Source organism: Pseudopodoces humilis, chromosome 6, assembly GCF_049639895.1.
Source record: "Pseudopodoces humilis isolate 2021_Gansu_Grassland_sample_001 chromosome 6, ASM4963989v1, whole genome shotgun sequence".
NCBI classification, from domain to species: Eukaryota; Metazoa; Chordata; class Aves; order Passeriformes; family Paridae; genus Pseudopodoces; species Pseudopodoces humilis.
In genome coordinates, this window is record NC_142205.1 from 5,512,986 (window position 1) to 5,729,821 (window position 216,836).

Genomic DNA, 216,836 nt, shown 5'->3' on the forward strand with positions numbered 1-216,836 from the left:
AGACATTCAGAAAAGGGCACACAAGAAAGCGTCCCAACTTTCGTCAAGGTCCAAAAAGCACCAAATTTAACAAAAAAGCATCTCATCACCCTGATCAGCACAAAAATGTCCCCATATCTCCCAGTCCTGTCTCTGCTAACAAGCTGTCTGAAAACTGCACACAAACAAAAGCTTTGAGACATGTAAGTGACCCAGACAACACCAGGCAGGTCCAGAAAGGCAGTGACTAGGATATCTGGGATTTTGCAATGCCATTTTCTACCCTTTACAGAGCCCCTCCCAATGAGAAGTGTGTGTGACATTGGGTGAGAAAAATTATAGTAGTTTATCACTGGAGGTTGTTGAAGTTACGTGTCCCCTGCCCTTTCATGTAAAGAACTGTGAACATTCACAGAGAAAACAGGGAGATTCCAGGTAAAAACTGCAAGGTTCTGGCCAGAAATCAAAGTATTTCAGTTCTGCCTTCTAAGAGGCAGATCCACACCTTAGTCAGGCTCAGAATCTACACCAGGAAGGAGGCTAAGGAAGTTTGCAGAATGTCTGCAGCTGCACAGGCAAACACGCTATTATTTTTTGAGCCTCATGTCAAGGAGATATAAGACAGAAATGTATGACTGTAAAGAAATTAAACTGTAGAAAGCTGCACCTTTGTTACAGCAAAAGTGTCTCTTTCCCCCACTTTCTAAATCTGATCTAAACTGCCAGTATCTCAGCTGATGTGAGGCGGGACTTCCACATGGATTATCTCCTCTCATCTGTAAATGTGCACATACAGACTTCTACCTCTGGTGATTTTGCAGGGCAAGGAGCTGCCAACACATCGGCTCTTTCCCCACACCTGGGTGCAACGCTCTTTCCTCAGAGCAAGGTGTTTCACAACCAGGGCAAGGACACTCTGCTGTGGTTTGGGTCTTGTAGGCCAAAGTGCAGGACCCACTCATAAAGGCAGAGCCAAAAGGAATTGTGCAGTCCTGACTTCCCTGGTGGGATACTGGAGAAGCTGTTACCTGGAGGAGGTTGTGCAATCTGGTTCTGCTGTGCTGAAGTTTACATTATACCCCTGAGCCACATTTTTTATCAAAATCTGCCATCCCATAGCATATGGGCTCTGACCCCCAGTTAGGGACTGGACAAGGAAGATGCTTTATCAGCTTCCCCAGGTGACTTTGGGAAAGTCAAGGCTCCATAATGTGCAAAATGGGGATACCTGTGCTCAGGGAGGTACTTTGACTATAAAAACATGACAGGACCAAATGGGACATGGATGGTGGTGATACCTTAAGTTTTAACTTTCTTATTTTCCAGATTCTGTACTGCATTAGTATATAACTCTGAACTCCAAATAAAGTGTTAGCAAGTTCTCTTCACAGTGTAGTTAACAAAACAATCCTTTTCCTGCCTAAGAACCAAAGACACCGTTGCAACTTTGGGCCCCAAAATTCTAAACAACAGCAAATTGAGGTGAGCAATCTGGGAGGATGGGACTTCATAACCTGAAGCTGTAACTGGACAATTAACCCCAATATGTAAATGGACTAAAATATATAAAAGTGTGAAATCTCGTGACTCGGGGTCGATCTTGCATCCGTCATAGGTGGGGCCACAGCCGGGCTCTTGCACTGCCCAAGGTGTATCCACTGAAGGCCTTTTAATAAATACCCACTTTATTCCTTTAACTCTGTCCAGCCTCTGTTCCAGGCAGCCTCTTTAGGCATCAGTGGCAATCCTGGGCTTTGTCCGCAGCTCTGGTCTTGCTGGCACCATGGTTGTTCCCCATGGAGCACCTCTGTGGTCCTGAACCTGGAGAAAACTCAGTTCCTGTCAGACTCCGTGCAATTCTCTGCCCCTCTTGTAGGTGTGTCCTGCCTCAGCACTGACCCTCTGGCTGGTGCATCACTCTTGGCTCATTGCTTTCCCCAGCCAAAGAGCACCATCTGCTAGGGAAGGTCTTGGGGGTTGTTGCTTGGGCTTTCTTTCATTTAATATATAGATTGTGGTTGTATATTTGCCTCAGGGCAAACAGGCTTCTCCCCATGCTTGTCTGGCCCTGAGATGCTCTCCTTGCCTTGACTAATCAGCTGCAGCCCTCTGTGAGGAGTGCTGAGTGAGCCACTGTGCTTGATAAATCAGGATGAAGGGGAGCACAGCTAGACAGGTGAGTACTGGCCTACAGTGACAGCCAGGTGTCCCTCCAGGACTGGAGTTCATCTGACCACCTGTGGGCACTTGGAGGCTGCTGCCCTTTCCATGCCAACACACCAGTCTCCTGCATTTGCTCAGACAAGGGTTTTCTTGTCCCCACATGTCTTGGGGCTCTTCATGTGCGTGGATCAGAGGGAGACGTTTGCACTGCAGATGTGTGGTGGGGTCAGATGCACCTTTAGTTAAATCTTCACTGGCTCTGCTTTGGGGGTCTCTTCCAGACCTTGCTCGCTCAAGAACATTGACTGCTAATGGCTCCGTTTCTTTCCCAACATTTTCTTTCCTTGCCCTGGTACAAACTAGCTCCATAAGCAATGAACACCATTTTCAGTCCTTTACCCTGACTCGATGAGCTGGGCTGTGGCATGGAGGGCAGCCTCATCCCACTGAAGGCCAAGCTGCAAGGACAACGCATATTCTCTGAGGGCATTAACAGACGGCTCCCTGTGCCTAGAGAGAGGCCACAGCACTACACCATAGATGTTGGAGGCAAGAGAATGGGAAGTGGATGACAGAGCCAGCAGCTTTATTCCTACTCTAGAGAAAGATCCCAGCAGCAAAGTCCAACCTTTCTGTAAGCTCTGCTCCCTAGGTGATCATTGATAAGCAGAGCTAAGGCTCTTGTGCTATCAGTGATAGAGCTGCCTTGACCTTGAAGAAGCAATACCAACCCTTTTCTCCCTTTGGTACCTTTACAATAAGATGACAAAGACTGAGGGTTGTCCTTCTATGAATATCAGCATCGATGGAAAGCTTTATCAAGCAGCAGCTCTCTGCACAAGCTACCACTTTTGCATTCTTATCACGGCTCTGATAATGACATATCTAATCTAAACCTATATGAAATGGCGCTTGCATGTCTGCAGCTTGGAAGTTACAGCTTGGAAACAGGAATCTCAGCAGACGGCCAAGACCATTTTAAAAAGAGAAAAATCTGGGAAAAGTGCTTAATCTCAGTGCTGTCTTGGTAACATGGCACATAGAAAACCAAGAGGGATGGAGAGCTCACAGAAGCAGCAGCATCTTCTCCAGCCCATCCAAGCTTTCGAAGCAATGATGCCGTGTGGCCTGATGAGGAAACCTTTGTTCCTTGAGGTTCCAAATAATCATACCAGAGAAGTGAAAATCTGGCAGCAGACCAAGTTCCCAGGTTCAAGGGCAGCAGAAATAGAATTACCCAACAATACTATAGGTTGAGACAGCAGGAAGCCCACCTGGGGATCTGTGACTGGCAAGCTTGTGACCAAGCTTTTAAAAAAAAAATGGCTAGGGGTTTTGGGGTGTTCAACTGGACCTGCACTAGAAAAATCCAGGACTGAATCATCAAAGGTCCTGGCTTGTAGCCTTTCACATTTGGGCAAGAAAATCCTAGTGTAGAGCCCAGCCTCGGCTTCCCAAAGCACTGAGTTGCTGGGCTCACTGAAGTCTGGGGAGTCACTAGTGGGTTAGAAAAGAGAAACAAGTGAGGTGATAGAAGAGAGATGCATGAAGACATTCCCAGACCTCCACAGGGCTGCCAGGGACCCTCCTCTGGGCTACAGGAAAATGCCTTTCCCCATACACTGCTTTAGCTGTAAAGTAATTTTTGTAGTTCAGAACTTAATTTAAGAGTTTCAGTTTGAACTGGAGGAGGCAGAGAGATTTTTTTTTTTTTTCTTCGGGAGACTTAAACCTTAAAATCTGGACATAATGTCTAACTCATCAAGAAGGAGTGCAGGTAGGAGCATGGCTTCCCAGACACTGAGTGAAAGTGAGAACTGAGCTCAGGAATCCCAGGGAAGGGTTGAGGGGATGTCATAAAAAGATGCAACTGCTCCACAGGCAGCTACAGAGGTCACAGAGCCAAGCTCTTCTTAATTATGGAAGATGTTGTAACATGAGGCACCAGCCACAAATTGCAGTTTGGGATGTTTGGGTTGAGCAGCTCTCCTTCAAGAGGTGGATCTTGGAGATGCAGGATGAGTGGCCAGATAGACAGGGGAGGTGGGGTTTAAAATTTGGCCAAAACCATGGCTGATCCACTGGTGATATTCTTGCCTGAGAAGTTCCGTGTGTCCCTATCTCTGATTCAGGTGCAAAAAGCAGAAATAAGATACTTCAGTCTTTTTTTTTCTGACAAGCTTCTAAGACCCTCTGCTTTATTTTCAAAGCAACTTAAAGACAGAAGTACCTGCTGGCTTCCCTCAAGATGTAGCTTCCTCAATAATTTTTGAAAATGATCCATTCCTTTTCCCTTCATACATTTCAGGTTTTATGGTATGGATTTACTTTAATCAAATTATCAATTAACGTGGCCTCATGTTAATGAAAATCAGGTGCATTTTCTTGGCTCTGAAAAGTTAAAGTTATATCATATTTTAAAAGATGCCATCTTCTGTTGGGGAGATGTACAAGTATTCTGAACTTTGCTATTGAGATTAAGTTTATCTCACCTGCCATTTGCTCAGCAGGCCTGGCTAGATAATAATTACCTTGGAAAAATTTCATTTCTCCTTTCTTTAAAAAGAGAGCATTTCTCCTTTCTTTCATACAAACTGCATTTCTTTGCTAAAGAAAATAAAAGAATGTTGAACCCAACAAAACACAGAGATTTATTTTTGTTCGTTGATCACATTTCTAAATTTTCTAACAGTGATCCATAGTTCCCACTTAAGCAATTGCAAATCAGAAGTACAGATATGTTATAGTTATTCACAGTAAGCAGAGGAGGAGAGGATACCTACAGAAGACAACTTGGGTTCTAAATGAGGTGAATTCTCTCATGAGTTGTCCATTTCCGTGAGAGGAAAAATTTCTGCCCAGTTACCAAGAGAATCCTGGACAATTATATTCCCCTTTTAACATTTGATGAGTGACATACAGCCCTTAGGAGATTTATCTCCATGAGCACTGTGGGCTTGGGAGCCCTGCAGTTCAAGCAGGGTTTCAAGCATAATGTCTCTCCCCATCATGCAAAGAGAGGGGACCTGAATTGCCTGGAGGAACAGCTGAAGGTCCAGGACGTGAAAATGTGGGAGGCACACATGTGCTTCCAGGTGGCACATGGCCAGAGAACATTAGCTGACAGGAGGCAGGGGTCTACCAGCTCAGGCTGCTGCCAGGACTCAGCAGAAGAGGTCAGTCACCCCTGTCCTTATGAAGAGGACATTGAAAAAGGATATGTCAGCACAGCCCCATCTGACACTGGGCTCTTCACCTGAGGCAGGCATAAAAATGTGATATTGTTCCTGAGGGGATCAAATGGTAAAAAAAAAAAAAAACAACAAAAAACTGTTTGGAGAAGTTGCTGTGTCAATCCACACCTCCATGAATGCTCTCTGAAGCATTCTGCCCGGCTCCATACATGATGCGTAGGGATGATGTCCCTTATGGATTTCTCCCCCGGCTTAGCCAACTTCATCCACTGTCCATCCCACCAGCCAAGGATTTCCCTCTCTTGCCTCATCTGGCAGACATTGCCTGTACTAATTAACCAGAAACTGAGGCTCACTACTGCAGCACGGAGAGCGCGGCTGAGGCAGCAGCAGCAGGACAGATGGCAGCAGAAGGTTCTGACAGCATCTCCAAATTGGAAGAAGATAGGTCTTTTTCACTCTTATACATGATTTCAATTTTAAAAAATGACAAAGATGCTAGCTGATTTTGGGAGGGAGGAGGAATTAATTGAGGCAAGAAGAAAAGCCTGGGAATCCAGACCCAGAGGATGGATGCTCAGATGCCATGAAACAATCTGGGACACTCAGCCAAAGAGACAGCACTGGAAGAGGAGCCCAGCTCCGAGTCCTGCTTTGGAGGGAGGAATTTGGCTCAGCTTGGAGGCTGCTGCTGGCCCTTCTGATGTGGCACTTGGGAGAATTGCAGCTCCAAGGGCTGGAATGCTTCTTCAGTACATGAGTGACTGTGGCTCCTATGGGGAAAGGAGATGAAAGTGGTTTGGTAGATAACTAATGGCACCAGCTCTATCCCCACAGGACCATAGAGGTGGAGCCTGATTCAAACTGCAGTCTTGAGGTGGGCCAGTGCAAGGCCAGGAATTTATCTGGAGTATTTTCTTTTTGAATATTTTTCTTAGAGGCCAGCGATGGGTTTCTGTTGCTGCTTTATCTGGGTTACACCAAACCTCACCAGCACAGGTCTGTGAGCGAGTCAGTCCCTGCCAGGGTGCCACCACTATTCTGCCAGTGCTAGAGACCCACCGTGCACACACCAGTGAGCAGAAACCCCCCAGTGTCAGCTCCAGGGGACACACAGTCACCACATTCTCCTCCCCCAGATACGTGCTGCCAGACTGCAGACTCATTAGATTATTTGGCTCGTTCCTCTGATAATGATCTTCTTTGCACGATTTTTTTTTTTCTCATAATTTGTTTATAGATGCCACATTGCGACCTCCATAAAATGGATTTTATGGGGTTTTCCCTGCCCCCACGTTGTAAATTGTGGTCTGTAAAATGCAGAGCAATTTATCACTGACCATTGCCCAGTTTTACGTTAATGTTTGAACATGCCCATAAACCAATTACATCATCCTACCTCTGGCCAACTTTTAAGGCAGAAGGGTGATATAAAACCAAGCTCTGCTTACCAGCAAGGCACCTTCTCTTGTGTTGGGAGCACAGAGAGCCTTTCCACCATGAGCTTCACTGGAAAATATGAGCTCCAGTCCCAGGAAAACTTTGAGCCCTTTATGAGAGCCATGGGTAAGTGCCTGCATGTGCTATGTGCTACTTTGTCTTTGCAGATCCCACTGATTTTTGGGAGCCAACCATGCTGATGTGCTGATGTTGCAGATTGAGACATCTCTGAGATTTCCTGTTTCTGTCTGTCACCTTGTAGTTATTGGGATTTTAAATGTATTTGTGTGGAGATGTTATCTCAAAGTAGAAGAGAAAGCTTCTCTCTGGCTGGGGCTGGGGGTCAAGAGATGATGGGTGAAGTTTTGTGACTTGCAGGAAGTCAGTCCTGGCAGGTTCTGCAGCCACTGGCCAGTGTGGCTGAGTGCTGCACACACATGATAAGCCAGAAGGACCTTGGTAGCTTAGGGGCACTGCAGATCTGCTCCATCAGGCTGTGAAATTTGAGGGCAAGCAGGACATTGCTCAGCCACCGTGCTGTGATGTTCCAAAGCCTCACATCCCACTGTTCATCAGAAAAATAGTTGGTGCTATTTAAATGCTAAATGATGAATGTGTCTGATAGATTTCCACTTCTGTCTGTGACAGGACATGTGGTCCTGCAGGGATCCAGGGGGCTTTGCAGTATTTGTGCACAGTTATGTGCCAGAAGGGCTCTACCTGTCAGATCACCTTCAGGCTTTGGGAGAAGATTTTATAAGCTGGTTCTGAGGAACCATGAATCTCATAAAAAACACACTTTGTTCCTTTATTCTCTCTTGGTTTAATCCATTTTTCCTTGCCTGTCAGTAAAGGAAGGGAAGCAGGATTTATTCTTAGATGGGGAGTTGATGTTTGTGCTCTCAGTCAGGTCAGCAAGACACAGCACATGTCTAATTCCCACACAAAATTCAGGATGACAGTATTAATCTTCCTCCCCAGCAGACTCAGGGACATATGGCTCCTGGGGAAGCATCATCCTTGAAAGGTTTTTCCACACTGGAATAGAAATTTTCCCAACTGTAGGTCCCCAAACCCCAAATTAGTTTGTTCAGCGGCAGCAATCTGCCCACAGATGGCTCCACCGTTCACTCAATATCTCTTGTTCCTGGGCAGGGCTCCCTGAGGACCAGATCCAGAAGGGCAAAGACCTCAAGAGCATCTCAGAAATTGTACAGGATGGGAAAAAGTTCACGGTTACTGTGACCACTGGCTCCAAAGTGATAAAAAACACGTTCACCATTGGGGAGGAGAGTGAGATAGAGTTGATGACTGGAGAGAAAATAAAGGTGAGTGAGCAACCCCTTCTCTGCTATGGGGGCTCAGGGACATTAAATTTCCTTTCCAACAATTCCCTCTGCATATGAGCAAAGGGACTGACCATACCACAGGTATTAATTAATGTACTGCACTTCCTACAGAAGAAGCCTTGCATTTCTGAATCTATTTTAATAGTCACTTTAGAAAACACTAGAAGCCAGTGTTTCAATATCCCATTTGAAAAAGGAGGCTAGAGAGACTTTGGTAAAATGTTTTGTCAGGAAGAGTTCTGAAAGATTTGAGGTGGAAAAGGATTGACTTTGTGTCATGGTGCAACACAAAACATACCTCCACCTTAATTATGTTGGCTCAAAGGTAGTGCAGGAAAATCAGACAATGAATCATAAACCAATAAATCTGTCCTTTTAAGTCCCAGTAGCTGTTAGCTTCTCTGCTAGCCTTTCCCACTGCTTCAGGTTACCCTGGGTGAGATGGCTCAGCATGGTGAGGAGTTACCACTCTTGAACTTGGGTCAGCTCCCATTTCTGGACATTAGTTTCTAATGGTTCATAGAATGTCACAGCAACACCACTGGCAAATACTGCCTGTCATCTCAGGGGAAGATGGAATTGCAGGGACTTTTGAAAGCAGGAGGGATGATCACCAAAGAAATGCCCCATGAATAGGGCTCTGAGAGCTGCACCAGCTGTGTCATGATTTCCACTCCCTTTGGCATAGACCAGGGGGAAACAGTTATTAGGAGAGTTTTGGCCTCTGTACATCAGCAGCTCAAGGGCAAACAAACACATCTTATAGCTGGGCAGGACAGATAAACAGAAATGGGCTTTGCTGTCTTATTTATTTGATTAATTTCATTGATCAGCAATAGCTGCCCTGAGGGGGTGTTGGTGCTGTCTGTAGCCTTTTTAGATGTGCAGCTCAGGTGGCTCTGCAGTCCCCTCCTGCTACAGCAGGGGAAGGACAAAATGCAGGGGTCAAGGTGGTCTCCAGCAATAACATGAATGCTTCTGTCTTCCACCAGGCTGTTGTGCAGATGGAGGGTAACAACAAACTGGTCACACAGGTGAAAGACATGAAATCCGTCACAGAGCTCAATGGAGACACCATCACCTACGTAAGTATAGAAGGGCAATGGCTGAAATAACAGACCTGCCTTCACAGGCCTGGTCCTAGGAAGCTACAGAGGTTCTGGGAGGTGCTGGAGCAGAGCACATGCTTGCACACAGGCTCTGCAGCCAGGAACTGAAGGCAGTTTCTCATTAGAGTATGATCCAGAGGGTATTTTTTAAGACCCCAGTTTAGGCACAGCTGATCAAAGTTTCTGGTAATCAGGGTGTGTTCTCACCCACCCAGAGGAACAGGTGAACGGGTGCTTGGCACTTTTAGAGAAGAAAGGTGAAGCAAACTGATCCCAGCTGAGGGATGCTAGCTTAGCCCTACTTGCTGTGAGGTATTCTTGAAGAAATCCAAAGCTTTAAAAATTCAGTTTATAAGAGATAGACTGGGGATCAGTTTTGATTTGCAAGACCAGACCCTAAGTACAGTTTGGAGCTGAATACCATGATGATCCTTATGTGTGCCTTCCAATTTGAGATATTCAACGATTCTATGAATTCATAAAAAGCTAACACTTTCCCTTTCTTTTTCAGTCCATGACCAAGGGTGACATCACCTTGAAGAGAGTCAGCAAGAGAATCTAGAAATCTTATATATGCCAGTATTTTACCGTGTAAAATGTGTCCATTAAAATAAAAATTTTATTAAAACCTCTTCATTGTCATCAACCTCTTCACTGCTACTATAAATAGACACAAGCTTCCAAAGCTCATGGAAGCAGTGGTAGAAACTGGGCAGCAAACTGGGCTAAGGGTGTGCTGATGTTGGGGAATGGAGCTGAGTTGGAGCACAGGCTCAGAACCACTGAGTGACACATGCTGATGAGTGTTCTCCAGCTCTTTCCTGAGGACAGCTGCCAGCATCCTGCTGGGGATGCCCTGGTGGGTTCTGCACCCACAGCTGATCTGGGCTGAGGAGCACTGGGCAGGAAAAGGACTCTGTTACCTTTCCTTACAGACATGGCCAAAGTGATCAGAGTGACCAGGAGGGCCAAAGAATTTGGGGTGGTTTAGGTGGAGTCAAGGAAGCACCAGTGATCCTGTTTGGAAAGCTGCTTTGGAAAAGAAACCAGCACAGGCTACCAGCTGCTGTCTTCATCCTCACACCTCTGCAGCAGGATCCAGCCCTATAGGCTCTGGCCATCCCATCCTCATCTCCTCCCCACCCCTTCCCACCAGCAGGAGGGTCACAACTGCTTTCAGGTATCCAGTGTGTGCTTCACCCCAAGCTGCACCTGATAAATTGGGTTGAACTGGAATTAAACACTTCTTCCAGGGTGAAATACAGGTTTCCCTCCTGGCAGGAGATGGGCTGGTTGTTCACACTGTAGACAGATGTCATGTCCTGTACTCTTGCTTGGCACTTCAGGCCAAAGGGAGATATGGTTTCCTGCTGCACACAGGAAACTCTTCCCTCTTATCTGCCTTTTCTAAGGCTGGTGCCAGGACTCCTCTCTGCCCAGGAAGGTTTTTCATATTACAGATCAACATTGATCCTCATGCCAAGAACTGAACCAATATGGATTATCACACAGGGCAGCAGAGGCACCTACAGACAAATGGAAGGGTTTAGCTGAACGGTGCCTGAAAAGCAGATGTTGGTCTTTAGTGAAATCAGATCTGGAGAATCATCAGCAAAATCACTGAGAAATGTCAGAGGAAAAGCCCTGGCTTTGTTTTCTTGCTGTTGTGCTGAGGAGCAAGTAGAGGATTCTTGAATAAACCTTTTCCTCTCCTGGCTGCTACTGAAAGTCTGCAGGAAATCAGTTGGATTTTGAGACATATGGGCAGACAACAAATACTAGAAATATCTTTCTTTATCTAGAAATTCATCTTTAGCCGTTTGTCTTGGGTTGCAATGCAAAATATAAACTGAAGTATGTATTGTATTACCATCTGTTAAAACCAGGTAGGGCAGTGTTCTTTATCTCTTCCAGGACCCATCCTTCCTCCAGGGGGATATCTTCTGGTAATGGGCCATTGAATCTTAAACACCTAAGTTAAAAGGCAGGTGTTTTAAGGCATCAGAGCCCCCAGCTCACCCTAAATATGAACAAGGGTGGATTTCCCTCCCTGGAAACTGCTTGTCCAGTTAGAACAATTAGCACAGCCAGTGCACCGAGCTATAGCACTGGCTTCTGGCATGGCCCCATGTCCATCACTGCACACATTTTCTGATTTGTAACTAAAGATTATAATTTATCCCAATTAATTTATCTCGATGTAGGGATTCCAGTTAATCTCACTTGTAAATGGCCCCCAGTTTGATGTTGCACCTGTGTCAGCTGCAAAATCATTTTCCAGCAGTTTTTCATCAGAAAAATATCATTTAACACAAAATACCATCTGTGGGTCTTTTTCAGTTTGTATTCATTGCCCACAGGTGTACATGACGCTTCTTGGAACTGGCTTCCCACTTCTATCATCCCATGGCCACCACTGGAAAGAAATTATGTCATCCCAAGGAAGTGGTAGAACCCCCTAGGAAAAATCAGTCAAAATTTAACAAAGGAATTCAGAATCAGGACATGTATAGAGAGAAACAGGCTTCCAATAAAAATGTAAATAATTTTATAACAGGGTTTTTTGCTTTGATTATTTAATGCCTTAGTGATAGAAAAGGGATCTTGTTTCTGCCAGGACATCTTCTGCTTTAAGCCCTCAGAAGTGTTTTCAGGATGCTCCCCCGGCAGGTCCGTGCTGTCAGACTTGTGCCACTGGAAACAACCCTTGTGGATATATCACACTGCTGTATCACATTCCCAGTGTTTGGAAGTGCCACAGGTGATGTCACCCTGCAGACATGAATCGGTGTCAAGCTCCAGGTTTATTCCTTTTTGTGGAAGAGGCTTGGTGCGTTCTCATTGCTGGGTTCAGGCATGACTTGGATCTTCTGGTTCTTGAGGGCAGCTTCCCTCATCTTGTAATACATGAACTCATTCTGCTGGAACATGCGCAGCTCCATCTCCGTCTGCACACGCATGACCTGAGGGACACAGCAGGTTACAGCCCCTGTGACACAGGGGACCTTGAAGCAGGTGAATCAAACACTGCCAATATCGGGCACTGTCCCCAAGGGATGTCCTAGGCCATGCAGTGACTGAGGCACCTTGCCCTCTGTGTCCCACCAGCAGCACCAAAGCTGACTGGACACAGATACTCTGCTCCTTTCCCATTTGCTTGTGTACTGAAGAAGGCATCAGCCTTTCCCACATCCCTATTTTCCACAGGCTACTGGGAAGCCTCATGCCCCCAAAATAGCAGGGCCTAGAGGTGGTGCTGTGCAGAGCCAGGAAATGAGTGCACTTCCCATCCACACCCTGGGCCTGGCCCTTGGGGTAGCCCATCACCGGGTGGGAATCACCTCAAGTGGGAGAAGAGGGTGGCTCAGTCCCACAGTTGCACCCTTTATAGCCCAGGATTCATCAGCAGCAGTCATTCCTAGTGCTGCATTATAGCAGAGGATCAGAAGAGATTCTAGTATATATTTTTACACCTGTGTGTTTATTTAACCCTTTGTTTAGGAGCACAGATAGGAGCATGTGCAATATATCCATTATGTTCTTCCTAAAATGTAAAGAGAAACACAGAAATGGAGGTGCTGTGTCTCATCCTTTGCTACATATATGGAAACAGTTAACAGGTTGGCTTTAGGTAGTAGATATTAATGTTTCTGAAGACATAAAAGTGCATCAATAAAGGTTATAGCTCTGCTATATGGGGACTAAGACATCAATAAAGGATTTAATCTGATATCCTATAATATTTTGGAGGTAACAAAGGAGAATGCTATAAAGCAAACAGGTCACATGAAGTGAATTAAGGGACTAAAGAATTACAGATCCCCAGCTGCAATTGTAAATAATTCCTCACATCTGAGCAGATGTAATTGCCTGAGATCTCCACTCTTGACTCTAAGCTGGGAAATGCATCTATCAGTCATCTGAGGAAAAATACACTGCTGCTGAGAATGAGTGGGAAGTGGTAAATAAAGAAGAATGGACACCAATAAAGAAAATCAGGTGGTAAATTTGGCACATCCACCACATGTAATTTGATATACTCGAATTGCAACGTCATCCATCCCAGAGCAATGAAATCAGCCTTGTTGGAAGAATGGGGGGACTCTGTCTTTTGGCACAGCAATTTCAAGGAAGATTCAGGGACTCTGCTGCCATTTCTCATATATGTTCTGGTGCAGAATAAAAGCTGTTTTTCAGGGATGAAAATTTCTAATAAGAAAGGACATGCATTTCCCAGCAGAATGTAACATAATCTAAATAAAACCACAGCACTAGTAAGAAGCAGTCAGCACTTAATACATCTCTCAGCTCTTATGAGTGGTTGTTTCTACACCCTGACTGTAATCTTTCCCAGATGGAGAGCAGAGACAAGACAAGAGATGACACCTACCTCCAGGTCTTTGGTAATTGGGTGGGAAGGTCCGTGGGTTATCAGGAGAATGGCATAGGCTTTACAAATCAAGCCGTGGCCAGCTTCAATGAGGCCAGCGTGCCAGTGAGTCACTCCCGCCCGCATCACGGCCATCCCCAGCTGCGCGTTGTTGGGATGGTAAATTTTTCTGGAAAAACATTGGGTCATTTTAGTTCAGGAGAAATCTGGGTTCCCAAAAGTGTCACTGACATGATACGCTTGCCAAAGAGCAGATTGTTTACTCAGTTAAGAGCCTGTTGCAGCCAGTGCCCCCGAAATATGCCCTTCTTAGAAAGGGGCAAGGACACATTACTCAAGGACAGAGCTTTATGGGGACTGGGAAAGTTCAACACCTGGCTTGGAGAGAGACAAGCTCTGTCATCTCATGCCAAGATAACATTGTCAGTATTTTGGTACAAACAGAACAGAGATCTGACCCTACAGCCCAGCTGGCACCAGCTCAACACACTTAGTGGGGTAACAATGCAACCAGCAGCAGTTTCTCATTCAAAATGGGAAGAGAAACAGGTGGATCCAGAAACTCCAGAAATGTTCATCTCACCCTCTCCAGATGCATCTCTTCATCTGGGAGTTTTCTGGGGCTAAGGTGGGAAAAATGAAACCTCTCCTCTGCATCCAGCTTTAAAAGCTGAAGCAAGGTTAGAAGCTGCTTGGACTTAGCTGAAAACCTGCCTTCAAGGGATACTTTGGAATTTTGAATTGGCACTTAAAGAAGAAAGGAATCTACCAAGGTCCTCACCATGATCTGAAAAACTGAGGAACACAGAGAGGGGGGAATTATCTCTCAGTCAATTAGCTCAGTGCCAGGGCTGGGACATGAAGTTTCTTGTTAGGCCTGCAAGCCAGGGAGGTGACTCTGTCACCCCTCTGCAAAGGAACAAAACATAACAGGTCTTTTGGGGTAGAAATGACCAAAAAGACAAGTAATGAGTATGAGATGCCCTCAGCAGGAGAGTGACAGAGATGATGAATTAGGTTTTTCTCTCTTCTCTACAGTTTCCATTATTTTTCTTTCTTTCCTTTTTTTCCCTCCTTCTGTTAAATACTCATCAATCATGTCATAAAACCTCAGTAATAATAAAGCACATAATTTTTAATGTGAGGCTTACCCTGGATCTATGTGAACTAAACCTGAATTTCTTTATTCTCACTAAGCTTTTACCACAGGACAATATAATTAGCCAAGACAAAAATCCATGTACTATTCAGGAGGGAGGAGTTATCTTCAGTGACAGCCATTTGACATGGTTTCTCTTTGATCCCTCTTTCCTGCAGGGTGCAGGGAACAGGCCATCTCCTGCAGTCACAGCCCTTTTGTCCTGCACCCAGGCACTGTGTCTTGCTATCAGGCCAGCCATGAGATGCTTCTGAGAAAAACAAAAAGGCCCATGCAAGATGTTCCTAAACCATTTGCCAGTTCCAGTTTAGTGAATCAAGGTGTTTGGGAGCCTGTGTGCATTTAAGAAGGGATCTCTCTCTCTCTCTGGTGGTACAAAAAGGTCTCATATGAATTTCACCACCACTGCCCTGATGGGAGCAGACTAAGAAAATTATTCCTGTATCACACTGCTTAACATGGCATGAGCACAGAGAGCTGCCAGAAGTAGGGAACAGACGCACAGATAGCCATCCACCATCCTCTTGGCATAGTCAGCTGCTTCCTCAAACATCTGGAGGTAGGAGAGCACCTCGGAGGCAATGCTGAGGATTCTCAGCAGGTAGATGTTCGTGTCCCCGAGCACAGGCTCCTGTTTCTTCAGGCAGTCACGGCACAGCTTCACAACCTGAGTGTGGAGCAAGCAGGGAGAGAAAGGGTAAGTCCAAGCACCTTTGGGCCTGAAGCTGCCACACCAAGACCCTGTGGTTTGCACAGTCCACACCAGCCCCAGAGGCTGAGCCAGCCTCTGTGAAGGTTGGGGAAGAGAGGATGTGCTTTGATTTGTTAAGAAACACCAGCCTAGGAAAATGATTGGCACTCACAGCTTTCTCTCCCAGGGTTACACTCATAAAACTGGTGAGGAAAAAGTGATGTCTACTGCTCAGGAGAAGAAGGACTCTGGGAGGCTGGGTATTGTCAGATACCAAGTGCCCGTGGGGCTCCTACACCCCAATGCCATCCACCCAGCCTCCTGAAAGTATTCAATGCAAGGAATATTCCTAATGACCCCTTGGGGCTGGAGACACAGAGCTCCACTGTTCCATGCCTGACCTAGCCATGAGTCAGTGTCCAGATTTCTGTTCTAGGGGGCTTCAGCCTTTTCCCAAAGTCAGTTAAAACCCAGAGGCCATTACTGGAGAACTCTCTGAGGAGAATAATTAAATATTTTCTGGGTGAGCAAAAGAGCAAGAAAAAAGGGAATTACTTGAGCTCTTTCACCTGTTGCCCTTGTAGCTTGGGCTCCAAGGTGGGACATGGTTCACCCAAACCACACACCTATCCTCAACACCCAAAAAATGAGCAACATAAGGCACTGAAGAGATCAACACAAAACCCCCTGATGGTCTTGTTCCACTCCCAAACCCACTGTCCTTCTTGTGATGCTGCCTGGCAGAGCTGACTTGTTACCCCTGTCCTGTAACTCATGAGTTTCACCCAGGAGCCAGGGTTCAACAGTTGTGTCAGTGAGAGGTGCTGGAAGCCACCTGACTCTCCTTGCATTGTCACTACAAAAGAAGTTAGTCTGGGATGCCTCAGACACGGTTGTGCTTTACAGTTGTTTTATCCATAGATCATGAATTTAGAGGGGGACAAGGCCTCCTTTCCTGGGCACTGTGTGTGCAGAAAGAGAGCAGAAGTACCAGGACTCACCTCATGGTAATTTCCCTCCATGCGGGCCTTGTTGATCTTCTCCAGCGTGTCCTTGGAGAGCTGGATCACCTCCTTCACCGTGTCTGCAGAGGGCTGGGAACAACAGCAGGAAAACCAATGAGGAAAATGCACTGCCTCACACATGCCAAAATATATTGGCTGAAAGAATGCTTGGTCCAAATCAGCTTAATGGGATGCTTCCCACATCACCACTTCCTACTGCTGTTTGGAAACACCAGTGTGCCCCTCAGACTTGCTTAAGGCTGAAATGGGCTGCAGTGGTCCCAGTTCCAGGTCAAAAGGTGAAGTTCCTGACTTCAGTGACTTCAGTGGGAGTGTTGCCCGTCAGGGTAGCGGCCATGTGCCTCTGACATGCATGACTAGGTTCCTCAGCTCTCCCTGCCACTCCTCCCCTCTGGAAAAGGGACAGAATTCACCCTGCAGCTGAGAGGTATCATGAGATACCCAAGAGTCTGTGAAAGCCCCCAGCTGGTGAGTATCAGGTGCTCTTAGTGCAGCTGCTAGAGAGAAATGAGACTCTTGAATGAGAGATTGGTGGAATAGGAGAGATCCCTGAATTTTACCTACCCTGAGAAATGCTGTCATTAGTTCTAAATAACCTAAGATGGCTGAGCTCAGATTTCTGCTGCACCCAAGTAGGGAAATGTGTTTTCCTGTAGACCTCAAAAAAGTTTGTGTTTCACCATGCATTTAGAGACATGAAGCACATCTGGGAACTCCTGGCAAAACACAAATGAGCTCATAATTAGCTGCCTTCTCTTTCTTCCTTTATATAACATGGTATCTGATACATGAAATATAACATGATATCCAGCACAACCATTCATGTTCTGCTTCTCTGAGTCCTTCAAATTTACATTTTCTAACTATTCTAGCTATCATCACCTTCCTTTTCATAAATGAGGAAATCTGAAATCAGCCCACAGTCACGTGACTCTGGGAGTTTTTGGGAAGAGCCTGGTCTGGAGACACACGGCAGAGCCAGCAGCCAGGAAGGACCTCTGGGTGTAGATTAAAAGCAGAGTCCCAACATTGCAATGAAGGATGCAAAGATTGGAAGTCAGGACGGTAAAACTGTCGTATTGTCTTTTTTCCACACCTGGTCGATCAGACTTTTGAGGAATTGAAATTCATCTAGTTGGGAAATCCTCTTCAAAGTTTAGTACTGAAGGAAAACCCAGTTTTCAAATCCATTTACCCCTATCTCTTTATGGATACATTTGTGTTATGATTTATTGTTCTGTAGTCTTATGCTGAAGCTATTGTAGCTAATCAGATTTGGGCAGCTGAGCAGCACACAGGGTGTCCTGGGGCACAGAGCACATCCAAAGGCGATGTTAACGTCAGTGCAAATCACACTGCTGTGCTGTCTGACTCAAGGCTCCCAGAATAGGGACCTTAAACAGCATTTCCACAGTGGCTCTAATAAAAATCCTCCCTTGCCTTTACTAGACTTCTAAGTCAGTTGCCACTATAAACAATGGGAACTTTGCTACTCTTTGGAAGGGGTGAAGGGCTGGAGGTTGGAGCAGCTGTTGAGGATGGAAGCTGTCGATCTCCCATGTATTCCTGGCGCTTTTTCCACGCAGCTGTGAGCGCTGCTGTTCCCAGGCAAGCGTGCCTGAGCTCAGGAAATGCGACACAGCCAGCGTGTTCTGCAGGTGAGGTCAGCCTGGATACTTATTGTCTGTGGATGGGGTGTATTTTTAATAGCTGAAATCATGCACCTTGCACACACTTCAGACTGTGGAGGATATTCCCCCAGAAGTGCATGTTTTCCTGCTATGAGCTGCACAACACCTCTAATACTCACAAAAAGGGGATGGTGCATGTCTATTGGAAAGTATCCCTGCTCATGGTAGGGCAGATGGAATGAGATGTTCTGTAAGGTCCCTTCCAAGCCAAAGCATTCTGTGATTCATGGTCTCACTGTTCAGTCGAGGCTTGATAGCAGGTGTTGAAAGAGGAATGAGATTTTTTTAACACTGCCTACCGGTGAATGTGTTCAAAAATACTCCTGCAGAAAGCCAGATAAAAATCCTTCTGCATCAGAGAACTGAGCTCTGGGACAGCTTTGTATTATAAGTGGAGAAGTACAGTAGTCAGGATTAGCTGTAAAATGAAGCTTGATAATTTAAAATGGGGTTACATAGCAGGGTCTTTCACACCAGAGAAGAACTTGACCCAGCATTGAAAGGATCTCCTCCAGTCCCATCTCCTGTCTCCCATAAGGGAGTGCCCTTTTATCATCTCTGCACTATTCCTCTAAACCTTTCTGAAGGGGAGATTTACTCTCTGCAATATCCAGCCTTTCCTGGCTGCCCTTTCTCTGAAAGAGTTACAGGACTGAGCTTGGATTCCTGGCACCTCCTGAGAGGGAGGCTCAGAGTTCTGTGCTCCTTCCCAGGAAGCTGCATCTCACTGGGCCTCTCCTGGTGGCACTGCTTCTGTGAGGTCACATTTCCTCATCCCAACTTTTCTGTTTTGTCTCCCTCTTGCTCTACATCATCCCCAGAGCTGAACTGTCTGATTCATGGTGTGACTGCTCAACAGTGCAGGTCAATGACTTGATGACACACTTACTGCTCTGCTTGCTTTGCCTTCCCTTATAGACTTTATAAGGCTTGCAGGAGTAGAAACCCCCAAGCTAACACTGCCAGAGAGCACAAAACCTATGAGCAATTGTATCCTTGGGCAAAGGAACTAAAACAAAACTCTTAGAGCTGCCAGCACACTCATAAACTGGAGCTGCTGACCAAGCAACACATCCCACTGCCAACAGCACGACACAGCCTTATACCCTCCTACTTGATGCCTTGTGAGACCTCCAGGGAAAAGAAAGATTACTTAAAAATGAACAGTTAAAAATGTTAATTCCTCTCAGTCGCTCTGCCTGCAACAAGCAAGCAATAATGTCAAGTGATGGTGCAAACTCCTTGTGACAGGCCTTTGCAAAGAGAAAGTTCAGGCTTCCCACATTCCTGGAGCCAGTGTGATGGTACAAACCATGGAGTTTCAGCAGCACTCAGTAGTCCTGTCACCATGGATCACCTGCAACACATTTCTGTTTCTGTGCTCAAAATGTAGATTCCCTTGCAGTTTTTCAGAAAAAAAAAATACAACCACAATCTAAATGCCAGCATTTTTCTCAGCGCTGGAATAATTTTCCAATATTTTTGTGTTCTGTCTATTGATGGACTTTAAGGTTAAAGTGAACTTCTGGGGGCTTTTTAAAATTAAAAACTGTACTTATCTTGGATAATAAGGATTAAGCTGGCCTTGCATGGTGGGCTTGAATCGGTGGTGTGCCCAGTCAAGGTTCAGTTCTGTTCTTATTTTTTTGCATTGGTATTAGTCATACTTTTGCCAAAATCTGACTCTGTTCCTATTGCGAGTGTCCCTGTGCTGAGAAACCACAGTCCTAGAGACCCACAGATGCCTTGGTAGAGGAGATGCAGCCACCACTGGGTTTGGACACTGCAGGACAAACCATACCTTGCTTTCCCCTGCCTTCACTGCCAGCATCAGGTCATCCTTGAGCTGTTTCTTGCAGTGCTCGCACGTGCAGTCGAAGTAATATTGCTTCTTCAGCTGCTTCCGCCGCTCCTCGCTCAGGCTGAGGAAATCCACGTAGGAAACAGTCAGCTCATCCCCCGGAGAAATCTTGTTCAGGGCCCGCAGCTCGATCCTGAGGGCAGAGGAGATGGGATGTGCATTTGGAGAAGCAGCAGAAGCAGAAGTGCAGCCTCAGAGCCATCAGGGACAAATCCTGCCTGCCCTGCCTTGCAGAGGTGAGCCCTCGCCCTAAGGCACTGCTTTAACTCCTCAGGGAGGCAGGGCAGAGGTGATTCACTCTGGTTAACTGAATACAGAGCAAGAACACAGCCACACCAGTTTTTCCTGCCCCTCTACAAGTCCTTGGCAGGGATATGTGAAGGTCTGAGCTATGAAGAAATTATGGCTCCATTACTTTATCCATATGGGGGTTGGACCTAGACATTAGCCTTTAGTCTGTTGCAGGAGATCTCACCAGAAGAAAACAACATTGAGATTGACCAAAATGCTGAGTTTGGATTTTGGGTCTTTTTTTAAGAACTGCTTTGCATGCTACCCACACACCCCTGGCTATACTCCCAGATCCTGAGCTCTGCTGCCTTCGGTATCATTTTCACTTTGAAAAGTTAAGACAAATTCCCTCTGGGTGCTGCATAAGAGATGCCCTCACCCTATTCATGCATTTCCACATAAAAGCTGAGAAATTATTATCTGGAGAGAGTCTATTTTTAAATAGCTCATTTGAATAATTACCACAATTCAATTGCCAATCTCTGTTACCGAAATCCATGGCAAGCCCCTGATGATGGGATTTGGAAAGCCAGACCTTTGTACCTGCCTTTCCCTGCAAAAGGTCTTAAATAATGTAGAGATTCAAAACTATTTTCTAGCTGTTTCACTCTACATAGTGAATCTCTCAGCAGTAGGGGCTAAATGGGCACAACTGGCTAAAGAATTTGGCCAGAATGGGGAAAAAAATCCATCAAATGCCAGCTGTGAGGTGGTTCTTTTGTATCAACCTCCTCTCCCAACTCCTAGTGAGCTCAACAGTGTGTTTAATGTACATGTCTGCCCTGAGATGGACCTGGGGGGGACCTGCTGGCTCCCCCCTGAACATGAGGTGCTCTAGGTGGAGCCCAACAAAAGCCTCACTAAAGGTAGAGGTGGCAGAGCACTCACAGGTATCACCAGGTGCTTTAAAAGTAAGCATTTTGGGGAGGACATTATTTTGTGTGATCATGTTTTTGCAAAGGGATTTTAATTCTCCTGTAATTTCCTTCTAATTCCCTTGGAATTCCTGTCACAGGCTCTCAGTACCAAGGGCGTAGCTCTGAGTCTTCCAGCTCTGGTAAAGCTGCTGTCAAAATTCTTCTCCAAGGCTGGTCTTGATCTTCTCTGGGTGTTGCCATATCAGCAACATATTTCATACAAAATTTATCACCAAACATGCCACTGTCATGAAGGGCAGCTGTTGGTTATGTCACAACCACAGGAAAATGCCAGACAAAGGTGCAACCGGCTACTCCAGGAGAAAAAGTGCACAAAAAGGAGAAATTCCCATCTGAAAAGTTTACACATATACACATTCCTCTTCACACTTCACAGGATCCTCATTAAAGTGAGTCATGCAACCAAAGAAGCAAAATCAAGCCACTGACTTTCATGATGCCCCTGATAGCCCAAGCACTGTAGGGGTATTTTAAGCAGCCATCCCTTGTGTGGAGGGGATTGATAGTCTTTGGGGTAAGCCAGGAAACACATGGCATATTTTAAATACTGTAGTTAAAGAGACACAGTCAGCCAGGAGCACACCACTGAGCTTGTCATGGGCTCTTTCCCCAGTGTCTGCCATGAGCAGCAGGGACCTTGATAGCTGCATGCACAGGCACAGCGAGTGCCCGATAGCTCAAAACTCAAATTGCCCCAAATAGCAACTCTAATCAAAAGTGAAACTATTTTCCTCCTTTTTTTTTATGGCCCTATCCATAATGTACTGAGTAAGATTCAGTGGTGAAGAAGTGGTGAATACTTCAGATGTATTTCACATCTTTGAGGAAAATGCATGCCTGCTTGAAATTAAATTTTAAAGACTACAGTGTCCCTTTAAGAACACTGACTATAATATACCAAATGTCATAAGTTAAGCAAAGACTTTTTTTTTTTTTTTGCACATAATTTTGTGATTTATTTAGTTTGGATCAGGTAACAGTGGCATCATTAAAAGGTGGAACATTAATCATGGATTACGATAAAAAGGAACTGAAACCTACATCTCATGGTACTGCTACTGTAGGTGACACATTCCTCGGGCACAGTTTGTTGCAGGAGGAACATGGAGTATTTAGTATGTCAGTTACACAGTCATTTCTCATCTCCTAATATGCAAGGTTTTATTTTGGGCTGTACAAGATTAGCAAGACCTTGTTCTGACTTTCATGCTCTTGCCATGGTCAGGGGAGGAGAAATGAGAAGTAGAGAAGGGAAATACTGACAGGGAGGAAGCCAAGGGAGAGGGTGGGAAGGCAGAGAGGGAATTCACCCTGTGGAAGACAGTCACAGTATTACCACTATCATTTTAATTTACAAAATGCAGAGTTAAGTGAGGTTTGGGTTTAGTGGGGCTTTACACAGGGGAAGAGGAGAAGTTTAGAAAACAGGAAAAGTGGAAGTTGGAATAAACAGAGGGAGCCCAGTGGGGTCTTTGCATCTTTTCCATTAAACACAGGGCATGAGGGGTACAGGGTAATGGAGGAGAATGATGCTTTCAAGACCGACCCACCTCATCTGTGTGTGGAACATTGATCTTACAGCCTCATGACTGAAAGACAAAACAAACATCGGCAGTTTACACATGTACAAGTACAACAACAAAAAAAATGGGTACATGGCATAGCACTGGACATTGTACTGACAGGAGACAAGGGGGTTCCCTGTGCCTGGCGCTGCATGGGAGCTTCCCTTTGGATGTGCAGCTGTCAAACTGTCATCATCTATCACAGGGCCATAGAGAATTTGGTGGAGAACTGCCCTGGCACTGTGATTTTAGGAGTGGTCTAGGTCAGGGAATGTGCAAAACCTGCTCCTGACATTTGGCAGTAACAAGGGGACTGGATCTCCTGCACAGAAAGGTCTCCACTGACATCAGCAGTTGTGGTCTCTAGAACACAGCTTGAAATGGAAATCAGACTGGGATATCAGCCACAATTTACCTGGCCAATAATCAGATGGTCAAGTTCAAAGTCAGTAACCAGATACATGTGGGAGCTTTGACAAGCTGCCAGCCAAATAAATGCCATTCCTGTACTTACCCAGAAAGTCAGGGCTGTTATCACTGCTGGTTACCTCCTCCACTGCTGGGAGCTGTTTGGAGGGGCTCTTCCATCAGCCCACTATGGATCCAATCCAGGAAAACTGGATATCAGAGAACAGACTCCAACCTGACTTTGGATCAGACCCTATTTCCCACCAAGGTAATCATCCTAATGCAGTTTTGTTCTCTCTTGGCTCATTTACCAGCTGCTTAGTAAATGTTGGTGTAGTTTTATCAGGGAAAACCAGCAGTGATAATTGGAGTGTTAGTTAAAAAAGGAGAGGCTGGGGGGAAGAGGGGTGGTTAAATTACAGCACTGAAGTTTAGTGAAGACAGGTAGCTATGAAATAGTAGCAGAAAGATCCGAAGAAATCCTGTGGCTGTGCAGTTTTTGGCAAGCAATTTCTCACAGTTAATGTTTTGCACACGCTGCAGGTTTCTGAATCAACAGCAGTTTATACCTGTCATGGCTTGCAAACTGGGAAGGGCAGAGCATCCCTCCTGTGGGCTATCTCCACTCCCAGATCTGGCAAAACATCCCTGCATTTCCCACTGAATCTTTTCCCATCTCACTCATCCTGCAGAGGTTTTCTTACAGGACTTGGGTGGGAATAGGGAATGCCCAGAGACTGAGACCATCCTGCACTCTCAGGTGACTCTGCTTGTAGATAACAATCACAACTGTCACTAAGATCCCGTTGCTAAAGAGTTAATCAGTGATTAATTGAGATGGCACACTCTCACCGAACCGGGGTTGTTAGGAATGGTTATAAACACACCAGCAGATGGTGATACACAGCTGATTGCAAGCTTCAGTTAGGAGAAACTCTTGGACTGTGGACTTGGCATAATCCTTAATAATTTCCTAAGTGGAATTACTCCTTAACTATCTATAAATGAGGCTTCAATATAAGGGGTGAGTTAAACAGCTATTTACTGCTTTAGCTACCTGTTTGAGTCTAGTTACGTAAGAAATCAGGGAAAGATTCTTTGCTGGTTGCTGGATTTGGGGTCAAGTCTTATGTATTTGTTAGTGCATCAGATGACAATTTTTTTAAACAACAAGGAGATAAACCAATTTGTCTTTAGCAAGAAAATACTGTTTAGGGATTTTTTTCTGAGTCAAAGAAGGAAATAAGAATGAATAGGTTTTCTGGGGCAGAGAGCTGACACTGGGAGGTGGCAGAGCCTGCTGAGTTGGCTGTTAGGATGCATCCCTGCTACACCAAAGGAACAAAATCCACTCACTTGCCATTGTTGAAGACGACAGTGCAGTTGGGCCAGCAGTCGTGGTTGGCCTGGCAGAGGTTGGGGAAGATTCCCACACCAACAGCCTGCAGTCCTCTTTGGTCACTGAGGGTAAAGCCATTGCAGCTGATCTAGTCCCAAAACACAGGCAGGAAGAAGTGTTAAAGGAAAAAAAGCTGAAATGCTCCAGTCAGGATAAAACACCAGAAGAGAAGCAATGCAGGACTCATGCAGAGGGACCAGGGCAGAGCTGAGTCAATGTTACAGAATGTTTGCTATCAGTGTTCACTTGGGATGCCTAAGATAAACTTGGTTTGGCCATGCATTGGTTTCCTTCTATTTGTTTCCTGAAAATAATTCAGAAAAAGATCAGAGGAAAATTATTTTGAGGCAATTCAAGCAGAGAGCAAAGTTCAGACTCGTGAAAACAGCTATCAGTTAGAAATTAACCTGCCGTGTTCAACCTGGTCATATTTTCTGGGTTTCCCTCAAAGTTCATAAAAACCAGCTGCTACTCTTTGCTGTGAATTTTCAGAATGACTACTTTTGCATGGCATATATTCCAGAATTAATTAGTGCACTTTTATAGATGATACACTATTATCACATATGAACAGAACAGTTTTCAGTCACAAACACAAATAATGGAAATATCTGCAAAGAGAAAATATGATAGGATAAACCAAAGGAACTCATTAACTCAGCTACTGATTATTTTACCCTGTTGATAGTTTTATTTCCTTTGTGAACTGATTCTGTAGTTTTTCTGTATGTCCTTGCTTCTCCACAGACAAGCTGTGCTGGTCTCTAGCACATAGGGTCTCCCTATGTCCAGTGGACTGGATTTTCTTTGTGGTGTGGCTACCAAAGCATGCTGTGTCCTCTCCCTGTACTGGGAGTGGCAAAGGTCACTGGCAGAGGGGTGAGCAGAGCCTGTGTCTCCTCTTGGCAGTGTTGGGAGCTGAGAGGGTAGTGCAGGGATACCTAGCACTGGGAGCAGAGCAGCTCAGCCTGAACTGGATGTTCCCTCTCTGCTACACTGAGAACAAAAAATTTATAGTTAACAGCTTAGTAGGGGATATTATTAAATGTATTTCCATTTTTTACTGATTTTATTATATATATGTTACGTCAATGTAAAAAATCTAATGCACGCAATATTAATAGACATTAATGTATCTGCTAAAACAGATCTGCTATATTCAAATATATTCTAGGTGTATTTACTAAAAATATATTTTCTCAGCTCTCCCAGATGCAGAGAGATGCCCAGTGGGACTTGTGATGAAAATGCAGCACCTATGATTGAGCAAACCACTTGTCTGCACATCTAGACAGACAAAATGTTTCAGCCCTTGCCCTGCCTCAATTCCCCAGTGTCAGTGCAGAGGAGAAGCAGGTGGGTAATGGGATGAAGTCAGCCACCCTCTAACCAGGCCAGCTGGAGAGTTTCTCCCCAAAGCTGGCATTACAAACCTCCCCCATCTGCACTCCCACCCCTCTGACATACCACCCCGAATATGTGGGAGATGAACTGCATCCCGAACTGCTGGCAGTGGGGTGGCCAGAACTCCAGGAAACTTTCCACATCAGTGCGCAGCTCCTTCTTCTCCTCCTCGCCGAAGCTGTCCACGTGGTTCTGCAGCTCGTCGATGGACACCAGGCAGCCCTCGGACAGCCCACTGCCCTCCCTCTCGATCTTCCAGAGGATGCGGGCAGCCAGCCTGGCAGGGGACAGCCACAGGTGTCACAGCACAAGGAGAGAACAAAGAGCCATCAAAATTCATTTCCTGGAGGGGGAAATGGTGTGTGGGCAGACTGACTGAAACAGGCTCAGATGGGTGATGGATGGTCACCATCCCCAGCCTTCTGAAGGCAAGGGAGATGCAGGGTTTTGTCCCAGCACCTGTGTTCTCATCTGGAGAAGTGCTACAGAGCCCCAGGTTCCCAGCCCTCCAAAGCTGCTCCCATTTCCTTGAGGATTCCTCTCATTTTTTTATGGTGGAGCCAGAATGTGAAGACAAATTCATGTATCCTATAGGCAAATTGGGGAAGAATCCATCTCCTCTTTCACTTTCCCACCTACTCCCCAGTTTCCCACACCTCCTAAACCATGCAGGGTGGGTTTGCCTCACCACATTCAGAGTTTTTAGAACCCAGCACCAAAAAAACCCAAACAGGAACACATCTCTTGCACCACTGATGCTCCTCCACATACCTTCCCTATCTCAGGGATGCTCCAGGCCTATCCTACACCTTCTCCCACCTCCACCTTGCCCAAATCAGACCACCCAGCTCTTCCTTGCCATGGGATACTCTGTCCTCTCCCAGGTCACAGGGGCCAGCTCTCACCTGATGTTTTCGGTGGGTGCCTTGCCATGCCTCTTGATGGCAGAGCACTCGTTTTTGTGGCTGAGCCAGGCTGCTCTCTGGCAGGTCCTGTCGCAGTAATAGGCAAACTTGCACTGCCCGCAGCGGTGCAGCCTCTCCTGCCGCTTGAAGCAGGTGTGGCAGATGACGTGTGTCAGGCTGCAAGGGCAGAAGGACACCTTGGATCAGAGAGGGCCAGCTCTGCCCAGTGAAGATCCTGCCTGCTTTGCACCCCTGGGCTCCCTGCAGCCGCAAAAATGAACCCCTCAAGATTTTTGGGGAGGATGGAGAAACACCCAGCTTAATCCCTGTGGTCTTGCCTGTTGCTGTAAGTTAAATGGTGAGGGAATAACTGGGACCCCTTCAAAAGGGGTATTTCATCTTTGGGGGATTCAAAACAGGATTTCCAAGAAGCATCCTACAATTGTATACATGTAACTATAACTGAGGCCATGGGACGATGCTGATGAAGAAATCTGACCTCACATCCTCCCTCTGAGAATGTCCAGGGTCCCTGACTGAGGGGAAACCTCCCCCATATGCCCCTTCATTTATCCAGCTTTTGCTCCTAGAACTTAATTCACTGAGAAGGAGACACTTTGGTCTCCTGTCCAAAAAATTTTGGGACTTTCCCCTTGCTGCTAGAGAGGGCTTTTCACTGCCTCATTTGGTGTCTCCAGCTGTCTGCTTCTCCAGGCAACCACCCACTTTATCTGGGCCTCCAGCCAGGCTTGACAGTACAGGAGAATTTAAATTCCCATCACTCAGCCACTGCTGGTGCCAGAAGGGGGGTTCTGCTCACTGCAAAAAGCTCAGGGACCACAGAGGCTTCATGATCAAAGGAACATTTATAATTGTGCTCAGTGCAGAGTGGGGAAACTGAGGCAAGGGGAAATAAAAAAATGATCCCATAAGGAGCATGTGCCACAAGCAGGAGTCAGACTCACAGCCCCAGAGAATCCAACCCAAAGATTGTCCTTCCTCTCTACTATATCTATAGCTATATATAGGTACACACATACATATGCATATTTATGTTTATATCTATATAAAAGTACACTTACAATGCATTTCTTTTCTCTGAAAATATTATCTGAGCTGCTGACATAATTTACCCTGTGCCTTGGCTCTTGCAGGACAAAGAGGGCTACTGATTTAAGAGCAGGATGACATCAGACAAAACCTTGTGCAAAAATGAGGTCGGGAAAATGAGGTTTAGGAAAGTGAGCAGTGCTGGAGGGAGCCCAGTGCAAGGCAAGCACCTGGGATGGGGCAGAGGGAAACATGTCTGGGAAGGGGGGATGCAGCCAGCTCCACTGTGTCAAATGGAAGAGCTGAAAGCTGGTGAGAAATGTGAGGCTGTGCTCTGTCAGCTGTCAGGTCAGGGGGGCAGAGAGGTGCAAGAGAGATTACACTCCTTGTAAGGCAAAGCAGAGCCAGAGAGCTGATAAAACCCACATGGCTACATCGTGCCAAGGAGCACAGGGAGATATCTCACATGGGGAATGGGGGTCTCTCCTGCCACCTGGGTGTTTTAAGGGCAGACAGAAGGCAAAAATAAAGTTTCCTTGTAGAGAGGAATGACAGGTTGGAAGGAAACATGGTGCAGAAAAATCCAAGTCCTACAATAGGTGCTTCTCTCCCCTCAGTTTGCTCCCTGAGAATAAAAAAATACTGAAATGGTAACTTCACATTTTGCTGTTTATTGCATGGGGTATCCAGATTTTCCAAGGCAAACCTGGCTGGCAGAATTTAACACCAGCTCTGGAAATCCCTGATTTCTGAGGAGATGCAGAAATGCACCAAAAAATTATACAAGACTTTCTGAGAAAGAAAAGGAAAAGCCCCTGTGGTATTGAAACTGCAGAGACAATTACTCACAGGTAATCTGACCGGCAAGTGTAAGAAATACTGCAGCTCTTACAAAACCATTATGGGATCCTCCGTGCCCCAAAACACTTTCAAAGAAGACTGGATTTATTGATACTGTGTGTTATCAGGACTCCAAAGGCCTGGGCTCAAGTCTTGGCACAATAAAAAAATCAGGAGCCACAAGTATTTGAGATCTATTCCATAAAACTTCAACTAACACTGCATAAACATCTGCAAGCACCTAAATCCCCCAGGTGCCCCTTGGCAGTTGTGCAAACTCCTGCTGTGTCAGAGGAGCTCAGAGCTGGATGCCCCAAAAGGGAATGACAAAGTGGGGCTCTCCCTTGGCTGGGTTCTGATTCCACCTGTCCTGGAGACACTCAGGACACCAAAGGCTTGCAGTGCTTCACAGCCTCCTCTCTCATCCCCTCTGCAATGTTAAGGTTCTCCAAGTGGAGCAGCTTGAGATTAAATTTAAAGTCTCTCAGCCTGTGGAAATCATTGGTCTATTAAACCTTCCTTGTCTGGCCTAGAAAGTGTTTAACACAATCCAAAACTGTTCCAGGTATCCCAGATCTCCCCAGAGAGCAGCCCTGCAGTCAGGATGCTGCATGGCCAGGCAGCACTAAAAGCTCCTGGAGAGGACCCTGGGGAGGTGACTTCTGCTGTGGCACCTACCAAGGAACCCTGGAGGTTTGAAGCCTCTGGGTCTTGCTGCCCCTTGCTTCATCACAGGGACACCACCACTGTTTTCTGTTCAGTCAGTGCACACCACAAGCCTCTGGGGTGATCACTGCCCTCTTCCACACATAGTGAGAACTGGTTCTCACCCTGCCCAAAAGCAGGATCTTCAGTACAGGGATGCCTCCAGCCCATCACAAGCTTGCCAGGTCAGGGATTTAGGACTGACTTAGAGGGCAGATGCCATGGACTGACTCACTGAATGACTTTCTGGGGAGCCTCAGGTTTCCTTGGCCTCCCACCCCAGCATCAACCGAGCTGAACTCTGAAGGGCTCACGTGCTCTGGTGTTTCTTAGGTGAGACACACAGCTACAACTGATCCTGAGTTTAGCTACAGTGACAAAAACAGTGGTTCAACATGCCAGCCCACAAATGCAAGAGGTAACACAGCACTGACAACTAAACCATGGCTCCTGCAAGCACAGCTTGCAGTGAAAGCACAAGAAACAAATAATTCTTGTCACTGCTTGGATTGGATTCAGACAGATTAAGGTTTGTTGGACCTGCCAGGGTTGAGCACTATCAGAGAGGGCTGAACACTGTCACGGGAAATGTATTAACCTCATCTCTGAGACATGCACAGCCCAAACATCTGCCATCCAGCATATAAAATATCTCATTCACTGGCTTGGGAAAGCCAGGTGAGATGGCTTTAGTGCAAAGAACAGAGGAGGATTTCATTAAGTAGCTGACAGACACAGTGAGCAGCTCACAAACTGCTTAACATGGGTCCATGCTATTCTGTACATCACAGATGATACACACATCTAAACCTAACCCACACCTAAATCCCATTTTTATTGCTTGGCAGGGCATTTCTCTCCTCAGTCTGCCACACAGAACAGCATAAGAACAGCTTAAGATGTAGGCAAAGTCTCCTTGGTTTTCAAAGCAGAGGCTGTAACACTTCATTAAAGACAACAGCTTAAGAAAATGCACCTGCTACCTAAAGATGAATCATTAGCATAAGAATGGGTTTGCTCCTTTAAAAAGGAGTTGGAGTTTAGTACTTTCATCTTTAAAATATCAGGGATGATATAGCCTAGTTTTTCTGATTTGAGAGGAGGATTTATTTTAGATTTAATTTTTGACTATTTTATTTTTAGTTTTTCATTACAAAATTTTCCAGCCCCTTCTTAGAGGTGTGGGTGAGGTTTTCTTTAAAAAGCTAGGTTTTCTCCCAGGTTTTAATTAAGCTTTTGAACAATGAGATAGTAATAAAAAATAAAACCCCAGAATATTTTTTAAAAATGTGAATACAATCATATTAACTCTCAGTTTTTATCTGTGTCAGCTTAAAGAATTTCAGTCATGCTGTTATGGAAAATTTTGGATTTCTTATATCTCTAGGTCATCCTAACTACAATAACAGAGTTCCCCACATTTCCTTGGAAAATGTTTTCAGCTTCCTTCATACACCAAAAAGACATGCAAAAATTGCATGATCTGAGTTTTTTATCAATTTGCAGATCACTCATCAAGCAGATCTTCAGGTGATCTTGGCTTTCCAGCACATGACACTGTTTTCCTTGACTACTGTCCCTCAAATCCTGCCAGTTAAGGAGAAAACCTTCCCTTGGAAAAGGCTGACAGAGACATATGAGGCATCCCCTTGCTTATAGGAAATGTAAACTCTTACAGGCTTGAGAGCCAGCTGATGTGTCAGAGGAGAAGGTCACATACAGTACATTGAGCCCAGGCACTGGGAATGCCATCATCATGAAGGGGATGGAGGAAAGGAGACCTGGCATCTTTGAGGAGAAACCAAAAAGGGAGGAAGGATTAGAGAAAGCTTCAGTGAGAGGTTCAGGGCCTTTGTAAATTGAAAAATTACCCTAATGAAAGAAAAAATCCCTTGAGAAGATTCATTTCCAGCTTCCTGCATCTATGTCAGGGCAAACAGGCCTGATGGTGTTTTCTGAGCAGTATTTCAGCTGATAACAGCAAGGCTGAATCAGAGACCAGGCTGTGTCTACACTTTATCCTGTAAATCACAGAGTTCTGCACCCCTTTTCCACCAGTATTCACCACTTCTTTAAGCAGCCTGCTCTCATTCAGGTAGGAGTAACAGGGTTCAGACAGTAGTCAATGCTAACTATACACTGTGTTAAGCAAATAAGTTATAAGTCATAAAATCAGAATGGTTTGGGTTGGAAGGGACCTTTAAAGGTCATCTAGCCCTAGTCCAACCTCCCTGCAATGAACAGGGTTAGCCTAGTGAGTCATACTCTGGCCCTAAAATCTGACTATGAGCTGGCTGGTGTTTATAGGAACCTAATTTTTCTTTGAGTTTTACATACTTCTAGATGAAAGGTCTCTGGCACTGTTTAAGAAACTGCTGCTCAGGTGACCATCATTGGGCTGAAGAGTAAAAGCACTCACCACCCTAAACGACTTTAGGGGCTTTCAGGGTCCCTGTGACCTTCAGGGGATTCCAGGGTGGGATGCAGCCTGTAGATTCAGACACCTAAATGTGCTCATCTGTATCCCCAGTGTCTGAGTAGAGATTCCACCACCACACTCAGCAGGGTCTGGAAAGCCATTCAGCTCAAAGGTGGATGTCTGTGTTCATGGCACATGTAGAGTTCTATTGATTATATCAGCATTTAGTGTTGGATTCGCCTGTCTGCACACAGATGTCCAATGTTAGGCTCTGCCTGATGATAGAGTTTTGTCAAAGAAAACATTTCTCCTTTTTCCTAGCAAAATAAAATCTCCACACTTCCTCAAACTCAGCCTCCTGCTTAAAGGCAGACATCAATAAAGTGCACTTGGGTGGCAGCCTCAGGTCCAAATTACTTCAACAGCTCCTCACATGTATCTGTCTGTCTAGGTATCTGTCTCTATCTACACATAAAAGTCAGGCTGGAGTCTGTACTCTGACAGATTGGATCCATAGTGGGCAGATGGAAGAGCCCCTCCAAACAGCTCCTTACAGTGGAGGAGGTAACCAGCAGTGATAACAGCCCTGACTTTCTGGGAAAGTACAGGAATGGCATTTATTTGCCTGGCAGCTTGTCAAAGCTCCCATGTGTAACTTGTTGCTGACTTTGAACTTGACCATCTGGTTATTGGCCAGGTAAATTGTGGCTGATATCCCAGTCTGATTTCCATTTCAAGCTGTGTTCTAGAGAGCACAATGGTGTTGTATCTCTGCAGAGCTGCTCCTACTAATCTCAAAAAAGCCTTTGCTTCGCCTGCACATCCTATGCAGCCATACAGAAGATGTGTGTGTGGCCTCTGCACTACAGCTGCCTTCCATATACCTTTCAGCAGCAAAATCAGGGGAAGGATTTCAGGGTCTCAATACCCACAGCCTGGGAATAGACTTCCCAAAGGACTGAGTTCTTCAAAGAGCTGCAAAGTAAAGACCAGCTCTGCACTCTAGTGCAGCTGTGTGGTCTTTATGCACAACGAAAGCTGAGATCTTTGGAAAATCTGATCACATATTTGGTAGGGCCTGAGCCAAAAACTTAAACTCAGCAGTGATTCATTTTTGAGTCATCTTTCCACAGTACATATACACAGTGCTTTCAGCAAGGCATGGGAGATACTGAATTGAATTAGGATGAGGGACTCTGGATTCTGGGCTTCCCGTTTTTAATAGTGTAGACTCAACAGCAATTTTAGGACCTATACACCATGTTTGTGGGCAAGGAAAAGCACATGCCTCTTCACTGGGCTCTTCATCCATGCAGAGACAACAGCAGATCTTATAGGGTAAAACCAGCTGCCGTGGCCAGGTGTGGATTTATTCTTGCAGGAATAAAGAATATGAGGATGCAGACAACTCTTCTTTGACAGCAATCAATTCGATGGAGTTTGATGGACTGGATACCCTGGCACAGCAATAGAAGGTACCTTTAAAACCAAAACCCTGGGTGTGTAAGAAAAGCATCAGGGTAATTTCTACAAGAAAAATGTGTGTTTCTATTATATATCTTATACCCAGCCAAGCTCTATATATATATATATTATATCCTGCCAAGCTCTAATCAACAAGCATTTAGTCTGTTTCAGAGATTTTGGGACTGTGTTTCACCACTGACCCATATTCAGTGCTTTGAGAGGAAAGGTGTCACAGGAGGGTAAGAATCCATTATTATTGCACAACAGTTGCAGAGAAGGGCTGTGTTTACCCTGACTTCTTGCCTCTTAACCTCTGGACCTGCCTTCTGGGAGCTAAACAAGCCCAGCTTGGGGAGGAAGGGAGGGAAGCTGGGAAACACACCTCTCCCCATCTGAGGTTTTCTGTTGGAAACTTCAGCCTAAGACACAGTCTAAGAGCAGATGCAGTGATAGCTTCTGCCCTTATCTCACATTACACAAGTGACATTTGATGGGCAGCTCTGCTCTATGCATGGTGCAACGTTTCACACAGAAGAAAAAATATTTTTAAGCCACCATCAAAACTCAAAACGTTTTCAGTGGCTTAAAAAAAAAAAAAAGTATTTTAATAAGGCATATGAGAGAAATAATTGTCCATATGCACTTCTGAAGCAAATCACCACAAAATTCCAGCTAGTGACATGAGTGAAACTGAAGTACAACTGAAGAGCTAAAAGGACACATCAAGGAGAAATGATTTTGTCACCAACTCCTGTAATTGAGCTCAGCATTAAGACTTCAAGAAATCAGCATTTTAAAGTGAAAAATTACATTTTGAATGTGAGCTCTTACAATGACATATTAAAATAAAAACTAAAGGTGTCATTCCTGCTATGGCAAAGATTCATAACCATGTTCACTCACTGACAGTTAAAGAACAAAGAAACAGTGAATGAAAGACAGCCAAAAAAACTTATTTCTTCCTCTTCCTATTTAATATCCAATTCTCTGCTACTGCCAGATCGCATAGTGGCACTGCTCAGCTTCAGCTACAAGATGACCAGGGTTAATACAGCAGCACAACCTCTGCTTGTGCCCCAGACTTCGCCAATTTAAGAGACAAAACTCAGCTAAGCAGAATTGCTCACAGCCCTGTTTAGGGTGGAGGGTATTTACTAAAATCACTGGCTGTTTGGGGCTAAAAATTCAGTCTCAGGACTCACCATGACACCCTTGAAGAACACACACAACTTTCTTAAACACAGAATCAAACTTTCAGCCACCATCTAAGTCCTCAGTTTAAAAATTTGGGCAACATTCTGTTCTCAGCATGTTATAAGGCTGAAGAAATTTCATTTGTGTCAAAGGCTTTAATTTAGATTTAGCTCAATGGAGGTGGGCATAGAAATCTGTTCTTTGCATCTTTTCTAGGTTATTTAAGTGAACCTTCCACTGATTCAAAGGGCAGAAGTGGGCACCTACCAGCCACATCAGCAGCACAGATTGAGTGAATGTTGTGATTAAAACAAGCAGAAGAAAAGAAAAATATCCTTGCACCAGAAGTCAGAGTCTGGCTACATCAGTGTGAACATAAATTTAAAACCAGTCTCATGAAAGAGCAAAAGCAGACATTTGTCTCCAGTTAGCCCAGCCAGCTGTAAATATTAACTCTCTTTTACAGAAACAGTGTCACTCACTGATCCCCACCAGCTCCTAGTTTGAGGGCAGCAGGTGATGAAGCTGAAAGTGCAGCTGGGGATGGTACATGTGAGCAGAGCGCAATAGAACTCACTTTTATCATGCATTACCCATCAGAGACTTCAGCAAAGTCAGTCTGAGCTGCCTGTACCTGGATTACCCTACCTCCTGCAGTTCTCTGCAGCGTGGTGTGGGGCTGGTTTTGTGAGGCACTGCATACATGCAACTTCCACTGCTTTTCTAAAAGGTGAGCACACCAAGCACCTTGCAAGGTCACATCTCGGAAACTGCACCATCCTGAACATGAAAAAGCTGATCTGAGCCCTGGGAAGGACATTCACTATGAACTGTGAATGTGTCTTTCCAGAAGTGCTTCTGACTTCCCTCTGATCCCTTCTCTGATGTCATCCAGGCACCGCCAAACTTTCCTACAGCCAGATGAAATTTTGCGGCGAGATTACTTTTGGTCCGAGTTTTACAAGTGCTTTTCTCTTACCTGTCAAAAACCACGGCTGCGTAGGCTGGCTCTGCAAAGATGACATCCCCAGGCAAGAACTCCTTCTGGGCTTTCAAACCCCTGCCTTTGCCTTCAGTTGTGAACACTTCCACTGACTCCATTCCTCCTTTGGTCATCCCAGGGACCCCAAGGTTTGGCAGGTGGGTGTCTCAGAGCAAGCCAAAACTGCTGCCACTCCTGTCAGCCTGGCCACACTTATAAAAGGAGGGCTGGTCTCCCCCCACCCCTGGGCACATGGATTGCCAAAGGAGGGAGAGGGGTGGGAGCAGGAGAGGCAGGAGCCAGAGATCCTCTGCACAATATCGCCGAACTACGCGGGGACGGGACAGCGCTGGGAGTTCTGCTTCTTTAGGAAAACCCTCACCAAAAGTGACTTTGGGAAATGTTTCTCCCAGCCACAAGAAGTTGTATATATTACAACTCAGCTTAATTTATACTCTCCCATTGGAGAGAGAATGTATTCTCTTTGCAGGGTATTTTTAGCGACCACATGCTTCTGTCTCTCAGGAAGCAACAGCTGAGACAGTGGGACGGGGAGGGCTGGGATGCCTATTTCTGACCCCTGCACTGTCTGGCTTTTTCTAGAATTCAAACAAAGCTGCTTTATTTTTACCCTCAAAGAGATGGACAACGTGTTTAGAGGCAGGGATAACAGAGAAGCATGTGCCTTGACAATCTCAGCATCTTGTCACCACCAGAAAAGAGGAATTCACTTCCCAAAAGCCAGTGGCAGCGTGTGCACAGAGCAGTGTGGAAGGAGCTGGAAGGACACCAACAGTTCAGCACAGACTGCAGGAGCAAGCAGGACATCCTGGATACTCTTGGATGCACTAAACCTCTGAAACAGCACCTGAGAGCTCCACTGCTCAGCTGTGGAAGAGAATCTGAGCCACCTGAGTGGAAAAGGAGGGCCCACCAGAGAGATTAAACTCGTGAGCAGCAAGGCCCTGGCTTTACTCTCTACTCCAGCGCAAGGAAAGGCCCTCATTCAAAAGAGTGAACCTCGCTGTGAAAACCAAACCCAGCCCCCATTGCCCTTCAGCATTTTTTTATCATTTAATAGCACTTTCACAGGGCTGGTTCCTGCTAATCTCACCATCCACCCCGAGGAAACCTGATGCTGTTTCCTCCTCCATCTCTAAGCCCTGTGCAGATAACAGTGATTGCAAACCTCTTCCCACATCTCTGTGCTGCACAGAAACCTCTGCCAGAATAACAGTGAAAGTGAGATGCAGAGAAATGAAGAGGGTAAATCCTGTGCATCCTGTGGCAGCAAAATAGATCCTTTACATTTCCAAGGCAGTGGGAAATATCACTGGGCTCTTCAAGACACAGAACTGCTCAGCACCTTCTGCTAAAAGCCCCTGGCAGTGCTCCTTGCCTGCAAATGAGGTCTGGTATCATAACAAATCCCTACCTCATAGCCTGCCCGCGGGTGCCAAGCACAAACAGTATCAATCCACAGCTCCATAATCTGGCTGTTCATGTGGTTATGAGCAGTATTCCCATAACAACCAGACACCCCCACTGCTCCTGAGGGCCAGAGCTGTCCCAGAGCCATCAGCACAAACCTCCCAGTTCATACTGTGCAGCCTAGAAAAGTCACTACAGGCAATTAACTCCTCCAAGCAATTACAATTTTAGCTGCAATGCTCTCAGAATGCTCTGGTCTTATCTGTTATTCAGAGGTTATTCCCTTGGCTCTAGGCATCTTATAGAAACTGCTAGAAGACCTTTAGCACCTCAAAAATCAGTGCTGATTGGTTTTTTTCCTCCAAACTCACACAACTTGAAGCATGGCTATATTGAACACAGTCATTAATCACACCAAGCACTGTTTCTGGTTCCCAGATAACAAATAATAAATAGACTAGACTAGACTAGACTAGACTAGACTAGACTAGAATAGAATAGAATAATTACCACAAATAATCTATCTTTTCAAAGTAGATGCTGGATATTAGAGATTACCTCTTTTTCAATCTGTATTTAGAGCAGTGAACCTACTTTGAGCCCCTTGAAAAAAACATTGAATTTCAGAGCCAGCTGGAGAAGAGCACCAATTCTGGAGCATGGAGCAAGGCTGACCCCTCAGCAGGAGGTTATTCTGTGCTTTGGGTCTGTCTGGATTCTGGGCTGGAGGGGTGACTGGCCCCATCCTCCCAACAGGAGAACTAACAGCACCCTCTGCTGCCCTCTAAAAATTATCCAGAGTACGATTTTATCGAATTTAATGGCAGCAGCTTTGAACTGTTGTGAGCAGAGCTCAGACAAGTCATGAACTAGAGAGAAAAAAGGGAAAAAGCAGGAGGAAAAAATCCCTGTGCCAAGCAGGAGCTCCTTCCTCATCCTGCCACTGCAATTCATCTTTAACCATCCAATGTGACCCCTCACAGCCTGAGGGGAGGCCCTGATCTGGATGAAGCCCCTTTTTGGGGCAACAGCAGGGAAAACTGGGGGGAAATTACTCTGCTCATTCTCCTTGGGGTGGAAACAATGTGGTCTGAGGGGAATTTGGCCCTGAGGAAGGATGGGGCAATGGGGCCATGAAGGAAAGGGCTGGTGTTAGACCTAGTATGAGCTAGGCAGTTACAAGTGATTATTAGGCAGGTATTAAATAGCTACTAGGAGCTGTTATGCAGGCATTAGGCAGTAACTATTATTTACTAGGTAGTTAGAAGACAGTAATTAGTAATTCAATAATTGTTAGGAGATATTAGACAGCTACACAGTCGTTAGCAGCAGTTGTTAGGCACCAAGATGTTACCAGCAATGACCACACAGTTATTGCAATGTTGTTAGACTCTTCCTAGTAGTTACTGAGAGGCTCTTGTAGTTACTGAGCAGTTACTATGGACTTACTAGCTCTAGTAGTTACTGGGAATTACTGGATAGGTGCTACTAGCTCTGAGGCAATTACAAGGCAGTTACTAAGTAATTACTAGCAGTCATTGAATGGCTTTGGTCAGTGGTTCATAAGCATTGACTGATAGGTTGTACAATGAAAATCAAGTTTAAAAACTAAAAAAACCACACACTTAGCAAGGCATAAATGTGGGCTTTATTCAAAATATGTGAGACATCCATCAGCAGCAGCTTTCCCCATTGTCAGTTAAATTTAATAGTACTCTTGGAAGCAGAAATAGCTCCAGTGGAATTAATCACTCCCTTTAGAAAGCTGACAGCTATTTTAAGCAGTCAGCTTTCTGCAGGAATGTATGTGAGCTCTTCAAAGGAATTTACTTGGGGAAAGTTGCAATATGGTCCTTCTGTGTTTAGGTTTAAATTCTGATTTTCACATATATTTCCTAAATGGAATTGTCATGTTTCTGCACTCCAAAATCTGCTTCGGTACATTAACAACTTCAGAAGCATTTCAGCCTCCTGGAAATGTCAAGGGATTTTAAGAGTCTGAGGGTTGTGGTTTTTAAATCCTCAGTGTTTTAGAGGTAGCTCACACTCTTATTTTTAGTGCAGAGCTGGTACAGGTTTTGTCATGAGCCAGACACAGCAAGGATTGTTGGTTGTGCTTGTCAGTTCACACCTGTGCCAAACAGAGGTGTGGAACTGCATATTATGGGTACTTTCTGGTCTGAGAATCTGTGAGAACAGAGGTATCCTTTCCTTTAATGCAATATCAGTACTAACTTTCAGCTTTGGAAAGACTCAATGGCACAGTTCTTTATCATTTTGTCACACAACAACACATGTGCTCCCTTTGGGGTTTCATTTGTTTTAGTTTAAGGAGTTTCTTTTAAGTCAGTACTAAAGCTAAAGTACTTTAAGTACTTTTAAAGTACTACGAGCTAAAACCCCTTGGTACCTGTAGGAATGGAGTCAATCTGTAGTTAAAGTCATGCATCCTTTTTCAAGACTCAGTAAGTAGGTCTCAGATGTTATAAATTAATAATTTTTCCCTCTCCCTCCCTTCTTCACCACATCTTATTCACTTACTGGAAAGGAGAAAGAGTTTGGGTCCCAATTTACTGATCGTATTTCTCACCCAGTATTCCACAAGCCCATCTTCAACAGCACTGAGAAGGGGTAGAATGGGAAATAACATTGTACAAACTGTTCTCTTATATGGGAGCATTTGTATGTCAGAAAAGAGCTGGGCAGAAGGACAAGCACCTTGTCTCAACCTGCCCCAGAGAGTCTGCCAAGTGAGGACTGGGAGGTGTATTTCTAACTGGGTTCTTAAGGCATGAGGAGGACTAAAACATGCCAGTGTGGAAAGGGAAAAGGATTCTTCTTTGGAAGGAATAAACCAGCATGAATCAGCTTTCTGTTGCACCCTAGTCAAGCTTTGATGGTGTCTTTCAAGAAGTCAAGCACAGCTGGATCAAACCATGCTCACAGAAACTGAAACAAAAAATCAAATACCTATTTTCTGAAATCCCAAGCTATTTGTTGCAGTAAAAATTATCTGCACTTTTAAAAAGTGCAGGGTTTTGGGATTTTTTTCTGATAAAAGCAGAATAGCTGATTTCAGTCTGCTGCAGCACTGACAGTCTGGCCCAGTTCTCATGGGGGTGATAGGAAGGAGGAAGCAGAGGACAGGCTTAGTCATGTGTCATAGCCCAATTAATGCTAATGTAGTGTTCAAAGATGCATATGAAAGCTTGTAAGTTAACTCTTGTTATGGTGTTCTGTGGGGGAAAATTCTTAAGAGTTTGAGTGATGAAACTAGTTTTTGGAAACATGCAGTGGCAGCATTAACAGCATTTATTTCCAAGCAGAAACTAGTTTGGGGTTTCATTTTTTTACATTCCCATGAGCTTTGAAAATAAAACAAGAATTACTCAAAATATATTCAGTGAGTAAACTCACTGAGAAAATTAAAATTTAATGCTACTACAATATTGTTTCCTTGGAGAAAAGTCTTTCACCTAACTGCAGAAATTAAAATCTCACTGGTTGAGCCTCCCTTCCTCATTTGGAATACAGTGCTGTAACACCACAGCCCAGTGTATTTGGTAGGGGATTGAAAGTCTGTTACCTTCTCCTGCCCTTTCTAGGTTGAATTTCTGTGGATATCTGAGTGTATTTCTATGTTTGCTGACCCCTCCTGTGCACTGGCCATGCCTCCTGCTGCCCCACAGCCAGAAGGGGCTGGGTTTCAGTGCTGCTCTTTGCCTGCACTGTGAGACACCTGATAATCTCAGCATCCAAGTTTTTGTTCATCTTTCCTCCCTTTCTGGAGCAGGAATATGACAGCCTGATTACAATTACTAGAGTTTTAACATCATGCAGAGCTGCAACCAGTTGGCTGAGACAATGACGGCGTGCAGGCGCCTGCCTCTGCTGCCTGCAGAGTGAAACAAATTAATGTGAATTAATGAGGTGCACGTGATGTAAATTAACCTGTGCTGCTGGGACAGGCTTGAGCAGGCACAGCAAGAGTGGGGCTGGCAGTGGTCCTGGTGAGGTGTGTAACCCCATGGCTTGTGAGGATGTGCCTTGGAGCAGCCGTGTGGAAGGGCTCAAAAGCTGAGAAAAGGTGTGAGTCAGTATTTGCTCTTGAGGAACTGCAGTTGTTGTACCTGATTCATGTCTATCCACCTACTCCTCATTAAAATGCCGTGTTTGCTGTTGGTGTTTGAAGGTGCAATTTGGCCATGTCATTTTGTGGGTTTAGTACCTTGAACTTGAAAGTTGATGCCTTTGCCTTAAGGGGTTTGTCTAGCCTAGACATCTTCTTTCTCCATTATTCTGCCTTCTCTCCTTTACCCTGAAGAATTGAGAAAGAAAAGTTAATAATAGGCTAAAGCTGGGAGCATTTCCTTTTTAATCACGAAAATCCTGGGGTGAACTTCTTAAAATTACCTGGTTTCTGATATTTTAATTAATGTTACTATTTTTCCTACCACGTTTAAATTGCCCCCAGGGAACACTTTTTTCCTTGCCTTTCCTACATGGAATTCTACAAAGATTCCTCTACAATTAATGCAGCAAAAGTAAGAAAATGGACAGGAAAGGTTTAAAGTTGGAAAGACATTCTCAAACTTCTCTCAAGTGATAAAATACGTAGGTATAATAATGCTAAAATGTCCTTAAGCCTTCTCACATCAGAGTTTTAATGGCTTTATGGAATTGCTGTGACAACAAGGAAAAAAAAGCTTTTAAAAAAACTGAGTGTGAGTCTAAGATCATGCTGGAGAATAGAGAAACAGTAAGCAAACCATTATCTTTCAATTCACACAGTAAGAGTGATTCATTGTTATTAGGCAACTTGTTTGGTTTCAGGGTTTCAAAATCCACCTCACTTACTTTTATTATTTTTTAATTTATTTCAAGGACTTCAGGTTTTTTGTTAAGAGAGCCTGAAGTTCCTTCATTACCTTCTCAATGTCCATCATTTCTATGTCTGAGCATTGAAACAATGAAGTTGTTCCCTATATTCGCTGTTAATCACTATTATCTCAGTCTGTTTTTAATTTCACTTCATCTGATGTATTAGGTGCTGTGTCTTCTCTCAGAATTCACAAGCCAGAAATTTACATCAATAAATAGTATGCTGGGTTTCAAGCATGCATTTATTGTTACGATTTATTCTGCTTTAATGACAGTTTCTATTCATTCATACCTTTTTTAAGTCACATTGGAGATAAGAATGAGAAGTCATTTCTATGAGAGCAAAAGGGGACGTGTTTGAGAAACTCTTCATGCACCAATCTTTGTAAAGCTGGAGCGGTTTTTGGTAATTAATAAATTTTCAGTGATCCACAGCTTGTCTTATGTGAGAACTTGTAAGACTGAGACAGACTCACTAAAACATTCATTTTGAATCAAACTATTACCTTACAAACCTCTGTCTCAAGCTTTTAAAATGGTATTGTGAGAAGTAAAATTATGAGGCAGAACTCCAAGCGTGACTCAAGGTGAACATTGACTCAGAGGGATGCAGCAAATACACTGTGTTTGCTCAAAGGAATCAAGCACTTGGTTTGAAACACCTGTTTTCTCATAAATCAGTGAATTCAAACAAAGATTGTTCACACCCTAACTGAAAACAGTCATTTTAAGTGGTGCTGTTTATGCCATTTCTGCTGTTTAGGGTAATACTGAGAGGTCCAGGCGTTACATTCACAAGAATTAAGTTTTAACTCATCCCTTTGCAGTAACTTATTCCTCCTGTGCTACCTTTGCAGGATTCAGAGATTCACAGAAGTGAAAACCAGATGTCAAACTTAAAAGCCTAAATACAAAAGTACCTACAGGTGAGAATGTATATTTAAAGCTGTTGACCAAGTCTTATTCCCTGTCTCTGTGCAGAGGCATAAACAAAATTTTCAGCCTTCTTCTTTCTCACCTCTTTCTTCTCTGTTAGAGCTCCATAGCCTCTGGAGCATATTTGGAATTTAAATCTTATTGTAAAGCAGCCCTTTATTAAAGTGCCCAAGTATGTCAGATGACTACTATAAATGGTGTTACACACCCAAAAAGGAATGCAGATTGACTTTTGTGTGCATGTATTTTGCTTTTTTTTAGCATTTTGCAGGCATTTTGATAGATAAAATATTTTTGGCAGCAATTCTCTGTCCTAGACTTCAAGTTCTTGAATCATCATAAGAGCTAAACTAATCACAAGAAAATACTGAAGGGCTGCTGAGAGCTGGCAGTGAAAAGAATTGTGTCACTCTGGGTAGCAGTAGTCTCCAGGGTCTGCTTTCTTTGGCCTTAACAATCCAACAACAATATTATTTTGCTTCTCTTGGCACAAATATCTGCTATTTCAAGAACAGCTTTTAGGCAGTACATTCAAGGAAGTCTGGGCTGTATTTCACATTTACTTTCTGGGCACACAAGTGAAGTATGACAGAACAGGAAGATGTTGCCAGTTTTATTGCTGGATTTTCCCTTTATGCCTGGATGGTGCCTGAACACTCAATTCCCATTCTGTCTAATCAGCTTTGACAGGTACTTTTTGCAGCCCAGTTCTCCCTGAAAAGAAGTATTTCTGTAGTGTTTGGGGAGGATGATGGGGGAAAGCAGAGGGTACAGGTGAGGCAGATGGGGTGCTGTGAAACAGAAAACAGGGCCAGAACTGCAGAGGTACCAGTCTGTTCAGTGGGATTTCTCACCCCAGAAGCCAGAGGGAATTGTAATTCACTTCCCATGAATGTGGAATTAAATCTCTGAGGGATCTTTGCAAGTCTTTTAATGGGATCTTATGAGTGTCTGAGGCTAAATATCTTGTGGTAAAATCCCTTGCCAAGCTCTTCTTAGCATTTCAGTAGGATGAGATTCATAATTTGTTTTCCAGAAACTCCTTATGTTTGCTGCTTCACTTGTGCATCCTTTTAGATACTTAAACTGCTGTTAATATTTCCTGTAGCTATTGTGTGCCAGTGGACTTCACAAGTGCCACAGCATGTCTGTGGCACTGCCAGGTGCCAAAAGTTCCAAAATACAGCTGAGGAACCTGTGGCAAGGACAGACCACAAGACTTACTAATAATCACATGAGAAGATATTGCTGTTGGGTCCTGGTAAATAGGAGATGTGGGCTGGATTCATGTCTCCAGCCCAGAAATCTGGTTTCCCCTCTGATGTTTGACTGTTGACAAACAGATTGTTTAGATTAAAAATAAAGGGAAAACAATGCTGAAAATTATTGGTTGACTTCATCATGTGTTACAAATGCTTTTGTATCTTTTATTAAAAAAAACCAAAAATTAAAATCTTGTCTTATATTTCTTAAACATTTTTATCAATATCCTTTTATTAAAGAGCTGCACCTTTGTGACAATCAGTAGTTGGTCTGCTCTGCAGTGAACCTTTTCTTAATGTCAGAAATTTGATCCACTCCAAATTTACATCACCAGCACCATTAAGTGGTGGCATAAATGACAATGTCAGTCTGGCAGTTCTGCAGACCCATAGCTTTTGATTGATTCTCTCAAAAGTTTATGCTGGCATGGTTACAAACTGTCAGGTAGCCTCTTAAAGAAGCTTTTCTTAGTTGCCAGGAAAGATGGCATGTAAATCTGAAAGCTAAAAACCTCAAGTTTGGCTTAATATTTCTAGAACTGGTTGCACACAGGCAGCGAGAGCAGCGATCTCCCCATGCTCTGTCATTTTTGTGTGTGACAAATGGCCTTGAGGTAGAGTTAGAAGGACAAAGGCCAGATTTGTTTGTGTGCCCTCTCTGGGAGTGAGCAGGGACGTGTCATTTAGCGATTGTGGATGTGTGTGGTGGCCGCGGGAAGGAGCCTGCAGTGTCCCAGACCAAACTGAAGGTTATTTACAGCTTGCTGCCTGGTTGGGATTTAAGTGATTTTATTCCTGAGCTTGATTCCATGCAGTTTGTCAGAATACCATGTATAAATAGACTGCTAGCATTACATATATATATATATATATATATATTTATATAGATATAGATATACAAACATATATTCGCCTAAAAATCTGGTAACTGCACAGAAATAAAAAAGAAAAATGCCCTGCATGTTTGTACATTTTTTTCATGTGGTTTGAAGCTGAAATGATACCAGATCAGGGTTTTTAAAAGTGGTTAGCCAGCACTTCTGAAGTTGCTGTGCTTCCAACCAACCTCAGCAGCAGCTGCTGTCCCCGTTTGTGGCTCAGGGTGTTCTGGCCTTGTTGGGGCTCAGGGAAGCAGGTGAGGCTGTGCTGTGCTTGGCTGTGTGGTGATGGCAAAGCTGGAGCTGATTTGCTATTTGCTAATGGAACAGCAGGGGATGTTGTCACACTCAAGGTGTTGCTCTGCCTTCCCCAGCCAAGTTACTGCTTGGGAACCCTGCCTGTTTCATGTCAAATATGTTAATCATCATCCTATGACCATGCAGAAAGCCTGAGAAGAGTGAAATCTTTGAGGTCCCAAAACAGAGACAAATGTTTTGAATTCTGTGTCTCTATTTTTGAGGCCGTTTCTCTCTTGGGGCAAATGAATTATCAGGTTTAACAGCTCTACAAGTGTCAGACTGAGGTAAGAGGTTATTGTAGCTCTGTGTTCATCACTGCTGACTCAGCATGATTTTTTATTGACAAAGATTGAACCCATACAGATGGACTACATCCTTAAGGGGTGGGAAATTAACAAGCAAGAGAAAAGTCAGTAATATGAAAAGAGAACTAAGATGTGATGAATTTACAAAGAAGAAAGAATCTTAAGTCCTGTCAGCCCTTTTACAACATCAAGGAATGGAAATGGACCTTGTAGTAACAAAGAGTAATATTTGAAGCTGTCCCTAGAATATGTTTCTGTGCAATTCATCAGCTGCTGTAAAATATTGAGGATAAGGACACAGCAGGGTTCAGGGTGGCGCCAGGAGGCACAATAGATGTTACTTGGCCAACCAGACTTCTACTCTCTATAATCCAATCTTTTCACTGCAGTAGTCAGCAAGAAAAAGGTGAACTAAACCTCATTTTAACTTTTACATTATTAAGTTTTAAAGGCCTTTTTGTCGTGTGCAATTGTTTAGGTTATGTCTGCCAAGAAGGCTGTGCAGTTCACTGCTAATTCAAGCAAAATATACATAAAGTACTGTCCTTAATTCATGAAAATAAGTCTGTCTTTGAAACAAATACATGTTTTCAGGTGAGAAGTTATGCAAATTGAAATAGAGTGAACACTGCCCATGATAGTAACATTTCATAGACTTGTGCCTAGGTGCAATTGGCTTTTTTTAACTGGCTGGGAGGTTTTTTAATAGATAATGTCTTTCTCTAGGTAGTTGTTTATACAGTTCAGTACACTTGAGCAAACTGCAATTCTCCTCTGTAAATGCCTTTTCTGCTACAAACACTGGCAATTCATGTATTTTGGGTGCAAGAAGGGCTTTTATCTAATGGTCAGAACTTAGTAATTTGATTTTCTTGTGTGAATCAACTCGAGCTATTGTCTCCATCCTTCACTCCTCTGCCTGAAGAGGTTAAATTGCGTGAATCAGTAACAGCAGAATACTGAACTTACACCAGAGCATACAAAATCTCTAAAAGATGAGCCCCCAGGTCCATTGTATGTCATAAAAATAAAGTTTTTATTGGAAAATTAATTCCTATATTGGAAACTAATGGCACTCCATGCCAATCAGCAACATTTTGATACCCAGTTTGGCATTCCTCGTTGGGGCTGCACTCCTGGGGTGATGCTGTCTCACATAATGTTTAAACTGATCTTATTTTAATTAAGCCTGGACTGACTAGACTGGTATCTATTGGTGCTTGCTTTGGGTTGAGTATCTATAATACTGTTTAATTTTTCAGAATGGTTTATTCTCATCAGCACTTGACAACAGTTTGCTGGAATTATCTTGCATCACTTCAGACATCGGAAATACTCTTTGTTAATGTTTAAGCCAGCCATGCAGTTACACTGCAACTGGACACCTTACCAGCTCCCTTCATAAATACTAGTGTAAAAATCATAAATGGAGCTGCTGGAGAAAGTCCAGAGAAGGCCACAGAGATGCTCAGAGGGCTGGAGCACTTCTGCTATGGAGTCAGGCTGAGAGAGCTGGGTGTGTTCAGCCTGGAGAGGAGAAAGCTCCAGGAGATCTCCCAGTGCCTAAAGGGGCTACAGGAGAGCTGAGAGGGACTTTGGACAAGGGCATGCAGTGACAGGACAAGGGGCAATGGCTTCAAACAAGAAGGCGAGTTTAGATTGGATATTGGGAATAAATTCCCAATAAGTTCCCTGTGAGGATGATGAAGCCCTGGCACAGGCTGCCCAAAGAAACCATGGATGCCCCATCCCTGGAAGTGCTTGAGGCCAGGTTGGATTTGGGCTTTGAGCAACCTGATCTAGGGCAAGGGGCTGGACTAGAAGATCTATAAATGCCCCTTCCAATCCAAACTATTCAACAATTTTATAATTCCATAATGTGTTCAAGCTCTTGCTCTGCTCCCCGGACTCATGACCAAGCCCTTCAGTAAGCCACAGACACTGGACACATCAGCTTCTACAGGGCCTGGGGTAGGCAGGGAAAGGCAGGAGACAGAGGGGAATTGCATAGTCTGCCTGCAGTGTTCAGAGCAGGGCTTGTGCAGAGGCCCTGAACCTGTGTGACATCGTTCTGAAAGTGTTGGACTGAGTAAATACAGTGTAGTTCTGCAAAATGACCATTTAAAAGCAATTTCATAAGGGGCTGTTCAGTGTCTCTCTCGTTGTTTTCAGGTTGCAGGAAAGCTTCTGTAAGCCTTAATGTGGGAGCTGAAAGCCTGTTAGTTTGCACCACTCTGACTGTGCTTTCCCCAGGGTGTGTTTGAAGAGCCACCTGTGCTGAGCTGCTGTGCTCAGGAAACCTGCCCAACTGAAGCTTTCTCTTGTGGGCTGTTGTGCTGTGGGATAGAGACAAGACCAGGGCCCTCAAAACCTTGAATTCTGACAGATTTCTCTTAGTTTTAGTTTTGTGGGTATAAGAGGAAGGTTGAAAAGCCCTGAAAAATAATGTAGTCTGGTTTTTTTTTCTTTCTGGTTTCTTTTTGAATTTGTATTTTGTGGTTGATTGCAATCTTGACTCTAGATTTTTCCTGCTACTGCTAAATTATAAATCTGGGCAGTCAGAACCTGACCTGTCAAGTAGCTTAGTCCATCTGCTAACAGATAACCTTAATTAAACAAAGCTGAGCAGGGACATGTAGGTGCCAGTAACAATTCATTGGTCAGAAGCCCCAGGAACCTCAACCCAAGGTCCATGAGGATTCAGTTTTAAGTTCAAAGTGTGCATGGAGTTCTTGTTTCAGTCCCCTTTCCTAAATTCTTCTAATCTTTGAGATTGATAATGCCTCTGCTTTCTTCAGTGGCTCTCTTTTCTCAGATCTGATCTTTCCTCTGGATCTCTGCCACTGTCACAGAGGACTGTGCAAATTTGGCCAGTGTCATTTATGACTAGGGCAACCTTGCTCCTTATGGTCACATAGACCTCATTTTCTTAGAAAGTCAGCCTAAAAAAACTTACAAAACTTCCCAGCAGATGGAAAGGCCATGATGTGGTGCTCCACTTGTACACCATGAACATGCTAATTGAAGGGGAATAAATGCCAGTTGACTCGCTTTTGAAAAAAGAGTTACACTTTTGGAAGTCAGGAGGAGGAGATTGACATCTCTGAAAACACTGAAGGAAATGGTTTTGGTTTGTTCAGTGATCATTCCCAAATGTGTACATAGTGGGTCAGCCACCCACTGGAAAGTGGTTGCAGAAATTGTGCTCTAAACTAAGGTTCTTGTTGTCAAACATGAAAGATAAGATCCCAAATGAAAGTGTTCTTGTCACCTTTCCAATAAAAATGATGCATCTATGATGTAAATGCTGCAAATGAGGCATAGCAGATTCTCATCTAGCAGAAGTGACTCGTAGCTTCAATTTAGGTAAACAATAACAAATTTTCTAAGGTCATAAATAATGGTTATTGTTCATGTGTTTCCTGATCTCCTTGTTCCTTGTTCCTTGGCCTTTCACATTGGTGCCAGTAGTTCTTTACATTTAAAGTACTAAACACAGAGATTGATGTTATTTACTCTTTACTTAAATACACTTTTTTTTTTTACTTTTTAAAGGCAAATTTCAGTAATGAAACCTAATTCTGCTCATCTGTTTCTCCCAGTAAAGCCACCAAAGCATTGCAATTCTGATTTGAGAAACAAATGGAGCCACGGATCTTCATCACATCTCAGCAGAAAATCATTCAGATCTTCCTGGAGATGAGGGTGTCCAGGGCAGGTACCAGCATTCCTCTTTGAAGGCTCAGCAGCACTAAATTAGATCTGTTCCTTGTCTGGAAAACTTGTGTGCTGCTTGGCTCTGTGAAGGAACTGCTCTATACATACAGGACAAGGTAAAACTGTACATGTAAAGCACAAAACCAAGGTTAAAGCTGCTGTTTAAAACTGAGCTTGAATGGAAGAGTCCTGTATTTCAATTTTGGCTCTGTCCCTGGTTCACCAGGTCACCTGGATTAAGTAGCTCTTCCAAGGCCTCTTGTTTCAGCTACAAACGGTGCAGAAAGGGATTCTGGAAGATTTCTCCTGCCCATGCTGTGCCCCTGAAGCAGATTTCTGCTGCCCCTTTCCTTCCTTTCTCCTGAAGGTTACCATTCCTTAGACATCCTTGTGTCCCTGTGTCTGCTGCTCTCCCTCCCAGGCAAACAGATCCACTAAAACTCTCCATAAAGGGCAGCCAACATTACAGTAAGTAATTATTAGTAATAATTAGTAATTATTAGTTAGACCACCCTTCTGAGGGAGAAGTAAAAACAGGAAATGCCTGCAAGCAGTGGAATTTCTTGTTCAATGAACACAGTGGAGCTCAGATACTCATCTCTGAACACAGCTGTGACACTCATTGCCCTGTGAAGAGTGCCATGAATGTGCAAAACTGTCACTATTTTATAGTTTGTTTTCCCCTTTATGACTTTTTATACATTGGTTTCATGTCTGGCTGCAGTATGTGAATAATTTGTGGCAAAATCCTATTTCACAGTCTGCCTGAAAAAGTCCACAACTGAAACAGAACATTTCAGAGAGAAGTGAGCAAAAGATTGTTTCTGTGGTGGAAGGATCCCACCAAAGAAAGGGAGAACCACTGAATCACCTTGCCCTGAACTGGGGCTATGGTTCCAGCGAGACACACAGGGAGCAGCAACACCTGCCAAGTTAACCCACTGCTGGCTTGTGAGCCACATCCTCATCACATCTAGCCTCTGATAACTTCTCCAAGCATGTTTCCTTAAAGATGGAGAGGCATTCAACCAAAATCACTACAAATCACCCAGCTACAACACCTTGCACTGCATCTCAAACGTGCCATTTATCTGTGGAACCAGATCACAGTGTAGAACAGTTGTTTGAGCAAGTCAGAGACCTATTATATCTTAATTAAATTAAGGACTTTTTTCAGCATGGAGCGCCTGGCCAGCACTGCCTTCCCACACCACAGAAGCTGACAGCATGCTCAGTGGCTGTGTTAATCTTCCAGAACACCAAGAGAAAAGCACCAGGGTGAGAACTGGGAGATTTGTATTCTCTTTCCACAAGCTTCTCTTGTGATTTACAGCTTACCACAAGTGCCAGATCAACTCTTCCAGCTGCAGCTGTTTTAACCATAAGGTTTTGTAGCTGCTGGTTCTTCTGGACATCCAGTGGTGGAAACGGCCTGAGGGAGGAGATCAGAGCCCTGCCAGATCTGCTGGTGTCTCTCCAGTTTCCCATCCTGCTTCTGTTTTCAGAGCAAGGTACAGAGCAGCCAAGCATGGTATCTTTATAACGCTGATCAGCTGTAACAGTTCTTGATTATAACCTAAAACAGGTGTCACAAAACCCTCAGTACACAAGAGACTATAAATAAGTGCAGTGCCATAAATCTGTGGGACAGTGTGGGAAAAGGAGCACCAAGTGTCCTTCATCTCCCTTTCAGAGCTCAATTCACAGTTGAAAGCAATGAAGTGCTATTTCAGCCAGGTTGGTTTTGTTTCTTTTTTCTGTCAAATTGAAGGTTGAGGCATTGATTCCTATTGAATTTAGGAAAATCCTGCTTTGATTTCAGAGGGCTGCAGAAAACTGCCTGTCCAGATTTGCTCCTAAGAATGTGCTGTCAGTCACTTCTGCTCCAGGATGGAACACTCAGTGTGGGCATAAATCTTAAATCAAAGTTTCCAGAGGTGACTGATAAAACCACAAGTCCTGAACACCTGTGGGAGCACAGTGTGCTGGCTCCACTTGTCACACATTGCAACCAGGGGCTTCATTGCAGAATTGATACTTAACAACACCTGGCAAAACCACAGATCCTCAGGTCACAGACCTTTTCTTCCTGCATTGACAAGCTCAGGTCCTTGCTGTTTCTGTAGGTGAGATATGAAAGTTTGAAATAAAACTAGATTCTCAGTGGGGGGGTTGTGAAAGAAGTACATTGTGGGTTTTTTCTCTGTGAGAGCTGTGGAGAAAACTGAAAATCTGTTTGTGTGGGAGAGGGGAGATTTTAAAAACACCTTTATAGTGAAGTTGGATTCCTTAGAATTAAGGGTGAAACAGTTCCCAGCAGTGTTCTGAGCACTGACTTGACAAGCAGTTGAAGTTTACCCCAAAGCTAAGTGCTAGATGTTTCCAAACCATCTGCATTATAAATTCAAGCTCCACAAACTGAACCACAGTTAGCAATAATATCATGACATGCGAGAAATATATTGGCTGTGATAGCTCTCGCATTTAGGTAAGCTTGTTCCCTTAAAATGTCTCTTTTGAAGCTGTATTGTATCAGTCTATATGTGTAGCTTCTTTAGGTGGTGGAAGGTGCTAGAAGGTCTCCCTGGAACCTTCTCCAAGGTGAACATCCCCAGCTCTCTCAGCCTGTCTCCATAGAAGAGATGCTCCAGCCCTCTGAGCATCTTCATGGCCTCCTCTGGACTTGGTTCAGCAGAGCCACATCCTTCTTATGCTGGGGGCATAACCAACTGCTGTGCTTAAAAAAATAACAGGTCACTCTGCCTTGCTCAGCCTCACCCCAGCAAGGCTCCCTCTCTTGCTTTGCACTCCCCATGTTGCTGCAACACCAGGAAACTGCATTTCTGTCTGGACAAATGAGTCAGTCTGGGCAAAGTGGTGTGTGACCACTGAAACATGAGACTTCTCAGCAGCTTGCAAGATTTGGTTCTTTTGCCCACTTCTTAGAGGCCCATAGTAGTTTTGGTTCTGCAGTTTCATGCAAGTCCAGGTCAGGGCATTGAGGGCTCAGCTCTTGCAGGTTTCTCTCAAGCAGCACCTGGGCTCGCCTTCAGGAGCAACATCTGTGCATGCACAGAGGTCCCTGGGCCCAGTAGCTCTTATCAGTCAAGTCCATGATGCAGAGACCTCAGGGCCCCTTGGGAAGGCACCTTTTTCACCTCTGTTGTGTGTAGTGTTCAAATTTGAGTGTGCATCAGCAGCTTCACACGTGAGCTCCATCCCTGCTCCATGCTGTCATGCTCAGCATGGAGAAGGATAACTGGGAAGCTGATGTGAAATTAACACCATGACAGTAGAGTCGTATCATGCAAAACAGCATCAGATCCCATCAGATTTAAATGAAGTCTGCATTTTGGGACTGTCTGTGAATGGCCAGCAGCTGGCATTGCTGGCATTGGTGTCTGTTCAAGCACTTACAGTTCTGTGATATTTTTTGAAAACTCTTGGGATGCATGTCTCTTCCCTGCTCAGTTCACTCTCTGAGGGCATCAGCCTAAAGAAGGAGATGGACTCATTTCCTTAGAATTACCCTTGAAATGAGGGGATTTTATGGAAGTGGCTTTGCTTTCAGAAAAATCCCTCTCACATCAGACAGAGAAGGTGTTGCCAGCTGTTCCCTGCCTGCCCTCTGGTTTGTTTACCCGCTCTTTTCAGTCATTTTTTTTTTTCCTTAGGTCTACAAGTGAAGAAATCCAACCGCACGCGTTCGTGGGTGCCGACCCCGGCGCTGTGCCTGTGGTGGAGGTGTTGTGTCACCAGCCCGAGCAGAGCCAGCCCCTGCCTGCCCTGCAGCTGCCTTTCATCTCTCCACTCTGCTCAGAGCAGCCAGAAGCACCAGCTGGTGAAGGAAAGGATGCTGAGACAGCCTCCCTGAGCTGGTGTCCATCCCTCCCTCACCATGTGGCCTTATCCGCTCTCCAGCACTCATCTCACAGCTCCATCACCTTTCCTTAGGATTTTACTGCTCTGGCAGCTAACTGGGTTAAGGTTACCCATGAGGTTTCTGATGAAGTGTGAAGGAAGTGAGGACACACATGCCACTGCTGTTGTGGTGGTGCTTTCTTGTTCATTGGTGGGTGTGCGGTTAAAACAAATGAACCTTTGTTTCTTTCTCTTTTCTTAGCAATTTTTATAGACTTTCTGATAGCATTTTCTTAGGCAAACGTAAGCAAGCAGGCATCTTTGTAGCCTTACTGCAACATTTGGTCATGGAGAGCAAGGATAACTTAAGGATTTTTAAGGAAGATATTTTCCCCCTGTATCTTCTAACCTGCACTATTTCAAGTAACTTCATGTCTTTCTGTTCTCTTTCCAGACTCCTGTGGCTCCTGTACACTGGTGAAGATGCTGAGAGCAGCTGGAGGAATGAGGGCATTTTGACTGTCCCATGCTGTAGAAGGCCTAATTCTTAATTACTAATTAATTCTTGATTAGTCTTTTGTTAGCCTTGCCAAATTCAACAGTCACATTAATGATAGGTATCTCTCCAAACTGGAATTTGTTTCAATTGTGTTTTATTTTTAAGAAGATGAGTGAACCCACAAGAATTCCCTCTTCAGGATACATCTTCAGTCATTTCACTACTCCTAAGAGTAAACTAACTCCCTGCTGAGTTATTCATGACCCTTCTCAGCCAGGCTAATGTAGATCTGATCACTTCCTGAGGCTGTTGTGAGGAATAAACCAAGCATCTCCCTTCATGCTGAGTGCTGGCACATCACAGAATTTCTCCGAGACTCTATGAAGAGAAAAAAATCAACACAAGCCATAATCTGTCCCACATCCCAGATGAGCTACCCAGAATTTTTATTCTCAAACCAATTCTTCTTATTGTGCCTCTCAGTCCTGATGCTCTTCCTTATTTCTCTGCCTGAAGCTCATTTCTTCCATCATGGCCATACATAATAAATTGTGATCAGCCAGGTTACATCACTGGTACTTTTATCACTGTCCCTGGGGCTTTCTCACTCCTGAAGTGAGATCTGGAGTGACAGTCACACTTGAGAAGCAAGAAAAGTGATGTTAATGAAGGTGGAAAGCAGCTGGTGCAGGAAGAGGTGAAAGTTAGAGGTGGGAAAGAGGGAAGAGAGAAAAGGAAAGACTAGAAAAAGAGGCATGGCCAGGCCTTAAGTCTGAGAAGCAAAGTTTACACCAGAGGGTGACTGTGGTTAAAATGCTGGTGATGGGTTTGAGAGGCAGCTCTGCCAGAGAAATCTGCCCAGCTGGACCTGCCCAAAGGGATATGAAATGAACCTTGATGGTCTTCAGGGCTTCAGAGGCAGAACCCGCCCCCCCCCAAAAAAAAAGCTCCAAGCTTTGTTGAACATTTTTCTGAAAATGCAATGCTATAATCTATTTGGGGATGGGAAGTCAAAATCTGACCTTTTTCTGAGCAAAATGCTCAGGTACAAGCCAAGCCAGGGAAAGACACAGGTGCAAATTCCTTCTGCATTTGATTTGATTTGATTTGATTTGAGTGTGGGAGGTTTAGGTTCAGGGTAGCTGTTAGGTCCTTACCCCAGGGCTGGCCCTGGAGATGGCCCCATGATCAGATATCTCCACACAGCCACTCACCTGTGCTTTGGAGGAGATGGAGACTCTGTGTCTGCTCAAATGGAGGGAGGAGCTGCTGTGGCAGGTCCTATGTGACTGCAGACCACCTTCCAACACCACCAGGATCTTCTACTGCAGCAGGAAATGTCCATCATGCCAGGTACACAAGAAATAACAGAGAAGTATCTCTGCAGTCTCATGAGATATATCCAGAGATCAGCACCTACCTTGTCTTAAATCATGTGTTTGGTACATTTCTGTCCCTTGTGGGCATTTTTCAGACTCTTCAGAGGACCCCAGCAGGTCTGGGGTTCCACCAAGGCTTCTTTTTACATCACTTTGTTCAGGTTGAGCCAGAACTGCTTCTCTGTAGCACCTTAACACCTAATTTCCACAATTTAATCTGAATTACTGCCATGGGGCCAGGTCAGTGGGGCTGGTGACCTGCTCACAGCCTGACACAGATGCAGCCAGGCTGGGCTGGAGCTGAAAACTGTCTCTTTGATCTGCTTAATTTGAGCTGAGGGAAGCCAGAGCACAGTGGATGGATGGGGGGCTTCCACAGCTCAGAGCCCACTCTGTCCCAAAGCAGAGGACAAGGACAAAAAGACCAGGGGATATATACAGTTGTGTTACCCATTTGACTCAGAAGAGCAGGCAGGTTTGGGTAGAATCTTTTCTGGGACCTACTGGAACTGCTGGAAAAGCAGACAAATCCTGAAGTCCTGCCCCCAGGCTGCGACCCCAGGTGTGTCACAGCCACAGCAATTGTGCTGCTAGTGTGAAAACAGCCCTGCTTGGTTTGTGGTGATAAACAGATGACAGTAAAGGGGGGAAAACTTCGTAGTTTTCTAAACTTTCCCAACCCACGTGCACACATGAGCCGGCTGTGCAGAGGGAGCAGCTCGGTGCAGCTGCAGAGGATGCACATCTGTCTGTGCTCAGCTAAAACCTGTGTGTAGGTGCAGGAACCCCTTTCCCTATGGCTCTGCCATCCTCCCGGGGCTCATCCCTGCTGGGCCACACTCACAGTGCATGTTTGGGATTGAAGAGTAGATAATGGGAATTTCTCCTGGTTTCTTTTTCTGCTACTCATAACCAAAACAGGTTTAAGGGGTAAAGGCTTTGTATAAAAGGGCAATTATTCACTGGGAAATTAATTCTCACGAAACATGTGAGCTGTCAGCACGTAAGAAAGGTGTTTTAACCAAAATAACCATGTGTTTTTGTGAGGCTTTGTGTTGGGGAAACTGAAAGGAGCAGCAAAGCGTAGAGGGGACGAGGTAATGGCCCTTTCCCAGCCAGGTGGGAGGGGTGAAGGGAGAGTTCAACCTCCCATCCCAAGGGTGAAGGGTGTGTATTTGTGGCTCTTGGAGAGGAAAAAAAATGGATTTCTGTGGGTTTAGACCATGATTTATTTTTCTATATTTTCATGAGCTCAATTATAATTTATATTTTTAAGGGGAAGTGTCTTTATGAAAGTTTTGCACTTCTTTAAAACACCTATGCTGTGGCAACATTATATTTCTTTGCACTTTTCAGCCTGGTGGTTGTGAAAAGTGGGTTTTAAATTAATTTCTTAGTTTTCACTTGGTTTCTGCTGGGTTAAAGGACTTTATATATATAATTTCAACCTGAACTGCAAAGAGTTTTTTTTCTGTGTAACGCCCCACTCCCTCCCTGATTCTCAGAGTAGAGCACCTCTGAGATGAAACTGAAAATGGGCTGGAAATGAGGTGGTTAATCTAATTTTTGAAATTTTCCATGTTTTAAAATTGTTTGAAATCCCCTATGTGTATTTTGAGTCTCTCTCTGTATTCAGAGACAGGGGAGCAATGCAGGTGAGGAGGGGCAGAGTGAGAGTGGGGAATGAGTTTGTGCATCAGCTCAGAGCCCCATTCTGCAGCTCAAGGCAGAAATCTTTGTGTTGGAATATTCTGCAGACAAAAAGCAAGTGAGAGATCTGGGCTTATAAAAGAGAAAAAAAAAAACACTTTTTTTTTTTTTTTCTTTTTTTTTCTTTTCACCAGGACTTCTCTTTCCTGGTATAGCCGAAGGTCTGAGCCTGGGTAGTGAGTGAGAGGTGGTGACTGAACAGACAGCTCATTCTCTAACAGACAGATTTATTGAGTACATGTGCAACTTAAGAAAAGCAAAGCAAAGCTGTGATGTCCAGGCTCCAAAAACAAGATCTCACCAATCCGCTGGCCAGACGTGCTGGGAGTCCTGGGAACCTGGAGGTGGTGCTGCAAAGGTCCATGTGGATTCAGCTCCTCAAAGTCTATGTGATTACAGAGTCTTCTGTTCTGCTCATCTTTTACCATCTTTCCAAGTCTCTGTGGCTGTTCACACCCCCGCTGTCCTCAATGGGTGCTTTTCCAAGCTCAGGGGTTACATTTCCGTCTCTTTCCTTCCAAAGACAGTGTCCTTGGTTTTCCTTACCCCCATCTCCCTGGTTTAAAGACTCTTAAATCACACAAGAGCAGCTTCTTTACATTAGTATATGAGGATGGGAAGCTCAAAAACAAGCTACTTATGCTAACTTTTGCTTCTTTACTAGGAGGGTGATCAAACAATGAAACAGGTTTGCCCAGAGAAGTTGTGGAGTCTCCATCTGTGGAGATGGTCAAAGCTCAGCTGAACACAGTCCTGGGTAATCTGCTCTAGGTGACCTTGCTTGAGCAGGTGGGTTCAGACTAAATGAAACCTCTCAAGAGGTCCCTTCCAACCTCAACCATTCTGTGACTCGTGCCATCTGCAGGCTGCTTGGCCTGTCCTCCCCGCCTGGATGGCTCTCTGCTAACAGAAGGCCATCCCTCTCATCAAGGTCTGGCATGGCGTGTGTCCCCACCGCTCAACGCCTACTGGGTTGCAGCCAACAGCGGAGCCAAAAGATCTTCTTGGTGGCAAACACAGAGGCCAACCCAGTCTTGCCCTTGACTACTGCAGGACGCTCTTGGCCAGCCCCACTCTTTTCACCTGGTTGTCAAAGCTGAGCTTCACCTGCCTCATCCGGTAACAAGTGGCTACCATGGCAAAGCACACACAGATTTGCATTAGCAGGATAACTACAACGGGGTGCAGCAGCGCGTTGAAAATGCCAGTGGCCGTGGGGGACCAGCCGAAAAAAACTTCCCACCAATGGTGCTCTCCCACCCTCTTAATTCGTTCCATTACCTGTTTTATAACTTTGCCATCATGGTGGACTGTTATTAGGATCTTTTTAGCTTCGGCCTTGGCATTTTCTAGCAGCTGCTGCAAATTCGCGTGCTCTAACATTTCTTTTACAAGTGATAAATCCATACCGATGGGGGTCGGGGTTATACTACGATACAAGGTATAGTTTCTGATTAGCAACTGGCTAGTAAACACAGGTGGTTTATACACAAAATCACAGCCTCTAATAGTAGCTACATTGCAAGCGCACATATTTGAGTCGCTAAACACGGTCTGGTTATAAGCTTCATTAATCTGCACGTATTTACATGTCGTTCTGAAGCACACACAGCCTTTCCCTACGTACACTAACATGGTTTTTTTACTGCTCTGGGGGTTGATCTCAAAGTGGCACACCCCTTCTTTGGTGTCAAAGCACACATCACTTGCCTTAAGTGCATCATCTTCGCATATGAATCCCAGCCCCCTCTCCAAAATGCAGGCTTCCAAATCGACCGTCTGCCACTTCCCATCAGACAGCCTGGCCCACATGCGGTGGTCCAGGGGGTAGACCACAGACCCGTTTGTGTTTACCCCCAGGGCCACGATGGGGTAGACCTTTTCAATGCGAGCCTCGGCCACAGTGAGGACGTGGGCAATGACTGCATTGAGAGCCTGGTCATGGGTGAAGTTGACAAGCCTCCACCAGGCTTGGAGCTGCCGCTCCTTCTCTGTGGCCGCATCCCACACGATCTTTCGGATCTCAGTGGGCAGGACGCCGTTGTCACCGTCTCTCAGGATACCTGCAACGACACTCTGCACCCACATCTGGGCCTGGATGCAGCTAAGAGCAAGAGAGATGTTACTTTGTTCGATGCCCAGGGCTCGCAACACCACCTGATGGTCTTTCTCACTTACTTGTTCCCAGGCGGGAAGCACCTCTGACACAAGCCACTGCCCCATCCCAAGGCTGGACAGGGATGAATTCAGGGGCTTGAGGAGGTTCTGCACACCCGAGGTGACAGCCTCCAGCTTGTTTGCCAAGACCTCAGCATTCATGCTGTTGAGGACTCCCAGGCCAGCACCTCCTCCTCCCAGCGCTGTGGCCAGCAGGTCTCTCCTGGCCCGGGTGCCCTGGAGGGAGCGGCTGTGGAGCCATGCCAGCCAGCCAGTGTGCAGAGTAGACAGGAAAGGGGCACAGTGTGGTCTGACAGAGGATATATTAACAGTGGACAGAGACAGCACCACCTTCTTTAGTGACCGGACAGGCCCTGTCAACAGCTCCTGGATGTGATTTTTCTTCACTACATAAGGACCTATTTTGGAAATAAAAGGGGGCAACACAGCAGTGATGGCAAATTCTTTTTTAAATCCTTCTGGGCCTCCTATCCACCACTTTCCTCCAAGTTCAGGAGACATTTCTAAGCTCAGGTTTCCTTGACACCACACCTGGAGCTTTATGATTAGGTGTGGGCAGCGTCCATAATCCTGATTATACCATGAAGCCTCCACATCTAATTCAGATCTGTCAAGTGTTTTGCTCTGACAGAGGCAGGTCAATGGAATGATCCACTTGTGGCCGTTAGGGGCTGTGACAGTCACGGTGGTGCCATTAATTTGCATTGGGTCAGCTACACTTTCTTGGGAGTATTTAATTTCCAGTTTTACCTGGTTGCCAATTGCAGCATAAGGGGCTGCGTGCCAGGCCAAAAAATGGCACTTTGAGATTTTAACGGCAGCAAAGGATGGTGCTGTGGTGCTGATCTTAAATTTAAAGGACAGCCCCACGCTGTTGTGTGCCCAGAGGCAAACCACAAAGACTGGGTGGACCAAAGTAAAATTGTACCAGCAGTCCAATTTCTCCACAGCACAGATTTTTTTCTGATTGTTCTTAGTTTCTATATCAGTGACAGAGATTTGAGTTACTTGCTGGTGAGTGGATCCGTTAATTACCCTGCACCCCACCTTTATTTGCTGTCCCACCTTCCCCAGCAGCTGTGGAAGTCTGTTTGTGCTATCCCAGCCCCATTCATTTTCCAAGTACACCTCTGCCCCATGCATAACCACTGTTGACAAATTTAAGCCTTTGTTAGAATTTAATCCCATGATTCCTGTATGTTTTATGTAAGCTTGGGACCAGGGCCAATCAGTCCCAAATTTTGTGTGCCTCCTAACCCTGTGCTGGGCTGTGGCCTGTATGTCAAGGTGCCTTTCTGAGTGAGAATGAATGACATTTTGTCCAAGGTGTGGATGGGTTGGTTGGACACATTGGGTGCTCAGCACTATGCACATACCAGAAAGCAAAGTAAATCCTGCAATCACAAATTTGAAAGCATTTTCCCCGCAGCACAAACAGGGCTGGTGATGCCACGAAGTTCGCCCTTCCCGCTGGTCACAATCGCCTTCCATTTTCCTTTATCTGCAAAACATAAGCAAGGCGGGCTCTCCAGCCCCGTTAGTTTCCCTTCCATGCTTTTAATTGTGAAGAATGGAACCATTTCTCCTGCCTTTTTGCCCCTTTTCTGATTTCTACCTGGTACACAGAGGGGCTGGCCTTGTTCACAACCCTAACAGGCCCCAGCCACTGGGGTTCCAGAACCTGGTTCTTCTCCCTAACCATTCGGTATATTACCAGGTCCCCTGTGTTCCACTCCACGGGGCGCAGTAGCACTCCCAACTGCTTATCCATCTTAGGGATGCTGGTCTCCTGCACTGAGGAGAGTTGGTGGTAGGTGGCTGACACCGTCCTCAGCATGTCCTGGATCCACCTGTCCATCAGCACGCGGGGCTGCATTTCATCCGGGGGCTCCCCTCCTTGCCACCAGTGCTCCAGAAACTTCGGGTCTCTTGCAGGAGGAAATTTGGAGGGAGAAAGTGTTTGAGATGCCAGAGACCCCCTCAGTGCCAGCAAGGTCAGTGGGAGCTTACGATCCCAGTCTTTCCTTTGCTGGCACACAAGTTTCCTCAGTGCTGTCTTCAGTGGTTGGTTGGGCCCCTCTGCTGAGACCGGCTTCTGGAAATGCCCTGTGATGTGAAGCTTTTGCTTGATTCCCAGGGCCTGGCACACCCCTTTTGTGACTTCCCCAATGAAGCGTTGGCCGTGATCTGAGTGGATCTCCTTTGGGATGCCCCACTGTGAGAAGATGTGCTCTACCAGGATCTTTGCAGTTGCACTGGCTGTGTTGCTTCGAGCTGGGAATGCTTCCACCCACTTGGTGAAGATATCACTGACCACCAGGCAGTACTTATTGCCTTGGGCTGTTTGGGACAGAGGGCCAATAAACTCCATCTGCAACTTGCTCCATGGCCCAGAAACCCTCTGGTGGCCCAGGATGGCTTTGGCTGTTTTGGCATCGGGATTGTTGGCTGCACACGTCAGGCAGTTGCTGACATACCTCTCCACATCCTCTCTCATTTCGGGCCACCACCCAGCACCCTGCAGCCTCACCATGGTCTTGTCTGTCCCCAGATGCCCCTGCTCATGAGCCAGGGCCACCAGCTCTGTCCGGACCAGTTCAGGCACCACCCAGACTGGGAAATCTGCCCCCTCCTTCCGTGCCAGGACCAGCCCTGAGACATCTTTCCACACCTTGCACCCTTTGTACTCCCTGCCCTGCGCTAACTCCCAGAGCCTGGGGTCCTGTGCCTGCAAGCCCACCAGATCCACACTCTCCCAGTGCCTGCTGGGAGCCACTGACACTGGGCCACTCTCTGATATCTTGCTGGCCTTCCACGTCAGCCCTTCCTTGGCACCTTGCTTGGCTTTGGCATCTGCCTCCTTATTCCACTTGGCTTCCTCTGTTCCCTTCTTGTGGGCCTTGACCTTAATGATCTGTGCCGGGCACGTCCTCTGCTCTGCCAGCCTTGCAAGGTACAGCAGCTTTTTGGCATAGGTGACAGGCTTGCCATCAGCAGACTGCATGTCCCTCTCCCTCCAGAGGGGCAGCCACTCCAGCGCCACACGCACCACCCAACCCGAGTCAGAAAATATGGCCAGCGGCTGGTCTGGTGGCGTGTTTTCCAGGGCAGCCATCACGGCCACCAGCTCGGCAGCCTGGATGGAGTGGGGCAGGCACCTCCCCTTCACCACCTCCCCAGTGCCCCGGTTGACAGCGGCATAGCCCGTGTAGGGCACCCCATCCTCGTGGTAGTTGGACCCATCTACAAACCACACAACGTAGCCTCTCTCCTTGGCCTCCTCCAGGCTGAGGCTGCTCTCAAAGAGGGGAGCCCTCCATGGCTTGGGGTCAGTAAGGGAGACTCCCAGCTGCTCCCCATCCCTCTCTGCACCGATTATCACCCTGTAGGTACCAGGAGAGGGGTCCCCAGGGACCTCCTTGTTGGTCAGTGCCAACGCCCAGTTGGCCATCCTGGGGCAGCACAGGGGACCTTCATCCCCCTTTCCCAACAAGAGGTACCTCACCAGGGTGCAGGAGGTCCTCAGCAGCACTGGGGCTGACCCCAGCAGGTACTCCCAGTGCTGCAGGGCCCAGGTTAAGGTTAAAACCTCCCTCTCATAGTCACTGAACTGTTGCTCAACAGGCGTCAGAAGACGCGAGGCGTGGGCAACAGGGAGCAGGCTGGCACTGTGTTGCTGGCTCAGGGTGGCCTGCAGCCCACTCCCTGTACTGGCCAGCTGCAGAACATAGGGTCTGTCCCCTCGAGGATGTGCCAGCATGGGGGCTCGTGCCACACCCTCCTTTAAGGTCTTCACTGCCTCGTCCTGCTCTGGCCCCCATTCCCAGCGGGTGTTCTTTTTCAGGAGGTGGCAAAGGGGGGCTGCTTTCTCTGCATAGCCCTCAATGAACTCACGGCACAACCTCAGGAGAGACAGGAAGGACCGCAGGGTGGTGACATCAGACGGTGCTGACATCTTCTGTATTAGCTCAACCCTCTGCTTTTCCAGTGAGCGCCCTTCCTCCCCCAGGGTCACCCCCACAAAGGAGACCTCCTTCCAGCACAGCTGGGCCTTTGTGGGGTTGATCCTGAAGCCTGTCTTCTGGACAGCCCCCAGCACCTCTGCCAGCACCTCCAGGTTCTTCTCCTTTGTCTGGGTGTGGATGAGGATATCACCAGCACAGGACAGCACGCTGTCCCGGTGGCTGACCTGCTCCCACATCCTCACCACGCGGCCATGGCAGATGGCAGGGGCATTGTGGAAACCTGGAGGGACTCTGGTGAAAGCAAATTGCCGTCCCCGAATTGTGAAGGCAAACTTGTGCCAGGACTCAGGGTGCAAGGGGATGGCAAATGATGGGCTGGTCAGGCTGAGCACCGAGAACCACTCTGACCCCCGGGAGATGGCTGCCATGATGTTGGGATACTTGACAACTGCGGAGGTCTGCACTGGGGTGACTTGGTTCAGGGCACTGAAATCAACTGTCAGCTTCCACATTTTCCCATCAGCTTTCTTCAGGGGCCACACTGGTGCATTGCTGGTGCTCTGCTGCTCCACAAGCACACCCTGGTCCAGCAAGGTTTTAACTGTGTCCCACAAGCTGTCCTCAGCCTCAGCTGGGTACCAGGGCTGAGGCTGAGGAGGCGGATCCAGCCCTTTGACTGACACAGCAGCATCAATCTGCCCACAGTCCAGCTTGCTCCTTGCCCAGACCTGGGGGAACTGCTCTGTGACCCGCTTCACCCGGGGCTCCCACTCAGGGTGGACCAGGATCTCAGGGGCTTTCACTGACATCACCCTGTGGCTTGCCGGGATGACGGGCAAATCAATCTGTGGGCAGTGTAGCAATGCTTGGTTTGCCAGGTCCACCACCACCCCCATCTTTGTCAGTGCAGGGATGGCTAAAATTCCTGGCTTTCCTTTCATTTCCATTTTCCCAAATTTTTCAGACCCTTTGGCAGCCCCAATTTCAAAGGGTATGGGCCCTGTAAACGGCACCGAGGATTTCTGGCCGTTTGGACCTGTCAGTTCAATAATTTCAGAGGTTTGGAAGATCCCGGCTCTGCCGGGGGTCATATTCAGAATTGAATAAGAGGCACCAGTATCAATTAACATCACTTGTCCAAGCACCCCTCCTCCAATAGTTGTATCAACTATCAGGCGCCCCCACAAATCGGTCTTAATCGGTGCCACAAAAAGGGGCGATGCAGGTGCCTGGCAGCCCTATTGCTGAGCCTTAGACCCTGGGTCAATCGGGTGGGAGCTGCTGTGCTTTTTGGCCTCATGCAGGGCCAGTTTTTGGAAGAGCTCCGCATCCGGCAAGCCATCAATGTCCTCCTGTTTCTCGTACTTTATCAATCGCTTCCTCAGCTCAGCCCGCCAAGAGTTCGACTTCTGAAACCTCATCCCTTGCTGGTTCTCCTTCCCCAACCCCCCCTTGCCATCAGGATCTTTTCGGTTGTCTCCTTGCATTTTTCTCATCCCTCCATTTTGGAAAGACATGGCCATGGTTTTCCCTTTCTTCCCCCCCAACATGTACCCTGGGAATGCCTGCTTTTGCAGCTCAAAATTCTGGTTCAGGATCTGCTCCAGCTCTGACAGAGGCTTTTTGGCTGCATCCCCACCAGCAATCACCCGCAGTGGGGGTGTCAGCCCTACCACCAGTGGCTCCTTGAATTCAGGCCTGTCAAAATTGAGGGGGGAGTCCTTTGAGCCAGGCAGCCCGGCCATCTGGTAGAGCATCTTTTTACGGTTAACATAGGCATCGGGCCTCTCCTCAGGGTTTTGCTTCTCCTGATGGAAGAGCACTAAAGGGTTGACCTCTGGGAAGAACACCTTTAGCACAGCCAGCAGGATGTCCCCAATATCCTGGACATTGCCCATCTGCACATCCCCCGGCAGTGATGCAAAATCATCTGGTTTCATGCTCTTTCTCACAATGTCTATCAGGTCACTCACAAAGTTGCCATTCTGGCACTTGGGCAGACGCTGGATCTTGGACAGCCAGTTAATCGCTGTCTCTTTTGTCAGTGGCCCCAGCATCTTCCCCACTGTCTTAAGCTGCTCAGGAGTAAACCAGAGCACAGCCCTGTTGGTGTCTATGGGCTGGAGTGGGACATGGCTGACCGGCTCATCGTGGGGGACCTTTTTATCTTTGGAAGCCTCTACCTCCCCTACTTGCAGCTGGCACACCTCCTCCCGCAGAGGAGCATAGGGGGACGGCCTGGTGGGGCCATTAGCACCCCACACATCATCCTCATAATCGTAGTGGGGTGGGTGCAGGTCCAGGGAGTCCTCCCCCTCACCATTCCCGATCATGGTCCTCTTGCCCTTAATGGCAGCCACAATGCCCCTTGACACCCCCAGCTCTGCCTCCAGCTCCTGGATCTTGGCATGGCATACCTTGTGATCAGGGCCAGTGCCCCGGTCCCGCTGGACGTCCTGCAGGACCGCCCGCACCGCGCTCTGCGCATCATGGGTCTCCCCAATCCACTTGCCAACCTCCTTCTTCAACTCCTCTGTTTTCAGTTTCTCATAGCCCAGCTTGTTTTCCAGCCGGCTAATCTCCACCGCGCTCCGCAGAGAGTCCCCGCACAAACCCTGCACCTCTGCCCGCAGGTTGTCCACCTGGATTTTGAGCTCCTCCTTGGCCTGCTCCAAGGTCTGCACATTGTCAAGAGCCTCCTTCAGCAATCTGGACAACTCCCTGCCTACCATCAGCAAACCCTGCAAAGCCGCTCGCTTCTTACATTTGTTAGTGGGTTTGGGCTTTTTATTCTCCTCTGACCAGCTCTCCCACTGCTGGCACAGCTGCTGGTACGCATCTGGGCCCTGGAAAGACCCTGGTGACCAGATTGGGGGGAGACACTTCTGGAGCACAAACTGCTCCAGCTTCCAGCTGCTAACAATGTCGCTCATCATAGTGAAGGGGATGGGATCTGAGACGGCTCCGTCTCAGGGCAAAACTACCACAACACACCAGCACTGACAACCTCTTCAACCCCTCCACAGAGCAAGGCTGCAACCCCGCAACCCGCCCCTCCGAAAAGCCCCCGGGGGGACACCGAGCCTGGGCAGAAAGCAAGGGGAAGGTGAAACAGGAGGCCACGGCCGAGCCGGCAGCTGCTGTGAGCCGCCGGCTCCCGGGGAGGGAGCGGGGAAGGGATGAGGGAGCGGGTGAAGAAAGGAGAGACGGAGTAGGACCCCAGTAATAAGATCTCACCAATCCTCAGCTGAATGTTCCGGCAGTCCCAGGAGATTGGAGATGGTCTCTGCAGAGGTCCAGCAGATCTGACACCTTTAAGTTAAAGGTGGTCACGAAGTCTCAGCCTGATGATTTTTATAGCCATGGCAGGTCGTTGTTTGGGGCCGGTGACACCTGTGTTTACTTCCTTGGTGGCTTTTCCTCCTCCATGTACTGCCTTCCCAAGGACACTTTCCTTGTCTTTCTTTATCCTCTTCAACACTGATTAGGGAAGCTGAGATCACACGGCAGCACCTGCACTGCCCCTTATCTGTTTGGGGGGGTCCAGGATTAGTCATGATTCACACTAAACTTCTGCTTGCACCAAATGTCCTGAAGAGGGAGAGCTGGAGCCTGTCCTCTGATCGTCCATCCTTCCAAATCCCTCCATGGCCCACTGTACACCCCATTAGCACCTGGGGTTTGTGAGGAGGTCACACACAAAACTCACACCTGACACCTGTAACAAACACAGTCCCACCAAACCGCCCCCCAAGCACAGATCTATTTGCCAGGGAGGGATGAAATGACAGGAAAATTCAGTCAAGTCATTATTTAGATCCATTTTGGCATCTGGTCTTTAAAAGCAGCATTTTTCCGTGCCACAGCCCAGCTCATCATACACTGGCATGGACCTTGGGGCTACCCTATGAGATGTCAGGAGCCTCCACTGTGGTATTACATCAGCTCAATGGCAGCTGTAAATCTGCACCTGCAAAAGCAGATAGACCCCCCCCCAATCTCACAATACAAACCACATCTTAACTTGGAGAAGTTTAGAAAATATGACCCACTTGTTTTGGGGTTCCTTCTGCTATTACAGTCAGAAAAAGGTACCAATCGTCTCAGTGAAAAAGCATCATTTTCATTATTATTGATTTTACCTCTAATGAAATACTTCAGAAGCTAAACCCTCCACTAGAATAAAACTACTTTAAAAAAATTTTAAAAGGAAAAAAATATGTCCACACATGGCTGTTGGAGCTCCAGGGAATTTTAATCCTGCACCCCTTTACCCCCAGAGCAGCCCTTATTTCAACATACTTCAGTACTGGCTTGTGTTGGACTGGTCTGGAGGCTGAGCAGCCTTCCCTGACCCCCAAAATCAGTCCTTTTAGCCTCAAAAGCACAGAGAGAATGAATTTTTCTCTATTTTTATGGTAGCTGTTTTCTCTAGCCTGGCATTTACAGCCCAGCTGCAATTAACCTCCTCTGCAGCACGGGAGTTCAACAGAGATGAAGTCCAAGCTGGGTCCTGCTTCTTGGCTCTAAACCCTGTTCTACACCAGTGTTTTGCTCCAGCCCCCCAAAACAAACACTTTATTGTAGGAAACTCATAACAGGGGGAAAAGAAAGAGTGAAAACTGCAGAAAAATTAGTGAAAGCACCAGAAATTAATGGTGTGGTGAGGTGGGCAGGATGCAGGCTGGAAAAAAGAAGAGGGGCTGTTCCCCACTAGAGTAGGATGGGTTCACAAGGAGTTGGTTACACTGGGGACAGGGATGGTTGTCTTTAATTTCATAAAAGAATCAAAATTCCCCTAGAAATTGTGCAGCTTCATATTACAAATACACCAAAACTCAATGATTTCCCCCCTAACATGGCCCAGCCGTGAGCCAAACACTGGTGATTAGGAGCTGCTGTTCCTCAACAAGGTCACCGACAAATCTTGCTTGTGTGAACAGATAAGATCAACTTACACTCTTCTTTCCTCCCATTTTCTTCCCAGGATAGCAGCCCCAAACAGTGTGGGGATGTTATAAACAGCAGCTGTCTCCTGCACGTCCACACAGTGCTTTGATTTTTGTTGGTGATACGCTCCCAGACAAAAGTATTCCTCCTCCAAAATGTTTTCTTGTAGGAGCAACAGCCAGTCCTGAGAACAGCTTGGCCACTGGTAAACAGCAATTTTTTAAAAATTACATTTAATCTGTGTTCCAGTACACTATGCTGTTACATTTCATATATTCCTTTTGCTTTCTCTAAAGCTGCTATAATGTCCTGGGGAGTCATCCCAGTGTAACATCCTCATATCCAAGGTTGTAATGATGGCAAAAGCCACCTCTGAGAACATCTCTTGTCCTTGCCAGGAAGGCAGAAGTTGCTCCAGGTGACAGCAGCAGTGGGAAAAGAGGGACGCAGCCATTGCAGCTGCTGGGGATTTTGGGCTCAGCTCACAAACTTCACCACAGGGATGAAGGAAAAATTCACTTACAGTGGCAGTTCTCATAACAAGCACTGCCTGCCCCCCCACCTCACAAAAAAGAAATGTTTCATCTCACTCTAGGAAGGGCCCAATCTCAGTGTGATGTGAAGCAAAAGGGGACAGATGAGCAGAATGTGAGGACAGCAGAGGCAAGTGTTGCTTCAACCCACATCAAGGGCTCAGCTCTGAAAACAAGAGCTTGGAAGCACTGAAATGAGTTTGAAAATGCTAAAATTGCCTTCTCCTGCCATGAAAGAGCTAAGGATCAATTCAGCTCACCCTAAAGTTTAGCAGATGAGCCTATTGTGGCAAGGGTTTTGCAGTTAGCTACCCGCTTCGAGCAGGAAATCAATTTAAACAGAAGTGGGGAGAGGATGTGTTACAGCAGAATGGAAAAATCTGGGACAAAATGGACCAAAAGCTTACAGTCTACAAGATGCAATATTGTTCTTCCTATTCATCTGCCAGCCCAACCCTGGGGGAGGTTTCTCAGTGCCCTCAAGTGAGATTCCCTTTTCTGAGGAGATGTTGGGGCATCGTAAGGATAACAAGTAACTGCATGTGGGGGACAAAAAAGAAAACTGAATCTCACTCGGCAGCCAATAGGGCAGCAAATAAATAAAAATAATAAGTGATTTCTATTTTTTTCCCAAACATGAAAATATTGAAGCCTGCTGTTCATCTCTGTAATTTCAATTCATGCATTTGTCTTTGAATCCTAAACCCCAAGTGCTTCAAACCTCTTCCTCACAGATATTTCAAAGTCATTCTGATATTTTATCATTTAAGTATTTCTGCCTATGAGCCATGTGCTGTCACAGCTACCAAAGCAGCACATTCTGTGAGGTGGGGAGCCCCAGCAGAATTTCCTCATTTTTGCGGTTTTTCAGAGACAAATTTGTTTGAGGTTTCCTGCTCTTGATTTCAAAGCTTTCTGTGATGCCTCACATCTCTGCTTTATGTTGGGTTGGTCTGGTGTTCAGCATTTTCCAGAGAAAAACACCTCCTGCTATAAATTCTGCTGAAGAAAACAACCCCATGGTTCAAATTGCATCTTTTCCTTGTTTTAATGCTTTTTTTAATTTCAAAAGGAAGGAAAACAGCCAAAATTCATGATTTCCTGCTTTTATCTTTAAGGCCATGGTCCTACATTTGTAATTTTTTGGTAAAAGTAGATTAAAAGAAGGAGTAATAACTAGGTGGTGAAATATGAAGATATCATAATTAAAAAATCAGTGAGTTTTCTTGGTTTTATTTCCAAAAGGGCTTTAAGGGTACCCTGTGAAGTGCTGGAGAAGAGCATAGGGCTGTTGCCCTGCTGCACTCAGGTTTGGGGCTCGGTGCAGAAGAAGCTGCCGGGTTGAGGCTCCAGGTGCTGCTGTGGCAGAAGCTCTTTGGCAGCTGCTGGTGAGAGATCTGCACAGAGAGGGGCAAGGACTTCCTGAGGTGAAGCCACCCCTGCCACCAAGGGGTGACAGCCTTGAGGAAAGGGAGAGCTGGCACAAAACCCCTCCGTCACAGAGTCCACCAACATGGTCCAGCCATGGCTCCATCTCTGCATCTGCCTCCAGATCCCAGGTAAGAGGGACACATCTCTTAAGGGTTGAGGGCACCTAAAATCATGCTGGAGCCTCTCTTCCACCACACTCCAGCAGCTGGACGATGGAAGATTAAATATACCATCACACTATAGATCTACAGGATATTATTACCTATTTCCAATAATTTTGGATCATGCTATCCATAACAAGCTTTAGGTGTTGGTCAGTTCCGAACTGGTCAGGAAGCAGGACCAGATGGTTGCTGTGCGTCCCTTCCAACTGAAATAGTCTATTCTATTCTGTTCTATTCTATTCTATATTCTACTCATATTTCAATACATAATGATACAGACACAACAGAGTTTTTGCTGCTCCCTCAGTGCAGATGGACTGTAGGAAGCTGCTAATGGAGAAGTTAAAATAGCTCTTCTCTCCACTGCCTGTGTAACATGAAGATGATAAACATCCCATCAAATTTTCTAAATCGTCCAAAGACTGAGTATTTCCTAAGGGCCACAGCTGGAACTTGTGTGTTATAAAACCATTCTGCCTTACAGGTTCTGATACCCTATAGATCTGTGAGGTGGGAATCCCACTTAGAAAACCTCAATAAATGAGAGTTTGCTTTGCCCATGCAAAAGGAAAAAGGAGCATTTTTAAGGTGCTGCAGGCTGGTCTGGCCAAACACCATGATTCCCCATGGTCCCCTTGAATACACACCAGGAAAGGGAACAGGAAGGTTTTGGGGTTGAAGATATGACTGAAGATGAGTTTTCTGCTCTGTCTCCATCCCAGCTCACTCCTGGCTTGACCACTGTCACTGAGCTGAGATCTTCCAGAATCTCTTCTTATATTTTCTGATTTATATAACTTAGATAGTGTCTCCAACAGGTCAAGGATAAGTTTTCATGAAGAGTTATGTTTCCCATGCCCAGCAGAGCCAGACTTCAGGGTACTCAAGGAGACCCTGAAGCCCCCCTGTGCCGTGGCCACACACATTTCATCTTCTAAAAAACACACAGGTGTTTGCCAGGGCAAAATTTGAGAGAATTATGCTCCAAAACCTTAAAATTATATATTTTAATAATAAGGAGACATTAATGTTGTCACAGAGCCAGAGGATACGGTGAAATGCTCCAGCTGCTGTGCAACACTTGAATTCTGGCATTGCAATGTTAGTGTTCTGCAGGACTGGCAGTGATAGGGCCATTGGTGTGGGAACAGAGGAAGGCTCTGGACCCCTGTCAGTTACCAGAGCCCTCTTCTCTTCCCATTGGGAACATGGGAGACATCAGGACCTTGTGCCACATTAATGGCTTTAGGTGTTCTTGGGTCATCCCCACAGCACGGGGTTAGCAGGGCTGCATGAGCCTGAAAAAACTGCTGTACACAACTTCAGGATTTTGAAGAAAAAGGAACATTTTAAGGTAAAAAAAACCAAGAAACATATATTATTGAGCTGTTTGCACAGCTTTAAAACATGCCTGGGAAAGAGATGGGGGAAGCAGGAGTGTCCTTATCTTCAGAGGGCTGTTTTTCACTCGGTCTCAGAGTATCTGCAGCTTTGCAGGACTGTTTGCTGAACAGCAAGGATCACAAGTTACCTGTTTTCCTTTCCACATGGACACATCCTCACTCACACAGACACCCCTCACATCTGCCTGGGCCAAACAAGACTCAGATAATTTCCACAAAAGCTGCAAAGCCCAAACAGGGATTTGGTGATGCCAAACCAAAGCTTTGAACTCCACCACTGCCCCTCACTCCTTCTCCTTCCCCATGTCTCAAAATTCCTTTGAAAAATATCACTGTCTGAAAACTAATATCAAATTGGCTCATTTTGAGATATTTTGCACATCTTTTGGTCTCTTTTTCTGCCCCTGCAATGTTTATGGGAGTTACATCTGTTAGAAGAATAACCTGGCAAACCAGTTAAGAGGCACAAAAAATTTGTTGGAAAAGGGGTGAAATGTCTGAAAAATGAGAAAGGTAAGGAGGGCAGGAGAGGGGCATCCACAGGAGCAGGCAGGGATGCTCTTCCCTTCACATATAGCCCTGAGGACACCCTCAAAACCATCCCTCCATCCCTCTCCCTGCCAGTGAGCCTTCTCCCTAGATGAGTGTCATAGAGAAAAGTCTGCCTGTATAATTTGGCTTGGCCAAAAAAATAGCTGGAGAACCCAAAAAGGCCTCTGAGGGAATATGGGAGCATCCTAATAAAAATGCTCCTGTTTCTCACTTCTGTGACCCCCCTGGTCTATGTGTCTACGTGATTTTATTAAGCCCATAAAGAAAATGTATACTTTGGACGAAAGAAAAATAATGAAATTAAAATAATAACTGTATATTTCTCTTTTTCCTTAGGTTTTTATACACTTTTAACCCAAACTCCAGAGCACCTTCTAACCCAAACTAACAGTAAAACCGAAATGCTCTGTGAGGTGAAGAAGGAGCATACCGGGGTGTACTGGTACCGCTGGAGCCAGGAGAGGCAACGTTTCGAGTTCTTGGTGTTTTCCAACATGCTGGGCAAAGCCACATACGGCACAAACGTGAGCCGGGACAAATTCAGTGTCCATGAGGCAAGAGCCCACAGCTCCTACAGCCTGCACATCAGCCACCTGCATCCCTCAGACAGCGGCACTTACTACTGCTCCATCTCCCAGTCCTCCCAGCTCCTCCTGGGCAGTGGGACACAGCTCAGAGTGGGTAAGCAGCACCCTCGGGGTTCCAAAATGTGCCACCAGTAGGCTGTGATGAGGCCCCCTGGGAAAGTTTTTTCCCCAGTTTTGAGTTGTAAGGTTGGGGCTCTGGGGATTTTCTGAAGAGACTGGATAAAGCAGAAAATGCAGAAAATAGCTGAAATTTAGGTCAGCTTCATGTGATAGTCCTTTTGCCATCAGCAGTCGCTCTGTTGTGGGCACGCCTTGAGCACAGCATTGGTCCTAGTGCTTTAAGATTTCCACGGGAAGAACTGATATTGCCATGCCTGCGTTTTTCTCACTCCCTGCTGTACTTTGGATGAGAGGCTGGATGTGTGCCCTGCTCAGCTCACAGGGCCTTCCATGCCATAATTCTTCCTTACGCTCACTCCAAGTGACAAGAGCAGCGAGGCCAGAGAGTATCACCCCTCACATCTCTGGGGTGGATCTGATGGCAGCTTTCAAGACCACCCTTCACAAAAAATACTGAAATGGGATTTATTCCTCAAAGCTCACAACCCACTATCCCTGGGGAGATCCAAACAGAAATGACATTTTTCTGCAGGTGTCATGGGAGGAGAGAGGCTTTACAGACATCTGGGTCATACAGAAGCTCTTTTCAGCCCATTTTCCTTTTGACCACAGAGCAGTAGTTGATGCAGAAAAACTGATGTATTTGAAGTGGGATTCAGCCTCTATTTTTGTGGACTTTTAGGGAGACAAATAACTTATTTAACTAAGATACAAGTAACTTATTTAACCAAAATGCCGCTACAGCTTCTGACTCTAAAGCAGAGCCAGTGTCCCAGTTTTTCTGGGTTTTTTTTTGCAAATATACTCCGTACCTTGAACGGGATGAGAAATCCCATTTTGGATTCTTGCAGGCTCAGAGAAATGCTGGTTTAAGATAAAGGAGAATTGTTTTTTAACAGCTGGGCACATATCTCTGTGCAGAGCATGAAAAACAGGCTTGAAATGGCTTGATCAAGGACACCAATTAAAAAGTAAACAGCAGCAGGTGCTCTGGGAGGACTCTGGCTTTGCTGGATATTTTCCTTTTTTCCTTTTAGTTCTCATGATAAAACAAATTGTCTTTAAGTTTCTTTTCCCTAAGCCTATTATAATGTAAGGGAGAAGTTGTCCAGATAAATCCCAAAGCCCTGATACCTCATCTTTTCATGTAAAAGAATGGTTGTTTCTGTAGGAATTTACATCCTGGAAACTGAAAAATAAAATAGTTTTCAATCACATAAATTTTTTAATAAATATGGTTTGAGCAGTCAGACATGCAGCTATTTAATGACATTACTGGCATATTTTCCTGGCCAACTTTATTCAGAAATGAATGTGTTCTGTTGTAATTCAGATACACCATAACAAATCCTGCCCTCATTTTATCAGGAAAAAAAAATAAATCAAATGTTGAGCAAAGATTAGAGCAATGTGAACAAGGAAAAGATCCAGAGATCCCTTAAAACATTGCAGTGCCGCTGAAATCTCCCGCTAGCCATGACTTTGTGCAATGCTGGTGAGACGATGCTTGGCAGCAAATGTCACTCAAGCAACTTTGGGGGTTTTCCCTGCATTAGCCTTCTCCCCTTCTTTACCTGGTACATTTTTTATTAACACTTTTAAAAGCTCTTGGTAATTTCTGTGACCCCCAAGAGGCTCAGGTTAAGTTCACCCCTGTGAGTGACACAGCCCTTTGCTGGGGTCACTGGATGGGGCTTGTTCCGAGCGCTAAAATTTACAGCCCCTCTTGCCTGCCTTTGGAGATCTCTGTTGCACTCAGTGCTTCACTGACCATCCTCTTCCTCCTTATCCCCCAGCTTCAGTGCCCCACTGACCGTCCTCTTCCTCCTTATCCCACAGCTGACACTTTACCTCTGCCTCCAAAGACCACACAGACACCAGTGTCCAAAAAGCCCGTGCCGCGGATAACCAAAAGCAAAGCTGCCAGCAGGACAGGTATGGCACTGCCCCAGCTCAGGCTGCCTGGATAAAGGGGTTTGCTGAGCTCTTGGGGTCCTCAGGGCTCAGCTGGAGTTTGTCCTGGGGTGGGGGCCACCACAATGTCACCCTGCAGGAGTGGGTGTCTGGGTCCAGATAAACCCACTGCTCTGGGCAGAGCTGACTTCTGCCTGTAGGAGGGATTCCCTGGAATACCCACAGGTTTGGGGGCCAGGATGTATTTCAGTTTAGGTTATCGTGACCTCAGAGCTAAGCTCCCTGCCATGCCTTTTTTACTGTGAGGGGGAATGAGCACCAAAACAGGCTGCCCAGAGAGGCCGTGGAGTCTCCCTTATCAAAAATATGCAAAAGCCATCTGGACACAGTCCTGTGCCATGTCCTCTGGGGTGAGCCTGCTTGAGCAGGGAGGTTGGACCAAGTGACCCACTGTGGTCTCTTCCAACTTTACCCATTCTGTGATTCTGTGATTCTGTGATTCTGTAGTGCATCCTTCAGAGGATACCCCAGGGTGACGGTCACATCCTCCACCGCTCCTCTGAGGAGCTGCCTTGCCTCTCTCCCTTCCCCACCCCACACTCCATCCCCCAAAGTTGCTGGGGCAGGGTGGTGCCAGCTGCTGAGTCCTCTCCTCTCCCAGGTCCCTGCAGTCCCCTGGTCTGGATCCCCCTGGCCGCGGGTGTCCTGCTCCTCCTGCTGGGCCTGGTGCCCGCTGCCCTCCGCCTCCACCGTGAGTATCCCGCCACCACCCTGAGGGGTGCCGGGCCCTGGGACAGCCCAGGACAGGGGGTGAGCCGGGAGGGACTCCTGCCACTGACGGACACTGTCTCTTCCCAGGTCTGCGGCGGAGGCTGTGGCTTCGCATCCACAGGCAGTAAATCCCAGTAAATCCCAGTAAATCCCAGTAAATCCCACTGACCCCCTGCCTCGGACAGGGAGGAGCCACGGAGCCTCCCCTGCACAAGGCTGAGCGTGAGGCTGTCCCAGGCAGCGGACAGACATGGGCTTCTACCACAAAACAGACATTTCTTTCCTGCAACAGACCATGACTTCAACATTTTCCTTGGCACAACAGCTGGCAAAAGGACCAAGCTGGATTCTGCAGCATCCTGAGCATTTCTCAAAGGAAAGTGAGCAGGGCAAATGCCACAGCTGGCTCTGCACAGGGGGAAGGGTCTGGTGCACCAAAGGGATTCAGGTGGGCTGGAAAGCTGTGAGTTCCTTGGGTCTCCTCTGTTCATCTGTAGGACAGCACAAAGGTGCTTTTTTTGCCCCTGTTAATACTGGTTGATAAAAATTTGATTTGATAAAAACGACCACTGAGAGCAACCAGCAGGGATGGGGAAGACGAAACTTGTAAAGATCCTGTGCAGGTTTATTCAATACCAAAAGTGAATGTATCACTCAGTTATTTTGTTCCCCAGTTTGGTGTCTTTTGGTACTGCTCAGTGAGGGACACGGTTGTGTGGCAAGCAAGGAACCATGGCCTCCAACCAAGAAAGAGTTAAGGCAGAGCGAAAGCTCCAGGGGTGAGCAGATCTGGGAGGGTGCCTTCTCCCATGGGAGACTGCAAACACCCAGGATGGGGAGAGGAAAACCAGACAAAGCCATGCACACAAGGCCAAACACTTGGCACAGCCTGAAGGTCAACACCACCTCTGAGAGCAAACAGAGGCCCTCAGGGGCTGGCCCCGAGCCCAGCAGCACAGCATGGCCAGTGAGTGATGCCTGGGTGTGCTGAGCCCCAAGTGACCCCTGTGTCCTGACCCCTGTGTGACATCCCTGCATGCTGAGCCCCAAGCAATGCCCATGTGTGCTGAGCTTTGAGTGATGCCAGAAGCAGGGAAGGTCTCCCAAGGGGTGTTAACAAGGCTCAGCTTCTGCCCAGGGTGCCAAGGCAGAGCTGGGGCTGGAAATCTGGCATCCTGCTGAGCACAGGCAGCGAGCACTCGCTCTCAGATGCACCTCCAGGCCCACATCTGGTCACACACAGGCACCAGCACCGTGTCAGCTACAGTGAGGACAAGGGGAAGGTGGGTCAGAGTCCCCAGGGTTGGGGCTAGCACAGTCTTGGGATGAACTTGTGGGTGCAGGGCATCGCAGTGGCAGAGCAGCATCACTCTGGCCTCCCCCTCCCTCCCAGCCACAGGGTGCTGCTGCTTTCCACTTTAGTACTGATTTTTCTGTAGAGCTTGGTCTTGAGCCCAGCTGTTGGTGCCTCCCCTAAATGATGCAGTGGGTCATGCTGAGCCAGCTTTCCCAGGCTGTGACACTCACCCAAGCTCTCAGGCCACCCAGCCTGTGGGGACACAAGCAAGAGACCCCATCCCACCACAGGCAGAGCAGGAAGGAGACTCTGAGGATCTCTGATCCCCATAAATCACCATTTCTCCTCTGTGAGAGCTCACATTAACTAAAACCATCATTTTCCTACCCTGCCAGTAGTGAGCAGAGCTTTGCCCCAGAAGAAGATGGTTTTTATGATATGTACATTTTTCACGACAACTGTAAGAAAATCCCTTTGATACTTCCCATGGGCAAAGGTTTATTCCTTATAGCCCAATCCCAATAACACAAGCACAAAGGATAGGGATTTCCCCCTCAGCTCTCTGCTCCCCCACAGCAAAGAATTTGCTCAGTGTCTGAATTTCCCAATTAGTCTTCACTTTCCCTTTGTATGTGAAAAAAAAAGAAAAGCAAAACCAAAACCCACACAGACTCTACATCACCTGTGTGCAGTGGAAACAGGAGAGGACAGTGACATCCAAAGATGTTGTCTGGCCTGTTGAAACACAGGTTTGGGCAGTTTACCAGTAGAAATTATGAAAAAATAATAGTAATTTCTGTAGTCATCAATAGTGTTTTATACAGTAAAACTGGGAGAGATTTTAGCAGCAGGTTTCACAATTGTGAGAGCCGATGGATAAAAATAGATTCTCGTTTCGTAGACTTTTTTCCCAGAGCGTAAATAAGCACAAAACAGAAACACTAATGAAAAGATATTAAAAAAATTATCCCCATTCCCTGATATCTGCAACTTCTTTGCTGAGAGCACAGTGATGGTGCCAGCCAAGGGTCAGGGATGCCGTGTTCTGTCGTGGAATGGTGTTTCCAACTTGAATATTAATGGGAAAGTATTTCTGTGCATCTCTGCTAACAGCATGATCCCTGCATCATGGAGAGAGAGAGAGATCCAGGTGACAGCATTGTCCATTAGTGTCACTTCTGCCACCATGTCCTGGCATATGAGGGTCCCTAATTTATTCCTTGATTCCTTCCAATGATGGTTCAGCCTTCTCCTGTCTCCCACTGTCACGATCCTTCCTGCAGCAAGGAACAGAAAGAAAAATAATGGGATTTTATGCATATAGCCCAAATGCCCTGCTTCAAATGTAAATAAACTATTTCCTCTTAAATGACAAAAAGGAGACACCACAAAATTTGGACAAAAGGACAAGAAGGGTTTTGCAGATGTATGGGCTCAAGAACAAAACTTCACCTATGTTGTGCTCAGCCCCACAAATCATTGGACAAGAAATTGTAAAGAGATCAAAAATTACATGTTGCAATAGTCTGGTTTACTATTACTATTATTTCTTTTCTATTTTATAGTATATCTATATCTATTCTATATAGAACATGTTATAGAACATATATATAATATATATAATATACAGATTCTATACAAAGAAAATACAGAATATGTATTCTATATTATAAAATATAATCCAGTTATTCTCTCAATAAACAGTGCAGATGTTGAAAGCATTAAAATATTCAAAGGATAGATACAGAGCAGAAACACAGATACTTCAGGCATTGCAGTAAATATTCTTCATGGTTTTGTTAAAGTTCTGTAAATGCATTTTTTAAAAATGGCCAGTCTTTACAGAATATCTCAGTTGTTAATCGAATTTTGGAAATGCTAGATTTTTCTTTATTGTTTTAAGCTGCTCAGTTATTTTTATGTGGGTGGTCTGTGTTTTTATGATACAAAAAAGTAAATCAAATCAGGTGCAATCGAAAACATTTAACTGAAAGCAAATTATTGACATGAGAGTAAAGTTGTGTCTGAGTTTAAAGCTCCTAACATATAAAAAAAAAAAATTTCAGTCATAAACTGCTGAGTAAAGCACAATAACAGAGAAAGGCTGGATAATATCTCTGTTAAATTAATAAACTTGAAATGTGTGCAAAAAGAAAGGAGATACATTATCCACGGGTGCTGTTTAAATTCCTTTGGATTTATCCTTGCCTAGAACAGCTCTGTGCACTGCAGCTGTTTATTAAATATGTTGTCCTGGGAGGAGAAATTCTCAGCAGGACTTCTAAGCATTCAGGTCAGATCTGTTAAATGGGATTTTCTAAATGTCTTTTTCCGTCACTGTATAAAATCAGATATGTCCCAGAAACAGCAAGGAAATCCCAAAAAAACCTTCTAGGAATTAAAAAAACTGCATCCATGTAGCAAAAGTATTTTTTGCCCCTATTTCCCTAGATTTAAATAAGCCAAAAATAGCAATGTGTTATATTTCTGGTTTATATAAACAATAAAATTGTTTTTTAAAATATATTATTCTAATTATTGCTTAATATAATTTCTGGATATTAACGTATATATTATTTGCTGAAATAACAAGTACTTGTGTATGTCAGTATACAAAGAGTGCACTCAGGGTGAGATCTGCAGCTTATGTGGGATTAAAAACAAATATCTGTTATTCCAGCATTCATTTAAGTGTAACACATATTGGACCAAGTCAAAAATAAATTTGACTGTAATGTATGTAATTTGCTCCTCTACTGCCTTGCTATGAGAAAGATTAATTTGGGTTCATTCACCAGTGGATCTTTCACCTGAACCAAAACTCACCCATGCTTTAAATGTTTGCAAGATGACAGGAGCCTTAACATTCCTCCCTTAGGAAATTGTGTTTTTCTAGTAAACTTTTCATTTAGCCTTTAAGATCCACATGTGCATGAAAGGGGGCTGCATCACAGTTTTAAGAGAGAGAGTATAATTATTACTAATTTATGCTTTCTGATCTAGTTAATAAATGAAAACCAGATATGAAACACTCCCAAAAAAATCCCACTGATGACATCAGCTCAGAATCTTTTCTCTGCCAGGTACGACAGGGATCTCACACAGCAAAATTATTTAGTTCATTTAATATAAAACCCCCAAACCCCTAGGAGGAATCACTCAGGTGGAAGCCAATAAGCAAAGAAAACTTGTTTAGATGGCAAAGCCCTCTCCATCCTCTCCCAAAAGCTCCTTGGATTGGTGGGAGCTCTCAGGCAGCCAGACTGACACAGGCACCTCTGAGTTTGTCTCCTTGGCTTTTTTTTGCCCCAGCAATGAGTCAGGGCTAAGTTTTGTCTTGCCCTGGACTGAGCCTCTGCATCAGGCAGCAAAAAACTTAATCCTGGAGAAATTTGAAGAAGTTTTGCAATACTGATGTTTTCAAGGGCTTGAGCTTTGCTGGGAAGCACCAAATAATTCTGGAATTCCCTTTGCAGAGCATTGGGAGCAATGGATGCCTCCAAAGAAAAGGAAGGACAAGAGGAAATGGCCCGGAGTTGTACCAGGGGAGTTTTAGATCAGATATTAGGAAAAATTTTTTGACTGAAAGGGTTGTCAGGCCCTGGCACAGGCCATCCAGGGCAGTGGTGCAGTGGTGCAGTTCCCACCCCTGGAGTGGTTTAAAAGACATGCAGATGTGCCACTTGGGGACACGCTTTAGTGGTGGCCCTGGCAGTGCCAAGTGTAGGGTTGGACTCGATGATCTTACAGTTCTTCTCCAACCTGAACAACTCTGTGATTCTGTGAGCCCACAGGCTGGTGCCAGCCACCACGGGCACCCTGCAGGACCAGCCCCTGTCCCATCCCACCCCTTGCTCCACGCTGAGAGCTCGGAGGAGCCAGCCTTACCCTGCCCCAGCTGCAAGCCACGCTGGGTTTTCTGCTCCTCTTCTCTGCTGGTGGTTAAAGCATCCAGCCAGGAGGTCGGGCACCAAAATGTGGTGTGCAACCACCCTCCCTCCCCGCAGGGCTCAGCAGGGAGGAGGGCTGTGGCTTAAGAGACATCTCTGACCCGAGCTGTACATGTGATCTCACCCACCACACATCCTGCTGTGCCCTCCCAGCTCGGAGAGCCGGGGCTGTGGGCTGTGCAGGCAGCATGAAACGCAGCACAAAACCATACTGCTGGGCAGCTGCCTCTGGGAACAGGCACAGCATCCCCAGAGGAGCTGGGTGCACGCTGCTCTTCCACATGGCAGCACCAGAGCTGAGTGCCACCATAGCACAGAATCAGAGAATCATTTTGGTTGGAAATTACCTCCAAGTTCATCAAGTCCAACCTTTGACCCAATACCTCAATGCCAAAATGCAATGTCTGCTTGTTTTTTGAGCACTGTCACTGATGGTGACTCCACCACTGCCCTGGGCAGCCTGTTCCACTTCTTAGCCACTCCTTCAGCAAAGAAATTTTTCCTAATATCCAACTGAACCTCCCTTGGCTCAACCTGAGGCCATTTCCCCTTTTCCTATCAATACCTGATCCCTTTTCAGGCACACCAGGGATGAGATGCTGAGCTCTGGGGGCTCCTGACTTACAGGCAGGGTCACAGGAAGAACTGCTGCCATTCTCCAACAAAGCCCAAGTGCAATCATCCAGCACAAGCAGGAGGTAAACTCACTGACTGATGTCTTAGGGAGACACTGATGCTCAGCTATGGGGCTTCAAAACATTGTGCCTTAACATCAACACTGAATGCAAAGTTCAAGTTAGGATATTTCCTATCAGTCACTTAAAAAAAAAAAATAAAATTGACACACAATATTCCTGGAGGCTGGGATTGTATATTCCTGCCCAGAGCAATGAGCTGCAAATGACATTCCTGTTATTAAAATACATGTCTCAAGTCATCTGGGTGCAGGAGGAAATGAGTCAGAGCAGTGGTGGAACAGCCATTACTAAAATAGATGCCTTTCCTCAGGTCCTTTCATTTTAATCTGACATCTATCATTGCCATAGCCAGGATAAGTTTGATACAATTAAAAACATGGGTCACATCCCACTGTGCAGAGCCCAGGGTGACATCCCCAAGGAGATGCCAGGGGAAGGAAGCTGCCTCTGTGCAAATTCTCCTGGTCCCCAAACCTGGGTCACTCCTTGCTTTCCAAATCTGGAACACAAACTGAAGTTTGCCCAGGGTCAAATATCTTTCCTGGCCATTATCCCTTCTCCAGGAGGGATAAATGTTCTCCTGTGAAAAACCACAGGATCTGTTGTTGGGATAAGTGTCCTTGTGCAGGGTGAACAGCTAAGGAAGATTAAAGTGTCCAGCATTAAAGAATGAGATAATTGGAAAATTAATAGTGTTTCAGAGGAAATGGATGTGGAGTTTTGTAACAAATGGCTTCCTTAAAATGACACATTGTAATGAGATCTCACATTTAAGAATATAAAAATGATTGGTTTGGTTCAAAGGAAAGGTTCATCCAGACAACCATCCTGTCTCCAGCACTGACTGTGAGCAGATGGCTAAGTAATAATGACAAGAAAATCATATATGACGCTTACCCTTAATATTCAGTCTATTTTTAACTAAATAGATTTCCTGAGCCTGTTGCTGTCTATTGAGTAACTCACAATGAACCTCTCTTCCAAGCATTTATCCAGGCTCTGCATCCAGTGTCCTTTGTCAGGGACATCCTGGGGTGGAGGATTTCTTTTGCTTTCAGCTTCACCCACCATCAGCTTCACCTGCTGCCCCTTACTTTCTCTACTGGAAAAGGCAGGGAATAATCAATCCCTCTCCACTCCTTTCCAGACACTCCTTACCCTGGAAACCTTTAGTGTAAATCCATTTAAAACATGTTTTCAGGGTAAAGAGTCCTAGCCACGCAAAATCCATCCCAGACCTCTGATCCTATATTTTGTCCTACTCTGAACCTTTTCTTGCTCTACTGCTTCTTATTTGAATCCCCTCTGTGAGATGGGGGGTGAGACCAACACACAGCATTCAAGATTTATGCAGTGAACTGGACCATGCCTTGGCTATGGACTGGACCATACAATGGCAAAGCTGTGTTCTCTGTTTTATATCTTCCTTCCTTCCTACCTGCTGACATCCAATTTGCTTTTCCTGCTGGGCAAAGAGTTAATGTTCCCATGTCTTAACCCAAACTTTATAGGCAAGTCAGGACTGGATTTCCTTTCACACAACACTTCACAATCACCTACCCCAAATTTCACCTTCCCCTGTATTGCCCAGTCTCTATAAAATCCTTCTGCAGTTCTGTATTTACAACACCCAAATGCAAAGAAATTAATGTACATGAAAACAAACTTTGCAGGATTTGTTTTAGACGTGATTAGCCATTTGACCTCTGAGTCCAACGCTCACAAATAGGGTGGGAGTGGTGCCTGCAGGAGAACAGGCATGGGGACAATAATCACACACTTTTCTTTGCAGTACTGGTGGGGATCAGACTGTTAAAAGTGAAACTCAACACAAAATCTAGTTTGTTTTGTTGATGGCAGGAGAGCATTAAACCAGCTGCTGCTTTTTGATGCCACCATCCCTCCCTCCCTGTCCTTTTTGATCAGGGTATTGTGGCTTATGTTTGCATCTTACAGGTGTAATTCAACAGAGGGACCTGGGGTTTTTTTCAAATCAATGCAAAATTGAGAAGAAATAAGCTGTATAAGCCAGCAAACACTATTAATAGGACCACAAAATGGATGAAGCAAGCTGTCTCCAGCAAGCCATGGGTTTCCATCCTGCCAGCTCAGCCAGCAGGAGAGGTGAAGAACAGAAATGGGAACCCTTCCTCCATTCCATTACCTGTGACCTGCTGTGGAAATTAGTTCCCTCTCAAAGATTTAAACAGCAAAGATGCACAGCAATGTCTTGCTCTGGGGAAGTCCTCCTGCACCACACAGACGGACGCAGAAACTCCCTGAGGAACCTCCACCAGGATTTCCTGCCCAAGAAAAGAAGAAGGTCAGTGTGCAGCAAAGGAGAGCAGGCATGGCAAGACTCTGGACTGGTGGTGACAGAAGATGTCAGCTGTGGGGATTGCACCAAGGCTTTGAGACCCTGGAAGGGAGCTGAACTTAGAGGACAACAATCAAACAGTGCCTTGAACCTAATAGAAATCTGATTGTGAGAATTTGAAATAGATAAGGAGACCAGTGCACCTACTTGAACAGTTCAGACACAAAAAAATATATGTTGGAGCCAAGCAGAAAATTTACCTTCTCTTAAGTCTATATAGATTTAGAAAATTAGGGGGTTTTTGTTTGTTTTTTTTTTAAATTCTAGTCTGGATCTGTGGCATTTAGGTTAGGGAGGCAGAAAATCAGCCTATCCACTGATAATCACAGCTGGGGCACTGGCAGAGTATATTATCACCAGTCCCCAAAAGATACCATCACAAATTGCCAATTTACTAACTGCCAGCACAAACGAGCCCTACAGCATCAAGAGAAGAATTTTCCCACAAGGAAAACTCCCAACATTTCCAGGTCTCCTCTCACACTTTCAGCTGAGGTACCAACAAGCCTGGAGATTATGGAGATATTCAAGACTGTGGTCAGATAAAGGGCTGCACCAAGGGGAGGTGAGAGCACAGGAGTGTTTGTGGTTTGCATTCTGGATTTTGAGGTGTGTGACGTGCACACCAGGAGTACCCAGAAGAGTGGGCAGTGTTGGCCACTGAATTGGAAACACACGGCTACTGTGGAAAAATAGTGTGAGTACCTGGTGGGTGACTCTTACACTTGACATTCTGCAAACCCCTGTAAGTGCTGCAGCTTTGCAAAGGAAAGGGGGGCAGCAAGGGGCTCATAAACCACAGCTTCACTTCACACCGGAAAAGCTGCGTGCTGCTGGAGTCTCAGCCTTGTATTTTTCCCTTTGTTTGAAAAACAATGCTTGTAATTTGAGACTAAATTTTGAAACCTTCATTGAAACTTTCCATTCCTCCTTATGAAAGTGGAATGGAAAGTTTTAATGCAATCCTTCAGGGGTTAAGAGCAGCAAGAATAGTCAGCAGTGTTGTGGCAAGGAGAGTCTGGTGTCACCCCTCAGTTACCATCAGTGACACCTCACAGGGACCCAACAGCACCTGCTCATCCTCAGGAACATGGCATCAGTGCCTGGCAATGGGATGTCCTTCTGGAGCACTAGGAGACACCATGGGCAGCAGAAGAATGGACCTGTCAGAGCACAGTCATTTTGGTGCTCCTTCTGTGACTCCCGTGTCCCCAGAGGAGCTCCAGCCATGCAATACTGTGAGACATCCAGGCAATGTCTGCTGTGACTGACACTGAGAAACTGAAGAGGTTCTTACCCCATGAAAAAGCCCCTGAGAGCTTTTCACAAAATGACTGAGAAATCAAACATATCCAAAACTCAGCACGTTCTCCAGCTCCGATGCCTCAGCTCCCTCTCATTTCCCATTCCTTCTGTCAAATGGATGTAAGAAAGCAGAGAAAATGAATCCTAAACTCACTTCCTGATAAGCCCTGATCAAAAATAGGTGAATCCTTGTTAATCTGTCTCGTCCCTGCATGATTTTGTCTTTTGACTCCTTGTTCCTGTCTCCTACTAATTATTTGTCATTAATTAAATACAGACATAGGCTGGCCCTAGTATATAAAGATAAACCTCAGTCATTAGCAACTTAGGTTGGAGTTCAACAGCAATCAGAGTTCTGTAACCCTAGCTGTGAGCAAAATAAAACATATGTAGGTTTGGGAGAAAGGAGAAATTACTTCTACTTTCTAATCAACCTGTCTGGTCTCCTGACTTCTCTTATATGATGCTCTGCACAAGTAACTGGTTGTCTGAGTATTTTTTCTTCTTCCTTAGCCATATCATACAAGTGACACTACAACAGAAATTACTAACTAAATTACTAATAAAACATGTTATTAATGCTAGTGATCATTTATTTGGCTTAGGTCCTCAGTCAAAAAATGACAGCCTATTCTAAAAATACTGTCTAGAAGATGAACAGCCAAACCAAAACATATGAAAATCAAGGAGATTCCTTAATTTATCTGATTACCCACCTGTTTATCTGATTCTCCCTCCAGTTTTGGAGCTGGTCATCAGTGCTTACATTAACCAATCTGAATTATTTGTACAAGTGTTGATCTTAAATCAGAGCTTTTTCCTGGAGGCCCTGCTTGTCCTGGGGCTTTTCCTAATCAAATAATTGTCACTGCAACTTCATTTTTTCTTCTTTGTTGCTATGCAAAATAGACACAGCTTTGTACTATGCAATACTTTAGCACAGAAGTCAGTAAAAAAGCGATGTGTGACAGCCCTCCTGCAGCTGTATCCCAGCTGACAATATGCTTTTGCCTTGCCTTTAAAGGATATATTCATTAGCAGAGGAAAAGGTGGCCTTGCCTGGAAATCAACTCAATCTGTGAGCAAAGAGGGCCAAGAAAAAGGGCACCTCCACACAGAGGAGAGGAATATCTGGGTGCCAGTTTGGTACCCTGGATTGTTTCATAATAAAATTTACTATTTGTCAGAGACAAGAAAGAAATTAGATATTCCTATTAAGAAAGGCAATAGCCCTTCCTGGATGATCCTTTAACTGTACAGGTTGTCCCAGCACACCCACCACCACACCTCTGAGGACATGCACTGCATGCTCACTCTACAGCTGAGTGAGAACCTAGAATTGATGAATTTTTGTCCCATCCTCATTGGCCAGCACATTCATTTCCATTGTACTTTTATTTGCTTTATTTAAGGTAGATGTCACAAGTCTCCCAGCCTAACAAAACATGGATTTGACATATCTCAGCAGGCCTAACAGGAGCTTTCTTCACTCACCAACATGCATTGAAGCATGAGAAATAAACCCAGTTCCTAAACCATTTTCAGTGATTCCGTTCTGATCCCCAGTAGAAATGGCATCAAACCCAGCAGAACTTACTTTCTGACAGACCCAGGGAAAAGGGGCTTTCTTTGCAGAGGAGTAATGGGGGGAAAAAAAACAACCAAAAAAACCCAAAAAAACCAAACCAACAAACACAAAAAAAAAATAGAAACAAAAGTCAACAGGAAAGCCAGGAAGAAAGAAAGAAACCAGACAGCAGCCCAGCCCCTTGCGGGCTGGTGAAACTGTTGTTACTGTATGTGATTAAAGTTCCAGGAAGCATCACCCATCCCCATGTACAAGTGGTCACCTGGAGGCAGCAGCAAGGGCCCTCTCCAGTCAGGCACACAAGGGTGGTTTTTTTTTGGCAGAGAGGAAGCACCTGTGGTGAGAGAGAGAGCCACAGGTTGTTAAAACAAACAAAAAGCAAAACACACCCTGGACATTGGGCACTCACGTGAGAATTCTTCTCACAGACCACCTGCCCTGCACGAAGAGATTTGCAACTGCAAAGAAGAATTAAACAAAGAATTGTAAAGAGAGCAATCAAGCACCTGAAAAACCCAGCTGTGTGCCAGCAGCACGTGTGCTTGGAGATAAATGATGTGTACATCTATGTCATGGAACACCTGTGTCTCACTTGCTGGGTAACAATCTGCCATCCACGAGACCCCTTGAGTGTGTGCTAAAGAGAAGGAGGCAGAATTCCTGCCAAGAACCTGTATCAAAAGCTTGGGACTCGTCCATAACTACTGCTGGAGCTGCTGTGGATCTCCAGAGGGCTGGGGACAGCAGGCTGTGGTGGCTGATCCTATCTCAGCCATGGGCAGCACCTCTCTGGATCTCTAGGGAAGCCATCCAGGAAAAAGCCTTGAGGTACCGTTAAGAACTGATAAGGATATATTAGCCCAAACTCTGGAGAAGAAACTAATTTCTTCAGGAATTTTCTTTTCCTCATTATGCCATAGATGCCGAGCATCACCTCCTTACCCAAGAGGGTCCTGATGACATCACATCCTCCCCAAAGAGTGACACAGCCTCCCAAGCCAAGTGACAAAGATCATCTCAGCTCTGCTGCACCAGCCCCAAGCACAGACACCCCAGGAGAAGATGGACACGTCTCCTGCCCTGCTCCTGCTGCTGGCTCTGGGATTCTGTGAGTACGGACACGGGGCTGTGCAGCCCCTTCACTGGGAGGGAAAAGCAAAACCCTTCCGTTGAATCCAATGCATTGGGTGAAGTAATTAAGGGGGTAAAAAGCAAACCAAAAAGGCTGACTTGGAGCTGTGCTCAGTGAGTTTGGAAGGAAAGGCGGCATCAGCTCAGCCAGCAAAGGGCAGCCAGAGGGGTGGCTGCAGCACCACCTGCACTGGGAAGGGAGATTGATCCGATGAGCGCTTCTGGGAGGAGGGAGAAGGGTGGCAGTAAAGGGCCTCTGCAAGAAGTGCAAAGGGAGTCACTTGAGAGAAGCTGGGAAGGTGTAATGTCCCTGAGAAGGTGCTGGAAGGGCTGCACCCATCCTTAAAGCCTGTGTGGCTGATTGCTGAGCACCCTCCATGCACCATCCCAGCAAGGACTCCAAGAAAACCTTCACACCATCCAAACAGCGTGGCCCTCCCTTTCCATTTCTCCTTCCAGCCCATGGACAGGGAGGGAGCTTTCCTCAGAGAACCCTTTGACTCTTCCCAAGTGGTTGCAGCAAGGATTTCTCTCCTGCAGGCTGCCCTGGGATTTTTGGCCAGTCACTTCAGATAAAGGTCAGATCTCCCGTGGACATCAACCAGCTCCGGGTGGGACAGAAGCTGGAGCTGGAGTGTCAGACTGACAAGGACAGTGGTACATTCTGGATCCACCAGGACAAGAGTGGGAACCTTCACACCATCGTCTTCATCAATTCCATTTCTCGAGTCACATTTCAGGGGAATCAGAAATGGTCATCTCGCTTTCAGGCGAGCAAACACAACACAGTCTATCATTTGGCAGTGAAATCTTTCACGCCGCAGGACCAGGGGAAATATTTCTGCGTGATGAATTTGAACCAAAAGCTGCACTTCAGCCCTGGCCAGCCTGTCTTCCTTCCAGGTCAGCAACACCTTCACCCAACCTCACTCAGTCCTGCCAAAATGCCCAGCACCTCCTGCCCATGCCCTTTTCAACCAGCCATCCCTCCTACAAACCCCATTTCCCTGCTTGCTTGCCCAAGGCATCCTGTACCCAACCCACTGGTCCTCCTGCCAGAGGCTCCCTGCTTCCCACCTCTCCCCCTGGGACTGCCCCTGCCCAAAGGCAAACATGTTTGGGCAGACCCAGCATCATCTCCCCATCCCCACTGCTCCAGCCCACCCATGTGCTCTGAAGGGAGAAGACTAAAGCCAAGTCCACCACCACCCCCTCCTTCCTCAGCACACACAGCTCCCAAAAGTATTACCAAGCTCAGGGGGCTCAGGCTTTGTGAGGATGGTGTCAGAAAGTGAGAAACAAGGAGACTGCAGCTCCCTCTTGGCTCTTGGGAGACCCCATCCAAACTTGAGAGCAGACGGGCAGGAGAGATCTGTTTTATTGTATGTCCCTACATGCTAAATTTATCCATTTCATTTACAGCCACCACTGTAGTGGCACCCACCACACCAGAACCCACTCCTAAGCGTGGCATAACTGAGGACCCCAACCTCAATACTCTGGATCCAGGTAACCTGAATGCAGGGAGGGAGGGAGAGGGGAAGGGCTGGACTCTGGTCCACTGACACCAAGGGGGATCCTGCAGGCATTTGGGGATCGGGAGGGAGAGAGAAGATCCACACAGCTTCTTTATCACAGATGCAAGGATTAAATTCCGAAATTTCATTCAACCTAAGAAAGGCTAAATATGATGTAAAAAGCATGAGCATGCCTGGGCACAACAGCAACATGGGGAGGGAGGGTAGAGCCTTGGGGCTGCTTTTAGCCTCAGCAGGAGACATGAGAAAACTTTTGCCCACATAACCTCCCTCGAGGCTATTTCCCCAGGAAAATGGTTACACCAGAACTGTCTCTAACATCAGCTGTGAGCACCTGGTGGACATTCCATCTTCTCTATTCCTGCAGAGAGAATACAGGAAGATCTGAATTTCTTCTGTCACATCTTCATCTGGGTGCCCTTAGCAGGTGCCTGCCTCCTGCTCCTCATTGCCCTGGTGATCACCATCATGCTGTGTCAACGTAAGGCTCACCAAAACCCTCTCTAGATGCACCTCTGGCCTGAGACCACAGCCCTGCCCCTCAGGGAGATGTTCTGGCTGCTTTGAGATGCAGCCAATAATCAGGACACAGTCAGTGCAAGGACCTCTGTTAAAATCAGTGTCTGTGTTTTAATCCTCATCGGTAGGATTAGGATGAGAAAGAATCATAACTTTAGAATCACACAGTCAGAAAATTATTTATGTTGGAAAAGACTTCCAAGGAAGAAATATAGATTTGAAAGAGACAGTACTTATTCTGTTAACTGTCTTGTTCATAAATGGGTGTGTCAGAGGTTAAAGTCCCAGAGCCTGAAACATTCTGACCTAACAGAGTAAATATGCTCCAGAAAATGCTGAGAGTCCCAGTAGCAGCTCAAGCTGGAACCAGATGAGAAACTTCATTACATTATGATCAGTGAAAAGCTCTCAGCTGCAGTTCATTTCTGCAGCAATTTCCAAGCCCTTCAGGATGAATTTTTAGCTTAGTCTAAAATTATTGACTGGATGTTTTATTTTGCTGAACCTACCCCAAAGTAACAACACAGAGGCTAAAATGGGGAAGAGCATCGTTACCTTGTGTGCATGCAACGTGGCATCACTGCCACTCACCTGCTGCAGAAATAATTGCTGCTGAGGGATTTTCAGGAATGTGCCAAAATCACTGGGGACAGCAAACAGAAGTAATTCACCCTTAGTGTTCCCAGGTTGACCCTGCTGCTGCTACTCACCTTAAAGATTAATTCATGAAAATATTTAAGTGCATTACTGGGGTAACATGAGCTGCAGCATGGATTTCCTCAAAAATAGGCTTGGTTATTAGTCTTAAAGATATCAGTTGCAGGGGAGCAGGGGAGCACCAGCCCTGCCTCACTGGAGTGTTTCTTTCCTGAGCTGTTACTTGGTACCTTTCAACTAAAACCTTTTCTCTCTTTTTCTCAGAAACCAGAAGACGAAGATGCAGGTGTAAGAGGTGAGTGACACGCATTGACATTTTTCTCTTCAACTTGGCAACATCCCACCCTCAAGAGATAAAGCAGGCAGGTGCCAAAAAGCAACCTAAAAATTCTTCATCTGATAGAAGATGGTTGGGAGGAGCCTGAGCAATTACTTAAGGGCAAAAATGGAACAGAAAACTCTCCTGTCCTCTGTTTTTGGTTTTGTTTGGGGCTTTTTGTCTGTTTGGGCTTTTTGTTTGGTTTTTCAACTATTAAGTTGTTGAAGTCATTGAGCTCTGACCCTGCAGCAGATACAAAACAGAAAGACAGGTGTTTGTGGCAGCCCAAAAGCTTTGTGCATCACCCAGTGCTCATAACTATATTTGTGTGCTTCCAATGCACCATTCCCAACCTGAGCTTGGGGGTGACCACATTTCTTCTCTTCCTCTCCCCAAACCATTCAATTCCATTACTGCATATTCAGATGTCCCCATGGATGGGGATACATGTAAGTTCCTGCATCCCAAATTCCGCTCTGCACCATTTGGAACCCACAGCACCAAGGTTTTCCTGCCTCTGTTTCCCCAACAGGCACTAAGGAACAGTAGCAGAGGGGCTGCTGCAGCCTTGAATGACTCTCCTGAGAAACACCAGTGCAGACAGGAACAGAGTGAGGGGTAACCCAGTTTCTAGGGCACACAGGAACCTTTCCTTTGTGCTTTCCCTCCTGCCCACCCCTCACCCCGAGTCACCAGGAAAACACAATCAGAATGAGAATTGCAATTTCCTGGTTTGGAAGAGGAATTGTTTTTTGCCCACACGCATTTTGCTTCTGCAAATCGACCTCCCTGCAGCTGGTTTGCTCACCTCTCCTGCTCTGCAGGAAACCACTTCTGCACTTCTGCAAGCCTTGTGTACCCTGGGGCTTGTGGCAAGAGAGACACCAAGAAGTCCCCGCTACTGCTCAAGGGCAGCCAAGGCTGGGCTAGTGCTTGGAACAGCTGGGTTGCCAAGAAACTTTGGAACAGCATGTTCACACCTCTGGAGCCTCATTCTTTGCCAATCAAAGCACCTTTAAAATCAGATAAATTCCTGTTCCTTGTTAAATATCCATGGGGTTTTTAGTACAAGAGGTAACTGCCATTTAGTTCTCCAAATTAATATGGACCTTCCCCAACATTAGTAGAAAATGGATCCCTACAAATTTATCTTTTTTTTAAAGGCAGGTTGCATTTTTTAAGCTGTCAAATGGAACAGACAGTCATTTTCACAGGGGATATTTATTACACCCAGTGCTTTCCTGATCCTCATCTGCCTTTCCAGGGGAGAAATGATAAGGAAGAGCTCTTCAAGAGGCCTTGTTTAGCAGAATGTTTGCATTTTTCACTTATCTCAACCCCCTTTGCCAACTCCGTGCAAGGATGTTCTGTCTCTCTGGGGAGAAAAACACCCTGCAGAGCTCTCCCACTTTGCCATGATGCAGTGGTTTTAATACAGGGGCCTCAGGAAATCACTTCCTCAAGGATGGCTCTCCTTCAGCAGCCCTAAACTTGACAGAGCTCTGGTTTTAGCTATTGTACCATATTCCAGTTTTGATTTAGAGAGGAAATTCCTGCTGCTCTGAGCAGCTCCTGCTTAGTGAAAGGAAGCTCTTTGGAAGTTAACAGCACAATTCACTCCCTTAAAGAGCACCCCAGGATCTGCCCTGCGATCATTGCTGGCAGCAGAAGGATTCATTTTCCACCACCAATTAATCCTCCCTGAAAAGGGGTGCCAAATCCCCAACTCATCAGATCAGCATAAAACTCCCAGTTGATGGAGACAGTCATTTCTATCATTTTGGGTGCACGCTGGCTGTCTGGAAAGCCTCTTTTCAAACTTCTCTGCAGGCAACACGTTCCAACAAGAAAAAGTCTCTCTGAAATGATAACACCCTGTCTAACTAAAAAAACACCCTGCAAACCCTGAGCTCTTCTTTCTTCATTCCTTTCGGAATGTAGAGGAAGGCTTAATGAGAGGACAGGAGTGATCAAAAGTCAGAGGTAAATTTAAAAAGCCCACTTTATTTTTTAATCAATGTTAGGTTTGACCACCAGTGTATCTTGTGACACAACTTTCTTTTGTCAGTCACTACTTGAAATGGTGGCAGATCATTCACTTGCACAAACAGGATTTAGGAACACTTTGCAGCCTTGTCTGGGAGTTCCCTGGCAACAGCCCAAGGCTAAAGGAGCCTGAATTTCCTTCTTGCTCCTCTCCCACCTGAGTAAACCAAACTCACTTCTCTCTCCAGACCTGCAAACGGGAAGCCCCCCGCAAAACCCAGGACACCAAACTAACACGGATCAGCATCTGCTCCTTCTGGCTTCTGGATCTTCTCCTGGGAGCTGTCAGCACAGAAATCCATTTCCTACATTATCCACAATGCCACTGCACCTCACCCACTCTGCCCTGACAGATTTGAAGAGACAAGAGGGAACACAGACAAGAAGCAGCTCTTCCCTGGGAACTGCAAAGCACAACTCCTTCCAAACCCCAAGCTTCTCTGGGCAATTCCTAAGGCCAAAGGCCACCTCTGTTCCCAGGGCACAGGCACAAGAACCAGGCCAATCCAGGTGCTGACATGCCTCAGTGAGAATCTGATGAGAAATAAGGACGTGAGCTGGACCTTTGCTCAAGGCTGTGTGCAATTTCCTCCCAAAATGCAGCCAGAGGTGGAATTTGCTACACAAAGAAATAATTATCCCCACCCAACACATCTTGTTGTGGTGCCTCCCTACTAGGGCTTTTACTGTTTCATGTAATGGAATGCAAGACTGCACTAAGAAGCTAAATATGGATTAAAGGGCCTTAATTTTGAGGTTTTTACAGTTCTTGGGGCTAAGGTTCACTGTCGCCCTCACACTGTCCTTGTTCTGCTGCTACCCCCAATCCACCTATTTCTGCAGGAGTTTGGCCTGAGTAAGGAAAGTGGGACTTGCTTTCTTTCTGAGGGAAATGCCTGAGTGATTTAAAAAAAAAATAAATCTTTGTCACTTGTTTTGGTTAAGCAGAATATTTAACATGTTGATATTCTGGGGACATGTTATGGGCTACTGTAAATTCTGTTTTTTTTCAGATCTGTATTTCATGTAAATATTTCCTTACTATACTCGCAATTTAAGAACTGAGACAAAATAAAATTCTTCTAGTCAGATTCATGACCATTATTTCATTCTTTCTTCAGTTCCTAGTCTCACAAAAGCTAAAATCCTTCAGGAAGGTAATAAACAAGGGGTTGAAAATGTCTTGGCTAAGGTAAAAGCCAGTGATTTATACACCATTCTGAACTTTAGGGTGCAGACTTCAGCTTCCAGCTTAGCACAGCCTAAAATCATCTAAAGGTATCTTCCCAGGGATTTGCTGATGGGCCCAGTAACACTCCCACATCCCAGGAAACTACCAAGAAGGCGCCTGAGATAAAGAGTCTGGAATTCTTGTCACGGGGCTGATAAAAACCTGGCAAAAAAAAAGAGTGGAAGAAACTCTTTGATAGTCTCCTCCTCTGTAAACAAGATGGGAAGGAGAGAAAATCAGAGGAAAACAAAGTTCTTCCAAACTTACTTGTTTGTAAGAATTAAAAAAAAATAAAAAATGGGACTAGGTAAGCGTATCTAAACAATAGTGGGAAAGTACTGAACGACAACTCCACAGAACTACACAAATTATGAAGAAAAAAAAATAACAGAAAAGCCCCAACATTGAGGCTATGAGATCAATTTAATTATTGGATGGTCTTGAATTAGTGTAAGCTAAAAATTTTCACTTAAAAAGGTATCACTCAAAATGTTTCTGCCAAAAAGCTATAGGTCTTTCCTCATATTCTCATATCCACTTTTTCACATCACACAACACACGACGTTCCTGTAGCCCAGGCACAAGTGCAGTGTGCTCCTGCTCTGGGACTGACCCACACACCCAAATCCTCTTCCAACAGATGAAGAAATAGAAGCAGGATCTGTTTGCTTTGGGAATTTTTATTTGTTTCAGAGGGCTTGTTTGCTATTTCAGAACACACCTGATCATTTTTAAGTCCAGTGCCAAACTCAGGAGGCTCTGGGATGGCTCCTGCCTCCCTCAACACATCTTCACACAGATCCTCCAGCCCACACTCTGCAGGGCACAGCTCACACAGCATCAGTGACCCTCACACATCTCAGAAGCCCAGCAGCGGCTTTCCCCACTCACCAACACACTTTGATGGCCAGTGACATAAACACAGTTCCTAAACCATTTTCCATAACTCAGCTGTCAGTAGCAGCACAAACAGCAGCACCTGTATTCTGACAGACCCAGGAACCAAGAGGCTTCTTGGCAAAGTGTTAGTAAAAAAAAAAAAAAAAGAAATTAAACAAAAAACTTTACACAGAAAGATAATCAACAGGAAAGGCTGTGTGTGCAAAGTTCCAGGAAACATCAGCCATTCCCCCGTGCCAGGGTCACCCAGAGGCAGCAGCAAGGGCCCTCTCCACTGGAGCACACCACAGGGCAGGACGGAAGGAACCTGTGGTGAGGCAAAAGAACCACAAGTAGATAAAACAAAGAAGCAAATCACAAATTCTGGACTGGAAACTCGTTTATTCAGAAATTCTTTTTTTCCTCAATGTTTTGCCGCTGATGCCAAGAATTGTCATTTTACCCAAGAGGGTCCTGATGACATCACATCCCCCCAAAGAGAGAGACAGCCTCCCAAGCCAAGGTAAAAAAAAGATAATCTCAATGTGCTTCACTGTCTCTGAGGACAGACACACCAGGAGAAGATGGCTGGGTCATCTCATGCTCTGAGTAGTAGCCCCAATAGCAACGGCATCAAACTCAGCAGTGTCTGGCTTCTGACAGACTAAGAAAAGGACCTTCTTTGCAAAGCTGTAATAAAAAAAAACCCTCACACAGAAACGAAATCAACAGGAAAGTCAAGAAGAAATAAATAAATCAAACACCAGCCCAGCCCCTGGCACACTAGTGAAATGCTTCTTTCCATGCATGCAAAGGTCCAGGAAGCATCACCCATTCCCATGTGCAAGTGGTCACCTGGAGGCAGCAGCAAGGGCCCTCTGGTGAAGTATAAAAGGGTTTTTTTAAAGAGCAGAATACCCTGTGGTTAAAGAAGAGAACCACAAGTTTTAAAGACAAAGAAAAGGCAAAACACTCACTTGTGCAAGTGGCAGTCTCAACAGGTTCCAGTTCCTAGACCAGCAACCTTGCATGAAAAGGCTTTTGCTGAGCAATAACCATGAAGAACAGAACAAAGTGCAATGAGAAAAATAAAGACTCATCTGTGTGCCAGAAACCTGTGCTTGGAGACAGACAATACATGTGGATCTACACCATGAACACCTGGGTCACTGTGGCTCTGCCACACACGCAACAATCCATGAATGTGCTCAGGAGAAAGAGGCAGAATCCCTGCCAAGAAAAGTGTTCCAAAGCCTGCACCAAAGGATGGGGCTGGTCTGTATCTTCTGCACAGAAGCTGTGGGGAGGGAGCAGCAGGCTGTGGTGGCTGATCCTATCTCAGCCATGGGCAGCACCTCTCTGGATCTCTAGGGAAGTCACCCAGAAAAAAAATCCTTGAGGCATTCTAAGAAATGATGAGGTTAAAGAGACCCAGATTCTGGACTTGAATTGAATGCATCCTGATGTTGGGGTCCTGATGACATCACATCCTCCCCAAAGAGTGACACAGCCTCCCAAGCCAAGTGACAAAGATCATCTCAGCTCTGCTGCACCAGCCCCAAGCACAGACACCCCAGGAGAAGATGGACACGTCTCCTGCCCTGCTCCTGCTGCTGGCTCTGGGATTCTGTGAGTACGGACACGGGGCTGTGCAGCCCCTTCACTGGGAGGGAAAAGCAAAACCCTTCCATTGAATCCAATGCATTGGGTGAAGTAATTAAGGGGGTAAAAAGCAAACCAAAAAGGCTGACTTGGAGCTGTGCTCAGTGAGTTTGGAAGGAAAGGCGGCATCAGCTCAGCCAGCAAAGGGCAGCCAGAGGGGTGGCTGCAGCACCACCTGCACTGGGAAGGGAGATTGATCCGATGAGCGCTTCTGGGAGGAGGGAGAAGGGTGGCAGTAAAGGGCCTCTGCAAGAAGTGCAAAGGGAGTCACTTGAGAGAAGCTGGGAAGGTGTAATGTCCCTGAGAAGGTGCTGGAAGGGCTGCACCCATCCTTAAAGCCTGTGTGGCTGATTGCTGAACACCCTCCATGCACCATCCCAGCAAGGACTCCAAGAAAACCTTCACACCATCCACACAGCGTGGCCCTCCCTTTCCATTTCTCCTTCCAGCCCATGGACAGGGAGGGAGCTTTCCTCAGAGAACCCTTTGACTCTTCCCAAGTGGTTGCAGCAAGGATTTCTCTCCTGCAGGCTGCCCTGGGATTTTTGGCCAGTCACTTCAGATAAAGGTCAGATCTCCCGTGGACATCAACCAGCTCCGGGTGGGACAGAAGCTGGAGCTGGAGTGTCAGACTGACAAGGACAGTGGTGCATTCTGGATCCACCAGGACAAGAGTGGGAACCTTCACACCATCGTCTTCATCAATTCCATTTCTCGAGTCACATTTCAGGGGAATCAGAAATGGTCATCTCGCTTTCAGGCGAGCAAACACAACACAGTCTATCATTTGGCAGTGAAATCTTTCACGCCGCAGGACCAGGGGAAATATTTCTGCGTGATGAATTTGAACCAAAAGCTGCACTTCAGCCCTGGCCAGCCTGTCTTCCTTCCAGGTCAGCAACACCTTCACCCAACCTCACTCAGTCCTGCCAAAATGCCCAGCACCTCCTGCCCATGCCCTTTTCAACCAGCCATCCCTCCTACAAACCCCATTTCCCTGCTTGCTTGCCCAAGGCATCCTGTACCCAACCCACTGGTCCTCCTGCCAGAGGCTCCCTGCTTCCCACCTCTCCCCCTGGGACTGCCCCTGCCCAAAGGCAAACATGTTTGGGCAGACCCAGCATCATCTCCCCATCCCCACTGCTCCAGCCCACCCATGTGCTCTGAAGGGAGAAGACTAAAGCCAAGTCCACCACCACCCCCTCCTTCCTCAGCACACACAGCTCCCAAAAGTATTACCAAGCTCAGGGGGCTCAGGCTTTGTGAGGATGGTGTCAGAAAGTGAGAAACAAGGAGGCTGCAGCTCCCTCTTGGCTCTTGGGAGACCCCATCCAAACTTGGCTCCAAGAAGTTCCCCCCAGAGCTGAGGCCTTTGCTGTGCACAGGAACAGCTGTGCCCAGGCAGGAGAGCAGAAGGGCAGCAGAGATCTGTTTTATTTTATTTCCCTGCATGCTGAATTCATGCTGAATTCATCCATTTCACTTACAGCCACCACTGCAGGAGAACCCACCACCCAGTGGGGCATCACCAAAAAGGACTTGTTCCTGAAGACACCAGATCCAGGTAGCCTGGATGCAGGGAGGGAGAGGGGAAGAGCTAGACCCTTGTCCATTGATACCAAGGAGAATCCTGCAGATATTTCGGGATGGGGGAAGAGTGAAAATCCATACAGCTTTAGCAGAGTTGTTAGGATTAAATTCCATCATTTCATCTCCCATAGGAAAGGCTAAGGATGATGTAAAAAGCATGAGCAGATCCCATGCCTGGGCATCTTTTGCACTAAAATGTTAAGAAGCAATTGCAAGTATCAGTATAGCAGTGAGAAGGGAACGTGCCAAGAGCAACTCCAGCCCTGCATGCATACACCTCTAGCAAATCATGCAAGTTCAGGGCAAACTGGCTGGGTTTGTGGTTGAGTGGCAATGTCTGGGCAAGGAGCCTGGACTGCTGCTTGCACCAATAAAAAGAGGAGGACTGGCTGAGCTGGAGCACCGAGAAGCAGCTCAAGGGTGCTTGTTTGTGCATGCAGGAAGCTGCTGCTGGGCAGGCCCTACAGATCTGACAGCTTTTGGTTACAGCACATGGAAGAGGCTCTAGTTCCACAGTGAGCTGAGAAGCAGGCAGAGGCAAAGGCTGGAAGCTGTTACAGGCTGACACAGGGCAAACTGGAGTCTGGCATAGAGAATGACTTTCATAGAGGACCAGAAGGAATGAATTTGTTCAGAGGTCGACAGTTACCTAATTGCACACTTGCTCCAAACTAATAATGGAGTAGCTCATAACTCAGAATCTGATGGGCTAAAGACAAACAACACAGGAGTTAACACTTAATGGTGGGGAGAGCAAGAGCTGTTGCACAATTTAAGCATAACCTCAACTAATAAAGGAAAAAAAAAGAGTACAAGATGGTCACTGAAAGCCTGTGAAGATGAGGAAGGCATCAGATGCCCCCAAAACACAGAACATCCACAATTTGCTGATAGACCCCTGCTTTTAGCCCATACAAAGCTTCAGTTATTCAGTGAACTTTTCTGAGTGAGAAAGGATTTTGATAAATAAACTCCAGATACACAGTACAGCCAAGATGACCCCACCAGAATCTGTAACTGGACTGGTCAGTTAAAGTCACTTTGTCTGTCCAAGCCTGTACTTGACAGATGACCTGTCACAGGGAATTAACCTAAGCTCCTCCCAGACTCCTCAGACTAATTCTGTGGTGCATTTTGTGCAAGTACTTGGAAGCCACCCCCAAAACCATCCCCTTGCTGTTGCTTCTGCAGCATTCAAGACAGAAAAGCAAATTAAAGCAGGGAAAAAAGAACAGAAACCTCTGGAAGAACAGCAAATAGGCAGTGAAACATGAATTTCCTGTAAGTAGGTTTCTTCCTTCTGATTAATCTGACATCAAATGTGTTTGACACGCAGAGTCAGCACAATCTAATCACCAGATTCCCATTCTGAGTTGTGCTGAATAAATTGAATAAGTGTAAATTTTTGTCATAGGAGATCAACCACATCTGTTTGTATTCCACATTCCTGGAAACCTCCCACATAACTTAGAAACCTTGGGAAATACGAGATTTGCTCTCAGTTCTGAGGGGAAAGAATTGTCAGTCAAAATAGCTACGTTCATATATATTTATTTCCTCTCCCCGCAGGCAAATGTCTCATGGATGATGCTCAAGACTTGAACTGAAACATTATTTGCACCTTCCCCATCCCCTTTTTTCTCTAGCCAAAGGAGAAGTCCTAGCCATAACCTGACAGTAAGAAGAAAGAAACCAACAGCAGCGTCACCAACTCTGAAAATAAACACGAGGCAGAGGAAATGCAGGAGAAAAGGGGATCTCCTTTTAAAGGCAGAACTCAGGGAAGGTTTGCTCACTGCAGCCTGGGTCACAGCACCCACCAGCTTCAGCTCTGAGTCTTTGTTCCAGTCTGCACAGCTGTTTTAAAACACCCTTCAGAAAGTGAAAAGTTCTGAAGTGGAACTGGACAACACTTCCAGGGCTTTTGTGTTTGAATACACAAATACAGCTTCCTGTAAAAATTAGTACAAGTTAGTGTGATCTGAAACACCAGTTCCTATAGCCAGACCCAGCATGACTCAGTAAGAGCTTACAGGAGGCTGTCAACAGCTCCAGTTCCTGTATTTCTCTACAGGGCTGCTAATTTAATGCAAACTTGAAGTCATAAAGATTAAATCACCCATCTCACGTATGTACATTTTTGTAAACCACTCTTCTTTTTTTACATATTAAGCCTTGAATTAAATTCAGAGTACTGATGTACTACCACATTGCAGCTTTATTCACTACAAATCACTGCTGCCAAACTATTTTTTTTAATCTCTTATTCCAAAAGCTTCTTTCCCTGTACTTCAGTCTCTCCTATTCACAAAAGGAAAGGAGTAAGGGCTGGGATAGATTAAGGACCATGTTATCCCTCCCTGCCCAAGAGACAAATCAACCTCTGAAGTGATAAGCACAGAAGGAAAAACTGTATCTTGCAGTGAGCAAACAAACCTTGCAAGGAAAATCTAACCCAAACTTACTGCCTTTAACTTGGCAAGTTGGCTCCAAGAGATAAGTAACTTCAACTTTGAATTTCAGCAACAGCCATCCTGTAAAGTGTCAAGAAGAAAGATTCAAAGCAACAGGATGGATACACGTCTAAGCTAACAGAGATCAGAAGCTGTGACTCATTACTGGTAAAATACAGCATCCACTTCAGCTTCTCCACACGTTAATTAACCTCACAGAGAGGAGACTGAAATCAATACAGTGTTTCCACAGAGGAACACCGCTTTTAGGAGGAAGATTATTAGTTGGTCCATGCCTAGTTGCAATGTGCAGCCCTGAGGTCACAGCAGGAAACGACTTAATTAAAAATACTTCAGAGAGCAAACATCCAGAGCACTAACAGCAGATGAGGACATGAACTTTCTGGAAATGACAACCAAAAATGTACAATACCTTTGAAGTTTAAAAAGGCTATGTGCTACTTTCCTTTCCTACTCTTTTGAAGTTTTGATAATGCTTTGTAACACAAGTCAGACCTGAAACACCACAAGAACATATCGCAATACATTTCCCACTTCAGGCATTCACAAAAATAAAATTCAAGTCTATTGACAGAGATTGAACTGACACTACGAACAAGCTGCTGCTATGAAAATCAAGTTTATAAACATCCATTACCTTCGGAGGACCCGTAAGTTAAACTTTATATGAGCATGGTCAAAAAATTCTTGACTTGATGCCCATCCACACCACTAATGGGTGCACTTGCTCAGAGCTACTGTTCTGACAGTTTGCAAAGGGGAGAAGCACCAGCTGCAAGCCCAGCACAGCCCAAGGAGTGGCACGGTGATCTGGTTACAGACACAAACATGCTGAGCATCTTTACTTCCATCCTGCAGCATGAAAGGCACTTGGGACACACAGGGCTACTTTGGGGACTAGTTCAAGGCTTCACAATCTGGTCCAAAAATGTAATAGAGACAGATACCACTGTAGCTTCAAAATCAAACACTTCTTTTACTGTGGATATTCCCACCCTGATAGGAACAGTGCACACACAGCAGATGCCAATTATACTTGAAGTATGGAAACCACAGAGTTTTATTCACTTTTCCCCTGCAAGCATGTTCTCCAGTTACCAGAAGCATAGCAGGCACTAGCAGGAGAGAACCCACATCACTTCACAGGGCAAACTGGATTATTTTTGCCAACCAAATTGCAGAACTGCTTCCCAAATGCCCAGCACAGCCTCCTGAGCACGCACGCTCACAGTACTGAACCATGAGCATCATCTGTTGGTGGAGCTGCACAACTGCAGGCAAGGATTTTTAAGTCAATGTCCAGGCAGGGAAAGAATGATCTGGTGAAAAGAGCTTTTGAATTATCTATGGATCCATAACATGCACTAGTTAAGGTGATATTTAATAACCAAGGTGAATTTGCACCCAATTTCCATTTAATAACTGTTTCATCATTGGGCTCTAAGCTATTCATGTTTACTGGTATTCACACCAGAGCTAAAATACCATCATGTAACAGAGGAAGATACAGCACTCATACTTCAGGCTGGTTGTGTGGGGGTTTGTTATTATTCGCTGCACTTTTTGGGTTTTTAATTACTTCATATGCCATTTCATATAGATGCAAAGCATTAAGCAATTCCAGTCAGAAAAAAACATTAAAAGCAATTTCAGCAAGACTAGGAAACCTACATGGAAAATAATATCCTCACCCGTTTATTGTTGATTTTACCACTTGGTAACGCGGCTGTTTGGAACTCAGTGTGAATACAATGTAAATTTTGCAGAAAATCACACACCTGTATTTTTTCACATGTATCAAATACATCTGACGTTTAAAATTTGTGTGCCTTGACTCGCTCCTCACTTTATAATGTCTCTGTAGGTTTGTCCATTATCACTGATCCCATAAGAGTCCAACTCAGTCTCTCCAGTCAGGTACAAATTCCAGACAAATTCAAAAGGTGTAGATTTCCCAAAGACGGTCTTCTCTGTAGTGCATTGTGCTAGTGCATTCAACCAGTGTGTCAGTGTTCAACCAGACAAGCTTGGGGTTGGTTGGTTGTTGTTTTTTAACTACACAATACAGAAATATAATTTTACATGTAGCTTTGCATGCCTTATGGCTGCTTGCCCTACTATAGGACAGTGCAATAAATACAAATATATGCACACTAAAAAAGATTTAACTGCCATGATCTATGTCTCCTTTATGAGTACAAATTTACCTAGTCAACAATATGACAAATTTAGCAGAGAAAGTGGCAATGGCAGTAATATTCTACTACAAAAACAAGGCTAGAAGCAGTGTTCTCAAGCTACAGAAAACTTGCTACCTCCTAATATATGATGTAGGGCCCAGTTCTGCCAAGTGCAGAGTCGTGATCAGTAGATTGCATCAGAACATGCTTTTCCCCCCATTTAACAATGAATACTTCTACAATTTATTTGGTTTTGATAACTGTTTATAAATAGCACACTATAATGACTAGTAAACTATACAGCAACATGACAGTTATAGCCTAATCCTGAATACAAAGTTCAAAGAACATGACTACAAAGGCCAGAGAGCAAATGTCATCAACTAAAAGCATTTCCACTTCAGAATTTATTGAATGGTCTCTTACACAAACACTTCTCCATCATGAAACCAGAGGAACAGGATTTCCTATTCCCTCTCTGCCCCAGTAGTAGTTTAGCCACACATCACCCTTATAAATTAGTGATGGATTTCAACAGGTAGCCCCTTGGGGCTATATATTTTATATACTTTATATATATGCACATTTACTTTGAATTCTATGTAAAAGTTGAAAAAATGTTTGAAAGAAAAACTCAGAATATATCACAGCATTTTCAGCAAAAAAAATACAAATTAGTTTTATAACGACTATTCAATTTATCAAACTTTTTTTTTTCTGAAGTATTTACCTTTAATTATGTACACATTACAGGAAATAAAACTTTGTCCACAAACATTCTCTAAGATGACAGTTATCAATAAAATGATAGAATAATAGCAGGAAGAATATTAAACAAATGGGGGTGATCAATTTCTGCTTTTAAAAAGTAAAAATTCACCATATAATTAAGTACAAAAACCTGCATTGAATGACAGCTGCTGGTGTAGTAACTTGATCAGGTATGGAGACCAAGAGTATAGTAAAGCCCTATGGTAATAATATTTCTGTAGCATTTCCACTTGGTATGTATATACTAAATGTTGGCAAAGTTTCTGTAGCATTAGCTTATACAAACATAGGAGTCCTCAGTCTGCTGCATAAAAGGGAACAACTGTGTTTTAATTCTCCTGAAATGCACCTGAAATCCAGAGTGTCACTTACAAACTGCATAATGAAACTTTTCTTCAGAAAAATATCTGTTTGGCATCTCCAGGGCTCTGTTCCATTGGACAATAGGGGCATTTTAATCTGGGGACAAAGACAATGTGTTAGAATTAGGGCAATGTGTGACAACGGAGCATTAAAGCTACTGAGTTTTCCCCCTGTAGCAGGAAACAACTGCACTCTTAAGCCACAAAATTTTACTTGGCTCCATTAAAAGTCACCTTTAGCTGAGAGAGAACTTACCATGCTTTTCCTTCTAGTTATAGTCTCCCACCTTTCACCCACAAACCCCTGAATTACTAGATTATCATAAAGAGCAACTTCTCTGTAGTTACTATTTCTACTTCTGGATTTGCTTGATCCATTTTAGAATCACAGAATGGTTTGGGTTGGAAGGGACCTTAAGGACCATCTCATTCCAACCTCACTGCCATGGGCAGGGACACTTTCCACTAGACCAGGTTGCCTGGAGCCCCATCCAGCCTGATCTTGCAGAAATTTTAAATCAGTTGGCAGCTTTCACTGTGGCTTCCTCAATATCGAGTTCATTTTAGTGTCTATCTCCCAAAATGCTGTGATTTTTCCAACCCACTTAGGTCAGCTCCTGCAGGCTATGACTGAAGGGTCAGCCTGGTCTCCCTTCATACAATTGAGGTCTTCATTCATACAATCCCACCAACTTACAATATTTCTTCTTTTTGAAGGAATTGATTCTTTTCTGAAGTACTGATCCTTTTTGCCCCCCATCTCCTATGTTTGGGCATTTTACCTTCTCCCCCCAGCCCTCCACAGTTAATATTGTCAGAACTGTGCTGCCAGTAAAACTTATCAATGAAAGCACTAGGAATGAGTTATCAGGGACAGGAATGCTGTAGTAGCACGTTTACTGCTTAAAATGGCTAAAGTCACCCACAAAGGCATCCCTTAAGGCTTTTCTAACAGAGCACAGAATGCAAACATCACTTGACATTTTCATTCATAGCCTCACTTATTTTCACACTGGATTTCCCACAATGACTTACAGCTCTAAATTAAGCTGACAGCCTCCACAGAAGCTGTATATATTCAATCCAAATAACCACTGTTCTTCCTCAAAAAAAATCTCTACAGATTTCTCTCTCCCATTTCCTGCTCCCCGAAAGCCTGAAGCACCCCACAGATATCTAAGGAGGTGTATTTCCACAGTTATAATTCCCCTCCTTGCTCAATTACTAAGCCATATTTCCCTCAGAGGTTTAATTTCATTTTTCAAGAGATTTTTCATGCATTACTAACCTTGCTCCCAAGGAAAAACTGTGTGTGTAAAGCCTTCCAGATTGAATTTAAGACAACACAATGGTGGTTACATTGTGAAAAAATACTCTGCTCACTGCATTCCTTCACGCAAGCTCACTTTCAACGTCAGAGGGTTTATTATGCTTTTCTCCAGTGCATCAACCCAGCTTATCCAGCTTTCAAGCCATTCTCCAAGATTAACAAGCTTCCACCAACCACCTAATTATGGACTCAGTTTTCCCAAAACACAATATTCTAGTCTTAAGATGTGTCCTTCTCTGTATGTTGTTAGAGATAAAAGGATGGTACTTACTTGCTGCCATTAAACATTTTATTCAAAGCATCTCTGGATATAATATGACCACAGACTAATTTCATAGGTGGATTATTATCTGTTGTTTGCTGACGAAGGATGGGACAGGCAAATATTGAGTGATACCAGCACTTTTTACCAAGGTCTACTTCAATCTGTGGAAGAAATTAACATAAAAATTTATCTTGGGAAATTACATTTCCAGATAATATCCCTTTAGGTCATGGTCCTTACTTAATAGCTTTCACAATTCAGCTGTGAAAGCAACAAAATCCATTGTGTGGATGCCTGACAATTTTCTGGACATAAATACTTAATTGTGATCTTAAAATGGTTATTTATTGGGGATGGAGAGTAACAACAACACAGCATATTCTGCCAAGGGACAAGTGCAAATTGTGTTGCAGATCTATGCCCTGGCAGGAAAACTGAGCTGGTGACCCATCAAGACTTTATGGAAATCATTGGCTAGGAAATTAAAAGTTTACAGATTTCATTTTAGGGGGAAATTAAAAAAAAAAAAAGAGAAAAACCCTTGTATTGATTATATTCATGTTCTACAGATTCTTAAAAGGCTCTGCCAACACCTTCATGTCATATGAATAATGAAGTGTATCACAAGCACTTATTTTCAGTACCAACACAAGATATGTGCAGCACAACTCTTGCCATGAGTACAAAATTATTTCATAAAGGGACATATAACAGGGAAGAACAGGTCTGTGACTTTAGTAACTAAGAACTGCAAAAATCACACCCTGTGTACCTAAAGCACCTGGCTCTGACCAGTCCTCTGTTTCAAAGGTTTAACCTTCAACAAAACCTGACAATGTGACCTTCTGATGTCTTAATCTGGTACTTAATCTGTCTTTGCACAATGAAAATAAGGTTTCCCAGCCCCATACTGCCTTAGCAGAACACACTAGAGACCCTTCAGTTTAGAAAATGCCAGGAGATAAACATGTATTATTAACTGATTTGCATCAGACAGCAATCTTTTTCCAAATGCTCCCTAGGAATCCATTCCTGGCTGGACAGCAAGGCAGGAATCTGTCACACTCGGAGGTTACACTCTCAGCATTACTGAAAGCACAGCTGGGAGAAAACTCAATACTCATCCTTACTCTATAAATGCATCTCTTCCAGCTGCAATTGAAGAGGCTAACTCAGTTCATGCCCAGTTTGCACTAAATAAGTTTTCTTTCCAAATCAGGAGCAGGTCACTGGAGAGCTGCTCACACTCGGTAAGAGCTATAAAGGGAAACTGGGGTTTCATAACAACTGAACTTCATTTCAACTGATATAAATGAGATGTGCTGGAAGCATAATGCACTGGATCCCAATTCCTATGTCCCCAGATGCAGCACTAATTCTTTCATCTCCTGTCTGCCTGATAAAGAGCCAGTGCAAAGCAAGCCCTGGACTGAGCTCAAGCCTTGCAATTGGAAGTGAGTGTTTCTCTGTGGGATCCATTTTCTTCCCAATTATACAGAAACATCTCTGGGTAAGTGGAAGGTGAGAGCATCAGTTTCTTTAAGGTCATTTATCAAAGACCCTTTCAATGCAAAAGGGGACAAGTGAAAGGGGGAGCAACAAACAAAACTGAGAGGTACAAATCTGATGGACAAAAATCATAGAGATAATAACAAGAAACAACCATGACAGGTCATCAAGAAACTGCAACCAAACCCAGACTTTGGAACAGATACAAATCTAAACCCGAGGGTCTCTGAGGAGAGGGGGTCAATAGAACTATATTAACAGTAGGAGGAAAGTGCAGGGGAAGGAGACTGCGGAAGAACAGCTGGAAAATGGTGTAAAAGGGGCTAGGAGGGCCATGCTGTAATTTGGGATCCATGAGCATGTGCTTGCCTGTGAATCTGGAGTTTGTGCTTTCACTGGCGAATGTCAATCATTTCCAGCCAAGGAGAAGGAAGAGATCTTGGCTGTCTGTACTTATGTTTTAGATGAGTCCTGTGTGGGAGCTCCTGAGGGCAGTGCAGTGTCTGGGGCAGCCTGTGTGGCCGGTTGGGTCAGTGTCTAGGTGTGTGGGGGTGTCTGTGAGCCCCAGGGCCTATGCAGCAAAGAGCCCCAAGCCCCAGAGCTGCTGGAGGTGGTGGCCATGTAAAACATCCCATAACATGCAGCACAAAAGAAACCTGAAAACAGCATTTGCCACTAGAAATCTGCCCCAGGGATAGCTCAGCACCCACTCACCGGGAGTTCGTCCTTCTGGTTCCAAACCCCTGTGCACTGCCTTTGCTCAATAACTGCTTTGATATTGATTAGAGCTGGTAATGCTACACAACCTGCCGAAAAACTGCAGAAAAAGGACATGTTCAGATAAGGTGCATGTTAGGAAACCAACACTTTTCACATTTCTATTTTAAAGGTTAACTGGGACACAAGGTTTTGGTATTTTTTAATTTACATCTTGTTTTACTTGGAGGGAGCTTAGACGTACAGACAAGCAAGGGTTTTGGGGGAGATTATCAGATATCCACATATTTTAGGCTGGGGCCCTCAGGTACTACATTCTAGACAGAAAACAACAGTTAATCCCTCTCCTGAGATTTGTAATTAATTGATTTCTTCTACCACCTACTTTGAGCTGTACAGGAGAAATACATCACATTAGTTTATACAGGAGGCTGCCCTCAGCTGTGGTGGAGTACGTGCACCCTGAGTTCCCATGTAACCCACACATACACACACCCCATAATCCTTTAATTACATGTAATTACCATGTAAAGAAACGTGTCTTTCCACCTTCACCTTAAACCAATAAAAGAAAGGTAGAAAAAGCAGGTAGGTAAGGGAAGGAAGGACAGCAGGGCCTGTGACAGAAACAGCAGTATGAAACTGCCCAAAGTCTGTGTCCCAACAAACAGTTCAGCCTCCTCTGGGATTTACCCATTACCAGAACTTAACATTCTTAACATTAGTATTTGGAAATACTTCTGTATTCTATGAAAGAATGTGTGACACAGCTTCCACAAATTAACAGGTGATTTGATGGATTAAAGTCTAATGACAGTACTGGAAATCATCAGCAACAGGATTTGACCTTGCTACCAGCCTGCTCTGTTTGTCTGGCAGATTATTTTACTATTTGTGCAAGTTTTACTGTCTACGTAAGTCATGCCTTTCCTCTACCCGAAACCTGTGGATCTCTTGCCTAAGCTAAAATATATATACATACATATATATATACATTAATATATACATATATGTATAATTTTATCTCTCACCTCCAACTGGCCATTTTAACCCTTACACTTAATTTCTTAATGCAGCCCTAAGTGTAACTTGTGTTAACCCTGTGAAAAGTCTAACAAATAGTATTTGTATGAAAACATCTTTGAAGAGTCCTTTCAGAATATAAAAACTCAAGTAAATAGTAAATTCAAATTCCTGTAGTCCTTCAAGACCCCAAACCACAACCTCCATAAAACAAGAGTTCTTCCACTTTCTCCACATAATAATTCAGACCATGAGTTATCCTGTACAGGATTAGATAAATATTGGAGAAGCCAATCAGCATTAAAAAAGTGCCCACTATTCATGTTCTAGGAAGCAAAATATTTTACAGCAGGGACTTCAAGCTTATTTAATTCCTAAAGGATCTGCAGCACTCCAAGGTCACACAAGTTTGTAACAGTCTTGTTTATGACAAGACCATTGATACCACCTATACAGTAAACACATTTCAGCACAATCAATTCCACACCAGGAGCAAAGCAAGTGTCCAACCACTCCAAATATCAGTAACAGGGATTTTCCACTTCACAGAAAATCTCTTGACCATTTGCTCTGAAAACCGCCTTGCAGCATCAGTGCATGAACAATGAAAATCTAAAGGACTGCTGGTTATTTGAATGAAACAAGAGGAAGATGAAAGTAAAAACCCAGAGACTGAAGCTCTAAATACCTATAAAACACTCAAACAAACTTGGAAGTTTATTGTAGAAAAACAATTAGTCGGAAGTGCTCCCTTTGCTGTTTCTGTTGTATTTTGTGACTGAGGCACAGAGAGGAAAAGCAGAAGGCTTAACAATGTAAGAGCTCTAAACCAAGTACAGAAGTCTAACAATAGTGAATGGAAATAGTAAAAAGAAAAAATAAAGCCAAAACAAACAAAAAAAAGAGGAAGCAGTGAAGCTTCTGCTAAGTACCAAATCCAGCCCAGAAAGATACATATTATTTATTTTTTATTTAACATCTGAAATGAAAATGAGAACATAGGGGAGTATACTGGGGGAACTGACATGCAAAGGCTAAATAGCAGCTAATCTGTTTTATCTTCAAAGAAGCTAGAAGGAGATTTAGTTGGGTTTTCTTCATATTTCCAACAGCCTCCAACAGATTTCCATTTTGTCAGATTAGCTACTGAGCTTAAAAGTGCCTCTTTCTTCTTTGCAAAAGAGGCCCAGGAGACAATTTGGAAATTTTAGCAGCTGAAGCACAACATAACTGTTAAGTATTCTTCTAAGAAGAAGACCAGTAATGTGTGGATTAAAAACCAAAATTATCAAATGCTGATGGAATTACGGCCACATTTTCAGCGTTATTTTTCAGTTTAACAGCAGGGACAGTTGTCACACATTTGTTGTGGGAATAACTGGCTGATTGCCATCCTCATCTTTCATAGTTATGTCTAAACTATGGAATATAAATTCCATCCAGGAATGCTTCCTCTTGAGCTGTAGTGGTACAGGGTAAAACCCAGCACACAGGAACCTCTGGTTTTTAATCTTTGCAGATCTTGTATTTAATGCAAGCTAGATGAGACTACTCAGAAGTCATTTCTTTTGTCCTCAACAAGAAACAGGAACCAAACCACAAAGTACCTGGTATCAAAAGCAAGAGAAAAGTAGCATACCTAACACTGAGAGGAGATTCAACTGAGAGGCCCAGGAGAGCACATGCATCCCTTGTGAAGATGTCACAGATGTCAGCCCACTGGTTTGCATCCAACAGGTGAACGTACGGGGAGTTCTCGATGCCTTGCCGCAGGTACACCAGGCTGCCCATCAGAACCTGGATATCTGGGAGGGACCAGGAACAGCAGAGTTTGTACAACAAACAGAAGGTTCTGTCTCCAGCTGTAGCTTTCACATGGAAAACATCCTCACCTCCACAAAAAACAATTAGAACCATGACAGCCAGAAGAGCTCCACTCCTGATACTTTTTTGGCTAGGGAGTTGCCAGGGTGTGCTGCCTGGGAATTTGCTTCTAGCAGGTTTACTTTTTTGTGAGCTTTCTGGCACACACAATACCCTAAAAAATAGGCTTTATTGGATTCAGCTTGAGATGGCTCATTTAACTCACATGTTCTCCATTTTTCAAAAGTTTAATTTCTCTTTGTATTACCCCACGCAGCTTAAAATAGCAGATGACTATTCCAAGAACATTCCTCTGCATTTTTAGCACTTTACTCTGTCAGCAGGCCTATTCTAGATGTAATCTCCATTTTATTTAAAGAGTCAAAAACCTTAAATTTAAGCAAATGTGCAAACATTCAGATATTATTTTTCAGCCCCTCTTAAAAAAGAAAAAAAAAAGGTAATTCTAATTGTAAGGATTTGGGTTATACATGATAAATCCAAAAAGAAGAAGCCTTTAACAAACTGAAAATAATGGAGTAAAACATACTTGGAACATGATTTATGTTTTACTACAAGGTGCATATCCCAGTGCTTTAAATCCCCTTACAGTGACCAAAAATTTACCTTTCTGATGATTTAGAGCAAACGGCTGGAAGTTTTTCGCATACTGAAGTGCTTCTCTTTGATTTGCTGTTCCACCCATCAATAAACTAATGAAATATAACCTGTGCAGTTTAAATTCCAACGAACTGTTCTGTGCCATGAGCATCTCTCTGTTGGATACCGCCCACCTGGAAGAAGCGAGGAGGTACAATGGGATGTGACACCAGAGTAATTAAGTGTCAGCCCACACCACATGAAATCATTGCAATTATCTATTATCTACCATCTATTTCAAGGAAAGTGTGACTGTTCCCTGAACTTCTGAGAGCCTCTACAGAGCACAGAAAATGGCAAGGCCCTTTACAAGTAATGGAGCTACACAGGGTGCACAAAATATGGACAATGTTAATTCTGGTGTTGCTGTGGAGGTTAAGCACTGCAAAATCCAACATTCACTGGCTGAAAGACAAGACTAAATTAGGCACAATGTAAGGCAGAAATAGCTCAAGTCTATTGTATTTCAATTAATAGCACTCTGAATCTTAACAATTACTGACAGCTCTTCAGCTGCATGTCAAGAAGTTTGACCAAGAACATTTTCCAGTGTCCACATTCACCAAACACGTTGTTCAAGCCACTATATTTGTGTGTGTGCATCTGTTACCCTGGAGAGGGGAACTGCATCTCTGGGACCTCAAAAACAGACATTATCAAGATCTCACAGTGGGGGAAGGGAAATCAGCTTAAATATCATACTTCACCCTGTTTAAACTTTGCTTTCTGTGTTATTTTCAACTTGGACAATAAAAATATTTCTCATTTTCTGTGTCTCATTCACCATGACAACACTAATGTTTGGCTCCTAAATAACATGAAAAAATTCTTTAACATACATTGAGTAAAATGAACTGAAATTTGCAAAGAATTTTATACAAGTTTTTCTTTATAATTTAGAATTCATCAATCCCTTTCTTGGTTTTTTTGGAAGGTTTTTTGGTGCCTTTTTTTTTTTCTTTAATTCCATTTAGTCAGGCCTAAATCAATCCAATTGTTCTCTTAAGAACCTCAAGTTTCAATGTTCTCCAGTACATCTGTTTCTCATTAGTGTTAATTAGTTCTACTATTTTCACTGTGGGGGCCCTATTAAGCAAAAAGCTTTTCACTTTTTAGCAAGGAAGTGAGGAAGTCTGTGTTCCTTAAAAAAAAAAAAAACAGAGTATGTGAGGCTTCTTTTCAATCAATACTAAAATGAGAAAATTAAGCATTCTTACTGTATTGGGAAGGCTTTCAAAGCAAGTCAGCCTTCTGCATTAGGATGCAGCATTAATGAGCAAGTATCCACTTTCAATTTGTTGTGGTGGAAGTACCAGGAGTCTGACTTCACTGGCAAGGCTTTGTAAAGACACAGTAACCTTTCAGTAGGAAACAGTGAAAAATGGAGCCTTTGAACTAAGAACAAGCCCTACTGTCCCAAATTTCAGGCAGTTTCAGATCTTTCTGAATTTCCACCAGGAAGGAGTGAAGAGCACACTCACTATCCATGGGTGATGAGTGGGTTTTAGGATGGTTTCATAAGTTGGGGTGGGGGGGGGGTTTAATTGTATTTTTATGATCAGTGTGTACAGTTTAAACAGGATATTATGGCAATAAAGTTCAAGCCCAGCTACAAAAACAAGAGCCTGAAGTTAACAACCATAGACTAATAAGCAGAAGAAGAACAAAAATCTATTATAAATAAACATTACGACTAGTTGTCCCCCTGAACTAGGACACTAGTCCACAGTGCAATCAATGAGATATTAATCCCTGTTGTATCTAAAGAGCCTCCATCCTCTCCCTGCCAATATTTGCACCCACATGACAGAGTACTTCATCTTGCTGGGGTCAAGTATATTTTTCCAAATTAGCTTTTAGGCAGGCTTTCCATTTTTAGGTCTTTGAGTGGCAGCACAGATTTGTATCAAAAGAAAGCAACCACAGAGGCAAGGCCTGAGGTGCTCTGTCTGGGACATGCTGTTCCTATTTCCAACAGAAAAACAAAAAACCAGCAAGGGAGGTTTAAAGCACTCAACCCACATTCTCTACAACTGCACAAAATTATTAGTAATCACATCACCTGTCTTCGTACCTCTTCTCAAAATGACAGTCAGTGCTTTCACTTCTGAGACTCAAACCCATCTGAATTTTTTTTGAAGTTTACACTATACTTTGCAAACCATGGGTACACAGGACTCTATTCAGCTCCCACATGGGATTTAGATGTTAAAATGACTTTAACAAAGCCTACTAAAGATTAAATTAAGTTTAAATCATACCCCAAGTGACCCAGCAAATACCAGGACCTGTGCAACTTCCTGTTTACAGGCAGAAGAGAACAGAGTATCTCTTTTCCAAAGTACACCCAAATTGAACCTCCAAGTCATTTCCACCAGGACCTCACACGGAGGCCCAACCTGGGCTCTGAAGGGCCAGAATACAACCTGAAAAATAACTAGATTTTCCTTCCCATCACCAAACTAGTGATGAAATTTCCAGTGAGAAAAGTCACTGGAAATTACTGGGATCTTGCAGGCATACAGAGATTACACAGCTCAGAGTGCAAGGCCAGACTACGCCGCTACAAAAGTCAACTTTCACACCCCACAAGGGAAAACAAAAAAGTTAGGGCCAGTCAAATTCTATTTAAATCTGAAAGGTTGTATTTTTAAGTGTTGAAATTTGTATTAGAAAGAAAACCTGGACAACAAATACAGTTAGGGCTTTTTGTTTTTTTGAGACACGAGTACTAATTTCCATCACCTCAGCAGGGCTTTGAAAGTCTTTTTGGAAAGTCATTAATCTGACAACTCCCTTCCCACAGCAGTGACCAGGAGCCACCTGTGTTTGTTTTGTTTCCAACACTGAGTGAAGTTGAGCACAAGCAGAGAGTGCCGGCAGAGCCAGAGAGACTGGCTGCCTTTTAATCCCAGCTTTTCACAATTTTGCATGGATAAAACCTGCTATACTCCACTTCCTGGTTCAGGAGACTGTAATTAATCATCCTTGTGTGACACTTTACTTCAACACCACTCAGCAGCCTGACTCTGCAATGGGGCTGCTTGATGCTGAAGCTTTATTCACCGATGCCAATTTTAGCCCAAGGAGCACAATGCTACTTTCTCTCTGTCATATGGAGGCCATTCACACAGCAGTGGTTTCTATCCCTCCTCCTGAACTCTTGTGTCTGCCAGGAAATAAAAGAGAAACACCTTCACAAGCATCAGCAGATCTGTGGGACAACTGGGCAGTTAATGCATTGGTTACCTCCTCAACCAGAGAATTCAAACCATGACATTTTGTCACATGTTGATCACCCTCCCCAAGAGCCACAGTTTTTACATCAGCAGCACCACTACAAGTAAGACCCCTCTGTGCCCAGCAGCAGCCAAGAGAGGCAGACAGCTTTTGCACCGTCCAGTTTAAACAGAATAAACATTATACACAGAAATAAGACAGGGAGGGGGGAGACCAACACACAAACTGTGCTGACAATACACCCTATTGTCTGCCCATTCAGCTGGAAAATAAGAATTCCTTTGAGGGATGACCATGCCTTCTCCTTTGTTTGAAAAATATTTAACACATTGCAGAAACTATATGATACAACTCAGTAGCAATGAGTAAGGCCTAAAGCACTGCAAACTGCAGCTGAAATGAATTTAGAGATTTCAAGGGAACAGTCATAATGCAAGTTACAGTTCCTCAGGGATTATCCTTCACAACAGCTCTGTTATTATTTGAACTACAAGATGTATGTGGTGTAGCTGACAGTAAATCTTGTTTCAGTTGTAATATCAATGTTGCTTCCCTTCAATTAGCCAATTCAATAGCAATAAACCACCCTAGCTTTCCACCTATGTAACTAGACTCAAAGACCAACTATTTAGGTCAAACTTTGCATGACCCAGAGGCATTACCCAGGATTTAGTCGATGAACACCAGGGTTTGAATATCAGAGTGCCCCTGCACTTAGTTCAGCTGCCAGTAAGTGCTCAACTGACACACCCATGTTGTTTCATGTAAAAGGGAAAATACAACATTGTTAATATAAAAATGTACTGAACTGAATAATGCAAAAAATTCTATCCCAAGTATATGATTTATGCTCTGGAATGAAAGACAAATTTTGAATTTGTTTTGGTTTCACTGTGGTTTTTATTTTTAGAAGGCCACTTTAAAGTTCGCTAGGTTGTTTTGTTTGGTTGGTTGGTTTCTGTGTTTTGATTTTTTTTCATATTTTCGAGACCAACATAAGCTTAGAAAAGTTTAAAAGAAAACAGGATGAGGGGGTTTCTTATTATTCTGTCAATGAGAATCTCATTAACAAGTGCCACTGTCAGCCCCAGGCTCTTCCCACCTTCTGGTCCCTTGTCTGGAAAGGGAGGGTGACTGGAGGACAAGTGAGAACTTTGATCCCAAGTCAAGTTCTGCTCACCCCAAAGACTTCAGGGTACCCAACACCTTTAGTAAGTCCTGGTATCCTTCACAATGGAACCTCTTAAAATTAGGTTCACTAATGATCCAGCAGAAGGTCACCATCATTGGCTAACAACTTTTCCTCCAAGTGATGTTTCTTCCTTAAAGCAGTACCAAAGTGATTAAGTGAATCCTTAATCTAAGAAAGAGACCCTTAGTTAATCACTTCCCATGGGGAGTGACACAGAGGGGATGGAAAAGAAAAGATCCACTCAGTAACTACCCCTCTCAAAGGACAAGCAGGGACACATCAGAATATACTAAAGAGAGTATTAAAAGGGAAAAACTATGGAACTGTTAAAAGCATTTTTTAAAAAAAGTGAGGAAAAGAAATGAGTAGACTCACTCTAGTGCAGGTCTCAAAACTCTAACTTTTAATGCTTCCAATATTCGATTTAATTCCACAAATGGTTCTTTTTGACTTTGATCTATTGATAGACCAGATTCCTGAAAAGAAAAAAAAAAGGCACTTTTTAGTTAAAGTATGGAAAACAATGGGTTATCTGACAGTTTAAATATTCAGCTTAAACTGAGTTGAAATGAGGAAGCTAAGACAAAGCTTTATTTTCCTCAGTGGATAACCCTTAACCTTCAACACCCACACTTGTGGTTACCTGACAAAGCTCCTCGGCTACATCCAGCATTCCCTGCCGGAAGAAGTGCTCCACCATCACCTCATTGAGGATCCTCTGGCTGTCAGCCTGCCAGCACCCATCTATCCCCACGCTGCTGATGTCCGAGTCAAAATTCTGAAACACACAAATTAACAGTTAATAGGCTGGAACAAATCACCCCACATCATTTTTCTTTAATTATGCAGGACACCTGTGTCTCCACCCTGATGCTTTCTGCCTGTTACTCAGTTGGCCCTCAATTATCTCCAAAGTGAAATAAATAAGTCAGCTTCCTTCGTTACCTCCTGTGTAGGAAGGAGAAATCTTTTAGCTTGCTTGTTTCAAGTCTGAATATTATTCACTGCAAGGAATTACACCAACAAATTACAAGTCTAGCAAGAAAGTTATAAATCTAGTTAACTAATAAAGGAGTTTCGAGCCCATGATGCATTTCTGAAGGAAGTATCAGTAGAAATGGCATACATGAAAAGGGAAAATGTTTAGAGAACAGAAAACAGAATCACCTACACTAGAATCAAGACAGAGTTGTCAATGCATCTCAGAGTCATCAATACACTCTGCTGTGTGTACAGCACACCAAATTACAAGTAAAATCTTTAACTCAAGGAATTTTTACATATCTGGTGGGGTGAAGAATGCTGAAGAAGCAAAAAAGTCACTTCTTCCCACACCCAAACAATGAAATTCAGATCTCTGATGACCCCAACATCCCAACAACAGGATGAACTTTGAAGGTCCAAGAGATCTTTTTTAGATCTAACCCAAATGATGCCAGTGCCACGTATTTTTAGGCCAGTGGCCTGTGGACATATTCCAGGAATAACTAAAGATATTGTCACACTGACTCCTCGGTAACACTTGGCAACACTTGGCACTTTGCCTCTTGGCAGCAGGAGAGTAACATTTATTCTAATCCAAGATATAAACCAGGATTTTTAACTGCTAACATGTTTTATGATCAGGGCAAGCAGGTTAATTTTAATAAAAATCCTCACCCACTGCTCAAAACAAGCCTCTTGCACAATAAAGAGTCTAGAAGTCAGTGCACTGCTTGCTGCCTGATCTGATGACTACAGCTCTCTCCCAAGAAGGAGCGTCAGAAAACAGAAGTTCAGTGAAAATAGCAGTGCTTCTGACTCGATCTTCTCGAGTGTGGCCCGGCTAGCTCAGTGATGAGGTTTCTCTTCACTCGAGTTTCGAGCCAGCATATGTTTGTGGGGTTCACTGATTTTCTTCAAGAATCCAAGTCTATAGAGCGAGTAAAGAAATCAGGGGGGGACTCTCTCTCTGGTTTGCATTCCACAGTTTATTTCTGTGAAGGGGAATCCAAAGGATGAGAGACAAAAGATTTGGGGTTTGGGGGGGTCTCTTTTAACAGGGTTTCTCGGAGGGAGGGAACATCAGAGAGGGAACCAATTATTTTTCTCAGTTAGTACATCTTACAAACTTTCTACAAATCAAGGTTACACACGCCAAGATAAAAAATAACAGACACTAACTTCTTCAAATGCCCACAAAGGTGTGGGAGTATTCTATACAGAGGGGCAGAGGGGAGAGAGGGGGGGCTTGGTTTCCTGGCAACACAGGGGGGAAAGAATGGGAAGGCAAGGTAAGCATGCCCTCTCAGCTTCCATAGTTTAGAGGCATTCTGGGACAGGAAAAAGTTACAAACTTCCGTGTAGGAAAGAAGAGTTCTCTTCTCCCAACCCCGTGCTTTCCTGGGCTAAAGAAACTTCAAGCAGCTGGAAATGCCAGCAGGGTCCTCTCTTTACTCTATCCGGCGTCTCGCCGTGGGGCTGAGGAGAGAAACTTCAGTAACCATGGTAACCTGACGCCAGGTAAACAGGAGAAAGAGAAGCTGGGGGGGAATCACAACTAAAAGATGGGAAAAGATACATTTCAGGCTATCAACTACAACATGCTTCAGCTGTGGCTCTGTGAGGATCCTGCACAACATGGGAATACCAGCCTCACACAAATGCAGGCTTCTGTCCCAGCAGGCAGGGCAAATAACACCCAGCTGGTACTAGCTATCTCCCCATGCACAGCTCAGCTTCATAGTGCACCTTCCTGTTACTCACCACTTACTAATTTCCTTCATCAGCACCTCCATATCCCCTTTGACGCTGCTCTGTGTCATCATGAAAAAGGGGCAGCCCTTTCATCCCTGCACACACAGCTCCAAAGCCACAGCTTCCTTCAGGGCTCTCAGCAAACTTTCAATAAAACATTAACCTTAGTCTAGCAAAATGACTTTTCCATTTGTCTGAGATGGTGAAGCAAGGTGAGCATTTAAATTATTGCCATTGATTCATGTCTCACATTTAATAACATTTTCACTTGAGTGTCTTAACCTGTAAGCTCCTTGTCATGCTGTTCACCTCTAAGCTGTACCTTGAAAAACTTAAGCATCTTGAAGACTAAATAATACTGTTCTTATTTGTGCCAACCATTCGACTCCTTAAAGGTTCACCACCATCACTGACTCTGGTCTCAGTGTCCAAGCATCACCAGTAGGTAACACAAACCCATTAACAAAGCACTAAAGGATTTGAGATAGGATTCACAATGCACAAGCTTGTTTTTGTCACCTAGCTTCCAGAGTGGAGATTGTCATTAATCTAAAAAGAACTGACTATAAGTTATTTTTCATGCAATTCCAAGTCCTAGCAATGATACAACTCCCAATGCAGAAACTGATCCTTCTGGACAGTTACCAACCAGTAAAGCTGCACCTATGCCTCAAACATTATCACATTATTCTCACTGCTTGGGGGCAGAGATGGTGGAACTAATTACCTCAGTGCTCTCACAAAATGCTCATTTTCTTCTGAAACAGCAAACCTACCGGCCTTGTGAATCTTTACAAAACCCCATTAGATCTTTTAAAGTCACATAAAAGTTATCAAGTCCCATCATTCAACCTCAGGACCTCAGTCACTCTCTGACCAACCCAGTCTCGACCAGGTTCTTATTCCAATAATTTTTAACAATTCCGAGGTTTGCATTCTGTGTGGGATTCTACAGCTATGCCTCCTCTGGGTCCCGAGGAGCTTCAGGAACTGACTGCACAGATTACAGTGAGTGACTGTCACATGTCAGAAAAAATTATCACTTGCCTTTGGCTTATATATTTCACAACTGTCACGCACGCAGGATCTGCTAGTGACTATAACCCTCGGTTTTGTTTCACAAATGCTAACAGTATGCTAACTGACAGCACGTGGGGTTTAATAAGATTTCAAAAGTTAAAAGAATTTCTGTAAGTTAAAAACACCAGAAAGCTTAAAATCTGAACAACACAAAATAACCTATTTGTTAGCTAGTATTCCTGAGGAACATATCTTTTAAAAAAGCTTAATTAACAAGCCTAGAGCCAAAATGTACAGTATTATGTGCTAAAAACACCAATGATACAATATACAGCACATTACCAATAATTACTAGAATGTGGTGACTCCAAGATGCTCAGAAACACAAGATGGACTTTTTAACCAATTCACAACAACAGGAGAAGAAAAATTATGATTAAGGACAGTTTTATTCCTCAGTTACCCAGTTGAGACTACTTTGTGCATTCCTTCCTTCTGAATTCTTACCCAAAATACAAATAAAACATTTATCTTCTCTGTTCAATCAGTTTACAAATAATATAAAGCTTAACTTGCAAAGAGTCTGTATTTATGTGGCCCCACTCTTCATAGCAACACAATTAAGTGATGTTCAGTAAAGGTTTTTAGTATGTTCATATAGAAGTTCTTACATGAAACAAACACCAACTTAGGCAAAAGTTTGCTTTCCCAAAACAAAGACTTGATTAAAATGTTGGCCTTATAACAGATATAAAATTCAGGGGGGAAATGGAAGGAACTACCCTTTACTCTATTTGCTTTCCTGAATAAAGGCATTTAACCACTCAGACAGATTGCTCCTAGACCGAAAACATTCACCAGCCCATCAAACATGCTTTCAGATAAATTCAAATCATTCCATTGATTCACAGGAACTCTGATGAACGAGCTACCTGATAACAACTTGCTGAACAGCAGCAATATGATGAGTTCTGGAAGCAGAGAAATTGCCAGTACAAAACAGAAAAAACTGGATGCAAACATTTCCTTTCAATGGAGAAAATGCTCTTTGGGAGAAAGGGTAGCCTTTTGCAGATCAGAAGCATGCAATCCACATAGGACTGCCATGAAAAAAGATTTAGCTTATAAGATAAACGTTACAAGCAACACACAAAGCTCTGGCATTTCAGACTTCAATGTGTTTGATGCCAGATTTTTGCTCTAAGAGTTTCTGTTCTCAGAGTGAACTGCAGGCAGACAAGTCTAGGGCACATTCAAGTTCACAAGCAACTTAAAAACTGACCAGACTAAACTTTTTATGTAGGTATAACCCTATATAGCCCCAATACAGGAAAAAAAAGAAATTTAACCTAAAATTGCCACTGGCAGAAAATACAGCAGGTTCTTTCACAATCCAAGCTTGCTAAATAGGAAGTCTATTGATTCTACATGCAACAGCAGCTACCATTTGGCTGTGTCACATGAAATGGGTACCAGTATTAGCATGTTTCCCAATCTCAAACCAGGCCATTTATCTGTGCCTGAGCACACAGAGTTAGTAAGACCATAAGCAGTATTTTAGAGATGTTAATCTGTCTGTAATATAAGTGAGGACTTACATGTGACAGAAACAAAACTCCAGTCTCATGTATCAAGGCAAGGGCTGTGCTTCCTTAAATTCTAATGACTCCTATTTTGGAAGCAGCAGTATTTTGACCAGAATGCATTGACAATCAATTCACTACATCAATTACACTTAATTACTTCTATTGGTTTAAGATAAGTATATTATTGTGAAAGGATAGGAGAGGGCAATTCCAGTGTGGGACTCTGGTGCCAACAGAGACTTTGCTGGCAGGTTCCAAGTGTATTTTCCAGCAGCATATGAAGCATTAAGTACATATGGAAAATTTGCTTCAAATGTTACAGTTCCAGGAAATGCTGAATTTCACCTGGATTTCAACATTACACATATTCATCTGAAAAAAAGGCACAGACTTTGGGGTATATTTTAAAGTAGGCCTCTTAAGATACTACAGTTGGGGAAAATTAATCAAAAAAATTCCACCAAGGACATATTTAAGGAGACAATCCTAATTTGTGCTCTGAACATCATAGAATGACATCCTTTGTTACAAGCAGAACTGGGGACTTGTGCAGTTCCCACTGCTTTTAATTTTTTAATGCTAACACCACAGACAATAAGTGAGATTGAAAATACAGAGGAACAAGCACACTGCACACAGACAGGTGAGCTCATTTTAGAAGACCTCACTGAAAAAGCCCTTCTGACACTCAACAGGAACAAAGCAGATTAATGGGATTCTTTCTACTATTTTTACCAAGCAGCATATTTGAAATTTAAAAAACGCTTTTATTTACATCAATTACTTTTTAATTTAAAACACTACATAAACTTAAAACAGCAGGACAGAACACTGGAAAAATTATTCCCATGACAACTGAAACAGCAATTTGGAGATTAGACTCAAGCCTAAGCTTCATTATGCTTGCAAGCATTTTCTTTGGCTTACAAGAAATACCATCACCAATTTCCACTGAACACTTACACCCTCTCCATACAACCTGGGGCTCTTCTACCACAGAGGATTTAAATAAAAAAAGTATGGCTAAACCTGGAAATGTGTTTGCACAAAGTCAACTTGCTAAAGCAGAACTGGAAAGTTTAAAAACTTAGTACAAGATTACATCGATTTATTTCAGGCTTCAAGCTGGTAATAAGGATGGAATTTTACTCTAGTTAATTGGTTTAGATACAGCAGCAAGGATTTGAGACAGATGCATCCTTAAGCTTTGGATAAAGTGACGTGTGGATTAAAGCTATTAGTACAAAGTTTGAACTCTCCACAATGGTCAGTCAAACATAAACAAAAAATGTAAGTTTTGTGGACATTCAGTCTAATAAAGCAGCATTATGTACTTTGTTTCTTCATCACATTATTGTTACATTATGCTTTAGCAGATTATCATTACTGCCAAAGTTTAAATGGAATTCCCAAAGAATAAATCAGTGCTGTGTACTGAACAAATGTTTAGACCCTGTCGGAGTCACATTTTCCATAACAGCAAGCATCAGACTCCCTGCACACAGAACTACTTTTGTATAAGAGAACAGAGAGGGAGAAAAGCATGGCCTGAAAGTATACACGTAGCACAATTTCAGTATCATTTCAAAGAACTGTTAATATTTACCTACAATAATAGGTACAAAAGTATTCATATCCCAGTTACTGCTGAACCTGGAATTCAGATGTCTCATATGTAAAGCACCAAAGACAAGCTGCCCTATCTTATCATTGAGACACAGAGCCTGAGAAATGTTGAATCTCCTCTATTACTCATTAAGAGCACTGCTATAAAATTAACTTCCCAAAACCAGTAACATCCCTGTAAGAGGTACAAAATATCTTTCTTTAAAAATTCTCTGGTCTTACAGAATCATCGAATGTTTTAGGTTGGATCTTAAAGACACTTTGCTCCAACCCTCTGCCTCGGGCAGGGTCTTCCCACTGGACCAGATTACTTGAAGTCACCTTGAACACTTCCAGGGATGGGGCAGCCACGTACACTACAAAATGGCACGTCAGCGTTACCTGCTACTGGCAACTAGAAATACATATATATATATATATATATAGACAGATATAAAAACCAACAGTATTTCTTACTGACACAGATATTGAAGAAAACATTTAGCTAAATTGGTAACACACAAAACATTTCTACATCCTGTAGTATCTACAGGGGTATGGTCTGTAAGAAATTAGGAGATCTGAGCTGTCCCAGAAGGAATAGGCTGTCTGCAGTAAGTTCTGACAGCAAGTAGCTTGCTGCCCATTGGCTTGCCTTTGCTTCTTCAGCTGAGAGAATACTTAATTCAGATTAACTGTAGCAAAAAGCTAAATTTTGGGAAGCAGAGAACACATCAGATGTGTATTATAATGTGATAATGCAGACAAAGCACAAAATTAATACCTTATCAATGGCTTTTCCAACTCGGGATACACTGCTGTGAATGTCTTTGTGATCCGAGGCCAGTTTTTGGACTGTGTCTTTTATTCTTTTACAACACTGCGTCATAACAAGTGAAATCGTCCCAGACAAGTCCCCATCTTGATCTAGACAAAAGAGAGGAAAATTACCAACTTTGTTACCAACAAATGGTAGTACTAAATCTCTTAATATGCAACAACATAAGCAGACAAAAAGTGGTATTAAAGAAAAGCAATCTAGAAAGTATTTGCAAAGCAAGATCAGCTGAACTGAAAGCAGATGTACAGGAATCCATCTCTATGAAAACCCCCATGGAATTACGAATCCAGTCGGGTGCACAATAACATTGAACAAGTGCAACAGTTTAAAAATTTAATGTATAGGTCTCATGTGTCTCAGTCACAGCAGATGAACAAACATCTCACAGTAACACTCAGTTCACAAATCTCTAAGGACATAACAGAAAGATACTGAAGCTACTACAGGATCAGTTTTCTTTTAGATAGCCCCTAAAGGTACATGAGAACATCATGTTTAACTTCAGCAGGGTGCAAGCAAAATGTGGATTAATGATGGCCCAGTTAATTCTTGCCCCGCAAGCCACCCACTGCTACTGGACTCTGTGTTTGAGCTGTGGGAAAATTCTGCTTCCTGACTTGTGGCAGTAGTTCTGAACAGTCTCAAATTCCCCTCAATGGATAAGAAAAGTCCATGGAAGATCTGTGGACCTTGTTATAAGATTTATTCTCTAGAAACAGTGACATTTCTTAGCTGATGTCCAACAAGTTCACTGCTGTATTACCCACTCTGTCGAGAAGATAAACAGGAAAGGCTTACAGGCCCCTGACCACATCAGAGCACTTCATAGCTTATACCATTCGTGCCTTGATTCAAACATCACTCAGAAGCTTGAGTCAGAAAAAAAAAAAAAAAAAAAAAAAAAGATATTTTTTGGTGCTTTACTCCAGTCCTTTCTTCCTGCTTTTGATTTAAAAACACAAAAAAATCTCCCTTCCAGTCTTACCTCTGAAGGTCTCTCTCAAAGGTCATTCTAGATGAAGAATTTTTCCTTTAGGGACACAGACTTAGCAACCTTCCACTGTATGGGAAGACTAATTTAAGTGGGAAAGCAGCTCAGAAATGTCTCCCTAATATTCCAGACCCAAAGACTTCAGATAAAAAAACAAAATCACCAAAATACCTCTTTAGAGGTATTTAAATAAATCTTTAGAAAAAATATTTTATGGAAAACGCGTTCGCTTTTTAGGTCTGTTCCTTTTTGATTTCATATTTTAACACATCTTTGCTTTAGCACTGTGTTAAGAGCCCAGTTTCAGGAGAGAGCAAAGGGTATCCAGAGAAAAACTGCAATCATAGGGAGTGGATAATACTTCCACAACCACTTTTTCTATGCACCTTCCCTCTTGCACCCTCTGACCGCTTCTGCTGACACTGTCACACACCGAGCCACCTCCCCTCTGACCAGCAAACAGCTCCTGTCCAGCCCCACAAGCCCTAGCTGGGGAAGTTTCAACATCATTCTTTCCAGCAAACATGTGTTTTAAGAACAAAAGTAAGCTTTACTATGCTTTTTTCTCCCTTCAGTCCCATGAAGCCAAGGATCATCTCCTGGGCAAAAGGCTGATGGGGCTCTGTGTTTTTTTCTAGAAGATGACTGAGGAGTAATTGTGTAGAAGTGAGGAGTCACTTCAGTGATTCTATACATCCCAAATTAAAACAAAAAATTCCACTTAACTATCTGAAAATGTTCATCTCCCCAAATTATTTCAAGAATAATCATTATTTCTTAGTTGCTATTTAATTTTTTATGACAAACACTTAAAATAATATGAAGCATCTTTAAATGTTTCATAAATTTTGCCATAGCAAAATGACCGGCCAGAGACTATGCAAAAAGCAAAATGGAAATACTCATTTCCCAACAAACACAAAGGCTAAAGTGCACTTTCTGAAAGCCATTAAGCTAAAATCCAAACAATCCACATGGGTGCCCGTTTTTACCCCAAGCAAAGAAGTGAATTATTGGCCCCTGACATTATAGCAGAAACCCAACTGCAGTAAAGCAATGAAAATGTCTACAGAGGAAAAGCCATCAGAGCTGTAGAAGGTTTCCCCTCTGCACCCCTCTCTTTCAGCTCCAATCAAACTATGAGCTACTTGCACTAAATCAGCAGGAGAAAGTCTGCAGCCATCCCTCCTGGTAATTCAGGGTTCACAGGACAGAGAGACAGCTTGTGATGTGTGTGCACAGACACAAGTAAAAAAAATAAATTAAATATATTGGCCCACAAGCACAGAGTCCAATGCCAAGTTTACTCAGCCAGACACACTTATACCATCCAAGAATATGCAATCCTTGGCTACTCCAGAAAGGCAGATTTATTAAGGGAACAGAGAAGAAAAACAAACTTTGTCTTCCCATTCACAGGCCTGAGCATAGGGTTGGTCTGCCCTTAGGCTTTAACATGAAATCAGCTCAAGACATTTTAATACACTGTGTGAGGGGGGAAGCAGAAAACCAGTTTAGAGGTTAAAGCAGTTTCTAAAAGCTTCTTTTTCTCCACCCACTTCCTTTTTTATCCACTGCTATTTAAGGTCTTTTCATACATCTCTGCTCTCAGATCTTGTCCTAACCTCTTCTTCAGCAGTGAGGGCTTTCATTTCTCTTTCTTTTTTCCTTTGAAATTACATCCAGGAGCCTGTTTCTGCAGTTCATAGCCCTGAATTAGATTTCCACATTAAGACATCTGGCTGCTTTCAATTCCATCAATTTTCAAAAAACCTCAAGATAGTGTATAAAAACTGAAAATACCTGATCTTTTTAGAAAGTTACAAATAACATGTTAAAGAAAAAAGAAAATAGTAAGAATTCTGGCCCCTATGAATCCAACTCATTGTCAGATGCCAAAATTGAAGAGTCCCCAGATGTCTGAGGGTGCACAAACAATGCATTGGCTTCATTCTAGACCACTTACTAAAAGAAATTGGGATGTGCTCTCTGGGACAGCATCACTTGGTAAGTGCTGAAATTATGTCCAAGGCCTTCGCTGTACAGTGCCAAAAACTGCTAATCCAAGCTTGGATGGAAAACCCAACGAGGATCCTGGAGGAATCATTACAAAGAGAGTAAAAGCTCTGGAGCTGAAACAGGAATGTCACAGTCAAACCTTCACAGCCCAACAAAGACCAACACCAGTAAGAGAGTCACACACACAGCTCTCCAGGCAAGGTCAGCACCTCAGTTTGTGAAGACACAGATTTTAACGACTGTCATCAACGCCCAGACTATTTCAAACAGCACAAATAATGGTCACTGAAACACAGTTCAAAACAGTGCCAGAAAGACCAAGCCTTATTTCATCCCAAATAAATGCCTCACAATCGGAATTCCATGTTTGCTCTCTATAGAAACTTCTGGGTACACACAGAGCAGCTCCATCATACTCATGCTTGTGTTCCTGGAATTATCCATACTCCTGAGTGAGCTTTGCACCACAGGACCACGGCAAAGATGTTTCTGTCCAACCAAACAAAAACAAAAACAACGGAGCAGCAGCACAGCTGCTCTTAAGTTCGGTCTTAGAAGCCTGCAAGTTCCTATTTTTAATCCCTGAGCCACCACTCGCTTCCTGCATGGCCTTGGGTAAATCACTTCAGCTGCCTCTCCACTCCCTCCCACTTCAATAAACACGACACTACCTCCATCTCCGGGATTTCGCAAGGTTTAATCGCCCCGTGTTTACAGCCCTCACAAGTGCCCAGCATCAGCTGTGACACAGAGACAAGGTTTGTTTACCTCCTGCTAAGCGCGGCTTTACCCTGAACACCGCCAAACCCAGCCACAGCAAAGGAACACAACTCAGGGACGCAGGAAAAGAGAGACAAAAAAAGAAAAGAAATGGGGGCGGGGAGTGGAGGGGGGAAAGCAAACAGGTCAGCTCTGCCGTATTTCCTCTCTATTTCCCCTGGGGTGACCAACCCCTCTGTAACCCAGCACAAAGGGTTATGAACACACTGGCCAGGGTCACGCCAGACCTGCTGACCAGGAACAAACGAACCTCTCCAGCAGCACACACGAGGCAGGAGAGGCCCGGGAAGGCCGGGACTGGTCACAGAATCATGGAATAGGCTGACTTGGAAGGGACCCACCAGAACCATCGAGTCCGGCTCCTGGCCCTGCACAGGACAACCCCAACAATCCCACCATGGGCCTGAGAGCATTGTCCCAACACCTCTTGAACTCTGTCAGGCTCAGTACTGTGACCACTTCCCTGGGGAGCCTGTCCCCGTGCCCAACCACTCTCTGGGTGAAAAACCTTTTTCTGATATCCAACGTAAACCTCCCCTGCTCCCTCCTTTTAAATGTTCCCTTCAACAACGCCCCCAGAGCTCCGAGGGGCGAGGGGGAAGACCCCCGGCCCAACCCAAACATAAAACCCTCGGGGTGGGGGGGGGGGGGGGTCTCTGGAGCAAGGGCTCTCCTTAGGGGGAGGTTCCCAGCCCACAAAACCCGGAGTTTTGAGGGGTGTCAAGCCCACAACGCCCCAAATTTTGGGCTCTCCCTCCCTGGAGGGAGGAGCGGGGCCGCGTCCCCTGGGCAGAGGGGGGCGCGGGGGTGGTCTCCACGTACTCTCGGTCTGCAGGATCTCCCTGCGCAGCCCTCCCGCGTACTGGATCAGCTCCTCCAGGCTGCGCTCGCAGAGCTGCCCGTATCCCGAGAACTTCTGCAGCACCTTCTCCAGCTCCCGCTCCACCGTCACGCACTGGTCCATCGCGCCCGGGCCGCGCTCCTCCTCCTCCTCGTCCTGCTCCTCCTGCTGCCCCGCGGCCGGGCCCCCCGCGCCGCCCGGGCCCCCCGCCAGCCCCGGCCCTCGGGCGGCCCCGGCCCCGCTCCCGCGCGGCACCGTCGCCTCGGGCCGCTGCACTTCCGCGCAGGCAGCGCCGCGGACACGCGGGGACCTCCCGGCGCTCCGCGCAGGCAGCGCCGCGGACGCCTCAGCGAGGGACCTTCGCGCAATGTAGGGCGGAGCGGCGATTTTCAGTCAGGCGGCGCGGCGGGCAGCCCCGGGCCGCCGCCGGCGGGGATGGGCGGGTCTTTTTTCCGGTGTCCCGGCGGGAACAGGAAGTGCTTCCCCGTCAGGTGGCGCGTGGGAGTCTGCCCGGAGAACGGGTATCCCGGGGGTGTTGCGGATCAGGCAGGGAGATGGGCAGCTAAGCACGGGGACCTGAGGAGCGCTGTTGCCATGGTGGCGCCGAGGCCTGAGGGGACCCGGCCCGGGGAGGCCTTGGGGGGCCGGGATGGCTCCTCCGAGTCTCGGTTTAAGGCCGTGGGGTGGGTGTGCTGTAACTGCTGGGGTGACCCCCGGGTGGTACTCGGGCACAAGGGGTTCCCTCCCGGCCAGCCTGCGGGGAGCTTTTCTCGCAGCTCAAAAATGTTTTGTGCCCCAAAATGTTTTGTGCCCCAAACATTGCACAGGTAATGCTAAGCAGCGTCAGGGCTGAGTTAAGGAGCCCGACGAGCCGGAAACGGAGTATTTAACTTGTCGTTGGGTTGTTAATTGGTCGGTAAACTTCCTGCTGGGTGTTGTGTCGACCAACAGGCTGAAGTGCATTGGACTGGCAGCAAATTATAAAAATGTGCTCAAAGAGATGCCTCAGATCGAATTCCACTTGGTTAACACCAGCTCCAGCTGAATTCAGAGGAGACCACCAAGTTGATGAGAGGGATGAAGCACTTCTCCAGTGGGGAAATGCTGAGAAAATTGGGACTGTTCAGTCTGGAAAAGAGAAAGCTTTGAGTGACCTAACTGTGGCCTTCCAGTACCTGAAGGAAACTTAGAGAAAATATAGGACAAGACTTGACAATGGCTTATAGTGACAGGACAAGGAAGAATATCTACAAAGTGAAAGACAGCAGGTTTAGACTGAGTATTAGGAAAAAAATCTTCATTGTAGGAGTGGGGAGGCACTGGAACAGGAAAGGCACTGCCTAGGGAAGCTGCAGATGTCCCATCCCTGGAAATGTTCGAGGCCAGGCTGGATGGGGCTCTGAGTAATCAGGACTAGTGGAAGGTGTCCCTGCACATGGCAGGGGCATTGGAACTAAGTGGTCTTCAAGGTCACTTCCAACCCAAACCATTCTGTGATTTTATGGTGGTGAGTCTGTGAGCTTTGGTGTTTGGAGGCAGTAGCCCAGGACACACGGGACTCTGTGTTTTGTGTAACACAAAAGCTAATAAATTTGGCAAAGTTAACTGGAATATCAGCATTTGGTCTGAGTCTAGTCTTGCTTCATCTGTGTCCACAGTGCTGGTCAGGATGGGAAAATCGAGAGTTCTGTATTCTCACAACAATGAAGGACTTGTGTGATGTGTACTGTCAGTAATTGGTCAGATTTTGGCCCAAACTGCTGCTTTTCTATGGTTTTGCTCTTTATTTTATCACAAATTATGCTTAAACACAAGCAGTATCTTCTGGTTTCTTAGGTTACCAGCACAGGGGTTTAATTTGTGAAGTTCTTCATTGCTGGGTTCCTTGGTCATCTCAGCACATTCAAGCAAGGACTCCTTTATTAATTTATTTTGGATGTTAAACAGAGCTGGTCTTCTCCAAGGGTGCAACAAATAGTTTTTCACTGTTACAAAAACAGAAAATACAAACTGCCTAGGAAAAAAAGAGTCTTTATTTGAAGCCTTAGTTATTTATTCTGCTCCTGTAAATTGTCTTCCCCTGATTGATGTCCATTTTTGTGCCGTTAATCACTGTGTGTTTATAGCAGATCAAATGCCCGCGGGGGGTGACCATCAGATCCAGCTGTGGCTGCAGAAAGCCCTGATCACCTGCCCCGGTGTCACAGCCGACCCTGAGCAGGGCGTTAGGCTTCAGAGCCTCCCGGCGTCCTGTCCAACCTGAATTCCTGTGTGAATCACCACCAGACCGCTGTGACTGCCTCACCCAAATGGCAGGGGGTGGAACAGGATGGTCTTTGAGGTCCCTCCCAACCCAAACCATGCCAGGATTCCGCGGTTAAACAGCCATGGCTTTAGCTGAGCTGTCAGTAGTGGTCGCTGTGTTACACATTCACGCCTCTGTTAAACCAGATTCCCGTTGGCCACTTGTACAAAGCATAAAACATCTTCTGATTTAAAATTCCCCTGCCTGCAACACAGTAATGTCTGGGCTGCTGCCATCTTCCTTTGAGACTGTAACAGAAACTTCTTATCAATTAAAGGAGGCACGGTTTCATATCACACCTAAAACATGTCAAAATGCACCCATGTTGATAAAGAAGCACATCAAGAATTTCTGTGTTAGTGAATTCCCAGAAACTCACAGGACTGTAGAATATCCTGCATTACAAGGGACCTACAAGTATCATCAAGGTCCAGTTCCTGTCATCAAAGTAAATGGTATTTGCAGACCTGGCTCTTGGGAAAATTGTCTTTCAGGTTGTTTGAATGTTAGTTTGCTAAACTGTTGTCTTGATAAACTCATTTAAAAATGGTGTGATGTTATTTTAAAATGGTAAAGAATTGAGTTAAGATGTTTAATTCTCGGTGTGAGAAATGAACTTGTAAAAATTCGTAAAAATCTAAATAAATGTATATAACAATACTATAAAATATAAAGTACAGTATGACACACAAGCCCTTCCCAGATCTAGCCACGAATTCCCACTCAAAGGATAACGATCCTAGCCGGCGCCCATCAACAAAAGAATAGACAGGACGCGGCCCATCAAGCTGACAGGAAAAAAAAAAAAAAAAAAAAAACTCCTCAAACTGACAAGGACAGGCTCGGTGACCATCAACGGGGAAGAATAGGCAGGACACGAAACATCAAGCCAAAACGGAGAGGCACCGACGAGATATTCATCACCGGACCCGAACACCTCGCCTTGCGGGCTACCGTTGGGGGAAGCCATCAAGTAAACAAAAGGAAAAATCCAGCCGAAATATCCATCGGCTCCAACCCGGATCCAGCCATCCCATCCGGATGGCCTGAACCACAAGAGCCACTCAGAATTTCTTTACATATGAGGAGACTCGGTCCGGACGTCCATTCGACTCTATTCTCCAATGCCAGGAAATCAATTCATACGACAATCAAGGACTGTTGATGAATGGTGCCTGCCTGGAATTTGGCCTCAAGGCTAAAAATCCCTATAAAAACCCTGGACAGTTTACCCTCCTTCGTGGATTTGGGAACACCTATACCTTTGGGTATAGACCCCTGTCCACCCAGCGCTGCGCTGTTTGTTTTATTGTGGTTTTCCCTCATTGTTTATTTTTTTATAGAAATTGTTTTATAATAAATTGTTTTTATTTAACCCAAATCTGCCTTTGCATTTATAACATCGGTTTTATGGTTAACCTTCTGTTTTACTGATTTCAAAACGACAATACTTTTCTTATGTTCTCCACAGAAGTCTGGAAAGTGGATTAATGTCTGTATTCCCAGGCTGCACAGTCAGCAACTGCTTGTAGGAGAGGATGGGGGAGGAGAGGGAATCCTTGCCATTCGCCAAGGGGCAGCAGATAAAAAAGACTGCAGGTTTGGCTGTCTGACAAAGAAAGGTGGCTGTCCCAGTTCTCAGGATCTGGGGTCATTAGTTCCTAAATTATAATAAATTATTTTTGCTGCCAAAATTATTTAAAAGCAGATCCTTGCTTTGGGCTTTTGTTTAAAGGTGGAATTTATATTCTCCATGCTCTTCACATTTGTAATATTTGCTCTGTGAGCATAGGACTGACTGATGACTGTTTAATGCTGTTAATTAAGTAGTGTTAACCCTGGGGTCTTTAAAAATGCCAGCGTGTGTCATCTTTTTTGTTCAGTCACAATGAATTTCAATTCACTCTTAAGATATTTAGATTTTCCAGATAATTAAAACTCCCTGAAAGATTGTTTGCAGGTGACATGTCAAAGACATTCTGAGCTGCAACTGGAAACCAAATGACAGCTACTTTTAGAAAATTGAACATTTTATGGTAGGGTCAGCTTAGGGCATCAGGGATGAAGAGGTGGGGAGGGAAGAGAGGACCAGAGAGCTTGGGAGAGGAGCTGGCTCCGTTTAGGTTTGCTCTGCCAGACCTTTGGTTAACTCATCACCTGCAATTCTTGGTTGTACCCGCCCCTCATCCGGGTGCTTGAGTGTTGGCAGCTGCTTTGTTTTGGGTTGTTTTGGGGGCTTTTCAGTACTGGCTTGAAATACCATTTGTACTTTCCTGAAACGACTCCAGGGCTTTGAGTTCTGGCAGATGATTGGCTTTGTCTCTGCAGGGGCCTCATTTAGCTCAGCCCATGAGCACTCGGAAATGACACGCTGGTGACAGCCACCCCAGCAGTTGGTGTTACAAATAGTTTAGCTGTGAGCGTAGACGTAATTGTTGTGAGGTGCCTCCCTGCTGGGGGAAATGAGGGCACCCCGAAGAAATTACAGGGGAGAAACACAGGGTTCTACTGGAGTAGGATCTGAGGTGCTCATGTAAAACAAACAAACCAAACCAAACAAAAAATTCCATCCCAACGGTGTTTTCTAACTAAAGTTAAATAAAGTCCTTCTTCAAACTCCGGCCCATCACTTCACACGGGTGGGAATTACTTCACACTCACTTGAAACAAAAGGCAGAGAAATCAGGCAACTTCTTGTATGAAACGGGTCTTCAGAAAGCTTCTGGGAAAGAACCCTGTTCCTGGGGCACTTCAGGGCTCAGAGCTTGCCTGAGGCCCTCTGGCAAGTGATGGGAAATGTGCGTTTTATTGACTGTCCTCCGGCTTTACCAGCTGCAGGGACAAAGCCACTCCCTTGGTTTTTGCCAAGGGCAAAGGATTCATCTTACTGATGCTTTGCCACCTGCTTATTAGGGAGATGGGCCCTGGCTTCGGCAGGGGAAGTTTCCCAGGCTGCAGTGGCTGTGAAGGGGAGAACAGCACTTGGCCCGGCCTCTGTGACCCCCTCCACCGGCTTGTGCCTCCGGTACCTTCTGTCCCACCCGGCCATGCCACCCGAGGCTTGCTGCAAACCCCGTGGAGCTGCCGAAATCCCTTTGTATTTAACAGAGTAGCACCAGCAGATACAAGGTCTGCTGTCCACTTATATATTTTCCAGATAAAAATGTTGAAGAATGAAGTTCTATATGGCTCCCAGTGGAAGGGAACATTTACCAGCGTTTTGTGAGCAGCTACATCTGCAATCTCTTCACTCTTCCCCTTTCAAAAACCAAAATGAGCCCATCCCTGAAGAACATAGTGTCATGATTTTTCTTCTGGAAGAGGCTGTGTCGGCTGTGTCACAGAACAAGCTGAACCTGGATTGTGGACTTTTTTCCTTTTTAAATCGTGAGAAATCCGTAAAATGTATTTTAAAGGCTCTGAGGAGTACAGTGATCTAAATGCTTTTTTTCCAGACCAATATTAGTGTGCCTTTTTGAAAATTGATAATACAGAATTTCAGCGTGTACACTCTGGGGGGTTCTCAGTGCTATAGCTAGCTAAGCTGCTATTTTGGTGCTCATCTGTATGAGCTGCCAATTTTCATGCAAATTATGGATTCTTAAAATAACTAAACATTCAGAAGCACTGTTGAGTTTCCTTCAGAGGAGAGCCTTCATCTCAACCCAGCAGCTTGATTTTAGTACGTTTTTTGTAGCAGGCTAAATTATATCGTTGCAGGCCAACACTTCTTGTGTGAACCAGGCTGGGATGGTTCTTCAAGGCTCTGCTTCAGCGGGGATCCACGCTGCGCTCCAAAACACTTCCAACGTGAGCACAGACCCAACTTAAACCCTTGTCCGAAGTCGGGGTGCAGCTCACGCTTGCCTTTGGCTGTCGCTTTGGCACAAGCTCTCAACGCTGGAGTGCCGAGACAAAGCTGCAGAGTCCGAGCTCCGACCCGTGCAGATGAATTTTCTCAGTGTGGAATTTGCTTTGGCGCCAGCCGAGGGCTCGGAGCGGGGCTGGCGTGCGGGAATGAGGAGCGGAGGGATCATCCCTACACCCAGCAGCCCGAATCCAAATCAGCTGTGTCCACTAAGCTGCCCTAAAACTGCCGAACACATCGGTCCTGCAAATATCGGCCCCCAGTTCTGGCTTTGTAAATATTTTTCTTTTAATGAAAAACGTCGGCCAGGTCGGATCCCGCCCTCTCTCTCCCCGGTATCCGAGGTATTTATGAATTATTTTTCTCGCAGCAAGCGCAGCCGCAGGGTCCAAAGTTGCAGCCGGGGGCAGAGTCGCGACCGCCCCCCGAGCCCGGTGATGCGGGGTCGCGCCGCAGTGCTGAATCACGGCGGGGGGGAAGGAGAAGGGGGAGAAGGGGAAGGGGAAAAGGAGAAGGGGGGAAAGGGGAAAGGGGGCAGGGGGGCGGTGCCGGCTGTTCACGTCACTGTTATGTCTCCGCCGCTCCGCCGGGGCGGGGACAGCGACAGCGGCGGGCGGGAGGCGGGGGGGCAGCGGCCCCGCTCCCCTGACAGCCCCCGCTCCCCTCCCTCCCTCCCTCCCTCCCCAGCCCGGCCTCCGGCTCGGCGCTCCCGGGAAGATGTGGGTGAAGCTGTGCTGTTTGCTGCTCTACTTCCTGGCGCTCTTCGTGCTGGCCCGGGTGTTTGAGGCCGTGGCGTGGTACGAGAGCGGCTTCCTCGCCACGCAGCTGGTGGACCCGGTGGCGCTGAGCTTCAGGAAGCTGCGGACCATCCTGGAGTGCCGCGGGCTGGGGCACTCGGGGCTGCCCGAGAAGAAGGATGTGCGGGAGCTGGTGGAGAAGTCAGGTACGTGGGGCTCCCCCGTGACCCGGGGGGACGGACGGAGGTCGCTGCCCGGCCACCCCCGCGTGGGCTCCGGCCGCCCTTGGATGGAGGCGCGGGCGCTTCTTCCCTTCTCAGGGCGGGTTTGGGGAGCGAGCTGTCTCTCCCCAGCAAGGGGGTCCATGGAGGGAGCCCGGGGACCTCGGGGGATGACGGTCAAAAGCCCGGCGGCGTTGTGAGCCCGAGCGGGCTGCGCCGAGTGAAAGGCCTGCGCTGGACGGGGCACCAGCAGCGGCCCGGCCCGGCCCTTCCCCGGGAGTTCCGCTGCGGGCGGTCGGGTCAGTGCGGGTAGTGCCGTCAGCCGTGAAAAACGAGGAGGAGAGACTTCAAATAGCTGCAGTAGGCTACTGTTTACTGCTGGGGCCAGCTTGTTCTCGTGTATTCCCACCCGTTTGCGGGGTTTATTACAGGTACGGTTATCAAGATGGGCCCCAAGGAAAGCGATGATTTCATAGCTGAGGAGCAGAGGAATGGGTACCCAGGGCTGAGATGGTTTTATACAAGGGGAACAGAACTAGTTCCTGCATACAAAAAACTCGAAAAAAGGAAGGGAGATATTTCGGAAGTAAGGAGAATCAGGTGAAGGAGATGGACTTCTTAGGACCGATAAAGAGCAGTGGAGATGTAAGAATGGCAGAAGTGTCCTGAAAGTGAGGATGCTGCCTGGAGCATTCAGAGGGAACTGGCCCCAAGAACTGGGAGATGGGGCTGATGTAATAGCTGTAGTGCCAGCCAAGCAGGAAAATGTGAGTCGCTGCTTTTAAATCAACGATGGAAGGGCTGGTGATCCAGGAGAGAGAGAAATCCCAGGAAATGGGATAGGCAGTGTGGGTCTCTAATGTCTGGACGGGGAGGGAGAAGGATTTGTATGGATGTAGTGCTTGCCATATAAACTTAAAAATGCTGGTTTAAATAATTTATATTAATCCTTGGCATTTAAATCTAATTTGCTGTTACTGTTCATTGTTTATTTATGTTTTTATGTTGTTTATTGGCTTTGCTGCTCCACCAGTGAAAAGCATTAGGCACTTTCACTTTTGTTTCCAATCACTTTCACTCCTTGGCTGTCAGGTACTTTCATGATGTCGTGATGTTTGGGTTGCATATGCTGCAGGGAAGTGTTTAACTCCAAACAAACTGTATTAACCAACTTCTTCAAATGTCATGGAAACACTTCTCATACTAACAGGCTTTGCAGCATTTTTCTGTGGTTGCGTTTTGGTTTTGGTTTTTTCCCCTCTACATTTTACAAATATTTTTGCAAACCCCTCAAGGATTTCAGCTGTTGAACTTATTTTTATATTTTTAAAGAAACTGGTTTTGGACAAGACTTAATTTCTTAAAGCTTAGTAGATTAGTTACTAGAATGAGGGTTGTCAGTAACAGTGTTTGTGATGATTGTGAAACAAAACACGAGAAGGAAATGATATTATGAAGGAAACATAATCAGATGATTTTATTGTGAGCTCTTTACGTTGCTGCATCATGGGAACTTTTCCCAACTGTGCAAACAAAAGCCAACAGCTAAATTATTCTGCCTGAGATTTTTACTAGCAACAGGACCAAAAACACTGGTTCAGAATTTTGGTCCAGAATTAATGATTGACATTTTGGAAGTCTGTTCGAATTATCAATGTTAAGAAATTGCTTGCTGCAAAATTGCAATCCTGTGAAACAGAAGCAAAGATGTATCAACTAAAATTGCTGTCAGCCACTGAATGTTGTTATTTGCAGAGAATGAGCCCTAGAAGATGTTCTTTTCCTTTGTGGGCTCGTGCATCTGTGGTGCATCTGTGTAATCAGAAACAGAGCATTCATGTCTTCTGTGGTCTGACTGAAGTTAAATTGTTCACAGTCATGTCACCAGAGATAGAATTACAGTAACAACTTAAAGTTTAGCTACCTTTGTACTGAAAAGGTTCTCTGAGGAACCGTGCAAATATAGTTAGTTAAACTATTACTAGAATACGTGAAGGAATCTTTCTCCAGTGCCATTTTAATTGAATTTCTCCAATTGTCTCTTTTCCAGGAGACCTCATGGAAGGAGAGCTGTATTCAGCTCTCAAGGAGGAAGAGGCCTCTGAATCAGTTTCCAGTACAAACTTCAGTGGTGAAATGCACTTCTATGAGCTTGTAGAAGACACAAAAGATGGGATCTGGCTGGTACAGGTATATACATTTGACTTCTGTTTTTTATATATTTATCATATCCAAAATGTGTTTCAAAGGAGGAGTTTATGGGCATAGTTAAACAGAAAGATGGTGACAAAGATAAACTTCATCCAGGAGATAAGGAATAGAGAAATAAAACAAGAAAGGCTGGAAGTGTCAGAGTTCCTATCCAGACAGGAAGAAAAAAAGCCTGTTACTCTTTGGATAGCTTTTTGAAAAGCAGGCACTTTAGAACCAGAAAACAAACAGAGCAGCACACACTGAAGTACACAGAGTATATGCAAGTCCTTGGCCCTGGGTTTGTAAGAGCCTTGTAATGTGTGAAGTAGGTGCATTAGTACAGATGCTCCCAGCGGGCACGGGCTCCTGGTGCTGCTCGTCCTTTTGATTGCATTACATGCTCAGACCCAAGCTGTTGAAGTTGCTGCTTCAAGGGGTCTGCTGTCTAAGGGGCTTAGAGCACTTGTAAAATTTCTGTTGGCTCTTCACAAAGGCAGCAAGGATCTCAGTCTGCCAACTTCCCAGGCTAGCAGGCTGTTTCTACAACATATTCCAGTAGCTTAAAGTTAACTTTCTCCCAAACCTTTTGTGCCCAGCAATTTTAGATTGTTTCCCGAGGGTTGCCTGAGAACAAGAGATCATTTAGGAAAATAAAGACAGACTTTTTCCAATAGGATTCTGAAGCAATTAATCATAATTCCTGAGAACATAAGTAGCCTAGACCAAAATGTAGAAATTGTTTTTCTATGTCAACTTCTCTGTTGATAAAAGGGTGTTTTATAAGGCACAATTTTCTTCCTAACAGCCACATCAGTTGAATTCCCCACCAAGCAATTAATTGTTCCATTGACAGTTCCTACCTGGTTTGTCTGGTGTCACTTCATGTTTTCTATTTAGTAGGAAGTCATTAAATCTTCATAATCTATTTATTAGACATGCACTGTCACCTCATCAGGTCTCACCCCCAAAATAGACAAGAGGAAAGATTACCTTCAGACTTGGAATGGTATTTGTGTTTTGGGAAAGATATATTTGGAGTTTATTGAATCCAAGTTTGAGGTTTCAGTCATACAGGAGAGCATTCTTCAAGCAGAGAGAGAGTGTTGAAAGGCAGTTTACATGTCCCCAAGCTAGTTGACAAATACAAGCGTGAATATGCTGTGAAAAACCTTCCCTCCTCCCCATGCAGCTCAAAAGAGTGAAATATGATAGTTCTCTGTTGTTCCTTGCTTGCAGAATTTTACTTGTATTTTCCACTGGCATCCTAATAGCAGGTCAGATAGGCTGTGTTTTGGTATCTCCAGTGTGACAAATGTTGTCATCATTCTGGGAATATTTGCACAGCTATTCAGTTGGTCACAATAGCTGCGGAAAAAAAAAATTAGTGGAATTTACTGAATAATTTACTTGCTGAACACTATTTGTCTGTTTCTCTACAATAAAAACCACAAGAGATGTCGAATTTATATTTTTCATTCTTGCTTTTTGAGTTTTCATCACTCTGAGTTTTCATTTGCTCCATTCCCCACCACAACTCCTATCTGGATAACTCCTGTGCTGGGTTCCTTGTGTCCTTTCACAGGCTTTCCCACACTCTTTTCTTAGACCTCATCCCTGCAGAGCTGGTTTTTACCATCACTTCCCAGTTCTAACTCTTGATTCCCTCCCTTGCCCATCCTCCTTTGCCATTAGGAATCCTGTGGAAACTTTCCAGCTAATTAACCAGCTCGATGCTCATGCAGGGGAGCGAGGATGCCTCATGGGTGGGTTTGGTGACCATGGGCAAGGTTGGAGATTCCCTTGCTCTGTTGCTGCTGGCTGGGAAGCAGAAAGGATCTCCAGATCCTTTTCAGTATCCTGAGCCCTGAATCCCTATTCTGTGGGGGCTGCTGGAAAGGAGCAGAGGGAGAGGAGCAGTTCTGCCTTAGCTGGCTGAGTGGCTGTCACTTGTTGGTTTGAACACTTTTGATGATGTATGAGAGGACTGAGACTTTGAAGATGATTTTTATTTTCCAGCGCATATAAATGAAATTTCTGGTGTGGTACAGGCTGGGCATGTGATAGCCATCACTGTCTGCAGAGAATCAAAGGAAAAAAGAGGAAACAATTACTATTTCTTGTTATATTTGACAAAAATTGAGGTGCAAATTTATGATTTAGAGTCAGCAAGATGAATTCCTTGAAGAAAGTCAAAGTCAATACATAAGGGATCAGTGTTTTATGGCTTTGTTTCTTTATTTTCTGGAAATCCACATGCAATGCATCCTGGTCCAGTGGTAATTTGTTTACCAGTGTAGCTGTTCACATCTCCTGTGTGGTGCTTCCATAGAGCCACAGACAGCAGCATGTTCTTTCTCCTATTAGCTCATGATCTCATCACCTTTCCTTTTATGTTGTTCTTCTTGCTTGCCAGCTGCTGTTGTGCACTTCTTTGGCTGGCAAGGGGGGTGGCTGGTAGTTTCTGGAGCTGCTCCTCTTGTTGTTTGAGGGAATTATATGTAACATTCTTACTTTTTCAGGCTCTGGTTAGACTCTAGAAGCCTGTCCAACATCCAATGGTATTGTAGTGATTATGGATTTTGAAAATTATCTACAGATAAAAATCCTCTTTGAATGGAGTTAAAATCTAAATGAATGTATATTTTTATTTTAAAAGTCTCTACTATAACACAGTGGCAGAGAGAAGTAAAGGCAACTTTCTTCCTGGCATTGAAGTACAAGGACAGACATTCTGATTGTGTCTGGTAGAGCTGCAAAGGCATTATTATGGATATAAAATTCTGCAGTCTATTCTGCATCTCAGTTTCTAGTTCAAGTGGTGTAGTCACAGGGCAAGGAATGTGCCTACAGCATTTTGGTGGTGATGGTTTGTTTGTTCTTCCTTTTGCTTGCATGTAGGATGAGTGATTTTCATATTTATTTGCCTTCTGAATTTTGCCAGGTGATCAGCTGTTCTTGCTAAAAAGAAACAAAGCAGAAACACTCAATTCTTTCAAAATACATAATTCAGTATTTGTGTCTTTTCCAATAGCCCTTCAGGATCATTTACCACAGGATACATGATTTTAAGTTTCAGTTTTCTTCTTTAGAGGCATCATATCCAGTCAAGGGTGCAGAATACCATCAGCTGGAATGTAATAGTCCTTGTATTGCCTGTATATCTGTATGAACTCATTGCAGAAACTCATTTATTCTCAATCTCTGACCTAACTGACAGCATAACTGACCAGATCAGTGCATAGATCACCTCACCTCCTTGGAGAAACTGCATGTAATTTTTAGGTGGTTAATTTTTGAGTGCTGTGATGGATATAGTCTTTGCCTATTTTGATGTGATTTCTCACAATCTCTTTCTCAGAAAAGAAAGGCAAAAAATCTCCAGATATCTTCAGTCCATATGGGTGGATTCTGAATGAGTTGTGAATTCTTAGGAAAGAGAGTCTAAGTGGAAATTCAGTTCCATTAACACATTGTCAAATAATAAACAGAAAGTGAGATGTTTCAGAATTAATAGAAGTGCAGACATTCATGTAGAAACTTATTGACATTGTCTGGAATAAATGAGCTTTTTTCCAAGCTTCTAATAAGTAAATTACCAGTCCATTTATAATTAGTTGTATTTTTACTTCTGTTTTATATATAGAAGAAGTGTTTGCAGCATAGTTGCTGATGAAAAAGGGTTCTATGACTACAGTTTCTGAGCCTTTTTATCTTTGTGGATACCTAAAAATCTTTCAGGGCATGCATGGATATTTACAGTAATATTGTTTCCCCTGCTCATTTACTTTCTGCAGGCAGTGTGAAGGAGTTCATGGGTATCTCAAACTGGAAACCACTGAAGCAGACAGGCAATTTTCACGTTCATACAACCTTACCTGTTCATTAAATGAGTTAGAAATCAGTTTTGCCTTTGGCAAAATTACACAGGTTTTTTGCAATTCAAACGTCTGTATTCATTGTGTGGAGAGTGACTTGCTGAAGTTGAGTGAGGACTGACTGAGAGAACTACCTGGATGTGTGTGTGCACAGCAGGGAATGGTGTCTCTTACTTAATCGGTTTTGTTCTTCCTGATGGTGTGAAGTCTGTCACTGCGCCCTAGTGCCCAGATTTGAGGAGCACTTGGAGTCGTTGTCTTTGTGGCTGAGCTGTAAAACCAAGTTGTGACTATTACTGTGTGTCTGAAATTGTGTGCTGTTGGCATGAGCAGGTGTGCCTGACACTTGCTATCCCAGCTAGAATTGGTTAAAATAATGAGAGCTGGAGTACATGAGGTGTTTGTTCTGCTTTTGCCCCTCTCTGACTCATTGTCATGCCTTGTGATACTCGAACACTTTTAGTTGTGAGCGAGCTTCAAAACTTACTGAAAACAAATCTCATTCCTGTGACCTGCTTTGAGATCTCTGCATACCTTCTGAAAGAAATTGAGCAAAACCTGATTTAAATGCATGGAGAACGGGATAATGCTCAAGTGAGGTCATTATCATGTCATGCTCAAGTACTTCAGGGATACCAGAAGAGGAATCTGTCTTTGTATATTGCATTGCTACAGCAAACTCTAACATCAGCTGTGCTTCTTCAAGCCTCTTCAATTTCAATCGTATTTTTACTTGTATTTTAAGAATCTATGTTTCATAAAATAACCTTTAAAAATGCTTAATGATACTTGGAAATTAGGGAGCAGCTGGATCCGTGATGGTTATAAAGTAGCTCTTGCAATATTGATGCACCTACCCAATATACTTTGGGTTTGGATTAGGCAAGAGAGGCAAGTGCCTTGCTGACTTAGTCCTCTTTTTCCAAGTGTTTGAATCTTTCTGGCTCTGGGATTTGCTCCTTAAGTCTGTTCTTTAATGTCATAACTATAACTACTTTAACATATAAATCAAAATAATTCTATTTTTCTAATTGCTTTCCTGATTGAACTCTTTGGAGATAATTCTGTATAATTCAATGTCATGAGAACTCCTCCAATGCAAAAGCTCCCTATTCAACTGTCTTTTGAAATCATCAGAATCTCAGCATTTTCAGTATTAGAGATGGTAATTCAGACCTTGCAGTCAGAGCCAATCTTCTGGCCTGGGTTAGGTGTGGGTTAGAGGGTAGATCCATTCTGTGAAGTTGTTAAATAGCAGGGTTACTGTGATCCTATTGGATTCCCTTAGCCCATTAAGATGATTAATGGATTAATTGAGTTACCCTCATTGTCTTACTTGTCACTCTGACATGTGATATGTCACAGATTGTGAACATAGCTAATAATAAGCAAAGCTGAGAGGGTTTGTGCTTCTCCAGACGTGGTGTTTGTTTCTATCTGTGTCAGCTGATCTCCTAAAAGGTACCTTCGCTTATGAGCTTGGGCTTTATTTCTGCAACATTAAATAGAATTTATGATTGCAAGGGACCTTTTTGATGAGCTAGTTCAGCTTTCTGCTATACTGTAGAATACGTGTCTAGAAAATATTTTGCTGTCTCTCTTACACTGTAAGTTGTTCAAATACTCCTGTTGACTGTTTTCTTCTTGGTAATGTGTGTCTGACTTCTGGCTTGGGTGTATTCAGGGCTAATTTGTTCCTATTGGGCATAAATTGACATTGCCCTTTGGTTTCACCGAGTCCTGATGTCAACCACGTTCCTCCCAGTAAGTGAGGTCGATCAACCAGTTTGTTTTGTCAGGTCTGATATATCCTGGGCTTTGCTTGTTTTGCAGCCAGTTAATATTGATGGCTTGTGTTTTCTTGTGGAGCAACTGATAGCCCCAAGCATTTCTTCCCGTCGCTGTTTCTAACTGATGAACTCCCCAAGTGTCCTGTTCATTACTGAATTCAATTTCACATGTGACACTCTGCATTACAAGATTTGTGCAGCTCTTCCTGCATGGCGTTATAATCCTCTTTCCCACATAGATGTGCTTCCCAGTTTTACATCTTCTACAAATGGCTTTGGGAGACTTCAGGTTCCCACAGGAAGGGCATTAATGGGAATATATGATGAACTGAGCTCTAAGGTAAATCTATTAAGAAGTCTGTTAGCACCTTTCTGGTATTTTGATGTCTTTTTGCTGTAGCCAATTTCTTGCTCATTTTAAAACTCACTTTTTTTTTTTTCCACTCACTATAAAAGCCTATCTGTAGTTCTCATGTAAATTTTCCATGTGGCATAATACATGATATGCTACCAAACTACAAACAGGGTACTACATTCCCTTTTTCTCTTGCAACTCAGTCCTTTTCCTTCAGGGAAAGTTTCTCTCAATCAGGAGTGATACAGCTTTAGTAATTACATGCTAGAAAGAAGTGGCAAATGCAACTATCTCTGCGCCTCTAAAACTTCTAAGTTTTACATTCTATTGAAATCAAAATAGTGGAATTTTTTTTTCATTTACTCTTAAATATAGCTGCAAACTTGTTACTGTCCTGACAAAATGTGAATTGGTCTGATGGGGGTTTGCAAGAAATTTTCACAGGTTCATCTGTGATATACTGTGTGCCTGTGCTACAGTTCTAGGATGGAGATATCCTGCTTACTCTGATTTAAGTGCATTAAGTAATTTGAGTTCTGCTTTCACCTTCAGTTGATGTAGTTTCTTCCCATAAATTTGCTAACTGGTCCATGGCCAGCTACCCCCCCTTCACTGAAAACTGAGTCACAGTTTTAATTTAACTTTAAAAAGAAAATTATCTTACATTTTTATCCTATCTTCATTGTTTGGTGATCCTGCTTCTTCTCCCCCTGTTCTATTCTTATTCATATGACTGAAAAACCTTTTGGTACAACTTGTAATAGTCTTTGTATGGTCTAACTTGAATAGCTCATTTTTCCTTACTTTTTTCCCTTGCATATCTTTCTTTGATAGCTCTTCCTTTTGACCTTTTTTTCAATTCTTGTAGATTGTCAAACTATTCCTAACCTCTCTTTGGATGTGCTTGTCAAATCCTGCACTTCTTCCTAGCAACCTTTTTTTTTTTTTTTTTTCTTATTTGAAATATAAAATCCTGATAGTTTTAACACCATGGGCTTGAAGAACTTCCAGGCCTCTTCCACATTCAAATTCCCAGTCTTCTCAGTCACAGGTTTTTAAGCTAAATTTCTTAACTTATCAAAATTCACACTTCTTAAATAAAATCTGTTACAAGTGTTTGCAGGTTATTTTTAATTTAAACTGGAGTACATTTTGATTGCTTAACCTGCAGTATTTTCTTGGACTCCCTCATGCACAGAGGTGGTGACTGCTTTCCAAAATACAAAGCCTTGCCTTGGCATGGTGAACTCCCAGTGCTGTAAGTGGGTGTTGTCTGCAAGGAGCAGCTGCAACGGACATGTTTATTTGGATTTTTTTTCCATAATGACATAAAAAAGCATGAGCCCAAAATATTTTATGAAGCTTCAGTGTGCAAAACCAGAGTAGGGTTCCTCTATGTAGTTACAAAATACAGATTGCTTCTAAGGTCTTTGTTCTTCAGTACAAAGAACTTTCTCTGTGAGAAAATACTTTTTTCATAGGAAAGAAATTAAGCAGGTGTTAAAAATTCCACCAGTACAGGCAGGTGACAGTAAAGTATAATGGTGACTGTATTTGCAACACATTTTTGTCTTGAGACTTAAAGTGAATGTTGTGGTGCCAGGCAGAAGAAACAGTGAGCAGAATATGTCCTCCTGCACACAACATTAACATTCTCTCATCACTATTTCAGAACGTGCACACAGAGTTTGGAGGAAGCCAATCTCTGAGTAGTTGTACCAAAGAGTAATTCAGTCACCAAAGTTTTACTTCTATGCTTACTAATATAACATAGTGGTTCCTTGCTATGTTGGATGCATTTATCATGCCATAGTAGCTCTGAGGATATTCTGGCTTTAAGATGTCTTTAGGAATTTGGTCTTCCTTGTTTGAAGTGCATGAAAGGAAGAAGTTTAAAATATCCAAAGCTTCAGTCACATTGGGTGATGTAAAGAAGGTTCAGTAACACAGCAGATTTCCCAGCTGATTGTTTCAGTGTGTGATGGTTACATTTATGTATTCAAAAAGGCTTTTCTATGTGATGGGTGTGTTTTAAGAATAACTTGAAGGATTCTTACCTAGATCTTTACCTCCAGTGTTATTTAAACATTTTGGGTTTAGTGGAATGGGAATGTAATCTGTGACTTCACTTTGTTTCCCTATGTAGAACATTCTGCTTGGTGAATTCTATTTTAAGATTCTCAGAGGCTGCTACTTACCACAAAGTAGATAATATTTATGAGTCTCAAAGGCTGGACACACTTTCTAGGTTGAATCTCAGCATGTCAACAGAGAACTGTTAATCATGGTGACAGCCCAACTTCCAGGGGCAAGCTGACATTTGAGGTTATTAAGTCAGAAAATGATTGGGATAAGTTTAATGGCGGGTAAACAAATACCTAACAAATGGAAGTTTCAAGATTTAATTTAAAAATATATTTTAAGTGGCTGCCAGTAAGCCTGCAGAAGCATGTGAGGCGTTTCTAAAATAGAAAATGCTACGGCTCGTGGAATAGTGCATGATCAGTCATGTCATTCAAAATTACCTGTCAGCTGCAGGCAGGCAGGGTTCTCTTTTCCTTGTGGGTTTTTTTTCCCCCCTCCCTGTACAATTATAAGTCAGAGGATGAATGCTGCTTCTTTGTCATCTATGCCAGCAGAAGCTTACAGTGCGGTAACCTGAAGTACAACTTTAATATACTGGGCTAGAACAAATTAAACCTTGGGATATATCACAGCAAGTGATCCTCCTGAAATGGCAGATAGGACACTGGAGTTGGTGGAACAGTCACATAAAGTTACACAGTGAGTCACGGGCAAAGCTGGAAGGAGTCAAGATTCTTAGGCATTGTCTGGGAGTTTAATCAGTAGTTTGCACTACTCAGGAATGGCTGTTGGCAGTTTAATCTGGTACCAGGTACATGCATTCCTGCTCATTCTATTTGCTCTGAGACGTTTCTTTGGTATGTTGTATGTATGTTGTATTGTATATTGAGGGAGAATTGTAATAAAATGATGGTCTTTTTTTTATTGCAGTGAAGAGGAACCTGCTGCCCCCTCTCTTTTTTCCCCTATTATGAATTGGTTAAAGATAGTTTTGGTTTTTTACCACAGTTTTTGTCAACTACCACTGATTTTGGTATCTTAACATGTAATTAATACGATGGTGCACTTCTTTCTCTCTGCAGAAACCACATTTCCATCTTAGAGCTTCACTCTCCAAAGACATTTACCATAACTCCCAGTTGTACATTCATACTCTGTCCTAAAAGAAGGGGAAGGAGTATCAAGCATGACCGGCGCTCTGTTTTCTTGAAATTTGCTCTTTATTTCAGGAACCAAACTGACTGTGAAATACTAAACTAGTATTTCCTTTTGGCAATAGGTCATAGCAAACGACAGAAGCCCACTAGTGGGTAAAGTCCACTGGGAGAAAATGGTGAAGAAAGTCTCAAGATTCGGCATACGTACTGGCACTTTCAACTGTTCCAGTGACCCCAGGTATATCCTTAAAGGATTATCTAAATCCCAAGAATATCTTAAGGCTCAGCTGTGTTCTAGCAGCAGGCTTGCTGTCTTGTAAAAGTAGCTGTGACAGAAGGTGGCTTTATTCATGTTTTTATCTCTCCTAAAGTCTGCTCAGAATGCTCCATTACATTATTTATCAGCTCTGCAGCTTCCTAAAGCGTTGTGTGGGAAAGGCATGATTAGACTGTGGAGAGCATAATACAGCAGTGGAGAGGAATAAAAAGAAGAGTTTGGCCTTCCAGTCCAGGCATTCAGGGAGAGGAACTGTGCTTGCTTAGGACAAAGCTGAATAATATCAGTTTTAGTGTCATTATATCACCATCTGGAAGGGAGAAGCACAGGTTAGCATGAACCTTGCATACATTGCCTGCCTCCCAGAATTACTGACAAATCCTGTTCCTTGATAAATGTATGTTTATATATAAACTGGCACACACCCTTGGGCAACACACAGTGTGCTGTACAAGAGTCATGATTTTGAACAAGGAGGAAGAGCAGAGCCAAAGAAGCTATTAATAATTCTCTGCTGGTGTAAAAAGAGGCTTTTTTTAAACATTTTGTTGGAGGCGTTTGCTTTACATGACAGGAGACTTTGTCTAGAATTCCAGTGGCATGTATGGATACACATATCTTATACAGCTTAAGTCCTAAATGTTTACAGAAATCTCAATGTTAATCATAAGAGGAAATTCTTAGGCTTTGTAGTGCTTATGCAAAATAATCTTGTATTTGAACATCTTAAAAATTTGGCAGTGTTTCTCTTTGCATAGCTCCTAAGTAGCCTTAATGTTCTGATCAAATACCATGTTTTAAAATAATTAATTTTTTTTTTTAATACAAGAAATGTTTTGTCAGGTAAACCCTTGTGAATAGTTTTCATCAAGTTGCAGCTGAAATTCAGAAGAATACTACATGCTGCAAGAATCAGGATACCTTTATTAGTAGGGTAACATCTTATGGCTCTTTCTAAAAATGCTGCATTCAGATTCCTTGGAAGGGGAGTTGTAATTGTCTAAATACACGTAATTGTCTAAATACATATTGACAGACCAAAACCACAGAGGAACTGGGTAAGATGGTTGGTGAATGAGGCTGATGGTCCCAATGTGCAGGGTTCTCAGAGACTGTGTGCCTGTTGGCTCGGTCATATTTTGATTGTTGAAGCTGCCAGATATTTTTTAAAGGAGGACCGAGATAATTTGGTGTAGTGATATTGATAGGAAAGATGCATGAGAGAAGGGATCTTGTGAGTCATGAGATTCATCTCAGAGTTACTGGACTCTGGATCATGTCTCAGGGTTCAGCCATGAAGAGCCTCTTCTTTTAGTTACGGATTTGGGATTCATCCCATCTGCCTCCCAGATAATGTGGGTATTTTTTTAGCCCAAATCATCCAGCACCATGTGTCTGCTTCCTGCTCTGCTGGTTTTGCAGCCAGCTTTCTCACCTCACCCCTTAGCCTATCTGCATCCTTCCAAAATGGTCCCAGTAGGAAGTGGACGCTTGTCAGCTTCATTAAAGCAACTGCAAATGTCTGTTCAACTTCACCCCACAGCTGCTTTGCAAAACCAGGATGGAAGGAAGCACTGGGAAAGCTGTGGGATATTGTGTTACATTGGAGTGGTTTTCTTCTTGGCTGGATGGCCAAGAAAAAGTAGCTTCTAATACTAAAGCTCTAAAGTAAAGAGTCAGCTTGTGTATTATTCAAATCCAGATACAAAGCATGAATGGCTGCATGGCCTTGTTTACTTTAATGACACGTGAAAATTAACACTGTTCCTTTTCCTGATTTATGAATGCATATCTCTTTACATTATTCCTGTAAGATATAAATGTATTTAAAGAATAAATATGCTTTGCCAGAGAATATTGGGTGCCCTTATTTCCTGCTATTATATTATAAGCGTTCCCAGGTGCTCAGCATGTCTCATTTTTGGGCTTAGAATAGAAATGTAAGGACTCAGTTCTGGGGTCATGAAACTGTAAACTATCATACCGTTGTCTTTGTAGATACTGCAAGAGGAGGGGTTGGCTGAAATCCACCCTCATTATGTCGGTTCCACAAACCAGTACCTCCAAGGGAAAAGTCATGCTTAAGGAATACAATGGGCGCAAGATTGAAGTGGAGCACATCTTCAAATGGATCACAGCCCACGCTGCCTCTCGGATCAAAACCATCTACAACTCCGAACATCTGAAAGAAGAATGGAACAAAAGTGACCAGTACCGGGTGAAAATATACCTGTTTGCCAACCTTGACCAGCCTCCAGCATTCTTCTCTGCACTAAGTGTAAAGTTTACTGGAAGAGTAGAGTTTATTTTTGTGAATGTGGAAAACTGGGACAACAAAAGTTACATGGCAGAAATTGGTATCTACAAGACACCATCGTACATACTTAGGACTCCTGAGGGGATTTACAGGTATGGAAATAACACTGGTGAATTTATATCACTACGTGCCATGGAGTCCTTTTTACGCTCATTGCAACCAGAAGTTAACGATTTATTTGTTTTAAGTTTAGTTTTGGTTAATCTGATGGCTTGGATGGACCTGTTTATTACACAAGGCGCTACTATAAAGCGTTTTGTGGTTCTTATAAGCACTTTAGGGACGTACAATTCACTATTAATTATTTCCTGGCTACCAGTGTTAGGTTTTTTGCAACTACCCTACTTAGACAGCTTTTATGAGTACAGTTTAAAACTCTTCAGGTACTCTAACACAACTACTTTGGCTTCTTGGGTAAGGGCAGACTGGATGTTCTACTCTTCTCATCCAGCCCTCTTCCTCAGCACATACCTTGGCCATGGTTTACTAATTGATTACTTTGAGAAGAAGCGAAGGCGCAATAACAACACAGATGAAGTGAATGCTAATAATCTGGAGTGGCTGTCGAGCCTGTGGGACTGGTACACCAGCTACCTGTTTCATCCCATTGCTTCTTTTCAACACTTCCCTTTTGACTCAGATTGGGATGAAGACCCGGATTTGTTCTTGGAACGGTTGGCCTTCCCCGATCTCTGGCTTCACCCTCTGATACCAACTGATTATATAAAAAACTTACCCATGTGGAGGTTTCAATGCCTCGGTGCCCATTCTGATGAGGAGATGCTGGAAACCTTTCCAGACAGCGAAAGTGACTCTGAGAGTGAAAACAAAGAGGTCCTCAGTAGTGACAGAGAAGTCTCGGAGGACGATGAGCTGAGCACGTTTCACAGGTGCAGCGAAGGAGAGCGTTGGTGTGGTGTTGAGGCCTGTTCTTGTGCCAGCCACTATTGTCACCATGAGCCATGCGAACGCAAAGCCAGGTCGTACAGCTCGTACAGCTCCGCAGGTGACCTGGAGCCAGACTGGTCAGCCTGGCCCTCCGACATGTTGCACTGTACAGAATGTGTGGTGTGTCTAGAAAATTTTGCAAAGGGCTGCCTGCTGATGGGCTTGCCGTGCGGCCACGTGTTCCACCAGAATTGCATCGTGATGTGGCTGGCTGGCGGGCGACACTGCTGCCCCGTCTGCAGGTGGGCGTCCTACAAAAAAAAGCAGCCATACACACACCCGCAGCCTTTGTTGAGTGAGCCCCCGTCTTAGCTGTCTGCCCTTGTCTTTTGTAAGCTTTCAGGATATTACTGCTTGCCTTTTAAATGTTAGTCACTTAAAAGATTACGTGGTTTGAAGTTTTAGTTTAAATGTTAGTGCAGTGAACTAAAATATACATGATGCTAACGTTAACGACTGAATCATTTGGTTGCCTTGTATGTTGAACTGAATGCAAACTTACCATACAAATAACTTGTTCTCTTCAACATCTGGAAACTTGATGCTGTTTTTGTAAGCACAAAAATCAAGCCTAAAGAGAAGCGTATTCCAACAAACATTTACAAGTTGGGATGTGGATGAAATTGAAATTCTAATCGGAGACAATTGCTTAATTTAAGTGTTTCTTATTTTAGAGTCTGTTCTGCACATCTTTGTTGAATAATGTATGTTGTAAGACAGTACCATTTAAAAAGAAATCGGTGAAATAAATTATTTTAAAAGGAGATTTGTAACATTAATTGTTTTGATAAATATTTTGTGTGTATGGTTACGGATGTCTTGCTGGCCTGATTTATCTGTGAAGACAATAAAAATATAACACAACTCTTGTGACTAATAAATCATCTCCTAGGGATGTAGGAATTCAGTGCTCCGAGCCGCTCGCCAAGGAGAAGGCAGTGGTGTTTCACTGAGAACTGTTTCCTTCATAAGTCTGCTCTGTTGAGGTGCTTCTCTGCTTGATCAGTGGTTTTCCAGTTGATTCAAGCTGCTTTTCCAGATGGACACCTTCTTCTAGCTGCTGTCTCTCCAGTACCTTCATCTGCAGACATGTAGGAAGACTTTAGGGTAGCTCCCTCTACAGCCTCAAGTTAAACTGTTGAGAAGGAGCAGAATCTTGTCATGCAGTGACAAAAGTGGCTCATAAAGGTAAAAATTGCCAGCTTCCAACTGTGCTGGTATTCCAAAGTGATTTCTGGTTTCTTTGATAATTCTTTGGTGCCATTAAAAAATTGAGTCTGTTGTTTACTTTATATTTCAATATGAAACTCTGATTTTGGTTGTACCTTTCTGAAATCATCTGGCTGAAAATAGAGAGGAATTGTTGGTTGGAAAGAAAAAGGGGGGTGGGGGAGAAGAGCAGGAAATGATATGAGGAAAAGGCTAAACTAGAAAGATGAGTCAATTGTCTAATTTCTTTCCTAAATCTTGCCTATGTGATATGAAAGGAGGATAATGACATAGAAATGATGATAATAAGAAATACAAACACAGCTCCCCATTGCAGTTATAACCCATCTCACAGTCTTTATAGAGTTGGGAGGCTGGTGCTCACAGAGCAGCTGGCATTGTTTTGTCTGTCCAGGGTACCTGGGCACGCTCTTTTTTATTAACAAATGTTTCATGGCTCTGTCACCAGGTGTGTTCCCAAGAGGATATTCATGTAATTAGCAGAAGAGCTGTTTTTAATTTACTGAGTCCTTTTTTCTCTCTAATTTCCTTTTTCCCAGGGCAGTACTGAAACAGAGAGGTACAAGGGGCACAATATCAGCAACTCTCCTGTGGTCCAGAAAGTAATTTTTATTCCAGTTGAGACCTGCCAGTACATGCCCTGTCTCTGTCATTACAGCCTCAGCGGAGCAGCAGAGAGGCATAATGAGGGCAAAGATCATTTCTGCTTCCAATTTGTGCAGCAGCGTGGCATATGTGCTTGTCATGAGTAGCTGAAATCCACATTGTTTCAGGACTGTTTTGAAACCTGCACTGAGCTGAGGCCTTGCCAAGGGAAAGGAGAAATTTTGTGAGTATAAATAAGGCTGTAGCTGAGGTGCTGACACACAGAAGTGAGTGAGGTGCTGTATCACAGCCCGCCGTAGCCTTTCGCTGCTGCCAAATGCTGTGAGTGTTAAGCTGGAGAAATGCTGTGTCCTTGGAGCACTGGATGCTCGTGGAGTGCAGCTCTGCTCCTCAAGGCTGACCTCCTCACCCTCACACACAGCCCCAGCAGCTCTGCCCCTGTGCACAGGCTCAGCCTTGTTTGTAAACCTGTGTGCACACCTGTTTCAGCTGAAGACTTGTTTTAATGGCCTCAGTTGCTCTACTCATCCGGTTCTTTTGATGGATGACCCAAACTACTGTTTAATTAGCAGGAGAGCCACTGAGGGCACATCCACAGGAGTACGTAATTATGACCAGTAGGTAGCTGTGGAGAAAGGTTTAGTCCCCTCGTGTTTGGGTTATATAAATTGTTGTGATGCAGTTCCCGGCAATGCATCTGTTACAGAATCTTGAGCAGCTGGCATAGTGTATTGAGAGTCCCAGCAGGACAGAAAAAGCAGTTGGAGGTGTTTATTTTATGAAACGCTCATGTCAGTAGCAGCAGAAGCATCCGAGTAACATTGTTTTCTACTGCGTGCAGGATCTCAGACAGCCCTTCCCTGACGCGTTGACAGTTGAAGATCCGGAGAACGGAGCAAAGGAGCAAAGACTGTGCCGGTAACAAGGTCAGCAATTTCGCTGCTCACATGTTTTGCCTCGCAGGGCTTCGTTGTGGTAGTACTCGTGAAGTGTCTTAACTGATGCTAAACATTCCTAAAGTGGTGTTTTATTCTCTGATGTCTCGTGCCTGGAAGCTGGAGACCAGTTGTAAACAGAAAATATCAAACCACTGAAGTGAGGGTATTCACTTCCTTGTTAGGTTTTAAAAAAGGTGATGGATGTTTTGTGCTGTTATTACAAAGGATGTATTTAAATAATCTCTGAAGCTCTTTGCCACTCTCAATTTCATCAATAATTGTTTTGTTAGCACTGGCTTTCCCACTGCTGGTGCTCTGTCCAAAATGAGAGCTCTCTTTTCCAAGATCTTGTTTAGGTCTTTTTTCTGCATTAGATTCTGGAGGGAAAGATGACAAAGGTATGTTTTTGTAACTCATTAAAATGTCTGTCTCTGGTAATTAAATAATGAGGGTAAGTATAATTGTAAGGTATTATGTTAATAGCACCTTTTTCTTCCTAAGCTTTTACACTCTATGCATCACTGATTTATTTCTAATGCTCTCAGTCTCAGATTGTGCACCAGGGCGTGAAGAGATGGAATGACTTGCTGGAGCTCCAGCAGAGCAGCTCCAAGCTGTCCCTTCATTTCAGCCAGGTGACCCTGCGGAGAGGAGGATGAAGATGAGCCAGGCCTGCCTGGTGGGACTTCTCCGAAAGAGCCCTGGGGGCGGGGTGGCCCTCGACTTGTAGGAGCTCTGCCCTCGGGTGTCCTGGGGGCCGTTCCAGGGGACGGACGGGAGACGGTGTCAGCCCTTGCACCAAGAGGTTATCGAGGTGCTAGAGTTCCAGGGAAGGGTCTGGAGCACGGGTGTGATGAGCAGCTGGAGAGGCTCAGCCTGGAGGAGGCTCAAGGGGGCACCTTGCTGCTCCCTACAGCTCCCTGACAGGAGGGTGCAGCCAGGTGCAGATCAGGCTCTGATCCCAGGAAATCAGCGACAGGACGAGAGGGTGCAGTCCTAAACTGGACCAGAGGAACTTAGGTTGCGCATTAGGAGGAAATTTCTTCACAGGGTGATTGGAGGTTGGAATGGGCTGCCCAAGGCGATGGTGGAGTCACTGTTCCTGGAGGTGTTTAAGGAAAGACTGGACGTGGCACCCAGTGCAATAGTGGTGTTCGGTCATGGCCGGACTCGATAATCTCAGAAGTCTTTCCCAGCTTGACTGGCCCTGTGAATGGGTTACAAACAGGCTCGGTGCGCAGGGCCGAGCGCTCCCGCCACCACAAGCGCCCGGCCCGCCCGGCGCCCCTCAGCGCCTTCCCGCCCCTCCGCGCGGGGCGGGGCCGTGCGCAGCGCCGTGCGCAGCGCCACGTGACCGGCGGGAAGCCGCGAGGGGCGGGGCGAGGCCGTTCGGCACCGCCCCACGCGGAGGGGGCGGGGCCTGCCCGGCCGGCGGCGCAAGCGCAGTGCGGTCTCCGCCAGGGCCGCCTGTGGGGAACCCGGAAGTGCCGGGCGGTGCGGCCGCCATGGGGCTGTTCGGGAAGACCCCCGAGAAGCCGCCCAAGGAGCTGGTGAGGGGCCGGAGCCGCCGAGGCGGGGCGGGGAGCGGCGGGGGCCGGGAGCTCGAGGGGCGAGTCGCGGCAGGGCCGTGTGGCGTTGCTATGGCGTCGGACGGGAACTGCGGAGGGACCGGGCTCGGCCTGGCCCTAGCGCAGGCTACACCCGGCCCGGGACTGGACTGGAGTGGTGGAGACCTCACAGAACCTTCCAGTATCTGAAGGGGCCTACAAGGAAGCCGGAGGGGGCTCCCTGTGGGGAACTGGAGTGGCGGGACGAGGGGGAATGGGTGCAAGTTAATAGAGGGGAAACTTAGGTTAGATACCAAGAAGAAATTCTTCTCTGTTACCGTGGTGAGATACTGGAACAAGTTGCCCATAAAGGCTGTGGCTGCCCCATACCTGGAAATGCTCAAAGCCAAGCTGGATAAGGCCTTGAGCAACCTGGTCTAGTGGAAGGTGTCCCTGCCCAGGGCAGGGCACATATAGTTGGAACTACGTGTTCTTTAAGGCTTCTTCCAACCCCTTAGCATTCTATGATTTTAGCTCCTCTCGCAGACACAGCCTTAACATTAGGAAACAGTAGCTGAAATGTTGGGACTTGTCGGGTGAAGATGAGTCTGTAGACAAACTCTGTTTCTGTGAACAGCTTTCTGATGTCACAGTGAAGTGAAATAATTAAGACATTGGTGGATTTCACTGTTGCCTTTCATAAGTAGCTTCAAATGTGTCAGTGAAAAAATCTGCTGTTTGGGGAGAGGAAGATCAGTAGAGCGAAGGAGGGCAGGCACACAAGTTAAAGGCTTAGACAAGCTACAGTGTTACAGATGTTCCCGGATGCTTTGTAGCAGCTGAGTCCCAGGGGAGCAGGTTATGGTTGTTGCTTGTTGGGTGAGAGAATCACATGAGGAAGTGTTTGGGAGTGTCCTTTCCCTTCCTCCTCTGCCTGTGTCAGCTGGGCTGGGTCACTCTCCTGGGTTCCTGAGTGTGGTACAAAAGACCACAGGGAGAGCTGGGGTTGGTGACTGCTGCTCTCAAGGGTGAGGTAACACATCAGACAACTGTGTAACCCACACATCTTGTCATGTCTCCTGTCTGAGGGCCGCTCTTTTGCCTTCCCTACGTGATGAACTTGCTGTGTTTTCCAATAGCACAGAGTCTGTGGGTCATCTTGGAGCTCCTGGAGGATGGTGCCATCCATCAGAACCTTCTTTTTAGTGGTGCACAACAAGACAAGGAGCAGTGACCATAAATGAAACCTTTACATGAGGAAAAACTTCTTTATGCTGAGGGTGGCAGAGCCCTGGAACAGCTGCCCAGGGAGGTTGTGGAGTCTCCCTCTCTGGAAACATTCCAAACACACTTGACATATTCCTGTGTCACCTGCTCTGGGTGACCCTGCCTTGACAGAGGGTTTGGACTGGATGATATCCAGAGATCCCTTCCTAAGCCAATGATTCTGTGATTCTTTGCAGAAAGCCCTGCAAAGGCAGTGTGTAACAGGTGAGGGAGAGGTGGCATGAGTCCTCTTGCTGTCATGAGCACTCCCTTGGGGTGCAGGCTGGCATGGTGACTTCACAGGCTTAACACTGATATTGAGAAACCTATTAATAGTTAAAAATTCCTTTCCTCGTGTACCTAACTGCAGCTTTAGAAGGAAAAAGCAGTAGTTATTTTTGCATCCTAGCTGATAGGGAAACAGCACCGCTTAGCTTGTGTCTGCCAGTGGCTGTGCACAAGATACAGTACCTGAGCGGGGCTAGAGGGAGCCATCCAAGCACTGCAGGAGGTGGATGATGATGGGGAGGGGTTGAGATTTTTGGGATGGTAATGATTTGCCCTTGCTTTCTTTGTCTGCCCGCTCTGTTGATGTGAGATATTTGCCTTGAATTGATCATAAATAAATTATCTTCAGTCCTTGTGAAGAGCTGGTCATGCATTTCAGCCTGTCTAAAGCTGGGCATTTATTGTATTTTTAATGCCATATCTGGATGGTCTGAACTTTAAAAAGTGGGTTTTCCTCCAGTGTAGTCTAAGATGGCTCTTTTCAGCTTGAGTATTTTGCTGGCTGACTCTGGCATGATGCAGTGCTGTGAGAGTGATGTTTTTGTTTAGATCAGGAGTGGAAGCAGAATTGCTTCATCAGCATGGAGTTGTGCTCAGGGTAATCATCTTTGCTTAGCTGGACCACATACTCCGGTTCCCAGTATTGCTGCCCTGTGCCATGGCTCATGTCCCCATGTCCTGTGTGAGATGGGCAGTGTGGCTTCTTTACAGCTCTACAAATTGCTGTCTCATGTAACTGGGACTAGCCTGGATCAGAGTCAGTGGGATTTGTTCCTCCTCTTACACAAAACAGGAGATGAGTTGGGAGCAGGGAAGGCATAAGCTCCCAGCTCTGCCTTCAGTTGTGTGAAGCAGCTGATTCCTGTCAATGCTAGGGATGAGCTGTGAAACAGTTTTCTGCTGTCAGAGTAAGCAGGGATTGATGACAGCACACAACCAGTCTTGATCTAATGGTGTCATTGTGTTGGGTTGTGCATCCCAGAGACAGAAGCTGCAAATCCTGCTGTGTTTATTTGACAGTTGCTGATTGTGCTCGTACACGAAGGCTTGTTGTGTGTTGGTTTGTTCTAGAATACAAGTTGTAGAGCAAATCTCTGGTAGGTGTTACATTTGAGACAGGATAGTTGGCCAGCCAGAGCTCTGACATGTTTTTCTTCAATCTCTTCTCCCTGCTTTTTTCACTCTTATGGAGTCTATACTCAAAAAAGGGACCATCTTAGCTTTCTGTCAGGCTGAGGAATGACTCTTCAGGACATATTCTTCTCTGCTGTGAAGAACAAGAGGGGAGGCTGCAGTCAGTCTTGCAAGGGTTTGGGGATTTTTTTCCCTGTAAACCCAGGATTTAACTAAAGGGAACTTTCTAAAAGCTGTTAGAAACTTCTGTACCTATGCAGGGCTTTGGGTTGTGTGTGGGGGGGTTTTAAGCTGATTTTGTGCTTGGGCACCTCAAATGATGGATTTTGTCTGCAGTCAAAACAGTCTTTTTCACCATGACCAATTGAGACTGATGGAAGTCTAAATCTGTTGCTCTGCTGGGCTTGTGCACTGAAGAGAACTTGCTTTACAAGTTTTCATTGCACAAGTTCTCTTTACTCTGCTTCCCCAGAGGGGTGGTCAGGGCAAGTGGAGCTCCCCAGCTCCTGGGTGAGCCAGAGGATCTGGAGCAGAGACATCTTGGCACAAGAGGGAGCTGTGGAAGGAGTGGCTGTGTTTGAACCCCACCAAAGGCAGGGGAGGGGAAGTTAGAGGGCAGAACGACCTGAGCACGAGGTAGCACACAGCAGGAACCTCATGATGTTGAACAATGCAAGATTGTGCAGGTGGGACAATCATCCCTGCACACAGAGATGTGCAGCCTGGGGCTCTGCAGGAGAGGATCTGGTTTCCCATGGATAGTAAATTGAGTTCCCAGTGCACTTTTGCAGCAATGAAGGCAAGTGGGGCTGTGTTAGGAAGCTGTAGTTGCAGTGTTGAGTGTTCAGTCACTGTGCCAGTCAGCAGTAAAGAAGCTACATCTGCAGAAGTGTCCCAGTGTGGGCACACTGTTCAGGAAGGATCTCAGCGAACTGGGGAAGTGTGGCGGAGAGCCATCAGGATGGAGGAGGGCTGGAGTCAGTGATGCAGGAGGAGTGGCTTAGGGAACTGGGCTCATTTTGGTTTGGAGAAGAGAAGGTGAAGGAGCAAGGGTCTAAAGCCTCTCACTGCCTCTGGTGAGGTTGTAGTCAAGACAGACAGATACTTTTGAGGTGTGTCCAATAACAGGAGGGGGGGCTACAGCCACTGTTGACCAGAGGAGAGTTTTGAATTGAACGTGAAAGGCCAGGTTAGATGGAGCTCCAAGCAATCTGGTTTAGAGGAAGGTGGCCCTGCCAACAGCAAGGCATTGGAAATAGGTGGTCTTTAAGGTCCCTTCCAACCCAGACCATTCCAGTGATTCTATGAGGAAAAGTCTTCACCACACAGGAGTAATTTAAGTGCATTTGCTCAAAGTGGCTGTGAAGTCTCTGCCCTCAAACAGTTATCAAAACTCAATGGATGAGACCCTGAGCAACCTGTCTGAAGTCTGAACTTGATCCTGCTTTCAATATGAATTGGCTTGGAGACCTTCTGGGGATCCTCCTGACTGAAATGGGCAGTAACACCCTTGGGGCTGTCATCCTGTGCCAAAGTCTGCCCCTTCTGCTGAAATCCCCTATGGCAAGTTCCCTCTGTACATGGCTGTAATGTGGGAAGTTAGCCAGGCAGTGAGCATCTGACTCACAAATCACGTCATGGAATCATCAAAGAGTTTTGTTTGGAAGGGATCTCTAAACGTTCTCCTTAACTCCTTGTCTGAACATTAGGAGCAGTGCAGTAACTGGTGGTATCTCTGCAATGTTTTGGGGGTTTTATTATTTGAATAATGAAATATTTTAACATCACTCATAACTTGAAGCTCATGCATTTTGAAGTGCTGCTTTTGATACTGAATGTTTAAGTTACATGAAAGTATAAAACATAGTTTTAAAGCTGGAATTTCAAGTAACTCTCACTTTCTCTTTTTAAGGTCAATGAATGGTCCTTGAAGATAAGGAAAGAAATGAGAGTGATTGATAGACAGATCAGAGGTTTGTACTTGTGTCTCATTTTTTGTTTTTACTCTCCTTGTGAGCTTTCAAGTTTTTTTTGCTTTAATTGACGTAGGCTGTGAAATTTAATAACCTGAGGTAGTCTATGACATCTGGAGTAAAGGAAGATGAATGTGATCCTGGGGCCAGATTTACTCTGTGTTACAAAATTATGTCACTGTGAAGTTATGCAAGTAAAATTTTCAAAAGAACATGAATATTTCATGCTCCCAGTAAGACATAATGCTCTTAAATCCCTTTGGATAACATGTATTAGACTTATTATCCAGAATTTCACCCACATTGATTTAATGAGTAGTATCAGTGTGGTATATAATTCCACGTGTAGACAGTTCCACTGGCATGTACCGGTGTGAAAGTGCACATGCCAAGCAAAAGTAGCTTGCTGTCATCCTGGAAAAATTACAAACCTAAGAGAGGAAGGGGGAAAAAAACGGTATTTTCTCAGTGGATGGTGTTTTGCTATTAAATAATGAGCATTACACTGCTGAATGTATCTTGAAAAGCAGAGGAGTTGCTTAATATTGCACTGCTGTTAGTTCAGAATCTGTTCTGCCTGCCTTCCCTGAGCCTGAAAATAGGTTTGGGACTAGGTTTTGTTTTCCCCTTTGTTATCTTCTACCCTGTCCCTGGGATTTGTCCGTGGGATGTGCTGGTGAAGGATATTTTGTGTCAGCATCTGGTTACTAGGCACATGCCTGTTTGGAGTGACGCCTTGAGGACTATGTCCTCCCTTCCCCATTCTTCCCCAGCCCTGGGCCTCTAGAGTGACCTGGCAGGGTCTGTGTCTTCTCCCTCTTGTGGTCTGGGGAAGATTGCTTTTGCAGTACAAAGTCTGTCTTTGTCCTTGTCTCCAGTATGAGGAACAGAGTTTATGTCTTTCCCAGGAAGACTGATGTACAGGATGTGAATTCTTTTACTTTCTCCAGGGCACTTTGTGTGCCTGTATCAGGTACAGAGGAGCTGCAATTCTGATCTTACTAGTAACATATGTTTAGAAGTTGCATCTTCCATGGAAGCAAACTACCCACATGTTCACTACTGATGTTTCTTGAAATTTCAGTTTTCTCTTAACTTTTTACACACCATAATACTTTTAATGGCCTACACAGATACTAGGTTACATGGTAGTGTGATATTTTGATCTGAATGCAAATCTAATAATTTTAGCAGCACTAAACATGTCTGTGTTTCAGAGTCCTACATTCAAAGAAATACAGTTCAGCACTAACCACCAACCATCTGCTATACTGATAATTCCCCTTAAAATAAAGTACAGAATATCTTTGTGCCAGGATTTCACATTTTACCAGGTGTCACGTATGGAAGTACAAGGTTCTGCTGGACACTTCCCAGGCTAGCAGGTTGCTCCTGAAGGATGACAGCCAAGTGCTACTGAAGGTTTCCTCAAAAATTACCTGCTGTAGTTAGATTCTGCCATGCTTTCTTGTTTCATCTGAGCCTTACACAGGAAATCACTGCAATCTTAAAGTAAGGATGCTAAGCTGGAACCTGCCTTATTTTCCTTGGGGAAGGCTGTGCTAGATGTGTTTGAACAAGGCAACACTAGATCCACCTGGGATGAACTGAGTGGGCTTGGATCACTTGAACACTTGGCTCGCCCAGTCAGCACAGTTACTAAAATAGCAACGCATTCTTTGAAACCATCTGCTGTTGGACTCTTGCTGCTGTAGTGATTTCTCTTTGGGGCAGGTTGTTTTTCAGGACTTGGAAGGATTGGAGAAATGAAAGGTATCCTTGTGGCTTTGGGCTACTTTATACCTCTTGTGCTTGATAGTGCTGCAGATGGACTGGGGAAGTGCCTTTGTCTCCCTTGAGGTGCGTAGCCGGCACTGACCTCCAAAGATGGAGTTGACTGTTCTTGCATACTTGTGCCACTGATCTCATACTCAACAGTTCATGCCAGTGAAAGCATTCACTCGGGTGCTGGCTGCCTTGCACTAGCCTGGCTGTAGTAACACAATACTTGTGGTTGTTTTCAGCCTGACAAAGGGAATGTTGTAATTCCTCAGTACTGCTGGAGTTCTTCTGGTGCTTACTGTTTCCTGCTGGAGCACTTCAGCTCTTTCTTACCTGCTCTGATATACTGGGGCTCGGCTCAGTCCCTTGTCTGACATATAAATGTCTTCAAGTTTGTGGTATTTCTGAAAATAATAGTGGGAAGGCAGCAAAGGTATGTTTTTCTGATTATGAGCCTACAGCTTTCTGCCAGTCCTTGAAGGGAAACACCTCAGTGAATGATACTGAGAGAATTACTGGTCTTGAGTACGGGGTCCATTCATCCACCTGAGAAGCTGTGTTGAAGTCTCCAAGTTGGCCTGTGCCAGAAAGCGTGTGTGGATGCCTTTGTTTTTATAAAAGGGCAGCTTCTGATTCTTCCAGTGTATAACTTTGTCTGGCATAAATCGAGAAGACTCAAAGCTAAATCTGAACAGAGGCTCTCCTTGAAATAATTGTTCTTGTGATCATTTCCTTTGTAGGAAGGTGAGGAACCCTTACTATCTGAATTCTTTATTTACTTTAGGATCATTTTTCTTGTGGCCTCTGACATCTACATTTCATCAGTGGCCAATTTATTGCTAAGTCTGGAAAATAAAGGAGGTTGATATTGTCCCTGCTTACTCTTGCACTTTTTACTCTGGGCTTTTTGGAGTATCTGGCTCCTGCTATTCACAGCCAGTGTTACCTGGCAGGGCAGAATTGTGAACAGTCACATCAAATTTTCTGGACAAACCAATGGTATTTAAAAAGGCCCTTTTAGTGTTTAATAGTTCAAATCCAACTACCTCTTTGGTGCTCATGCTTAGTTCAGTATTCCCACTTAAACACACTCGTAAAAAATGCTTTTGAACAAAGCTGGATGCCAGGAGAGTTTGAACAGGGTGTTTTAAGTTAGATGTATATTATGTGTATATATATTTGTATCAGGTCAGTTTAATAGTCAGGAAGTTGTTTTGAAGTTGTAAGTCAAATCATCCTCTCAGAGTGCTTTGTTCTTCCAAGACTTTTTTTTTGTTTTGTTTTGTAAGCTCTTAGCTCAGCATCATGGACTAATATTCTCAGTCCTTTAGAATACTCTTGACTGCAAAGGAAATTACAGAGCTGGATGTTCAGTAGTGAGAATTTTCCTATTAAGATTTAGCTGAATTGATCAGCTGACATGTAAATAAGCCTAAAACAGTGTTTGAGTAACAGAGGGAATCTGAAATCAAGCAGAAACAATTCTTTGCATTGGAAACACACCCCAACAAATGTCTGATTTCTCTCCTATATCCTTAGGAGTTTATCACTATTTGCTGTGGTTTTCTATACTCCAGATATCCAGAGAGAAGAGGAGAAGGTGAAGAGGTCAATAAAGGATGCTGCCAAAAAGAATCAGAGAGATGTGTGTGTGATCTTGGCGAAGGAGCTGATCCGTTCTCGGAGGGCCGTAAGCAAACTCTATGCATCCAAAGCTCACATGAACTCTGTTCTCATGGGGATGAAGAACCAGCTTGGTAAGAATAAATTCTGGGCCCAAGCACAGTGACTGCTCTGACAGTAGCAGTGAGGTCTGAGGTTTCCTAGTCCAAAACCAAAATCAAACGTAGGCAGAGATTGAATGTGGAGCAGCCATGCTCCTGTGGAAAGCAGCTGATTCCAGTGGGCTTCAGGAGCCTGGGAAGATCCTGCCATAGCAGGCCCAGAGCTTTGAGGCTGCTGAAGTTCTATCCCCTAATCCCAGCAGGCACATGCACCCACACTCTCAGAGCAGAGCCTTTGCCACCACCCCATAAACACACACAGAGCTTTCACACACATATGAGCAGCTCCATCCTGCTCTTCCTCTTCAGCTCATGAGGGCTGAGGTCCAGAACACACATGTACACAATAGGTTGGTTGTTCCAGGAACTGCTCTCAGATGCTCTGTCTAAGCTGGCCAGGTATCTGGTACCTGGCCCCAGATCTCCTGCTCTGCCTGAACTGCTGGTATCTGGTCCTGCAGGCCCCTGAGGTTTGTGTGTTCCCTGATCCATTTCAATCCTTCCCCAAACCACCTTTGGTTGTTCCCCTAAGATTCAGTTATGTTCCTGTAATCCCCTTAGAAGATCCACTGTAATTTTTCCCCGTGTCCAAACATGCTCTTTTCCCCTACATCCCTGTAGGCAATAACCCCCCTCAGTCTGCAAGATGTTCTGAGGCTGTTTCTCCAGTGCCCTGCCTGGATGGGTGTCCCACCCTGGGCTCTGAAGTAGTCAGGGAGCTCCCAGTTTTAGTTTCTTGGGGTTCCTGCCCCTTACTGTTCCCTGCATCCTTGCTGGTTCCCTGTTTCCTGTGACGAGCTGCTCAGCAGATGATCTAATGCCTGAGGGTTCCAGTGATGTGAGAATCACATGCTCTGAAACAGAACTCACAGCAATTTGGAGCACATTCTTAGTGTCCATTTCTAGACAGTTGGAATGCATTCCTAATATCCCTGTATCCTAGTGGAGCCTGTGTCACTGATTTTGACAGAATCTGTCCCAGGAGTACAATTCTCTTCATCTTGTAGACGGTTGCTTCCCTAGCAAGAGTCTGGGGGCATTTACCAATGCCTGCATTGGGGGAGCAGTGTTTGATTTCTTAGCATGGATGAATCCTTTTGCCCCTTGGTTTAACACCCATGTTCTGTAAACCCTCCTTGGTCCTTTGTGTTCCTCCAGCATGAGCATATTTCCCATGTTTCTTACCCACATCAGAAATCTGTTGTAATACACTTCCTGCAGTGTTTTCCATAGCTGGAAACAGTCCAACCTCTAACAAGCAGAGCAGAAAGCTTTAAAGACAGGAGAAGACTTGGTGGAGGTCAACATGCTGCTGAAATGTCAAAGCATTTCCCCCACCCCAGCATCATCCAAGTAGATTTTAATGTTGGATGAGTGATAAAACAGGAAGTCACACTGTGAACCTTAAGTGAAATTTTATTCAAATGTGGCTCCCCATGCATGTCATTCAGGAAAGGAAAGTGCATCCTTGCATCTTAAGGTGTCCCTTAAAAGGAAAAATTCAAAACAGCCTCCTCCTCATTACCACTGCCAGCCGTCTTCATCTTCTTGGAAATATTCTGATACACTTAGATAGGAAGTATGAAGGAATCTAGAATTCAGTCTGGGGTCTGTAGTAACTTGAGAAATGACCACTCAAGGCAAGGTTTCTGGTAGTTACAAGTATAGGGCTCTTAAAAGAAATTGTTAAAATGAAAAATAATATGTGCTGTACCTCCACATTTTGCTTTGTTAAGGAGTGACCATTTTATATACAAATAGGTAAGTTCTCAATGTCCAGGAATCTGCAAAGTTAAATGGCAGAGTTCAAAACACTTCAAAGTACCCTTAATTACTGCTTTTTGATCTTGGTATGTCAATACGTATGAGGAGAGCTTTTAAGTTAGAATAGCCTCTGGAAAGCATATTGTTAAATTCAGTTTAAACAAGCTTATTTTTGGCTTCAGTATTAATGTTATAGCTTACTCTTTGCTGTGGAGCTATTGCAGCAGAACTTCTGCCAGGAATAGTTTCCAGTGTCAGGCAGGAGATCCCTGTTTTCAGCAGTCACTGCAGCTCTGCTGCTGAGGGGCTGGGCAGGAACAACTCTCTCCCTGTCTTTAATGAACTCATGCAGGTGGGTTGAAATATCTGCAGACCACCTGGGTTCCTCACTGCACAGGACCAGTAGCTTTGCTATAAATGTGACTTTTCCAATGTGCGTGTAAGTTGGGCTTTTCCAGGAATTTAGTCAAGAATGAAGAAGTGCAATGCCCATTTATTTTTCAAATTGAATTGCCTAAATATAAACAAATTTCCATGTAGGGAGGATATAATTTCTCTGCTTTCAGCAGTGCATGCATTGTTCAAACTCTTCTGTGCCTCTCTTTCACAGCTGTCCTCAGAGTAGCAGGTTCATTGCAGAAGAGCACAGAAGTCATGAAAGCTATGCAAAATCTAGTAAAAATCCCAGAAATCCAAGCAACAATGAGGGACTTGTCCAAAGAGATGATGAAGGTAAGATCTGGCACATAAATCAGACTTGGGTGAACATGATGTTGTTACTGAGCTGTGCAGCTTCTTGGCTGGCCCCTTTGTCACGGGGCTGGTGTGAGCTCAGGAAATTCTCTGACTCTGTGGCAAGTCTGATACTGGTGACACAAAGAGTTTTAAAAATCACCATTCCAAGCAACAATTTTCAGTCAAAATTTGGAGCATATGGGGAATTTATTCACCATAGACATGTTCAAAGAAACAACAATTGTCATGCATTTATATACACTATAACAACCAAGATTCTTTTTAATAGACACTCCCAAAAATCTGCCCAATTTATTGCATCATGGTAGAGGTGTTTTGTTTCTTTTAATTACTACCAGAACATCTCATCTTTCTTTGTTTAATGGATAACCTGAGTTTTATCCAGCTAACAGTGCTTTATTAAATGTGCTATCCTGCTTGGACAATTACTATTGATTAAGCTTTCTGGGGAGTACAAGCCTATGAAGTGGCTCCCTTACTACACCTGCAATGTCTTAATCAAGTTTTCTGGGATGTGGGATGTGTAGGCCTTTGACTCCTTAACTGGCAAGATACTGTTCTTCTGTGACATCTAATTCATCTCTAGTTACATGATAACGATTAAACAGTTCTCTATTGAATTTTGTTCTTCAGCTATGGATTCTCTAAGGGATGTGGGTCCATGGAGTTCCTTTCTGTAGGTGCAGTGAGGTAATTTCTCAGGTTTTTCTACTGACACTTAGCCAACACAGGTGTAAACCAAAACCAGCCAAAATAACACAGTCGAACATTCCTTAACTAATTAAATGTAGTTCATTACAAGATTTTTAAAGAATTACAAAACTCCTGGCTAATTCAGATATAACTCACTGTCACTGGTTTAAAGCATCAAGCTCAATGTCTCCATGTCATGAGAGTGCTCTGATTTGAAAGTATACTAAGTCTCTGTTATGACTGCTACATTTTCAACTACCAAAGTTGTTTTGCTTTTTCCCTTCCTACCACTCTAGATTGTTTAGTTCAAATAAATTTATTTCTAAATATTTTTTCCATTGTGCACCAGCACGGTTTGGCCATATCTGGGTTGTAGGGCCTGCAAAGGAATGTTTTCAAATGCAGATAGAAAAAATAAACAAGCTGTGTCAAAGAGCAGTTTTAGGATGTGCTACACAATTTGTGCTGCATGACTGAAATTTACACTTGTATTTCACATACTTGGAGCAGGCTGGGTTCTTGGTTTAGACATGCAACAACACTAAATAACCACAGAAGCATAGAATGGTTTAGGTTGGAAAGGATCTTAAAGATTATATAATTCCAGCCTCCCTGCTATGGACAGGGACATCTGCCACTAGACCAGTTTGCTCAGAGCCCCATCTAACTTAGCTAGGAACCCTTCCAGGGATTGGGCATCCACAGCTTCTCTGGGCAACCTGTCCAGTGCCTCACCACCCTCACAGGGAAGAATTTCTTCCTAATATCTAATTTAAATCTCTCTGGTTTTAGTTTAAATAACTTGAGGTTTTCAAAGTGAGAACAGGTGCCTTTAATCCTCAGTTTTCTTCCTGCTTTTCCTATGCACCAGTTGTAGAGGTGTGTGCTCACGCTGAGGGCAGGTGTGTTGGCCACCCTCCCACAACAGCCTGTATCTGGAACCCCTCTGGAGCAGGGGAGTGTTACATGCCTGGATAGGCATAACCTCATCTCCCAAGTAGAAATGTCTTCTTCCTCTGCTGTTTCCAAGCACATCACACACTGCCTTGTTTTTTTCTGCTAGGCTGGAATTATAGAGGAAATGCTGGAGGACACCTTTGAAGGCCTGGAGGATCAGGAGGAGATGGAAGAGGAAGCTGAGGCAGAAATTGACAAAATCCTTTTTGAAATTACAGCTGGTGAGTTTGTGAGTGCTGCTGAGAGCCAAGTCCCTGCTCTGTTCAGTAAGATGCAGCAACTGAAATCTTCATCTATTCTGTGCTCTCCCAGTGGCATCTCATCCTCTGGTGGTGGGCAGAGAGCTCTGACAAACTGGTTTCTCAGGGAATACTGGCTGAGAAGGCCAGTGGAGCTCAGCAGAGCAGAACTAATATCCATCAGCTGCTGTCTTTGCAGTTATGTAATTGAGGCTCTAGCAGATCTGTGTTTGGCTGTGCAGTAAATCTTCTTAACAATGTGAAACTTACATGATTGATCAGGTATTATTATTAATGAAACCAAGAAATAAATTCCACTGCACTGCCTTGAGTATGTGCTGTGTTGTGAGTCCTGGCAGTAACATGCTGTGTCTTATTTGGGGGAAAAAAAACCCAAAACAAACACAAAAACCATCTTAAAAACAAAACCACAACTTCTGCCTTCCAGCTCATGAAGTAATGATTTGCTGGTTCAGTTATTTGACTTGGAGAATGCTTAGCATGCTCCTTTCACCTGGATTGCTTGTGATGTGGTGTGACAAAAACAAGTTCCAGGACTGCATTCAGCTGTACCATACTGCAAGTGCAGTGCCCACCCTGCTGCCACCTTGTGCCCAGCACACACATTGCCCTGCTCTTCCTCACGTCCCAAGTTACTTTTTCCATCCTGTTTCCAGGCTGGAGCAGCTCCCCTGCTCCTGAGCAGGCAGAGGGAGCTCCCAGACAGGCAGCAGGGCTTGAGGGGGAGCTCTGAGCCTCCTCCCAGAAGGGACGGAGTGCAGAGGCTCAGAGCTGGCAGGTCAGTGCTGCTGGGCAGCCAACAGCCCCCAGCTGGCCCTGCCACAGCTCAGGGGTGTGACCTCCATAGGAAATGACTGGTTGGGTTATTTTAGATGTCCCTGAAAGCCACTAATTATTAAATGAACACCTGACACTCGCTAATGAGCCTGTTTTGTTGTTGCAGGGGCCTTGGGTAAAGCACCCAGTAAAGTCACAGATGCTCTGCCAGAGCCTGAGCCCATGGGAGCAGCTGCTGCCGCTGCAGTGGATGAGGAGGAGGACATTGAAGCAATGCAGTCACGGTTGGCCACCCTGCGGAGCTAGGGACAGGATGGATGTGTACAGTTTGCTTTATTTTATTCTGTCCTACCTTCAAAATGCAAAACTTAATGTATTCTCACTTATGTAATATATTTATATTTTTTTTTCTTCCTGAGGATTTTTTTCTCCAAGACACTACTGTAATATACTGCTTGGGAAGTGCAGTCTCTTCCCATTTTCTGTTCAGCCCATGTTTCCTGTGGTGACATGGCAAGGGTGGTGTAATGTTATGTATTTTTAGACATAAAATCCTGAAATATATTCTCATCTTCAAGCAGCATTTCTCCCTAACAGGCACTTCGGTTTTAAAACTGCTACCAAAAACCTCCAGCACTGTCAGGTCTGTGTTTTCCTGAACCAATACAAAATTTATTAAAGCTGCTTCTAACAGTCACTGCCATGCTGCAGTTTAGTTTGCATCACTTTAGCCTCTTTCACAAACAATACCCACCTCTAACACCTCCCGTTTAGTTTCATAACACCTTTCTTTAGTAGATTTAGGGCCTTCACTGCATAGTTAAAGAGAAATTTTTGGTGTTCCAGCTCTGTATGATCACAGGAGAGCCTGTTTCAGCCAGGGCCGTCACACAGTGAGGGCAGGTCAGTTGGCAGCAGTGGGAGGGGGACCCTGACTCACCAGGCTGTTGGCAAAGCTTCCCCAGACCCTGTGGCCATGCCAAGGCCTCTCTGCTCCTCCAGTAGCACATTCTAGGGTCAAAGGAGAGTTGTGTCTCCTCCCAAGGAAAAGCTTCAGGCAAAACACATCATGGCTCACAAAAGGCTGTTTGCAAACCAGAAGCTCTGACCCAAACCCATCACTGCCACAGCATCTCCCAGACAAAGGGCAGAGATCTTCATTTTAAGGAAGACTTTCCCAAAGAAAGCCAAGTCTAAATAATTGTATCCCAACTGTAAGGGTAGAAAAAACACACAAGGCACACACAGATAGCTGGACAGAGTCCAACACCTCCCATTCTGAGCCATAAAAGTGGGGGAGGGGGGAAGCAGGCAAGCACTGTTCACCTTTGAGGCAAAGTATTCCCAGTGCTTCAGGGCTGTGCAATTCAAGTATTCATCTCCACCCCAAATGTAACAAAAACAGGCAAGAGGGACAGTTTGTTTCTTGTGGTCTTAAAAATCCAGAAAGGACAGATCAGAAACAAAAGTGGATGACAGCTGCAATAAAACAAGATTGAACAACAGCACAGTGGCAAGACCTCAAAATCCAGCTTGAACAATGCATCTTTTCAGAGTTACGTGCACACACGCAGGGTGTATCAGTGTGACTCAGCTCCCTGGGAGGTAACTGTACTCCAGCTGCCCACAAATACTCCAGCTGGCTCCAAGGAAAGCAATTAACTTGCTTTATGTCATCTACTTCAACTTGATAGTTCAAGGGAGAAGGTTCAGGTGTTGTTTTTAAGCATACCTCACAAGTTCAAGCACAAAAATGCCAAATCAAGGCACCTGAAGTGACTAGAACAAGTTATTTACCGTCAAGAGGTGTCAGCAAGTGAAGGTGGAGAAAAGCTCTCACTGAATACAGTGAAGGGCAGTTGTGCAGGCAAACCTTCTGTAAGTCAACTTCACTTAGCTCTTACAAGAGACTCCTGCTCCCTGCACATCACTGCAGCTTGTCCCCACTCCTCAGGGAGCAATCAGAGGAAGTTTCTCTGAAGAAGAATCCTGTCACCCAAGACAAACCCAACAGTTGATGCTGATCACAAACAGCAGGTGAAGTACTACAGGGAGGGGAATTTGCAGAGTTCAATTTGTTGCATAAGCTAAGAAAAGTGAACTTGGAGGTTTCCTCTCCTGCCGGTTCCGAGCAGCCATCCTGCAACTTTCAGTGCTGGAAAGGAACTAAAAGGTTAATTTTGTCTCAGGGTATCTCATCAAATGAGAGATTCACTTTTCCCACTCACAACCTCTCTTCCTGTTTTAAGTTTTACTATGTTTTCAGTGTTTCTCCAAATAACCCTGAGTTCTGTGTGTACCATTTCAGACAGAAGCTGCAAAGCTCATGTGGTACAGACCTGGCAGCAGTAATCTGTCAGCTAAGTCACGCTTGGGTTAACCAAAAATAACCATAAATGGATCTGCTGCTAAATTCCATACCCTGATCCTTCAAGCACTTCAAAAAACAGTATGAACCATTTATGATAGAGTTTTCTTTTGCATTTCAGAGTACTGCATCAAACTAATTACATTTTAAACAGTCAATTGAAGAAGATAGTCAAGGAACAGTATCTGAAATAGAAGAATTTTTATGTAACCATTCAGTGTTAAAAACAAGAGAATCAAACATCAGTTCAAATTAAAGAGCAGTTTTGAACAGAAGACATTTGATTAAAAGTTTCTTTTAACATTAGAAATTTAAATACATTTACCTAAAGATGGTTAACTCCCATCTCTATGTTACTATACAATAGCTTAAAGCTACTTTTAAATGCTAGTTCTATGTTAATGTGAAATTCCAGAACTGCATTCTTAACTTTTTATGTAAATTGGTTATTAAACTGAGCAATTCCATACTTCCTCCCACCCTAAAATAAATTTTAAAAATTGAAGCTTTACAATGCCTTGAATAATATTTTTCAAACAAGTAATTTGGAATAGTTCCCAACAGTTCTATAGGAGGTATTTTGTACAGTTTGGAGAGCAACTCCATATAAAGTTCTATTGCAACTGAGCATTCACAGTATGCCACAGTCCATACATATTACTACATATACATATCAGGTTTGTAAACATTGGAAGAATACACAGAACATAGTACCACGATCCTCTGGTACTGCTGAAAGGAAGATGAGGTAACATTCATATAATCTCAAAGTCCACAGAGGTCCTGACTGAGTAGGTAAAACAGCTGCCAATGCTTCTGTTTCATAGTGTGTGGTTAAGGCGCTCTACATCACGGTCTGCTAAGGCTGGATTCATTAGCTCTCAGTATCCCAACTGCATCTTTAACAGCGTGGTATATGACATTCTTCACCTGCAGGAGCAAAGGAAAAGGTGCTTGGTTTCACAAGCAAACAGCACAGTTTTCCAGCTTTCCCACTTACTGCCCCTCACCCTGTGCAGGCCAGTTTGAACACACTCATCTGCCTGACCTTCATGCAAATCACAGACTTGGGAAAATGTCTGTTGTGCTTTAGTGGTTTTTTTTTAAAGGGTCAAGAGCACTGAGCATCGGGAAGTTACCTGCAATTTATCTTCATGGTTTGTATGCGTATGTGACAGATATCTAAATTCCTGAGTGAGCCAGAAGCAGTGTTTGACATGCTCTGGGGATACAAAGTCTTCTGCAACTTTAATACAACTGTACAAATTATGAACCTAAAAAGAACAAACAAGCATTAGCCACGTGCTCAAAGAGCTGACCAAGCAGTCAAGGCCATTCCATGTCCCTGGTGCTTGCCTGGTGTGGAGCTCCTGCTGGGATGAAAACTACATCTCCTAGAAACTGTACAATAGCCCAGCCTTGAACTCCATACTCCTGATGAAGGCGTTTCCTCAGCGGTCGGTCCAGGTACCAACTCTGATCGTGAATGGGATCATGATCTACAGGATTTTCTTGGCCTTGTTCTTCTGCAACCTGGGAAAGTCACAAGACAACAGGTATTTTAACACACCAGTCTGACAGGACAGTCAAGTTGTACCTGTGGTATTCCATAGAAACATGTGCCAGAGCAGCTTGCATCATGTGTTCAGGTAGGAGAGTAACACAATGCAAGTTTGGGTCTTTATTTAGACCTTTGTCAGGGATTCAGCATTTCTCAGGTCACACTGGCTTCAGATGCATTGCAAATGTGAATGTGGAAAATGCAAGTAATCCCAAGTGACAATGGCAAGTGAAGCAACTCGTGTTCACATTGGGAACCACTGTCATGCATGGAACCAGCATTCTGACACTACTAAAGCTGCAGAGGGACTGTGGAGAAAGGTGTGAAGTGACAGGACAAGGGACAATGGCTTTAAACTGAAGGAGAGTAGGTTTAGCTTGGAAGAAGAAATCAGGAAGAAATTCCTTCCTGCAAGGGCAGTGTGGCACTGGCACAGGCTTTCCAGAGAAGCCCCATCCCTGGAAGTGTTCCAGGCCAGGTTGGACAGGGCTCTCAGCAGCCTGCTCTAGGGGAAGGTGTCCCTGCCCATGGCAGGGGGCTTGGAATGACATGGTCTTGAAGCTCCCTTCCAAACCCAACCATTTCTGAGATTCTGACTCTATAGCCTGTGACTGGAAGACACTGCCAAGCGTGGAATTCAGCAGGTGTCTTGAGGCCACAATCAGTCACTGTGTGCTCACTGACCCAGAGGATGCAAACCAGATTTTCAAGAGAAACAAGACTGGGAGGCATAACAAGCACTTCAGGACAGAAATTTGAGGGCTGTGGGGAGAGAATTTCTGCAAGAAGTTGCTGTATAAATCCAACTTGTGCAGCAGCCATTTACACCCTCAAAAACTCATCTGGGAGGAGATAAATGGCTTGGCTCTAACTCCACTAAAAGCCCCATACCTGCCAGCAAGTGTGATACAAGGGACTGAGGTGTGAGACGGATGTCAAGACTCCAAGTGTTAATGCTTATCAAACCCAGCATCATGTTTTATCAACCATAAGATTAGTTCTTTGTTAACATTAAGTAAGTTTGTTGCAGCCTCTCCCAGCTTCCACCACAAAAGCCATAAGCCTGACCAGGCCAGGAGTTGTCCAGATCATCCCATTTATTCTTTTAAATATCAGCATATTGCCTCTTTCCACTTCTAGAGCACCAAAGTCTCACAATTAAAAGCACAAAGAACTCTGGATCATCTGATGTAAATTTAAACACTGACACAAGCCCTTTTGGATGTGGCAGCATATCTCCACTAAACCCTTAACTCCTGTGAAAGTGTGACACACAATACCTCATACTTTTCCCTTAATTCAGGCCTCATCAAGGTATGGGAGGAAGAAAAGGTAGTTAGGGAGAGAAGAAGGAAGATCGTTATGTACATGTATTGCTCTGACACTTCTCAAAAACATCTCACATTCTTCTAAAGTAATCTAATTAAACTGCTTTAATCCTTAAATCTAAACAAGCTATTTTCTTGTTCACTAGATAACGAGAAGAGTGGGCAGAAAAAGTATCTACATACAAGGTAACTTCGGGATTCAACTCTCCACTCTTTTCAGGTCCTACAAGACTCATGGCACTGGCAAAGTTTTGTCTTGGATACAATTCAAGCTATTTGTTTCCACAGTAACTAGGATATGAAGGAGGAGAAAAGGCAAAGGATAGAGACTTGCAAGCCCACACAGCCAGAAGATCAATTTTTAAGATTAACAGCTTACCTTCTTAAGGAACTCCCGGATTTTCTCTGTATCTTTGGCAGCATAAATGTGCCACAGAGCTCCAGGCTTTTCTCGGCTTTCAGTAAAACGCTTAATTGTCAGTTCATCAGAGTCACCATCCTGGATAGTCTTAAGCACTTCTGTGGAGAGTCAACACGAGCTGTTACACTAAAGGATCTTCCCTCTGGGCACAGAAATATCCCCCCAGACAGCACTAACACTTCACCTTCTTCTTGGTCAGCCTGGCCTTTGGGGATCCCCACATAAACCATGACGTTGGCTGCGTCAGACACATCCAAGTGGAGGTTTGTTGTGCCGTATTTTCTGTCCTCTGGTGTTATTAAGCCTGGGGGAGGAATGAAAGGGGGGAAAAAGGAGTAGTGGATCCATCAGTAAGACAACGAGTAATTTGGAATAGTTCCCAACAGGAACTATTTTGACACCATTGTCAAAAGCACCTTCTGAAAAGATTAGAGCACTTTCACTTCTCCCAACAAATGCTTCCAGAACAGCAATATGCTTTCTATCCAGGACCTTACTCCATCTTGTGGCTTCCCAAGTGATCTTCTGACAGGCTGATACAGATCAGTGTATCTCTACCTAACCCGTATGATACACAAGTCATGTTTAAGTCCTGCTAGAAAGGGGCTTCTACAGCATTTTAAGATAAATGATGTTTTTTCATTAATAGTCATGTTTTCACTCTAAGCAGCTGATACAGGATTTACTATCCACAATCTCTCTACTGGTAATGATGCTGCTCCATTTTAAATGTCTTTTGAGTGAGCGCAGATGAACCAGACATGGAAAAAACTGCTCAAGGAAGGATTAACAGCTAAATTATTCAGCTCAAAAAGGAGAACAACAAAAGCAATACAGCCAGAAGCAGCAGAATAACAAATATATGTTGCCAGCTACAGGAAAAGAGGCTGTGGAACAAGTTGATTGGAAGACTGGGAATAACTACTATTGGCTTGAAACCACCTGGACAAAAAAGACATTTAATAAAATAAATCATATCATGCTCTGGATATCATTGATATCCATAGGTGAGCCAAACACAGGTTTTCTGATCTATGGGATTAATAAAATTGTCTACAACAGCAAGGATTCACATAATTCACATTAAAATTTGATAGGAAAATGTGGTCAATGTGACCTTTAGAGTGAAAAATTCCTTACCATATGCATTGTACATCTTGGGGCCCAAATCCGGTCGCACAAAATAATTGGGAAGTCGAGAGGCGAGGTTGAGTTTGCCACCTCTCCTGGTGTATTCTGGCAATGGGATATTTTTCATCAAATCATCAAACCTAAGATAATGCAGCAGAATTTAACATTAGGTACTGATAAAACCAAACACAGACTGAAAGAGACTGCAACAAAGGCTCTCTCCAGTCAAGGAAATGTACTCTTTCCCTCAGGGGGTTTGCTGGACACCATGAAAAGGAACCATACAAACAAGGCACAGAAATACAGCAAATAAATTTAACTGCTCTGAAGTAATGCTATTTTGTTGTGTTATCATCTCAAGGAATATCAAACAGCCTAAGTCCTAATACTTAAAAATATTTGGCCAAAAAGTAAGCTTCAACTGAATTTCAGATTTCGAAGTGATGCAGGCTTTTAGGAGCAGTTTTAGGTGCTCACTTTACTTAGCAACAAATACAATGAACCACAGAAAAAATTACCCTGAAACTAGTACAGGATTTCCATTTATGTAAGGCATCTCTGAGGAACAGAGCTGTTCACATGTCACCAACTGCTGCTAAAAGCTGAGGCAGGTATCAAAAGACAAGAATATTCCTACAGTCCATTATTTTGGGGGTGTACCACAGAAACAATGAACATTTCTGGAAATTCATACCGAGAGGGCATCATATCTCTGAAGTCTTCTCCTGGAGGCCAGTCCTTAAGCTTCAATACCATTGGCTCTCCCTCTTCTGTTCTCAGGCGACCTAATTTGAAATATTAGCAAGTCTTACTCAGTTTTTAATAGTTGTACAACTCATAATATAAATAATTAAGATAAAGAAATCCTTATCTCAGGTTTAAAATCATGTTCATGCCACAACTTTTCATGTAGAACTAAAGACATACAAGTTCCTCTGACACCAGAGTAGAGTATCACTCATGACAAACGTGTTACAACAGGAGATGTCAGAGACAAGCAGCCTTTACTGCTTCCCTGCCCGAGCACTTCCTACAATTTAGCTCAGAAACCGGTTTGTGTTTGAGGCCAAAAGTAGCTGATGAAGCCAAATGTCTTCAAAGATAAAATAACAGAAAAGAAAGATGTGAGTCTTCCACCTCCCACTCTTTTTGCCCTAAGTATAAAACTCCGTAAGTTTACAACTGATTTAACAATAAAGCAGATCCTTAGATAAGGATGTGTAACAAACAGATAAAGTAGAACTCCAGATGCAATGGCATCTTTGCAATCTTTGCAATGGCAAAGTGTTAATTCTCCTGGAAAAGCTCCAGCTCATCTCCTCTAAATCTATTCTTATACAAAGTAACCTCAGTCCCCCAGGACAAAAGTACCTTCAAGTTAAAACAGCAGAACTCATTTAACCTGTGAGCACCATCCCTACATGTGCGCTTCTGTTTCACTCAATTGGAAAAAAAACCTGACAGGTGAATCTACTTGCTAGGAAGATGGTAAATTTTCTCAGAATGTTTCCCCAAAAGACTAAAGGCAGCAACATACTCCTGAAGGAGTATAGGAATGACAGTTTTTATCTAGTCCACAATCCTGTGAGCATAAATGTCTGCACTGTATCCTCACTAAACTGTCCAAGGTAAAGATAAATCCTTGAACATGTTGTGAACTGCTTATGGATCACAAACCTGTGCTAGGGAAGAATTATTGCTGCTGAGTGTTTTACCTACTGGAAAAAAGATTCACAGTACTTACTAGAAATATCTTCAAAACCATCCCAGAAATCTCCTACAGTAGCTCCAGTGATGATTTCATTGGTCCTGCAGTTAACCAGATCTACTTCCTGTTGGCCAAATTCCTTCCTAAAGGACTCCGGTCTCCAAAGGTCTGCATTTAACTTGTGGTGTACTCCTGACACCATTACAGGCTAGAAAGCAAAAGAATATAGCCTGAAGAATTATTAAACACCAAAAATTCTAACTACAACAGGATAATACATAAAATACACTGAGCATTTGAATGCAGGCATTTTGCTAACTAAATGCTCAGTATGCCCTATCTGAATTCGGCCTTATCATGCATCTGAGCATTCTCTACTTCAAACTGAGGCAGTTTTTTATACAGAGCCTTAATTTCAGCTCTGTGCTTAGAAACAGATTTGAACAGTAAAACAGGTCTTTAGGTAAGGATGTGTAATAGTACTCATGACACACATTTGATGAAGGTTTAATGTTGCTGATCACTACAGTGGTTGTAGCTGTGCTTCAACTAAAGGACAATGTACATGAATTGCAAATGGAAAAAGCAGGAAAATTAAAATACCTGTCCCTGCTTCCAGCACTCCCTGAAGACGTTCCAGTTGCTTTCATTGTTGGGATCCTGAAGACACAGCAGGCGGTTATCACATAACCAGTAGTGGGGCGTGTCAAAGCCCATTATCGTGGGCTTTATGGTCAGTCCTTGAGGTTTCTTAGGCAAGTCTGTAATGGCTCTATTTTGCACCAGGGAAGCAAAAATGTCATCAAGGATTTTGGGTGTACTCTTCAGTCCATTGTCTGTCTGATAAAATACGTGAAAGAACAAGAACAAAAAATTAGTGCTCTTTTCTGTTGCCTTATCCTGCAGGCTTTACAGAAAGTATTTGCCACTTCCATAATTTTTTACTTGAGATCAAATCATGGAGACAAACAAACAACTGCAGAACTTTGCTATCTAGAAATGCACCATCATTAGATGCCAATGCCATTTCTTACACTTTGTCTACAGAATTCTGGCACAACAATTTCTGCTCTAATTTGCATCTCAGCAACACTGCAGGAACCTAGCATACGTAGCAGGGAACAGGATTTGCTTTATATCAAAGAGCAGAAATTCAGCTTTAGCAAAAAACTCTCAAGGCCAGTATTTTTCCCCACCACTTTGAAGTCACATCTGCAAGGTCAGACAAAGCCCAGAAACATCTGAAGTGAACCAGTCTGCAAACAGGTATGGGAAACACACCACAGAAGGTTTTCCACCTGCAAGTTCATTGGTGCTTTTTTTTTTTTTGAGTCTAAAAGACATCCAACCAATGCAGCTGCCAGACTAGCCTAAGGAAGCTAATCTGCTTTATCCCTTAGCTCCGAGTTCCTCACCAAGACTTGCTGATAGTACCACTAAATTACTAACTGAGCACTGAAGCACAGAAACTGAGTTCGTCCCTTTTCCCAAACAAGACAGAGTTTTACTTACTGTGACAAGAAAGTAAACTGCCTGTGGCAGTTGTTCACAGGTTTAGAACTGATTCTAAGCCTGGGATCAACTCAAACCTGAAGGACAGAGTATTTCCTCTACCTTTCCTGCAGAAGAGTTCAACAGGTTCCGCAAGAAGCCCGTGCTGTTGTTGCTCACAGGGGTTAATATTGCACTGTTGAATGTCTGCAGGGCTGCAGCTGGCTTGGCTAAGCTAGGGAGTGTCTGGAGAGGTTTATTTTCATTCTTTAAAATAGGTATGAGAAGCTTCTCTGAAATGAAGAAAAAAAACATAAGAATATTTTGAAACCATGGAAATACCCTGAATTTTTTTTCAAGACAATATCCTCCTACATGCATATATATATATGTATGTATGTTATAAGCACCTATATACATATGTTATATATACATACATATATGTTATATATATATCTCCTCCCAATACACGCAGATAAAATATTTTTCAGTTAACTTTCTTCAATAAACCAAAGTTTTTAAAATCCCATGTTCTAAAAAAAAACCCAAAAAACCTCAAAATCCCCAAACAACAAGAACAAAAAGTATTCTCAAACTGAATTTTCAAGAATACTTGCATCAATGGGATTTTAATCCAGTTTTTGAAACAGAATATGCTAACTCTGCCAGGCTTTACTCCACACCATTGCCATAGCCAGTTCTGCAGCACAGGCACTGAACATCCATCCCAGCAGGCAGATAACATCACTCTCAGCACAAGATATTGCTGGGTCTGACCTAAAGTCTTCTGAGAAACAGCCACAAAGGGTTTACTCTTCACTGGTTCTGCACATACCTTTGTTTTCTTTATTCACGTTTCCACTTGTTAGGTTTGAAAACCAATTTAATGAAGGAGAAGTATTTACAGAAGCAGCTTGTTTGCTTCCAAGTGCTGACTTTAGAGGAGGATCATGTGTAGGGACTTGTGGGCTCAGGACAAAACTATTGTGTTGAAGGCCAGGCCTGTCTCCGGATGCCAAGTGCTGAGAAAGCAAAGCAATAACTTGTTTAGACACAAACACACTCTATACAAAGGGAATACAAGCAATAACATGTCCAAACTCATCCTTTGAAAAGTAAAATGGTTTGGCCCTTCAAAACATGTGATCTCCACAAGAGGTCAGCATTGCAGCTCAGGATCAGGAGATGATGGTTCAGCAGGATTTCGGAGAGCCAAGCTTCCCAGGTGCGTTTTCTGGGATTGCTTTGGGAACCAAGTGCAGTTTTAACAGCAGTTCTCACATTTCTAGTCATAGCTGATGCTCAGGCTGGGGCTAAGCTGGAGCTCCAGTTCAGAGAATTAAAACAGATATGGAACATTCCTAAATTTTTCTCTTAAGGCGGCAGCAGAAGGTCTGCCAAGTCTGAGCTACACCTGCCCGAGTGCAGCACTGGCCTGGCCAGCACAATCCAAGCATAGGATTGTCCCTCTCCTTTGCAGCTGATTTATCTGATCATTTGGAGGTCCTAGGAACAGACTAACCAGAACCTGGGATTCCTGTGTGACTGGTGATGTTTCCTCTCCCTGCTCAATTTTCAGATATTATTCTGCTCTTTTGTCTGCCTACTGTTACATTCTCTATTTCATCTCTCACTGGCTGCTGATGCTTACCAAGGATTCTAAACGTGACATAATACAAATCCCTTCAACCTTTAATGAGCTTATCCTTACACAACAAGTGCAGTAACTAATTCTATAAAGATGAGTAGATAAATTTAATGCAGCTCTTTGTCCAGAATCACAGGAGATCTTAATTCAGAAGACTGAAGCCAGGTCAGTTGGATACTAACTTTTGATTCACATAACTATCTTCCACGCTTTTAACAACTGAAATATTTTTTGTCTCTTCTGTTCATTACTTACAACAAAATCAAGTCCAACCTGCTTCTTACACTTAAGGTAATGTTTATTTTCAAGATAAGGCTATGAATAAACATCTAAAAATTAAAATCACTAAATTCACCCTATTTCTTGTGAGATACTGCCAAACTAAGCTATTAATTTGTGCTCTGTTTTCAAAAGCAAAAAAATATTACATCCATTTATAAATTCATGTATCTTATGGGGTTTCCTTTGTTTTGTTTTTTAGTATACAGAGAAGCAAAACTACCAGACTGCCAGAGAAATCAGTGATTCTCCACACTGCTCTAAATCTCAATTTTTTTCATGTTTAGTTCTTTTATGCATCCCAGTGCTCTTCCACCTTACTAACTCTTTTAGATGCTGCATGTATTATATCACCAGGACTCAAGGAATAGCCTACACTTCAAAACTGTTCCCACTTGTCTGTTCTTCATATTCTTCTCTTAAGGGATCTCTCAATCTAATTCCATTTTCGCTCTAAAAATCCTCACTGAGCCTTTTTCAAGGACAGGTCAACTACTGAGGCCTCAGTGTCAAAGGAACACAATGAGATTTTTCCCCCAAAACTTCAAGAACTGAACCAGAAAGATGAACAGTGAATACAAATTGTCCCTATGTGGTGGGGTTATCATAGAGGTCAGGGCTGGCATCCTAAAAGTCAAATTAGCAGTGGCTTCAAGAACATGCAATAGACTGACACAAACTTAACTGCACAGACATAGAGGCAGTAACAATACCTGTTTTGAATCCTCCTTTAGAGCTGGCTTTGATAGTGCTTTGAACTGCTTATTTGCACAAGGACAATTTGCCTTTATTCCCCATTTTGTTCTTACGGAGTGAACAATGTCACCAACATCATAGAGAGCTGAAGGGAGAGAACCATCAGTGATCTCACATGTAATCACAACATCCAGCAGTCACCCAGACTTTCTAAGAAATTGTGTGTTGTGCTGACAAACAATAACATGAATACCATTCATCATTAAACAAGAAGTTCTGCTACTTCTATGTAAAGGTCAAAGATAATAAAACAGTATTAAACACACATGCTGTTCCTGTATTTGGATAATAAATTTTAAGCTTTTACTAACTTTACTACTAAAATCAAACCTCACTCACTACAATATCAACAACACATGAAAGACAGCAAAATCCTACAGCACGTTTTTATGCAGATGAAATATTTCCAATACCTTTTCCAGGAATTATTTGTGTAGGCATTAGATTCTCTGGTTCATGTACCTGCCCCTTCACACATTTAAACCAGGAGAAAGTATCTGAGTCATCATCTGTAAAACAAAAACATTATTTTTTTTTGTTACTGCTCTGGAAAGCCACATATTTTACTATTACTGATGTACCCAACCACAGGTCTACAACATGTCCTTTTCGTTGGGAAGGCTTTTTTTGGTCTCATTTAAGGTTGCCATTGACTTCCAAGTTCAATACAGAGATTTTATTTTCCTTCTTCCCCCTTTGTTTCAGGTAGTAATAAGAACTCCCACCTTCATGTGAGCTTTTCTTCCTCATCCTGTAGCAATCCACACACACACCAAAGCCACACTTGGAGCAGACCCAGTGAAGGTTGAAGATTGTGGTGTCACAGACATCACACATCTCACGAACGCCACGAACCGCGCGCTTCCAGGCCACCTGTCCTGTGGGCAGCAACAGGATAGTCAAAGTGTTAGTGCAAACAAATCCAGTATTTGCATGTTCCTACAGTTACTTAAAAACTACAGTGATATGACTCAGACTTGGTTTCATATTGAAACTTCAAAAAATGCTTTTGTTCTTACACAACAGTCCAAGCAATTGAGATCAGTTTGCTTCCTCCTGTGCAGCACCAACCACAGCTCTTATTCCTGACACGTGTTTTCCCAAGTTAACAAGCACATTCCTGACATTTTCCTAAGTGGAAATACCACAGTTACTCCAGGAAATAAATCCAGGTACTGCTGGCAAGCTAAGCTTAATGTGTAGCTTGCCAGCACCAGCTCGTCCTTGTTCTCTGTTCAGTAGCATGGCGGGCAATTAGCTGTCTTCCTTTTGGGAGGTTTTATGTGCTTGTGTTTATCTGACCTTCTCAGAATGGTGAATTTTCTTCTCTGAAGCACTGACTGCTGCTGTTCAGATTTCCTATGTACCCACTATATTCCCCTTTCCTTATCCCAAGCCACTTCTTTAGTTCACTCAAAACATCCCAAACACTGACAATATCTTGCAAAAAATTGCAAGCCCTCCCAGAACTGCATTCTTTTTCTGTGAATCTGTGATTATGCAAAAACTATTTTAGCCTGATCTCCATTTCCTTATGTTGCCAGCTAGGAAACTAGACAAGACAAAAAGCACACACCTGCCTCCTCCTCCTACCTTCCACACTTGTAAATTCTCTGAAACTTTCCTGCCCACAATGTTTCTTAATTTTAAAAGCAACTTAAGAGAGATCATGTCCTAATACATGCTAAAAAAACCATACCAGGATCCAAGACATCTGTTGCTCTTCTGAATAATGCCCATTGACTATGTATGGAACAACACTGGAATAGCTTAGCACACTTTGTTCTTTAGGAGGTAAAAATTGTTTGACTACTTGCTTCAGAATTCTTCCAAGAGACATAGGACTAAATATCACCAGCTCTGTTCTTCTCTGCCTTTTAGAAAAACGTACTATATTTATCATTTTCTAGGTCAACTCTTCAATTTCCCCCAAACAGGATGAAGGTTTCTTATCTTTTGAATGCCATTTCCTATCTTTCCTGAATCTTTTCCCTTTCTACTCCTTCTATTTTTTGATTCCTCTCTGTAATTTGATCTTGTTTCCTTTTGGTACTTGGTGGCCAAGGAACAAAGTGACCTAACAAGCTGTTCTTTCTACACTGGTCAATCTTTTACTTCACATGGATAATACACTTTAATTTACCATAACTTCAAGTCAGGGTGGCAGAAGAATCTCTCTTTTTCCTGTGCTGAAACTCCCACTGAACTGTTCAAAAAACACCACATATCCAGACTGTAAATTACTCGTTTCCTGCTCAGGGCATTCAAAATAACCTCCATATTAATGAAAGTGAATTCTTTTTATTGCCAGTCAGGGCAATAAAATCAAAGATGAATTAATTAGATTTTGCTCCTTTCAAGCCAATTCCAGAACTCACACATATCTGTCTTTTTTAAGCAGAGGATGTTTCTGGTAGCTATGCCAACAGATGCATCCTCTTATTAAGAAACACCACATCTCCCCTTTGTTTCATGAATTCACCCAAAGCTTCACCCTCCCGAAACGGTTTCTCTATTCCAGTCTATACATCTCACTCCAGTTACAGATAACTTGGTTCCACAGGCCTGAACATGCTGCACATCAAGAGAAGAGCAAAGCTTGCAGATTCCAAGCAGCCCAAGGTAATAGTCCAGAAATACTCCCTGTGGGGTATCTCGAGTCTTCCCCTTGCTTTTGAAGGGCATTCAAGCTTGTTCAGCTTTTTTAATTCTTTCAGAGCAGTGGAGTGACTGCCAAACTGAGAGGATCTTTATCTAATGTCAACACTCCCCAAACACAGCAGACAGTGTCAATCTCCTAAACTGTGCTGTACTCTGGTCATGCACTTAAAATCCAGAAAACAAATACAGTTTTAGGAGTCATTCTATATGCAAGGTCACAGATTTCCCCATTTGTCTGGTCACATTTGCTAGAGAAATATTTTGATGTGGCCAAAGCCCTGAGTTTGTAACTTCCCCAATCAGTTACCCCATCACCAGCACCTCTCTGGTCTATGCCCAGTCAGGCTGCACACAATCACTTCTAAAAGTGCTACTGGAAACTTGCAAGTGGAGGAAAAAGTCTCTTTAACTGACAGACAGCATTAGGTCCATGATATAGTTCCAATAAAATAGGACCAAAGCAATCTAACAGAACCTGTGCAAAGTAAAATCTTTATTTCATTTTTATGCCCAGAATAGATTTTGTTGTCAGCTAACTTGGTAGCTTCATTTTTTTTTTACAACTTTGTAACAGGAAAAGTAATTTGATAAATTGAGAAACAACTTCTGACCAAGAAGGGTGGAATTACCTTTCCCTTCCCCCCTCCCTCTGAGGAGCAAAGAGTTGTTGACACTAGCTCACAGTGGCTCTTAACCATTCCCTCTCTGAGAAGAGAGAGACACTCAAGTCTTATGATACTTTCAAATATACACAATTTTCATACAGAAGCTTAAGATTTCACATAAAGCTGTAAAAACACAGATGATTTCAATACAAGTTGATCTTACTGTGTGGTTCAATTGTTGACATGACTTCCTTTTCAGATATCACCAGCTGGCAGAAGTGGTCTCCAATGTTGGCAAGGATGTACTTTGCTGTGTCCAGATCTAGACCCACAACATTTTTGGATAAAGGCAGCCACAGACTAATAGCCTCAGGGTCATACTTATTTGGAGTTAAGAAACCTTCCTCACGCAGTATTCCATGCTTATTAAACTGCAGCCTGATGAAAAAGGGGGAAAAGAAGAAAAAGCCCTCATTGTGTCAAGTGCTGCACTGGTTTAAATTCATTCCAATTAGTCAATGCTTGAGTTGCAAATACATTTACCGTATGCCAGTGAATTTACTCAAAGGTTACAACAGACATGGATAAACATATCGGTCACTAGCATTAAGGATGTTCAACACACTGCTTGTTTTAAAGAAAAAAAGACTAAAAATGTCCAGGTTTTTAGTTAGGAAATCTACCTTACAACAAGTGGCTTTTTATTCACACAAAACCAAATCAGGTTTACAATTTTTAAAATGTGCTAGCATTAAGGCCACATCTAGAGATGGCAACAGCAATAATTTTATCGAGGACTATATACAGCTCTCAAGAGAAGTTAGAATGCCTTAAATATAGAATGTATTTCAGTAACAATTCATTTGGAAGTAGCTGTCAAAAAGCATCAAGCAAAATTTGAGTAAGACATACTCTTGAGTGATTCTGAGTAGGTGGAAAGAATGAGATCTATATTGTTAGTAGTGTCTTAAATAGAAAACTTGAGTTCTGCTCAGGAACCTTTTTACTAAATGCTGTAGAAGAAAGGTGACTTCTGATGACAATGTGTTCTCACTGTAGTGTTAAGTGTGGCATGAGAACAGTGCTGGCAGCTGCTGTCATCAGACAAATGCCATCTCCAGATTTGGCAGATTTCACATTCAGTAAAAATGGATAATTTCATCAGTTTCAAGTTCTAAAGCAAATGATCCATCTGATTTGAACTGCACTGCAAATCTGAATTGTTATTCTGAGAGGATGAATTAGCATAGTCTGTTGTTACTTTGGTCTTACATATCAGATTATACAAAGATTTACTATAGTAAAATCTCTAATCTAAGGATAAACAACAGATTAGTAGCACATCTGTATTTTTATATATGTTTAGCAACAAAACTGAATTCTAGTGGGTGCACAGATTAAATGTTTCCATGGTAAGCTTAAATGTCTCCAGCTGAAAGCCCCTAGCCACTTACTGCAACTCTTCCACAGCTGTGGGTTCATGCTTAACATTTCAGGTGTCCAACCACTAAACTTTGGGAAACCTTTGGGAAACCTCTCATTAGTATCTCCAATTCTACTGAGCTGTAGCACTCAAAGTAAATTCATGTTATCCTACTGGCACTCAGCCCAGAACAGCAAAATAAAGCTCTAAGTCCTGCCAAAATATTTTCTGCTCAAATGAAGCAGTTGTATCATTTCTAAGGGCTAAAAAAACCATAAGCAGCCACTCATTAGCTAGGTATATTGGTCTTATAGCTACACACCAGCATTAAACAGCTTTGAAACAGAGACCTACATGAGACCATTCTGGCCAAACAACTGGGTTTTTTTCACATTCCTTTCACATTTAAGGAATTCCAAGGTGTTTATCTAAATTGTTCTTACCTTCTGAAGTGAAAGAATCGGCAGAAGACAGTGGAGTCTCTCTGCTCCTTGTTCTTGCGGTAGCTGTCCAAGCGGCACTCCCTGCACTTGTGCAGGTGAGGGGCAATGTTATTGCAGGAGCCATCCTGCACAAATGCCTCTCCACTCTGTTGCAGCTTCTTCACTTTAGCAGCATCAGATAAAATGGACTTGCGAACAATTACTGCAGGGAAGAGCAGCCAGGATTAGAAAAGCCTCTGTTTTTCACACGCAAATGCCAGCAAATGCATTTTAGTGAAAGATCCGAATCAACTTTTCCTGTAAGATTCACATTACATTGAAACAAAGTTATGCTAAAAATATTTGTAGTTGGCAAAAACCTCTTCTCCAGTCAGCAGAAACAGTGTCAAGGTGCAGTTCCAGTGGAGTCACACAGTCTGTGGACCTGAATTTAAGAGCTCCTTTCACTTTCTCACAGAGGAGCATTTTGAAAGACCATCTGCTTTTAAAGGAAGTTCTTCAGACAGAGCTGGAGCCATGAGCAGATTAAGGCATGAAGCAACCACATTTCACAAGAAATGGGAACAGAGTACAACCTGGCCATTTCTCAGTCCTGTTTTCCCCCTTAGTGATGCAACAGCTTTCAGCATCTTACCGTAACAGATGCCAAACATTTCCCTTCCTCCTACACTGCCAGTGAGGCCTTGCAGGGGACACAACAGTGACTGCTTGGCTGGCTCTGTATCCAGGCTAATTATGGAATAGCACATGGTAATCCAAGACCAAGCAACAGGAAATATATATATATAAAAAAAAAAGAGGTGGGTATGTAGGGGGATTCCCAGAGTCCTGAACAATCAGCAATACCACCTGATGCACAGCAGGACACATGACACCAGGAGTTCAGCTCCTCAAACCACCACAGCCTTTCCCCTCCTGTCCCATGTGAAAACCTGAAGAACTCACCAAGTGGAAAAGAGGAACAAGGTTGGTGGTTTTGGGGTTGAGTGGTTTTGGTGGTGGCAGGTGGATTTTTGTTTGTTTTGCTCTCATGACAGTTTTTAAATTAAAGCCCCTCTTGACCAGAGCTTTGTTGAGGACAACTTCCAGCCCTCACCATTTTTGTGAAATTTAACCATTGCTAAAAGGTTGCCTCATTATGCCATCAGCATCTGTATTCCAAACAAAACCTTACAGAACCTCTTTTGCTGTTCTGTTCTTGCATAAATTTTGTTACAACCTGTTTCTAGAAACTAATTATTAGTTCTTTTCCTTTATCAGGAAAGGGTGTTTCTCCAGTTTATTGCATTCCCATCATAAAAGAACATACAAGTGACTCAAAATCCTGATTTACTCACACAATTTAAATTACTAATTTTGCATGCATAACAAATTACCTACTTCTAAGTAGTTAGAAAATACAAGGACTTTCAAATGACAGGAAGTTTTAGAAACACTTACTATTATCCTGGATCTTGGCACTTCCAGTCCAAAAGCTTTCACTCTCACTTTTGTCACAAAGAATCTCATTTGAATTTCTTCTAATAAAAAACTCCATGTCTGCGAGTTCATCAGTCTTGTTTCCTTTGTGGCAGCTGTGGCTGTTGCAGCTGCTTTGTGATTTAACCCCACACTCATTGAAGGACAGAAGATGAGCATCTGAGGTTGAGGGTCTGCAATCTAAAGTTCGCTGCAGTTCAACAGTGCCACTGCCTCTGGGTACTGCTATGGAAGGGTTGGGATGCTGCAACTGTTTTATGGAAATGCATTCCTTGGGAAAGTTTGTTGTGGCCTTCATAAAAGGGTCATTAGTACTCTTCAGGTTGGTTCCCTTTTCATTAGCTGAATCAGTCAAAGGTGAAGATCTTGAGGTTTTCAAAGAGGTATATTTACCGTTTTGATCACTAGGATTTTGTGTTTGCTCTTTAGACATAAACCCCACTTTAGGAAAGGCCGTCAGATCTTCTGTCAGTGGTTTAACTCCAGTATTAAGACAGGAAGGATGAGTTTCCGGTAAGCTTCGTCTACATGAGCTGAAACAACATGCAATAATTAGGGAAAAAAAACACAAACATGTTGAAAAAATCAGAGCATCAGCTGCTCAATCTAGCCACACTTAAAGCCTGAAAGAAGAAATTTAGTTATTTAATTATGTGCTTTGAATTTCTGATGTTTGAGTATTTTAAGTTTTGTGTGAGGCCAAATAGGTTTGTGTTTTTCAGGTATTTTATCTGGGTTTGATTTTTTTTAAGAGTTAGAACAATAAAGCTCTACACCCATGTGGCACACACAAATTTGGGTATTGCTGCTACTCCACTACCTTCTCCCACGATTAAACAGTTGCTTTCTCATTTTCTCCATGCAACTGCTGAATAACCAAATGCATTTCATTTGCATGTCTCTGGCAAGATTCTCAAGGAACTTCTGATTGGCAGCCCAAGTCAGTATGCTGGAGACTGTAAAACCTCACTCACGGAAAAACCTTTTAATAAATTTATATTTTCCACATTCAGCATGTGAGAGATAAAACTAGTAGAAAAACCCCTATCAGCACTTCAAATTTGTGTTTTCCTGCCACACTACTTCTACCGTTACGTCCATATTGTCACACAACTTGGGGTAACAGAAGTTCAAAGGCACTGGCGTTCAACAGAAATATAACTGAGAACCTGTAGCTGATCTGCAAGAAAGCAGACACCTGCCTGAACAAGCTCTGGGTTTTCTTGGGGGCAGGGAAGGAATGCATTTGACAAAGCAGACACCACACCTGTATATCCACTTACAGGTGAGTACAATGAAGCAGTGACACTAGCCTGGCACATTGGGCCACTTCCTTAAAGATAAATAAGAACACAGCATTAGGAAGTAAATTACATATCCAGGGCAAGCAAGTCTAACACTTTTCTATAGTGGTATTACAGAAGAGTAGTTACTACAGCTCTTTAAAACTACCTCAGAGCTCATTGTGCTAAGAATCAGAATTATTTTTGGAAGTAAAACGTCTGTATAAGCATAAAACTGTTTCCTTACCCCTGAGGAGTTTCTGCACCAAGGTTGGGTGGTGAGTTGGCTGGCAGAGGCAGGCCTTGGTGCCTTTGGTCTTTATTTGCAGGAGTACATCCCAGCAGTGCTTCACCCAGCACAGTTGGTACTGACTGCACGTGTCCCTGGCTGGGAGAAACCTGCAAGGGAGATTTTAACAGTTAGAAAAATTCAGAATAACAAATTATAGCTTTGCAGGGTTCAGCCTGAAATGAAAAATATATTAATACTCTTCCTACCATGTTTAATAAAGCCAATTAAAGAGTCACTTAGTTCATGAGGTGGAAAGACTTTAAAGTGTCCATTTAAACCTTAAAGTTCCATGAAAGACCGTTCATATTAATTCATTTCCCTCCACTTAACAACAAACTTCTTGGGTGAACTGTATTAAGCGAGTGGAAAGGAAGATGAAGTTCTGCTCTCTGACTGCCAGTGCAACAGTGTTTCTAAAGTAATTGCAGTAATTGGCAGTCAGAAATAAATTTCTTAGCTCAGCTGAAAATCCCATAGAAAATCAGAACTGTGAAGTTTGACAGCATTACCAAAGATCTGAACTTTCTTGTAGCAAGAAAAGCTTTGCACCAGAATTCTAGAAAGTGTTAAGAAATCCTACACTGATTAAATCACCATCCAAACAAATCTGTAATTCATGTAGGAATACAACAGGCCTACCAAATTAGCAAGTGTCTTTAGAAGAGTAGCTTTTCTGTGGGGGTCCTTCCCCAGCTCCAACATCCACATTTTACTCCCACATGTTCCACTTACTGCTGGGAAGTTACACTACAGGCTCCTTAGCATCAGCTCCAAAATTATTTCCTTTTTGCTTTGGTATTACACAGCTGTCAAGCTCTTAGAAAAATGCTGCAGATAATTAACTCCACACAAGAAATCAATACTATCACATACTTATTGACAAAAAACATGGCTTCAACTAATCACTCCCACATACATCCACCAAAATCAGAGTAATAGCTTCTGGTTTCCTTACTAGAAAGCACACTCATTGTAACCACTTAGAAAAAATGGTTGCAAGGCATTTCCCAAAGAGTACAAAAGTGATAAATGATCCAGTCCTTTGAAAGAAGGCAGACTGGAAAATGAGAAGTAAATAACTTCACTACTTTAAGGAAAAACTATGGCAAAACAAGCTATGAAGTCAGATCATGGTAATTCTTCAGCAAGGCATTTGGAATGTGAAATACAGACCAGCTTTGTGTGTGTCAAGCAGGCTGCTCAGTGACTGAATTATGCAGAAAACTGAAGAAAGGCAGACTGAGCACCAAAAGCTGCTAAAGGTACCCAAGCGCAAGCTTTGGAAACACAAAACTGCAATCCTTTGCTACTCCATGCTGCCCTGCTGCATGCTCTTCCTCAGCAGTAAATACAGGATAAGAGAATCTCTTCACTGAGGCATCTTACCCTGTGCTTGTTGCCTCATGCTGGTTCTCTGTGAGGTTGTTAAAGACTGATAATGACTACACCCAACCATTATCCAGATCTGCACAGCTGACTCCACACAGGACTGACTACACAGAAGCAACACAATCCCCTCCCTCCCATTCCAGAGCTTCCTGAAGACTGGCTACTCCTGCCTAAAATGCAGGTTTTGGTCTGAAACACTGGGGCAAAATTACAGGGGAAGTTCGAAATACTGTTTTTCAGCCAAGCCATGATTTTTCATTTGCATTTCTACACTTAAGTTACCCAGACTGTCTTTTGACCTTAGAGAGTTTACTTATCTCTCAGTGATACCTGGCAGGTCACTCACAAAAGAAATAAAATCAGATAGGAGTACTAGAAAAGTCACATTCTCTTTCTGTACTGAAACAACCTTCAACTGCTGCTTGTGCAGTTTGAATCCTCAAAGCATCCAAGTGCATCTGAAGGTTTTGGGTTCAAGTACAAAATACTTAAAGTAAGAACATGAAAAGCAAAGGTTATAAACTTCAGAACTCCTTTGTGTTTTCTCCCACTGCAAGAATACATGACCAGGCAGACCAACTCCAAAGCAGGAGGAGGGTGCAAAAAGCACAGAAAAAAAAACCCAACAAACAAAACCCCCAACAAACCACCAACATTCAAGGCTTAGTAGCTTTTGCTCCAATTATCACAAGGCAAGATATTTAATTCACGCCCAGACAAATTGAAAGACAATGGAAAGAACTCAATACACCCTCCAAGAGATTATATTTATCATTCTACTTTCCAATCTAATCCTTATTTAAGATGTTTTGAGAAGCAATGTAAGCATTATGTAACAGTCATATATAACAGAGCAAGACATTACCTCAGGAGAAGATTTTGTGTGTTTAGCATCAACATTTCCACTGTTCTCAGTTGACTTCCTTTTCACACCCCCAATTCTTTTTGATTTATCTGAAAGAGGTGATCAAGATTAGTCTATCACAAATAACCTACTTAGTGTTTGAAGGACAAAAAGTAATAGGTCTTACCACATTTTCCATTGTTGTCATATATGATTTCAACATGAATTAATTCTGGATCAAGAGTTTTTAAAGCTGGAATCTTGAAAAGGACAGGAAACACAGAAGAAGCCATTTAGAGAGGTGAAACTATTTGAGTTTATTCATCTTAGATGTGGTGGTATGGACTAAGCTTAGACACTTAACTTCTAGGTTGTCTGAATACCAAGCTTAATTTAACAACATACCATGTGACAGCGTCTCTGCATAAAAACAAACTGTACTTGAGAGCACTGTCTGCACAAAGAGCAAAGAAACCAAGATCATGTTTGCTTCACTCTTGGAATAAAAATTGCAGGTCTCCCTCATTTTTCATAGAAGGACATTTGTAATTTAATAATTTACCAGCAGCATAAAGAAACACTTTGGGTTACATTGTTCTGCACTACACTGACACCCATGTTTAAAGATTGCAGTAAAGACAGAAATAAAAATTGTGTTGCTGGAGATATAAACAAAAGTTTGCAATTATTCCCTGTATCCATTTGTAAACCACTGCAACTGGTTCCTACCTCCTGACAGTTGACTTCTAGAGTTCTTGTAGCTGGATTACCATTGACAACAACAGCTGTGAACCACTGAGTGGAAGGGTCCAGGCTATAAATCCTAATTTTTGAACCAATGATATTTTTTCCACCTACAAAATTGGGGGGAAAAAGAGCTTAAGACAAGGGAGGCATGAAGATCACCACAGTTCTCACAATGATTTTTCCTTGTCCTTACAGTATGGGAAATGAAAACTGTAAGCTGCAATATTTACCCTTCCATAAAAGTAATTCCCTGCATGTGCAAACACATAACTACAAATATGCTGGCATAAACCCAGTAATTAAGAATTTAAAGCTGGCAAATAAAAAATAACAATTTTAAATCTGACTAAAAAATAAAGCCTCTATAGAACACCTTGGAAGTATTCATAAACAAACAACAAACTGGGAAAATTAGGTCACTTGAAACAAACTAAAAATTTTTGAAAATTACTGCAAGTTTGATCGATTTCACAAGTACCAGGCCATCTATATGTGCCTGAAATACACACTCTTAAAAAATAAATACTTGAAACTTAAACATCTACAATCCTTCACATTTTGCATTCACTGCTGAGACAGTAAAATCAGTATTTTTAAAAAGCTTTTATCCCCTAGAACAGATTACCAATTAATTAAACCAACACTGCAAGGATTTCCCTTTGGACCTGAGCATTTACTGCCAGTTTTCTGCTCCACAGTATGCTTGTACCTTGGACCAAGCGTGTCTCATCAAGGTGTTTCTTAACCAGAGCCTGAATTTCTTCATTTACATTTTGATCATCCTTAAGAGAAAGCCTGGAACTGTCCACATCCTATTTCAGGATAAAAAAAAGAACAGAATCTTGCATTTAGGATAATGCTTTTAACAAAATCCCACAATATTTAAAAACAAGATGGCAGCAATTCATACAAATCCAATTCTCATTAATCTGTTCCCCATCAGTTCTAGGATGATGGACTGGAGGCAGATAATTTCTTGTCACTAATTCGCAACAAGCACTTGCAAGACAGACTGAAGTGAGCTCTCCACGTCTACTTCAATATTGTTCTGAAAATAACCCAGTTTTATTGTACTACATTGCTAATAGCAGTAAGTCTGAACTGTCCATTCTTATCTGAGGATTTTAAGTTCTCAGAAGCAGCAGAAAATTTGTCCTGAGCAGACACAAATGAAAATATTTTATGTTTCTATTTTATGATAATGCCAGGATCCAGTCTGTCTCAAGACACCATTATAAAATGTTTATATGAATGAAAACAGAGTCAACTACATCTAAAATGTTCATAATTCTTCAGCATAATGTATGTGTATTATTTTTTTCTCTTGAATTCTTGAATGAGAATTGACTCCGAAATGGAAAGGTCACAACAAGTTTCCACTCAAGGCTCAAAGAGTGCAAATAAGAAAAGGGTTTGGGGCTGGGTTTTATCTTTTTGTCCCAGGCACTGCTCTGATATTTTTAAGAAGAAGAAGACCGAAGGAGTAGAAGTCAGTAAACTTATTCAAGATGCCAGTAAAGCAATCTTTTCCACTGCAGTGCTGAGATAAGGCTTCTGCATAAAGAGATCTCAACCCTGCTGTTGAGCCAATATAAGCAAGACAACCATCTACAACTCAAATTTGGCTTTTAGTGACTCTCTTGTCAAGAGTCTAAAGGACTTGTGTATTTGCTGACTGTTAACAAGTCAAAGTAGAACACTAACGATGACACTACTTGCAGTCTCAACATGGGACAACCATTACTACTTTTATTTCAGATTGTTTACTGGTCTTGAGAATAGTTTCTCAAAAAGGGTAAGTCCTTTATCTTTAGCAGATATTATTCTTCCAAACACCTGCCCAGGGACAATTGTTTCAATCCATGTCTAATTTTCACTAACAAACTTTCCTCTGGTGCTCAAGAAAGGGACTGTAATTCAACAATCTCATTTACATTCTCCCCAATTCCTCATTTGTTTAGGATTAGCAGTAATGTGCTTCTGTTAAACAGCAAGATTTATGCCAGACATTCCTGCAACTCCTTGCAAAGTAATGAGTCATGTCCAAAAAAACAAAAGGGAAACTATTCCAGGTTATCCCCAAAAATCAACATGCAATTGCAGTCACCTGAGCTGAGCTGAGTAACTGTCCTTGCACAGTCCCTCATCCAGCTCTCCTACGTGACCCTGTCCTGAATCAGCTCCAGAAGGTTTTTAATCAGACACATTACATTCAGAACTGATACTTATGAGTTACAGAAATAAACACCTCAAGTTTTTAGCCATCTGAAGTTTGCATTTCCATTACATTACCCTGATGCATCCTAAATATCAAGATAAGAGATTCATCTTTCATCTCTACAATGCCAGTCAAGGTTACCTGGATGGGCGTCAAGAGGTCTTTAGAAAGAAAAACACACTTCTCTTCACCCAGGTAGCGCACTGAAACTAGTGATCCCATTCCAGCTTTGTCCACCAAGGACTTGTAGGTCTAAAAAGAGCGATAAACAAGTCTCAGAAACAGAGTAAGAACATCTCATCATTCATCATTTACATTTAAAAAAATTACTTTAATTTTGCTTCTATTTCTTTGTTAAGTTACTACATCCAGAGGCAACTCCTGAAAACAAAGCTAGTTTCCAATAAAATTTCTAATATACGCTTAATGAAAGTTACTGGACTCCACTCAAAATGAATTTCATATATCAGTGCGAATTAGGAACACAGTGCAGGTGACTATCATTAGCAAGTAACCATTCATGCTCACATGAAAAATTTATTAATGTAATAATTCCAATTGTAGATATATTACTAATCAATCAATCTCCTTATGGTAGACTGTGGAAATAACTAGCAAATCAGTCAATGTCTGCGGCATAGTTTATATTAAAGTTCGCAAAACTTGTGCAACACTCATAATACACTGAAAACTTAATTTAGGCACACGTGATGATTTGGACAGCCTCATAGTTGTTGTAACACTGCAGTGCAACAATGAAGTTGTGTTCAGGTATACCAAAGGCTTTAAGAACAGACAAGAAACAAAAGTTTCCTTTAAAAGCTTCTGAACACTTCTTAAGTGTTCAAAAGTGGCAAGAGTAACTCCTCTCTACCTGAAAGGTATAACTGTGCCCCATTTACAAAAAGGAAACCATTCTGATTGGAGAATGGCAGCCTTTTTTTTTGATCAGTCCTCCAAAAACCCAACCAGATACTCTTTCTTGTCTTCACCTCAGTTAGGACAGCACTGGCAGAGGGACAAGATCCCCATAGGAGGAACTAGTCTCTCCAGGAGTAACTGGGCATCACAAGATTCCTACAAAGCTACTTGTTTCTGACTCTCCCATATACTTGAACCAGTAAGTTGTGATCAAGTTTCAAATGAATTAACCCACACACCTCTTTTGTGACCTCTGCTCTCCTGCCCTATGTAAAATGGAGATAAAGGTCTTTTTTTGCCAAGGCAACATCCAGGACTGGCCTACACTTGATACTACATCTTGCTTGCTAAATGAGCTTTGAAACATGTACCCGGCATGAACTAACACATCAAACACTTCAGGAGGAAAACCTAATACCAAAACTGAAGGCAAGTCTCCAGTAAAAACTATTCAGACACTTGGAAATGGACAACAGCTAAGTTTAAATATGAAGGTTTTCAGAAGAGCAAGAAAAGGTTTTCTGTTCAGCAAAATCTAACAGAGGAACTGCTGGTATTAATGCACAGCCCAGGAAATAAAATTAAGGATTTATATTTCTACTTCCTCTCCCACTCCATTGGGTCCTAGTTCCAGTAAGTATCTGCTTATATTGACTTTGCTTAAGAAAGAAAGACCAGCTAAAACACAGCAATATGAATTACAATGCACTCTTTATACCTAGCAAAGTTAATACTATTGAAACAGACTACAGCTTCAGCATAACTCATGCTCAGCATGTTTACAGGTTCACATCTTCACTTATCTCACTACTTTCTTGAGCAGCACTATCCAAAATAGTCAAGTACAACTATACTGGCTGAATACATTAAGAAATATTCCCTGTTCACCTCCCCTGGCTAATTTGCCTATTCAGCCATGCATGGCAGGTACAGAAAGCTTAGTTCTCCCCTTGTACAGTATAGCTCAGCTTTTTGTATGGAGAAAAGCCAAATCTCACAAATCATTCATGTGAGGCAGGCATCACATAAGAGTAATTTGATTTATTTTTGTCTCAGGATCAAGAATCACCACAGTATTAACTTGAGGCAGAGTCAAAAACTTTAAATAAAAATGAAGGCTATCCTTAGAAACCTATTTATTTACACTTTTTCCTCTATTCTTAAGAGGAATTTCATGGAAGGAAAAAACCATGAGGCTAGAGAGAGAATGAATTAACAATGCACAGAACAATTCCTTAGAAACCTATTTATTTACACTTTTTCCTCTATTCTTAAGTGGAATTTCATGGAAGGAAAAAACCATGAGACTAGAGAGAGAATGAATTAACAACGCACAGAACAGTGGCTTGAGAGAGAAGCAAAGTCATAAAAATACATCCTTGTGTCCACCAACTTAAAATGCTGATGAGCTCTGTCAGCTTGAGCTGCTCAAAGATTTTCTCCCTTCCCAAGACACCCAGAAATGAGGCTGGGCTTGAGAAATTCACACTGGTGACAACACTGTCCCCAGAAGGTGGAACTGCAGAACCAAGGTGAGCCAAGCCAAGGGTGTACTTGCCATTGCAGGCCACTGGACAGGAGGCATGGACTGGGTTTTTCTTTCAGCCAGAACCAGCTTTTGCTCCACCAGGAATGCTATCATCATCCGACTGTAGACTTCTATCCATCTCCGCTTTTCCCATGATTCATCATCAAATTCTACACAGATCTACAGAAAGGAAGCAAAGGGAATGAGTGACCACCTATAAAATTCAGACACATTCGATATGGAAAAGATAAAACCACCAATTTACTCAAAAATAGAAAAAAAAAATTAATTAAGTACTTATAATTCCAGCATGATTACTGCCTGTCACATAATCAAGCAATCACTAAAGCATCCAAGGCTGACCCAGCATTTTATAAGTAACACTCAATGTTAATTGGTTTATCATCATTACTGTCACATAACATTTACATTTAACTTTACAACTTCCCATCTCAAAAAAGTTTTATGTTACTCAAGGATAGTTAAACATGTAAACACTGTCACTGGTATTTACAGGCAGGAAAAATACACCCCCCCCCCAAAAAGTCCACTAAAACCCAAAGGACTGCCTACAGTAGTGGCACGTGGTTTTACCACAAACTCTAGAGCACTGGAATAAACAAGATGGTATTCTTTCCAGAAACATTTTAAAAATACCAATCCCAAAAAATACCTTCAGCCAATTCATTGAAAGCACAAATGACAGTAGGACAGTAAAGGTGATCAAATTATGTAATGTTAAGAAGATCACTTCCTGACTGCTTTTAACTGCTATTTATCCTTATAAATTTCAGGAACAACTACACAGATTTTTCAAAAGAAAAACTATTTCATGGCAAAAAAATGATGTACTGGCCAACATCTTTGGGATCACATTACCCTAATTTCAAAGGCAAAATAGGAGATCAGCAACTTGTTGGGAAAGACCACAAATACAACTTGGCCTGAATACAGGAATTAGAACATCTTGGCAGAGGACTTCAGTCTCGGAAAAAACATTTCTCTTCTGAAAGAATACAGCAATCCAGCCTAAATACATTTAGTAAACAGCACAGAAATCTCACAAACAGTTCCTGGTGTTTTATCATCCCTCTCAGGGGAAAGGCAAGTGAAAACATGCACACAAACAGCACTACCACAGCTAGGAGTCATAGACCTAATGGGTACAGAAATGAACTTAGTAATTTTGAGTTGTACAGAAACAATGAAAGTGATAAGCAAATAACCCGAACCAGAACGGCTTGTTTTGTCTACTGCATCAACACTGCACACACAGGAAATACAGCTGAGAAAATAATTCCCACAGCAGTTGACAGTCCTTCAGTAGAAAATAAAAATTGGAAGAAATACTTCTACTCTTTTACAGGAGAAATATTTATGCCCCCTCTCAGTTATTATTCGGGTCTATCATGCTTGCACAGAGCTTCGAGAGGAAAGGAGATGGGGTGTGTTTTGGTACAAAGCTCTCCACACCTCCACTGCTCACTCTGCAACTTCTTTAACGCTTCAACTGGAGAACACATCAAGTCAATCGCTTCTGGCAGAACCACAATCAGCTACAAAGCTCACAAAAGAGTCCCCAGAAGCGCCTGCTTCTTCTCTTTTGCAGAGGAAGTCCCTAAGAGTTTTCTGCACCAAGAACCTCCTCCTCACTACCAGCACGGCAGGGCACAGCCCCGCGCCCAAAAATGGACAAAGCTCCACCCCTGCCGCAGATCCACAACAACAAGCTGGTAACAAAGTTTACGTTTTCAAGAAAGAGTTAGAAACATCATTAGAAAAAAGTTTCGTTTTGTTTGACAAGTGCTTCTTCAGTTAATCGGAGGTCACAAGTTCGCATTACCAAAAAAAGAGGAAAGGAGACAGTTAAAATTGAGAGATGGTGCTGTTCTTACTGTCACGGGACAGCCATCGATGTCCTCTGTAGAAACAAGCACAACGTTCAAGATGCCGCTGCTACAATGGAGTTTTGTCCTTGGGGAGTAGGCACTCAGTCTATACTCTAGTAAGTGCCCAGACATAGCTGAATACTTTTAACGACTACAGTTGCCAAATAAAGCCCCTTAACAACTTCACAGCCAAGCCGTAAACATCGCCTGACCTCCACACAAAATACCCTAACCAACTACACCAATCTTGCAATAACTCTGTGCTCAAAAACCCACTTGGTAATCATTAATAAGAAGAGGCCACCATGCAAGAAGAGTCCAAGAAACCTCCAACACCAGGCATGAATTTGGTATGAGTTTAAAACCTAAGCACTTTTTCATGACCAGCTACTCCAAACAGCAGGAAAGAAAAGTCACCAACCCCAATAACATTTGAGGGTTTCGGTTTCAACTCTGGGCAAAAACCTGTTCACGGCTGGCAAGACCTTAAACTGCCTTTAGGAAATAAACCACAGGCGCAGAGTGGGTGCGGTAAAAACCTGCTTTTCAAAATGCCGGTGGAAGAAAACACATTTATAATTAGTTAGAGATAATTTGCGGCATTAGTACAAGCACGTCGAGGACTTGGGCAGGGGTGCACGTTTCCAAACGTGTTGGCCAATTCGCCGTCTCCTCTCCCCCCGAAAGCAGCATGTGCACAAACGCGTACACACACCCACACCAACTTCCCCGGTCACACTCTCGATTTAGCAGCTCTCCCTGGAAGTTCCCGGTTACCTTCAGGTCTTGTTTGGATATGTCCGTGTGTGACACAGCCCGGATCTTGCCCGACTTCCAGGGCCATTCCGAGATGAGGCTGGCGTCCCACGTCCTATCCTCCTCCTCCGACAGGCAGAGGAACCTCTTCCCCACGAGCAGCGACCAGCTCCCCTCGAGCCTCAGCACCATTTTAACTCATCGGGAGGCCTTCAGCGAGGAAAGCGACGGAAGGAGGAGAGAAACACACAGGGCAGGGCGGTGAGCGCTTCCTCCTTCCTCTCCCGGCCGCCCCCCCCGCTTCTCCAAGCAGCTCCAGCCGGACCCCCACAGGTCGCCCCCTCCGCCCACGGTCCTGTTAATCACTGCTCGGCGGGGGTGGGTGGAAGGAAACACCAGAAGGTATTTTCAGAACGACTGCAGCGCAGCTCCCGGCCATTCCCACCCCCGCCGCCTCTTTGTTTCCTCCTCTGAGGAGCCAGAGCGCCGGGCGGCAGCCGAAGGGAGGGAGCGGGCGACCAGGCCAAGCTCCTTCCGCCTCACCAACACCCCGGCCTGCCCACCCGGGCAGACTTCCAGCCCTGCCCATGCCCTCACCTGCTCCCCCCCGGCCCCGCTGCCGGCGCACCCCACAGTCACACCGGGCACGGGTCCCGCTCCCCTCCACCCCCCCGCCCCGACTGCCGCCGCGACCAAGCGACACTGTCGGCGCCGCGCCGCGCTCACGCCCCCTCACCCGTGCGCGCGCCCCCGTCCCGCGCCCCTATTGGCTAGGCCGCGCCAGCGGGGCGGGGCCGGCAGCGACTCTCCCGCCGCGATTGGCCCGGAGGGGCGGAGCCCGAGCGCCCGGCCACACCCCCGAAACCGTTGCTCAGCAGATGGCGGAAAAAAAAAATAAAAAAAAATGATATATCCTTCCGCTTGAGCTTCGAGAGAAGGAGTCCCTCGGGGCCAGCCCGCGGAGCGCCCACAGCCGAGCCCCAAGGGAAGCACGAACGCGTTCTGGGCCGCGGTGCCTCTCTGGGTCCGCGTTCCCGCCTCGGGAGCGCCGAGCCTCCAGCTCTAGGAACTGCCTTTAGAGGCGGCGGAGGGATCGAACCGAGGGCAGAGGCCGTGATACGGCCCTTATACGTGCGGCTCTCGGCGTACTCAGATATAGCACAGGGGGCGGTGGCACCTGTGGGGCGTCTCCGCGCATGCGCACGGGGGCTGGACCAGCACCTGCGGGAGGCCCACAGGCCGCCATCTTGTTATGGTGAGGGGAATGGGGTTAGGCGGGCCCTGCGGGGCAGGGCACAGAGCACAGGATGAAACATGACAAAATAACAATGTGTCCGAGGTTCCTGGGGAGGATGGCAGGCTGTGGAGGCACTCTAGTTCTGCTTGATGGAGGTTGTGTAATTGCATCTAAAAGCAAATGGCTTCCAGCAGCTCAAGCCTTTAACATAAGCCATGTGTGTTCTTACAAATAACAAGGCAAGATGACAGAATCGTAACTGGTTTGGGTTGGAAGGTTCTAGTGCCTCACTGCCCTGACAGGGAAGAATTTATTCTTTAAACCTACTGCCTTTCAGTTTAAAGCCATTCCCAATGAGAATCAAGGAGTTAAACAGAGAATATGACGTGATCTGGGAGATGGTGTTCAGCAGTGACCCAAAAAGACACACGTACTCCTCTGCTGTAAGGCTTTTCCACCAGAGCATGTGGGAGGAAAAGACCAAAAGTGCAGAAATTACCCAAGGCAAAGAAGCTGTTGACTCATTTAGTTTACTAAAAACTAATAGTGCTCAACTTATGCTTTCTGCAGGGCTCATTCCACCACCAGAAATGTCTGAGCTTCAAAAACCCCCATCAGAGAGCAGTGAGATATTCCTGTCATATTGTGGTGTCGTCCTCCATTTTCTCCAAGAATCCATTTCCACACATACATTAAATGCACTTTTAAATCCTTTCCCACCAATTTCCCTCCACTGGTCATTTACGTATTACATTTAAACAAACACATTCATGCGTGAAATCAAAAGCCACAAAAAATTCCTCACATGCCATGATGAGGAAACTGCTGTCTACTCCATGGAAATCAGAAAGAAATCAGAAATATGCAATTTCTTTGATAACTGTAGGGAATCTCCAATGATTTCTGTCAATGAGAAGAACTTACTAATTCCTACAATTTTCAGCAGGGAGAAACAAAAGAAATACAAGTGAATAATAAAAAAATGATAGATAGCAACCATGTGCAGTCTGAAGAGCCACTCCTTAACTAGCACTGAAAGAAAAAACAGGTATGTTTGCTTCTCAGATTTTAATATTTACTATATATACCAGGCTTGCAAGGTGGAATTTGTGATAAGCTATCATACAAAGCAAGCTAGATGTGAAACTACCAAATTATTTGTTTCATCGTAGACTTCAGTCTCGTGTAGCAGCGGCTGTACAATTGATACATCATACCATGTAGGTGTTGCATAACTTCATTATTTAAAGCCCTTAGATTTTCTGCAGAGAGAACACTTCCTCAAAGAGTAGATGATTAATACGTGCAGGAAGAGGGATGTCAGGCTATAATGAAGTAATATTAGTCAATGTAATAGATCAAGCTGTTGGTAGTGCTCCAGTTGCCTAATAGTATTTTTTTTTTTCCCATTAGCATCAGAATAAAGGAAGGCTTTAAGGAGAGATTTGAATGACAACAACATGAGTTTAGTGAATGAGCAGCTCCCACATGCAAAGAGTGGCATGGAGGTTGGTCAAAGGTATAAATAAAAATTTAATGTTTTGGGTAGGTCCTGGCCTAGAAGGCTGAGAGTACTGGGTGAGATAGTCTATGAATGCCCTTAAAAATGAACTTATATAGGAAAGGATGCTAAAAGGTGATGCAATCAATAAGGATCATTCCAAATGTACATAAAATAAAGTGAATTGGCAGAGGCCAGAAGAGAAGATGGAGATGCAGACAGAGCACGAGTTGACAGAAAACTGGACAAAACTCAGTCATCCAGGGTACAAACAAGCTTTCAAAGTCCTGAGAGAGTAGAGACATTCAAACCCTAGGGGCTAAGTAGAAGCCACATGATGGAAGACCTTTTACTTTTGAAACAGAGAAGGTAATTAGGTATTTGCTTCTCTTCTCTAGGATTCTTCATTTCTTGACATTAAATAAGGACCAAATATCTTTCTTAAATTATCTAGCATCTTTAAAAGTTATAAATTAAAAGCAACCAGTAAAGGTAACCAGTAAAGTCTTGGGTCAAGAAGTTAAATACATAAAAATTAAAATTGTGACTCTAAACACCTCTGAATTTGCTGCATCGTTTAAGAACTTGTTTCTCTGTGTTACAAACATGCAATACAGGAAAAATATACTGTTGTTTTTCTTAACTGATTATTTTATCTCCACTCACAATAGACTCCACAAAAACTAATGTCTGATAGAAATATTTTGTATGTATATGCCCACCTTCAGTGTGTCAAGAGAAACATCAAAATGTTCATAAACAAGTTTCAGGCTAACCCTATGATAATGGCACAGTGCAACTGTCTCACTCTGCATTATTTACCTCTGGAAAACACAATGTCTCTTGAAGTACCTGCAAAACAAAACAGTGCAGTAAATAAGCAGAACTGATTGAACCTCAAAACAGCAGGTTTCAGCCTGTTCTTCTGCCTGCAAGAAGTCTTGAGCATAATTTTTTCCAGCTGGCCGTACTTACTGGGTTGAACTGGTAATAGGTAAGCCTTTAGCTCCTACATGAGAAAGGGGTAATCTCTGTAAACAGGAGCTCTTTAAACAGTAACTTCAGAACACACTTGAATAAATTCTTCCTTTCAGCCACCATTAAGTAACAGAAAATTTCTCTTGTGCAGGGTATCACTAGGAAAAAAGCAGAAGAGGCTTTGAGGTTTGAATTTAATTATTTGAATTTAACAGTTCAGTTTAAATTGGAATTTAGCAATAAAAGTCAGTAGCAAATTTTATGCCTAAACAATTGCACATTCAGGCATTTACGCCTACCACTCTGCATATAAAATCTGGATGTGCTATTCAAATATTTGTGCTTGAAAATTGGCCTCCCACTACCTAGAAGTATTTGATGTCACAGACACTTTACGAGAAAGGGATGTTTCTGTCAGAGAAGGGGCTGTAGGTAACATTAACTGTGCTGGCACCATGTTCTCAAAGATGTTTTCCATGTGAGGGAGCAGATTGTATTCAGGGCTCTCCTGCATTTCCACGTTAAACCTACAAGTGTATGTGGAGCTGCAACAAGCAATGATCAGTGCAGGACATTATGGACCTGGTTTTTAAAATCTCTACTGTAGCAACATTTAAGGGTCTCCATTCTCAATCAAAGACCCTCTGAACAGGGGGCTGTACAAGCACAGAAAAGGGACATGGAGTCCTTTTTGTTCTAGTGGTTAATGATGAAGGTGTAAGGACGTGTAATCAAAGTTGGAAGTGGTTATGGTCAGGCTATGAAGCCACCAGCTGTGCTGCCAATAGCATGAGGGCTGTGGGTTTGATCCCTGTATGGGACATTCACTTAAGAGCTGCACCTGGTGATCCTCATGGCTCCCTTCCAACTCTGAATATTCTGTGAACTGGAAGCAGAGTTTTCGGAGATAACCCTTTAGCTCATTTCTGCAGTATGTCTTGAGATGTGGTGCTAAAGAATGAGCAAAAACTACCAGAAACTTTCTTATTCAGTAGCACCAAACTGATGTAGTTAAATTACTCCTTAAGTAGCTAATGTAGATCAGTCACTACTCATATCCAACCCAGCTCTAGTTAAAGCAGGAAAAGACAAAAGCCTGTAGGAGCTCCTTGCTCAGGTACAGCCTCGTTACCTCAGCACACATCACCTGGATCAGCTTTGCAAGAGTGATAGGACTGGTTCCAGGTCCTTTTTTCAGTGATTATCTCGTTACCATAAGTTAAAATTAAATAATTAATGTCTTACATTAGTTAATATTTTCTCACTGTCTGAAGCTGAAGGAAGCACACATTTTGATACAAAGTACTTTTTAATTTTATGCAATTAAGTTTACTTGCTTTGCTCAAGGGAAAACTATGAGAAATGCTGACCTACTCTCTTCCACTCCCTACATATTCTGCAGCAGGGACTGTCTTTTTCTTGTGACAAGTTAATAGGACTTCAATTTTTTATCCCCACTGTTGAAACAGGAAATCATGAGAGGACTCTTAGGATAATAAATCAGGATCAATTATTAAATTTTAATTGACTATTAATTTAACATTTAATTATTTAATTGTGTGTTAAGTATTATCTGGGGATTTGAATTAGATATTAAATTTTGCAGATTAATTCTAAAGTTAAATTAGTATTTATAGATAGAGCGATGCAATAACCTTTGCAAAGTAACCATGAACAAACATTAGACATAAAGTGTGGTGTTTAATTCCATGCTGGTTTTGTTTTTCCTTGATTGCTTCAGAGGAAGGAGGCCTGTTGTGGAAGAAAAAAACCCTTTCCCCTCAGGTATTAATACATTTCAGTTAATACTTTATCAGTTAATAATTCAAAGGGTTTGGGGTGTCATTCTTTAATAAAAGAATGCAAATCATTATTATCTTGATGGATATATTTGAACCGCTTTGTAGAAACCACCTCCGCAGCAAGAATGTCTTGGTGATGTACAAAGGGAGACATTGAAAGGTAGGTAAAGAGATACAGTGAACTTTAAAGCAACATTGTTTAATAATCTGACAAAAGTTGTTCTTTGATAATTAGCCTAACCTCCAGAAGTCTCACACCAAAGCTGCAAACAGAACATGTTACTATATTTTGCTACTTAATAATGTCCAGGCTCTTCCATCCAGACAACATAACCTGGCTTTGGCAGAGCTAGACTTTACACCATTCCCTGCTAGTGCCAGAGAGATTCTTATTGCTTATTTCAAGACCCTCCTGCTCTTTATTTTAAGCAGATATGTGATAAAGTGTCTTTCCTTGGGAGAAAACTTACATCTTTCTCTTGTGGATCTGACAGATTTCAGCAGTTTGGGCTGCTGGGCATATGCAGGTGTCAGGTCAGCAAGTCCTAGGCTGGGGATAGAAACTGTTCTAATTTTGAACTACCCTGCTACATAGTTTTCGAAGAACATTCACACTGCTGCTTTTGATTATTCAAATCCACATCTTGGAAGTTCTCTTTCAGCCTCTGAAATTTAATGCAGTTTTTGACAAAACAATGAACATTTGAGAAGCAGTGATTGTAGAGTTACGAGTATGTGCAGTTTGGACAAGAACTCTGACTGTTCTTGAATGTGTATTCACTTAAAAAGAGGCTCAGCCTTTTGACTGGAGGGAGGACATGCTGGAGAGTGATCTCAGTTGTACGTGCATGAATCTTTTTGATGGACTGAAAATTCTTCCACCCCCTGCAGAGAACATCAGCTCTCTTGGCTCTAGTTCTTCTGTCCTGTCACTTACCAACTCGCCCTTGAACTGGAGCAATGGATATATTGTGTGGTTCACCTGCTACTGCAGTAATTGATTCCAGTGGGAAAATGTAGTAATGTTTCACATCAAGGGTCAACTGAGAAATAATTCCCTTTTTATTTTTTTTTATTCTGTATACTGCGCTGATATAATGTTAACAAAGCTGAAGTAATGTATCACTGAAGCTGAAAAAAATAATAAATTGAAATATTAAGAAATATTAAGATACCAGATATTGGTGAATATAGAACTGGGAATATTTAAAAGTTGTATATTGCTAAATGTGACCTAGTTGGTACAGCACAGAATTGGAAGCCAGCTCTGGAATCTAACATTAAGTGTGTCATAAGGAAGATCATTTAATTCACCTCATTTCTCTGTAAGATGAGAATAATAGTAATCATTCTTATGAATTGCTTTGTGTTGTGCACCTGAAAGATGAGTATTATAGCTACTAATTAAACATTATTTTAATCTTCAAATTTACTTTCCCTGTTAAACTTTAATAAGTGTTTATGCTCCCTTAATGCCAGAGAGGATAAAAAGCATGATTGTGAAGCAGCTGCTAGGAATTTCTCCCAGAAGTTATTTAATATTAAATTGGGATTGAGTCATCTGTTTTAGATAAAGATGCAATGCAAGAAATAATATGTGAGAGTTGAAATTTTGAGTAAAATATATTCAAAGCAGAATCAGAGCAGCTAACACCCCAGTTCCATCAAACTGGCTCCCACCCCCTGGTACCCTGTGTCCAGAAATTGGAAATAGGTGTTGTGATTTCTCTTCAGCTTAGAGCAAATGTAACAGTATTTCTTTAAAATAGTTACAGCCATAGGTTACAGATTGTTCCTGTTGTTCTCTCAGTGTCACCTCTCCTGCCATCTCCACCCAGCCCAGGAGAAGGGGGCACTGGGCAGTTCTGGGGCCACTGGGATTGCAGTGGACTCCAGTGTAGCTGGGCATTGGTACTGGCACTGGTAATTATATCACTCTTTGTATTTGTCATTGTAAACGACTAAGTGATTTTCTACTCCTCTCTGTAAAGTTCTCTAAGCTATATGTCAGTGAAACTTTAGAGTGTCTTTTCCCTGGTCTCTCTTCACAGCTGTCAGAGACTAATGGCTGCTCTCCAAACCCTAGGCTTTGATGGTAGGGGTTTGTGCCTAAAATTAAAACAGTGGTTCTAAAGCAGATTCCTAACTCCAGTGAAACTAGGAATTTCATCCACTGATTTAAGAGATCATATGTCAGCCTTGTCTTCTTGGAGGAAGATTGCAATCTGTCCTGTCTGTCATCTCTTTTGAAAAGCATAAGAAGGTAAATTTGAACTTTTCCTGCTTCCCAATATCCACTGCCCTAAATAGCATAATGACATTTTCCAGTTTCCTATGCAGAGGAACTTCTACTGTGGCATAGATTTCTACTGCTGCTTTTTACTCTTATTTCCTATGCACAGTTTATCACATAATAAAACCTACAGCTGTAGTTTTCTAATGAGAATATAAGAAACACAGCCAAGTTACTCCAGGCTGTCTCTGTTGTCCAACAAACTTGGACATATAAACAATGAGGAGCAGCTTAAAACCTGCATGTCTACAGGGTAGGGTAACTAGAGATAGAATTGTTTCGAAAACAAGTAGATAAATACTCGAGGTGATTGAAATAGTGATTGAAATTAGCAAGGCTGAAAATGATTTTATAAATGTGGTATTGAGAAAAAAATTTAGCAGATCATCGGAGGACTGAATTTTAGCAGGCATGGTTGTATGTTAGTGTTGGGTTCCCTGACTCATGCCATGAAATTATTAGCATCATGCCTCTGGTTGCAGCAGAGGTTGGATGTATCTCACTTTGTATGACATGAAGGTCACAATCTGCCAGCACAGAAAATATGCATTTAATGAACTTCATCCACCAGCAGGCATCTCATTGTCTAAGCCTACTCTACAGGGAGTGAAGAAAAACATCTCCAGAAGGAGATTCATACTAAAATAGATGTCTAGAATAAGTGGGACAAATTATCCCTCAGAGATGTCTGATCTTCCTCATTTGCTGTAGAGGTCTCTAATTATTGACTTATGTTCTATCCTTTCTGCTAGAGTAAATGCTGAACTAGATACAAACATGAAGTGGGGTGGTGTCTGTGCTACTCTGCTTTACACATTGTTGCCCAAATTAGGCAGGCATTGAAGTTCTGGGGTTTTTTTCTTTGTCAGAAGCTACTGCAATGAATGCTGGTATTTGGCACTAATGAGCTAATGAGGAGTACAGTGCATACTCAGCTCTCCCAGGTTTCCTGTGGTACAGGTGACCTTATGATCCTTAGAAGAATAAGGTCTATGGACAGGAATCACAGGAACTGGTTGTGGGTGTAAAACCATCTTTTAAAGAGGGAGAAAAATGAAAGCTTTATTCTTCAAGTTCATTATTTTATCAGACTCTTTTGAACCCATGTATTGTTTAATACACAAAGAATTCAAAATAATCACAAGCACAAGCTATAAAAGATATATATAAAAGTTACAGATGGCTCAGAATGTTTACATTTGACTATTCCATAGCAGTGTTAGACATGCTACAGTGCAAAGGAAAGTACTGTTGGCTTTTTTGCTCCCCAAATGTATTTGTGTAAACTCTTTCAAAGTCAGCAAAATATGAGTAGTGAAAATGGAGTTTTAACTGGCCATAGAAATGTTGCTTTATAGGCAGACTGTTAGCGTGGGAGAGGAGGCTGTGCTGTGATTAGGACTTTTTGAGCAGGTTGTTCCAGCCTATGGCTTAAGGAATGCCATGTTAAAGCATGTCTGGGAATGGTGCTACTGGTTCACTGGTGTTGTTACTTAGCCTCTTTGCACTTACATTTTCACCTCTGGGATTGACAAATATTTACCCATCTTTGAAAGGTACCTTCTGTTCTTCAGAGAAGTGCTGAATAAATACAGGGTAGTATTACCCTCATCAGCAGGTAATCCTGTTAATCTAACATACTCTCTGACCATGTTGAATATGTTACTTGATCATTGTAGTTAGATTAACAAAGGATATTACAGGGATTAACTCTTAAGTAGCAGCTGCAGCTGCCCCCCATGTGTGTTTGCTAAAAACCAAAGCCAAGGTTTGAAATCCTCTTGCCTATAGCAAATAGAAGGAATGCACTTGACTTTTGCAGAACAAATTTTCCACCCAAGAGAGCAACGTCTTAACCTAAGAGGTTGTAACACAGCTGTTTGCACAGTGCTCTGATAGCTGCTGTGATGCTGGCACCAGGGGAGACAGCTTCAGTGCTGAGACAGCTTCAGATCTCTGTCCAACACACCACTTTCACAGAGTTGTTGTAAGGGTAAAACTGTCTCATTTTTCACTGCACTGTAACTGCTACAATTTATAAATTCATGTCTAGACTATTTTTTAAAATATTATTGGAGATGAGATCCTCCACAGCGTAACACAGGCTCAGAGCTGGCCCTGCTTTGAGCTGAAAGTTGGACACGATTATCTCCATTGGCTACTTGTAACTGAGTTGTTGTACAAAGTCAGGTGTAGCCTCAGCAGTGTGGAGCTTGGCATGAGCAGAAAATCATCCCCAGGGCTCCTGAGGACATTCCAGTGTAGCTGCCTCGGAGTAAGCTCTGTGTTGCTACAGCAACACCTTTATCAGCAGCACCCTGCCTGGTGTCAGGGTAGTTCTGGGAGGACTTTATGATGTGATGGCACACTTCCCATGGGATAGAGATACACCTTCACTGCTGTTGGCAGTGCTGGTCACTGGCTGTATTTTGTCCATTTTGTCAGTGGCACTTGGAGAATCTCTGGGCTCTTAGAGATATGGAAACTATTTTCAACAGAGGATGGCTGGGCTGGTGTCTGAGGGAGAAGGGAGCACAGAAAACACTGCATCACCTGCATGCATTGCAATTATGAGTCTGTTCCTGGAGTATGGAGGGAGAACATGTATTTGAAAATGCTTCATTTAGTAACTTTAGGGGTTGGAACTTGCAGTTTTCTGGCTGGAGACTGATATGGAAAATGGGGGTTGAGCACATATGCTATTTTAAAATGATGATGATGATGTTTTTAAAGCAATTTTCTTCATTAGAATTTCATTAGAATAAGCAAATTTCTTCATTTTCTCTTCATTAGGGTACGTTGTGATATTGAAGTATAGACTGCTAAGAGTCCAAATTTCTATTTTCAGCTGTGGCCTTTTCAAGTCTCATGGTAGGCACATGTACTGGATCACTATTTGTAGGGAAAAAACTACTGCTAGTGCTCCTCAGTCAGGCATGCATGTTTCAGAAATGTATTAGAATACTTTCAGTAGCCACATTAAGTGTTGGGAGCTCTTTATATGCGATGCCCTCAGCACTCACTTTGACCTTTGTGAGCTGTAAGCGGTACCAAACCAAGGAACCATTATCTGGTCTCATTAATAATGGCATTAAAGTGAGATATTGTAAGGCTTTAGAAGGGAGTAAAGTTTATAGGGATGGGGAACCTCTATAAATAGCCTGTAGAAGGTAACTTGAAAACTCTTATCACAATGGATGTAGTTTTCCTTTGTATTTTCTTTTTTTCCTCTGAAGCCTCAAATTGTTGTGTTTGGATCCTGGATTTTTTGTATTTCAGTTTTAGAATGTAGCCTTTTTTGTCCCTGGGAAGATGATTAATTCTTGTTCCTACTGCCACACGAGAGGGAGAGAAGCAGAATGATGCTGCAAGTTTTTCATATATCCTGACTGCAGAGAAAAGATTTAGTTATATAACTTGTCCATAAAAAGCGGCCTCTTTTCCCTATCATCCTTTTTACTTTTTGCAGAATGGAATAAAACCGAAAGTAACTTAGTGTGGTGGAATTTCACGTTCATGAATATACAGTGTATGAGAGTTGGTGTCTTTAATATGCTCTGTGCTTTGACATTCAGCATTTCTCTTTGCATTTTTAACTGAGGACAGAACAGTAACAAGGCAGTGAGTGGTTTACACATCTTGAGAGGAGCAGAACAGGACACACATGGGAGATGCAGGTGTGTTCTGGTGTACTGGAGGAAGAGGAAAATCCTGGCAGAAGTCTGAGAAAACCCCTGGAGAAATGAGTGTTCTCACAGCGAGGTTGCTGCTTGCCTGCAAGTACCTCTGAGCAGCTCCTGTGGGAAGGCATCTTTGCCAGCTGTGCTGGGGCAGTTCGTTTCCATCTGACTCCCTCAGGGCTCTCCACAGAATTGAAACCATATCCTGGTTTGTGCTGGGATTTAAATTGATCTGGAAGGTCAATAGCAGCCTTTTATTAAAACTTAGCATTAAGTAGTATTTATACAGTTATTAAAACATGTTTTTATATTGCCATATTAGTCTAGTAATTGCTTGGGTGATTTAATCTATGTGCAGGATACTGCTAAACAGAGCAGTGCCTGGGATACCAAATTAGTTGGTTAAAGGTAATTCAGCAAGGGATGGTGAGGAAGCCCATTTTGCTTTCCTCTCTTATTGCCTTCAATTCTTTTATTACATCAGTCTGTGAAGATAGTCTCCAGAAACTGCTAAGACCAGTCTGCAGCATTCTCCTGATGTAATTAGGGCTATGGATAACCTCCTGCACATTCCTTCTCTCTTTCCTTCTTCTGCTCATCAGAGGGGCCCCTTTCGTTATTTACAGCTTCTTGTTATCGTTTGCATTCCTGTTTGCATGGCGTGGCGCCTCAGTGAAACCTCAAGGCCGTGCACTGACCGTATTTCTCTCAATATTTCTCTTGAGCAAACATCATGTTCACACGGGCACTTAATTGCCTGCCTCCTTTCTCTCTGTGTCTGCTTTAGGGTCAAGAGCATGGTCATGTCATCCTTCAGTACATTCACTATTGTTACCATCGTTAAACACTACACAGTAATAAAATACAGAACAATCCATCCTTCCAGAGCAAGAATGTGAGGACTGACTCACTGGATCAAATCAAAGCTCTCTACATCTCAGTATCTTCCTGGAGGTAGCTGATAATAAGGGCCCAGATGGACACACATGAGCAAATTTAAAGAGAAACCTTCCCTAGTCCTGACTCAGTGTGCATCATCCACAGAAGCTTGCCATGGCCATTAAATGTCCTGTTCTAAAGCCAAGATAGGCTTGGTCTTTCTACTGGTTTCAAGTTTTGACATTACACCTTATTATTCAAAGTCATTATTGATAGGTTTTTTGGGTTGGTTTGTGTTGTTGTTTTTGTTTGAGGTAGGTTTTTTTGCTTATATGTAGGAGAGGTTTTATTGAACTGTTTCCATTCTTTTTACATTTCAGTTGTATGCTGTCCATAGCAGGTTGCTTAGGACATAAACAGTGACAGGCCAGTGGAAAGATGGTAGCAGCTAAAAAGGAGCAAGGAATCTAACCTGAGTGCCAGAAGTACTGTAATAACAATGGCAATTTATTAATGTCTTCATTGACTTTTAAGATTGAAAAAGTAATTCCCAGTCTAAAACACAGTCCTTCTTTCATCAATTTATAAAATGCTGTGAATCAAGCATTTTCTTTGTTCCTAATATGTTGCTTCTATCTCAGGATATTCTATGATTTTAGGATTCTGAAACAGTAAAATGGAAAACATACTGAACTAGGATAATTTCACGTGGAGCTGGAGGGCCTGCAGATACCTCAGAACCACTAATGGATTAATCTAAAACATGGATTTGTTCCAAGGCAGAGACATCTTGTATCATGTAAGTTACAGAAGAGGACATGGAAAGCAAAGAACAGACTTCCCAGAAGATACTTTTGATACACAACCTGAGGTATTCTGAGCTTAATATCTGAGATACTGAGTATCAGTGGCTGCACTTTGCAGAGTTCTGTATTTGGATAATTGAGGCTAAGCCCTCCCATTTTGGTTACTTGAAGCCAAATGGTCCATTCAGATATGCTGGTCTCCGTGTTTTCCCCAAGCTCTGGTAGTGAGTCACTGAAATGAAGAGTGTTTCTCAGAAATCACAATTCCCAGTGCAAATGTGCCAGACCACACCACTTTTGAGACAAAATAGGCATTTCTTAATCTCTCCTTGCTAATGTCCATAGCTCTGAAGCAGTTAATTCAATAATAAAGATGGAAATAGCAGCCAGGAAATGCTGAATGTCTTCCCATGCTTTAACAATTCTCCCCATGAGTCAGATTAACTTTTTCCTGTCTACTCTCTATATGTTAGTAAAGCTGTCATTTCAGAAATGGGCGTTTTTCATTACTGTGTTCAGGAGCTGCATTCTTGAATTTTTGCTTTAACTGTCCCTGTTACCCCATTAGGTTTTCATTTATTTTTTTCTTTTGTTTAACTTCCCAAGTAGAAGTCAGGAGATAACTGCAAGGAATCACCCATTGTTTTCCAGTGGGTGGAACAGCAAACATTTCTCTTTCAAGAGGCTGAGTATATTTACTGAGTATATGTGTGTGTGTGCATGTGTGTGTGCATGCATTCCTTGATGGGATGCAGACTATTTATTCCTGATAAAACTATCTCTCTTCTCCTGATACTTTTTAGGTGCTGTAACAACACTGCATGATATATGTGTGCACTATGGTTATGTGTAGTTTATCTATTTTTATATTCATGTTTCGTTGTGCCACATGAACTTCAGCACCCACCTATCACATGTTTTCTGTCTGATATTTTTCTCTATTCCTGGGTACATTTCTTGGCTGGGATGTCTGCACTTCAGCTGTTCTTGAATGCCTCTGGTGTAGGTCTGATTCATTGGAGGACATAAGGGTTGTCTGCACTTGCTACTTTCTGACCTTTTCTGGATTTGGTAACAGTGCCCTGTGCATGTATGTCAGTGACGCTTTTGTTCTAAGAAGCCCTGGCTTGGCAGTTGTTGTTCAGCTGTGAGGCAGAGATCTCCTTTCCCTGGCGCAGAGAGGAATGAGTCCGATTATAGTAGAGCTGTTGGGGGGTCTGACTTTTCCATGGCTGTGAACTTTTTGGGAAAAGTAGTTGCTAGGAGAAGACTACATAGTATTTAGGGCAAGGGTGGTGGATCTGCCTTCAGTAACAAAGCTGATTTATTTCATAATTTGGGAAACAGAAATCAGACCATCTAATGGTGCAATCTGTGTAGGATTTTTCACTGCCAAACTTTCTACTGCTAAAGCAGTTCCAAAATGTTCCATGAGCATTGGATGGCATTTCTGCTGAGCTGGCTGTATAAATTAATTCATATCTCTTCCTACACTTTAACCCTTCTTTTGTCTCTCTGTTTTTTGGGAGTCTGTTCAGTTTGGTTTGGTTTCTTTAGACTGGATGAGGTGGTTTAACAGCAAAGAGAAGGCTTTCTTCAAACAAAATCTCTTTCCAGGATGCTTGGGATGTCATGTGCAAAGCTCATAGGCACAGAGCTGTGTGGCCTGTCCTAAGACACAGCCCATGAGGAGTAGGTAGGGGGCATTGTCACCCTTCCACTGGTGACTCAGTGGAGTTGAATTTCTTTCCTTCACCCTCTGTTTACCAAACAGCTGTTTCAGTAAAGCTCCCTGCATTCATAGTCAGGCTCCTTAGGTTTGCTATCACCAGACTACCTCATTAACTATTGTGTGCATTTGAGGCTTAAGATCAGTCATGAGGTGGTTGTGCCAGTTGTGTACAAAGCAGCAGCACAAGAAGGGTCCATGTCCTGCTTACCCCTGGCAGAGGTTGCTGCCAGACAGAAAAAAAAAGAAAAAATCCTCAAACCTTTTTGAGGTTTGCTGCCCAGAAAAGACCAGTGGGGTTAGTAGCAATGGCAACTGGCAGGAGTTGCAGTGAACATGGTGAACTGGAAGAGGCTGGAAGGAGGCAAGAGTGAAAGGAGTTGACCAGTAATTAACTCATGTAAGCATGAGCTGACTATTAAGAGTCAACAAATATTAATCACAAGCTTAAGAAGCAGGATGCACCTTAGCCATGTCAAGGTAAGAGAAACAGAATTCACCTTGCCAAGATAAGAGGAACAAAACCTGTTGTCGGCAGAAAATGCTGAACCGGCCAGCGAAGGACTGTGCATGCTTCAGAAAGAGAGGTGAAAAGGGCAGAGTGAGGAAGACTGCTGGCCTTCATCAGAATGATGCCCGAGGAAGACTCGGAGCTGTCCTCAGTGCGACCACCAGAGTACACTGCTCTTGCGCATCACATATGCTAACGATATTAATGATTTCCAAGAGTAATTTGTATAACCACTCCTATCCCAAGGAATGCAATGAATATGCATGAATTTAATCATAAATTGTGCTGTGTAAAATTGCGGGATGTATGTGTTAGGAGGAGCGAGCCCCCACATACTCGGCACTGAATAAAGCAAATACCCACCTCACTGAGTCAGTCTCTGAGGTGACTCTTAGCTCAACGTTGGAGCGAATCAAGAGGACATGAGGCTGAGTTATGATTTGAGCACTAATATTCTGCAGCTATGGGTGTTGTCCTCTGTATTATCTGTCTTTATGATCCAATATCTTCTCTTGTTGGTCCAGGAAATTTGCAGCAAGTACTAAGTTTTGTGTTCTGTGGTTGATAAAACAAATATTCTTGCAGAGAGATCTGCGCCTTGTACTTGATAATATCCCATCATTAATTGTAGCAATGTTATGGATTGTCTGCCAACATGCAGTCTAAAAGCTCACACTGAATAATCCTGACACAGGAAAAAACTTGGATAACAGATTTCCAAGTACTTATTTGGCTACGATATACAAGCAAGACAGCCACAGGATGATTCACTGCTTTAAGAATTTGGGCTGGATGACCTAATGGCTTCTTTTGGAGAGAAGACAGTTCTCGCTTAGAGCAAGCACGCCTGGAGAAGACGCCTAATTTACATTGCTTACTGCAGCGCACCACCCAGGCCTGCTTTTGTGGTGCCTGTACAGCAGCCAATGCTGGCTGGAGCGATGCTGCTACTCTCGACCCTTAGAGTCCCTGAGGAAGGAGTGTGTGGTGGCCCCATACCTGCAGCCGTGGCTCCCAGCCCGTCTGTAACCCGAAATTGCGGCGCTGGGAGCAGAAGCGCTGCTGTAGCGCGGCGGCGGTGCGGAGGTGCCCGGTCCGAGCGCGGCGTGGAAGTTCCCCCTGCTGGAGGAACAGACCCACTGCGGCCAGCTGAGCAGCGCAGCCGTGCGCATCTTCTGCCGAATACCATTTCTAGAGGGGCTGAACTTTAATTACGTGTCTCTCTGTGCCTGCAGCTTTACCTGAAGGCTGTGGGTTGTTGGTCTGTCTGTCCCTAGACGTATTGGTTTTCTGGGGACCAGATCCAGAGAGCCAACAAAAGAAAAGGTGATCCTTTTCTTATGGAGTTATGGAGGACTTTTGAGCTCAGCAGGGGAAAGGTGAGGTGTAAAATCAGGCTGGATGGGGCTCTGAGCAACCTGGTCTAGTGGGAGCTGTTCCTGCCCATGGCAGGGAGCTGGAACGAGATGACTTTTAAGGTCTCTTTCAACCAAACCGTTCTATGATACAGGCTGGATACTGTGGACAGGGCTATGAGGATGTTTGTGGTAACCTGGGACTAGAGAAGTCTGTGATCAGCTCCTAGAACTGCTGTGTCTGGTTTGAAAAGTTCAGTCTCTCCTTGCAAGAGTTCTTTCCAGGTTACTCACAATACATGAGAGATTTTCAGCATCTTTCAGCTATGCTGTCTCAGAATGATGGAGACACTTTGCTGCAGATGCCCATCTTCAGAAAGAACCATGTGTGTGGCATGGAGGTGAGAATCCTGCAGTGCACCCAGGGCCAGGGGTGGCTGGATCCCTGGTCCTAATGCCAGAAACAGGCCGGCTGCTCCACAGACCAACCTCTAAGTACAGATTGGGGCTGCTCTGGTGGCAAGCTTGAGATCTCAGGATTACTGCAAGACAAAACCTCATCATGAATTGCCATGGGCATGTGTGCTATCAGTAGAAGGGAAAAACCAAAGCAGAGGAGATGATTTCAGGCAATCTAACCTCATTTGGCATGTGTCAGTGAAAAAAAGGAAAAGAACACAAAGGAAACTTAAAGAGAACAACCTGCAGGTCAAGAAAACATATGTTGTTTTGTATGTGGGCAGCTGTTCCTCATGGAAATTGGACTTGACAGCCGTGAGACCCCCTAATGAAAACTGATGTTGAGGAGAGATTGCTGCCTGTCATCAGTGATGATGACGAGAATTTACCTGTATCGTGTGGCCAATACCCTTGTCC

The 216,836-nt window shown here is 43.8% G+C and overlaps 11 protein-coding genes and 1 long non-coding RNA gene across 23 annotated transcripts; 6 read left to right on the plus strand and 6 right to left on the minus strand.

The window, feature by feature from the left end:
• The first annotated feature begins 6,771 nt into the window (after nucleotides 1-6,771).
• On the plus strand, nucleotides 6,772-9,866 carry FABP1 (fatty acid binding protein 1). The gene is made up of 4 exons (XM_005517927.3): nucleotides 6,772-6,902; nucleotides 7,932-8,104; nucleotides 9,118-9,210; nucleotides 9,746-9,866. The coding sequence occupies exons 1-4, from the start codon at nucleotides 6,836-6,838 to the stop codon at nucleotides 9,794-9,796; spliced, it is 384 nt and encodes a 127-aa protein (XP_005517984.1). The 5' UTR covers nucleotides 6,772-6,835; the 3' UTR covers nucleotides 9,797-9,866.
• Nucleotides 9,867-11,725: 1,859 nt separating this feature from the next.
• On the minus strand, nucleotides 11,726-36,019 carry SMYD1 (SET and MYND domain containing 1). Of its 2 annotated transcripts, XM_005517925.3 has the most exons (10): nucleotides 35,616-36,019; nucleotides 26,962-27,138; nucleotides 26,120-26,333; nucleotides 24,610-24,740; nucleotides 22,831-22,869; nucleotides 19,992-20,184; nucleotides 16,476-16,568; nucleotides 15,287-15,450; nucleotides 13,625-13,793; nucleotides 11,726-12,197 (listed from the first exon to the last, which is right to left on the minus strand). In XM_005517925.3, exons 1-10 carry the CDS (start codon nucleotides 35,750-35,752, stop codon nucleotides 12,039-12,041), a joined length of 1,476 nt encoding a protein of 491 aa, XP_005517982.1. In that variant the 5' UTR covers nucleotides 35,753-36,019; the 3' UTR covers nucleotides 11,726-12,038. The 2 variants fall into 2 exon arrangements, with proteins under 2 accessions (XP_005517982.1, XP_005517983.1); XM_005517926.3 differs by lacking the exon at nucleotides 22,831-22,869.
• Nucleotides 36,020-41,032: 5,013 nt separating this feature from the next.
• Nucleotides 41,033-54,099, plus strand: LOC148184087 (uncharacterized). Of its 2 annotated transcripts, XR_015772718.1 has the most exons (4): nucleotides 41,033-41,136; nucleotides 42,788-42,856; nucleotides 53,003-53,400; nucleotides 53,644-54,099. It is a non-coding gene; the product is annotated as an uncharacterized LOC148184087 (long non-coding RNA). The 2 variants fall into 2 exon arrangements; XR_015772717.1 differs by lacking the exons at nucleotides 41,033-41,136; nucleotides 42,788-42,856 and adding an exon at nucleotides 50,982-51,065.
• A 2,888-nt stretch (nucleotides 54,100-56,987) lies between these two features.
• On the minus strand, nucleotides 56,988-66,394 carry LOC148184088 (uncharacterized). Its single transcript, XM_088056396.1, has 2 exons — nucleotides 66,158-66,394; nucleotides 56,988-60,456 (listed from the first exon to the last, which is right to left on the minus strand). The coding sequence occupies exon 2, from the start codon at nucleotides 60,444-60,446 to the stop codon at nucleotides 57,822-57,824; it is 2,625 nt and encodes an 874-aa protein (XP_087912522.1). The 5' UTR covers nucleotides 60,447-60,456; nucleotides 66,158-66,394; the 3' UTR covers nucleotides 56,988-57,821.
• LOC148184089 (protein NYNRIN-like) lies at nucleotides 60,493-63,816 on the minus strand. The gene has a single exon (XM_088056402.1). The coding sequence runs from the start codon at nucleotides 63,814-63,816 to the stop codon at nucleotides 60,493-60,495; it is 3,324 nt and encodes a 1,107-aa protein (XP_087912528.1).
• Nucleotides 64,159-66,254, minus strand: LOC148184090 (uncharacterized). Its single transcript, XM_088056397.1, has one exon. The coding sequence runs from the start codon at nucleotides 65,854-65,856 to the stop codon at nucleotides 64,159-64,161; it is 1,698 nt and encodes a 565-aa protein (XP_087912523.1). The 5' UTR covers nucleotides 65,857-66,254.
• A 3,001-nt stretch (nucleotides 66,395-69,395) lies between the features above and the next one.
• CD8B (CD8 subunit beta) lies at nucleotides 69,396-77,330 on the plus strand. 3 transcript variants are annotated; one of them, XM_005517923.3, is made up of 5 exons: nucleotides 69,396-69,962; nucleotides 72,290-72,634; nucleotides 74,500-74,595; nucleotides 75,236-75,325; nucleotides 75,433-77,330. In XM_005517923.3, exons 1-5 carry the CDS (start codon nucleotides 69,917-69,919, stop codon nucleotides 75,471-75,473), a joined length of 618 nt encoding a protein of 205 aa, XP_005517980.1. In that variant the 5' UTR covers nucleotides 69,396-69,916; the 3' UTR covers nucleotides 75,474-77,330. The 3 variants fall into 3 exon arrangements, with proteins under 3 accessions (XP_005517980.1, XP_014116411.1, XP_087912099.1); XM_014260936.2 differs by having other exon boundaries at nucleotides 75,236-77,330; XM_088055973.1 differs by lacking the exon at nucleotides 69,396-69,962 and adding an exon at nucleotides 71,710-71,914 and having other exon boundaries at nucleotides 75,236-77,330.
• Nucleotides 77,331-77,435: 105 nt separating this feature from the next.
• Nucleotides 77,436-128,340, minus strand: RMND5A (required for meiotic nuclear division 5 homolog A). 4 transcript variants are annotated; one of them, XR_015772630.1, is made up of 11 exons: nucleotides 128,119-128,340; nucleotides 123,450-123,592; nucleotides 116,362-116,496; nucleotides 116,094-116,194; nucleotides 111,254-111,420; nucleotides 110,403-110,568; nucleotides 107,738-107,840; nucleotides 105,521-105,675; nucleotides 103,930-104,016; nucleotides 83,455-83,593; nucleotides 77,436-77,919 (listed from the first exon to the last, which is right to left on the minus strand). XR_015772630.1 is itself a non-coding variant. In XM_088055972.1 (10 exons), the coding sequence occupies exons 1-9, from the start codon at nucleotides 128,258-128,260 to the stop codon at nucleotides 103,953-103,955; spliced, it is 1,176 nt and encodes a 391-aa protein (XP_087912098.1). In that variant the 5' UTR covers nucleotides 128,261-128,340; the 3' UTR covers nucleotides 77,436-77,919; nucleotides 103,930-103,952. The 4 variants fall into 4 exon arrangements, 3 of the variants coding, with proteins under 3 accessions (XP_087912098.1, XP_014116369.1, XP_005517979.1); XM_088055972.1 differs by lacking the exon at nucleotides 83,455-83,593; XM_014260894.2 differs by lacking the exons at nucleotides 77,436-77,919; nucleotides 83,455-83,593 and adding an exon at nucleotides 102,279-102,661.
• CD8A (CD8 subunit alpha) lies at nucleotides 87,533-93,830 on the plus strand. Its single transcript, XM_005518068.3, has 6 exons — nucleotides 87,533-87,668; nucleotides 88,232-88,594; nucleotides 89,114-89,200; nucleotides 89,597-89,710; nucleotides 90,670-90,700; nucleotides 92,959-93,830. The coding sequence occupies exons 1-6, from the start codon at nucleotides 87,623-87,625 to the stop codon at nucleotides 93,002-93,004; spliced, it is 687 nt and encodes a 228-aa protein (XP_005518125.1). The 5' UTR covers nucleotides 87,533-87,622; the 3' UTR covers nucleotides 93,005-93,830.
• LOC102114035 (uncharacterized) lies at nucleotides 95,231-102,661 on the plus strand. Its single transcript, XM_014260931.2, has 2 exons — nucleotides 95,231-96,509; nucleotides 97,073-102,661. The coding sequence occupies exons 1-2, from the start codon at nucleotides 96,464-96,466 to the stop codon at nucleotides 97,825-97,827; spliced, it is 801 nt and encodes a 266-aa protein (XP_014116406.2). The 5' UTR covers nucleotides 95,231-96,463; the 3' UTR covers nucleotides 97,828-102,661.
• Nucleotides 128,341-134,219: 5,879 nt separating the features above from the next.
• LOC102101258 (charged multivesicular body protein 3) lies at nucleotides 134,220-168,717 on the plus strand. Of its 4 annotated transcripts, XM_014260763.2 has the most exons (8): nucleotides 134,314-134,654; nucleotides 134,998-135,253; nucleotides 137,319-137,458; nucleotides 159,187-159,247; nucleotides 162,607-162,786; nucleotides 165,188-165,309; nucleotides 167,090-167,204; nucleotides 168,187-168,717. In XM_014260763.2, exons 1-8 carry the CDS (start codon nucleotides 134,391-134,393, stop codon nucleotides 168,324-168,326), a joined length of 1,278 nt encoding a protein of 425 aa, XP_014116238.2. In that variant the 5' UTR covers nucleotides 134,314-134,390; the 3' UTR covers nucleotides 168,327-168,717. The 4 variants fall into 4 exon arrangements, with proteins under 4 accessions (XP_005517977.2, XP_014116238.2, XP_087912825.1 ...); XM_005517918.3 differs by lacking the exons at nucleotides 134,314-134,654; nucleotides 134,998-135,253; nucleotides 137,319-137,458 and adding an exon at nucleotides 154,465-154,589; XM_005517920.3 differs by lacking the exons at nucleotides 159,187-159,247; nucleotides 162,607-162,786; nucleotides 165,188-165,309; nucleotides 167,090-167,204; nucleotides 168,187-168,717 and adding exons at nucleotides 146,846-146,961; nucleotides 148,999-151,129 and having other exon boundaries at nucleotides 134,220-134,654.
• A 1,857-nt stretch (nucleotides 168,718-170,574) lies between these two features.
• Nucleotides 170,575-200,114, minus strand: KDM3A (lysine demethylase 3A). 2 transcript variants are annotated; one of them, XM_088056698.1, is made up of 26 exons: nucleotides 199,926-200,114; nucleotides 199,211-199,399; nucleotides 196,575-196,724; nucleotides 194,237-194,347; nucleotides 192,587-192,689; nucleotides 191,860-191,984; nucleotides 191,318-191,390; nucleotides 191,152-191,240; nucleotides 188,853-189,004; nucleotides 187,284-187,855; nucleotides 185,844-186,045; nucleotides 184,201-184,415; nucleotides 181,437-181,589; nucleotides 181,125-181,220; nucleotides 180,669-180,796; nucleotides 178,864-179,050; nucleotides 178,152-178,321; nucleotides 177,141-177,377; nucleotides 176,574-176,745; nucleotides 175,524-175,614; nucleotides 174,839-174,969; nucleotides 173,883-174,002; nucleotides 173,657-173,796; nucleotides 171,745-171,921; nucleotides 171,528-171,662; nucleotides 170,575-171,318 (listed from the first exon to the last, which is right to left on the minus strand). In XM_088056698.1, the coding sequence occupies exons 2-26, from the start codon at nucleotides 199,379-199,381 to the stop codon at nucleotides 171,238-171,240; spliced, it is 3,981 nt and encodes a 1,326-aa protein (XP_087912824.1). In that variant the 5' UTR covers nucleotides 199,382-199,399; nucleotides 199,926-200,114; the 3' UTR covers nucleotides 170,575-171,237. The 2 variants fall into 2 exon arrangements, with proteins under 2 accessions (XP_087912824.1, XP_005517974.1); XM_005517917.3 differs by lacking the exon at nucleotides 199,926-200,114 and adding an exon at nucleotides 199,787-199,867.
• Nucleotides 200,115-216,836: the final 16,722 nt, after the last annotated feature.

Excerpts from the sequence above, each read along its gene's own strand:
- LOC102114035 (XM_014260931.2), top strand. The coding sequence starts at position 96,464 with ATGGACACGTCTCCTGCCCTGCTCCTGCTGCTGGCTCTGGGATTCT. Across the intron at positions 96,510-97,072 it reads GCTGCTGGCTCTGGGATTCT|GCTGCCCTGGGATTTTTGGC; the intron begins GTGAGTACGGAC and ends TCTCTCCTGCAG.
- CD8A (XM_005518068.3), top strand. The coding sequence starts at position 87,623 with ATGGACACGTCTCCTGCCCTGCTCCTGCTGCTGGCTCTGGGATTCT. Across the intron at positions 89,201-89,596 it reads CCTCAATACTCTGGATCCAG|AGAGAATACAGGAAGATCTG; the intron begins GTAACCTGAATG and ends CTATTCCTGCAG. Across the intron at positions 90,701-92,958 it reads CGAAGATGCAGGTGTAAGAG|ACCTGCAAACGGGAAGCCCC; the intron begins GTGAGTGACACG and ends TTCTCTCTCCAG.
- LOC102101258 (XM_005517920.3), top strand. The coding sequence starts at position 134,391 with ATGAATTTTCTCAGTGTGGAATTTGCTTTGGCGCCAGCCGAGGGCTCG. Across the intron at positions 134,655-134,997 it reads CTCTCTCCCCGGTATCCGAG|CCCGGCCTCCGGCTCGGCGC; the intron begins GTATTTATGAAT and ends CTCCCTCCCCAG. Across the intron at positions 135,254-137,318 it reads GGAGCTGGTGGAGAAGTCAG|GAGACCTCATGGAAGGAGAG; the intron begins GTACGTGGGGCT and ends TCTCTTTTCCAG.
- RMND5A (XM_088055972.1), bottom strand. The coding sequence starts at position 128,260 with ATGGACCAGTGCGTGACGGTGGAGCGGGAGCTGGAGAAGGTGCTGCAG. Across the intron at positions 116,497-123,449 it reads TTGGAAAAGCCATTGATAAG|AATTTTGACTCGGACATCAG; the intron begins GTATTAATTTTG and ends TGTGTGTTTCAG. Across the intron at positions 116,195-116,361 it reads TAGCCGAGGAGCTTTGTCAG|GAATCTGGTCTATCAATAGA; the intron begins GTAACCACAAGT and ends TTTTCTTTTCAG.
- SMYD1 (XM_005517925.3), bottom strand. The coding sequence starts at position 35,752 with ATGACCAAAGGAGGAATGGAGTCAGTGGAAGTGTTCACAACTGAAGGC. Across the intron at positions 27,139-35,615 it reads GCAGCCGTGGTTTTTGACAG|CCTGACACACGTCATCTGCC; the intron begins GTAAGAGAAAAG and ends CTGCCCTTGCAG. Across the intron at positions 15,451-16,475 it reads TGGAGGGAAATTACCATGAG|GTTGTGAAGCTGTGCCGTGA; the intron begins GTGAGTCCTGGT and ends CTCCACACTCAG.
- LOC148184088 (XM_088056396.1), bottom strand. The coding sequence starts at position 60,446 with ATGGAAGGCGATTGTGACCAGCGGGAAGGGCGAACTTCGTGGCATCAC.
- FABP1 (XM_005517927.3), top strand. The coding sequence starts at position 6,836 with ATGAGCTTCACTGGAAAATATGAGCTCCAGTCCCAGGAAAACTTTGAG. Across the intron at positions 8,105-9,117 it reads TGACTGGAGAGAAAATAAAG|GCTGTTGTGCAGATGGAGGG; the intron begins GTGAGTGAGCAA and ends GTCTTCCACCAG. Across the intron at positions 9,211-9,745 it reads ATGGAGACACCATCACCTAC|TCCATGACCAAGGGTGACAT; the intron begins GTAAGTATAGAA and ends TTTCTTTTTCAG.
- KDM3A (XM_088056698.1), bottom strand. The coding sequence starts at position 199,381 with ATGGTGCTGAGGCTCGAGGGGAGCTGGTCGCTGCTCGTGGGGAAGAGG. Across the intron at positions 187,856-188,852 it reads GGTGCAGAAACTCCTCAGGG|CTCATGTAGACGAAGCTTAC; the intron begins GTAAGGAAACAG and ends ATGTTGTTTCAG. Across the intron at positions 173,797-173,882 it reads CCAGGCTGACCAAGAAGAAG|AAGTGCTTAAGACTATCCAG; the intron begins GTGAAGTGTTAG and ends GACTCTCCACAG.
- LOC148184089 (XM_088056402.1), bottom strand. The coding sequence starts at position 63,816 with ATGGGGGTGGTGGTGGACCTGGCAAACCAAGCATTGCTACACTGCCCA.
- CD8B (XM_014260936.2), top strand. The coding sequence starts at position 69,917 with ATGGTCCAGCCATGGCTCCATCTCTGCATCTGCCTCCAGATCCCAG. Across the intron at positions 69,963-72,289 it reads CATCTGCCTCCAGATCCCAG|GTTTTTATACACTTTTAACC; the intron begins GTAAGAGGGACA and ends CTTTTTCCTTAG. Across the intron at positions 74,596-75,235 it reads CAAAGCTGCCAGCAGGACAG|GTCCCTGCAGTCCCCTGGTC; the intron begins GTATGGCACTGC and ends CTCCTCTCCCAG.
- LOC148184090 (XM_088056397.1), bottom strand. The coding sequence starts at position 65,856 with ATGATGAGCGACATTGTTAGCAGCTGGAAGCTGGAGCAGTTTGTGCTC.